General features: G+C 38.9%; 19 protein-coding genes and 1 pseudogene across 36 annotated transcripts; 12 read left to right on the plus strand and 8 right to left on the minus strand.

The window, feature by feature from the left end:
* Positions 1 to 41,655: 41,655 nt before the first annotated feature.
* On the minus strand, positions 41,656 to 42,414 carry LOC122013514 (glutathione S-transferase T3-like). Its single transcript, XM_042569787.1, has one exon. The coding sequence runs from the start codon at positions 42,412 to 42,414 to the stop codon at positions 41,656 to 41,658; it is 759 nt and encodes a 252-aa protein (XP_042425721.1).
* A 1,091-nt stretch (positions 42,415 to 43,505) lies between these two features.
* LOC122016143 lies at positions 43,506 to 47,841 on the plus strand. Its single transcript, XM_042573359.1, has 2 exons — positions 43,506 to 44,289; positions 47,568 to 47,841. Exon 1 carries the CDS (start codon positions 43,606 to 43,608, stop codon positions 44,269 to 44,271), a length of 666 nt encoding a protein of 221 aa, XP_042429293.1. The 5' UTR covers positions 43,506 to 43,605; the 3' UTR covers positions 44,272 to 44,289; positions 47,568 to 47,841.
* Positions 47,842 to 48,258: 417 nt separating this feature from the next.
* On the plus strand, positions 48,259 to 51,426 carry LOC122016099. Of its 10 annotated transcripts, none has more exons than XR_006121050.1 (5): positions 48,433 to 48,922; positions 49,293 to 49,440; positions 49,566 to 49,719; positions 50,487 to 50,574; positions 51,134 to 51,426. XR_006121050.1 is itself a non-coding variant. In XM_042573286.1 (2 exons), exons 1-2 carry the CDS (start codon positions 48,434 to 48,436, stop codon positions 51,170 to 51,172), a joined length of 528 nt encoding a protein of 175 aa, XP_042429220.1. In that variant the 5' UTR covers positions 48,419 to 48,433; the 3' UTR covers positions 51,173 to 51,426. The 10 variants fall into 10 exon arrangements, 1 of the variants encoding a protein (XP_042429220.1); XR_006121052.1 differs by having other exon boundaries at positions 49,566 to 49,673; XR_006121053.1 differs by having other exon boundaries at positions 48,396 to 48,922; positions 49,300 to 50,574.
* Positions 51,427 to 53,482: 2,056 nt separating this feature from the next.
* Positions 53,483 to 57,127, plus strand: LOC122016006 (transcription factor HY5-like). The gene is made up of 4 exons (XM_042573137.1): positions 53,483 to 53,700; positions 53,775 to 53,979; positions 54,070 to 54,226; positions 56,922 to 57,127. The coding sequence occupies exons 1-4, from the start codon at positions 53,616 to 53,618 to the stop codon at positions 57,000 to 57,002; spliced, it is 528 nt and encodes a 175-aa protein (XP_042429071.1). The 5' UTR covers positions 53,483 to 53,615; the 3' UTR covers positions 57,003 to 57,127.
* A 1,692-nt stretch (positions 57,128 to 58,819) lies between these two features.
* On the plus strand, positions 58,820 to 66,835 carry LOC122016689 (probable cellulose synthase A catalytic subunit 1 [UDP-forming]). The gene is made up of 14 exons (XM_042574073.1): positions 58,820 to 59,149; positions 60,350 to 60,545; positions 60,729 to 60,910; positions 61,666 to 61,750; positions 61,845 to 62,031; positions 62,255 to 62,521; positions 62,610 to 62,955; positions 63,036 to 63,173; positions 63,246 to 63,371; positions 63,478 to 63,690; positions 63,770 to 64,037; positions 64,942 to 65,138; positions 65,227 to 65,577; positions 65,968 to 66,835. The coding sequence occupies exons 1-14, from the start codon at positions 59,069 to 59,071 to the stop codon at positions 66,553 to 66,555; spliced, it is 3,225 nt and encodes a 1,074-aa protein (XP_042430007.1). The 5' UTR covers positions 58,820 to 59,068; the 3' UTR covers positions 66,556 to 66,835.
* A 1,112-nt stretch (positions 66,836 to 67,947) lies between these two features.
* Positions 67,948 to 70,158, plus strand: LOC122013516 (DEAD-box ATP-dependent RNA helicase 52B-like). The gene is made up of 6 exons (XM_042569788.1): positions 67,948 to 68,707; positions 68,806 to 68,889; positions 69,050 to 69,292; positions 69,554 to 69,721; positions 69,936 to 70,049; positions 70,138 to 70,158. The coding sequence occupies exons 1-6, from the start codon at positions 68,132 to 68,134 to the stop codon at positions 70,156 to 70,158; spliced, it is 1,206 nt and encodes a 401-aa protein (XP_042425722.1). The 5' UTR covers positions 67,948 to 68,131.
* Positions 70,159 to 71,999: 1,841 nt separating this feature from the next.
* Positions 72,000 to 74,477, minus strand: LOC122015223 (pentatricopeptide repeat-containing protein At4g32430, mitochondrial-like). The gene has a single exon (XM_042571991.1). It carries the CDS (start codon positions 74,434 to 74,436, stop codon positions 72,163 to 72,165), a length of 2,274 nt encoding a protein of 757 aa, XP_042427925.1. The 5' UTR covers positions 74,437 to 74,477; the 3' UTR covers positions 72,000 to 72,162.
* Positions 74,478 to 82,332: 7,855 nt separating this feature from the next.
* Positions 82,333 to 84,766, minus strand: LOC122015225 (pentatricopeptide repeat-containing protein At4g32430, mitochondrial-like). The gene has a single exon (XM_042571992.1). The coding sequence runs from the start codon at positions 84,684 to 84,686 to the stop codon at positions 82,416 to 82,418; it is 2,271 nt and encodes a 756-aa protein (XP_042427926.1). The 5' UTR covers positions 84,687 to 84,766; the 3' UTR covers positions 82,333 to 82,415.
* Positions 84,767 to 86,135: 1,369 nt separating this feature from the next.
* LOC122015608 (calcium-dependent mitochondrial ATP-magnesium/phosphate carrier protein 2-like) lies at positions 86,136 to 89,743 on the plus strand. 2 transcript variants are annotated; one of them, XM_042572597.1, is made up of 5 exons: positions 86,136 to 86,809; positions 88,327 to 89,112; positions 89,195 to 89,285; positions 89,371 to 89,567; positions 89,709 to 89,743. In XM_042572597.1, the coding sequence occupies exons 1-4, from the start codon at positions 86,329 to 86,331 to the stop codon at positions 89,561 to 89,563; spliced, it is 1,551 nt and encodes a 516-aa protein (XP_042428531.1). In that variant the 5' UTR covers positions 86,136 to 86,328; the 3' UTR covers positions 89,564 to 89,567; positions 89,709 to 89,743. The 2 variants fall into 2 exon arrangements, with proteins under 2 accessions (XP_042428531.1, XP_042428530.1); XM_042572596.1 differs by having other exon boundaries at positions 89,371 to 89,743.
* A 4,994-nt stretch (positions 89,744 to 94,737) lies between these two features.
* On the minus strand, positions 94,738 to 99,130 carry LOC122015920. 5 transcript variants are annotated; one of them, XM_042573016.1, is made up of 5 exons: positions 98,885 to 99,130; positions 96,034 to 96,295; positions 95,597 to 95,687; positions 95,204 to 95,270; positions 94,738 to 95,083 (listed from the first exon to the last, which is right to left on the minus strand). In XM_042573016.1, exons 1-5 carry the CDS (start codon positions 99,098 to 99,100, stop codon positions 95,009 to 95,011), a joined length of 711 nt encoding a protein of 236 aa, XP_042428950.1. In that variant the 5' UTR covers positions 99,101 to 99,130; the 3' UTR covers positions 94,738 to 95,008. The 5 variants fall into 5 exon arrangements, with proteins under 5 accessions (XP_042428950.1, XP_042428949.1, XP_042428947.1 ...); XM_042573015.1 differs by having other exon boundaries at positions 98,879 to 99,130; XM_042573013.1 differs by having other exon boundaries at positions 98,789 to 99,130.
* A 1,352-nt stretch (positions 99,131 to 100,482) lies between these two features.
* On the minus strand, positions 100,483 to 111,010 carry LOC122013517 (annotated as a pseudogene).
* Positions 111,011 to 111,200: 190 nt separating this feature from the next.
* On the minus strand, positions 111,201 to 136,969 carry LOC122014807 (protein RNA-directed DNA methylation 3-like). 2 transcript variants are annotated; one of them, XM_042571241.1, is made up of 20 exons: positions 136,647 to 136,969; positions 130,108 to 130,328; positions 129,868 to 130,023; positions 125,847 to 126,005; positions 125,667 to 125,750; positions 122,433 to 122,500; positions 122,018 to 122,335; positions 121,887 to 121,935; positions 121,657 to 121,812; positions 121,006 to 121,131; positions 120,861 to 120,933; positions 120,627 to 120,785; positions 120,510 to 120,546; positions 120,351 to 120,418; positions 120,042 to 120,114; positions 116,746 to 116,804; positions 114,996 to 115,082; positions 114,782 to 114,895; positions 112,969 to 114,690; positions 111,201 to 112,889 (listed from the first exon to the last, which is right to left on the minus strand). In XM_042571241.1, exons 1-20 carry the CDS (start codon positions 136,882 to 136,884, stop codon positions 111,394 to 111,396), a joined length of 5,463 nt encoding a protein of 1,820 aa, XP_042427175.1. In that variant the 5' UTR covers positions 136,885 to 136,969; the 3' UTR covers positions 111,201 to 111,393. The 2 variants fall into 2 exon arrangements, with proteins under 2 accessions (XP_042427175.1, XP_042427174.1); XM_042571240.1 differs by having other exon boundaries at positions 114,972 to 115,082.
* Positions 136,970 to 137,708: 739 nt separating this feature from the next.
* Positions 137,709 to 145,539, minus strand: LOC122015099 (protein SAAL1-like). 2 transcript variants are annotated; one of them, XM_042571784.1, is made up of 11 exons: positions 145,299 to 145,539; positions 144,182 to 144,284; positions 143,846 to 143,997; positions 143,269 to 143,334; positions 140,997 to 141,136; positions 139,857 to 139,983; positions 139,029 to 139,174; positions 138,738 to 138,873; positions 138,487 to 138,571; positions 138,157 to 138,407; positions 137,709 to 137,976 (listed from the first exon to the last, which is right to left on the minus strand). In XM_042571784.1, the coding sequence occupies exons 1-11, from the start codon at positions 145,467 to 145,469 to the stop codon at positions 137,860 to 137,862; spliced, it is 1,494 nt and encodes a 497-aa protein (XP_042427718.1). In that variant the 5' UTR covers positions 145,470 to 145,539; the 3' UTR covers positions 137,709 to 137,859. The 2 variants fall into 2 exon arrangements, with proteins under 2 accessions (XP_042427718.1, XP_042427719.1); XM_042571785.1 differs by having other exon boundaries at positions 143,846 to 144,037; positions 145,299 to 145,326.
* Positions 145,540 to 148,119: 2,580 nt separating this feature from the next.
* LOC122013518 lies at positions 148,120 to 149,341 on the plus strand. The gene is made up of 2 exons (XM_042569789.1): positions 148,120 to 148,343; positions 148,474 to 149,341. Exons 1-2 carry the CDS (start codon positions 148,120 to 148,122, stop codon positions 149,339 to 149,341), a joined length of 1,092 nt encoding a protein of 363 aa, XP_042425723.1.
* Positions 149,342 to 171,857: 22,516 nt separating this feature from the next.
* LOC122017163 (HIPL1 protein-like) lies at positions 171,858 to 175,153 on the plus strand. The gene is made up of 7 exons (XM_042574701.1): positions 171,858 to 172,058; positions 172,161 to 172,318; positions 172,587 to 173,369; positions 173,472 to 173,688; positions 173,913 to 174,091; positions 174,344 to 174,585; positions 174,672 to 175,153. The coding sequence occupies exons 1-7, from the start codon at positions 171,971 to 171,973 to the stop codon at positions 175,057 to 175,059; spliced, it is 2,055 nt and encodes a 684-aa protein (XP_042430635.1). The 5' UTR covers positions 171,858 to 171,970; the 3' UTR covers positions 175,060 to 175,153.
* A 302-nt stretch (positions 175,154 to 175,455) lies between these two features.
* On the plus strand, positions 175,456 to 177,610 carry LOC122017164 (putative vesicle-associated membrane protein 726). The gene is made up of 5 exons (XM_042574702.1): positions 175,456 to 175,728; positions 176,776 to 176,914; positions 177,005 to 177,125; positions 177,261 to 177,323; positions 177,464 to 177,610. Exons 1-5 carry the CDS (start codon positions 175,539 to 175,541, stop codon positions 177,608 to 177,610), a joined length of 660 nt encoding a protein of 219 aa, XP_042430636.1. The 5' UTR covers positions 175,456 to 175,538.
* Positions 177,611 to 200,847: 23,237 nt separating this feature from the next.
* On the minus strand, positions 200,848 to 201,715 carry LOC122017274 (mavicyanin-like). The gene is made up of 2 exons (XM_042574839.1): positions 201,480 to 201,715; positions 200,848 to 201,372 (listed from the first exon to the last, which is right to left on the minus strand). Exons 1-2 carry the CDS (start codon positions 201,658 to 201,660, stop codon positions 200,966 to 200,968), a joined length of 588 nt encoding a protein of 195 aa, XP_042430773.1. The 5' UTR covers positions 201,661 to 201,715; the 3' UTR covers positions 200,848 to 200,965.
* A 4,029-nt stretch (positions 201,716 to 205,744) lies between these two features.
* On the plus strand, positions 205,745 to 207,939 carry LOC122013416. 2 transcript variants are annotated; one of them, XM_042569693.1, is made up of 2 exons: positions 205,745 to 206,313; positions 206,734 to 207,939. In XM_042569693.1, exon 2 carries the CDS (start codon positions 206,768 to 206,770, stop codon positions 207,665 to 207,667), a length of 900 nt encoding a protein of 299 aa, XP_042425627.1. In that variant the 5' UTR covers positions 205,745 to 206,313; positions 206,734 to 206,767; the 3' UTR covers positions 207,668 to 207,939. The 2 variants fall into 2 exon arrangements, with proteins under 2 accessions (XP_042425627.1, XP_042425629.1); XM_042569695.1 differs by having other exon boundaries at positions 206,307 to 206,388.
* A 2,254-nt stretch (positions 207,940 to 210,193) lies between these two features.
* LOC122017784 (ethylene-responsive transcription factor 2-like) lies at positions 210,194 to 210,862 on the plus strand. The gene has a single exon (XM_042575474.1). It carries the CDS (start codon positions 210,238 to 210,240, stop codon positions 210,823 to 210,825), a length of 588 nt encoding a protein of 195 aa, XP_042431408.1. The 5' UTR covers positions 210,194 to 210,237; the 3' UTR covers positions 210,826 to 210,862.
* Positions 210,863 to 270,421: 59,559 nt separating this feature from the next.
* On the plus strand, positions 270,422 to 273,819 carry LOC122014563 (formin-like protein 16). The gene is made up of 2 exons (XM_042570823.1): positions 270,422 to 271,785; positions 272,261 to 273,819. Exons 1-2 carry the CDS (start codon positions 270,476 to 270,478, stop codon positions 273,612 to 273,614), a joined length of 2,664 nt encoding a protein of 887 aa, XP_042426757.1. The 5' UTR covers positions 270,422 to 270,475; the 3' UTR covers positions 273,615 to 273,819.
* Positions 273,820 to 288,358: the final 14,539 nt, after the last annotated feature.

The following is a 288,358-nucleotide window of genomic DNA, read 5'->3' on the forward strand; positions in this document are numbered from 1 at the left end:
TCCTCCATCATTTTGCAAGCAGTCGGCGCTATCAAAAAACCAGCGTTAGTCTGTTCGCCATCAAACAAGAAGCCTGTGAATCGCTCCGAACTTACATCCAGCGGTTCAACAAAGTGGCCATGGCTATTCCAACGGCCACCTCGGAGACCATGATGAATGCCTTCACACAAGGCCTAGTGGATGGAGATTTTTTCCGATCGCTCATCCGAAAGCCGCCCCGAGATTATGATCACATGCTATACCGGGCTAACGAATACATCAACGTGGAAGAAGCGCAAGCGGCAAGGAAAAAAGAAACTCCAACCGAGTGGGCTCCTCCTGCCGAGCGGAAACAGCACGCCGCTCATCAGCCGCCCAGAGGACCAAGGGCCGAAGCAATCCGATCCCCCCATGCCAGATCCCACGTGCAAGAGGTAGCTGCCGCTCGGCCCAAGCCAAAGAAGAAATGGACCCCGATGTTATGCTCCTTCCACCGGACGGATACGCACAACACAAGGGATTGTCGAAGTCTTCCCTTCGTGGCTCATCCCGTGCCCCGGAATGCCGGACGACGGTCTCCCTCAGTCGACAGGAGGCAGAGAACTCATGAAGCCGACCGGACTCGAACTGATAGGCGACAGCAACAAACGCCCGATCGGCACCGCTCTCCAAGGCAGGAGGATCGCCGAAAGTCACGAGAACGGTCTCGGCCGTCCGCACGGGAAGAGGAGAATAGAAGCAATACTTCCCGAGGCGAGATCAACATTATTGCTGGCGGGCCGACCGGAGGAGACTCTAATCGAGCCAGAAAGGCGAGTGTCCGGCAGCTCCAAATTCATGCAGTCGGTTGCAGCCAAGAGCGGGCGAGCGGACCGGAAATCAGTTTCGGGCCCGGGGACTTGGAAGGAGTTGAAGTGCCCCACGACGACGCTCTGCTCATCAAAGCGGTAATAGCCAATTACACTATTCACCGCGTATTTGTTGACACAGGGAGCTCAGTCAACATCATATTCAAGAGGGCGTTCGATCAACTACAAATCGATCGAGCCGAATTGCTGCCCATGACAATCCCGCTCTATGGGTTTACGGACAATGAAGTCCTGCCGGTCGGGCAAATCCGGCTAGCTATCTCGCTGGGAGAGGAGCCGCTGAGAAGGACGCGGACTGCAAACTTCGTGGTGGTCGACTCTCCCTCATCATACAACGTCATTTTGGGACGACCGGCGCTCAGCGAGTTCCGGGCGGCCGTCTCCACCTTCCACCAAAAGATCAAATTCCCCGTCGAAGGCAAAGTGGGAGAGGTACAGGAGACCAACTGGCAGCTCGGCGGTGCTACATTGAAATGGTCCGAGCAAAAGCAAGCTCCTCTAGGAAATCGCCACGAATTGAGGTGAATGCTATAACTGAAAAGCCTTCCTCTTTAGTTTATGAAGAAAAAGAGGAAGTACAGATACACCCCACCCGATTGGAGGCTACGACATTCATTGCGTCCGATCTGGAGGTGAAGCAGAAAGAGGAGCTGATCCAATGCCTCAGAAGAAACCATGATGTCTTCGTCTGGTCGACACATGAGCTGCCCGGAATTTCACCAAGTATTGCGCAGCATGAGCTCCACGTCCGACCGGACGCTCGGCCAGTCAAGCAGAGAAAAAGAGATTTCAGCGCCGAGCAGAATGTCATCATCCGGGCGGAGGTGGAGAAGCTTCTGGAAGCCGGCCATATACGCGAGGTGCAGTTCCCGAGCTGGCTGGCGAACGTAGTATTAGTCTCCAAGCCGAGCAACAAGTGGAGAGTATGCATAGATTTTCGGGATCTCAACAAAGCCTGGCCAAAAGACTTTTATCCTCTGCCCAGGATAGATCAGCTAGTGGACTTACGGCCGACTGCGAATTAATTTGTATGCTCGATGCTTACCAAGGCTATCACCAAGTGCCGCTCGCCCGTGAAGATCAAGAAAAAGTCAGCTTCGTGACGGCCGACGGCACATTTTGCTATAATGTGATGCTGTTCGGATTGAAGAATGCGGGAGCCACCTATCAGCGCTTGATGAATAAAGTATTCAGAGAGCAGATCGGGCGAAATCTGGAAGTGTATGTGGACGACATTCTCATCAAGACCGTCCGAGCGGCCGATCTCTTCAAAGACATGGAGGAAACCTTCCGAACGCTGCGCAAATATGGAGTCAAGCTAAATCCCCAGAAGTGCCTGTTCAGAGCAAAGGGAGGACGTTTTCTGGGATACATAGTGACCGAGCGGGGAATCGAAGCAAATCCCAGCAAGGTGAAAGCTCTACAAGACATGTCGCCTCCAAAAAATACAAGGGAAGTGCAACGTTTGACCGGTCGGATAACTGCTCTGTCTCGATTCATCTCCAAAACTGCCGACTGGAGCCTCCCTTTTTTCAAAATTTTGCGCAAGGCCACTAAGTTTCACTGGGATGAAGAATGCGATCGGGCGTTCGAAGACTTAAAGGCATATCTGAACTCTCTCCCGGTATTGGCCAAGCCGACTACGGGTGAGCCACTTTATATGTACCTGTCTTCAACCGAGCATGCAATCGGCTCAACGTTAGTGAGGGCGAGCGGAGAAGAGCCCGTGTATTTTCTTAGTCATATTTTAAAAGATGCTGAATCTCGCTACACTAGGCTTGAGAAGCTGGCTTTCGCTCTGGTCCTCGCCGCTCGGCGCCTTCGCCCATACTTCCTGGCGCATACCATCATCGGGCGTGTGTTATTGAATCCAGAAGCATCCGGGCGGCTCATCAAATGGACGACGGAGTTAAGTGAATTTGACATCTAATACCAGCCCTGCTCGGCGATCAAAGCGCAATCCTTGGCCGATTTTGTGACTGAGGTGCAAAGGCCGGAGCCGGAAGTTATGTGGAGAATATATGTGGATGGGTCGTCCACTCGGCTCGGAAGCGGGATTGGAATATTGTTGCTCTCCCCTCAAGAAGAAAAGATGCACTTATCCGTCCGGCTGGACTACAAAGCTACAAACAATGAGGCAGAGTATGAGGCCCTCATAGCCGGCTTGCAGGCAGCTCGGCATGTAGGCGCCAGTCGGGTAACACTTCATTCAGATTCGCAGTTGGCCGCGCAACAGCTCTCTGACACTTTTGAAATTAACAGCGCCCGGAAGCTCTACGCTGAAGCGTTTGAGAAACTTAAAGCCAATTTTAGAGAAGTTATTGTCCAGAAGATACCCAGAGCAGAAAATCAAGCAGCCGATGAGTTAGCCAAACTCGCGAGCTCAATAATGCCGGTCGCCATTCAGCAGCCAATTGAAAAAGTACTGTTGGTGGCACACGTTTCCAAGCTATTGGCGGACACCCATCATAGAATTCCTCCGCTCGGGCGCCACACCATCCAATGAGAATGAAGCCCAGCTGCTAAGGAGGAGAGCCGGTCGATTCACACTCATCGGCGATCAGCTTTACAAAAAGGCTTTCTCATGCCCGCTGTTGAAATGCGTGAGCTCGGAGGACTCGGCTTACATCCTCCAAGAAGTACATCAAGGATCGTGCGGAGGGCATCCAGGCGGATAATCACTAGCTAAGAAGATCCTGCTAGCTGGATACTTTTGGCCAACTTTACAAGCAGACGCTGCTCGGATCGTGTCGACATGCCTTTCTTGCCAAAAGTACCATAACTTCTACCACCGACCGGCAGAGGAAATGAAGGCCGCCATTGTGTCTTGCCCGTTCGACCAATGGGGAATAGATATCGTGGGTCCGTTTCCTATGGCGACCGGACAGCGAAAATTCTTATTGGTGGCGGTTGATTATTTTTCCAAGTGGGTGGAGGCCGAGCCGCTAGCCAAGATCACCGAGCAGATGGTCAAGAAATTTATTTGGCAGAACATCATCTGTCGGTTCGACATCCCCCGTCGACTTATCTCCGATAATGGGCGGCAATTCACGGGAAAGTTGCTAGAAGATTGGTGCAAAAGCTATGGCATCGAGCAACACTTCACATCCGTGGCATATCCCCAGAGCAATGGTCAAGCCGAAGTGGCCAATCGGGAAATTCTTCGTATTCTGCGCGCTCGGCTCGACCATTTGGGAGGAAGTTGGGTGGATGAAGTGTCGGGCGTCTTATGGGACATCCGAACGACTCCAAAGGAAGGGACGGGCGTCACGCCTTTCCACCTGGTGTATGGCGGCGAGGCAGTCATTCCTGTTGAAGTCGGCGTCGAATCCGCTCGGATCCAGAGCTATGATGATGGCAATGCCGAACGGAGGAACATGGAGTTGGATTTGGTTGACGAGGAGCGGGCCAAGGCGTCCGTTCGGCTTATGGTGTATCGGCAGCGGATGAAGCAAAACTACAATCGCCGCGTAATCCCCAGATCATTCCAGGTTGGCGATCTTGTCTGGAAAAAAGTCAAGCCGGTCGGCGACGTCGGCAAACTGGAGGCACCATGGGCGGGCCCCTTCAAGGTTATTGAAAAGCTCCGCTCGGGCGCTTATTATCTGGAGGATGAAGATGGGCGTCAACTGGGCCGGCCATGGAGCGCGAATCATCTCCAGCCTTATCGGGCTGGGTGAAAGGTGCACTAATGTAACTTATTTCTGCATATATTTTGGTCGCCCGTGCCCTTGTAATGCAGGAAGCAAAATTAATTCAAAGGATGGCCAATGGGTTTGCCGAGGGGCTGTATTGAAGTTAGCCTTAAAAAAGGCCGTCGAGCTCCGACGTTAAATATCGAGAGACGAGCCAGCGTCTATAAACGTCCGAGCGGAAGACCGTCGAGCTCCGACGTTAAATATCGAGAGACGAGCCGGCGTCTATAAACGTCCGAGCGGAAGACCGTCGAGCTCTGACGTTAAATATCGAGAGACGAGCCGGCGTCTATAAACGTCCGAGCGGAAGACCGTCGAGCTCCGACGTTAAATATCGAGAGACGAGCCGGCGTCTATAAATCATCCGAGCGGAAGACCGCCGAGCTCCGACGTTAAATATCCAGAGACGAGCCGGCGTCTATAAACGTCCGAGCGGCTCGCATTGCAAAAATCTAGCGAAAACCCCTTTGAGGTAAGGCGCAAAGTAAAAGATGGTTAATTAGAATTAAAAATGTGAGCACGTGAACGAGTGACGTTCGCGCGCCGAGCGGCTGCCCGATTGCATGGCGAAAGACGTTATTGAAGGCAAGCGGCTTGAGTCCACGTTAGAGCGTGAAGCCGAGCGGAGGAGTTTTAAAGAACACTTAATGTGACAAAAGAAAAATTTCTTGCCAAAACAAAAGTTGAAGGAACGGAAAAGATAATCTATTTATGCCGAGCACTGGGCAAACCAAAAAAGTTACAGCAAAAAACAAGTTTGGCCGAACGGCAGGGGAACAAAAAAGTTGATGAAAAACACTCCTCACGCGTCAAAAATCAAAAAGTGCATCAGGAATGACGCCCATCACGGTAGCCAGATCCTCTGGGGGGATGGTCAGCTCGGCGGGAAGGTGGCCCTTGGTCTTCAAGTGATCCACAGCCGCCTTGATCGCCTCTTCAAAGGTAAGGGAGATCTTGTCAGTAAATTTCTCCCCAAAGGCATCCGAGCGGACGAATGCCTTCCTCACTTCCTCAAAACGAGCCGACTCCCCCTCCTGATACTCTTTGAGCGCGGCCTGGGAGGCATCGTTGGCAGCATGGAGAGCCTTTAAGTCTTCATCAAATTTCAGCAAATCGGTCGAGCGGCTCTCCTTCTCGGTGGTCAGAAGGGCATCCAGATCCTTGATGCGTTGCTCTAGCCCTCTGATCTCCACCTTCATTCGGTCCATGTCATCGATGGCCTGGCGCTTCCGAGTGGTCGCCGTCTTGATCTCCTTATCTCGTTGTTTGGCCATCGCTTCAAGCCGAGCGACCTCGCTCGCCAGATCAGAAGCTCGTTTCCGTTCGGCTTCCAGTAATCTTTTGGCCTTCTCCAGGGCGGCCGTCGATTGTCTGCTGTCCCTCGCAGCCTTGAGCTTCTTCAGTTCGTCCTCCAGTTCGGCCAACCGATCGCTAATGACAATCTGCTCCACCCAGTTCTGTGAGCAAACGTGAACAAGTTAAAAACTTAATTCAAATACACGAACAAAGAAAAAGAGCATACCCCGGTGGCCTGTTGTAGGTTGCTATCGCCTAGCTGCCCGGGAGTCAACGCGGCTACTCGGCGCCGAGCATCCTCCCAAGCTTTTGCAAGAGGGCCCGTCAAGGTGATCTGCTGCTCGGGGACCACTGGCCGATCAGCAGCAGCCATGTATTCTTCCGAGGGGAGGCGCAGGACGATTTTAATTAAGTTCGAGCCGCTCGGCTCGCTCTGAGAAGCATCGACCTTACCGGATAGCCCACCGGTGGACGATGAAGGAAGCTCGCCCAAACGCCTAATACGGCGCAGAGTTCTTGAAGGGATGGACGGCGGCACCTCATAGCTTGCCCTCGGAGAGCCATGTGGGGTCGGGGTACTCTCTAGAGAAATGGTCCCCGATAACATTGGAACATCCGCGCCCCGCTCGGGCTGTGGCTCATCAAAGGCAGTTGATGCAGATGCCGGCTCTGGCCGTCTGCGCTTCCGAGTGAGCAGGGGAACATCATCGGCCGAACGGCCCTCCACCTCGGCTTGGGTAGAAGGTTCTGTGCCACCCGCTGCCTTGTCGTGAGAGGTAGTAGCTGCCAAGGCTTCGGGGATAGTTTGAGTCCCCTCACCTTCTTCGCTGGCCGGACCAGCTGGAGCAAGGCCCCGCTCGGCGACTTCTTTGTTCTTCACCGCCTCAATCTGAGCGGCCTTCAATTTGAGCTTCTCGGTCGCCTTAGCACGCCACATAACTTCAGCTGCAGAAATAAAGATTAAATCAATTAGAACAAAAGAAAAAGGAGGGATGAGAATCGCTTACTCATGCTGCAGGTCAGATCGGCTGGGGTAGAAGACAGGCCGAATATATACATTACTCCCGGGAGGAGCAGCTTGTCGATATGATAGCGCTGACCCACCAACCGCTCGGCTGCATGAAGGTAGGCCGCATCGCCTCTAAACTTGCCGAGCTCCGGTTGCGCCGGCATCGCCGTCTGCCACTTGGTACGGAAAGTTGGCGGCTCGGGAAAACGCACATAGAAAAAGTGCTCCTTCCAATGTTTGTTGGAGCTCGACATATTATCAAAAAGGACGAAACCTATCCTAGACTGGAAAATAAAGGTACCCCACTCGGCTTACTTGGGATAAAAAAAGTAGTGAAAATTCTTAGGGTCGAGGGGGATGTTGTTCAGTTTAAAAAGGACTATCACTCCGCTCAACAACCTAATGGAGTTGGGGACTACCTGGCCGAGCGGAATGCGAAAATAATTGCAAACTTGTAAGAAGAACTTGTGGGGTGGAAAACGCAGCCCGGCCAAAAATTGGTCTCGGAAGAAAAGAACGGTGCCGGACGGCAGTTCATGTGGCCGGTCGGTGGTGTCAGCTACTATGATGTGGTGGTCGGTCGGCAGATCATAGGTTCGAGTGAGGCGCAAGGTGTCCTCCTCGTCGAACCGACTTTCCATGGTCGAATACCAAAGACCAGGAGCACCGCCGGTCGGCTGTGAGGTACTGGTCATGGTATAAGGCCAAGGATGGACGCGTGATGGAAGGAAGGAGAAATAAAACTAGGAAAGAGTGCGGGATGATAAAAGAAATAGCTAATAGAGAGAAGAAAGGAGAGGCAGCAAGGAAAAGGAAGCCTTACGGGCAAGGGAGATGATCGGAAGAAGCTGTAGGGTCGCCGGAGAGCCGGAACGCAAGGTCGCAGAAGAAAGGAGCAGCGAGACGTCGGGAGGAGATGAGGCCGAAATGCGGCGGAAAGCGGAAGTCGGAACTTTATAAGGGCGGCCGTTATCAATTTCAGCCGCCCGATCCAGGTCGTCGATAACGAGGTCATCATCCAGCCGTTCATTTCAAACGGCGGCTGTCCCATCGGAAGTGACGCCACCGCCATACCCTGACAAGAGAAAGGTAGCCACGTGTCAGAAAGTTACCGGTTAACGCACGTGGTTGACAGACGCCTCGACATAATTTCCAAGGCACGGGCAAGATATCGCCGAACGGCCGAGAAACCCTCAGCCTGTCCGAGCGGACTAGGGTATCGGTCGTCATTCGATCAGATCGGCAGTCCAGTCAGTCGGACTTCGCCTCCTTCGACTAGACTTGAGGGGAAGGCAAGTGATCCGGTGGTCAAGGCAGGGGACCCCATTGCAAGAGGTCAGCGCCACGTGGAGATCAAAGGGTCGGGGGGTCCACCGGAGAAGTGTGAGCCGACCGGACTTGGGAGAAAAGGATAGACCGATCGGCCGATCGATGAGCATCCGACAGTAAAAGGTGCCCTGACAAGGTTCGGGGTTCCGACGCTCAGTTGAAACAATAGCTAAGAGCCGAGCGGAAGGCTTAAGAGAAGGTGATACTGCTAACAGTCCTTACGTAGCACCCGCCCGGAAGTCTTCCCAGCATATCAATGCAAACGACAAGCGGGACGTGATGGGCGTGCCGCCCGGACGGTGCAAGGGATGAGGGTCGTCCGGACGACGCTCTTCGTCCAGCCGGCCGGACGGACGTCCTGGCCGGTGGTGGGTAAAGAAGGACAGGAACCTCTTCTGACAACCGTCAAGTCCTATGGCTAGGCCATACTCCAAGTCTGACAACGAGGTGTTCTATTGTCACATCAAGGGCATACTTGGACTGTAGCAGTATGACGTCAGGTAAGCTTTCTGACAGACACATACCGAAGTATGGGCTTCGGACATGTATGTGCCTCGGTGGACGCACAAGAACCCTTCCACCGTTCTATATAACGAGCCTCATACTTCGCCGGAGGTACGCGTTGAACACCTTTGGAGCTACTTTTTCCACCACTTGCTTACCTGACTTGAGCGTCAGAGGGTCGCCGCCGGGAACCCCTTCCCGGCCCGACTTCTGTGCAGGTTCGCCGGAGCTTCGTGCCATCAGTCGAAGATCCACGTCAGCAGTCGGAAAGCGCCCCGTGCCCAACGTCCGTTGATTCAGCATTCAGACAGTCATCAATAAGCTCAATTTCAAGATGGATTTCCGAGATGGACTCGGATTTGATATACGAGCACCTCCACCATACAGATTTGGAAGTTTCAATCTTTGGAGATCAAGGATCAAAATTTTCCTCATGATGGAGATAGAGCAATGATTTACTCTAATGGAAGGATTTGAGGCTCCAAAGGATAGTAGAGGCAAAATCACCAATAGAAGTAAATGGAGCAAGGAGCAAATTCAAAGATGTGAGGCCAATGACAAAATGACCAATCTATGGGTCAATTTATTACTTATCAACATCCTGAGCGAGATAGGAGAATATGAAGATGTCAGGGAGTTTTAGAACAAATTGACAAAGATTCATAAAATCTCCTTCACTATACTAAGTCAAGAAGAATCCAAAGAGAGAGACTTATTGGATCACGAAGAAGATTTGGAAGTTAAGAGATGTCCATCTTCCAAAGAAGAAGAAATTGAAGAAGATACATCCTCAAGAGAGCAGGACAAAGGCAAAGGGCGATACTCTTTGTTTCACATGGATGAGGATTCGGAGGTTGAGAGATGCTCAACATCCGAGGATGAAAATGAAAAGGCATCCATCTCAAGGATTGAGGGAGAGCATCAATCCTTGGCACTAGATCAAGAAGAAGCCTCTATATTCGGATCAAAAGAAGGATCATATACCACTCCTACAAATAAAGAAGGTATAATAATTTTAATTATAAATAATAAAAGTCACATTATTTGCTTTGAGTGTAAGGAAAGTGGATATTACAAGAGTAAGTGTTCGAAGTTGACCAAGAAGAAGGGTCAATTGGCACCAAAGAGCAAGGAGAAGTCTAAGGAAGTTGGTCCCCTCGTGCGAAAAGGCAAGGAGCATATTGTATATTTTTCTTACAATCAAAAGGGACATTATCGGAGTCAATGTCCAAAGGGGAGAAATTCAATCAAGGTTAAAGGAGGAAGCTCAACTTAAGGGGGAGCTCTCAAGAGCAAACTCAAAATATCATTTATTGAAGTAATTCCTTTAAGTCATGATAAAAATCATGTTAGGTCTAATCTTTATTATTTTAATACTATTTATCATAAAAATAGAAGATGATAGAATTAAAGAAACATATGTATTATATTATGCCAAAACTACCATATCTAAGGCTAGGAAGATAGATAACAAATTAAGCAAGAATTCTAAGGATTCTAAATACAAGCCTAAAGATAAAAATACCAAAGGCAATCTAGAAAAATCCACATCTAAGGATTTAAGGATGAAGAACCAAGCCTTGAGGTCAAGACTTGATAAATTAGAAAAGACCCTAAAAAGAATAGAAAATATTTTTAAGGGATCAAATGAGCATAATAGATAGATAAAAACCATTCAATCGTCATAGGAGTTTAGGATACAAATCTAAAGTCAATAAGAATGTGTTCTCATACCATAGAGTTCCATATAGTTATGGAACTAACCTTAGGTCTAGGGGTCAAGTCAAGATTACAAGGGATGTCAAGTCTAAGATAGTCACTTAAAAGGTCACAAGGGAAGTTATCCCTAAAGTTGACCTAGAGTAGTCTAGCATGACCAAGGCTTCTAAGAAGCTATCCTTAGTGAGTACCTAGCACACCCAAGGAGCACCAATAGGTTTTGGGTTCCTAAGAGTGTATTCTCTACACCTTATATGAGTTTAGAAAGTGTCAACTCAAATTTGAAGGGCGGTTAACTAACCTTGATGATGTTGGTACTTTAGGGCATTTCTAAGGTAATGTACTCCTTGAAAAAGAGAAGATTCAATTGTTTACTCTTTGGAAGAATAAAATGTACAAAAATTGAAGATTTGGACTAAACTAAAATTGGCACAATTAGGATAGAAGCAAAGAAATGTCAATTTGGGATTCTTGCATTTTCTTGAGAAAAGGGCAAAGTTAAGTTTGACCTAGCAATGAGTTTAAAGATAGAAACACTTAGATAGATAATCTCTGTATATTTTTTTAAGCTAAATTGTAATGTTTGCTTACCCATCATATGTCATGACATCATTTTTTGCATTCATATCATTATGAAAAATCTCACATGTTATGTTATACATATATCATATAGTTATATCATGTTTTTTTTAAAAAAATTATTCATTATGATGTATGTCATAATCCATCATACATTAGTTTAATTTTTGGTAATTAAGGATAATGACATTAGCTATCAACTGAAATCCTAGGTGGATAATCATAATTTAAATGCCTAAATAACTGTTCATGAACCCTTAGATTAGGGGAAATCAATATCTATATCTCACAAAGACCATAAGTTGTCTGATATGTGTCTTGATGCATATTATATACAAGTGAAATATTAGAAGGATGAACAAAACTTAAGATGTTGATTTAATACATCTTTTTAAATTTTAATTTCATCAAAACACATAATTATGCGTAATCCAATCATTGGAAAAGGTAGTATATAAGTCATATGCAGTTAGCCCAAGGAACATGGTTGAAAATTGATTTTGAAAATCATTTCAAAATATTTTTAAAAAATCTTGGTGAAAGCTATCTTTTGATAGGAATCACCATTGTATAGTTAGACATAAACTAGAGCAAAATATTAAAGTTTTCAATGATTTCAAGTTTTGTGTCAATATTTGAAAATAGGAATTATTTTCTTAGAAAACTATTTTTTCATGATAATATATAATATAAATAATATCTACGCAAAATTTCATGATTTTTAGAAAATCATAGAATTATTTAACAATTCATGAAATTTGGCTAAAATTTAATTTTAGGAAATCAGAAAACCCACCTGATCCGGTTGTAAGAACAGGGGCCCCCCGTCCGGTGGGGTCAACGCCACGTGTAAGTCAAAGTGGCAGGTGGCCGGGCGGCGAGGGGCGGGTCCGACCGGCCGGCCGGCCGCCCGGTGTCTGGTTGATGGTTAAGGGCGCCCTGTCGAAAGCCAGGGTTCTGGCGCTCAGCGGACAAGATCACAGGGCCGAGCGGACTGCACGCTTGGCCAAAGCCATAAGCATACTGCTAATAGTCTCCACAAAGCGCGTGATTGTGAATCTCCCCAAGTAAACCACCGTATACGTCCGGCCGGATGTCGCGGAAGCTGGCCGGCCGGACGCCAGATCGGAAGCAAAGGGGAAAAGGACAAAGGACATCTTTTCCTGACAGCGGGTATGTTCCACATGTAGGCCATACTCCGAATATTGTGACAGAGGGTTCCGCTGTCCCATCGAGGACATGCTTGGACTGTAGCAGTATGAGTCAGGTAAGCTTACTGACAAGCCCTTACTGGGTATGGGCCATGGACACGTGTACACCTCGGTATGTGTACACTCGCTTCTCCGCTGCCCTATATAAAGGCCCTCATCCTTTTCCGGAGGTATGCGTTCAACACCTTTGGAGCCACTTTTTTCTGTTGCTTGCTTGCCTGACTTGAGCGTCGGAGGGTCGTCGCCGGGAACCCCTTCCCGGCTCGACTTCTATGCAGGTTCGCCGGAGCGCCGTCCGACCGGCCGAGGATCTACGTCAGCTGCCAGGAGAGCGCCACGTGCCCAGCGTCCGTTGATTCAGCTTTCGGACAGGATCAATTTGGCGCCATCTGTGGGAACGCTCCTGCATCCGAACGAAAACAATGGACGAGACTGGACGACAACACACGGTGACACTTTCCTCGGAGGAACTCGACGCTCTGATCGAGTTGAGGGCCGCCATACTTGTGGAGCAAAAACAGAAAGTAACAGCCGAGCGGCCGGAGCAGCAAGCAACGTCCGCGTCTGGTGGCCGAGCGGAAGCACCACAGGCCACCGTTGCATTTCATCGGGCCCTATTCCGCACCCCCGATGCTGCAACAACCAATAGAGATCGGGGATCTTCTTCGGATGAGATGCCTAGACAAGACAGAAAAGGAAAAGCCCCTCGAGCGGACTCGTCGCCCGAGCGGATTAATCGCCAATTTTCAGAGGCTATTCTACGAAATCCTCTGCCCAAGCATTACGTGCCTCCGACGATCGGCGAATATAATGGAACCACCGATCCGGACGATCATTTGGGTAAGTTTGATAACATGGCAACCCTGCATCAATACACAGATGGGGTGAAGTGTCGGGTTTTCCTTACCACCCTCTCTGGGTCGGCTCAACGGTGGTTTCGGAGACTGCCGGACGGGTCCATCACAAGCTTCAAAGACTTCCGAACGGCCTTCCTCCACCATTTTGCGAGCAGTCGGCGCTACCAGAAAATGAGCGTGAGCCTGTTCACCATCAAACAAGAAGCCCGTGAATCGCTCCGAGCTTACATCCAGGGGTTCAACAAAGTGGTCATGGACATTCCAACGGCCACCTCGGAGACCATGATGAATGCCTTCACACAAGGCCTCGTGGATGGGGATTTCTTCCAATCGCTCATTCGGAAGCCGCCCTGAGACTACGATCACATGCTACACCGGGCCAACGAATACATCAACGTGGAAGAAGCGCAAGCGGCCCGGAAAAAAGAAACTCCAACCGAACGGGCTCCTCCTGCCGAGCGGAAGACCGTCGAGCTCCGACGTTAAAAATCGAGAGACGAGCCGGCGTCTATAAACCTTCCGAGCGGAAGACCGTCGAGCTCCGACATTAAATATCGAGAGATGAGCCGGCGTCTATAAACTCCCGAGCGGAAGACCGTCGAGCTCCGACGTTAAATATCGAGAGACGAGCCGGCGTCTATAAACCTTCCGAGCGGAAGACCGTCGAGCTCCGACGTTAAAAATCGAGAGACGAGCCGGCGTCTATAAGCCTTTCGAGCGGAAGACCGTCGAGGTCCGACGTTAAATATCGAGAGATGCGCCGGCGTCTATAAACCCTCCGAGCGGAAGACCGTCGAGCTCCGACGTTAAATATCGAGAGACGAGCCGGCGTCTATAAACCTTCCGAGCGGAAGACCGTCGAGCTCCGACGTTAAAAATCTAGAGACGAGCCGGCGTCTATAAACCTTCAAAGGCCGCCGAGCTCGACGTTAAAAATCGAGAGACGCTCCGGATAAACCTTCCGACGAAAGATCGAGCTCCGACGTTAAAAATCGAGACAGGGCCGGCGTCTATAAACCTTCCGAGCGGAAGACCATCGAGCTCGACGTTAAAAATCGAGAGAGCGCCTATAAACCTTCCGGCGGAAGACCATCGAGCTCCGACGTTAAATATCGAGACAAGCGTCTATAAACCTTCCGAGCGGAAGACCGCCGAGCTCGACGTTAAAAATCGAGAGACGAGGCCTATAAACCTTCCGAGCGGAAGACCGCCGAGCTCGACGTTAAAAATCGAGAGACGAGTTGGCCTATAAACCTTCCGAGCGGAAGACCGCCGAGCTCCGACGTTAAAATCGAGAGACAAGCCGGCGTCTATAAACCTTCCGAGCGGAAGATCGCCGAGCTCAGACATTAAAAATCGAGACGAGCCGGCGCCTATAAACCTTCCGAGCGGAAGACCGCCGAGCTCCGGACGTTAAATATGAGAGACGAGCCGGCGTCTATAAGACCGTCGTGCTCGACGTTAAATATCGAGAGACGAGTGGCCTATAAACCTTCCGAGCGGAAGACCGCCGAGCCTCGACGTTAAAAATCGAGAGACGAGCGGCGTCTAAACCTTCCAAGCGGAAGACCGCCGAGCTCCGGCGTTAAATATCGAGATGAGCGCCTATAACCTTCCGAGCGGAAGACCGCCGAGCTCCGGCGTTAAATATTGAGAGACGAGCGGCGTCTATAAACCTTCGAGAGACGAGCCGAGCTCGACGTTAAATATCGAGAGACGAGCCGACGCCTATAAACCCTCCAGCGGAAGACCGCCGAGCTCCGACGTTAAATATCGAGAGAGGAGCTATAAACTCCTCGAGCGGAAGACCGTCGAGCCCGACGTTAAATATCGAGAGACGAGGCGCCTATAAACCTTCCGAGCGGAAGACCGCCGAGCCCGACGTTAAAATCGAGAGACGAGCCGCGTCTATAAACCTTCCAAGCGGAAGACCGTCGAGCTCAGACGTTAAAAGTCGAGAGACGAGCCGGCGTCTATAAACCTTCCGAGCGGAAGACCGCCGAGCCCGACGTTAAAATCGAGAGACGAGCCGGCCTATAAACCTTCCGAGCGGAAGACCGCCGAGCCCGACGTTAAAAATCGAGACGAGCCGGCGTCTATAAACCTTCCGAAGCGGAAGACCGTCGAGCTCCGACGTTAAAAATCGAGAGACGAGCCGGCCTATAAACCTTCCGAGCGGAAGACCGCCGAGCTCCGACGTTAAAAATCGAGACGAGCCGCCTATAAACCTTCCGAGCGGAAGACCATCGAGCTCGACGTTAAATATCGAGACGAGCCGTCTATAAACTCCGAGCGGAAGACCATCGAGCTCCGGCGTTAAATATCGAGAGACGAGTGGCATCTATAAACCCTCCGAAGGAAGACCGCCGAGCTCCGACGTTAAAAATCGAGACGAGCCGGCGCCTATAAACAATCCGAGCGGAAGACCGCCGAGCCCCTACGTTAAAATCGAGCCGGCGTCTATAAACCTTCCGAGCGGAAGACCGCCGAGCTCCGACGTTAAAAATCGAGACGAGCCGGCGTCTATAAACCTTCCGAGCGGAAGCCCGCCGAGCTCGACGTTAAATATCGAGACGAGCCGGCTATAAACCTTCCGAGTGCAAGACCGTCGAGCTCCGGCGTTAATCGAGACGAGCCGGCGTCTATAAAACTTCCGAGCGGAAGACCGCCCAGCCCGGCGTTAAAATCAAGAGATGAGTCGGCCTATAAACCTTCCGAGCGGAAGACCGTCGAGCTCGATGTTAAATATCGAGAGACGAGGCGATAAACTCCGGGCGGAAGACCGCCGAGCTCCGACGTTAAATATCGAGACGAGCCGGCCTATAAACCCTCGAGCGGAAGACCGTCGAGCTCGACATTAAAAATCGAGACGAGCCGGCGTCATAAACCTTCCGAGCGGAAGACCGCCGAGCTCCGACGTTAAATATCGAGAGACAGTCGGCGCCTATAAACCTTCCGAGCGGAAGACCGTCGAGCTCCGACGTTAAAATCGAGAGACGAGCCGGCTCTATAAACCTTCCGAGCGGAAGACCGCCAAGCTTCGACGTTAAAATCGAGACGAGCCGGGCCTATAAACCTTCCGAAGCGGAATACCGCCGAGCTTCGACGTTAAATATCGAGAGACGAGTTTGTCTATAAACCTTCCGAGCGGAAGACCGCCGAGCTCGACGTTAAAAATCGAGAGACGAGCTGGCGTCTATAAACCTCCGAGAGGAAGACCGCCGAGCTCCGACGTTAAAAATCGAGAGACGAGCGGTTAACCTTTCCGAAGCGGAAGACCGTCGAGCTCCGACGTTAAATATCGAGAGACGAGCCGGCGTCTATAAACCTTCTGAGCGGAAGACCGTCGAGCCCCGACGTTAAATATCGAGAGACGAGCCGGCGTCTATAAACCCTCCGAGCGGAAGACCGTCGAGCTCCGACGTTAAATATCGATAGACGAGCCGGCGTCTATACACTCCCGAGCAGAAGATGCCAATAAAAGGGATGCAGTTGCCCCCGAAACTCGCCTTCAATATTGTTAGCGCGTCTCTATGGTCCGCTCGGCCCAGCACTCAAGGGTACTTGCCGGGATCTAGCGAGCAATTTCTGCGATCAGAGCTGAATATTAAGCAGTCGAAATGTTACATATTTAGCCGAGCGGAAGGGCGAGAAGACAACATACATATTCACTAGCAAAGAGACAATACGTGAAAGAAAAACATTGCATTAAGATTAGAACTCAAGGCCGAGCGGCCTAAGTACAAAAAAGGTCATTTTTTGTCCTAGCGACCCAACTACACCTACAGACGTTTACTCAATGAAATCATAGAGGTCCCTGGGAATGTTGCTCAGAAGCGCCACTTGATCGCCGGCCGGAATATTAGTAGACTCCGGAAGAAGACCCTTAGACTTCAGATAAGTGGTGGTGGCGGTCATAGCCAAGTCGAAGGCTGTGTACATCCGCTCGCATATTTTCTCCTAGAATTCAGGCGAGCGGATGTAGCTCTGTCTTAAGGCAGCGAGGCGACTCGGCTCGGCATCTTGATATTCTTTGAAAGCCGCCTGGGAGCCAGTAAGGGCCTCATTCAGATTCTTAATCTTGGACGCGTCGGTCGAGCGGCCCGCCTTCTCCCTGTCGAGCTGCTCTGTCAACTCCTTTATCTTCAGCTCCAGGCCCCGAGCCTCCACGTTCTTTTTCTCCAGATCGGAGATAGCCATATTTTTCCGAGTGGTGGCCAAAGTTATTTTTGTGTCGAGCGACTTGACTTGTCGCTCGGACTCGGCCAAGGCATGGGCCTGATCGGCCATCTTTTTTGCTCGGCAGCCAACAAAGCTTGAGCTTTCTTCAGCTCCTTTTGCAGCTCAGCATACGAAGGGCCCTGAGAGCCGGACGGACCGCTAGCCGCCTTCAGCTGCCTTTACTCCTCGTCCACCATGGCTAAGCGGTTGGAGACTGCGATCTCCTCCACCCATCTCTGGCAAAAGAAAATTGTTAGCAGCCGATCGGAAAAATGCAGGCAGAACTTCAGAGAAAACGATCTTACCCCCGTGGCCTCCTGCATGTGGCTATTGGCCAGGTTGCGGAGGGGGATCAGTGCGACGCACTCCCGAGCGTCGACCCACATCTCGGCTAGGGGCCCCTTCAAAGTGATGGTGTGCTCGGGCACGGTCGGGCGGTCGGCCTCGGGCAGCAACTCTTCAGTCGGGAGATGAAGAGAGACTCGTATAGTGCGGCCGTGGCCGGGGATCATCCGACCGGCGGTTGGAAGGGGATCAGAAGCCGGCGCAGAAAACTGGGAATGAATGGTTGAACGTTGGACGGAATGACGAGCGGGCGGAAGGGTGCTCACCGGAGTAGACTCAATTGGAGCAGCCGGCTCGTCCCATTCAGAAGGCGTCCGGTCGGACGAAATGGCTTCGACCTCTGGCGCCTTGCCTCGAGCAGTCGCGGTGACCCGCTCGAATGGTTGGACCGCGGAGGTAGCCGACCGAAGGGGAGTCTCCACTCGGCGTCTCTTTTGTAGAGGTTGCTCCTCCTCCCGAGCGGAACCTTCCTCGGGGACAGTTGGTTCCCTAGGGGGCCGGGAGTGGCTACACTGGCCACGTTCTGTTGAGAAGCCGGAGCGGTTGACTCAGCCTGAGTCCCGCTTTCTCCTTCATGGGATCCGACCGGATGGATATCGAGCGCTTCCATTTCTTTGGCCGCCGCGGCCTCCAGAGCTACCGCCTTTCTTTTCAAAACGCTGGCCATCACCGAATCCATGACGATGTCCGCTGCAAAGGAAAGAAAAGAAATCAGTTAACAATCAAAGCAAATGCCAAAGTAAAATTCTTACCGAAGCCGGTCGGAAGAGGAGTCCGTATGGGACTCAGGCTGAAGATATACATCACTCCTTCGTGAAGGAGCTTATTGATGTCAAGGCGCAGACCGGCTAGCATATTTGCAGCATGGAGGTAGTTCGGTCGAGTCTTGAATTTCTTCAGCTCGAGAGTGGGGGGTAGGCTGACCTGCCACTGGGTCGGGAAGTTGGCCCGATCGGGCATTCGGATGTAGAAAAAATAATTCTTCCAATGTTTATTGGAAGAGGGTAGTTTGTTGAAGAAGACTAAGCCGGGCTGAGCTTGGAACATGAAGGTGCCCGGCTCAGCTTGTTTGGGGTAATAAAAATAAAAGAAGACCTCCGGTCGGAGGGGGATGTTGTGAATCTTGAACAAAAAAACAACACCGCAAAGGAGACGAAAGGTGTTGGGTACCAGACTGCCGAGCGGCACACCGAAAAAATTACAAACATCTATGATGAACGGATGTACAGGGAAACGCAGACCGGCGGTAAACTGGTCGCGAAAGACACAGAAAGCTCCGCGCGGCGGCCTATGCGGCCGAGCGGAAGGACCGGCTAAACGAATTTCGAAATCATCTTGGATTTCAAAATTGTCTGTCAGAATATCGAAGTCTCGCTGTTCGAATCGGGACTGCATGGTAGTGTACCATGGACCGAGGGGCTGTTCTTCGGGATGGGAAGAACTAGCCATGAGTCGATCGGGAGGAGTCAAAAAGACAAAAAGGCAAAAAGGCAGGAGAAAAACAACAGACAACGAAAAGAAGTTTCAAGGATTGGAACTAGGGAAAGAAATGCGGATGAGACACCGGAAATGAGGAAGAAAAGTTATAGAGCCTTACAGAGAGGAAAGGGATCAAGGAAGGGGCGCCGGAGAGCGTCGGAGAACAGAGACGGTATCGCCGGAGCTCCGAGCGCTGGGGACAGGGGTTGAAATCGCGGAGGCAAGTGAGGGGAATGGGAGAGAGCGAAGAGTTTATATGGCGGAGGCCGGGCGGCCTCCGCCGTTGGATCCAGGTCACGGGAGTCAAAGTGCACATCACGCCGTCCATTTCGAACCGCCTCGATCCCATCAAAGCACCACACCGCCGCCGCCGTACGATGACGACAGTTGGCCACGTGGCGTTTGGTCATTCGATGCATTTAATGAGCGCATGCTCAGCCTTAATGTCGAGGATTGGCGCAGGTTACGAGGAGATCCGAGGAAGGTTGTGGATTGACTTACCTTACGGCCATCCCTGCGGGAAGCCGAGCGGAGAAGGAGTGCCTGAAGGTGCCGACCGGCTAGGCTAGTAGTCCAGTCAGTCGGACTAATCGCCTCCTTCGACTAGACTTGAAGGGGAGGCAAGTGATCCGGTTGTAAGAACAGGGGCCCCCCGTCCGGTGGGGTCAACGCCACGTGTAAGTCAAAGTGGCAGGTGGCCGGGCGACGAGGGGCGGGTCCGATCGGCCGGCCGGCCGCCCGGTGTCTGGTTGATGGTTAAAGGCGCCCTGTCGAAAGCCAGGGTTCCGGCGCTCAGCGGACAAGATCACAGGGCCGAGCGGACTGCACGCTTGGCCAAAGCCATAAGCATACTGCTAATAGTCTCCACAAAGCGCGTGATTGTGAATCTCCCCAAGTAAACCACCGTATACGTCCGGCCGGATGTCGCGGAAGCTGGCCGGCCGGACGCCAGATAGGAAGCAAAGGGGAAAAGCACAAAGGACATCTTTTCCTGACAGCGGGTATGTTCCACATGTAGGCCATACTCCGAATCTTGTGACAGGGGGTTCCGCTGTCCCATCGAGGACATGCTTGGACTGTAGCAGTATGGGTCAAGTAAGCTCACTGACAAGCCCTTACTGGGTATGGGCCATGGACACGTGTACACCTCGGTATGTGTACACTCGCTTCTCCGTTGCCCTATATAAAGGCCCTCATCCTTTGCCGGAGGTATGCGTTCAACACCTTTGGAGCCACTTTTTTCTGTTGCTTGCTTGCCTGACTTGAGCGTCGGAGGGTCGTCGTCGGGAACCCCTTCCCGGCTCGACTTCTGTGCAGGTTCGCCGGAGCGTCGTCCGACCGGCCGAGGATCTACGTCAGCTGCCAGGAGAGCGCCACGTGCCCAGCGTCCGTTGATTCAGCTTTCGGACAGGATCACCACCGATCAATTGAGGATGTTCAATTAATCGATTGAACTAGATTTTCTGTGAACAAAAGCTCACGAAATCAATTAGTTGATCGATTGACTCTAACTAGATTGATCAGTTGATCGATTCAAGTACTTTTTTCACAAACAGAAACTCGCGGAATCGATCAGTTGACTGATTGAATGACTTTGATTGAATAAGTCCAAAAGTCAATCAATTGTATCGAAAAATTGAATTTGGCTAAAGTAGTCTGATTTTAGTTCATTAAGTCGCATTTAGTCCTATTAACTATTCTTAACCCTATGAAACTCATTTATGAATATTTAAGGGTAGTTTTCTTGATGAAAATAATAATAGAATGGTTAAAAAAGACTACGTTTTTATCAATGTTTTCTTATTTTCCAAGATAATCAATATTCAAATGTGAATGAATCTCTTGGTCTATAGTTTGAGGTTGAATATCAAAAATATTATCATTATCTTCTTTATACAAGTCATTTACAATTTCTGGTTCAACACTCATCATGTTTTCAACATTTTTTCACTAGCCATTTTTTATTAATATTAAAATATTTATTAATATCTTCTATCTGACTTTGAATAAGTACTTTTTTTTTTTTTTTTTTTTGTGATCTAGATAAATATTTTGGAGGTATTATTATATATTATATCTAAAAAAATATTAAATAAAATAACGTGTAAGAACTAAGAAATAAGAATATATTATAAGAAATAAATAAATAATAAGAGGGGAAAATAGAAAAAGTTTAAGGGATAAAAAACAAAAGTAAAGAGAGCTAAAGAAAGACAAACAAAAAAACATGTTCAACTTATAAAAGAAGGGAACTTTACTTAAGATTTTCATCATCGTGTGTAATTTGGGAAGAACTCTACGTCCTCAACTATGCTGAATTGGTCCACTTCACTTTCCTTCTAGGTATCTCCTCGATCACATCGAAGATTTGATCTTTCCTCTTCAATTTGTTTATTCCTCGAAAAAAGCTTTGATTTTTAACCTAGTTGAAGATTCAATTGGAAAGCTTGCAAATTGTCTTTCTTAATGCTCTATTGCAGATAAAGAGGGGACAACATTGTGCCTAGAGAAACACAATATGTTAAGGTCAATGCAAAACAACAATTGTTATGATCTTTAAAGTGATTCATGAAAAAGCAAAAAAAAAATTTAAACATAGGTGGAAACTAAGCTTCATAAAGTGTAATATGATTGCAGGCTCATACGAGAGAAGAGAAGAAAGCACCTATACACCGCCAATATATTGCAATCGGTGTGAAGGGCAACAAACTAGTGCAAGCAAGAGAATGAGAATCGGGTAGGGAACATGACATATACATGTTAACTAGTTCTAGACGATATAAGTGTAAGATCATTGTGCTAGAGGGGGGAGGGATGAATAACGCTCATTTTAAAACTAAACTCGGAGATAGACAGCCGAATAAAGACACAAGAAAACAATCGCAAACACCAAGAGTTATTTGGTTCGGAACCTGTGGTGACTCTTACTCCAAGGCCCGCACGTGAGAGTGCTTTCGATGGAAAATCACTAATCAATCGAAAGAAGTACAAGTACAATGATTGATTACAAGTAATTATAAGACTTAAAGAATACCAACGATTCGGAAATAAAGATCTTCAGCACGGTGCCTTATATGGAAGGCGCATTCAACCTCCATGGAAGGCACCTCCAGTAGGGATACTTATCCCTTCCGCGTCGGAGTCGATAGCTTCCGTGGCCTGCGCTGTTTATCCATCTGAAGGCGCCTTCAAGCTCTATGGAAGGCGACTTCCATCCAGCATCTAAGGCGCCTTCAAGCTCCTTGAAGACGCCTTCGCACCTTGTTGCGCGGAGCCTTCACCTAAAGCACTCGAGGCGCCTCCAACATCCCTAGAGGCGCCTCTGACACTGTTCATCCGAGCCTTTTAAATCCTTTTCGCTCCCTGCAAGATACATTAGTCCAAAATACTAAACATACCCTACAAAATAGAGTTAGCACAATAAAATATGAAATAATAAATTATTTTGACAGTCTCCGGACTGTCCGATTTTGACTTTGAGTTTCGTTGAAACTCTAGGTCAAACCGACGCCTACTGTTCCCTCGTCGGGGAACGCATCCTCACCTACTTCTCTCAGGAGACCTTTTGCCAGATTGGTCCTCCATACCAACTGGACTTTTGCTAAATATATGAGTCTTCAGGACTTTTCCGCTGGACGTTCGATCCCCGACCTATCCAATCTTCCATGTGGTTCGCGACCACCCAGATTTTTACCTAGAGTCCCCCACTCTAGGAAGGCGCTCAACCCGCCAAAACTTTCCACCTAGGGTTACCACCCTCTAGGATTTTCCACCTACCTAGAATCCACTAGTACTTTCCTGCAAGTTCAATCACACTTGTTAGATCACAAGATAACTTAACTTTGAACCCTTTGCCATTATCAACACACAGGTTTGATAGTCTGATGCTACCCGCACCAACAATAAGGACAATAAGTGTTTATAAAAGAATGCATCCAAATCGAAAAAGGTCAATTTGTATTATGAGGTAGATGCAATTTTACGAGCGATTTAATCTATCAAAAGCATATCTAATTAGAAGTAAAGAAACACTCGCAGGCAGCCATTCAATCCATTAAAGAGGGAATAAAGGGAAGCCCTAGTTGTAGGATCGAAATAAACGAGAGGGGGGGATCTCATTTTAAAACTTTTCTTTTTGATTTAAAAAACTGGTCGAAAAACTAAGTACGCAGTGAAAAAATTAAGTAAGAAAAACACAATAAAAAATAAGTATGTGAGTTAGTTTTACTTGATTTGAAGGCTTCAACGACTTCTAACCAAAGCTCCTGTTCCCTTGAACTATATTGATTGGGCAATCCACTAATTTCTCCTCCGAAAAATCTTCAGACAAAGAAGTCGAATACACAAATGTGGAAAGTGTACACTTTCTTATGAATGTATACTAATAATTGAAAACAAACTTAAATTTTACTAACACTTGTAGTAGATAAAGATCGCAGCTTGAGGTCGGTATCACTTTGACTGTAGTAGTTGGGAGTATCAGAGTTGCAATGAGCAATAGCAAAGAGACGATGCAGTTGAAAGAGTTTGAAAGCTTGTTCAAAAGTGATGTGGAAAGAGCTGACCGAATGGTTATTTTATATTGCATTGGGGGTGCCTCCAATGACACAGAGTGCCTCCAATGGTGCCAATCCAATTCAAAACTTCGTTGTTTATCCACTTGAGGGTGCCTTCAAATGTCTGAGGCCACCTCCAATCCCATCTAAGGAGCCTCCAATCAATGTAGGGAGCCTCCAACAGCTGAAATCTCATCCTTGAAGCTTTTCTGCATGGAGGTGCCTCCATCTATCCAGGGCATCTCCAATGCCATACTCAGGGTGCCTTCTGTTGGTGCGGTTAGCACTAACGGTCTAATTCAAGTTTTGATGAATGACAAAATAAGTTAAGTTAGTTTTGTTGTTATCTAATACTCTGACCGAGTGTGCAGGAGAAGTCCAGACAGGTCGACGGGCTGACATGATGTCTGGCACGAAGCCCAGCTAGGTTGACGGGCCGATCGGATAACTGACACGAAGTCCAAATGAGTTGACGGGCTGACCGGACGTTTGGCACGAAGTCCAGCTAGGTCGACGGACCGATCGAATAGCTGGCACGAAGCCCAGACAGGTCGAAGGGCTGACCGGACGTCTAGCAGGTAAGTGGAGGTACGTCACTAGAGGGGAGTCACTACGAGGATGCGTTCCCGGGAAGGAAACTTAGGCGCTGATCCAACTTAGAACCATTTTGGAACTCTAAGTCGAGGTCTTGACTAGATTCCGGTCTCGGAAAGACGGAATCTAAGTCATACTCTACTTGTTGAACTTAAATTATGCTAACACTTTGTTTTGCAGGACATATGTATTATATATATTTGCCTCTGGACTAACGTTTTCTTGTAGGAAGGAAGATGTTGGAAAACTAGGATCTGGGCGCCCAGGATGGTTCCGGGCGCCCGGAGGTCCGAGCGCCCGGAGGTCTGAGCGCCCGGGAGGTACCCGAGCGTCCTGAGGCAAAAATTTATCCCCAACGTCATTTCGCCGTGTGGAGTTCACTGATTGGCCCGGCTACGTCACAACCAGGGCGCCCTGAAGGTTCCAGGCGCCTCAAACCTCATATATAAGGAGGGTCAAGGCTGGAGTCAGAACAACAACTCAGAATCTACTCTCGTGTGCTCCTGCAACGCTGCGAAAAGATCTCCGACGAAGTTTTATTTTCTTTCCTGTCTTATTTTCTTAATTATCGATTTTCTTTCACTACATAATTCCTGTACGTAGTTTGTAATAAGTTTCGAATTATTAGTGATTGTCCATCAAAAGCACCCTTGTGTGCGGGCCTTGGAGTAGGAATCGCCAAAGGCTCCGAACCAAGTAAATCCTTGTGTTCTCTTTGGCTTGTTTACTTTTCTGCTGTGCTTACTCTCTCGTATTTTTTTTTTAAATCTCTATTCACCCCCACCCCCTCTAACGAAACTCACGATCTAACAAGTGGTATCAGAGCAGGTACCACTCTGATTTTGTGCAACCACCAATCAGACAAGGGGATGAAATTTCTTTTCCATTTTTTTTGGCTTTTCAGTTTTTCGCATAATTTCAAACTGGTAGTATTACCTTTTTGGAAATATTTTCTCGTTGCAGTTAATCTAAATTGGTGCAACACCAATTTAGTTCTCTCTATTACTTCTATTTTTTCCCGCACTACTAATCCAAGACCAAGTCTTGGGACCTTGCTTGTCTAGTTGCTTTCTTGTGTGCAGGATGTCTCAGATTGAAGGTTTCAGCACGGTACGTCCTCCCCTATTCAACGGGGACGATTTTCTGTACTGGAAGAAAAGAATGGAAGTCTACCTGAAGATGGACTTCGACCAATGGTTCAGCGTCACAAAAGCCTATAGAGCACCAGTTGACAACTCCGGAAGTCCACTTGATATGGAATAGTGGACTCCGGACATGAAGAAGAAAGCATCGACGGAGAATAAGGCAATCAACATGCTACAATGCGGACTGACTAGGGAAGAGTTGAACCGGGTAGGACCGCACCAGAATGCGAAAGAACATTGGGACAAGTTGATCGAGCTGCACGAAGGAAACAGCGACGCTAAGGTAACGAAACGAGATTTGTTATTAAATAGAATGTTTAATATAAAAATATAGGAAGGAGAAATGGCGAGTCAGCTACACGCGAGGATCAAGGATATTCTCAACGGACTCCACGCGATAGGCCACCAGATGGAAAGTCGAGATCTGATAAGGTACGCATTAAACGTATTTCCGCGCAATAATTTGTGGGCATCTATCGTGGATGCCTACAAAATTTCTAAAAATCTATCTAAGTTAAAATTATACGAACTATTTTGTGAATTAAAACTACACGAACAGACTAACGCCCAAATCGAGAAAGGTATTGCCTTGTTTGCAGGTTCCTCCAAGGAAAGAACAAAGAACAAGTTTGAACCCTATGAAGATTTTGACCATGATTCTGAAGATGAGGAGTACCTGGTGAACCTAGTAAGAAAAATGTTCACCAGGAGGAAGAAGAGCTTCAACAAGAAGGACCTGTAGAAGATCAACTCTCCAACCGAACCAAGGAATGTGACGTGCTTCGGGTGCAACAAGAAGGGCCACTACAAGAACGAGTGTCCAAGATTGAAGAACGGCAAACCGAAGACGACCAAAAAGAATGCCCTCAAAATGACGTGGGCGACTCTTCCTCGGACGAGTCGGAGGACGAAGATCAGAAACACCAGAGTCACCTCGCGCTGATGGCCCGCGAAGCAGAGTCGGAGGATGAATCGGAAGACGGGTCCGAACCCGAATCGAGCCACGAGTCTGTACTTGTTCCCGAAGGTTCCGAAGAGGTATACCAAAATTTAAATCGAAAGTTCTTTAAAATTATTTCTTGTTTAAATAGGAAATTAGTTAAATTAGAAGATGAAAACAAATTACTCCTTGAGGAAAACCAAAACCTCAAGGAACAAATTACAAAAAATAATCCAACACAAGATCTAACACTTGAGGAGGAGAATTTATCACTTAAAATACAAATTAATAAATTAAAAGAAATGTTAGAAAAATTTACAACAAGATCTAAAAATTTAGATTTAATCTTAAATAATCAAAAAGCAATTTACAAAAAAATCAGACTTGGCTATAAGTCAAGTTCAAATAAAATATTTAAATCATTCATAACCCAACCTAAACCAACAAGTAAAGTTTGGGTTCTGAAAGCGTATTTAACCACGCAAGTAGGGCCTAACCAATACTACATACCTAAAGAAAAAATATACTATATAAAATCAGATAATTCAAATAAAAAACCTAAATACAAATCTAAATCAACAAATTCAAAAACTAAACATTTTAAAACCCACCAAAACTTAGAATATCATGAAGTTAAATATAATTACAAAAAGAACAGACATAAACCAAGAACCAAAAATTAAATAAAGGCCAATAATTCAGGGGGAGGCTCCATAATAGCTGTCACCTCCAAAACTAACCTACCCGACAGGGTAACCCAAACTAATCTACCTGGCAGGGTAATTAGGACTAATTAGAAAAGGTTCAAGTTTAACTTGACCTATGGTACTGGTGAAGTTTTGGATGATAGTACGTTAAGGAAACTTAGTCTATGCATGTCTAAGAAGATATGACTTCGACCTGGTGCATTGGGCTAAGTGGAACTGACCGAAGCTATCCTTTATGGATCCATCCTTTATGGATCCTAACCAATTAGACCAAGGTTTTGTACTAAGTCCAATGGATAGTGTTGGGAGATTGTTGGTGCAATATTCCCCAGGTCAAGGTTGACCTAGTTTGACTAAGCTTGAATTGGTTCAAGCTCGAGTCTTAATGTTTGTGTTTTGATGGTTTGACAATACATGTTGACAATACATGAAGATTGCAGGTGCAATTGTTCATGTGTGAAGGAGAGTCAAGTAGATCAAAATTGACTGGATACTTGACGTGGAAATCCTAGTGAGTGAAGCTAGGTGAAAGTCCTGGTGAGTGAAGCCAGGCAGATGGAAAGTCCTGGTGAGTGAAGCCAGGCAGATGGGAAGTTCTAGTGAGTGAAGCTAGGTGAAAGACCTAGTGAGTGAAGTCAGGCAGAAGAGAAGTCCTAGTGAGTGAAGCTAGGCAGTTGGAAGTCCTAGTGAGTGAAGCTAGGTAGTTTGAAGTCCTGGTGAGTGAAGTCAGGCACAGGAAATCCAAATGGATCAAGGTTGATCAGACATCTGGTGGAGGGAAGCCCGAGTAGGTCAAAGTGATTGATCGGATACTTGGCACGAGGAGGAAAGTCCAAGTAGGTCAAAGGGATTGACCGGATACTTGGCACGAGGAGGAAATCCAAGTGGGTCAAAGGGTTGACCGGACACTTGGTGAGCGAGTCCTAGCAGATCAAGGGTGACCGGATGCTAGGCATTATGTACCAACAGGTCATGGTTGACCGGATGTTGGTTTAAGAGGGCTTGTGACTTGGTTTTGGGCAAAAACAAATGTCTGGATCGATCAGCCGATCGATTGGCTGATGCCCAATCGATCAGCCGATCGATTGGGAAGGTCCCCGTGACAAGCCTTGAGTGGGCAAGTCGCAGAGTGCACAGAACGTCTCTGGATCAATCGGTCGATCGATCCAAAGACCCCAATCCATCAGTGGATCGATTGGGGTGGCGCGTTTTTACGCGATAAAGGCTGGATCGATCAGCCGATCGATCCAAGATATTCCATAGAGCACAGAGGCACTCTGGATCGATCAATCGATCGATCCAAAGCCTCCCCGATAGATTGGGAGCAATCCAATCGATCGAGATCCGACCGTTGGCATCGTATTTAGCTGCAGGCGCTCGATTCCTTCGTTAGAGTTCACACTGTTCATCTCAGATCATCTCAGCAATTCCACAACTTCTCCACAAAGTTCAGATCGCCAGTTCTTGAAGGTTCTTGGAGGTTTTCCAAGTCAAGAGGTGGATCTACAGCTGAAGAAGAAAGCTAGGGTTAGGGTTTCCTTGTAAGCTTGTGCTGTATTTTGTTTCCCTTTCCCTTTCTTCTTGTAGTGTGAACTTGTAGGGCTTCTCCGCCTTCGGTAGTTACCGAAAAGGAGTGTTTATTAGTGGAGGTGTGTGTGAGTGTGTGGATCTTTGGACTAGTCACCTCCTTTGGAGGTGGATACCAAGTAAATCTACTTGTTAGCGTTGTGTGTGTTGTTTCTTGTATATTTCCGCTGCACATCTTTGAAGAAACAAGCAACGCCGACCACGAGAACGCGACGAGCTATTCACCCCCCCCCCCCCCCCCCCTCTAGCTACATTTCGGTCCCAACAGATAGGATTATTTGGAAAACCTCGAAGGCATAGTTACTCTAATGATGTTCAAGTGACTCATCATAGCCCAGAAGTTTATCCAGAGAATGCCTATTTGGTAGACCCAAAGTTAAACCTGAATCTAACACAAAGTTAAACCAAACCCTAAAATTGAACCTAATTCATCTCACAAAATTATAGGATTACCTGATTGAAAACGTAGATCGGGCGAGATGACTAAGGACTCAATTAAAATAAAATAAAATAAATTCAATTCAATTAAAATAAAATAAATTCAATTCAATTCAATTAAAATAAATTAAATTAAATTAAATTATAATTAAATAAAATAAAATTAATTAAATTAAATTAAATTATTTTTTTAAAAAAATATGTTTAAAAAAAATAAAAAAAATATTTTAAAAAACTCTTTAAAAAACTTTAAAAATCTTTTTAAAAATTATTTCAAAAACTCTTTTGAAAACTTTAAAAATTATTTTAAAAACTCTTTCAAAAACTTTAAAAATCCTTTTAAAAATATCTTTTAAAAACTCTTTTGAAAACTTTACAAATTATTTTAAAAACTCTCTAAAAACTTTAAAAATCTTTTCTTTTAAAAACTCTTTCAAAAACTTTAAAAATCCTTTTAAAAACTCTTTTGAAAACTTTAAAAATCTTTTTTTTAAAAAAAATATTTTAAAAACTCTTTTGAAAATTTTAAAAATCCTTTTAAAAATTATTTTAAAAATTAACTTAAAATTAATTTTAAAACTTTATTAAATTCATTTTAAAATTAACCTAGATTTTTAATTAACATAAGGTTTATGTCAAAACTAATCTTAAAATTTTATCAGCCTAAGCTTAGACTAACTCTATTAGAGGAAACCAAGTGGATTTTGGACAGTGGTTGCTCCAAACATATGACTGGAGATCACACCAAATTCACTCAACTTACTTACAAAAGCTTAGGGACAATTGCCTTCGGAAACAATGGCAAATTCAAGGTAATTGGTATAGGTAACATTGAACTAAAATCTGACTTCATTATTACAAATGTCTTACTTATCAAAAATTTCAAGTATAATCTCCTAAGTATCAGTCAATTGTGTGACACTAGGTATAGGGTTAGGTTCTTATTTTCAGAATGTCTAATCAAGCACCTAGATAATCCTAAAATAAGTCTAAAAGGATTTAGAAAAGACAACATCTATGCAATTAACCTAACCACTTCTTCAATTAAGTGTTATTTAACACAAAAAGAAGAAGCATAGTTATGGCATAGAAGAATGTCACACACCAATTTCAGAAATATAAGTAAAATAAATGGATTAGTTAGAAGCTTACCAAAATTACCTAACTTAGACTCAACCATATGTAATGTTTGTCAACAAGGCAAACAAACAAAATCTACCCACAAACCAATTAATCAATCTCAGACTAATTCAATACTAGAACTTTTACATCTAGACCTGTTTGACTCCCATGGGGTCAAGTCTATAAACGGTAGTTTATATTGTCTAGTAATAATAGATGACTACTCTAGGTTCACTTGGGTAAAATTCTTAAAAAATAAGGATGAAACCTTTGAAATTTTTATAAACTTTTGTAAACAAGTTGAAAACAAAAAAGATCTTAAAATTAAAAGAATTAGAAGTGATAATGAGGGAGAATTTAAAAATCATAACTTTAATAAATTATGTCCTGAAAATGGTTATTATCATGAATTTGCATACCCTAAAACCCCTCAACAAAATGGGATTGTAGAAAGAAAAAATAGAACTTTACTTGAAGCATCTAGAACTATGTTAAATGAATATAATCTTCCCAAATATTTCTGGGCAGAAGCTGTTAGTACAGCCTGCTACATGCAAAATAGAACAACTCTAAATAAAGTACATAATAAAACTTTTTTCGAAGTTTATTATAACAAACAACCCAATATAAAATATTTTAAAGTATTTGGGTGCCCAGCTTTCATCTTAAACACAAGGGAATATTTAGAAAAATTTACCTCTAAAGTAGAAAATGAGATTTTTGTGGGATACTCACTCAACAGTAGGGGATACAGATTATATAATAAGGTTACATTAAGAATTGAAGAAACCACCAATGTAAAATTTGAGAAATTCAAACCAAACTTAGATCAAACCCAACTTCGGCCAATTAAGTTCATTCAAAGCAATAGTAATCAAGAAGGAAACAATCAAGACTTAAATCATGAAGAAGAAGAAAGAACTCAAGAAAATCAACCTCCTAGAACCATAAGAGTCAACCCAAATCATCCAACTGACCAGATAATCGGTGATCCAGATCTACAGGTTTAGACTAGGTCATCCTTTAGGAACCTAAATCAAATTTCTTTAATTTCAAAAACTGAACCTAAAACCATAGCTGAATCCTTGCTTGATCCAGACTAGGTCATAGCTATGCAAGAGGAACTAGCTCAATTTGAGTGGAATGAAGTCTGAGACTTAGTACCACCACCTAAAAATAAAAAGGTAATAGAAACAAAATGGGTTTTTAGAAATAAACTTAGTGAAACTAAGGAAATTACTAGAAATAAGGCTAGTCTAGTCGTCAAGGGGTTTAGTCAAGTTGAAGGACTTGACTATGATAAAACTTATGCCCCAGTAGCTAGACTAGAGTCTATTAGAATGTTACTCAGCTATTCAACCCATAAAGGGTTTAGACTATATCAAATGGATGTCAAATCAGCCTTCCTAAACGGATTAATAAAAGAAGAAGTCTATGTGAGACAACCACCTGGGTTTGAAAGTCTAGAACACCTTGAGTATGCATTTAAATTAAAGAAAGTCTTATATGGACTTAAACAAGCACCTAGGGCATGGTATGAAAGGTTAACCTCTTACCTTATATCCAAAGGGTTTAACCAGAGTCAAATTGACCTGAACCTATTCGTTAAATTAATAAAAGAGGACATATTTATAGCCCAAATTTATGTAGATGATATAATTTTTGGATCAACTAATTCAGAATTTTTAGAAGAATTCACAAACTTAATGGAACAAGAATTTGAAATGAGTCTAGTTGGCAAATTAACTTACTTTTTAGGATTACAAATCAAACAAACAAATGAAGGTAATTATATTTATCAACAAAAATACACTAAAGAATTACTTAAAAAATTTGGAATGGAAATGCTAAGGAAATAAAAACACCTATGGTAGTAAACACAATCCTAGATGAAGATGCAAATGGAAAACCAGTTGACTTAAAACACTATAGGAGTGTCATAGGTAGCCTACTGTACTTAACTGCAAGTCGACCCGATATCTTATTTGCAGTTAGTATATGTGCTAGATATCAAACCTGTGCTAAAGAATCACATTTGACTCAAGTCAAAAGAATCTTTAGATACCTTAAAGGAACAACAAATGTAGGTATTTGGTATCCCAGAACTAATAATTTTGAATTAATAGGATATTCTGACTCAGATTATGCTGGATGCAAATTACACCGCAAAAGCACAAGTGGTGGATGTCAACTACTAGGTCCATCACTTGTTAGCTGGTTTAGTAGAAAACAACACTGCGTTGCTCTATCTATAACTGGGTCAGAATATATCATAGGAGAATGCGTTGCCCAACTATTATGGATGAGGCACACATTAAAAAATTTTAACTTAAACCTCACAAATGTAAAAGTATTAATTGACAATATTAGTTCAATTAATTTAACAAAAAATCCAGTGCATCATTCCAGAACCAAACACATTGAAATTAGGTATCACTTTATCAGGGACAATGTCACTAAAGGAGACATTGAACTCAAGTACATTGAGTCAAAATCTAATTTAGCTGACATATTTACTAAATCCCTCCCTGAAAGTGAGTTTAGCAATCTACGTAGAAAATTAGGAATGTGTCCAATAGATTAGGAATTTTAAAATTATTTTCAAAAATGGCTATTTTCAAATTCTAAGGTAAAATGCTTTTATGTTTCAAAATTCCCTATTTTTAGTATTTCAAAATCAGTTTTAACCTTAGACTAGAATAATCCCTTAGAAAGCATGTTCCCCTAGGGATAGTACTTGAGCATCTCACCAACATCTTAGGATTCTTTTGTTTGTGATTGCCAAACATAGAAAGGGGTGAGATGCATAGGCCAATTGCCTGGACTTAAAATGCTTATGTCAGTGCATCGATATAAGTCTGGGCGTTAAATATCAAACAAATAATAATCAAGTTAAGTCATTCAGTTTAGTCAAACACTAACTGATGTTTTGACTTAACTTGACTAACCAAGTGAAAGCTGCTATCCTCTGGATAGTCAGTAAGTAGCTAACTGGTTAGACAGATTTTGTAATGTCAGGTACAGGGGGAGGTTAATTATTTTTCTATTTATTTTAAATTACTTTTACAAAATACCTCTTTTTAAAAAACAAGTCAAAACTAAGTGTTTAAAAATTTTAAAATTAGTTTTCAAAATTAGTTTTGAAAGTTAAAATTATTTTTTTTAAAAAAAAATATGCTTTATTGTTCAAATTTTAAACGTTTCAAATTTAATCTTGAAAATGACACCTTCTAAACTTGGTTTCTGAAAATTGATTTTGAAAATTCGATCTTACCTAGTTTTGAAAATTGATTTTGAAAATTTGATGTTATTTAGTTTTGAAAATTAGATTTTTTTTTTCAAACTTATTTTGAAAATTAAATTAATTTACACTTATGTTTGAAAATTAGAATTTCTGAACTTGACTTTTATAAAGTTAGCTTTAATAAACTTATATTTGAAAATTAGCTCTTATAAATTTATGGTTGCAAAAATTATTTTTTGAAAATAAATCTGCAAACTTATTACTAAGTTATTTTGCTAAATCGGCTATTTTTAAATGGAAAATTGTCTATTTTTAAACTCTCCCAAAAATATTTGACCTACATTTCTAAAATTTGTTTACCTTCCACTTTTTAAATTACTTTATTGTTCTATGTTACTTTTTTGATGAATGTCAAAGGGGGAGGGATAGGTGGTTAAATTAGTTAAACAAACACAAACAGAACAAAACTTAAAAGCTAACTTAACAACCATATGCTTGTTTCTTACATGCATATTTATCACTAACTTAACTAGGTTGTCATTACATCAAAAAAGGGGAGATTGTTGGTGCGGTTAGCACTAACGGTCTAACTCAAGTTTTGATGAATGACAAAATAGGTTAAGTTAGTTTTGTTATTATCTAACACTCTGACCGAGTGTGCAGGAGAAGTCCAGACAGGTCGACGGGCTGACCTGATGTCTGGTACGAAACCCAACTAGGTCGACGGGCCGACCGGATAGCTGGCACGAAGTCCAACCGGATCGACGGGCTGACCGACCGTTTGGCATGAAGTCCAGCTAGGTCAACGGGCCGACCAGATAGCTAGCGCGAAGTCCAGACAGGTCGAAGGGTTGACCGAACGTCTGGCAGGTAAGTGAAGGTAAGTCACTGGAGGGGAGTGACTGCGAGGACGCGTTCCCGGGAAGGTTCTAAGTCACTCCAGTTGTTGAGATCTTGACTAGATTCCGAGACCGGAATCTAGTCACTCCATTTCGGAATCTAGTCACTCCATTTCGGATGAGTCGGTCGCAATCTACATCAACTCACAATTTTTAACAACTGCGACCGGAATCTAGTCACTCCATTTCGGAACTGCGAGGACGCCTGCAGTCACTCCCAACGTCCCATTGAGACTCATCCTCACTGGATCTCTCTTATCCAGTTGTTTACTTGACCTTACCTGTCAAATATTTGTTCCTCTAGACATATTTGAACTTTCTCTGGTCATGCGTAGTGTTTGATCAACCTGATCAATTAAGATTTTCCTACAACACCAAGTTAGCACAATAGATATAAAATATCAAAGTAAAGTAGTGTTAGCAGCTTTCAAGATTCGCTGATCTGATTGACTGCACATGGTCGATCGGAAACTATTCGGTCACACATGCTTGTAGTTCACTCCTCCAAAACTTCTCATTATCTAGGGTTATCTCCCCCTAAAATTTTCCACTGCTTAGCTTCACTCACTAGAACTTTCTGTTGAATCGTGAAAGTTGATAGAGGGGGGTGAATATCGATTTTAAACTTTATCGAGAGATTATGCAGCGGAAAATATATAAGCAAAAAGAAAAGCGCAACGCTAACATAGTTCGATTTACTTGGTTCGGAGCCTATGTCGACTCCTACTCCAAGGCCCGCACATAAGGGTGTTTTCGATGGGCAATTCACTAGCAATTTGAAGGTTTGATTACAAATTAGGTACAAGAATGCTAATGATAAAAATAAAACAATACCGACAAAGAAAGAAACTAGAGGAACAGCGCGTTGTCGGAGCTTTGCAGCGTCACAGGAGCATAAGAGATCAGATTGTGAGTTGATGTAGAGCTTCAGCCTTGACCCTCCTTATAAAGGAGGTTCGGGGCGCTTGGAACCTTCAGGGCGCCCTGGTTGTGATGTAGCCGAGTCAATCAGTGAACTCCACGCGGCGAAATGAAGTTGGGAATATATTTTTGCCTCAGGGCGCCCGGGTACCTCCCGGGCGCCCGGAACCATCCCGGGCGCCTAGACCCTAGTTTTCCAGCATCTTCCTTCTTGTAAGAAAAACATTAGTCCAGAGGAAAATATATAATACATATGTCCTGCAAAACAAAGTGTTAGCACAGTTAAGTTTAACAAGTAGAGTATGACTTAGATTCCGTCTTTCCGAGACCGGAATCTAGTCAAGATCTCGACTTAAAGTTCCGAAATGGTTCTAAGTCGGATCGGCGCCTAAGTTCCCTTCCCAGGAATACGTCCTCACAGTCACTCCCCTCAAGTGACTTAGCAGTCCTTCGACCCGTCTGGACTTCGCGCCAGCTATCCGGTCAGCCGGTCGACTTAGCTGGTCTTCGTGCCAAACGTCCGGTCTGCCCGTCGACCCGTTTGGACTTCGTGCCAGCTATCCGGTCGGCCTGTTGACCTAGCTGAGCTTCATGCCAGACATCAGGTAAGCCTGTCGACCTGTCTGGGCTTCTCCTGCACACTCGGTTAGAGTGTTAAAAAACAACAAAACTAACTTAACCTATTTTGTCATTCATCAAAACTTGAGTTAGACCGTTAGTGCTAACCGCACCAACACTTTCTACTATCTAACTTCACTCGCTAGGACTTTCACTATCTAACTTCATTCACTTGGGGTCTATCTTCACATACTAAGACTTTGATCAATTGACTTCACTCACCAAGACTTCCACCACTTAGCATCACTCATTAGGGTCAACTTTTGACCTAGCTAGACTTCTCTCTTACTAGTCATCTAGTCAACTTTTGACCTGACTAGACTTCTCTCTGGCTGGGTCAACCTTGACCAAACTCCATTAAACATATTGATAAACAAACATCAAAATATTAGAGGTTGATTCCACCAACACTGGTTTCCTGGTGAAACCGGAAGGAAGTGATACCAATGCAAAAGTTGGACAGATCAAACAAAAATTTACCAAAATAAAAGATGGATTGAAGAGGCAGGTATCATCGGCTGTGTAGGAGACAAGAACCTTTGAAGAGGAGGAGCTCATGGCAAAATCAGGGTAATGAAGATGAGAGGATTGGGTAAAAGTTTGTCAAATAGGAATTCTAAATCTAAAAAATTATTAATTTTTGGGTCCCTCTAAGAAGTGGGCCTAAGGCAAGCATCTCTTGGGCTTCACTTTATGTCCAGGCTCGAAAGTAATTTAATGATTAAGAGTATCCACATTACCATTAACGCGCTCAGATATTAGGGCATCCACAATGCTATAATGTTGTAACTATTGGTTGCTACTAGGAATATCGTACTGGTTCCCCTGTACAAAAATTTTGTACAAGTCCTGAACCTTTCTTAACAACCTATTGTGTTTTTTAGAAATTAAATTCGGAATCACAAACAGAACTTAACATTATTGATTCTAAATTTAACTTATCTGTTCTTAAAGGTTTAGATTTGGATCGTAAACAATACTTAACATTATAGATCCAAATCCACCCATGTTACAAACTCAATTAAATATTTATTTCAGAGATCGGCTCCCAGGTCAAACATGGCGAGGCACTTGGCCTTCTTGGGTATGAGAACATCCACCACTGTCTCAACAAAGCCTCTCAATAAAATTCAATATTTAATTTCCTTATAGTAACCCTAGGTTTAACCAAAAAGAACAATCGAATCACAAGATCGAAAAAACAAAACAAACACAACTTCAAATCACAAATCTGAAAATCTAGAATCACTAGCCTCTTGTGTTTGGTATTTTAAAATCAATACAAAGAAAACTAGTATGATGCAGAATAGAATTACTAGTTATACCTTTCTTTGTAAGCAACAACCTCTTGATCTTCTATCGTATTCCTCTTCTTATCTCGGACGTCGTGTGGGCGACGATCTATCGAGATGAGAATCCACCCGAGCTTCCTTCTTCTCTAAGCAAGTTTTGACCACCACCAATCTTCAAGAGATGAAGAACTTTCGGCCACCAACCAAGCTCCAAGGGATGCATATAAATAAAGCCTCCTATCTCTTCTTCTTCCTCTAGCGAAATCTGGCCACCACCAAGCTCCTTGAGATGAAGATGTCGCCGGCCACACAAGGAAGAAGAATAGGAGAAGAGAAGGGAGAGAGGGATGGCCACCAACCAAGGAATAGAAGAGATATTGTTGTGTGAGGTGAGACACCTCTACCCTCTCTTTTATATTCCTTGGTCTTGACAAATAAGAAAAGTTTTAATAAAAACTTCCTTATTCTCCTTTCCAATGAAAGAAAAGTTTAATAAAAATTTCCTTTTAAAACTATATAGGGTCGACCGCCTTAATCCCTCCAAACAAGAAAAGTTTTAATTACAAAATTAAAACTTCCTAATTTGTTTCCAGAAATTTTAAAATAAAAATTTCTCTTTTAAAAATTCGCTTCGTGGTTGGTTATAAAAGGAAACTTTTATAAATTAAAATCTCTCTATTAAAACATGTGGATGATTTACAAAAATGAAAGTTTTCTCTAAAATTAAAATCTTTATTTTAGCTACAAATAAGGAAAGATATCAAATCTTTCTCTTAATCTTTTGTAGAAAACTATAAAAGGAAATATTTATAATTTGTAAAACTCTCTTTTAAATCATGAGCATAGTTACAAAAAAGGAAAGTTTTATAAAAAAATTAAAATATCTCTTTTAACTACAAATAAGGAAAGATATCAAACATTTCTCTTAATCCTTTGTAGAAAACTATAAAAGGAAAGATTTAAATTTTAAACTCTCTTTTAAAAACATGCTTCCACATAAGAAAAGATTTTAAAAATAAAATCCTTTTATTTTTTATTGTGGTCGGCCACCACCTTAGCTTGGGTTCAAGCTAGGGCCGACCACCTAAGCAAACCAACTCACCTTGGTTTGGCCGGCCCTAGCTTGAGCTCCAAGCTAGGCTTGGCCGGCCACCTTAAGGTGGGTAAGAAGGTGGGTATAATACTTTATAAATAAGTGGCTACGATAGGGACTGAGAGGAGGAATTGGTTTTGGTCTCCCGATGAAACTTAGCTTCCCGTGTTTGCCCCGAACACCCAACTTAATTTCATCAATAATAATTCATACCACTAAAGAATTATTATTGAACTACCGCACCAATCCCAAATTATATTTTGGGTTCCTTCTTATCATGACTGTGTTAATCTCCCTGTGTTTAAGATGTCGAATGTCCACTAGTTAAATGAGTTACTGACAACTCACTTTAATTAATATCTTAGTCCAAGAGTAGTACCACTCAACCTTATCGTCATATTGGACTAAATCCACCTGCAGGGTTTACATGACAATCCTTATGAGCTCCTCTTGGGGACATTATCAACCTAGATTACTAGGACACAGTTTCATTCTATAATCAACAACACACCATATAAATAATATCATTTCTCAACTTATCGGGCCTATTGATTTATCGAACTAAATCGCACCCTTTGATAAATTAAAGAAATGAATATTAAGTATATGTGCTTGTTATTATATCATGATTAAGAGAACATACTTACATAATAACAAAGGTCATGTTCTTTTATTTAGTCAGTATAAAAAGAACTTATCTTAAATGTTCCTACTCAATACACTCATAGTGTACTAGTGTAATTTTATAGTCAAGATAAACTAATACCAAATTACACTACAACTATTCCAATGGTTTGTTCCTATCCATCTTAGTCATGAGCAACTGTTTATAATTTATAAGGAACTGATAACATGATTTTCTATGTGTGACACCACACACTATGTTATTTACAATATAAATTAATTGAACAACTACACTTAGCATATAAATGTAGACGTTTGACCAATGTGATTTTTATTTCTAAATAAACGTTTATACAAAAAGTTAGGCTTTTAGTATACATTCCAACAATAACACTCACCGCCTCATCAAAAAACATCGGCTCACTGCCACATACTCATTATAACAACATCCTTCTTTCACCCACATCCTTTTAACATTAACACTCATTATTTATGGGTCCCACAATCCACTCAACCATCTTAAAATTATATCATATTAAATAAATATATTTTAAATATGTTTTAAAATATTTAAATTATTATTATTATTTTTAATAATAATATTACTTTTAAAAATATAATTTTATTACTTTTCAAAAATAATATTAATTTTTTAAATATATTTATTAATAAAATAGATGGTTGTGAGGAAACGAAATTACAATGTTAGGAAAACGAAATTATAAAGTTGGGAAAACGAAATTATAACTGAGCGGCTAAAATTACAAAGCTAGGAAAATAAAATTTATTTTAAATTACCATGTAATTATGAAATTGAAATGTAACAATTGCTTAAATAAACCATACAATTATGAAATTAAAAAATAATATATGAAATACTAATTCATGGATTATTGTTGTATTGCCCCCAGATATGCTCAACTAAGTCAGCGCGAAGTTGGTGATGAACTTGAGTGTCATGTAGCTCAGAATTTGTTCGTAGATAATCCTGAAATCCTCGGTTTGAGCCATGGATAGGTTGTGCGGGTTCGTCACCTTCATCGTTGTACTAATTTGTCACGTGACCTCCCTCATCTTCAATAATCATATTATGCAAAATAATGCATGCTAACATGATTTGTTTAAACTTTTTCCTATACCAATAACGAGTTGGACCTTTGACAATTGCCCATCGAGATTTGAGCACCACAAATGCCCGTTCAACATCTTTTCTTGCAGACTCCTATCTTTCCTTAAACAACTTTCTCTTGGGATCCTCCGGACAAGGAAAAGCCTTAACAAAAGTAGCTCACTCGAGATATATTCCATCTGTTAGATAATAACCCTTCGTATATGCAGTGTCGTTCACTATGAAATTAATCTCCGGTATATTTCCTTGCAAGATGTTGTTGAATATGGGAGATTCATATAACACGTTAATATCGTTACGTGAACCGACGACCCCAAAAAATGCATGACATATTCACAAGTCATGAGACGCGACCGCTTCAAGTACGATTGTTGGTGACCCATGTCCCCTTGTAAATTGACCTTTCCAAGCAACTGGACAATTTTTCCATTTCCAGTGCATACAATCAAGGCTACGTAACATGCCAAGGAAGCCATGTCTCTCATCATGCATTTGAAGAAGATGTTGAACATCATCAGCATTTGGCCTTCTCAAGTACATATCACCAAATATTTCAACCACGTATTCACAGAACTTGAAAAGGCACCTGATGGCAGTTGATTCACCCATACGTAGGTACTCGTCAAGATGATCGGCAGGGACTCCGTAAGCCAGTTGAGGAATCGTGGCGGTGCATTTTTGTAGTGGTGACAACCCTTTTCTTCATACAACATCGTCCCTATGTTGAAAAAATGCTGAATGATTCTCTAATTCATTCACCATGCGAAGGAATAATTCTCTTCGTATTCGAAATCGTATTCGAAATCGTCTTCGAAATATTTCATCATGATACACCGGGGTTATAGAGAAATAATCATTGACTTGCCTCTCATGCCCGTCTTCACGATTTCTTTGGACGAACCTTCTTCTGCGCGTGTCCCTCCTCTAATATGCTTCCATAAGTTGTTGGTGTTGTTGAAGAACCAATAACATCAATTCTTCACCCGGATCATAAGCTTGCTAATCGATTTCAACATGGACTTCGTCTTCGCTTGTCGAGCTGGAACTTGAGCTAGAGCTGCATGTAGAATGAGATATTTTTGGAGGAAACACGTTTTAGTATATGTGTTTGAGAAATGGTATGATAGTCGAATGAAAATCTTGTAGGACAATGTGTCTATATATATTGTTTTTCTCATGCAACGGCTAGTTTGCAACGACTAGTTTGCAACAGTAAGTTTGCAATGGTAAGTTTGCAACGGCTAGTTTGCAACGATTAATTTGCAACGGTTAGTTTGTAACGCCTAGTTTGCAACGGCTAATTGCCAACGGCTAGTTGTAACAGCTAGTTTCCAAGGCTTGTTTATAACGACTATTTTACAAAATTATGATAATTAAAAATCACATTAATCGAAATGAGAAATACAATAATTAAAAATTACAATCACTCGAAAATATAATAATACTAGAAAATAAACATTGAGTAAACAATTTAGATATTCCATCTCGACCTAATATCCTGGCATAGGCATTCATGTATGATAAGCTGCTTCTTTGTCATCTGCGAGACGTCTTTGTTCAATATTTCATACTCCTTCAACTTCAAGCGATGATTCTTAGCTTCAGATTTGGACAATGTAACTTTTGCCTTAATCTCCTCTACTTCGAGTTGCTTTTATTTCAAATCGACTTCGGACTTCTTCACGCTTGTGTACTCAGTGAACTTTGTGATAATATTATTGTAGTTTACTGTCAGATCCTCCATGGTCAATTTTACTTTGTCTTTTCCCTTTCTTTTTGCTGCTTTTTGTCTCATTGGACGAGTATCTTCATAATCCAGGTATATACTCACATCTTGGTTGGAGGAGGTGTTGCTTGCTCCCGACTCTGAGGTCCTCGTCTTCTTTGTGGCCACAAAGTGATCAGCAAACTGTGGAGTAAACATTGGACGATCTTTGACAATTCTCCACACATGTTCGAGATTGAATGCAACGCAATTGTTTTCAGATCGATATTTTTCGTATGCAAACCTCAATATATCTTCATCACTGTGACCACTTCGATTTGAATTATAAACACTATTGTAATTTACGTTGAATCGATATACCTTCTTTTGGATTGTATTGTGCCAATGTGACCGTATAACATTTGCACTTCTGGTGTTTGAACCTAGGGGAAGATTCTCATTGTAGTAGCTTGCAACCCGTCCCCAAAAAGCATCCGTCTTTTGATCATTGTCGATTATTAGATCATCACTGATAGTGACAAAACTTCTCGTTAAGACCTCGTCTTCAACCTTTGTCCAACTTGAACGCTTTCTTATACCCTCGGCATTTGAAACCGCCTTTTCTAAATTGACCACCATAATTGGGGATTCACGGTCGGAAAGTTGAGTCTCCGGAACAAAAGTCGGAGTTGCAGGTTCATTCGACATTGAATGAGTGAAAGACATACCAGTTATGAGTGGGGGTACCATATTCATGAACAACCGACGGCGTGAAATACAGATGGCTCATGTTTTGCCAATATTCTGCTGGAAGCGGTTGATATGAACCTCGAGGGGCATAATTCAGATGATTCATAAAATTTCCAAAACCTTGGAAATTTTGTGGAGGAAACGACATATTGGGAAATGGATGTGAGTATTGATAATTTGGTGGAATTTATGGATTTTGGGAAGATGAATATTCTTGCGAGTTGTTTGTAGAATTCAAGAAATTTGTAAAAAATGCGCTATTATTTTCATCCATTTCGGATAGAAAATAAGATGGTAGGAACTTGAAAAAATAGATGGGGAGAGAATTTAGAGAATAGAATTGAAAGAGTAGTAAGTTTGAAAGAAAATATGTGTACATATTGATGGATATTTATAGATGAAATTTTGAACTAACCGTTAAAAAATAGCCGTTAAAAAACTAACCGTTTTATTACCTTTTTAATTTTAAAATTTTTAATAAATAAAATTTAAAAATTATATATATATATATAACATGGGGTGGGCCTCCATCCTATACAGACTTGAATGCATTCAATGTTCTTAACGCGTTCAAGAGATGAACATTAACGCGGTCATCTACAACGCCACGTTAAAATTACAGTATCATTATAACGCGACTTTAACGTGACGTTACGGACGCTCTTAATGACAATATGTTGATTTTTTTTTTATTTTAATATATAAATATTAATGTATTCAAAGAATTGAATCGTTAATGCTATAGTACTATTAAAAATATCTACGTTGGCATTAATCCTTCAATTATTAATGTAATTCTAGAAGTTTCAATAGATGATTGATATAAAAATTAGGTCTGTTACAAATGATTTTTTATTTATTTTAGTGGCAAATAAAAAATTTTTATAGGTTTAACCGGGCATCTTCGGATTAATACTAGTAAGCTCAACTAAATAAAAATAATAATAATAAATTAGCTAGGAAATTAACACGCGTCGAACGATAGAACCACACAAAAAAAAAAAATCAATGACTTGGTAGTTGGTATCACAATGACTTGGGTCTTTTCCGACCCGTTTCTATCAGACCCGATCCGATTCTATTCGACCAGTTCAGATCTTTTGGCGATCTCGCTCGCAGCCCACAGCGGTGAGCTCGAGGAAGACGACGATGGTGGCGGATTCGTCGGTATGGGTGCAAGCTTTGGTCCTCCTCCTCGCCTTGGCTGGCTTCTTCGGTCTCCGATCCTTCCCTAAGCATGTCATGTCCCGTCTCCGCCGTCCCTCTCTCTCCCTCCAGTCCCGCCGCCACTTCTTCAACGGCGCCCAGCTACTCGCCCGCGCTCGCGCCTCTAGCAACAAAAGCAGCGGGAGCCGATCCACCTCTGCCCTCGCGCGCTCCGCCTGTGACGAGGCCGACCGTGCTATCGCCCTCGACCCCCGCGACGCCGCTCCTCACATCCTCAAGGCCCTCGCCCTAGATCTCCTCGGCCGCCACCACCCTGCCCTACGATCTCTTGACACTGCCCTTGCGCCTCCGGTTTGCAAGTCTCTGGAACCCCGTGAGCGCGCCGACGCCCACTTGAAGCGTGCCGAGCTCCACCTTTCCCTCAATCGTCGTCGCCGCCTCGATCAGGCCATCGCCGACCTCCTCGAGGCGGTTCGGTTCAACTCCGAGAATGCCAAAGCCTTTTGCCTCCTGGGCGAGTGCTACGAGGAAAAGGGTTTACCGGATGAGGCGAGAAGAGCTTACGAGACTGCGATCGGGATTGACGAGTCACTGATCATTGCCAATGAGGCACTCCGTAAGATGTCCTCCGCTAAAGTTGGGTCTTGATAGATATCACTCACTCAGGTAACCTGAAATTCCATTCAGACCTATATTTCTGTGCTTTTCACCAGTGTATCTTTATACTGTTTCTCTCTGTGATTAGTTGCCTCAAAACTTGTAACTGTTAAGAAAATGTGCATCTACCGTTCCTGCACATCTTTGTCATACAAATCAAGGAACGTCTGGGAATATTTTTTGCAGCTTCTTCTATGAACAAAAAAATTGCAATTTTTCTTGCTGAATTAACATTCAATTCTAGTGCAAAGATGGAAAACTAACCTCAATTGTTTTTTTATGTGTATAGTTCATTATTTTAGCAATGTATGATAAAGTATCAAATACATATGATATCTATGTTTTTCATGAATATTAAATTATATATATATATTGCTAATATATTGGCATTGATTGAAGTGTATGCTTAAAATTAAATATACTGACGTATTTGCTAGTTTTACAATTTATACGAATCCAAGATTTTTTTTTGTTCAAGTCATGGGAAAGTAGGAGGAAAAGGAAAATTTGAAAGATTAATGAGGATTTTCCCCCTATCCTTCCAGATCAATAGAGAGCTTATTTGAATTTAGAAACATGGTTTCTTCAAGGATCTAAAACTGATGCTCATACTGTTGATGAAGTTTGTTTCATTTTGGAAGTTGTATTTCCATTACTAAACTTCACTTAGCTTTTCAGACCTAGGCTTAAGGTTCAAATTTGCAAAAGTGGTTTTTTTTCTCTTCCATTGAGAGAGACCTTATATACGTTATGGATCTCTGAAGTTACAGATTTTTAGATGGATGCCAGATTTTCTGCTTTAGCTATCTAACTTAGTGGTACTTTTGTCATGCTGAGATTGAAAACATGACTATGGCCATAAAAAATGAGAAAATGCCTAGGAAAAGTTAAGCAGCTGTGGAAACAGAACTTTGCTCATTCAAAATCACTAGAGTAAACTGATTCTTCTTGCTTTTAGATTCTTACATTAAGCTTGAGGTTTTTGTAGTTACTTTTGATATGAGTTCTTGTGAGATGCCACCATGTTGGATTGTTAAACCAACATAGAAGTTTCAATCACCTTAATAAAGCATATCCTTTTTCGACATTGAGGCACGTTGGCTCTAAATCTTGCATGCTCCCATGAAATTTGTTGTACTTGTAGAAAAAAGATACAGCCTTTTCTTTTGATTTGCTGATGCATCTGAAGATACATCAGTACATCACTTTCTCAGATCCGCTTACAAGATACTGAAAGTGGGAAACAATTCATTTGAAGCAGTGAGCTTTAATTTATTTTACTGAATCTGTTTTAAACCAGCTAAGCCCCCCTAGTTACATGCTGCAGTATCCTGGCTTATGGTCACATTACGTGAGGATGCCAAGCAATGACTCTACTATTATTCTCTGAGAATCTACTAAACATATATTGATAAGCCTAGTCAATTCCTCTCATAAATTGCTGTTCTGTCAGCACATTACATTGGATTGTATAACATGCGATTCTCATGGTGTTTTAAACCTAAAAGTATTGCTTCAGTGTTCAGCCACACTACTGAGCAGTCCCAGTGGCTGCCAATATTGTAATACTAATAGTGTGAAGAGTTTCTACTTTCCGATAGCTCATTAAACGCCAATTTTCTTAGTCACACACACACACGTCTATAACATTTTTCCTTTTTCTAGATTGTATTGTTTCTTTGCACAACGGTAAAGTTGTTGCTTTGTGGTTCGAATCCTGAAAGCAACCTCATCCAAAAAGCAGAGTAAGGTTGCATACAATAGATCCTTCCCCAGGACCCCGCATGACGGGAGCTTCATGCACAAGGCTGCCTTTTTTTTAGATTGTATTGTTTCTGTCTGAAGTGTGGGATAAAGGCACTAGCAGACCTAAATCATACGCAAATCTAATAAATTTTCAGTTGGAACTGTCTGTACCATTTAATCCTACCACAGATCTATTGCTTTTTCTGGAAATTATCTTCACTGGATATTATTTGTTGCCAACAGTTGGATGATGGCCAAGGGACACTTTCATAAGAATTCATGCATGCCTTCCATAATGTTCTTCTAGTGCTTGAGTTTGTCAAATGTTTAGGATAAATGGATGGCTTGATAGATTATGCAAATTTTATTAAATTTATTAAGCATGCACTATATATACGTTGGAGCCACCCATTATGCAAGTGCAGTATGATACATATATGATTTAACATTATTTCTATATACAAAAATACATAGCATGATGAATAAACAAAATATAGATGGTTACTGTATAACATAGCAAACTAATCAATCTAAGCAATGCATATAAAGATATGCACATGACTTAACAAATTAACCAACCCAAGCAACCACAATTCCATAATATTTATTTATTTTTGTCTTCAGCCACAAGGTATCCCTTCAACACATTGGACATGAGACAATTCCCTGGTTTGGATGAGTGACAAATTGAGAAGGTTAGTTTGATCAACAATGGGTTGATTAGTTCCTATTTTCCTCGGCCAACCTAAATTTTTTTTTTATGAGATCTTACTTTAGTCTGAGCAATTTCCTAATGAACCAAAGTGCAGATGCCTATGTGGCTATATAAGCAGCCTATATAGCCACTTTTTATGATAGTATGAATGGTTGACGGAGTTTGTGGTGAGATATGTTTTGTAGTAAATTAGGATGTTGACAGGCCATTAAAGAGAGGCATAGTAGGGATCTTTAGGAGTCATTGAGGAGCAAGGTTATGGGTTGGACCTAGGTCCTATGAATGACAAACTGAATCATTCAAAAGGAGTCCAAGAATGTGAATAGTTTCCAAACATCAACGTTTAGGTGGGAACCTCATTTTGATGTGTAACTTGTTTACAAGGTTAGATGCTACTCTTTGATAATGCCACAGCAAGGGGCATGGACAGTCATCTTCACCTATTATGTTGTTTAGTTCTTGTTTCAAAATCTCTTCCATCGTCAGATGAGCCAAGAACTGTCCACTGCTGATGAGTCTTCATATTGCAAAAAATGACAGTTTAGTGGATAGTTCATGTGCATAGCAAGGGATTATGCAATGATGCCACACGGGACCAAATACTGTGTTTAGTGTGTCAGATGATCCACCAAAATTGACAATTAGCTTGCAATGAAAGGTGATTATGTTTGCGCTTTAATACTCGTCTTTATACTCCTGGATTACACAGCCACAATCACATTTTTAAGTTATAATTCAAGACTAAATCTCCTGCATATTTGGTATTACATGTAAGTGTCAACTTATCAACTATTTAATGCTTCTTGGAAACTTCATGCTTGTCCAGGTTTAAGATGAGGCTTTGCAGTTCAGTGCAGTGGACTAGCCCAACAATGATTTTTGTGGAAGTGATACGCCTCTGATATGATAGAGTTTGATACCATTGTTCCGATGGTCACTTGCAATGCTTCATCATGTAATTTAATGGATGATCAGACTAGTATGCGTGCGTTTTTTTTCTTCTTGTTTTTGTTTTTGTTAATTTACTCTAGAGATAAATAGAAGGATATATAGTTAATTTACAATTAATATTTCTTTCTCGTGCTGGTTGATCTGCATCAGTTCAATCGTATGTTTGTTAGTTCATTTACTCCTTTGGTTCAACATCCACACTTGAGATGTAGTCACTCGTAAATGTAGCTAATCCTGATTCCTATTACAATGGACATGCACGCAATGGTAGGCTTTTGTCATGTTGGTAAATTGCATGTTAATTGTAGCATAAGGATTACGCTCACCCGTCATCCCTGATAATTCGTCTCTCACAATTCGTTTCAAATCAAGTTATCTCCAACTTCCAAAGAACATTCGAATAGAAGTTTTTTTTCCTTCTTGGTAAGTTACATATGTAATGGAAAACTAGCTTAATTACTTGTTCCAACTTCCAAGCTTTAAAAGAATTATTAACTAGATGTTCACAAAGTTTTATTAGTGAATAAATTGATTTTTTTTAATTGGAAAAATGTTGATATGTGGGAAAGGGTCTTGGATTAAAACCAAAAGTATTAAGTAAATAGGTCAAATTAGGAAAAAAAAATAGAAATCGATAAATTCCAAATTGATAGGCAGGATTAAGCTAGAATTGGCCCATTACTGGGTATTGGATCGAGCCTGAGATGAAACAATTACAAACCCGTTATAATTCCGCAAAAGATGGATTCCTCTCAATTGCCGGATTTGCCGCTGCTATTTCTATATATTGTCGCCCTTTCATCGCCTTCCCTCCCCAACCCTACCCTTCCTGCCTTCGACTCGCCCGCAGCCGATCTCTCGCTTCTTCGTCTTCGTCTCCTTGTTCTTCGTCCTTCATGGAGGATACGCCGTCTAAGAAGCGAAGAGTTTCCGATGCTCCCCCTCCTTCCTTCTACAAGACACGGTTGCCTTCCTTTTCCATGGAACCTCCGCTGCCTAAGAAGCGTAGAGTCTCCGATGTTCACCCTCCTTCCTTCTACAAGGCACGGTTGTGCCTCGAGTTTATCTCCACCGGCTGCTGCCCCTATGGTGACGCTTGCATCAACGCGCACGGGAGAGACGATGGATTCCGTTGCTCGAAGAACTCTGGCAGATTTGGTGCCGTCGCCATGGAGCATTGGCAGGATTCGACGCTCAGGGTGGAGGGGAACTAGGGTCGCTTCACTCACGGTAAGCTTTTGTCTGACCTTCTATCTTAGGGTTTTCGTCCATCACTTTGCGTGCTATGTTATGACTTGCTTAGATGGTGAATAAGAGAGATTTACATTTTCTTAATCTATGTTTCCTTAATCAATGAATAGATTTCCTGATTCTTTGTTTTTTGCTATCTGTTACTCTTCGTTTCTTTTTTTAAGAAGAATGACATTGTCGTTGTTGGTTTGTTTCTAGGGTTTCTTTCTTTTTGAGTAGAATAACATTTTCTTTGTTAGTTTGTTTCTAGGGCATCTTTCTTTTTGAGTGGAACAACATTGTCTTTGTTAGTATGTTTCTGGGGATCATTGTCTTGTGCTCATAAACCTAACAATCTGAATTGCGAAAGAATGAAGGAAAGAGCAGAATCAAGAAAATGCATAGGAAGTACAAGTAGTCAGCCTTGTAGAATGAAGATTTAACCGTTTGAGGAAAACGCCCATCATGTTTCAACTTGGCAACAAGGGAGGAAGAGGCAGATACACAAAGCCAAATGAGTAATTTCTTGAGCATTTACTCATCCATGCCTATGTTATTTTTAAATGATTTCACGTTCAAATCCCTAACTTTTATCCCACTTGAACCGAGAGATTTGAAAATCTTACAGTGAATGTGTTAGCAGGCACTTGCTTCCTTATTTGTCACCAGTGCCAGGCAACAAAGATGGCTGTATTGACTCCAATGTTCTATAATGGCCTCTAGACCATTCATCTTCATCAAGAGACAGCGAGTACTTAGATTTCTTCCTTATATTGTTATATCATCTTCACCAAATGGTAACAAATACTTATCTTTCTTCGTTATATCACTCTAACCTTCTTTAGCTCTTCTCATCTTCTCCAATGGGTATTTTAACCACAAGATATTATTCCTATATGAATAGGAGAGAAGTCATGTCACATTCCTTTTTTTTCTTGCTTATTTTCTTACTCGTTCAGCTATATTTTGACTAGTTACAATTTGATGAACTGCTTGCGCTTACTATGTCATGTTGTGTATTCACCCTACCATTTGTTTATCTTTTCTTAAATGGTTGTATAATTTAAAGTCAATAAACATGTAGAAAGGAGCTTTGTGCACTATATTTCCCTTTAAAAAAGGGCAATCTGGTGCACGATCCATTGTACGCAGCTTTACCTTGCTTTTTGCAAGAGGTTGTTTCCAGGATTCGAACCCGTGACCTTTTGGTCACAAAGCAACAACTTTATCGTTGCGCCAAGGCTCCCCTTCTATGTTTCCCTTTAAACATGTAGAAAATCAAATTTTCAAAATTGAACGACTACAATGCATATACAGTAGTTGCTGGTAGAGTTTTTTAGGTTACATTGGTGTATTTTTCTAAACCTGCATCAGACATGGTGGTATGTAAGGGAGGAGCTGTTGCCAATTAATAATTGAATAATAGGTCGCATAATTCTGTTTTTTTTTTTCCAATGAAATTTTCTCCTCTATCTCATTCTTGTTGCATTTATTTAAGTAATTTTAAGTGTGGATGGGCACCTTTAGTAAATACCATGGAGTCATTGCCTCTATCACATGACAGAATGGCTGAACAACTATTGAAAGGAGCATGGAAAAGCATGTATGCAGAATCTGAAAATTGAGTGGTTGAAGAAGTGGGAGTTCCAATGGTAAGTTATGCCCATTGTTGAAGTTAGCTTTTACAATGAAATTTAAGTTAATGCCCATTGTTGAAGTTTGCTTACAAACTTGAGAAAAGTCCTTTCCTTCTTTGGCTATATGCAATAGCTAGCAACAACGACAATGATGTTAATGATCTACATTTGATTATTTGAAAATTTATTAATCAATATTTGACTTGATCACTAAAGGACTAGAGGGTTGAAATACACCGTAGTATCCAGATGATTTTGTCTACAAATTTAGGCAACATTTATATCATCTCTATATGGAAACTGATTATTTCTGAGATAGTGACTTTGGTATTGAAGTTTGTATTCAAGTCCATGACTATATGGGGATGGGCAGGAGGAGAGAATCATTGAAATTTCAAACAGAAATCCATCCATTTGTTCTTTCTCGTAGGAAACATGATGAATGAAATTGTCTGTCTGTTACATATTTTTAAATTCTTTTAAATGGCCATGGCATAGTTTTGTAAAGAAAGGAATTTCTTGGTTCATGATTTGAAGTGACAACTCTAATTTTGTTGTGTTACTTTTGGGGCAGTTGAAGCTGCTACCGCTAGTGAATATTCCGTGGAGATGACGAATTCTGGAGCAGCTCATGGATGCGCTATATCCTCGTGTGACTCTTCTTTGCAGCATAAGAGACTGAGTGATTCCATGGCATTAATTGCTAACTAGTTCTGAGTGGCTAATAAGCCATGACTGAATCTTCCACGTCAACCTATTGTAAATAACTAGTCATTCATTTGTTTCGTTGAAAAGTAATAATCATGAATTGGTTCTGCACAGACCTTTGTCGGTTGTTGTACCTATTTAATTAGTTTTTTTGAGCTCTGATTCTTCTACAATTTATCGAAGGCGCATACAGATTTTTAAATTGATCAAAAGTGCACGTTCCTTTGTCATTTATCAAAGGACACATTTAGTTGTATGATTTTTCTATTTTATCCCTCCCATCAAAATTGACTTTTTCTCAGTCTTTTCGTTTCTTTTGCTATGCTCTCCTATGCAAATAAACTTTTTTTTTTTTACATGCATAATATGGGCTGATATGAAAATCATATCAGGCCTGGGGTGTTTAGTATTTAGTTGATTTATTTGATAATATTTTTAATATTTTTGGATAAGATAAATAAGTAATGAAAAATATTGTTGGATTCTTTGTAATTTTATAAATTTGCATGATCTACGAAATTGTTATAATTTGAAATTTCCAGGTTGATTAGTGAGTTTTAATAGAAATTTATCCATTGCTCTAAATAAGTTCGATTGAATGTATTTCAGATTTTATGTATTTCTAAGCTGGTAAGTAGTCTAATAATGTTCCCTATTGCTTATTTCAAATTCTCTGGAGGTCTAAAATGATTACTCAAGTTTGAACTCATTTTAGGTCGTGTGCATTTCTAAGGTTGCAAGAAGTTTAATGATATCTTATATTATTTTTTTTTAGCTTGTCCAGAGATGCTAAAATATAATAAGAAAAATTAAAAAAAAACTTACATTGGGCCTAATATTAATCTTACCAGATATTAGATCTAATGTGGGATTTCTTATTGATTTTTTAATTACATTTTAACACCTCTATAGAAGTTGAAAAAAAAACAATGAAAGGAACCATTAAACTCCATATAATTTTAGAAATTCACAAGACTTAAAATTAGTCTAATTGGACATGTCTATGTCAATCAATAAATTTCATTCAAACTTTTACAGATCGATTTATAGATTTTAGATTGTAATCATTTTTAGTTCTGTGAATTTTTGAGATTAAAAAGAGTCCAACGGTGTCTTCCATTACTTATTTTGATTTTTTCGGAATGTTAAAATGTGATAAGGAAGAATTGGCAAGAAATTTCATGTTAGACTTGATATAATTCCATATCATGCTCAACGTGGAATTTATTGTCGATTCTTCTTTATTGCATTTTAATGCCTCTGGAAAAATTGAAATAAATAATGGAAGACCTTGTTGGATTCTTTGCAACCCTAAAAATTCAAAGGACGTGAAATGAGCCCAATTAGACTTGTTTATATTAATTAATAGGTTTAGGTAAAAACTTACTATCAATCTAAAGACCTTAGATTGTAATCATTTTAAGTCCTATGAATTTTTGAGGTAGGTTGCAAGGAATCTAACGATGTCCTTCATTAGTTGTTTTGTCTTACTCGAAGGTATTAAAATGTTATCAAATGAATCAGTTAAACCCTAAACACCAAGACCCTTTGGGGTATGCATAAGTTAAAGTATTCATGGAAGGAAGAAGTTTACGAGTTTATTTTCACGAGCGAAGATGAAATATCGATTCAACGTTGGACGTGATTTATAAGGACGACAAAGACTATGAGAGTTAGATGTCCTGCTTTCGTGATTTACTCTTTGAGATTCATGGAGATTTTTTATGATATTAGATTGATCATCTTCGGATTCGTGATTTACTCTTCGAAATCGATGGAGATTTTTTATATTACCTGATTGTTCACCTATAAAATTAATTGGATCATAAGAGTTGGGCATAAAAAAAAAACTTATTATTAGTATTATTATTATTATTATTAATTTGATAATTCATATATTCAGATTTACAAACGTTAAATTTTCGTCCACATCGAACGGTCCGCATCGTCACGATAACCGAAAGACTACGTTCGCTACCGAATCCATTCCCATCCAAATCCGCATCGTCTCAATTACGCGTCAGCGTCGGCTCCGCCTCCACCACACGATCATCATCCGATCCGATGCTCCACCACTCCCCACGTTCCCTCCCTCTTCGCCTTCGGATTCCCCCCACCCTGCATGGCTCCGCCCACGTCCACGCTCGGCGGCCGATGGCCAACCGATCCCTCCCCATCCAACGGCGATCCACCACCGCGTCTCGAGAACCTAAACCTCTCTCATTCCTTTACGTGCGATGGAGATCCTAGAAGCGGCGGCGGCGGCAGCTGATCTCGATCTGCTCGATTCTTCTTCGACCCATTAATTAGCTCTCGGGGAACGCTCATCAATATTCGAACAAATTAAAATGTTTCAAGAACAAGCGACGAGCTCCCTCCCTTCGAGCAGCGAGAGATCCTCCAGCTCTGCTCCTCAGACGGACATCAAAGAAGGTGATTTAATTTATGAATATTATATTTTATCTCCGTCTTGATGTATCGATCGAGTAATTACTAATCATGGGAAGGAATGGAGAGCGATGAGGACATAAGACGGGTGCCAGAGTTCGGGCAGTTCGACCTGGCCGGCTTATCGAATTCCGGGCAAGGATCAGGTTCGGCCGAAGTCAATATTGCGGACCGCGCTCAGTCGTCTGCCGGCCATGCCGGACAGCAGCTGGTGAAGAGGAAGGGGAGAAACGCCGCTGAAAAAGAGCACAAACGCCTCAAAAGGTTTTATAACTAATCACCAATCATCAAAAATTAGCAACAGAATAAATCGTCGTTCGATATTTATTTTGATGAAAATCATTTTACTGAAAGATTGTTGAGAAATCGAGTGTCGGCTCAGCAAGCGAGGGAGAGGAAGAAGGCGCACTTGAGCGAGTTGGAGGCGAAGGCGAATGACCTGGAGAGCAGGAACTCGGAGCTGGAGGAGAGGCTGTCCACGTTGCAGAATGAGAACAAGATGCTACGACAAGTACGTCATTGTTTTTTTAAAGTTGCCTTGTTATATATAACACGCTAGCTAGCTATTTAAATGTCGAGTTGTTATAACTTACCATTTAGTTTGCTCATGCTTTCTTCTGATCCATAAAACAACTCACAATCTAAACAAATTAAGTTGATGCTCGATCAAGAACTCGAAAAAGAAATACAATTCAAAGAATTTTTTTATTCTCCTCAAAAAAGTGTCCAGAGAAAAATATTCAAAGTGATGTTATCATGCATTAAGCTGTAAGTTTTAAAGCATCATAGAGGTTTGTCTTCTTTTAATATATTCTGAATTATGCATATAATTGTAAGATCAAACTAATAATTCATCCATACAAATGTAAATTTGCATTCTCTTTAGTGCTTTTAGACTTGGGGAGTTGAAGATAATCAGATTTATAATAATTAATTCACTTTCAGATAGTATTCGAATAAAAAATGCTGTGCTAATTAATGGTCGAACAATTGATTATGATATGAATATAGTAATCAGATAAAAATAAAAACTAGATTCGATAATTACATATTTAATAAAAAAAATTGAAACAAGGGAAGAGATAATTAATAAAAATTCGAGGGTTGAGGATTTAAAGCCTTTCAACTTCCCTATTCTTTTGGACATTGATGTTGAAGAGCATAAGAAAATGGGACGTTGGCTTCTGTTTTTTATTTTAAAGTTCTCCTATATATATAGTTCATATAACTTTGATTGTATAACCTCACTGTACTAGCTGCCACATTGCCCCAAGCACAAGGATTTTAGCCCCCGGGGTAAAGTTGAGTTGCCTAGTACGGAGTAGAGTTACTATAATAAAGTAAGAGTTCGAATCTCGACAAAACTGAGGAAAAAGCTCTCCCCGCACTAGTCAACTACAGTTTTCCAATTTACTTACTCACAGATAGTCGTGGGGTAAATCATGTGGGGCCGCTGAAATGGCGGATTCCACATTTTGCTACAATATAACTTTGATTTTAGTTCTCGTGGAGTATCAGTTATGACAGATTTCTTATAATGAAATAGGGATCAATTCTCGACGGGCACGTATCCTTGGAGAAAAAGTCCTTCCACCTCCTAATCACTTAATAGTCGGCTATAAACTGACCCCATCATTTAACTCGCTTCGCATAATCTAAGAACAGAATGTGAGGGACACCTAGGATGAGATTAATTATGTTTTTGCGACAATATACCTTTGATTTTAGCACTCACAAATTAACGCAGTTAGTACTGTATGAGTGGTTACTCCAATAAATCTTTGGGTGAATTCTCAACGGATGCAAAATATTTTACTGAGTGTCCGATCTCCCTCCATACAAAAGGTCGCTACACTAGGACAAATACTCTTATGATTTAGTCCTTTCGAGAGAGTATGCGTCTGTCCTAGAGTGGCCGCTAAAGTGACGATTTCATATTTTACTTCAATATACCTTTGATTTTAATACTCCACATGTTGTCGCAATTAGTATATGCATAAATATTTATTTTAATAAGTCTTGAGGTGAATTTCAAACGGTGTAAAATATTTACTAAACATGATTTAAATTTAGACTCCAATGATATACTATTTAGTTGGCTTGCAATCAATTATATAATTAACTTAATATGTATTCATTAGTTGATCTTAAATTAAAATCTTGCATCCATTTATAACAATTGACTTCTCATTCATTACAAATCTTGTTCTAGTTGACCGAAGTGTCTCAAAGTATTATACTCTTGTACTTAATTTATCTTAACTCACTCCATAATCCAAAACTTAAATTAATTAACACATACGACTTTGATACCTTCTAAAGTCACAAGGCTTTAATAATTAAGTTCTAAGGCAATCACAATATGAAATTTACCCTATTGAATCTAGAGTATCCGGTCCTATTTCATAAAATTTTTTCATCGACTATCGTGATAATTTAGAAAGTTCTTGTAGCTGACGATCTAGAAGATTAGTATCCCGCAGTTGCATGCCTTATTTGATGAAAAATCTTTATAAATACATCATACCTGGGATAAAATCATAGGCATTTAGATGACAACCTAATATCCTTTCACTGCATTATAGTCTCAGGCTGAATTAAATGCTTTAGAGCTCCACATTGTTTGAGGTTTTTACTCCAATTTGATCCTTTTAGCACAATTACATTTACACTTTGATACACCAATATTAAATATACATCTTACTTAAAATGTATTATCAAATTATTAAAATAATAGTACAACCTAAGTACAAGGATATATCATTTTTTTCAATAATAATATCATATTATACTGAGTTGATATATTTTGACTATTACATAAATTTGAATATATATTTATGAACTACATATAAATAAAAAAAATATTTAACATTACTTTGAAAACTCGTGTTAAAATACTTGACTCGTGCATGGAAATAGAAATTTGAATTATCCTTATGTTATAAAATTTTCAAATCTAATCCATTATTTTTTTATAAAGCTTGCGAAAATATAACCTCGATTTTAACTACGTTTAATTAAAAATATAAGATGATTTGCTTCGTACAATAATTAACTAACTGTACATGAAATTTGATTTCACAATTAATTAGCTTTTAGCTCGTGTCATTCACTTTTTTTAAACAATTCCAGAGTAATTTGTATATAATCCATGCTCTGTATTTGATTGACAGTCCACATTAAGCTAATGAATAGATTTTATGCAGATACTAAAGACCACTACTAGCAGCAGGAAGGCATCGTCCACGGGCGCCAGCAGCATCGATCCTGACGCCTCGACAGATTAATAATAAAATCATTATTACTCAGTAAATGATCGATTAATCAATTAATTTCGAATGTAATTATGCCATAAATGAAATAGTATTTGATTATAACAGAACGAAAAATATTATGACATATTTTGTAATTATAGTTGTGTGAATATGTGCGTATATTTCAGATAAATGCGAACCAGAATTTCCCTGAAAAAAGAGCTCCAATTAGATTATCAGGTACTTAAAATTTTAATTATCAAAATAACCTATTTTTATTCTTTTGAATATTATTTGGTGTTAGTCTCGATTAATTGGGATTACAATGGTTTGGTTATTATAAAGAATATTGTTACAAAATCACCTAATAGCAACAACATTAATTATTCTTGTTTGATCAAAATAAATAAATTTAAGACATACTCGTAATGAATGATCATTAATTCAGTTTCATATCTCAATCATTCATTAAAAAAAAATCATCCGTTAATTCATTGAAAATAAATTAAATCATCAGTTAATTCACTGAAAATGAACTCAATTCTTAGATGTCTGAAAATGCGATACATATTGCTATGGGACAAATAAACAAGTTTTTAATCATTAGAAATATGATTTAATTTTCCTCCTTAATAAACATTTGTGTTATCTCTTGCGCCTCTATGGTTGGAGTAGATAGTTCATGTAGTCATATTGCCACATATAAATCTGAGTTAATTCCAAGCGAATATAGAAGTCTCACAAATTACCTTAATTATCCCTGCATACTATGGGTGTCAACTTTTTGCCATAGTTGCTTTATGTCTCAATTGAAATGCAAATTTTCAGGGATTCAAATTAATAATTTTGTTTCTAAAAATTAATTTAAAATATTTTTATTAAAAAGTGACGTTGAATAGGATAATGACCGTACCATAAGAGTTGATGAAAAGACACAATTGAGGAGAAGGAAAGAATAAAAAATATCAAAAATAAAGGGGAAAAAAAAATCTCTCTAAGTTTTACCAAAAATAAAAAAATAATCTTTATTAAGAATAGATAATCAATCTTCAAATTCATAAACATGTAGATTCTAGAAAAAGAATAAAATCATAAAATATGGAAAAAAAAGAAAAAATCTTTCTTACAAAAGGAAATTTCTTAATAAAAATTCTAAAAAATTAATAAAATAGGACACGACACTGATATATACAACCCTAACCTATAAATAAAAGGAATACCAAAAAAAGAAAATCCTAAATACGCTAATAAAAAAAAACAACCAATTATTAGCTCGGGCTCAGGACAGGGACAGCTCATCCTACGCTCATGCAGCACCGACACAAAGCGCACCACACCCCAACAACCGCACCGCTCAACCACGGGCAGTAGCCGGTCACCCGAGATCTCCGCGACACTGGCAGCCTGTGAACGGCCCCACCGATGTCGACCCCGCAACGTCTCCTCTTAATCTGACGTTTTCAAATTCCGTCGCCCTATCCATCGGACGGTCTTCGTTCGACGTTGATCTTTTCTCCACGCCGTAACTGAGAAGTCGCTGTTGGACGACCGGTAGCTCGTCGCTCTTATTCCATGGCCGAATTAATTAAATATTAGTGTTTTTAATTATTTTTGGATTTTTTATCTATGCCCAAGAGTTTAGTTTTTTTTAAATATCCCCTGATATTTTGGCATATCTTGGTACATTAATATCATACTACGTTAATGATTAAGGGACAAAAAAAGTTTAAAATTCTAAACTTTCAGAGCGGATTTTTGAATACAAGGTAAATATTAGGGTCTAAATAAATTTTTATTTAAATCAATTTTGGAGGTAATAATTTAGTAATTAAATTAACTTTAGAGCTTCCTTGCGCGTTGTATTAAAAGAGATAGGAAAGAGAAGAAGGGGTAACACTGGGTTCATTGTATGGGAGATAGCATCTGGTGGTGATCGAGTCCTCAGCCTTCGTCGGTGGTGCTTCTTCGGCTCCGATCGGAAGCGGAGGCTGCCCCGATCTCGCTTCCTTTGTCTCCCTCTCTTTCCCTCATGTTTTGGTAGAGATTTGAGCGAGGAAGCCGGGAGAAAAGTTGGATCTTTAGAGAGATTTGCGGGAGCAATGGAAGCCAATGCCGGAATGGTCGCGGGGTCGCACAAGCGGAACGAGTTCGTGATGATCCGCCACGAAGGCGATTCTGGGGTGGGTGTCCCTCATCTGTCCCTCTTGATTCTGATTCTTGGTCTCCCAGATACGATAATTTACTTGTTTTCTTCCGGCTTTTATTGGAATAAGTGGCATTTTAATCGTTTGATGTCCCGGATCTAGCGGTAGACTGAAGTCGTTAGTGGGTTGACTTCAGTTCAAGTTCATGATCGACTGTTCCAATTCGTGGATTGATAAAAGGTTCCACATGTGCTGGTGAAATCGGTCTTATTGCTCCACTTTGATTGTTAATTTTAGGAAAAAATTAGACTCTGGTCCCTTTTTTTGTCACTGTCAAATCTGGGTTTCATGCTGTCGAATTTCACTATGAACTTAGGCTGATGTTGACTACCTTAAGTGTTTCACTACAGTACTTGAAAGAATTCAGCCTGTAACATCATTGATCATCTAATGTTATCACCAAATGTAGGCGTCGAGAAAATTATGTTACAGTTTGAGTTCTCTACCAACGTTACTGCCTGCCGGCAACTCTTATTAAACTCGAGACATTTATCTATGCTATTGGCTTATTCCTGTTGAAATTATCTAATAGTCCTTCTAAATAATCTTAGTTCGTGTTACGTTTTTCAATATTCATGATTGAGATAACACTTGCACTGGTTCTTCCTCCTATTTGCCTATTAAATTAGATATTGTAGTAGTCTTCCATCTTCTGATAGTTTAGGCCTCATAGTCTCCTTTGCTCATTGTGCCAAGATGTTTACATCTTGAAATTGCAAAAATGCTTCTCTCTCCTTTTTCTCTTGCATAGAACTGTATTCTGCTTATATTGATTTCTGCTTGCCCTCTATGCTCATGGGCAATATTTCATAAGATCTTTCATCAGGGAGTATTAATATGGGAACTTGGACTGTATATGAGTTTTGGTTTGTGAGCTACATTTAGAGTGTTTTTATTTATCATTTTACTGAAATATTAGCTGTCTGAACTTTAAACCATGACCATATTTTGAGATAGCTTCCATTTTTTTAGTTGGAGGGAAAGCCTACCTAGAATTTTGAAGTAGCTTCTAATTCTCCTCTTTTTTTGCTTCATCTCTCACCATGTTCACAACGATGAATCCTTGCACATTATTTCTGATCACTGTCTACTCACAATTGCTCAGTCCAACCAGATCAAACTTTTTCATATTTCCAGTGCCTTGTTCTTTACTCCTTGTGTTTGTCATCAATGCAGCCAAAGATGGTGAAGAACTTCAATGGTCAAGAATGTCAGATTTGTGGTGATACAGTTGGGCTCTCAGCCACAGGGGATCTATTTGTTGCCTGTAATGAGTGTGCCTTCCCAGTTTGCCGAGCTTGTTATGAATATGAAAGGAAAGAAGGAAATAAGTCGTGCCCCCAATGCAAGACTCGGTACAAGAGACACAAAGGTAACCTTGATAGTTGTGATAATTTTCTTTTAAAGCTTTTGTTAGATATGCATGCTTAAAGGTAAACATGACTTCTCAATAGCCTTTTCTTTTGTTGAAATTTTATCAATCTGCTTTATTGTTTTACTTGTAATATTTATCACTGGCACTGGATTATAGTTCTAATGTGTTTCATGATATCAGGTAGTCCTCGGGTTGAGGGAGATGAGGAAGAGGAAGGTGTTGATGATCTGGACAACGAGTTCAATTACAGGCATGGCAATGTCAAGTTGGGAAGCAAATGGCAGGGAGAAGATGTTGATTTATCTTCATCTTCTAGACACGAACCTCAACACCGTATTCCGCGTTTGACTAGTGGGCCACAGGTAGAACAATGATAATTCTTTAGTGTCTTAGGTTGACAGACAGTTGATGGACAGATATAGCATTGCAAACTTAGAATGTATACTTCAATGTTGTTGAACAACAAATAAGTTGTTTACCTAAATTCTATGGGTAGATAACAACGAATGCTGCCATGGTAAGCAAGATGAGAACCATGAAACAGAACTATAGAGAGATCTATGTTAAAAGATGCCATCTATCCTTTACGACATGTTGATCATTTTCCCCTTTGTAGTTACACACTTAAACTAAGTATTATTCTGTAAATACAAACATCATTAGTACTCCTTGGAATATCTTTTAGGCTACATAAGATGAGGACTCCAGCAATACAACTTGTAAGAGTGTTTAGCCTTCATTAAGGGAAAATGCTATTAGGAAGAATAACCTGTTTGTCTCTTCTTCCCTTTCCTTCATTGTGCACTGATGTTCATGGCTTCAGAATGCACTATAATCTGTTTTTCAATTATTTCCTAGTGTACATCCTTCTATGACCTTTCTAATCCACCAAAATCAGATAATTTGGATTTACATTAGTTAGTTTATTTTGCTTGGAAAAATTAACTCATTTTATTACATGCAGAATATGTTTCACTTGGCTTGTTTAACAGAAATATATTTATACTGTACATATTCTTCATAACTGGAAATTTGATCTGCAAATCCTGATAATAAGACGATAACCCATTGTTGGCCAACCTTCTGCTTAGGCTTACCATCATTACCAATTTTCTAGATTTCTGGTGAACTACCTGATGCAACACCTGATCGTCATTCTATTCGAAGTCCATCGTCAGGATATGTGGATCCCAGCATGCCAGGTAATATATAATCCTATTATTATATGCAATGCTGTTAAAAGACTGGTTTGTTTTAGCTCTTCAGTGGCTTGATTCTTATCGGGTTACTTTGCAGTTCCTGTAAGGATTGTGGATCCTTCGAAAGACTTGAATTCTTATGGACTTGGAAGTATTGATTGGAAAGAAAGAGTTGAAGGTTGGAAGCTTAAGCAGGACAAAAACATGGTGCAAATGACTAACAAATACAATGAAGGAAAAGGAGATATGGAAGGAACCGGTTCAAATGGTGAAGATCTACAAATGTATGGACTTGCGTTTGTTCTATTTTTTTTATTCTCAGTTCCTAAATGAGATATTTTTATATGAGCTTCATCTTAGTGTTTGTATTATTTTCCTTCCAATGGACTTGAACTCACATGGATTTGCATTTTCCTAATATGCTTCATGTTTTTTTTTTCAATTTACAATTCCCTAAAGCTTTAAATTCTCATAGAACTAAACACAAAAGGGGTTGCATTTTTGTAGGGCTGATGATGCTCGTCTACCTCTGAGCCGCATAGTCCCAATTCCTTCTAACCAACTAAACCTCTATCGCGTGGTTATCATACTTCGGCTTATCATTTTATGTTTCTTCTTCCAATATCGTGTAACTCATCCAGTACATGATGCTTATCCTCTGTGGCTAACCTCGGTTATTTGTGAGATTTGGTTTGCTTTGTCATGGCTTCTTGATCAATTTCCGAAATGGTATCCAATCAACCGTGAGACTTATCTTGAGAGGCTTGCATTGAGGTCGGGTATTAGTACAATGTTCTCATTTACTAAGCATGATATTCTACTCACTTGTTCTATAACTTATTTTTGAAATACACACTTGTAGATATGATAGAGAAGGTGAACCGTCACAGTTAGCCCCTATTGATGTGTTTGTCAGTACAGTCGATCCTCTGAAAGAACCTCCTTTAGTTACTGCCAACACAGTTTTGTCTATTCTCGCTGTGGATTACCCTGTTGACAAAGTTTCGTGCTATGTTTCTGATGATGGTTCAGCAATGCTTACTTTTGAAGCCCTATCGGAGACAGCTGAATTTGCAAGGAAGTGGGTACCTTTTTGCAAGAAGCATAATATTGAACCTAGGGCCCCAGAGTTTTATTTTGCCCAAAAGATAGATTATCTGAAAGACAAAATCCAACCTTCTTTTGTGAAAGAACGGAGAGCAATGAAGGTAAGAATGTGAAATAATTGCTCATATCCTTTGGGCTTGTGTCTATCAGATGTGCTAATATATGTACCATTTCATTTCAGAGAGAATATGAGGAATATAAGGTTCGCATAAATGCTCTTGTTGCAAAAGCACAGAAAACTCCAGAGGAAGGTTGGACAATGCAAGATGGAACTCAGTGGCCTGGAAATAATCCAAGAGATCATCCTGGCATGATACAGGTTCATATTTTTTCACTGTACGTTCTATTGTTTTACATCTGCTTCTTTATATCACTTTTTGGTCGAATGTAGGTCTTTCTAGGACATAGTGGAGGGCTTGATACTGATGGCAATGAGTTACCTCGGCTTGTATATGTTTCCCGTGAGAAGAGACCAGGTTTCCAGCATCATAAAAAGGCCGGTGCAATGAATGCCTTGGTTTGTATCCTTCATCCTATGCTTGTATATTTATCATATGTTTTCTGCATTTATCACCTACATGATGTTGATTCTTGGGTAACCTCTGTTTTTGTTTTCTGTTTAGATTCGGGTATCTGCTGTCTTAACCAATGGTGCCTACCTTCTGAATGTGGATTGTGATCACTACTTCAACAATAGCAAAGCTCTTCGGGAAGCAATGTGCTTTATGATGGATCCTGCATTTGGAAGGAAGACATGCTACGTGCAGTTCCCTCAGCGGTTCGATGGCATTGATTTGCACGATCGATATGCCAATCGCAATATTGTGTTTTTTGATGTAAGAAATATATCAATTTCCAAATGCACTTGCATAACAAAAAAAGAAAAAAAAACCTTACTATCATAATGTTTCACAGATCAACTTGAAAGGTTTGGATGGCATCCAAGGTCCTGTCTATGTGGGGACAGGGTGTTGTTTCAACAGGCAGGCTTTGTATGGCTATGATCCTGTATTGACCGAGGCTGATCTCGAGCCGAATATTGTGTTCAAGAGTTGTTGTGGTTCAAGAAAGAAACGAAAGGGTGGGGATAAGAGCTATATTGATAGCAAGAAAAGAGCTATGAAGAGAACTGAATCTTCAGTTCCCATCTTCAATATGGAAGATGTGGAAGAAGGCATAGAAGGTAGTAAATTATTTATCCTTTTATTTCTGTGTTTTACGTCATAGATGAGGAACTATATGCTAGCAATAAAATCCATTTTTCAGAAGATTGTTAGATTGAGAGAATTGCCAATCATTAAGTATAGAACGTGGATGAGAACATTGTTTGAATAGCAATAATTCTACTTCTTGATCTTGGAATAGGGCATATTTTTTTATACAAGTTTGTCATAGCATATGTTTTGGCTTTTATTTTTTCCTTATCACAAAACAAGCACTTCACCACAATCAAATATGGAGATGTAGTTGCAACCTTTTCCATTCTGCATCAGACATTTTGCCTACTTTTATGTCCCCCTTTTCTCTCCTTTCCATCTGTCACAACCCACCTTCCCTTCTTTATTGTAGTAGTTTTTGTTATTATAGTTATATGTTTTTTATTTCTTATAAATTCATTAAGAGCACATTATTTTATGATAACACTACCTTTACATTGGAGATCCTGTGATTTTGTGTATTTGCAAATTATTACTGAGCACATCCCTCTATGCGTTCATTTTTGCCAAAATAAAACTGACTTTGATCAAGTTTTGACTGTCTGGGGTGAATATTGCTTCTTTGTTCTTTTTAAAATTAGTGTAAATTGAATGTAGGCTTTTTTTTTATTAATTATTTTTTCTCCCTTTCTCAATATGATATTGGGATATTGCATTACATCTAGTATGCATAGTTTTGTTTGCTAGGCATAATCATGATTATTGTGTTCCAGAGGGACACAATATACGAACTTTAATTTGCATGACACTGCTAATCCAAGAGATCCTGTTTCTACTATTTAATCCTTGCTTGTTACAGACTTTTTTCATTGTCTCCATCACCTACTACACTATGAAACTTGAGCTGTCTTCTTTGTTTGCATCTTTAAGGATATGAGGATGAGAGGTCACTGCTTATGTCCCAGAGGAGTTTGGAAAAGCGATTTGGTCAGTCACCAATTTTCATTGCCTCAACTTCCATGGAGCAGGGAGGCCTACCACCATCCACAGATCCGGCGTCTCTTCTGAAGGAAGCCATACATGTTATTAGCTGTGGTTTTGAAGACAAAACTGAATGGGGAAAAGAGGTTAGTCTATGGCATCTCACCTTCTGGTATTATTTAGTTCTATGTTAAAAAGAAATTGCTTAATTTTCATTTGTGCATGTGCATCCAGATTGGCTGGATATATGGCTCAGTTACTGAGGATATTCTTACTGGGTTTAAGATGCATGCTCGTGGATGGATTTCCATATATTGCATGCCGCCTCGTCCTGCATTTAAGGGTTCTGCTCCAATCAATCTTTCTGATCGTCTTAATCAAGTGCTTCGGTGGGCCTTGGGATCTGTGGAAATTCTGCTCAGTAGGCATTGTCCTATATGGTATGGTTACAGTGGAAGATTGAAGCTTTTGGAAAGGCTGGCATACATCAATACCATAGTTTATCCAATCACTTCTATCCCACTGATTGCCTACTGTGTTCTTCCTGCCATTTGCCTTCTAACAGGAAAATTCATTATTCCAGAGGTTAGCTCTTTGCTTTAAGCCTCATATTCTCTTTTGATTTCATGCACGCACATTGTTGTTTTGGTTTCTTTTATTTTATTTTGGAATTTTTATTTAGACCTATGAAAAAAGTGAATTATTGCCTGCAAGTATTTCCTCCGTGATGTATATTCTCTTAGCAAATATTTTGTGCATTATGATTAACGAAGAAGTGTTTCTTCTTGTTTGAAACCTTGTGTGTGATTTTAGTCTGTCTAATTTTAGCAGAGTTAGCTGCTGTGTGCCTTTTTGACCTTTAAGTGACATTTCCCTGAATCTATTGCTAAAAATTGTCAGATATTTTCTTAATTTCAGTCTTCCTCTTTTGGATTTTTGAGCTCTTTGTGTTTTGATCCGTCATGGCTTTTGCAGATAAGCAATTATGCAGGAATGTGGTTCATTCTGCTCTTCATATCTATTTTTGCCACTGGTATTCTTGAGCTCAGGTGGAGTGGTGTTGGGATCGAGGACTGGTGGAGAAATGAGCAGTTCTGGGTTATCGGTGGCACATCCGCCCATCTTTTTGCCGTCTTCCAGGGTTTACTCAAGGTGTTGGCGGGGATAGACACAAGTTTTACTGTCACATCAAAGGCCTCTGATGATGATGGAGATTTTGCGGAGCTCTACGTCTTCAAGTGGACAAGTCTCCTCGTCCCTCCAACCACTGTCTTGGTCATCAACATGGTAGGGATTGTCGCCGGCGTATCCTATGCAGTCAACAGCGGGTACCAGTCATGGGGCCCTTTGTTTGGAAGGCTTTTCTTTGCATTCTGGGTGATTGCACATCTGTATCCTTTCCTCAAGGGTCTCATGGGGCGGCAAAACAGAACCCCTACCATTGTTATTGTCTGGTCCATTCTGCTTGCTTCCATCTTCTCATTGCTATGGGTTCATATTGATCCGTTCACTTCTCCCACCCAAAAGGCTGTTCAAATGGGACAGTGTGGTGTTAATTGCTGATGATCCTTTCCTCTCGGGCTCAGATATTGTTTCTTCCCATTCGGAGATCAAGGATCTACACATGTTTTAGTTATTTATTTCTATTTATTCTCATGGTATAGATTGCTTGGTTAGTGGATTGTTCAATGCTGATGTTGCAGTAATCTTTAAGGTTTCACTTCCTCCCTCCTTTATTTCTCCTTTTTGTGTAGATGGCAAAATTATATATACATATATTATGAACAAGGACACTGCACAATGTGTATCTGTGACTCGTATCAATCCATTTTATGTTGAACGACTGCTTACTTGTGGTGGTGGTCAGCAAATGTATGACAGTAAACTAATTATGGTCTGCATACTCTAAGGTGTGGATAAGGAAAGGAAAGAAATCTATGACGAAAATTTATTCCTGGAGGAAGAGAAGGGAAAGGGTAAAAAAATTTCTTTTTTTTTACATCTTTGTTTATCTTGATTGAGTAAGGTAGATACATATACATAATTTTGAAAAAAAACAAAAGTATATGCGTCATTTTTTTTTATATAGTGTTCATTTTTTGGCTACATGCTGTAATTTTATAAATTATAAAAGATATATACATCATTATTTTTTGATATATGATTTCATTTTATAAATAAAAAGAGATATATGTGTCATTTTTTTTTTCTATCCATGTTTTTAGTCTTATTTTGAGATGATTAATTTTGATTCTAAAATTATCCGTTGATGGATTATATTTATTTTTTATCTGAAAATTTTAATGAAATAAATAATTAAAAAAATTTTATTATGAAATTTTTTTTGTTAATTTTACTTTCTGTTCTTCCATATAAATAGAGCATTAATGATAATGGTCCATTGTAAGCTAAAAATTAATCTGGTAAAAAACAGAATGAGAATGTAATGAATAATTTTCACGGATTTAGAAGAATAAATTCATTTGTGAACATGGAATAAGAAGTTATTATAAATCAAAACTAACTATTATTAATTTTTATCGTTTACACTTCCCTAAAATTTTGTTGGCTCCCGATCCCTTCTCTCTTGCACAGTGCACTTGTTAACTCGTTTTGAGTTAATTGAACAAAATTATCAACTTATTAGGCTCATGGCAAAAATAGATCGAGAAAAAGATAAATGTCTGTGCCGGTTTTATTTATCTATGTTTTTTTTCCTCAGCTGGGAAGCTGCTTTTTTTTTTTTTCTCATAATACAAATTGTTCTGTTTACATTTTGCTAATCGAATCGCATTCCTTTGTTCCGTCGAGTACCTTTTTTTTTTTTTTTTTTTTTTTTTTTGTCTCATTCGGTCATTCCCAAGACGGCACGCGCAAAGCACATGCAGTGCAAACGCCCAGAGTAAAGTGCCTCTTCTCTCCCTCGCCGTTTGCCATCCCACTCTTTTTAAGGAAAGCCTCGATCGGTTGGCGTATTGGTTGCCCACTGCTTCATTACTACTCTCTCTCTCTCTCCCTCCGTCACATCGCCGGCCGATCCCTTTTGCTCGCCTCGATCTCCAACACGAGTAGCGGTTTTCGCAAGGTTCAGCAGCGGCGGTGCCGAGAACTTGAACCTTCTCCGCCATTGTCACCGGCGATGTCTGGGCCTCGACCGACCCGCTCGACCTACCGCCCTCTTCATCTCCGCAACCATGACGATCGCCCTAGTGGTCCGACCACCTTTCCATCCGAATACAACGCAACGCGCCGCGGCTCCTTCAATTCTGAACCTGGTGGACGAACCTACCGCCGTGGTTTCGGACGCCGCGAGGAGCCCATCCCCTTTGATATCGCCGACGCTTCAGCTGACAGCGGCGGGATTAACTTTGACGCCTACGATAACGTTCCTGTGGAGGCCAGTGGGGTCGATGTGCCGCCTTCTGCTGCAAGCTTCGCGGAGATCCATTTGGGTGGTGTCTTGCAGAGAAACATCGAGCGGTGTAGGTACACGAAGCCTACTCCGGTGCAGCGACACGCCATGCCCATCTTGATCGCAGGGAGGGACCTGATGGCCTGTGCGCAGACGGGGTCGGGGAAGACAGCTGCATTTTGCTTCCCGATCATCTGTGGCATAATGAAGCAACCACCGCTGCCGCCTACTGATCCACCCTACTGTAGCAGTGCTTTTCCTTATGCACTTCTTCTTTCCCCAACCAGGGAGTTAGCAAATCAGGTCTGATTCTCTGCTTAGTCTCACTTGAACAACTATTTTTCTTTAGTTTTATATTCCAACGTTTGCCCCTTGGACATGTTGTTTCCTTCACGCTGTAGATTTATGAAGAAGCCAAGAAGTTTGCATATCAAACAGGTGTCAGAGTAGTCGTTGCCTATGGTGGAGCTCCAATTTCGCAACAGGTTTGTTGTCGGAAATATCTTTATCTGTTATTATCTGTATCTCGCAAACACTAAACTTCAGCACAAAACGGATTTCTCTCTTCTTTTTTTTTTTCTTTTAACAGAAAATGTGTGTTGTTTAATCGCTCTTTTATTTTTGGTGTTTGTGTGACACTAACAGCTGCGTTCTTTAGAGCGAGGTGTTGAAATTTTAGTCGCAACACCTGGTCGTTTGATGGATCTATTAGAGAGAGCAAGAATTTCTCTTCGAGGCATCAGATATTTAGCACTTGATGAAGCAGATAGAATGCTGGATATGGGTTTTGAGCCACAGATTAGGAGAATAGTGGAGCAGATGGGCATGCCCACTCCAGGTAAAAGACAAACAATGCTCTTTAGCGCGACCTTCCCCCAGGAGATTCAGGTTTGTGTTTGAATCACTCAGTAATCCACGACATGAATATTATGTTGTGTAGGTCATAGTATTAAACTAGCGCTGCATTTTCAAAGTATTGGTAGATGCTTGGAATGGAGCATTCACTTTACTTCTACATGGCCAGAATGAGTGACTTAAAATGAAACAGTTTCCATTGATGAAACACTTTGAGAAGCATGAATGACAAAATCATGTTTTTTTTTTTAATTTTGAACGTGACTTATTGGTTTTATATTGTGGTTGCTACAGCGATTGGCTTCAGACTTCCTGTCCAACTACATTTTTTTGTCTGTGGGAAAGGTTGGATCTAGCACAGGTTTAATCTCTCAAAGAGTTGAATATGTACCTGATATGGAGAAAAGAAATTACTTAATGAATCTTCTCCGTGCACAAAGAAATTGTGGAAGTTATGAAAAGGTATATTGATCGAGTTCTAACAATTGTCGTATTTGTCTTGGCTTTGTTTTTTTTAAAAGACAAATAATATTGCATAGTCATCTGCTTTTTTAGCATAGTTTAAGAGATTTTATATTTCCTTCAAGAAATCTTTCTCCAAGGTGATCATATCCTATAAATTGTTGCTGTGCATATAAAAAACATTTTTGTGTAACATTTCCTTTATTTCTTGTAGCATGGTTTGACCTTAGTATTTGTGGAAACTAAAAGAGGAGCTGATAACTTGGAGAGCTGGCTTTCTAGAAATGGTTTTCATGCAACATCTATTCATGGTGATAAAACTCAACTAGTAAGTTGGAGATTCTTTTCTATTGTGAAATTCCAGATTTTGGTTGCCAGGATCATGTTCTTTTATTCTCTTGCTTTGGAATCGTTAGTTTGTTGCATACGCTGCTTGATTAACGAACGAATGAAAATATATTGGTTAATTTTTTACTATAATTTATTAGCCCGATAGGATGGCTAAGCTAATTTCTCTACAATTTTTTGGCGAAAATGAAAATGATGTTCCTTTTTTTATTATTTTTTAAATCAAAGGTGTCTTTTTTAAAATTTTTTTATGAAAAGGTTATCCCTCTCGATTTTTATTGGAAGGCTTTTCTAAATCTTTGTATTTTCTAAATTACCCTTATTAAACTGGAGTAATTATTATTATTTATTTCTGTGAAATACTTTATGAAAATTATAAAATTATGTTTTATGAATTTAAATTTAACCTTGTACTTCTATTTACACGAATATATATATTTTTATCAAAATGTCACTTGTTGACATTTAATAAAAGGGTGCTCTTGATCTTTCTTTTCTTAATTTCCCTTGTTAAATTCAAGTAATTTTTTTTCCTGCGAAATACTATATTGAAATTATAAAATTATGTTTTTTGAATTCAAATTTAACATTGTACTTCTAATCACATGAATATTTTTATCAAATGGTATTTTTTTTATTGGAAATGCAAATATTAATTACTAAAACCAAAGATAATGGTACTCTTCTTGATTTTTATTAAAAGGGTCCTCTAAGACTTTGTTTATTTCTAAATTATCCTTATTTAATGGAAGTAATTATATATTAATCTGTTAAATACGTTATGGAAATTATAAAACTGTGTTACGAATTCAAATTTATCCTTGTACGTCATATCCTTGTCTTTTCTATTTTTCCTCTTAAGATAGGACTTACTCCATACTTACCAAGCTGTCATATGTGTATTTTGACTTACTCCATACTTACCAAGCTGTCATATGTGTATTTTGGTATGCACAAGGAAAGAGAGAGAGCTTTGACAGCGTTCAGAAGTGGTAGAACGCGGAACGCCCATCATGGTGGCAACTGATGTAGCGGCACGAGGACTTGATGTTCCTCATGTTTCACATGTAATAAACTATGATTTACCCAAGAGCATTGATTCTTATGTCCATCGAATCGGGAGGACTGGGCGTGCTGGGAAGGCTGGGTTGGCTACTGCATTCTTCAGCGATGCAAACCAGCCTTTGGCAAAGGCACTGGCTGAATGCATGGATGAAGCCAAGCAAGAGGTCCCCGATTGGCTCCGCAACTATGCTAATATGGCATCCGCATATTCTGGCATTTCGAGGTTTGGCAGCATAGACTATCGTACGGGTTCAACAAGTGGAAGTCAGTATTCTGCACCATATGGAGTTAAGAATTCGTGTCGTGACAATTATGATTACCAAAGTTACAGTAATAATCCAGCAGGTAATTCATATAATTATCAAAGATATGGTGGTACTTTGGGTGGTAGTGATGCTGCTGGAGAGAATTATGAATCACAAAGTTACAGTGCAAATCCTGCTGGTGGCGTTGCTGTTGAGTTGCGAAATTATGGTGCTAATGCAGACAAAGATGATAGTATTATCGGTGTCAATTATGAATTGCCTCAAGCTAATCTTGGTAATTTGCAAATCATTCCAACCGGATGGGATTGAATGTTGAGCAAATTTCTTTAACTTAGGTGATAGTACACTAATACATGTGGTTCACTGCAAGGCAATAGTTTACTGAGTTGATGATCTTTTGTTTTTAATTCGGAGCGTAACCTTTTGTTTGTTTATTTACAGAACACCGTTGGTACGTTAATTATCACTAGTAAACCTGTCTTCAAGCTTTTGGACGTTGAATTTCATTCTTGCAGCTCTTTTTAGTCTTCCTTGTCAAGTTCTATTTTGTTGTGCTATAAACAAATGAATTAATAGGTTCCCTTAAATCAGTCTGAAATATACTGTAATCTTTTTTGGTTAGCATCTTTAGCTGCACTACTGAACCCTGCCCAGGACCAACATTTGCTAGGGTTTTCAATATCTGAAACTGTGCGCTTAATTTGACAACTCAGAAATGGAGGTCAAGGTTCAAAATTTCATCTTTTGTTGACACTCATTCACTTAGTTTGTGGCTGCCAAATAGAAGCCCATGTCTGAATCCTCTTTTTTATAACTAATCTCCATTCCCAAACTCTCAGCCATTGAGTGTATTTCTTCAGCAAGAGGATGAGTATTATCTCCTGAGGAAAATCTATGCATGTGGAGGGATTCTCCAGAGCCAACATCCACCCAGCTGAATCCGATTTCTTTCCTCACTCCTCTCTGCCTCATTCCCCTTCTTAACTTAGCTACATTGTCCCACTCTCCCTTTTCTGCATAAATGTTCGACATCAGCACATAGGCACCTGATTCGGTCGGTTCAACTTTCATCAGTGCCTCTGCCATCCTGCTCCCCATCTCAGCATTTCTGTGCACACGGCATGCCCCTAACAGACTCTGTAATGCTGATATCCCAAGTGGCATTGGTGCTAGCTGCAGGAACTCTTCTGCCTCTTCTAGCCTCCCAGCCTTCCCCAACATGTCCACCATGCAAGCATAGTGCTCTTGCCATGGTTCAATCTCAAATTCATCCACCATTGACTCGAACACCTTGCGCCCCATATCAACCTTCCCTTTGCAGCAACATGCAACAAGAACTGCAAGGAATGTGATGTGATCAGGATGAATACCAGTTCGCTTCAGGCTTTCAAAGAGGCTCATCACCTCTTCATAGTTTCCATGTTTTGAGTGTGCGGAGATGATCGATGTCCAAGTTATCAGACTCTTGAGAGGAGCCTCTTCGAAAGCTCTCCGAGACTCATCAATGCTTCCACGCTTGGCATACAAGTCAATGAGAGCAACAGAAACATAGGCATTTGCGTTAAGACCCAACTTGAGAATGTGGGCATGGAAGCTCTGGCCATAAGCCAAGGAAACTATATCAGTTGTAGTTATTGCACTCAAGATGCTCCCGAATGTGTACTGATTTGGCATGCAATGTAAGATCAAGGAGGAAAACACCGCTAGAGCATCTTCCAATTGCCCATTTTGAGCATATCCAGAAACTAAAGCATTCCAAGACACTATCTCCTTACAATGTATTGCGTCAAACACCTTCCTTGCATCGACCATCAACTTCAGCTTGGCGTACATAGTTATGAGACTGATGGAAACATTCAACTCTTCAGCAATTCCAAGCTTAAAGCCGACTCCATGAACCATTTGCCCTTCTCTCAACAATTGATCGTTAACAGCAAAAATTAGTGCAACAAAAGTAACATCATTTGGTTGCACATCTTGAAGCCTCATAACATTAAAGAGATGAATTGCATTGTCTGGCTCAATAGAGATCATGGTCGTCCACGAAATGGCATCCCTTTGCATCATATTATCGAACACCTTCTTCGCAGAGCTAACATCCCTATGTTTGTAGTACATTGACATGAGCAGATTGGAGACTGATACATGGGCCTCAACGCCAACCTTGGTTGCAAAGACATGGACTTGACATCCGAAGCCAATTTGTCCCTCTTGGCCACACGCAGAGATCACAGTGGCAACTGAGATACGATCAGGTCGAACGCCTTCATCCCTCACCATTTCTAGGAACAACTCAATGGCTTCAGCTCCGCCTCTGCTGTCTTGAGTGAGGCCACAAAGCAGCGAATTCCAGGTGACCGAATCTCTAAATGGCGTTTCGTTGAACACCATGTGGGCTTCCACGGACTGGCCTGCCCTGGCATAAGAAGTGATGACCGCGTTCGTGAGGATGATATCGGAGCCGAAACCAGATTTAAGGACGAGGGAGTGCAGCTTCCGGGCAGGTTCCGGATCCAACAGGTTCGCCGATGCGGCGAGGGCCACAGTGAAGGTGACACCATCGGGATGCACGCCAGTTCGACGCATGAGAGCAAAGAAGTCGAGGGCTTCGGTGCTGGAAGCTATGCCGGAGAGGCAAGTGTTCCAGGAGACGACATCGGGACGGGGCATTCCGTCGAACACTTTTAGCGCGAGGTCGGGGGCGCCGGACTTAGAGTACAAGTTCATGATAGAGTTGGAGACGATGGTGTAGGCGTCGAGGCCAGAGGAAAGAACGAGGCCGTGAAGCTGGAGGCCCTCCCGGCCTCGGCAGTGCTTGAGTGAGGCGGCGACGGCGCCGGGGTCGAGGGAGGCCTCCGACCGGAGTCGGTCCCTGATGGCTTGGATGGGGTTGAATAGTGCGGCGGCGACTTTGTCTGGGCATGTCGGAGCGGAATTTAGGTTTGAGATTTCGTCGAGCAGGTGGCGTCGATGAGAGAGAGACGACGGAAGAAGAGGTGGAGCACCAAGTTTTGGAGAAAAAGAAAAGCGTCGCATGAGCAATTGCCGCGAAGGTGTAGTGGATTTGGATTTTACAACATTTTATTTGGTCGTAACACTTCAATTGTGGTTTTGTGGCTGATTTGGTTGGTAAATATATGAGATAATGATTATAATTTTACATGTCCATACACATTAATTTGGATTTTGACTAAACTCCAAGTAGAACAATCATGAGTTGGTTGCTAAGGATACTATGTTTGTTTTTTGGTAACACTTTAATTGCTTTTTTTTAAAAACATCTCTATAATTTTACCATCAGTATGTTCATATTTCTAAATCGTTGTTGAAATGAATCCAATAATTTCATCTTAATTTTATTCTAATAAGTTTTAGTGATTTTCTTATTTATTAGCAGAAATTCTAAGTAGAGAATAAATCAATAGCCTAGCAATGATGAACATAACAATTCTATTCAATTATTAGATGGCCACTTCTCAAAAGTATTTGGTATGGAGCAAAATAATTTTTTCCTTTGTCAATTAACTAAATAGTTGATGAATTCTACTACCAAGTATAACTTAGGTATTTTTATAGTCGCAATCTCTTTTAGTTATGAATCCAACAACTGGACTCAATGTATCCAATCATCCGATCTAACTTCTAAGTCCACGCTAAAATTTTGAAGTTATAGTTGGCCATTATTGTTGGAGATTTAATTATTAATAATTGAAGGGGGGAATTAAGGAATGCGCTTGGAACATTCGCGAGCGCAATGCTTGGTTTTTTTTTTTTTTTTAAATTTTGTTTTGTTTTTTTATAGGAAGTGCACACACACATTGCGTGGGAATCAATTCAATAAATCTCTTCCTGCTTAAAACAATGGGAAATAATTTTACATTTTTTTTTCCTTTTTGAGATTTGGACAAAAATTCAATCCGACAAAAGAAATTTAAAAGAAGTCGCTAATTGATTGTCTTCTACAATGATATCATTGGTTCAGTTTGACAACAGTTAGGAATAAAATCTCTTTCATCTAAAAATCTTCATTTGTGATTTACTTTTTTTTATTTTACTGTAAAACCGATGATGAGAAAGACATCTTTTTATCACATTGGTTCGGTTTGACATATTCATTGATAATTATTCATGAAGCCTATAGTTAGGATTGTTGAAATGAGTGAATGGAGAAGAGAGTGAAGAAGAAAGAAGCTCTATTGTGAAGAAGATTTTAGTTTCATATTGAAAATTTCAAGGTTTGATGGTTGGTTTATATTGTTTCACAAGCATGTGTGTTGTGAACAAATAAATGAGTGGAAACTTGCTCTTGTGTGTGGCTACATAGGGAGGGTGCAAATCTAGGGCCCGGATTGCACTGAACCAAGTTTGCTTGTGTGCGAGCACGACCTATGCACACCCAAATAAATTAACCGACATTTTGTCACTTGGATTATTCTTTTTTCATTAACGCTTAAATAAGAAACGCATATTAATATAATGCATATGACGTTTCTTTAGCAAATGGAAAAGTAACCTCATGCAAGGCATCCTATAAAAGGCCTTGAGCAGGAGAGGAAAAGAGATAAGGAAAAGAAAGATTAAATAATCTTTCCATCCACCTTCTTTTCCCTCTTCTTCTTCTCTGTCGTTTCTTTCTTCCACTCGACAGTATCTTGCATTTTCACCGCAACCACCAAGTAGCGGAGACTATGTGCTCGCCAGATCCCGGGAAACAGACGACCCGAGTAAGCCTCGAAGCACAGCCGGAGGTGGACGAATCTGTTTCAAGGAAACTGCGCCATTCGCAGGCCTCGGTCAACCTCTTCGCCTGTTCGACTTGTCTCGCTGTTCGCTCGACCGGCCATTCTGCTTACCCAACCTCGCTGCTCGGTCGGCCCCGTCGTTCGACCAGACAGCATCTTCGCTCGTTCGGTCGTCCGCCCTCTATACTCTCGGTCGGTCTCACTACTCGCACTATCAGTCTGTTTTGTTGCTCGCCCACGACCACCGCCGCCCGGCTGCCTTCAGTCCGCTCGGACTTTGCTGCTCTGACACTCTGCTCATTCAGCCACTCCGTGGTCAGAAAATCAGCCCCTGCTGGCAGCTTGAGATTATCAGCTCAGGTCAGTTTAATAGATAAGTGAATTTAAATTTGGTATATTTAAATTCAGCTAATACCCCGTAAAATCTCTGGCTACAGATTGTTTGTGTCCGACAATCTTGAAACAGACTCATTTCTGTTGAGATGGCCACAGAACAGAATGTTGAGGTGCAACAGACTCAACAAATAAAGGCCCCCTCCGCCCCGATTGGAACTGTACCAATCAATCATGGGGAAAAATCAGATAAATTCAGTGGGTTGAATTTCAAGAGGTGGCCGCAGAAGATGTTTTTCTACCTGACCACGCTCAATCTGGCTCGGTTCTTGACCGAGGACCCTCCCAAGCATGCTGAGGATGCTGATGCTCAGACCATCAATGCAGTGGAGGCATGGACTCATTCTGAGTTCCTTTGCCGAAACTACATCCTCAACTGCCTTGTCGACTCGCTATACGCTGTGTATAGCATGAAGAGAACGACTAAGGAGCTGTGGGAGTCCCTGGATAAGAAATACAAGACGGAGGATGCAGGGGCCAAGAAGTTCATCGTGGGCCGATTCCTGGACTACAAGATGGTTGACTTCAAGATAGTGATCAGCCAAGTTCAGGAGCTTCAGGTGATCTTGCACGAGATCCACTCGGAAGGGATAGTTCTGAGTGAAACCTTCCAGGTGGCAGCTATCATTGAGAAGCTGCCTCTCGGCTGGAAGGAGTTCAAGAACTACTTGAAGCACAAGCGGAAGGAGATGAATGTGGAGGAACTCATAGTTAGACTTCGCATCGAAGAAGACAACAAGAGTTCAGAGAGGAAGCTGTTCTCTCAGGCTACTGTGAAAGCCAACGTGGTCGAGCACGGACAAAGCTCGAAACGGAAGAATCCCAAGTCTTCCAAGCTAGGACCCAGATGAGGCATCAGCAAGAAGAAGTTCTCTGGGAAGTGCTTCAACTGTGACAAAGTGGGTCACAAATCTTCGGAGTGCAGAAAGTCGAAGAAGAAGCAAGAGGCCAACCTGAACGAGGGACCAGAAATGGACGACCTCTGCGCTGTGGTCTCCGAGCTAAACTTGATTGGTTCAAACCCTTGACAATGGTGGATCGATACTGGAGCCACCAGACATGTCTGCTGCAATAAGGAGCTGCTCCACAACTTTGAAGAAGTCACTGGAGACAAGCTGTTCATGGGGAAGTCAGCAACCTCGGATATCATGGGCCAAGGAAAGGTGGTACTGAAGATGACCTCGGGCAAGGACCTCACTCTGAACAATGTGCTGTATGTTCCAGAGATTCGGAAGAATCTAGTGTCCGGATCACTGTAAGCAAGCACGACTTTCGCATTATTTTTAAGTCGGACAGAGTTGTATTGTCCAAAAATGGAGTGTTTGTAGGGAGAGGCTATGTATCTGATGGGCTGTTTAAGCTCAATGTAGTGGCGATTAAGCCTAAGATAAATAAAAGTGAAAGCTCTTCCACTTATATGCTTGAGTCTTCATGTTTGTGGCATGGTAGACTAGGACATGTTAACTACGATGTGTTGCGTAGATTAATAAACATGTAAAGCATACCTTCATTCCACCTTAACCCAAAACACAAGTGTGAGATTTGTGTTGAAGCGAAAATGACAAGGTCATCCTTTCAACATATTGAAAGAAGTAATGAACCACTTGACCTAATCCACACTGATGTGTGCGACCTAAAAGGTACGCCAACACGTGGTGATAATAAATACTTCATCACTTTTGTAGATGATAACACAAAATACTGTTATGTGTATCTTCTCAAAAGTAAGGATGAAGCTATAGAGAAATTTGCTCTCTATAAGAATGAGGTTGAAAACCAACTTAATAGAAATATTAAGGTGGTTCGAAGTGACCGAGGTGGTGAATATGTGTCACCGTTTGCTGAGTTGTGTGCTGAACATGAGATCAGACACGAAACAATAGCTCCTTATACTCCTCAGCAAAATGGAGTTGCTGAGCGGAAAAATCGAACTCTAAAGGAGATGATGAATGCTCTTCTATTGAACTTTGGACTGCCAGAGTTCATGTGAGGGGAAGCTGTGTTAACAGCTAATTACCTTTTAAATAAGGAGCCCCGAAAGAAAATAGATAAGAGTCCTTATGAGTTGTGGAATGGAAGACAACCATCCTACAAATATTTACGAATGTGGGGGTGTCTTGCCAGAGTTTTGGTACCTGATTCGAAAAGGATTAAGATAGGACCAAAAACTGTTGATTGCATATTTATTGGATATGCACATAACAGCAGTGCGTATCGATTTTGTGTGTATGAGTCACACATACCGGAGGTACACAAGAACTCGATAATCGAATCGAGAAATGCCTCGTTCTTCGAGCATGTGTTTCCATATAAAACCCGAGAGGATGCTAGCTCCTCAAACCGAGCATATGAAACACAAGGCGAAAAAGATAATGAACCAGTTGAGGTTGAGCTTAGACGGAGTAAAAGAGCTCGGGTAGAAAAATCCTACGGATAAGATTTTATCACTTTCATGCTGGAAAGTGAGCCTCAGAGTTACTCAGAAGCAGTAAGCTCGTCTGATGGACCTCACTGGAGAGAGACAATTGCATCTGAGATAAAATCTATCTTGCAAAATCACACTTGGGAACTTGTGGATCTTCCTCCGGGAAGTAAACCACTAGGCTGCAAGTGGATCTTCAAGAAGAAAATGAAATCAGATGACACAATCGATAAGTACAAGACCAGATTGGTAATGAAAGGATACCAACAACGAGAAGGCCTTGATTACATTGATATGTATTCTCCGGTGTCGAGAATAACTTCCATCAGAGTATTGTTGGCTATCGCCGCTCTATGGAATCTCGAAATACATCAAATGGATGTAAAGACAACCTTTCCAGACAGGGATTTAGAAGAGGAAATCTATATAGACTAACCTGAGGGGTTTTCTATGCCAGGACAGGAAAACAAGGTTTGTAAATTGGTGAAGTCATTATATGGCTTGAAACAAGCACCAAAGCAGTGACATGAGAAATTTGATAATGTCATGAAGGAATGTGGATTCAAAATCAATGAATGTGACAAATGTGTCTACATGAAAGCCACAGAGAGTGACTATATCATTTTGTGCCTCTATGTAGACGACATACTTATCATTGGGAGTAATGGTAAGATAATCAAATCTACAAAAGGGATGTTGAACTCAAGATTCGACATAAAAGACATGAGCCTAGTTGATGTGATTCTAGGGATCAAAATTCTTAGAACAACAGAAGGACTTGTTCTTAGTCAATCCCATTACGTGGACAAGATTCTTGAGAAATTCACCAAAGGTGATACTGCGTTGGCACGAACGCCAATAGATACGAGCCAATATCTATCGAAAAATCGAGGTGAAAGTATCTCTAAGCTAGAATACTCTCGAGTGATTGGAAGTCTGATGTACTTAATGAGTTGTACACGACCAGACTTAGCCTACGCAGTAAGCAAACTGAGTAGATACACGAGTAATCCCAGTGTTAAGAACTAGAAAGGGATAACAAGAGTATTGAGGTACTTGAGGTATACTCGTGAATATGGACTACACTATTCGAGATATTCCGCTGTGATCAAAGGATACAATGATGCAAGTTGGATATCTGATATAAAAGACTCTAAGTCTACGAGTGGATATGTCTTCACTCTAGCAGGTGCAGCCATTTCCTGGAAATCTTCTAAGCAAACCGTAATAACCAGATCCACGATGGAATCTGAGTTTGTACCTCTTGACAAATGTACTGAAGAGGCTGAATGACTACGACAATTCTTAGAAGATATTCCGAGATGGTCGAAACCTGTGCCGATAATTTGCATACATTGTGATAGTCAATCAACAATTGGCCGGGCACAGAGCCATCTGTACAATGATAAGTCTAGGTATATACATCGTAGACATAATACCATTAGACAACTACTCTCAACGGGAGTTATCACTGTTGACTATGTGAAGTCAAAGGATAACCTAGCAGATCCGCTAACCAAATGGTTAAATCGAGAGTTAGTTGTAAGCTCATCACAAGGAATGGGTTTGATACCGTTGTCAGCGATCAGTGTAGAGGACACCCAACCTATGCTGACTGGAGATTCCAAGAACTAGGTTCAAAGGAACAACTAATCTACACTGACTAGACACACTGTAGGGGATAGTCCAATGAAACAGTGACTAGGCCAGGGTAAGCCGATGGGCTTTTAATGATCAAGAAGAGTATATGACAACTCTTGAGGGATCACCTATGTGAGAAAGAAGTGGGACCGCTTCGAAGAGAATTAGAGGCACAATTCTTAGAGTTTCTTACAAAATCAAGCGTGTTCATGGCCAAGAACGAACATACTCATAAGAACTGAGTTGTATTAGGGAGAGTCTTGAGTGAGATTTGTCACTTCTTACACAGACAACAGTATAGTTCAAAGACATCGTGTCTACTAACCAGTAAATAACCAAATCTTCACAAGAGAAGGTTCAAAGGGTAAAATCTACCTATCCTATACTTGACTCAACTGCTGGATGTTATCACTTACTCTATCTCCATTCATGTGGGGGATTGTTGAAAATGAGTGAATGGAGAAGAGAGTGAAGAAGAAAGAAGCTCCATTGTGAAGAAGATTTTAGTCCCATATTGGAAGTTTCAAGGCTTGATGGTTGGTTTATATTGTTTCACAAACATGTGTGTTGTGAACAAATAAATGAGTGGAAGCTTGCTCTTGTGTGTGGCTGCATAGGGAGGGTGCAAATCTAGGGCCCGGATTGCATTGAACCAAGTTTGCTTGTGTGCGAGCACGACCTATGCACACCCAAATAAATTAACCGACATTTTGCCACTTGGATTATTCTTTTTTCATTAACGCTTAAATAAGAAACGCATATTAATATAATGCATATGACGTTTCTTTAGCAAATGGAAAAGTAACCTCATGCAAGGCATCCTATAAAAGGCCTTGAGCATGAGAGGAAAAGAGATAAGGAAAAGAAAGATTAAATAATCTTTCCATCCATCTTCTTTTCCCTCTTCTTCTTCTCTGTCGTTTCGTTCTTCCTCTCGACAGAACCTTGGTGATAGCATTTAGGTATTTCTCAGTTCACCGCAACCACCAATGCTAAGGTGTGGAGATTTCGAGGTTTGGCAGCATAGACTATCGTACGGGTTCAACAAGTGGAAGTCAGTATTCTGCACCATATGGAGTTAAGAATTCGTGTCGTGACAATTATGATTACCAAAGTTACAGTAATAATCCAGCAGGTAATTCACATAATTATCAAAGATATGGTGGTACTTTGGGTGGTAGTGATGCTGCAAGAGAGAATTATGAATCACAAAGTTACAGTTGATATCCTGCTGGTGGCGTTGCTGTTGAGTTGCAAAATTATGGTGCTAATGCAGACAAAGATGACAGTATTATCGGTGTCAATTATGAATTGCCTCAAGCTGATCTTGGTAATTTGCAAATCATTCCTACCGGATGGGATTGAATGTTGAGCAAATTTCTTTAACTTAGGTGATAGTACACTAATACATGTGGTTCACTGCAGGCAATACTTTACTGAGTTGATGATCTTTTGTTTTTAATTTGGACTTTAACCTTTTGTTTGTTTATTTACAGAACACCGTTGGTACGTTAATTATCACTAGTAAACCTGTCTTCAAGCTTTTGGACGTTGAATTTCATTCTTGCAGCTCTTTCTAGTCTTCCTTGTCAAGTTCTATTTTGTTGTGCTGTAAACAAATGAATTAATAGGTTCCCTTAAATCAGTCTGAAATATACTGTAATCTTTTTTTGTTAGCTTCTTTAGCTGCACTACTGAACCCTGCCCAGGACCAACATTTGCTAGGGTTTTCAATATCTCAAACTGTGCGCTTAATTTGGCAACTCAGAAATGGAGTTCAAGGTTCAAAATTTCATCTTTTGTTGACCCTCATTCACTCAGTTTGTGGCTGCAAAATAGAAGCCCATGTCTGAATCCTCTTTTTTATAACTAATCTCCATGCCCAAACTCTCAGCCATTGAGTGTATTTCTTCAGCAAGAGGATGAGTCTTATCTCCTGAGGAAAATCTATGCATGTGGAGGGATTCTCCAGAGCCAACATCCACCCAGCTGAATCCGATTTCTTTCCTCACTCCTCTCTGCCTCATTCCCCTTCTTAACTTAGCTACATTCTCCCACTCTCCCTTTTCTGCGTAAATGTTCGACATCAGCACATAGGCACCTGATTCGGTCGGTTCAACTTTCATCAGTGCCTCCGCCATCCTGCTCCCCATCTCAGCATTTCTGTGCACACGGCATGCCCCTAACAGGCTCTGTAATGCTGATATCCCAAGTGGCATTGGTGCTAGCTGCAGGAACTCTTCTGCCTCTTCTAGCCTCCCAGCCTTCCCCAACATGTCCACCATGCAAGCATAGTGCTCTTGCCATGGTTCAATCTCAAATTCATCCACCATTGAGTCGAACACCTTGCGCCCCATATCAACCTTCCCTTTGCAGCAACATGCAACAAGAACTGCAAGGAATGTGATGTGATCAGGATGAATACCAGTTCGCTTCAGGCTTTCAAAGAGGCTCATCACCTCTTCATAGTTTCCATGTTTTGAGTGTGCAGAGATGATCGATGTCCAAGTTATCAGACTCTTGAGAGGAGCCTCTTCGAAAGCTCTCCGAGACTCATCAATGCTTCCACGCTTGGCATACAAGTCAATGAGAGCAACAGAAACATAGGCATTTGCGTTAAGACCCAACTTGAGAATGTGGGCATGGAAGCTCTGGCCATATGCCAAGGAAACTATTTCAGTTGTAGTTATTGCACTCAAGATGCTCCCGAATGTGTACTGATTTGGCATGCAATGTAAGATCAAGGAGGAAAACACCGCTAGAGCATCTTCCAACTGCCCATTTTGAGCATATCCAGAAACTAAAGCATTCCAAGACACTATCTCCTTACAATGTATTGCATCAAACACCTTCCTTGCATCAACCATCATCTTCAGCTTGGCGTACATAGTTATGAGACTGTTGGAAACATTCAACTCTTCAGCAATTCCAAGCTTAAAGCCGACTCCATGAATCATTTGCCCTTCTCTCAACAATTGATCGTTAACAGCAAAAATTAGTGCAACAAAAGTAACATCATTTGGTTGCATATCTTGAAGCCTCATAACATTAAAGAGATGAATTGCATTGTCTGGCTCAATAGAGATCATGGTCGTCCATGAAATGGCATCCCTTTGCATCATATTATCGAACACCTTCTTCGCAGAGCTAACATCCCCATGCTTGTAGTACATTGACATGAGCAGATTGGAGACTGATACATGGGCCGCAACGCCAACCTTAGTTGCAAAGCCATGGACTTGACATCCGAAGCCAATTTTTCCCTCTTGGCCACACGCAGAGATCACAGTGGCAACTGAGATACGATCAGGTCGAACGCCTTCATCCCTCACCATTTCTATGAACAACTCAATGGCTTCAGCTCCGCCTCTGCCGTCTTGAGTGAGGCCACAAAGCAGCGAATTCCAGGTGACCGAATCTCTAAATGGCATTTCGTCGAACACCATGTGGGCTTCCACGGAATGGCCTGCCCTGGCATAAGAAGTGATGACCGCGTTCTTGACGATGAGGTCGGAACCGAAGCCAGATTTAAGGACGAGGGAGTGCAACTGCCGGGCAGGTTCCGGATCCAACAGGTTTGCCGATGCGGCGAGGGCCACAGTGAAGGTGACACCATCGGGATGCACGCCTGTTCGACGCATGAGAGCAAAGAAGTCGAGGGCTTCGGTGCTGGAAGCTATGCCGGAGAGGTAAGTGTTCCAGGAGACAACATCGGGACGGAGCATTCCGTCGAACACCTTGCGCGCGAGGTCGGGGGCGCCGGACTTAGAGTACAAGTTCATGATAGAGTTGGAGACGATGGTGTGAGCGTCGAGGCCAGAGGAAAGAACGAGGCCGTGAAGCTGGAGACCCTCCCGGCCTCGGCAGTGCTTGAGTGAGGCGGCGACGGCGCCGGGGTCGAGGGAGGCCTCCGACCGAAGTCGGTCCCTGATGGCTTGGATGGGGTTGAATAGTGCGGCGGCGACTTTGTCCGGGCATGTCGGAGCGGAATTTAGGTTTGAGATTTCGTCGAACAGGTGGCGTCGATGAGAGAGAGACGGAAGAAGAGGTGGAGCACCAAGATTTGGAGAAAAAGAAAAGCGTCGCATGAGCAATTGCCGCGAAGGTTTATTGGATTTGGATTTGACAACATTTTATTTATTGTGGTTTTGTGGCTGATTTAGTTGGTAAATATAGAGATAATGATTATAGTGGTAGGTAGTTTAAACTCCTCTATGAATTTCCACCCATCTATATATATATATAGACGTAAGTATTATGACTAGATTTTTAGATCTTATGAATTTTAAAGTTATTAATTTTACATGTCCATACACATTAATTTGGATTTTGACTAAACTCCAAGTAGAACAATCATGAGTTGGTTGCTAAGGATACTATGTTTGTTTTTTTTGGTAACACTTTAATTGCTTTTTTTAAAACATCTCTATAATTTTACCATCAATATGTTCATATTTCTAAATCCTTGTTGAAATGAATCCAATAATTTCATCTTAATTTTATTCTAATAAGTTTTAGTGATTTTCTTATTTATTAGCAGAAATTCTAAGTAGAGAATAAATCAATAGCCTAGCAATGATGAACATAACAATTCTATTCAATTATTAGTTGGCCACTTCTCAAAAGTATTTGGTATGGCGCAAAATAATTTTTTCCTTTGTCAATTAACTAAATAGTTGATGAATTCTACTACCAAGTATAACTTAGGCATTTTTATTGTCGCATTCTCTTTTAGTTATGAATCCAACAACTGGACTCAATGTATCCAATCATCCGATCTAACTTCTAAGTCCATGCTAAAATTTTGAAGTTATAGTTGGCCATTATTGTTGGAGATTTAATTATTAATAATTGAAGGGGGGAATTAAGGAATGCACTTGGATGGAACATTCGCGAGCGCAATGCCTGATTTTTTTGTTTTGTTTTGTTTTGTTTTGTTTTTTTATAGGAAGTGTATACACACATTGCGTGGGAATCAATCCAATAAATCTCTTCATGCTTAAAACAATGGGAAATAATTTTATTTTTTTTTCCTTTTTGGGATTTGGACAAAAATTCAATCCGACAAAAGAAATTTAAAAGAAGTCGCTAATTGATTGTCTTCTACAATGACATCATTGGTTCAGTTTGACAACAGTTAGGAATAAAATCTCTTTCATTTAAAAATCTTCATTTGTGATTTACTTTCTATTTTACTGTAAAACTGATGATGAGAAAGACACCTTTTTATCACATTGGTTCGGTTTGACATATTCATTGATAATTATTCATCAAGCCAATAGTTAGGATTGTAAAAAACAAACATGTAGAGTTCTTTCTTGAAATGGTTAGAGTTCGATTTATAAAGAAATATGGAATGAGTTAGTCAAATTTAATTATTGACCAAATAAAATTTGGAAACAAATAAATTTCGAATGAAATTAGCAATCCGTAATATTTAATATATAGGACGACATTTCAATTTAAAAATTAAAATTTGGAAATTTGTTATTATTGTACATATAATAAATATAAATAGTAGCAGTAATTTCGAGAGTGGCAGAGAGAGAGAGAGGCATCTCGTAGACAGCGAACCCCTCCTCCGCTTCTCCCTTCGATTCATCGGCATTCTACTTCCTCCTCCGGTTGGGATTTGGAATTGCAATTTGTGGTTTGGTCGAATTTTATTGAATTAGAGGATGCAATTTCTCCCCTGTTGATCGGTACTGTGAGCCATCGCCGCGGCGGAAGATGTCCGGCGCGGCCAAGGCAGTGGAGCAACGGATCGACCTACCCGCCAAGATGGAACCGACGACGAGGAAGGCCGACGAGAAGCAGCAGAAGAGGAATCCTGGCGGTTGCAACCCGGTGAAGAAGCCCGGACCAGTGTCCATGGACCACGTCCTGCTCGCGCTGCGCGAGACCAAGGAGGAGCGGGAGACCCGGATCCGGAGCCTCTTCGGCTTCTTCGATAAGGCTGGGCTTGGCTACCTCGATTACGCCCAGATCGAGGCTGGTCTGTCCGCCCTTAACATCCCTGCTGAGTACAAGTACGCCAGGGATCTCCTAAAGGTTTGCGACTCCGATCGCGATGGGCGCGTGGAGTACCAGGAATTCCGCAGGTACATGGACGACAAGGAGCTCGAGCTCTACCGCATCTTTCAGGCCATCGATGTCGAGCACAACGGTTGCATCTTGCCTGAAGAACTATGGGATGCGCTCGTCAAGGCAGGTAAAATCCATTCAATATGGAACACTCTCATCTGCATGTCAAGCAGCAATATAACGTTGTAGATAGGAACCATTGACAAATATTGGTCCGATGATCCAATAATTTTCTGGAAATATGTTAATTTCATCCCTAACATCTATAGAAGACACAGTGAGTACTAGGATCCTGAATGTAATAATTATCATACAGTTTTATAATCATGTTCGATGATCATTATCCTTGCTTCCCTAGGTGCATTTTGTATAATTATTTTAGGTATGAAATTTCAAAGAGGCAATGACACTTTTCCTTCCGTTTTTTGTCATTGTTTTTACTATTTAATACGTGATGTCCAACCATTTCGCTTTAGAAACTATTGACCAGTTTTAGAGGGACATTTTTTAAAAAAAAAAAAACTTCACATGATAAGAGCCATGCATGCCATGTTGCACTGCTAAAAGATGCAAGAACAACTTACCTCTCTGCAAAATATAGATTTGTGTCCAGGATCTTAGTTTGGTTATCACCATCTTCCTTAATGCGTTATGCGGCAAAAGGTCATACGCTGACATCCCGAGCACCCCACATGGTTGGCCCCACGACCATCTGTAAAGAGGGTAAATCAGGAAACCATAGATGGTCCCTATGGGCGAAGGTGTATCCATGGCTTTTGCTGGGATTCGACCCTTGCTTAATGCAGCAAGTCTACCCCATGGTTACTATCTCAGCTATGCCCTAGGGGCCACCATCTTCCTTAATGTCTCTTAGATGTAAAAGCCCCCTGATGCTTAGATGAGCATCATCTAAAGCTTTTCTGGTGAAATATCTCTTGTCCTAGTGGTGCTCACGTTTCAATATTCAAATTGACTTTAATCTTCTAATTTGTTGGATGCTTCCGTTCATGCCAAAATTTCTGTAACTAATGAGAAAAGATTTAAAGAAACTTATTCATTGGTTGAAGAGACGTTTTCATAAAGCTTTTTACCTTCCAAGAGTGGGTCAAATATAAAAAAAAATTGTCTAGTTAAAAAGACTATATGGAAAGTTTAGTTGTCTAGTAAAAATATGTAGAAGACCCAGCTTTATATGGAAAGTTTAGTTGTCAAGTAAAAATATGTAGAAGACCCAGCTTTATATGGAAAGTTTATGCACCAAATATTCTTTGTTTGTTAGAAACACACATGATCCTCTCTATTTATTGGTTGAATTAACAACTGCATTGTCTCCACTTCATGTGTAAACTTTGAATTACTGCCACTAGACACCTTCATAATTACCGGGTGTTTGAAAACTTTGCATAATGAATTTCTGGGTCCCTGAAGCAGTAGCTTCAGGTTCTTCATCATTTGGTCAGAATTATTGTAATTACAAGTGAATTATTGAAGATCTGCATGTTTTAGCAGTTGAATGTCAGAGCTTTATAGGATCTCAAAGCATGTTTCCAAAGGACCTTATAGTTTGCTTCACTTGTTCACCAATATCTTCACCATCTTCTACTAAAGAGTTTATCATAAGAACTGCTAGTGTCTGCATTGCAGGAATTGAAATCGATGATGAAGAGCTTGCTAGTTTTGTGGATCATGTGGATAAGGATAACAATGGGATTATAACTTTTGAGGAATGGAGAGATTTTCTTCTACTTTGCCCTCATGAAATAACTATGGAGAACATCTATCAGTACTGGGAAAAAGTTTGTCACGTTGATATTGGTGAACAGGCTGTTATCCCAGAAGGGATAAGTAAACATTCAAATGCATCCAAATACCTCATTGCAGGTGGGGTAGCTGGAGCAGCTTCTCGAACTGCGACTGCTCCTCTTGACAGGCTTAAAGTGATTTTGCAAGTACAGACAACTCAAGCACGGATTCTTCCAGCAACAAAGAAGATATGGAGAGAGGGTGGTTTCTTGGGGTTTTTTAGAGGTAATGGTTTAAATGTTATGAAGGTTGCACCTGAGAGTGCAATAAGATTTTTCACATTTGAATTGCTGAAAGACTATATAGTTAAAGCCAAAGGCACTGATAAGAGTAATATTGGTGCTTCTGGCCGTTTGATTGCTGGTGGTCTAGCAGGTGCAGTGGCACAAACTGCTATCTATCCCCTGGATCTTGTGAAAACTCGACTACAGACTTATGCATGTGAAGGTGGTAGAGTTCCTAGTCTAGTTAATTTGACAAAAGACATTTGGGCCCATGAAGGACCTCGAGCTTTTTATAGAGGGGTTGTACCATCCCTTCTTGGAATTATTCCTTATGCAGGCATAGATCTTACTGCATATGAGACCCTAAAGGATATGTCTAGAACATATATTCTCAACAATAGTGGTAAGTTTTAAAATTTTCACATTTTCATGTTGTACGATTGTTTTTGTATGTAGTCTGACTTGATAGCCCAACTAACATGTAGAACCGGGTCCTCTTGTGCAACTGGGTTGTGGGACTATCTCTGGTGCTCTAGGAGCAACATGTGTTTACCCTTTGCAGGTTATTAGAACGAGGTAGTTAATCATTAAATTGCTTTAGATTGTATTTTCAACATTTTGGTGTTGTCTTCTGCAGCTGACTCATTAATTTTATTTTCAGAATGCAGGCCCAGCGCACCAACTCCTCTACTGCTTATAGTGGGATGTCTGATGTGTTCCGGAAAACCTTTAGGAATGAAGGATTTTCAGGGTTCTACAAGGGGCTATTCCCGAACCTTCTCAAAGTAGTGCCATCTGCTAGTATTACTTATCTAGTTTACGAATCAATGAAAAAGTCTCTTTCCCTTGATTAAGGAGGTATTCAGATTTTTTTCCAAATCCACCATAATTGACATGGCTGACTATAAGTATTATGATAACGAAGAGAAGATTACAGTTAGAGTAGGTGCATTGATTGTTTCCGTTGTATAATTGTATTTTTCTACACATGAAGTAAAGATTATCTGAGGTCTGAAGAGCTCCTTTTCCAATGATATTTGGATTTTGTAAGCATGGCCAAGCTTTATAGCTTCATGAGTCAGGTACAGTTTCTGTCTTTGTACGCAGCTTTATCTTGGACACAGCTGATTATTATCATCCTTGTGACATGTTACTTATCTGAAGTGTTATTTTTTATTTGATTTTTTAATCTTGGTTCTGAGTTGCCTTTGAGCAACATAATAATTGAGATTTTGTAAATTAGCTTTAAGATTGGATTTTGGAGGAAAATAGTTTGTAATGTTTGTGCTAAGGAGAAAAATAATTAAGTAATTCATGAGTAGTCTTTGTAGGAAGAAGATGCTAATGCGCTTTGCCTGTTTCAATCTTCTTGGAAATACTAAATAAATCTGAAACTAATTATGGGTGAATGCGAAAAGATTTCTAAAGAACATGGTAATTATTGCTATCCTTTTACTCATTTTAATTCACTAGGATGTACTAAATAAATACGATACTAATTATGCATGAATCCGATCCTCATTTATCCCATTTTTGCATGTTTCATTCTGCATATAGTGTATATTTGCCTGCACAGATTGCTTGGTCCAGGATATTGAAAATGGCCACGTTTAATGGATCTCATGCAAGTTCATTCCATGCAAAGTTTGTCATATGGAAAAAGAAAATTTTGCAAAAATACAAAGGAACAAATGATAAGTAAATGCTATCCATCACAAGTCCTTGGAACAATTGCTGGCATAGAGAGATGCAAGTAGCATTTTAGTTAAAACTCTATATGTAGTAGGCATAATTTGTCATTCACTCTCATGGAAGCTATGGAGCTTTTTTTGCTAATCGAGGTGTGCGTCTAGGCGAAGGCTTCAGCTGACTAATATTGTAGGTAGACGACCTTCCCCCTGGTTCACGTACCAAGTAAATCCAAAGCACAGCTTATGCACACTTAGAAGCCGACCTTCAGGATATTTGTTCTTATTGGAATTCGAACTCTAGTTCTCTTATTTGTTCCTCCGAGTGTTTTATAATTGCACCACACCTGTGGGGGCTAAGGCATTGTGCCATGGCCAGAAGGAGTTTGCCATTCCACTGCATGATTTGACAGTCTTTGATTATCTTCTTGATCCATGAACATTCTTATAATCTTCTTTTCTTATTATAATAATAAATGCATGCATGCCACATGTTTTTTCTTGTTGCCTATGAAGATCTTTATTCCCAAAACTCTTGACCTTATGAAATATAATAGAAGCAAACAACATTGTTTATCCTGACTAGACTTTTGTGCACAGAACCACAAAAATGTTCCCCTGATAGTAGGGCAATTAATTGTCATATGGTGACAGCCCAATGGGAGGTTTGAAGTAAGGTTTTACAAGCTTGTGATTGAGTCCTTGCTAGTTGATTTTGCTAGACTTTAATCTGGCTTGTTCTAGATGTCAGTCAATTGAAGATTAAAAGAACATATAGCTGGTATGCACAATGCAGTTTGCATAATCTCCAACCTGGCAGTGTATCTAATCCAATTCTATAATTCCAACATATAGGATATGTGGCATGTGATGCAGTGATGCTCTTCATATGCATAAACAGCTCTTTGTCTCTCTCACACGCACACGAATGTATAAATATTCCCATACGGTCAATAAGGATAACCTCCACAGATAGATCCCCAATCCATCCTAGTTAATCCATGGCTCTAACCTGATAATTCCTGCTGTAACAAAATCAAAGAACCAAACATGCATGTATAATGACTTATCCTCATTCCAAGGCATTAATGCCAATGTGATTACCAGAAGTATTTTGCAGTCTAGAAATGAATTTCCTGTTGCCAAAAGTTATGTACTATCGCAGAAAAGCAAAGAACATAAAAACAATAGGGACCAAAATGAAGCCATTACCATGTATGTTTTTTTAATGCTCTAGGCCACTAAAGCAAGGGAGAGAGTTGTGTGTGATGATTCTGAACGGCTTTATCTCTCATCTGATGAACTCCATGCTTTCAACTGCTTGACATATGAAGAATTACAGTCTTCAGAACCCTAACTTTCAGTGAATTTGTTGTTCTTGTTGGAAGCAGTTGCTAATTGTGACCTTTAATTAGTATCCATACTGCTATAACTTTAGTTCTTCAAGTAGCTCCAGCATAATTGTTCTGCATTTAGGGTGTTGTTAATGAGAACCAAGTATTCAGTCATTCCATTATTTGTTCCTTTTGATTTCCTGGCATCTTGATTTTTCAATACCAAGAACTCGTCACCAGAGAATTCTCAACATCAATTTTTCCAAGTAACTTGAAAATTGAAACTGGTGGTCAATAATGTTCATCAGATTGCAGTGTGATCGGCCGATCATTGATTTCTAAGCTGATAAATTTGATGTTGTCTTAAAGATATTGGAGAGTATTCTCAAGAATTGAAGCTTCTCTCCCTCTTTATCTATTTCATCACATTAAACTTTCTCATCAAGTGCTACAGTGCCTATTCCATTTGTTAGATGATGCTATAATGTTTCTTATTCCTCAATTTGAGGTACCAGCTGAGAAACTATGTTAAAGGCCCTATAATGGTAGCAATTATTTTAAAAAAAAACTTCTACATCAATTAGGTCTTATCCATGTTTATACCTTTTCCATCAATCTTGTTGTTTAAGCTGATATGTGCATCACATTATTGTATTTTTTTAGTAATTGCTACTTATTATTGGTATCTTGTTGCATTGCAGTGCAAGTACATCTTTCTTAGAGAGCATGGTCCAAGGAGCATTTCAGAACTTATTTAACATCAATAATTGTATTATTAGACATCAAACTGTTTTGACTTAAATTCTCAGGCTTTAACATTTTCAGCAGCATCTCGACTCCTTGTGGAGTCAATCAGCCATCTTAATTACCAATAGACTAACTGAATAAATGGAGACTAGACTTGTGTTTGTCACTACAACATTGATTCAGAAAGAGCATGGGAGAATAAATGTTGATACCACAACTAATGTTACAGAGCAAGATTAGATTGTCCCACTAATTTCTTACTCTTTTGGTTTTGCTGTTATAGAGTTTTGTGAGTAGTAGTATTGCTGAATGATCCTTTTGTTTTGCAATGGTCTTATGATTGACACCGATTTGGTTCATTGGCTAGTTTAATTGTCATATGAGATTGGTGCGTGTTTGAAAAACCTGGCTAGGGTGTCGAACTACTCGGTTGTTATTCCTAGTTGTTTCAATTGCATCAATCTAAAATCTACCAATTGCCTATAAATATTGCAACCCCATTGGATTTGAGTATTTGAATCTTCGGTTGATTTCACTGTTTGGTGTTTTATAACTACTACTCTTTGTCCCCAGGTTATTGTTCATTGAATCATATATCGTCTAGTTATAAAAATTTGACTATTGATCTCCATTGCCCCAGGTACATATTTTTTTTCATTTGATGTTGGACAGAATTGGTGGATTTTATAAATTCATAAAATTCTTGCTTATCTATTCAAATATTAGATGAGCAAATAGATCTTATAACTTTAATTTAATACAACCTAAATAATAAATTTAAAAATCTTAATTCTTCAGTCGTGGCCTTCTTAGGTATGATTTTAGAGTTTTATTTTGTTAGCAATAGCTATCTTTTTTTTGTTGTGACTGATAAGCGAAATATTATTGTGACAAATTTAGAATAATGAATTGACCTCTGGCTATTACGCTAGAGATGACATACGTCCATCGTACTACACCCTGGGGAGTATCAACGATATTAGAATACTTTGTCATTTAGAATACTTATCTTTAGATCTTGATGACTATATTTGTATTAGTATAAATATAAATTTCACTACTGAAATTATGATTATTGTAATAATCATGTAACTAAACTAGGCTTTGATAAATAATTTAAATCAATCAGCCCCTTTTAACCAGCATTTCTGTTCTACCCGTCGAATTTTTATTATTATAAAATTATGGTCAGATTTCAGTTTCGGGTAGGGATAGCAAGAGATAAAATTTAGATAAGATTTCATCTTTCTTCTCCTTCTGTATCCATCTCTATTTATTATATCTATACTTATTCCTATATTCATTAGGTAATTAATTTTCATATTCATTACTATACCATCCTTATTCTATTCTTCATCTTATTACTATAATTCTCTTTTTTTTAAAAATAAATTATTTCAATATATTTATTATGGAATACCATCCTTATTCTATTCTTCATCTTATTACTATCTATCATTCTCTTTTTTTAAAAAAAATAAATAAATAAATTATTTTAATATATTTATTGTGAAAAAGAAGATGAAATATATATTGATGATCAAATTAAATTTCTTTTTTAAGAAAAGAAATGAGCTAAAATTTGTTCTTTTCCAATAAAAAAAATAAGGATATATATATATATATATATATAGATAATAGGATATGAATAAAATTTTATCAAATTCATCTTCATATTCATACATGAAAATATTCAGATCCAACTCAATTACTTGATTACTATTATCAGATAAAACTTCCTTCCATATCTTTCTCTATTCGATTGAATGTCAAATTCTCCATCTAGTTGAGAAGAAAATTGTTATATTCCTAATTTCTGACTTCGATTAGAACTCAATTATTTTTAAATAAATGCACCAAATAATGAAATTATGTCGAACATTCACAACAATGAAACCATGATCTTTTAAGTAGGTGCACCCAAGGTGTAATACAAACGGTGAACGCATGACATCTTTGACGTAATAATCAGCGATCGATTTTCAAGAACTGACGACCTGAAATTTACACCACCATGTGTTTATGACCTGTATATCTGTATGTACTTCCCTCCATATATGTGGAGTCGATACTAAGGGACCGCTAAGTAGCGGATTTTTTTTTTTTTTTTTTTTGAATAGGTGCCAATTCTTTTGTCGGAAAAAAAAACTGATTCAACTGAAAATTCTCTATTCTCTTTTTCATCATGTCAATGTAGACAAAGCTCTTTTATCCCTCAAAACACTCCAAAGGCATGATCCAAACTTGCCTTTTGATTCATTAATTTAATGCAAGAAATTATAATCAAATGAGCTTCCAACATTATGAATTTATTTACGAAACCCTCCAAGGTTTGAGTTTTACCTACGTACAATTATATTAATGACAGAAAGAATGTACCATCTGCAAAAACACTTAATAGTAATCAACTGAGCATTACTCATAAACATCTGAGCTCAACGCCACTATTAAGATTTCTGATTGCTAACACCCTTGTTCTCTGGGTAAACGACTTTTACACTGATAAGATCAGCTGAACAATAATCAACCATCACATTTTGAATAAGTTCGAGAGCAAACCTTCTTGTGGTTCATTAGTCATACAAACCCTCCTGCTCCCACACGTCTGCAAGAAAATGTATCATTTCCTGTCATCAAAAGAAACAGTTTGAAAAAAAAAAAAATCTAACACTGGAACTAATTTCATCATGCAGGCTACTTATTATGTTACAGATCTAGCTTTTACCCATAGAGGAACAGGCCGTGGAAATGGTTTGTTACTCACAAGCAAATTATCATATGTTGCATTCCATCTGCATTCACAAAAGTAAGAATTATGTCAATTCCAATTTTTGTGTTAAAGATTGAGAGATAATCCAATTCCTTTTCATATTTCATGCTTGAAATTTATTGGGCCGTAGATTATGATCTGATCTTAAACATCCTGTTCTGAAGAATATATATATCCATTAAGATTGGGAGATCTGCCAAACAGTCCCTCCACATGGCATAATGTTGGAATAGATAGAGGCTAATGGATTTGTAGACTTATATGACACAATAATAAAAAATTAGTACAAGGATTTTTATGCAGTATCCTTGCTCTTACAGTGTGGAAGGAATTTAGTCGACAATATACCTTAACCTAGATTCTTGAACACGCCGTGGTTGGACAATGGGCTTTTTGTCTCCAATCCATTGTTGTCTTGTTTGATTCCATAGAACAAGACCTGTGAGATGTTCATAGTGTTTAATGCAGCGTATTGGATATCTCAACAACATTCAAGTGAAACTCTGTTGATAATGAAACCATTATCTACTTTTTTTGGCCTTTTGGTGTAAGATCTACAATTATAGATATCTTAAAGGCAAATGTATCTTAATAGTCATAGCAATGCCATTGTCTAGTATGTATATGAGTGAAAGACAGCGCATTAACTAATCAGACAGTCCATTATGTAGTCTTAGTTGCAGATATTTTCAAGCGGAAATAATTGAAAGGATAAACCATCAATAATTGCTACTTTTTCCCAAGAAATTTAAAGGATTGTTAGATGAGTTTTTTTTTTCACAAACCATGATTTACAAATTCCAGAGCATTGCTTGTACTTCCCATTCCATGGTGATCAAGGGAGGCTGGTGCCAAGGTACTAATTGACGACATGCTCCTTTGTGATTGAGCTCTGCTGTTTTCCATATCATGTGTGCTTGTACTCAAAATTTCCTCAGTCACACTAGATTTTTTCATCGTTTGACCTTGGATTTTCAAACCCCTAGAAGGCTCATCAACAGTAATAGTTGGAGCAGGCTTGGTACAACATTCAAGACAACCTCTGCACTGCAACAAAACAGATAGAACTTGTTGGAAGTATCACATACTAAAATAGGTTTATAAAATATACAAGCTCCATTATGAAGAAAAAAGGAAAACAGTAACAATACAAAAAAGGTAAACATCACATTAGGAAATAGAGCGCCATCAAATAATATGATAACTTTCACAGACCAGACAATGGATATTTGGAATAAATTTTCCTGACCAGAATCTACCTTCAAAACTATGATGGTGCATTTGATTCACAGAACAAAGGAGGCAAGGAATAGAATAGCTTTTCTTAGATAATGGAATAGACAAAGGATACAGAGGAACAAATATTCCTTAGTTCAATTCATGGAATAGAATAATATTGAAATAACATTTTTTTTATGTTTGGTTTGTGGAAATTTTATAAAGAATAGACAAGAAATACTTTTGACAATGATAAATATCCTTACTTTAAATTATTTGTCCAGTCTGTCCATTCAACCTGATCAGTCCGCTAGGTCTGACAGACTCATCCAGTGTGATGAAGCTGACTGGCCAAACCAGTCCATCTAACTCAACCAAGGATAACGGCTCAACTAGGGCCGACCTACCAAGCTAGCGACCCAATTGGCCCAGCAGGGGTGATCAGCTCCATAGCCCATATAGCTCGTTCATGTGGCAAAAGGCGAAGTCGCTCGCCCCCAGCGCCCCCGCCGCACCCGACCCAAGGCCATCACGAGGGAGGTAAATCACAGCATCCTGAGCGAGCATGTGGCAGGTGGGGTGAGTTGCACAGGGACCGGGGATTTACGCCCGACTACCCTGAGTTTCGACCCCGCGACCTCATGTGGCAAGCATCCCACCACATACCAAATTAATCCCATATAGCTCGTTCAGCCTGTTTGGTGGGTGTTCACTTTGCTCATTCATTATAATTTTTTTGGGACAATTAAAAATAATAAGAATGTGTTTTCTTTGGAGAATTAGAATAGATGAGTAGCAACTACTAAAATAGAACATGGAATAACTATTTTTTATTAATATTGAATCACAATTCCATTAGAATTGATATTTTGAGTAACTTCTTATAACCAAAGCTAGAAATATTAATTCCATGGCAATCCACAGGATATATAATAGTTATTCTTGTGTATCAAATACACCAATGACTGCAATCCACAGGGTCATGAATTGCTGCCAGAATCACAAGGCCACAATTAGCTAAGTGATGGAGAATCTCCAAGGCCCCCATACAATGATACAGCTTCGTACACTGGGTTAAAGCCATTGCTAGAGTAACAGTCCCCTATGGACTAAATTTAGAATCATCAGGTTTTGCATTAGATCATACACATGACTAAACCAAATATGATAACAACAACCATGTGAGGTCTGATGAAACTTCTTACAGTGTGTTAAAGCCATTGCTATAGTAACAGTCCCACATGGACTAGTGTCTTGTAACGTACTAGACTGCATAAAAATCACATACAACAAGAACAAGAATACAAGATCCACGATGTGAATTTTATCCTGCTCTTGTAACTTCATGTATGACTTCATCCTTAATTAGATCATTTGCATTACATTAAATTATGTTAAATAGAGTTTCCTTAAGTAAGAAAATAATCAAGGTAGTTTCCTGCAACAAAGAGTTTTAGATATATTAGATTTAATAATATGAGTCAACAACTTGAAAAAGATATCATTACTAGGATAAATTGGAGTAGTTGAACAGGAGAGAAGATTTTGGAGTCTTATTTAGTTGTGTGCCACTTCTGCTAAAGAAAAAGCTTATGAAACTATTGATAGTTAGGAAACAACATGCAGAAATGCCAATTGAAATAGAGATGAAAATGCAAAGATAAAGTTCCAGAGTTACTAGAAAAGATTAATAACAATACTACATACTAGAACAAAGAGGATTAGATCAAATAGATGATAAAATAAGAAAAAATGGTTAGGATGGTACAAATATATTCTGAGAAGAGTAATAGTTTCATAGTTAGACAAGTGGATTAGAGTGAAATTGAAGATGTAATTCAGAAATTGAAATTATACTTTACCCTTTTTTGACTTCTTATTTTTCAAACAATAAGTTTCTAAGTCCCGCCAATAAATGATGCTAGATTACTTCTATCTATACATATGGCTAATTCTTCAAATTTGACCGAACCCGCACACGAGAATTGAAGTATACAGCTTTGATTTCTTAATTTATATATTCGATCCTAAACAAGATTCACTTTCCCTTTCTAAAATGGTTGACTTCTCTTGCTACTTTGCTTAGCATTAGTATGACAATCTAAAGCATTCGCACCCAATTTAGAAGCTGCTCAAATCATCAGCAGGAAGTTAGTATTTTTTTCCCCCCTGAAAAGCATTCCTGTGATAGTGATCCCCCTTTTCACAAAAATCAATTCTTGCGGATGAATATACAAAGTGAAAGACAAAGACCAACAAATCAATAGCTACGTGCATCAACTCTCGCTTATTTAAAAACAAAACAATCAACCTCGTGCTTACTCTGCCACCATCAGACCTCGCGAGAAAAAAACATCTAACTGAATGGAAAAAAGTTCCAGTGCCTTGGGAGTTGTACGCTACAAACTTTACCCGTACCCCATGGAGGCGGAGAGGAGGAGGACGGCCCAACAGAGACGGATCGGCAAAGTAGCATCTAGCTTCCGCCCTCAGAACCACCAACCACCGCACGATCGTCGCCGGGAAACCCACGTGTTCATCGACTCTGGCAATCGATCGTTGAAAGCCTTTGGCTTCAGATTCCACGCAAACCCTTATCCTCTCTCTCTCTCTCTCTCTCTCTCTCTCTCTCATGTCCCCATTTGGTGCTGATTCCGTGGTGGGGCCAAAGCGATCTTTGCGTTTTGCTCCGTTAGCATAATGTATATTAATAATACGACCAAACGTTGAAATTGGACGAAATTTTGACTTTGCACTGGATAACTATGTGGTAAAAGGTATTCATCATGGGCTTTAGTTTAATGAAGAAAGTAAATCATGCTATTTTTGCGGTTTTTCTAGGTGAAAAAGATTTTAATCCCTAAATTGTACCTAGTTAGCTATGCATAAATAATGCAGGACTCTTATTATATATTTTTCTAAAGACACCATTACTTGCCCAGGATAATAATACAGTAATACAACGCTTTCTCAGTATCTTATAAAAGATTAAGTTTCAGTTTCGTTAAATTAATGAATAATTATTTTTTAATAAATGATTAACCTAAGGGCTTCATAATTTTGACCGATAAAAAAATTTGATTTTTTTTTATCTATTATATATATATATATATATATATATATATATATACTTGAACCAGAGCGAAGGTCAAACCAGTTCGATCACTGAACTAATTTATGAGACAAAGTCAGGTACTTTTGTAGCTTTGCTAATGTTTCCTTGTAACAATATTATATCCTCTTGTTTGAAATTTATGATCCTTATAATATTTTAATAAAATGAGTATCTACTACTTAATATTTGTTTCTTAAAAAATCATATAGAGAATAGAATAGCTACTCAATCCAAATGCACATAGTTTTTTTTACTGAATTTTTGTCATGGAAACTATGGATGATATTTCGTTTTCCATTTTCTTTCCCCCAAGAACATGCCGTCTACTACTTCTCTAGTGTCAAATAAAGCGCATAAAAACAAAAACAAAAAAAAAGTGGGTAAAAATGCAGAAAGAAATTGGAAATGCTCTAATTCTGCAGTGTCTCAAGACTCTTCCGTGTTAATAAATGACACCGATGTATTCTAATTGGTACATACTACTTACACCGCTTCAATATCAATTCAATGCATGAAGATGAAGTAAAGCCTCTGCCAAATTTGATATCCTTGCTGATGACAAAAAGCCTCCATTTGCTGAGATAGCACAATTTCGCGGATCTCCCTAATCATTAGAAGAGATATCAGATGCAGTTGTCGAGTCTAAAGTTCCAGGATTCCACTGTGCTTCCTCCTTGTATCATAAATTGAACCAGCAACAGGTATCTTAGGAGATGATTATTCAAGACTAATATATATACATTTATATCAAGCAAATCATTCCTGTGATTAAACTAAAATTAGGTTTTAGAACATTTTTTATCAATCTAAAAGAATAAATGAAATCTTAGATTATATCAATGAGGCATTGTTGTACTTATAATAATAATGGTGGAAGGTATTAGAAGAAACCAAATTTTGGCTACTTGACTAGAAATATGTCTTCTCCTGAAGCCTTGGACTGAACAGCAGCTCAACAGCTTCTATACTTCTCCATGCCAACTCCCTTTGCTCTTCGGAATATTTAGCTTGTTCCTCGTTGTCTAGGTATTGCTGTTGACACATTTCAAACAACTCACTATACATGTCGAGGAACATCTTACGAATATTAGCTGTTAGACCATAAACAGATTGGTTCCAATGGCTTTGCATGTTCTTCTCTAGTGCCTCAAATATGATGGGCAGTATCACACTGCAGTTTTGGGCGACTAAGCTCACAATGTGATCATTTTTCAAACAGAGAAACAAAAGATTCACCAATCAATTTTTTTTTTTAGCAAATTTTTTCCTTTCATGTTAGTGTTGAAAATTTTGTACAACTATGGAAATATGCAACATCGGCAAAAGCAGTACAGGAGAAAATCACGACTAAATAATGTGGTCGTTGTTATAATCTCACTAGTTAAATGTTAAAGGCACTGGCGGAATCACATAGCTTATCAGGAATTTACACCTTGGTCCAAGAAACTGATATCTATGATGATGGTTTGACGAAAAAGAAGTCTTAAAATAAGTTCAACGAGCAACATAAAAGAGAGATGGACAAAGAAACAAACCTGAAAGTGAGAACTACAGAGGCAGCAAGCAATCTTCTTGAAGAAAGGAACAATTGACGCTGGGTAGGATAGCAATTATCTTGCGGGATAATGAGAAGACGAAAAATTGAGGAGAAGACAAAAAGAGGAACCTCCAAGAAGAAATTTTTTTATTAAAATTAGAGGGTTAATCCCTCAGCATCTAAACATGACTCTTATATAGACCACAACCTAAGACTCAAATAAGGAAAGAAATTACAATTAATAAATCTTAATTCCAATATGATAAAGAAAGGAAATAGATTTTTATCCAAAAAGAAAAAGAAAAGTAATTAACTTAACGATCTTAAGACATGGATCAAGACAAATCCTCTCTAAAACATACCAAAAAAATAAATATTACCCTAAATACCTCCAAAAATATAAATTACCAAAAATAGCAAAAAGACCCTGAAAAGGGTTTAGACGGTAGAATTTGGAGATGAAAATTTGACGGTTAAGGTTACAGTGGTTACAAACGTAGGTTTTCAAATTCTGCACGTGTGACGACAGACGGAGCCCGATTCCGAGTCTCAATTCAAAAGTTATGTCTGTTTGAAATTTGAAGGCTCATATTGGGTTTCAACATGGGTCGAGCCTGCATCAGTCTCCCCGGCTTGAAAAGAACTCGCTCTCAAGTTCATATTAACTTCATTAGTAACCGTCGAATAAGGAGTTAGATGCTTCACATTGAAGACATCAAAAGCCTTCAAATGACTAGGAAGACGCAATTTGTAGGCATTGTCGTTAATCTTCTGTAGTATCTCGCATGGTTCGATTTTTTGATCCTTTAGCTTATTTTATTTTCCAACAACGAAGCGATCATGAGTTAATACAGCCTATACAAAATTTCTAATCTCAAAAAGTATCTGTCGACGATGACAATCGACCTAAGCCTTATATTTAGTATTGCTTTCCATAATTATCAGTTTCACCTACTCATGAAGACTTTGAAGATCTTCTGTCATCTCATCTGCTTTAGAACTAATTGCTCTACACGTGGAACAGGGGCTAAGTCTAGAACTCTTAATGGATTCCGACCATAGACAATCTCAAAAGAACTCAATCCCGTAGTTCTATTTTTCAATGTGTCATAGGCTCTTGAGGTAATGTCAAGTCCCACTGCTTTGACTTAATTCCTGTAAGACATCTCAGAAGATTATCTAGACTCTGATTCGCCACCTCAGTTTGTCCATCCGTTTGAGGGTGGTAAACACTGCTAAAGTTTAACTGTGTTCCCAATTTCCCCTATAAGCTCTTCCAGAAGTGACTGATGAATTTGGTATCTCGATCTGAAGTCATGAACCGAGTAACACCATGTAAACGTACGATCTCCTTAAAGTAAAGATGGGCAATCCGCGCAACATCCATAGTCTTCTTGCAAACTACGAAATGCGCCATCTTTGAGAATCGGTCAACAACAACAAGAACTGAGTTTGAAGCTCGTTGGGTGCAGGATAATCCCAATATGAAATCCATGTTGACATCGAGACAAGGAGCTTCAGGAACAAGTATGGGAGTGTACAAGCCTGCATTGGTTAGAATCTCCTTACACCGGTGGCATGCAAAACATCGATCAACAAAGTGAGCCACATCGCTGGTCAACTTGGGCTAATAGAAATTGGTAGAGATGAGGGTCGGTGTCTTATCACGTCCAAAGTGCTCCTCATTATGAAGCTCGCTCATAATTTGCTGCCTTAGAGAGCAGTCTGGAATGTACAATTGCAACCCGCGAAATAGGTAACTATTATGCAAAATAAAATCATGTCGATAATCATCATGTACCTCTTCGAATATCCTTCCGAATGATAGGTCAGTTGCATACATATCTGGAAAAACCTCAAAGCCCACGATGCTAGTACTCATGGTGGTGAATAATGAAAAACGCTGACTCAGGGCATCTGCGACACGGTTCAAACTTCCAGCTTGGTGCCTTAGTGTAAAGGTGAACTCTTGCAAGTAAGTCACCCACTTAGCATGCCACCTGCTCTGTTTGTGTTGACCATTGATATACTTTAATGTTTCATAATCAATGAACAGGATGAATTCCTTCTAGAAGGGAGTGTCACCAATGTTTCAAAGACTGCACTATAGCATAGAACTCCAAGTCATAGGTAAAATAATTTTTCTTGGACTCAGAGAGGTTCTCATTGAAGAAAGTAATTGGTCACCCAGATTGACTCAAAACAACCCTGATACCTATGCCGGATGCATCACAGTTGATCTCAAATAAACTATCAAAATCAAGAAGAGTAGAACTGGTGTTTCGATCATCCTTTGTTTGACCAGTTGAAAGCTAGCCTCTGCTTCTTCAGACTACTTGAACTCCCTTCCCTTGAGACACTCGTTGATAGGAGCAATCAGAGTGCTAACATTTCTGATGAACCAGTTGTAGAAAGAAGCTAAGCCATGGAAACTTTTGACATCGTGTAAGGTACTCGGTTGAGGCCACTCCAGGATTGCATCTATCATTGTTTGATCTGCATGTACACCATCAGTATACACAATAAAGCCAAGGAGAGTTACCAATGTAGTAAAGAAAGAACACTTCTTCTTGCTTACAAATAAGCACTCCGTTTTCAACTTTTCAAATATAGCACGAAGATGATCGAAGTGTGATGTCTATGTCGGACTGTAAACAAGGATGTCATCAAAGTATACCATTATAAACTTTCTCATAAAGGGGCACAAGATCTGATGCATAAACTCATGAAGGTGTCGGGTGCATTGGACAATCCAAAAGGCATGATCATCCACTCATATAGCCCATGTTGCGTCTTGAATGTCGTCTTCCATACATCACCAAACCTTAAGGTCAATTTTTTAGAAGACCTTAGAACAGGATAGCTAGTCTAACATGTCATCCAAGCGGGCAATTGGAAATATGTACTTCATTGTAATCTTGTTGATGGCTCTATTATCGACACATATATGTCATGAAGTCATCCTTCTTCGATACTAGTAGCAGAAATAGCGCAGGGGCTCGTGCTCTTTCGGATGTATCCCGTTTCGAGCAATTCCACCACCTGATGTTGCAATTCTTCTTCTTCCTTAGGGCTAAGATAATAAGCTGGCCGAGTAGGTAAACTCGACCCTGGAACAAGGTCAATTTGATGTTGGATATCTCGCATAGGTGGTAGCAGCTGTTGTACTTTGGCTAGTAACTCAGCATCCATGGTCGAAGCAATGTTTTGTCATGGTAGCAAAGCATATACAACTCCATGCTCTACTTTATCTAAAAACCTGAATATAGAAAGCAGATTAGTATTTTTAGCTACCGAAATTGGAGTAGTTCCTTCCCGCCGTGGCTCCAACACAATTTTTTCCCCCTTAATGTTAAGGGTATAGGTATTCTTCCACCCATCATAAACAGCATTGCGATCATACTGCCAAGGTCGGCCCAACAATACATGACATGCATCCATGACCACCACATCACACCAAACACTATCAAAATACGTGCCAATCGAAAAGGAAACGAGACATCACCGGTCTACTGTTACCTCATTTTCTTTATTTAACCAAGATAACTTGTAGGGTTTAGGATGGCGGTCTATCTTCAGTTGTAATTTCTGGACAACCTCTACAGATATTAATTACATTCTCACAACTCCGTTGTTGATAATCATCTTGCAGACTTTATCCGCGATGGTGCAGGTAGTATGAAAAATATTGGTTCTCAATCAATCATCCCCCGAATTACCCTTGGGAGTCAGCAGACTCTTACGAATGACCAAAGTCTCATGATCATCACCATAAATCACTTCGTCAGATACTTCATACATCGGATCGCCAATTGTTGTTGTATCTTCTATCACTTCTTCCTCGATCAATAAGCTTTTGCCCTCGGATCAATAGAAGAGGGATTCCTACATTGGTGTGCCATATATCCTTATAAGCCACCACATTGATAATATCTGACGACCTTAGTGTAAACCTGTGGTGATCGTTGCGGTGGTCGCTGCGATGGTTGTTGTAGTGGCTGCTAATGTGAAAGACGAGAATTTTGAGGGCGAGCTAGCTGATTGTTCTGGTTGTCTCTCCCCGCTAGTTTCCTTTTTTGTTGCATTTCATCCGCCATTGCACGTTGAAAGGCCTTTGACACCGTCGAGAGTGAATAAAGACTGAGAGCATCTTTTAAGGCTAAGCACAGACCCCCTAAGTAACGTGTCACTTGCTGCTCCTCCGTCTCAGATAGATCATTTCAGACCACTAGCTGGAAATACTCTTTTGTATATTCGTCGACCGATCTCGCACCCTATCTTAATGAGTGAAGTCGCTAGAACAGAGTTTAGGTATAGGTGAAGGGAAGAAAGTATTCCTTCATGTTTTCCCTCATATCTTCCCAGATAGTTATTTGGGATTTACCTTGTTTGTCCAGAGAGCGTCGCATTTGTTCCCACCATGCTGATGCTCACCCTTTGAGTCTGATGACAATTAACTTCACTTTCATCCGATCTGGAACTCGCTTATAGTCGAAGATCTGCTCTACTTTGTTGATCAGTTGATGAAGACCTATACTCGCAACGAACCAGAAAATTCAGGCAGATCCCAAAATCCGAAGTCTCCAGTCGATTCCTCTCGTTCAAGACGTTCACGAGGTGAGTCTCACCGGTGATATGGGTTCTCAAAGGAACACTCAAATCCATGAAATGAAATCTCACGGTCTTCGAAATCTCGCGCCATCATATGCTAAGTTAAATCTACAACTTGCCTCCGTAAATCCTCAATCGGCAATCATCATTATGTCCTGAACGCTCCGACAACGGTGCTCAGCTTCTTCCGATGAAGCCTGCCTATTGTTGCGATCGCGACAATGACCACGACGACCTGCCATTGGATCAATGGATGACCTTCTCATGCTCTGATACCAACTGACGCCGGACAAGATAGCGATTATCTTGAGAACTAACGAAAAGACGAAAAATTGAGGAGAAGACAAGAAGAGGAACCTCTAAGAAAGAAACTTTTTATTAAAATTAGAGGGTTAATCCCTCAACATATAAACATGACTCTTATATAGACCATAACCTAAGACTCAAAGGAAATAAATTACAATTAACAAATCTTAATTTCAATATGGTAAAGAAAGGAAATAGATTTTTATCCAAAAAGAAAAGTAATTAACTTAACGATCTTAACTCAACCAAGACATGGATCAAGATAAATTCTTTCTAAAAAATACTAGGAATATAAAAATTACCCTAAATATCCAAAAAAAAAAAAATTAACAAAAACAGCAAAAAAAGATTTGGGGCTGAAAATTTGATAGTTATGGTTACACCGGTAATAAACATAGGTTTTCAAATTCTGCACGTGTGACGACAAACAGAGTCTGATTCCGAGCCCGAGTCAACATGAATTCACGTTGCACCAATAATGCACCGTTGGAACTCTGCCGGTTGGGTTCCCTCCAGCATTTTTTCCAACTTCCCAAGGAATATCACTTCCTTCTAACAATTAGCAATGGGTCAATACTTCAACATCCACCTAATGACTGTATCAACCAACTTATAATCTTTCTCGACAAATTGTACAATGCAGTAGGAGAGTTGCTGATGGTACACCCCAATAGTAATGCAATAGATTTCGGCTGATGCAATGGGATGAGAGCACGTACAAGGAACAACTTGTGCTCCTCCTTCATCAGCAAGGTGAATCCATTAATTATACTGCCAAGGATCTCCAACAGTTCAACGATGTCGCTGTGCCTCTCGGTCTCGAAGATAAACTGGTAGAAGATGTTATTGATGGATTTGCGAATAAAAGGGCGGTGGACCATGAACTTGTCGTATATGCGATGGAGGATTGTCTTAAGATACTCACGTTAGCAAGGGGAGTTGAGATCCTCTGTCCCATTTTGGGGACAGAGGATCTCAACTCGAGGAGTTGAGATCCTCTGTCCCCAAAATGGGGTGTCCCCATGTCCCCTCGCCGATCGGACGGGTTAAATCATATCTCAAAGATGCAGTGCACATCACGAGGTCATCATGATCGTCCGATCGGCGAGGGGACAGAGGATCTCAACTCTAGCAAGGGTCCCTCGAGTCGAAGAGGTCGAGGGGGCGGAGTACGAAGGAGTGGTAAATGTACCGCTTCACAATCTTGGTGTCAGTGTCGGGAGATGAGATCCTCTGTCCCCAAAATGCTGTGTCCCCATGTCCCAGCGCCGATCGGACGGACTAAATCACATCTTAAGAATGCAGTGTACATCATGAAAATATCATAGCCGTCCGATCGGCACTGGGACATGGGGACACAGCATTTTGGGGACAGAGGATCTCATCTCCAGTGTCGGACGAGATAATTTAGCGGAGAAGGATCTCATAGACGGGATGGAGATGAGGCCAGGCGGGGTGAAGGTAGATATCCTCCTCTGGGTCGGCGGGATCCGCGTCGGTGTTCTGGCGGGAGGCCAAAGAGAGAATGCGGAAGATGTTGACAGCTACCTTGACCCCGCCTGGCCTTGAGCGTGTTGGAGAAGTCGAAAACCACAGCGCGGATCTGAAGCTTACGGATGAAGAGCGCCCGGCGCTCGGGGATGGGCACGTCCTGGAAGAGCGGGAGGGACTCGACCTGCAGGACGACACCAGAGGCGGGGGAGGGGGAGACGGGAGCGGATACGACGGGGCGGGAGGCGAGGTTGATGGTGACGGTGGGATGGCCGCCGGCGGGGGTTAAGGAGGCAACGGACTCCGCCTTGGAGGCCTTGCGGCAGCCCCGCTTTTTGATCCCGTTGAATATTGACGAACCACTAAGCTTAACCCTAGATTGGCCTCCGCTAGTGTCCCCCAATCCGAAGGGGCGACCTGGAAACCCTAGGCTCAGCAATTTAGCACATGAGGAAGAATGCTAAAAGGGAACAAGGGAGAATGAGAAGAAATTTTATTCAATGGGATAGAGGAAATGAGGAATGCAAAGACTGGAGGATAAATGAAAATTGGAGAGACAGAGACAAAGGGATTTTTTCCTTTTTTCAGGATGAAGTTTCAGGATGAAGATGGTGGTTGGATCCGGTGGTTTGTTGGGGGTGCGGGGAAGAAATATTTATTTATTATTATTATTATTTTTAAAAGGTCGAGGATTCTGAATGCTCCATCACACTTGTGGGCATATTATTATTACTATTACGAAAAATGATTGATGATTAAGAATTGACTTATTTAATAAAAAATTAAAAAAGAAGCTAAGTAAAATCTTTATTTTATGTCTAACAAATATTTTTTTATATAGGTAAATTTATATTATCTTCATTAATCAAAATCTTTATTTCCATTTCCTAGTTAAATATAATAGACATTAATTTATCTAATTGTCTATGATATTTTCAAGTATAAAAAGTTTAAAAAGGAGTATAATTTTTCTTAAATTCAGCACATTAAATTAAAATTCAATAAATTTTCTATCAAATTGAGCATGACTATTTTACCACTTCAATTAGATGAAAAATATACTAGATTTTCTTTAAATGATACTCAATTGGATAGAAAATATACTAGATTTTCTTTGAATGGTATTGAATTTAGAAAAATTATATTAAGTAGGAAAAAAGTCATATTCAATTTGATATAAAATATACTGGATTCTAGTTTAAAGTGTTGAATTTAAGAAAAATTATACTTATTTTTAGATTTTTATACCTAAAAAATATGAGAGGACAATTTTGTTAGAAATATACTGTGATCTTGTCCAAGCGCTGAGTCGATGAAAACTGGGGACGTGGCGCTCTCTGCTGCCTCCGGGTGATCTCCGCGGTGACGTGGGCCTCCGGTGAACCTGCAACAAAGTCGGGCCGGGAATGGGTTCCCGGCGACGATCCTCCGACGCTCAAGTCAGGCAACGATAAGGTGAAACAGAGGTCAAATGGCGAGACTGTGGCTACAGTAGATGAGGAGAAAAACCATACCTCCGTCGAAGTCCGGAGATCTTTATATAGGACCCCGGAGAGGCGCGTGCACACTTCCTGAAACTTGCACGCTCCTCAAAGCATACCTCAGAATGATTGTGTCAGAAAAACGTGTCTGACGCCATACCGCAACTGTCCGAGCATATCTCTGCTACGACAGTGGAAACTTCCACCGTATGATCCTCAGTACGACCCGACCGTCAACCATGCTGATTGTCGTTAGCAGGTGTCTCGAGAATGATATCACTAGCTGCCCTCTTTGTACTCTTCTAAGTCTTTTGTCTCTTATTGGGCCGGACGGGATGTCCGCTCGGCTTCCAGAGTGCTCGGGTGTGCATGTGCATCGGACCGGGCGAGAAGGCCGCTCGGTCACATACTCGGACGGGAGTGCGATCTGGTTGGCTTGCGGTTCGGCTGAGCGGATCGATCGCTCGGCACGATGGTTCCTCTATAAGGGCGCGTGTGTGTCGGAAGCTCGACCTGAGATCGAGCTATCTACACGCCGACCTGGGATTTACTCCGGCTGGTCGGCAGGTGGCTTTCCCCCGCTCAGCCAGGACCTTGACTCCCTCGTGTCATTGACCCCTCCCTATGTGGGCCTCCGATTCTTACCACCGGATCATACTGGATTCTAATTTAAAGTGCTGAATTTAAGAAAAATTATAATCAATTTTAGACTTTTTGTATCTAAAAAAATCTAAAGGATAATTAAGTAACAATATTTGTATAAGGGAGTTGAAGCAAATAAAATTTTATATGCAGGGAGTGGAAATAAAATTTTTTAGATATAAAAACTACATACAAAGTTAAAATTACGATGAGTGATTTTTCTCTAATTTATAATTTTTTATCTTAGGTTCAATTTGTAAACTTAACACCAGAATCTACTTCCAGTCCATGATCAATAACCAAAGTGTCGGTGGAATTGTTTGACCGAATGTAAAAGGTTTATTTAGTTCAGGTAAGTATTTTTACAATTAGATTAATATATATTTTTTTGAAAACGTATTTAAATAAACTAATCCGAATGCGCCACTTTATTGAGGCTTAGCTTGAATTTTAAAACATTGATCTAACAATAAATAGATCGACTTGGTTAATTCTTCCATCCTCTATTTAGAATTTAATTCCTTTTCGAATTTCTTATAGACCGATTGTTTTGTTGGGTTCCAACTATTTGGATCAAATGAAGAATATGTTTCAATTTTATTGCAATCAATTTGGTAATTCTACCTTCAACGAGGAGAATGTCAATGATAGAAAACTTTTTTGGGAGGGATCACAAAGAATAGCGCACTTAACTGATAAAATCGCCTTAGGTGTTGTTAGCTTAATTATTTTTCTCCAGGAGAGAGAGTTCATGAGGGAAAGGGAGAATATGGCCAATTACTTAGAGATAACTCCGAGGGAAGAATTGCATACCTCCACAATTGCCTAAGTTTGTTTTGGTCCGACCACAAGGAATAGAGCTCTAGCATCCTGTCAAGGCGTGACAATACGCTTCTACCTCTTTGGGGGCATCCTCAGGATGAAGCATGGTACACTTTTTTTTTTAATCCTCAAAACAATATTGGAACAAATATAATGTAGTAGTAATCCTCCTCTAACTCTTCAAAGGAAGTATAACCTACCTTCCTCATCAATCCCAGCAATCCTTGTAATATTTCTGCAGATCTCGTGTTCAACGTATTGCCAGCTACAGATGACTCCGGACCATCGCAGGTCTCAATCCAACTGCAAGCTGGAACATGTTCCAATCCTATCTCCTTCATCCGCCCCCTCACCTTCTTAGCTTCTTCCCATCTCCCAACCTGGGAGTACAAATCCAAAATGAGAATGTAGTTCCCTGTGCACACAGGCTCAATCTCCAGCAGAGGTTCAAAGGCAAGCCGCCCAAGTGCAACATCACCGTATACCAATGCTCCATTGAGCTTCGCACCCCACGCCTTGCAATTTGGCTCAAATGGCATCTTTTCGATGAACTCAGTAGCCTCTCTAATCTTTCAGCCATGGCTAAGGACAAGCATGCAGACTGTTGAGATCAAGGTGGCTGGGAACAAACCATGAGAGTCCTCGAGGAAGATGCAACGATCAGGGCTTGCGAGGAATTTGAATGGTAAGATACATTTGCCATCATTTTCAACCACAAAACAAAATAAATAAAATAAAAAATTAAGCTCTACGAGCAATAGAATCTATGCATGCCACCGTGAATGTAGAGGTGTTACGAAGATTTGATGCAGACGAAGTTAACAAGTGCTACATGAGTTTTAAAACAGTTGCACTGGCATTGAAACAGACAATCTACCAGCATACACCAGATTTATGAACAAAGACTCAGAAAAACATCAACTTACCATCCTCCCTTGCTTCCACTTCCCTCGTTTTTGCGCCAAGATCCAGCAGCTTTTCCCCAACCGTTTCCTTCATCACCCGCAACTGGTGCATCTTGCGAATTTTCCCATGTTCCCTCCACTTTGAGATCGGCTTGTCCAGGCTGGTTACTCCAAGCAGAAAACTGACTGCTGCTGAATTCATTAGCATTACCCCATTTCTCTTCTTTCTTACTGTTATCTGAGTTGCCTACTTGATCCTTGCTCCAGTTAGTGGAACAACCTTTGTTCTCATCTGGACCCCACTTTGATCCAGAATTTCCCATAAAGGATCCGTCACCAAAGTTTCTTTGGTCATTGTTCCTGCCAGAAGAGAAAAACCCAGCTTGAGGACCCCGACCACCAGCACCATTATTGTTTCCAAAGTTGTTTCCCCGACCTCTACCTCTACCATGTCGACCGCCATCTAAATTGTCATGACTTCCAAATCTTCCACGACCAAACCCCCTGCTCTCATCAGAATCATTCATGTGATTCCATTGTCTCTGTTGATTTCCACCAGCATCATTGTTTTGTCCCCTACCTCTTCCCCAACCCGCATCAGAATCACACCGGCGATTCCATTGCTTATGTTGATCACCATCAGCAGCATCATTTCTACCCCTTCCTCTTCCCCAACCAGATCCCCTACCACCATCATACTCATTTCTGGGCTTCCATTGTCTTTGGTTATCACCACCAGCATCATCGTTTCCTCCCCTTCCTCTTCCTCGACCAGATCCCCTGCCAGCATCAGAGTCATTCCAGGGCTTCCATGGTCTTTGTTGATCACCACCAGCATCAACATTTCCTCCCCTTCCTCTTCCCCAACTAGATCTTTGATATCCACCCTGACCCATTGGATTCACCATGCTACTATTATTTTGATTATTTTCACTGTCCCAATTGTTTTGGCCTCTCCCTCTTCCCCTACCAAAGCCATAACCACCGTCGCCAGATTTTTTCTGGCAATCGCTACCAGTTTCTTCACCAAAAGAATTCCCTCTATTCCAGTTACCATGTTCACTATGTTCAGAAGATCTTGCTTGGTCCCAACCTCTTGTTTCAGTGGCACTTGAAGAATCTTTTACTTTTTCCCAGTTGCTAACTTGGACAGTAGAATCTTTGGCCATGCCTGCCAAAGGTAGAGCAGCCCAACTGCTAGTTTGATCCTTGCTAGGAAATGTTGATGATTCCTTAATTTGTCTTGAATTGCTTACCCAATTATCAACATCATCTATCCTCTCTTGATAATTAGTTTCACCCCAGCAATCTCCTGCAATTTTACTTTTGCCCTTAATGTCCCAAGAATTTGATTTATCAGGGCCATATTCTGAGTTATTCCAGTTACTGACTTTATCCAAACTGACATCTTTTGGGTTTTCAGTGCTACTTTCAGCTAAATCCCAGTTAGGTATACCAGAACTCTTTCTTAAATTATCAAAGGCCTCATCAGACCTTGCTTTATCCCAATTTCCTGGGAAAAAAAAAACTTAAGCATTAAAAACAATTGAAAATCCATATCATTCATAAACCTTTGAATGTTTCTACTCAACCTTCTGTTTTTGTTGTGGCGACGTTGATGCATCCAGAAATTTGCTTGGTATCCGAAGCTTTTACTGTGTTCCATCCAGGCTCATCATCATTCTTACCATCTCCTCCATCAGGCCATTTATCTTTTCCTGCACTTTTCTCATTTGCCCAAGTAGACGTTTGATCCTTTGCAATGGATTCATTGCCACGACTCTGCAAATTCTTCCAGGCTGTAGTCTGAGAATCACCATTATCTCTTCGCCAACTATGAACCTGAGCACTAGTATGTGCCCCATGAAAATCATCCCTACTATTTCCAGACTGTCCATAGTGTCCTCTTCCTCTAGATCTACCTTCTTCAATACCAGAAGACCATGTTTGCTCATTATCAACTTCATTAAAACCACCACTTCCCTTCGAGCCATCTCGACCTCTTCCTCTTCCCCAATTAGTTTGAGTAGTCCCATCAATATCTCTTTGTTGGTTAAAATTCTTCCCATAGTTATTCTGTTCACCATCTTCATCATTTTTCTCCCTATCTATTTCTAATGTAGATGTTTGAACCCAATTAGTGTTCTTGTTCGATCCACCAACCTGAGATCCATTTCCACTATCCCAATTCACTTTTTCAGCTTTAGCAGAGCCCCAAACATCACTGACTTCCACCTGTGGTTTTACACTTTTGCCCCAAGAATCCTCTTCAGACCTCACCTTCTGTTTTTCATGTAAACTTTTATCAGATTGTGTCCAACAGCCAGCAGAAGCATCACATATTTGGTCCACTTTTGCTTGAGAATTTGCGGGGTTGCTCCACACATCTTCACTATTCACTTTCCCTTTGCTGTCCCAGGAACATGCATTACTTTTTCCTCCAGCATAATCGATGGGATGTTTTGACTTCTCCCATCCATCAGTATCATTAGCCTGATCATGACAACTTTCATTATTTCTTTGAGGTTTTGCAGCTTGAATCAAGCAATCATTGTCACTATTTCCTTTCTCTTTACTGTCCCAGGAACACGCACTATCCTTTTTAGCACCTTCCATATTCCAGCTTCCTCCAGCATTATTGGTAGAAAGTTTTGACATCTCCCATCCAGCTGTTACATTGTTCTTGTCATTGCAGATCTGATTGATTTTTTCTTGAGATTTTGCAGGTTGGCTCCAAGCATTATTGTTATTCAAACTTTCCTTGCCTTTGCTGTCCAAAGAGCATGCATTTTCCTTTTTAGCACCTTCCATATCCCAGCTTCCACCCGCATTACTGATAGAAAATTTTGCAGGTTGGCTCCCAGTATCATTGTAATTCAAACTTTCTTTTCCTTTGCTGTCCAAAGAGCATGCATTGTCTTTTTTAGGACCTTCTATATCCCAGCTTCCATCTGCATTACTGCTAGAAAATTTTGCAGTTTCCCATCCGTCTTCTACTGTAGTCCTATTATCAAAGCTGTGGTTGATTTTTTCTTGAGATGTTGCAGGTTTGCTCCAGGTATCTTCCTCGCTATTCAGTTTTTCTTTTCCTTTGCTACACCAAGAAAATGCATTGTCCTTTTTACCACCTTCCATATCCCAGCTTCCACCAGCATTACTATTGGAAATTTTTGATTTCATCAGATCATCTGTTACAATACTGTTATCACAAGTTTGGCTTTTTTCATGAACACGAGAACTAGATGACTTTCCCCAATCATCTTCTGTTTTGTCAGCACATGTCACTTTACTACTCCAAGAATCAGCTCCAAGTTCTTGACCAAATTAGAAATACATGGGTATAAATATTTAAATTTTAAAGAACTAAACAGACACAAATAGAAAGGATTGTTTGTTCTTTCTCACCAGTGAATGAGTTTGTTGCTTTACCCCATCCATCTAGAGCTTCACTAGAGTCACATGCTATCTGTTTAGTCGTGTGCATCGTACTAGCCCAAGGATCAGATTTCTGTCCTTCATCTGTTCAATATTGGCCAATAAACATCAAGTAAAAATAAATAAAGTTAAAATAGGGAGAGAATTGGTTCAAGCCTACCCCTATTAGGAATAGGTTGTTTACCCCAGTTGTCCGTTGTGTTACCAAATTCATCTGTATCATTTTTAATCATAGTTCCCAGTTTACTTCCCCAAGGATCCTCTTCCACTCCTGCTTATGACATGCAGAAACAAGAACAATTAGTTCATGTTAATGCAGATGAATATTAGAGCAAAAAAGGAAATTCAGAAAAACAACTTATATCTACAAATCATAACAAAATTTAAACTTACATTTATTCCATTCACTAAAGATACAGTGTATGCCAAAAAGGTCATACACAACTAGAAACATATGTTGCACAACAATATATGCAAGATGAGAAAATCAATAATAGTGATGGAATACTTTTGTTAAAACAAGTACATATAAAAGATAACACATTTGTTGATTGTTTCAGATTTGTCGTTAAACATTAATCCTAGTTACCTTTCCATCGGAGTAAAAATAGCACTGCATTTTTAACTATGGATGCAGTTGTTGCAGGTCCAGTTGACCTAGATTCAGGCCAATACATTGCCTATTCCAGCAACGCCTGACCACTTTCTGGGACTTATATGAATCAGCATTTATGTCATTAAAAATAAAAGGCAGCCAGGCTCTTGTACCAGGATTAATTTGTCCGCTTAATTAACCAGAAACTAAATTAATAGCTTCAGAAAGATAATTGACATTGACAAAATATTAAGTACTAGTATAATGTAATCAGAAAAATACAGATACTCTTCTGTGAGTAAATAATTCCAGAAATAAACATGTCTAGTTAAAGATTCAGGAACAATTTCATTATAAACAAACTCTAAACGTGCAATTTACAGTATGAAATTCAGCTTCAAATCCTTCAAAATAACCAAACATTTGAATCTCATCTGGGATTAAATTTTAAACATCAAAGTTTACCTATATATGTAAAAAAGCATAACCATCAATCTTCACAAACTTTTTAACATACAACTGAGCTTGCCAAATTGAAACATCATTCGTCAAATTTGTGGTGGACAAAATCATCACATATTGACATAATTTTGTAAAAATAGGAGTAAAAAACCCAGAGATAATGATTACAAGTTTCATTTTAGTCAAACAATTTGTAACAAATTAAGATTAGGCATAGAGGTGACTATTGGGGTGGGCCACCTGTGGGGCAGTCCTACACAGCACAGTAAATTAAATATTTTTAATAATATTTAACAATAAATATCATTTTTAACAATATTTAAAAAATATTTTTATTAATCTTTTAGTATTTTTAAAATAAATTTAAAATATTTTGAAATAGTTGGACCGGCAAGCCCAGGACAACACTCATGAGCAGCATGCTCTGGCCAGGCTATTCATTGGACCATTGGTCCATCCAAGGCACCTAACGAACATGCTCAACAAATTAACACCTCTAGTTAGGCTGAGGTAGATCTGATTTGAGTAAATATTATGCAACTTCAAGGTTTGCATAATATCTACCGGCTCCTACTCACTGATCAAATATTTTTGATGATAGGCACAACCTCGGCCATATGCAAAGCATGAAAATCTGTGTTACACAGCTTCTAAATCTCATCTAAAGGAGATGAAAAAGTAGAATAAGGCTTAAATTAAGTGTGAGGAAAAACTTAATTATAATGAACAACTAACTATTCAAGCTCAAATGTATCTGCACATGGTTTCATTATAGTCAATTGCATGGTACTTCCAAAATTCATAACCCATCAAAGAAAACTAAAATAAGTGTAGTGAAATGTGACTTATATAAGCACAAGCTAGTTAATCAATGTACCTTTCTTATTATCTGCCATGCCTGTGTGAGTGGGGGTAGAAAAGGTCTGCCAAGAATCCCTGAGAAAAATACAGCATAAAAATGAAACGAGGCTGTCTTCTGCTGTTTCGCATGCCTAGTTGGCTAAATAAAAATCATCCATGCCATATAGATGAAAAGCATACAAAAATTAGATGCTTAAAGGAAATCTAATGGCACAACACATACGTGTATTCTTCTGTTTCGCATGAATTTTTGTGGGCAAAATAAAAACATGCATGATACAGAGGGAAAACAGCATGCAAAAACCAAGAATGCTTTAAAGAAAATTTAAAAGGGACTGAAAACAGATTATTTAATAATGGAAAATTTGGCAAAAAAACACGCCTACTTATCATCACCCTTGATAAATGTTCCATTAGTAAAACTAATCTCCACATATTAAGAATGCATGTTAAACATTCAAAGTAACCATTTGCCTCTTGTTACTGTAAGGAGAAACAAAAGTTTACGATGCACAAAATGACACAGATGTGCATTTGCAACTAGAGAACCAATATATTGCTAAATATGGACTTGCATAGTAAACTTTCCCTTTACAAGTTACTTCAGAAGATTACAGTGCACTGCATAGTTTGTGTCAGACCTCGTATGGCCAGCTAAATGGGTGTACAAACAGTGTCCAATTATCAATGAATCCCACATACAATAAAGATAAAAATAAAATAAAGTAAACTAACAAGAGCTTGAGATGTTGAAGAAGCCTTCAACTCAAGTTTCACTCAAGCTCTTGGATCTTTTAACCACTTAATTAGCTTAAGCACAGAACTATTTCTGAGCATTTTTTGGAAGTTTTTAGTGCACAAAAGCTCTCCAAAAGCTTATATAGTCCCCACCTTAGTCCCAAGTTCTAAAAATTGTTCTCCAATATGAACATGGAACTCCAACAGTTATATGTTTCAATCAACTAGAAAAAACTTCCAGTTCAATGATCATCTTTCCAATGCTTCCAATCAACTGAAAATTATTTCATTCAACCAGAAAAGTAAAATCTAATAATACAGTATACAAATAATGTTATATAAATATAAAAATAATAAATAATAAAATAGATTATAGCCAATAATAAATTTATACTTTTAATATTCTAATGTAAATCAGCCAATTCTTCAAAGTCATCTCAAAATTTATCAAATTTTAATAGATTTCATTAATTTTCTAATGTAATTTAATTAGTTTCTAGCTAAATTTTTTTGAATATATACTTTTTCTGAACTTCTCTTCAATTTTTATAATATATTAATTTTTCAAAAATATCAAGTCAGTCATTTTGCTCATACCAATGCAACTCAGGCAATTCATATCAAATAGGCTGATTTTGCTTAGTATGCACAAAGCCAACGCTTATCGACATATACATGAAACATTTCAAGTGAACTGCAAAGGGGTTTTCCAACTACATTGACACTAACTCGCATCCATGGGACACTTAAAAATTTAGGAAGGTATAATCATATGATGATTTAACTTCCCACAGTTATCAAGCTTCTCCAAGTTAATTTTGCAGTTAATCACAATCCTCCATTTCAATGAGGCAGACATAAGTGATGCAATCCCTCAAGCAAAGCATATTTGAGGATACTAATTCCTCATCTAAATGGTGGCTAAGGCAGGCCTAGGCAAGAGACGGACATCAACCGTACCACTTTTGTCAAAGGCGGCATTTTAGGCGGTCAAAGTCAACATAGGTTAAACTGACCTCCTTCCGCCTCCAACCGCCACCGCCATCGCCATCGCCATCGCCTTCGCCTGCTATTGTCATTAGATTCATGGAGTGAAATGTCGTTCCATGCCGAGCAACACAGACAATATTTACCGTTCCTTCGAATGGGTGAAACCGGCACCTCGTGCCCCAAAGCTTCGCTTGGCGTGGACGACTGCGTGGGGAGGGGGGATCTCGGGACGCCTCTGACTGTGCCGAAAGTGTTCCGCAACGCCTTCGGCGCCGCAAGATGCCTTCGGTACCACCGGAAGCGTCACAGGATCCCCCACAGGCAGAGATGTTTTTACAGTGTTAAATTAAATTTTTTTTATTTAATTAATTTAAACAATTCCCAAGGTGTGTGATATTTTAAACAGACTTTTATAAACTCTAATTAAATTATCCCAATAAAATATATTTAAAATTATTTTTTACTTAATTAATTAATATTCTGAAATTTTATTTTTTAATATTTTAAATGAAATATATTCTAATATTTTTTTATTATTTTAAATTTCATTAAAACTTAAAAAAAAATCTAATTTTTCTTAACAAATTAGATTTATATTATGATAATTTTTTTATAGTTTATTTTTTTATTATTTTACTGTTTAATTGATATTTTTACTATTTTAAATATATATTATTTAAATTAATAATTAATTAAACGAATAACTATATTTAATTATTTTTCTAACCATATTAAATTGTCCAATAATTGAGAATTTATATAAAATCAATATACGACTTATTTTTAAATTATACACAATAAATATATTTATCTAATAATTACTATATATAAATATATTTATTGTATATAATTTAAAAATAAATTGTATATTGATTTTATATAAATTCTCAATTATTGGACAATTTAATATGGTTAGAAAAATAATTAAATATAGTTTTCGATCTTGGATCGAAACCTCGACGTGGGTCAAGATTGTAAACCGTGATTAGATTAGGCTTTTGTATATTTTGGATTGAAATCTCACTAAATACAATCGTTTCGATCCTCCACGACGCAAGTCCAAAGGCATCGCATGGGAACACATCCGGACACATCGCCCGAGTCCGGCGACGCATCCGGACCCGTCGCTCAACACGAGCAGAAACCAAAACGCCAAACAAAACTTAGGTTTTTCTTTTTTAACTTAGGGTTTAATCGATTAATAATTTTAATCAACTCCCAATTATAATTGGAATAATTTAAATAGATTTAATTGTAGACTAATAAAATTATTCTATTAATTTAATATATATATTAAAAATTATTATTTTTATATTAAAAAATATATTTAGATTAAAATTTTTATTTTTAGTTATTATATTTAGATTAAGTTTTTTTAGAGTTAAAAAAAATTTCACACGCGGTCGCTAACTGCTCTGCCACAGCCTACCGCCATCTACAACGCTAATCAGCATCCATATTTGTCCCAAGCAATTGGGGTTGGCTACATAAATTTTAGCACTCCATTAAGCAATATGCTAACTGCTGAGGCTATATCACTAATATTCAGAAAAGGAAACATTATAAAAGGATATCCACACTAACCTATCAAATGAAGGCACCATAGATTCCCATGAACTTTTCTCTGCTTGCCTTGATGTTTCTCCAGATGTACCGGCTATAAAATCAACAAGCATTTCAGCATTTGTACTTATGCAATATGATAAAGTAAATAATTCTTGTAATCTAAAAGGCATAAACAGTTAGAAAGGAGAATTAAGAAACAAGTAAAACAAATAGCTGCACTGACTTCAACTTTTCAACACAAGCTAATGAGTTGAAGTAACGGAAAAACCAAAACTCATTTCAACTTGGGGCATAATCAGGAAAAAAAAGTATTATATAGAGTAACACCTGCAGAAATAATTGCTTGAGGCCCAAAATTATCAAGTTCCTGAGTCGTATGTGCAGATGAATTAACCCTATTCATCCAAAGAGCCATAACATGAGAAGAAGAATGACTCATGTAAACAAAATGGTGAAAAAAAAAAAATCTATACAAATAGCATATACCCCAGTGCTCGTGGTACTGCTAGAGATGTATCCTTGACTGCATTAACATCATTAGACAATGTCAGAGAATAGATGCATAGAAGCTTCAAATGCACTGAACTCATACTTTCTACAAACCTGTAATAAGCTTCCCTAGAGAATCAAGCTTAACTGTGACATCTGAGCGATAAATGCCTACCACACGGCAAAGGTATCCCTTTAGCGGGCCTTCCCTGATCCTCAAGCTTTGACCAATAGAGAACACATGGTCATATTCTCTGCGACGACCTCGGTTGACTGCATGTGGGAGATAAGATTATAAAAATGGCATTTTCATCTATAAGATAAATGGAAGTATATTTTTCATACAACCATGAGTAATATTTTCTTCATCCTGTGGCATTGTAGGTGATTCAAGGGAGGAAAATTTCAAATTTTCCTTTACCTGTAAGTGGAAAAAAAAAACACAGATGAAGAATCCACATATAATACACAAACCTAATATAACATAACACACCTTTCCCTCATTAGTTTTCTGACACGCATTGGATTTTGCACAAAAAAATCCATCATTCTCTAATTCATTTTCAACTTGAATAAAAAGTTTGCCTCTGTACATATGTCTCACTATTCCTTCTCTACCCTGCCAAAGAAAATCAAATAACACCAGAACTAAGAAAGAAAACAGAAAAAAATCAAAGAGCATTATATTAAGCTCAATGGTCCCTCAACTGAACCTTAAAGATACAGTGAGTGGGCTAATGAAAGCATACTCATCCAGTTTAGCCTATCAAGATTATAGGCACTCCATAAAATATGGACATTGCTGGTTCATATGAATAAATATTGTTGCATAATCTACCATTACTACAATGAAACTAGAAACTCCCGTTCAAATAAACACCACACCATGATATACGCCATAAAATGACCACACATACAACAATCAACACAACAAAGCATAGTGTAGAACTGTAGAACATTTCCATGATAACCACTTCATTAACAATCTATGTTAACAGTAATGATTAACATTTACTATTAAACTTACATTTCATCGACGAAACAATCTTTCTTCATTATCAACAAAGCCCCAGAACAATCAATTTATCAACAACATTTAATGTTAGATGGTAATATGAAAATTCAAGCAATAAAAATGTACTACCTCTGAAGGCCCAACAGAGGTTTTGACGATGTCTTTGATGAATATAGTTTTTCCAGTCGAATCTGAAGCTGTAAACATTTTATCATCACATGATTTCTTTATGTCCTCACTTTTAACAGACATCACTTCTGATCCCTCAGCATCTCCTCTTAGTATCTGAAATTATGAAGGTAAGTACGTAAATACTAGTAATGCAGAAGGGCAAAGGTTTATACACACCAGCATGTTACCTTGAGGCAATCTTTCTCAAAAGCAACAATAACACCAAAATTATTTCGCCTGGCAGAACAAGAAAGCTTTTACAGCTCAATATTGTAAAGTTCAAAGTTGAAAAACTAAAAAAAAATCTGACATGGCTCACCCAAACAAAACAAGATCATGGAGATTGTACCCATTCTCCATGACATTGGTTGTTTTATCCTCTGATGATTCAGTTACTGGTTTTTTCTTGTGTGTACCATAAATGCTTGAAAACCAATTTAAGTCCACATCTGTATGCTTAGTTACCTCAGTGAACATCAATAATTCACTACTTGTAGGTTGAACTCCCCACGAGATTAATGATCCAATTGAAACCTTTTTGTACAGGTAACCATCTTTCAGCATCATACCATCAAGCACCTCATAACATTCTCCAGTTTGACGATCACGTTTGTCGACGATATGGGGTCTGAAGGCCCTGATAGATAGATAGATAGATAGGTTTGGCTTTAGAATATCAGTTGAAGGAATTATGAAATAATTCTCAAAGATATCAAAAATGGGAAAGTAATTACTCCAGTTCATGGGAACTAATCAACCGAGGTGCAGGGACTGCAGCCAGCCTTAACGAGATGCCACCACCCTGAGAGATCAGTGACAATTGTTAGCGTGCTATCAGAGCACACAGAAGAAGGATATTAGCAAAATGCTGTTAAAATGATCATTTCACCAATTATTTAGACCTGAAGAACTGAGATAATTGTAACAATCAACTAAAAGAAAATATTTAACAATTTAACATCTTCAGAAAGCATACACAATTTCACATCCCAGAAAATTGTCCAGTGGAGCAACAAATAAACAAGTGCAAAATTACATTGATATTTGATACTATCTGCACATGAGTCCTAGTGCACAGTGGTAGACAGCAGGCAGCATAGAACAGTTGGTATTATCTACTCATAAGATATTTTAAATTTAAAGAACAAGAGTAAATTTCAAAAAACAACTGTCTATGCTGACAGCCAAGAGCGTGCAAATGAGGAGCAATCATGAACCATGTGAGGACTGGTCTAGGGAAGTTAATGATTATTTTGCATATAAAATTGAAACATTTTTCCAGATTTCCATGCTGCCCGGCACGGACGGTTTTTACCGTTCTACTAGGGAGGCGAAATCGGCACATTACGGACAATCGTCTCAAGCGGCAAGGATGCGTCGCTAGACGCTTCCGGTGTTGCCGGAGGCGTCGTGGGCGCCTGAAGCGTCGCGGGCACCGGAGGCATTGCAACTCGACATTTCTGGCGCCACTAGAAGCGTCGCGGGGTGTTTCCGGCACCACCAAAAGCGATGCGAGACGCTTCCGGCGCCGCCAGAAGCATCGCCGCCGAATGCTTCCGGTGTTGCCATAGGCATCGCCGGACGCCTCCGGCGCCGTTCGCGAGGAGTCGGGGGCGACGTAGGCACGGGCACGCGCGCGGGTGTTGGGGCTTTACTATGCAAAATTAATATTTTAATTTAAATAAATTAAACAAGTCCTACTTAAATGTGATATTTAAAAAAGACTTTCAGTAACCTCAATTAAATTATCTCAATAAAATATAAAAAAAAATATTTTTAATTGAAACAAATAATAAATTTCATTAAATAATATTCTTAAATTGTTTTTAATGTTTCAAATTTTATTTAAAAATTCTAAAAAAAATTATAAAATTCTAATAAATCAAATTTATATTCTGATTTTTTAAAATTATTTTGTATTTGTTTACTATTTTAATGTTTAATTGATATTCTATTTTTTTTACTATTTTAAATATGTATTATTTAAAGTATTAATTAGTTAATTTATATAATTATTATATATAAAATAATATTTTATATTAATTTATAAAATTATGATTATTTAATTTAGACCGAGAACTATAAAGGTTATCTAAGTAAAATATTACAAGAATGCTTCCATCTGATTCATGTCACTTCTTTTAATATTAGTGTAACATACTATGATATATTAATTTTAATTCGAGTTATTGATAGATCAATTTTTTTTAAAATATATATATTTAATTATTTTTTCTAATAATATTAAGTTATTTAATAATGAAGAACTTATATAAAATCAATATACAACTTATTTTAAAATTATACACAATAAATATATTTATCAAATAATTACTATATATATATATACCGAAACTGTATTAGCATGGCACGATACGATACTAAAATCATATCGTTCCGGTCTGGATCGAAACATGGGTCGAGATTTTAAACCTTGGATTATATAGATTTTTTCAACTTTGAAAATAAACATGTTTGTACATTTGACTTAATGCAAATATGACAAAGAACTACAATCAAACAAGAGGCACAAAATCAAGAAAGAAATTTTCTTACACAATCAATAAAGACATTAGAAGGTTTACTTCAATAATCCAGCAAGCTAAAACTTGGAAACATATTAATTAACTATTTGCTCGTTCACGTTTCAAATGTTGAAATACATGGTTCAAATGTTAATAGAAAATACAGATTTTTTTTCAACTCTTTGAAAATAAACATGATTGTATGTTTGACTTATGCAAATATGATAAAACCCTACAAACAAGAAAGAGGCACAAAATCAAGAAAGAAATTTTCTTACAGAACTAAGAAAGGCATTAGAAGGTTTACTTCAATAATCCAGCAAGCTAAAACTAGGAAACATATTAATTAACTATTTTCACCCATTCATGTTTCAAATGTTGAATTATTTGGCAATGGCTCAATAACGGATACAAAATTCAGACACAAGTGCATTTCCATTCAGATGGAAATTTTATTGTTGAAGCCCTAGTTAAATCAATAACTCTAACCAAGTAACTAAAGACAACGTAATATGAGAAACCAATGATAACATCATTTCCAAATGTTCAACTTGGGAATAATCTGTCAACAAGCATGGATGGTGTGAAGGTATGATGCAATTATTTCTTGTTCTCCCCATCCAATATTTTAGCCAGTTGATACTCATAGAAATAGATAAAATCGATAAAAGCAAGACAATAGTAAGCAAGATTGCAACATCCAACAGCCAAGGCTATGGCCTGTGCACAAGTATTATTGGATTACAGCAACATTATGGACTCTCATATTAGTCATCAATCAATACCAAGTTACTGAACTTACTTAATCAAAGGGATAGCTCATGTAGAAGAAATGTAGAAATCTTTCAGGCTTTATAATGGACACAGCCATTGCCACAAGGCAATAGTTTTAATAAACTAGTTACCAGTCTAGCAAGCCTAATCTGAATTTGTAAATACAAATGGATCCTACAGATTGGGAGGGCTACCCTTATCATAAATCATTAAATAGTATCTCAATAATAATAAAGACATCTGAAAGGCTGAATATCTTCTCTCTTTGGAGTATTCCATTCCACTATAACAGACCATCTATCAGGTGACAACTCTATTGCATTGACATTTACCTAGACCAATTATTTGACAAAGATCCTTTGAAGAATAAAAGATAGGAAACATAGCATAATAGCACTAGGTCAGCCAGATTAAGACTATTAGTAAGGAGTCAATCTTAAGGTGCATGCATATCAGAATCAAATATTGTAAACATCTAGGATGCATTAACCACTCAATGCCTCAAAACCAAGCACATCTAAATCTTTCAAGGACAAAAAATGTCATACGGAAAAGATTTGTTATAAATTAAGTATAATATTCAAATTTATCCATATATATATATATATATAAAGACAGGAATGACCACTAAAGTTTCAAGTGAAACAGATTAAACTATTTTTCACTTACAAATTTTTTCGCAATAGCTTGTAAGTCAATTCTTGGGATCAGTTTTATGGTTACTTGTTTAAGTTTATCATCAACGTCCATAACCTACAAAAAATCATGAGACAAACTATCAGTACCAAGAAGTGATGAAAATCTTCATGAGTTTCAAAGGTAAAAAAAGCAAAAAGAACCTCATATAACCTTTGCTAAATCCCCTTTATATTTTCCACTCTTCAATCGAACCCATGCACCTTCAGATACTTCAGATAATTTATTCGAGCTAGTAAGCAAGTTAGGAACTTCATTTCTTGGGACAAGATTGATTCTACTTGGATAGATATTACAAAACCCTTTGCATGCCTGCATATAAAACATTCTGAGCACATACAGCATATAACTAGAGTAAAACTTAGAAAAAGGAGAAATATTGTAGGCCCTAAAGAAGATTAATAATCATGGATTAAATGAATGACAAAATAAGGCATGTTGGATCAGGAAAGGTGCCACATTCATTTTGCATATGTTCAATTTGATACGATTAAAATATATTACAAGATATTTAACCAAATTTTGGCTATTTCTAGGCTAAAAACTGCAATGCAAACAAAAAAATTATGAGAGAACCGGTAACACTAAAATTATTAAATTATTTTAAAAATAGTTCATTTTACTTTTAGAACAAATCAAAACATCATAATATATAAAAACCATCCAAACATCAAAATTGCAACAAAATGTCTTGCAAAATACTATAAATAACTTTTAGATTCTTTAGGATGTTTTTAGTGGTATTTTCAATAACATTGGTATTTTCAATAACATTGGTATTTTCAATAACATTGCTTCAAGTTCTATGAAAATTAAAACCAATAACTTGGCTAGATTAATAATATAAAACTTCTTATACTTAAATAATATTGACCAATTTTAACAAGAATATAAAAAACTTGTAGATAAAATTTATACATATAATACCTATAAATTCACACCCAATTGCACCAAAACAATTCTTAAAGCGGAGATTAGCGGAAAATATATACAGAGGCTAGTTACCACTTCAATGAGATAACAAGTTAAATAAGTGTATTTGGATTAATATACCAAATTCAATTTCAACTGTTATATATGTAGCTAACACAAAGTAAAAGCTAACAAGTGCATTCCATAATCTAATCTTCTAGTCGTCATGTTTCAACAAGAACAAATCTCATGAAAGAGATGACTCATAACAAAGATGCCGTTTCTTTCAAATATTGCCTCATATTCCAATAGCAACTGATACAAAGGCATCTTCACAATCTAAAAATTTCCTTATTTTTTTAAATTTTATGTAATAGACTGAAGAATGAGTCAATTAGCGAATCCCCATGATACCCATTAAGTTGTTTTGATTTTTTCTATTTGGAGTGCAAAGGCTATTTTTTTTCAGTGCAAAATCTATGGGGTTATTGTAGCAGCACTTCTTATTTGTTTTTGCATCTTTAAAGGCTTTAGCAGTCCTGTATGCCTTGATAATACGGAAGGGCAGCCCGATGCATAAACTCCCACCAATGCAAGTCCCGAGGAAGGATCGGAACACATTGGACATATTGTATGCAGAGAAGCTGTTTCCGTGACTCGAACCATGACCTCAAGATCACATGGTAGCAACTTTACTATTATGCCAAGGCTCTTCTTCGTATGCCCTGATAATACTATTCGATATAATATCTAATGTTGGGTTGGTGATTGATTGCCTAGGCCAACCACTAGCATGAAGGCAATGACCTTCAATTCACGTCCTTTTAACATGTAGTTCTTTCTCACCATGCAGTTTTCTCACAGAGACCATTAGAATATCTAATCCTAATGTTGCCTTGATATAATATCTAATCCTCCACTGCCCCCTCTCTCTCCCCTTCCTAGTTTGGCATCATATGCTATAAATCTGCATCAATTTGGCACCAAAGCCTTCTTCAATCTCACATCAAATCCCCATCATCCACATATGAATTTCCCTCCAAGGCCTTGTTTCCCATGAAGTGATGGCAAATTAAAAGGACGAATATCTAAAGAGTCAAAGTTGAGGGGAAGGATCAAAAGAAATTTATCCTTTGAGTTGCCTCCTTAAAAGGATGTACATGAGGGGATGCTCACTTTTTTCTAATTCACATATGACGAATATATAAAAAGACAGAGAGTGCAAGGGAGGGATCAAAAGAAATTTATCATTTGAGTTGCCGCCCTAAAAGGATGTAAATGAAGATGGTCACTTTTTTCTAATCCACAAGTGTTAATTAATTTTCCATCTAATTTTTGGCAGACAAATTCTTAAATTTATCTCTCCAAATATACATCTTCATTTTACCAAAGGGCACACGCAGAAAATTGACCAAAAAGTGTACTATACTTTGGTAATTACAAAAGGGCACACCTTTTTCCAATTTTACTTTTATGCCAAATTTGGCTTTTTCTCTTCTCTTTCCTCTCCTATGCATGCAACCTCTCTTCTCTCCTCTCGTTTTTTTTGCATGCATGCATAACTATTATGGTGTTGGTTTTTGAAAATCAATTCAACAGCTTAATGACATTATCTTTCGGCACTAACACGAGCCTGATTTCTCGGAGACCAAGACCACATTGGGGTTTAGAGCTGATTCTTCCAATAACATTTTAGCAACTCCAGAAAAGCCAAAATAAGCAATAGAGGGTACCGTTAGACTCCTTGCAACCTCATAAATCCATGAAATGGGTGCAATCAGACCTGCCCAGGTCCATGGGTTTCGATTGAAACCCACAGGTTTAAAATTCACTAGGTCGAACCCCACTAATGGACCTAGATAGGTCCGATTGGACTCATTTCAGGTCATGTTGATTTCTGAGGCTGCAAGGAGTCCAACGGTGCCCTCCATTGTTTATTTTGGCTTCTTCGGAGGTTAGGCCTAATATGAGGCCCAACGGATCCACGTTGGAATTTAAAACCGAATCTTCCAATAACATTTTAACACCTCCGAAAAAGCTAAAATAAGTAATGGAGGACACCGTTGGACTCTTTGTAACCTCAGAAATCCACATGATCTGAAATGGGTCCAATCACCTATCTAGGTCCATCTGAATTTTGATTGAAATACACTGATGGACCTCGATAGTAAGTCCTATGGATTTATGAAGCTACAAAAAATCCAACAGTGCCCTTCATTACTTATTTCGGCTTATCCAGGCGTTTAAATGTTATTAGAAGAATACCTCTAAACCCCAACGTGGTCCTAATCTCCGAGAAATTAGGCATGTGGTGGCGTCGAAAGATAATGTAATTAAGTTGTGCTATTTTTAAAAAGCACACCACAATAGTTATGCATGCATGCAAAGAGAGGGGAAAGAGAGGAGAGGAAAAGAAAGAGAAGAGAGGTTGCATGTATAAGAGAGAGGAAAGGAAAAAAAAAAAAATAATCAGATTTGGCATAAGGGTAAAACCGGAAAAGGTGTGCCCTTTGGTAATTACCAAAGTATAGTGTGCCTTTTGATCAATTCAAAAACATGTGTTCCTTTTGGTAAATCGCCAAAGAAAATAAGAGAGAGATTTGATTCTTAGGCTTATCCCTCACTCCCCATCTTTTCTCTTCAAGAAGACGAACTCTAAGAATGACATCTACTACGTTAAATATCTCTGCACCACCTTCTACAATATGTTTAATACGAAATTGTTCATTCTTGATTTCTTTCACAACGCCAACTGTCACTGCCACATTTGCATCCGCCACATTCACAAGTTGACAATTCTTTTCAGTTAACCTGATACCCAGAAATGATGTCCCTCATCCACTTCTCCAGTTCCACTACCAACAGCATTCTTTGCTTGTGTCCAAAAATGTCTCCAACTCAAATCCTGCAATCAACAACCTGAACTATGTCACGACTGAGAAATAGTCAGATTTGCAATCCTTAGTCTCAAGCAATATGATTTATAGCAAGGTCCCTACATCTTCACTGTTGTTCTAAAACGCAGCCTCGACAGCCACCTAGTTACTAGGCAGTCACCATTAGGCGCCCCTTTTAGAAAGAGAGCCAAGATACCGGAGCCTAGGGAAGTTGACTGTCTGCAGCCTAGGTTGATTAAACGATCCAGGCAGATCAAAAATTCAAATGTAGAGTTACCAGATAGAAATAGCATATAATACCAAGCCAAACCATATGCAAGTGATCAATGTGCTAATAAAATTTTCAGCTTCAGAAAAAAAAGTACCTCCATAACATCAGATAATTTGTCAGCTTCAAAAAAAACATGGCCTTTTACATGTTCAAGAGCAAATGCAGATACAATCTGCAGTTTGGCTTCCAAGAAGTCCAATTCAACATATTTTTGCATCAGACAGAAAGCCATCTGCTGTTCGCGCCCAACCTGAAAGTAATCAATTGCAAAGTGCACTTGGGAGGGCAAACATTTTTAGCAATACTGGTATAATCAGAAGATATTCTAACTTACCATGCATTTCACTTTCCAGATGGGCATACCTAATTCTCCAACTTCCTTGTCCTCACATTCAATAGGATTATCATTGTGTATGACATGCTCCGAACCAGGTCCATACCGTTCTTTGATAAGCTCTTCAAGTTCATCACCACTCAATTCCTCCTCTTTTACTAAAAATGGAAGGTGATGAGACTTTCCAACTCCAAGTTTTTCATTCTCCAACTTGAAATTATCTGTGAAATGGATTGCAAGCTGAGAAAATAAAAGATACAGCAAACTCTTCTAAAAGACCAGTGATTCCTTTAACTAACCACAATAATGAATAATAGAATTTACAAAATTTATATATTATATGAAAGGTTTAAAATCTTGTGTCATGCCAAAATTTTGGTCTCCAACAAAAATGATACAGTTTCCATATATAGACACTCATAAGTGTGCCTTGGTGAATTTAAATATATTTTACATCTATGATCCTCATTCCCATTCACTTGACTTGTTTACTTCAGAATAAATCTACACATTTAGAAAAGATAAAGGGCAAGCTAGTGCACGAAGCTCCGGCCAGTGCACAATCCTGGGAATGGTCTATTGTATTCAATCTTATACTATTTTACTAGAGATTGTTTCCGAGACTTGAATCCATGACTTCTAGATCACACAATAACAACTTTACCATTACGCCAAAGCTCCCCTTCAACATTATATATATATATATATAGAGAGAGAGAGAGAGAGAGAGAGAGAGATTACATTTTAAAAATATTTAAATTAAAATTTTAGAGCAATAAATTATAAAATATTCTAAGCATCTCAACTATTACATTTTGCTAATACCAAATAGTAAAATCAGTGTCAATGTCATGCATTTGATGGGAGCAAGGTTTAAAGCATCGCTCCATATTGGACTTTTGATCTATGAATAGTCCAATACAGCATTTTGATGTGCCAACAATTGTCTGGCGTCCAAAAATACCAACATGAAACTAGATGAATCTTACCTCTTTATTATGTTTTCACTTTATTTACTACTAAAATCTAAAGTATAAATATTATCTATGGCCAATTTAAAATTTTATTGCACTAGGTACGACTCTAATCTTTTGGCAAGAAAGAAAAGAAGATCCATACCAATGCTCGGCACACTTTGACATGTACTAAAGCATGTTGAGATAAATTATTTAGTCACTTAACCCTCTTTCACTCAACTTTTCACTTTACAGAACCACATCAGTTAGTAAAATTATATCAGTTAAATAGTTAGATTGAAAATGATTTTTATTTAATTTTACTTTAATGTATGTCAAGATAAATTTACGCAAATATTTCCCCTATATTCTTATTCCATTTAATTTGTTTACTTTTAAAAAAAAATCTTACATTAAAGAATCAATCAAATTAAAATTTAAAAAAACAAAAAAAAATATTACTTAAATATGCTGAAACATACCAAGTGTAGGCACGGCAGGATACTTATCAACATAGATAGCACAAGAGAGATTGTCAATGCCAATCATTATCTAGTTCTAGTAACTTACCCAAATGGTATATTTCTTCGTGTCGCCCAAAACAACATAAAATTTCAAACCATGATTATAAGTAACAACTCAAGGTTAAAGTACATGACAAAAAAAAAGTAAATCATTGCCCAGAGATTATGATTGACCAGAAAAATTACCAACTTGCACAATTAGATAAACTACAAGATTAAAGATGAAAATTTAGCCATAAAAATAAAGGATTGGTTCTACTGTAACATCCATTACATCTAACTAGTTTCTAATCATTATTCTCTGTATCTTCCTCTCTCAACAATTAGTATATGCAAAAACCATCGACATAAATTCCTCTATTTTTTTATTCTTCAATCTCTTTATAATATTTCACCCACCTTAAAATTCTCATATTGTGGCCAGTTGTTTGGTCTAGGAGTGAGCAAGTTAAATCCAAAGGATTTTGTGTCAATTTGCAGAGATCCAAATCAATGTAACTGCACTATTTGAAGGGTTTAACTTTGTTGCTACAGCCACAAAACGGGAATGATATCGCATAGAATGTGGTGTGCAGACATCTCGAGGTCAACACCAAATTCTTTTTAAAAAAAAAACTCACATTTGATTTGTTTGTGTTCAGTATCAGAAGGGCCAATAAATATCACATAAATAGATTTCACCTGTGTAGCACAGACACTCCAAAAAATATTTTTTTTTGGAAGTGTCGGACACATACACGACACGGAAATTCGCGTGCCGGACACTAAAAAAATGTGTTGTTGACTTTTTAAAGTTTGACCAGTCAGATAAGGCTAGGGCATGGATGGGACACGTTTCCGGATACGTTTTGGCTCAATTGCAAAAAAATTAATTATTTCGAGGGTAAAATTGAAAAACAATAAAATTCTAAGGACTACTTACTAAAATGAAAAAAACACTAATTTACTCCCTGCTCCCAATTCTTTCTTCATTGTGATGCAACCTTTCTTCATCGCGACGTCTACGCCTCTCTCCGTCGCCCACTGCTGCTTGCAGCAGCCGCCAGCCGCTTCACAGCAGCCGCCCACCGCTTCGCAGCAGCAGCAGCCCAGCAGCAGCCCGCCGTCGCCCCCCGTTGCTGTCCTCTTTTTGGTAAATTTACTTTTTTTTTTCTTCTGAGATCACGAATTTGTTTTTGCTTTTGGTAAGTTTCTGGTAAATTTAACAATAGGCCCCTCTCTGCTGCTTCTTAATTGTTATTTTCAGCCTATTTGCTATGGAAAATTTTCAAAATGAAAGTGCACAGGAGGATGTTGATGATTATTCTCCTTTGTGAAAATTTGTAACCAAGGTGGAAAAGGTAGTTGGAGGAGGAAATGTCACTTGGTCGTGCAATATATGTAGTAAAGTGTGCAAAGGATCATATTCAAGGGTGAAAGCACACCTGTTAAAACAAAAAAGTGCTGGAATTGCTGGTTGTACGGAGGATGTTGATGATTATCCTCCTTTGTGAAAATTTGTAACCAAGGTGGAAAAGGTAGTTGGAGGAGGAAATGTCACTTGGTCGTGCAATATATGTAGTAAAGTGTGCAAAGGATCATATTCAAGGGTGAAAGCACACCTGTTAAAACAAAAAAGTGTTGGAATTGCTGGTTGTACGGTTGTTACAATGGATCAAATGAAACGTATGCAACAGCTTATTGACGATGCAGAATTCAAAAAGAAGAATTCTAAACAGAAAGAAGTTTCGTTGCCTTCATCATCTGGATCATCAAATATGGCTTCAAAATCCTCATTTTGTTCTAGTGGTATTTTACAAAATGATGATCCAACAAAGAAGAGGAAAGGACCACTTGGCCCGCTTGAAAAAGCTTTTCACTTGAATGCCAAAGATGAGCTCCACTCTGAAATTACAAGGTTGTTTAACACCAGGGGATTATCTTTCAATATTGCTAGGAATCCTCATTATGTTCGGGTTTTCAATTTGGCTACTCAACGAACAATTCCAGGTTATCTTCCACATGAATACAATTTATTGAGAACTTCACTTCTTCAAAAAGAAAAAGCTCATATTGGAAAGCTTTTGGAGCCAACAAAAGCTGCTTGGAAACAAAAGGGAGTTAGTATTTGTAGTGATGAGTGATCGGATGTGCAAAGACTGCTAATTAATATCATGGTCGTGCGTGAAGGTGATCCTATGTTTTTGAAGGCGATAAATTGTGAAGGTGAGTACAAGGATAAAGCTTTCATCTCTAAATTGCTCATTAATGTCATAAAAGAAGTGGGACATCAAATGTTGTCCAAGTGGTCACCGATAATGCTCCTGTTTGCAAAGGAGCCAGGTTACTCGTTGAGGCAAAGTACCCACACATATTTTAGACTACTTGCGTTGTGCACACATTGAATCTTTCTTTGAAGAATATTTGTGCACCGACTGACTCTCTACAAAACAAAGAAGCCTTTGATGAGTGCAAGTGGATAGCAGAAGTAGCAAATGATGCTTCAATGATCAAGAATTTTATCATGAATCACAATATGAGATTATCGATGTTCAACGATAACTCAAACTTGAAGATACTATCACTTGTGGATACTAGATTTGCTTCCACGATCATTATGCTTAAAAGGTTAAAACAAATCAAAAAAATGTCTTGAAAACATGACGACTAGTGAAAGATGGGATTTGTACAAGGAGGATGATGTAGTGAAGGCTAGAGTAGTGAAGTACAAGATATTGGATGATCAATTTTGAGAAAAGATTGATTATATACTTGCTTTCACAAGTCCAATTTATGCTATGCTAAGGAAAGTAGATATTGATCAACCTTGTCTTCATTTAGTCTATGAATGGCGGGATGAAATGATAGAGAAAATGAAAGTTGCTATCTCAAAGGGGCCCCATAATGAAGATTCAAAGTTTTATGAGGTTGTTCATAATATTCTAGTGGAGCGATGGAATAAAAGCAATGCGCCTCTACATTGTTTGGCGCAATCTTTGAATCCAAAGTAAAGCTCTAAAAAATTTTAACTTTTTAAATTTTAGCAAATTAGAAATATTAGTTCATGAATGATGTTAAACTATCAATCTTTTTATATAGGTATTAAGGCCATGAGTGGCTCCAAGAATCTCCAAATCGTCTTCCTCCTCATAGGGACATCAAAGTTTCAAGGAAAAGGAAAAAAGTGCATTGAAAGATATTACTCCAATTCATCTGAACGAAGAAGTGTTAATGAAGAGTTTGCCTCTTTTTCATAGGCCATTGATGATTTTTCTGATAATGATTCAATGCGTGATCGAGGTTTGATGTCTCCAACTAAGTGGTGGGTTATTCATTGTGCTTCTACATCAACTCTTCATAGTTTAGCTTTAAAGTTACTTGGTCATCCATCTTCTTCTTCTTCTTCTACTTGTGAGAGAAATTGCTCCTCTTTTTGTGAGAGAAATTGGAGCACCTACAATTTCATACACTCATTGAAGAGGAACAAGGTAACACCACAAAGAGAGAAAGATTTGGTATGTGTTCATTATAATCTTCGTCTTTTATCTAGGAGATACTCACACTATAATGAAGGAGAAAGTAAGATGTGGGATGTTGGAGTATATGGATTTGATTCCATGGACATGGTGGGTGCTGCTATCCTTGAAATTGCCAATTTGTCTCTTGATGAACATGAATTGGAATCAGTCATATTTACTAACGAAGGTGGTGTTCGTGATGAGACTGATATGGATGTTTGATTTTTTTTACTTGTTTAAGATGTATTTGGTGTGTTGCATTTTGTTATGTTTACTCTTTGTTTGTAATGGATAGTATGGTTGATGTAATATAAACATGATTTTCTATTTTAGGATTTCTAATTTTTAATACTATATATATATATATATATATATATATATATATATATAATTTTTTTTTTTATAATCGTTGTATCCTAGCCGTATCGTGTCTTATATTTTAAAAAAAAATCGTATCGCTGTATCTGTGTCGTATCCGATACGATACCCATATCCGTATCCATGCAACATAGGGTTTCACTAAATCTAGCCAACACATGTTCAATAATAACAGACTAGGACAATTTACAGGCAGCTAGAAAAGGAACTTGGATTTAATGTGCAATACTAGGATAGGGTACCAACAGACAATCAGATATTCTCATGAAGCTAAAAAAAAGTAGCTGGTCAAATGTGATTATGTTCTTCATAGCATTTAAAACCCGTCCTTGCCACTCTGTGCAAACAACATTCATGGTCTTGAGAGATGACTAAAAGAAAGACACTAGTTTTGCGTTGTTAGTTAGGAATTGCCCACAGGAAGCATGATTAGCACAGTTGGGATAACAGATGGTAGGAGCAGTACACTGCTTGGTACAGTCTCAATGGATATCAACGCTTATTTTTATTCATTTTCTTAGTGTACTATGGCAGTGCAACAAATGTTGAGCTTGATCTCTGTCTGAATCCTTAAACACATACTCTTCAAAGAAATGAGCATGCTTCCATCGTTTTGGGAATGGAGAAGTGCAAAATGGTCACTACCTCCTTAGCCAGACAACCTTCATACAGATAATAGTGGATTCAAGACCACAATAGAATTTCAAAAGAGATTAGCGTGTTAAACTGAACAAAAAGCCTTGTAGTAAACAATAACATAATGTCCATACAAGAAAAACGCAACTAACTCAACTAAGACACCATCAAACGCCGCATTGAGAAACAAATATCAAAACATAATAGCGACAATATGTGATATCAGTCGAACATGGACAAGGATTTTGCTAAAATGCACTAAAATAAAGATACAAAACGCATTTAAACAAAGTAGCTCAGAAAAACAGGTTCAAGGCATCTTACAAATATACTTAACTCAAGAGACCATAAGCAAGAAATTGGAAAAACTTTAGTGTCATTTGATGATGATTTTACACCGCTTTACCACCAACGCAAAACCCATCATTTGACTTCCAGAACCACAAGACAAAACTACCAAAACTCCAAAAACCTCAGAGACCATGTATAACCAACAGATCAGAAACCCTAGAAGAGAAATGTACAAGAAAAGGGTTGCGATATTATACCTTCGTCCTCATCTTCTTCTTCCATCTCAAGATCCCCATCGCTCTCATAGTCTGAGTCGGCTTCGGCAGCCACGTCGTCAACGAACTGGAGGACCCCGGAGCGCTTCCGTTTCCTCTTGCTGGATCCTCCGTTTGAGCTCTCGGAAGCGGTCATTTTCCTCTTTCCAGAAGAAGAACCGTCAGCCACCGTGGCCGGAGCTTTTCCGGCGACCTGCTTTCCCTTCCTTTTGAGAGCCATGACCCTATGTCTGGGACGAAGAGATAGAAAATGATCACCGCCGTGTGCTGCTGCTCCGTTTTATTACCCTTTCACATTAATCGAGATTCGAGGGTAACTTATGGGTGGGTAGTGCCGGAGGAATTGATCAACCATAAACGATCCTACCACGTGTCATGTATCGTACGGTATAAAATAATTCCAAGCGGCTGGACAACTTGCAATAGAATCGGTTCACGATAAAGTAGAGCCGTGGGTCATCCCAAATAACATGGGGCGGAAGTTGCTACTAGGAGATCGTCGGATCGAAACTCAGTGACAACGGGTGAATAAATTTCTTATCCTTGTATGTCACCCGGTCCGTCTCATATTAGCTCAGGTCCATGTTAACTCGGGTGCTACGATTTATTTCTCTTATAATGACCGTAGGTCCAATCGATGAAAGCCCTAGCACGAAGATTTCACCTTTTGCTGCAAAGTTCACGATAAAGTAAACTATTCTCGAATTCTCAACCTGACTCTATGTTTGTCCTTGTTTTGTTGCATAATTCAATAATATCAATAAAAAGTTTTTTAGAAATTTTTTAATCTCAGTTTTCTAGAAGAAACCAAACGTAAAGAAAAAAAATCAGCAATTTTTTAACACCATTAAACGATAAGACACTGTTTTTTAAAAAATAAAACAAAGCCTTCCCCAGTTTTATTATCTACCCCAAAATAAAAATGTTTTTCTTCATTTTGCAAGTGTGAAAAACGCATCTTTTTCTACTGCAGTTTTGAACGCAACTCCGCTTTTGTGCAAAAAAGATCGATTTTTACCCATTGGTAATGGGGCATGGCAAATATAAAAGTAACGAAGTTCTCTGTGATTAAACAGCTTCAACAATGCAAGTTTACATAAATAACATTCAGTTATAGAACAGCACATGTCGCTGTCCTACAAGAAAAATAGGGACTTCATGGTGTGTTGCATCTTCCCTGGAATGCCATGCGAGCCTAGAAACAAGACTTACGACAGCAGTCAAGCAACTTCTGGGCTTTACCGTCATAATTCTCAGTCGAAGATGGATCTCTCTCTTTCCATTTCTCTAGAATACTGGCAATTCTCTTTCCCTGAGAGAAGGTTAAGGACAACATGATACAAACGTGAAATTATGGATATAGCAAAATGACAAGAAGCATAAATTAAAACAATCAATGATGAAAAGAAATCTTGTTATTTCGAATATTCTTACTAAGATAAATACTATCTAGTCATTTTTCTCTTTGGTGTTATTTTGCCGAAAAGGATACACTAGCGATGACAAATTCCTTTCCTTCATCACCACCAAAATCATCGCTGGCGTGACTATCAATGTCATTCACGATTAGAAAATGTTTGTCCAATAGAAGCAGTGTTAACCTATGCAGGTCCAGTGAGCCATCGTCATTTCCCTCAGTTAGGCACAACACCCTTTGCAAGATAGACCATAATGCACTTCGAGCGGTAGAATCAATAGAAACAAAGGGTAAAGCATCAAGTAGACCCTGAAGAAATTGAAAGTCTGGCAGGAAACATTCAGCGTAAGTTGATCTGATATAATAATAATGCTTCTCAAACAATACCACCAAAGAGCAGCATACCATTAGCGATGGATAGGACCAAATTACGTTGATCAACCAAGATATTTGCAAGTATGACAACAGCCGAAGCACATAGGCTATCAACCTGTATTTAGTTTAAGTGTAACGTAATTTTCATTTTTAATGATACCCATCACACGCCACAGAATGGACATGTAAAGTAAGGTATACAAAGAAAGAAGATGCACGATGAGCAATATCAACTGAATTATAAGATACAACAGAATAATGTCTTCAAGCATCATGCATACCTCAATCTTATGAGACAGCTTAACCACTTCACAAGCAAGGTGGAAAATGTGATTATTGGAAGTTATCAAATCAAAACAATTATCTGCTGTTGAAAGTGCTTCAACTACTTGAAGAACTAGATCAAAAACAGCCAACCTGAGATAGTTACAGAAAAATATGCATTTTCACATTTGTAGTAAAAGAATATCGTAGCTTCAGAAACTGCGACAGACAAAAGCAAATCATGCACAATTTCTTTGAAGGATTTGAAAACAAAGCAATTGGCAAACATAAAAGGCAGTTCAACGTACCTTTCCAATTTGTTCTCCTTTAACTGGTTGAACTCAGATTCTAATAGACTCAAAACAAGATTTGGTAAACCAAACTTCACCAAAGGCTGAAGAAGAACAGCCTCCACTTCTTCATGTTGAATTATGGTCAGCAAAAACTCAATGCTCTGTCATCAGTGAATCAGGGCATTAAAAGGGCAAGTAACAAGAGGAAATATATCACCAGAAAAGTTTAATGAAATACTAGTTTGGTTAATTTAACTGATGGCAAAGAGATGAAACAGAATAAGCACAACAAATAACAACATAGATCTGCTGACAGAGTAAGGCGTGGACTACAGTACATATATGCATCTCTATTAATTGCTGAGATCATGATCCAAATGAAAGAGAATTCTTATATCAGCATAATGCCCCATCTACACATGGGGTATACCGAATCTAGAAATAAGATGTCTTCCAAAAATACTATGATCTTGTAAAAGCAATTGGTAAGTATTTTGTATCAATTCTAACGGCCTGCCATGATTTGTAATGTTAAGCAAAAGCCATAGACCCAACTAAACAATTTTCCCATTCCATTTCGACTCAGAAAGAATTTTTTTAAAAAACAAAACATTATCTGGGTAAATTGACCGTCTAATATACCCAGATTTGATGAAAAAAAAAGAATTTTTATCATTCTCAAAAAATACAACAATCGCCCACACTAATCACATATTATAGTGACCGGAGGCACAATTAATTCATATGAAAGAGTATAAGTACTTAAAATTTCAAGCCAAAGATTAGCCAAATCTAGTGGCATTCTGTTGGTGATCTATACATTGGCATTATGGCATATTAGACCTTTTCCAGAAGAGTCATGTTCAGTGTATTCCCAATAATCCACAGTATCCTTAGAAGAATTTGATCGTGTAGCAAAGCTTCAGCCCAGGTGACAGAACTACTACTCTGGAGACTCACTGACAATAGCCTGCACAGACACCAATGTGAAAAAAAATAGTAATTTAAAAATGTTTTAGGTTTATGACTAATTATTTCTTTCTTTACTTAGAAAGTAGAGACCTCGTAGCATAAGCAAGACTTAATAGGTTCAGTTTCGCAGTACTAAGAGGAAAATTGAGACTAGTTAGGATTAATGTAAAGTAAATTCATGTTTATTTAATAATTTTAGATATATTGGATTGTAACAGAGAAGCTGGACGACACAAATAGAGTGTCTGGTGTTTCTAATGAAAGATTGACTTCCTTTGTGTATTAGAGTGAAAGAAGCAATTCACAAACATTTTTAGTATGAGCTGCTCTTGATAAATATAACAGTTGGATAATTAAGAAAAATATGCAAAAATTAATGCTGAGATCCATCTAATTAGATAGATATGTGGAGTTGTCAGGAAGGAGAACATAATGATATTACTTTTTTAAGAATAGGTGACCACCATAGATATGCAGAGAAAATAGACAAACAAATATAGATAGTCAAAGTTGAATCAAGATTACTGCAATAAAAAACTATCGACATATAAGGTATTAACCATAACCATGTTATTAGTAAAGACTTCGCACAAAGCTAAATCTCCAAGAAAGACCCATATAGTTGAACAAAATTGTAAAGATTTAACACTACTTGTAGTAGCTAGTAATGATGTGATCAATTGTAGCAAAAGGTGATTATGCTCTAGTAATGATGTGATCAATTGTAGCAAAAGGTGATTATGCTCAAACCTCCCCGCGAGATTATGTGAAGGAAGGTAAATAACGGGATTAGCTTATAGTCATGTTGTGGTCAAGACCATTATAAGAGTGGATCATTATTAGCACTAATATATTTTCACCACAATTTTTGTAACATGCATACAAATTTTTGAACTACAATGGTAAATGATCTTTCAGAGACCCCTAATCTCCATGTTAAGTGTGCATCGACCTAAAATAAGACTACAGATAACAACTTCCAAATATATGTATGGCAAATTAAGGCAACACCTGAATGTCTCTGAAAGGCAGACAGAATCATCTTGAAACAACTGATCAACAATTATTTGGATCAAACCATTTGTAGATACTATTGTAGAGCTTAGATTTTTGTGGCAGGCTAAGTTCCCAATGATTCCCAAGCAAATTTCCTGGAGAAAATTATACATGTGCAGCATTTTATTTCAGATCTTGTCGAATAGCATAATGAACAAAAATTCAAACAAATAGAATGAGAATCCCAACAATCTAGGGTTAACTATATGAATTTAATCCACCAGTTCCACTTGGAGTGTTTTCATTATCCATGCCTGTCTAGCCAGAACTCTACATCAAGCAAACTGATACTAAGTTATAGATCTTTCATATAATTTTTAATTATGTTAAGTAGAGTTTTCACTGGTCTCCCGTAACCTCTTTCACCTATATTCTTTATTGATTCATCTTATCTAACAACAGAATTTATTAGTTGTCAATTATTCAGGAAATTTTGTCAATTGAGCATCAAACGCAAAGCCCCATTTTCTACCTTTATTATTCTTTTATTACCAACATGATCTTCATGAGAACCATTTTATAACAACTTTATGAACCGAAATTCCTGTATAAAACATTGTACCAGTTGCATCAGAAGACTTCCAACACGAAGGGCCCATTTCTCTTAAAAAGCAGAAATGTCTTAAGCTCAGTGTCATTTTTAGAGCATTGATACTTTATAATCTATGAATAAACTAACAAGTGGTGTAGATACAGTAATGCCTTAGATAAGAATTCCAACAGCATAGAATAGTGACTGTTTGGCACAAATGCCATAGTCATATTCATACATCATTAAGTGATAGATAATTATCATTTGCCTTACTTTTAATATAAATAATGGCAAATGTGATTAATTGGATTCAAATTCACAAGTATACCTAATTTTTTTTGAATGAATTATCCTCCATAGCTTTATGCCTTGAAATTGAAGGTTATTTTTTAAAGGCAAAGTATAATTACAATGGGCAAATCTATTTTTCAAAAATTGTCACATACATCGCATGTCAATATGCAAACAAAAAGCCTAAATGAAAATCACTCTGGTTTATTAGCCCTTGCATATTTAGGTCATCAAAATTATCTTGGAGATTATCGCTGAAGAATCATTTTAGCATACCTAACTCAAGAGTGATGATGAGTCAACTAGGGAAGCACAAGGAAAAAAACTAAAAGGTAAAAATATTAAACTATAAGTGAGAAATATATTTAAGCAAATAATTTTATAATATAAAAAGATGTGGGAAGAGCACAGCATATGAGATGAGGTGGAGCACAAAATCCTATCCCCCAGCCTATTTGTAGGTTTCTGCTTTTGAATTCCCCAACTTATCCCTATCACAAAATGTAGATGGGAGAGAGGAGTGGGGAGGGGTGACATTGTCATCAATTGTCATCCCTAAGGACCTTCTAATAGTTCAATAAAAATAATAACTGAAGATATCCAAGTCTAGGATTAAACATATGATAAACATAATAAGATGTCATATTTTGCCGATAGAATATGTAGCTTCTGTAGCCATCTCTTAGTCTTCTCACCTTCAATTTTTCGAGTTCTCCACTACAGCATGTTTCTAATGTAGGTTAGCAAGGTTATTTAAAAGTTACAAGCCATTTATCATAGAATCCCTCAAATTCTTTCCTGTTTTAATAAAAAATAAAAGTATGTTATCTTGAATTAATAAAAGAGAAAGCCTCATAGCTCATAAGTCTGGCTAATTTGGGGCCTAGGGAGTGCCAACAAATATTTGGCTCAAACCATGATGATGGAATTCATCAAGCAGCAAAAATAAAACTAATTATTCACTTTCTGAGCTAGCATGAAGCATTTGAACTATGAGTTTCAACACAGTAGATGCTTAACTTTGCTAGATAAATTTGCAGTGTTATTAAGATATATAAAATTCTATCTGATTAAAATGATGACTTATCTGTTTCTAGGAATAGGAAGGTTTCCGGCAAAAGTTTATGGAAGCATTTTTTTCAAGTGTTAATATCACAAAGGTCCATGTAGGATACATTGACCATAATAGACCAAGACATGTCTTGCTGCGCTTATAAATTTCTGTGGTGTGTCAGCTTAGTATGCATGATAGGATAAAGAAACATGCATCTTCAGAAGCCCAGATTTTCACAAAAAAAAAAAACTTTGTAAAATTTGATGAATACACAATAATGAATTAACTGATGCTTCTGAAACATCATTTAAAGATGTAACATGTAAAGTTTAACAGCAGCAGCATATTACCTTCAGCCGGAAAGAACGTGATGCATGCAGACTGGTAACAAGCACTTCAAGTATTAGATTTTGCACCTGAATTTTGTTTCACAACCAGATCAACAATGATAGTCTTTTTCACTAATTAATAATGTCTAAAAAAAAGGACAGCACGGTGCATGAAGCTTCCGCCATGCGGGGTCCCGGCTAAGGATCCATTGTACGCAGCCTTACCCTGCTTTTTGCAAGAGGTTATTTCCAGGATTCGAATCCGTGACCTTTTGGTCACATCGCAAAAACGTTACCATTGCGCCAAGGCTCCCCTTCACTAATTAATAATGTCTAAACTATCAAAATATGCTGCACATTTGAATTAGAACTGTAAAGATGTACGGAAGACAAAAAGCAGACCAAGCAGCTCTAATATGGTATAGATAGTTTAGTACTAGAAAACAACCAAACAGTGTCGACAAATAGAACCAAACTGTGACAACCTTCAGGACCAGAGTATCAATTCCTGAGTAAGTTTTCAACTTTTACTCTGCTTATGTCGCAGCTAATAGCTTGAGTTTAAAGAAAGGGATTTAAACTTCCAAATAATACATACCATTAGTTCAGCATGTGATTCGGTAGCTGCAAGATCCCATAGGATACAGCCACAGTCTTCCTGTGGTTCTCTTGTATCTTCGGTTGAGGGTTTCCTATCATCTAACTCAACATTGCTTTCTCCTTTACCAAGATTTTTTTGCATATCAGAGTCTGAGCCAGATGTAGTCTCATCAATGATATGTTCATGAACCTTCATACAGTTTTGATGGTTTTTATTTGAGATGCCATAAAGAAGATTTTCAAAGAATGATTATCATTCCTAGATTCTTTCTATGATGAATTATATTTCTAAAAAAAATCCCCAAACATATTTTTCAGCCATTGAACCAAATACCTGCCACCTTAGATTGCTTTTCTACATTCGAGTCATATGGTAGAAGTTGTCTTATAAGAAAGATGATATAGCTAGGATCAACTGTTGTTGTTGCGTCTAATATCTGCAAAAGAAAAAGGTGAAACAACCATTGAGGTTTAAACTTTCAATAAGATGCTATCATAGTAAAAAGCTTCAGATGCAAAGAATCATCATCACTATTATGTTGTGTTAGTCCCAACTATTTAGGGTTAGATACATGCATCTTATTCCTGCATTGAACTTTATGGAAGGTTATACCTCTTCATTCGGATGTTTTAAATCATTTTCAATTAGTGTTAGAGTTTTCAAATGCAGATAATGGAAAACAACTCTAACTAGAAAGTTCAGATTCCAGATAGACAAACTCTCATGTTTTAGATCATGGACTTCATTTTTAAAAATAAAAAAAAATGTTGCATGAGGATATGGCACTGGCGTATTGCATCATGCCAATCTATATCAGGCCCAAAAAAAGTTATTAGAATGTGTCATTGTGTGGAAATGGAGTGCTCTCCAGTAATGGTGGTTGTCAGATTGTCACACTTTAAAATCCAGATGTATCAAGCATTCCAGTCTAAGATCTAGAACAATCTTTGGTCCCTCGTGGGGTGCCTGACCTCCTCCTGATTTACCTGCATGTATCTTGCCGTGGGATGGGCCGCTTGGGGTGAGCAATATCAACTTTTGCTCCAATAGAGCAATCTTTGGTCTCTCAAGCCATTGTAATTTCAACTATAATTCATTCCACTTGTGTAACTATAAATTTTATAACTCGCCTATGAACATATTATCCTATCTTAACTTATTTATCTCATTTTTTTCATCATTTGAGCTACAACCAAGTGCTCTAAATTTTGGAGGGGAATAACTTTCCTAATAATCACATGTATTCATCTTAGCATTATCATCGTTGCTATATGAAAATTATTATACTGGCCGCCACTATGCGTGAAAAAAAAAACGCCCTTTTCCTGCCCATATCAGCCTGTCCCAAGGCCAAGCTACGGCACGAGGTTACCCAAACAATGATAATCTTGATTGAAAACGTAAAACAAAGATAAGGCGAAACAACTTCATCCCTTTGCTGACTAATTACCTCAGAGTCGGGGTGAGGAGCAAGGGGAAGATGCGAGGGGGCATTAGCGTCGGCTTCAACCGCCTCCTCCTTCTCTTCGTCCGCATCATCTTCTGCTTCCTCTGCATCATCTTCACTTCGTCTTGCCGTATCTCCTAGTCCTAGTCCTTCCTGCTCTGGGACGGGAGCCATTTGTTGCCGAGGGAACCTCGGAGGCAAAGGGTTTGAGCAGAGCAAACTTTTCTTTTGCGTAAGCCATGGACTTTGAGAATATAAATATATACCCTTAAATTTCAATAACCAATTTTTATGAGGTGCTTGGTTAGATATGATATGAGAGGGGGAAATGAAAAAGGATAAAAAAATAATGTTTGTTTTGGAGAATTAGGGGAAAATTCTCGATTTGGTTTCAAATCATTTGATTGTTTCCTGATTCAGTCCTAAATTTTATTTGTGACCTGATTTAGTCCCATTTTTTTTGAATTTTATACTCATTTGATCTTTCCGTCAACTAGTAGTTAAAATTAACGGAATAATCGAATCAATCCAAAGAAAAGCCCAAAATAAAAGTCGTAACGGCTCTTCAGAGGAATTGATTCTCCTCTTCAAATCGTCATCTTCAGAGCTGCCTCTCACCGTCCAAGAGTCTGCTCACGCCGCCATACAATTTATCACCTCAATCCAGCAATCCTCCTCCACACTCCTCCACAAACTCAAGGTAAGACTTTTATTTGCTACTCGTTTGTTTTCAATTCGATTTTTCAATCTTTAGGATTTATATTCATTAGTTATTTGAAAATTCCAAGTGGGAGAATGAGAATTGGAAAATTTCAAAAGCAACTAAGTGACTTTTCTATTTATGTTAGTTTTTTTGTTTATTTATTTATTTTTATATGAATGACTTTTCAATATCTCATTCTTCACAATTTGTACAGTGCCCTGGGTACGATGAAATCCTTATATTTCGATGCCAACATTCTTCGCAATTGACTAATTGGTTTGTTAACTTCAATGTCTTTACTTTATTATGCAGCTAATTGTTTGTATGTATTTTGTCAATTTTATTTCCCTTCTTAGGGAAATGATTTTAAATAGTCTAATAATCTATTAATTATTAAATTCTCAACTATCTGTCTAATAATCTATTAATTGTTAAATTCTCAACTATCTTTTCATAGGTGATTATTGTGACTGAGTCGATATCTAATGGCCAGAAGTAATTTCTCAATAAAAGATATTCTAAATTATGGTAATTTATTATTATTATTAACTATCGTGCCAAAAAAAATTATGATGCATTCTTTTTGATATTCTAATGTCATTTTTTTGTTTTTAGGATTAATTGGAGAACCAGATCTCTTTACAATTAAAATTTATTACAATGAAAGATTCAAATCTCTTGAAAAACACAATGAATACATTGGTGGGAGTTTTGAATATTTTGATTATGTTAATCTTGATAAACTAGGAATGATTGAAATGTGGGGATTTATGGAGGAGCTTGGATTCAAAGACAAAAAAATCTTTTAGATTTTGGCATAAAGTCGGAAGTACTAATAATGAACGTAGATATTTGGAAAATGATTCGGATGTGTTAAATCTTAGAAAGTATATTATGATAAACTATGAGGTTGAAGTATATATTGAACACTTAGATGGTCGAAATGATGAAGCTGAAGATGAAAATATCAATAATTTTGATGCATTTCCTAGCAATGATATAGAAGGTAAATTGCTTTTCTCACCCTCTCTGACAGCTCACCCCCCTCTCTCTCCTCTATTAAATGACCTTTTCACCCCTCCTTCTTTAAATAACAAATTTTTTTTCTTCTAATTTTATTTACTTCTTTAATTTTCTTTCAATTTTATTTACTTCTTTAGTTTTATTTTTTTAATAAATTTTGTTTATTATTTTTCATCAAATTTTTTTATTTTTTATCCATATTTTACTTTTAAATTTTTTATAAATAATAACCCCTAAAATCTACTATCAAAAAAATAAAAAATTACAAGAGATCGAATCCTGTATTCCAATATCACCTGTTCTTGTTCCCACTCGTCGCCTCAGCCCACTATCGGTGGCACCGTCGGAGGCCCTCGGTTGCCGCCTTGATTAAAATTATATCCTAGGGAGAAGGTGAACGTAGTAAGGTCGCTTCGGCGCGATCAGCGCCAAAATTTGGTCGAATCTGAGCAGACTTTCCTTCACCGTCGATCTGAGTCTCTGCTCAGATTCGGTCGAATACCGATGTTGATCGTGTCGATGGCGATCCCCCTGGGTTCACTTTCCCCCTAGGGTATAGTTCTGGTCGAGACGACGACCAGAGGTCACCGGTAGTGGACTGGAGGCGACGAGTAGAACACGGAGACAGAGAAAATTAGGGACATAGAATCCGATCTCAAATTACAAATATGATATTCTTACCGAGAAAATATTTAATAAAAAACAAAAAAAATGGAATAAAAAAATAGTATAAAGGTAAATAATATGATGGAGCTGGAAGAGAGTGTGTGGAATGTGAAAATATATAATTAAAAAATAAATAAAATATTTAAAAATTATACTATTTTTTTTAATATTAAATAAATATTATTTACCATGGTAAATATATAATAAAAAATTATTTAAAAGAATAAAATTGATAAAAAAAAAATTGATTAAAAAATAAAATCGTTAAAAAAAATTTGATAAAAAAACTGATTAAAAAGAAATAAAAATTTGAAGAAAAAAAACGTGGAGTGAATAAGGGGGTATAAAGGTCAAAATATGGGTGGGGCCAGGAGGTGAGGGTGTCAGAGAAGGGGGGAAAAGCAGGTCTCTATAGAATCCATGAAAGGAAAAATGGTTGTCCGTGAGGATGATAGTGAGGCGGATATTTATGCAGACAATGATGGTTTGAACAGTCTTCATGATTCTGATGAGGATGAAGTTAAAAATTATCCATTGTTTGATCCAAAGAAGGATTTTGAAAACCTAGAGTTGAAGCTTGGTTTAGTTTTTAACTCAAAAAAAGAAGCAAAATTCACAATTGAAAGTCATTGTATTAGACAAGGAAGACCTGTGAAGTTTGTAAAAAAATGATAATATCCAGCTTTGGGCTAATTACAATGATGATAATTGCTGCTAGATGATCCATTTTGCAAAGATGACTAATGATAACTGTTAGCAAGTAATAAATTTTAATGGATGTCACAGTCATTGTGTTCGGGATTTTAAAAACAAGTGTGTCAACTCAACGTTGTTGGGAAAGACTTTTGCTAAAGAATTCAGCACAAATCCTAAATTGGGACACTTGGAGTTTAGGGAAGAGATCTTTACCAACCCGCAATCAGATTTTTCAAGGAAGACCACCTACATGGCTAAGAGAAAGGTGCTGAAATTAGTGCAAGGTTCTGTCGAGCAACAATTTCAGCAAATAAGGAAGTATTGTGCTGAATTGAAAAGATCTGACGCCGGGGCTACTATAGTTTTGAAGTTGACGGAGGACGATGAAGGTCCAAGGTTTCAGAGATTATATGTTTGTTTTTTAGTGTGTAAGCAAGGATTTAAAAATTCTTGTCAGCGTATCATTGGTGTTGATGGATGCTTCTTAAAGGTAGAACATGGTGGGCAATTGTTATCGGTCGTAGGGCTAGATCCGAATAATAACATATTTCCAATATGTTACGCAATGGTTGAGCGTGGAACAAAAGATAGTTGGACATGGTTTCTTCACCTCTTAGATGAAGACATTGGTGTTTGCAATGATCCACATACCTGGGCATTTATGTCAGATAAGCAAAAAGGTTTGATTCTTGCACTTGAATCTTTGTTTCCTGATGTTGAACATAGATTTTGTGTAAGACATTTAGAGATCAATATGAAATGTGATGGATTCAAGAGTATAGCGGTTAAGATTGCCTTTTGGGTTGCGACAAAGGCGACAAGAATTGAAGAGTTTCGAGTGCCCATGGTTGAGTTAAAAGACATTGATGCAAAAGCGTATGGATGGCTAATGAACAAACCTGAAAGCCAGTGGTCTAAGGCATATTTCATCACCACTTCTAAATCAGATTCTTGTTGAACAACATGTGCGAAAGTTTTAATAGTTTTATATTAGATGCTAGGGAGAAGCCAATAATTGAGATGTTTGAGATAATACGAAATCTTTTGATGGGCAGATTTCAAAAAAATAGAGAGAGGGCTGAGAAATGGAAAGGTCGAATTTGTTCAAAGATCAGAGATGTGCTAGCAAAGATCTATGTGGAGGCTATTATGTATTCCCCCATGAAATCAGATGAAATGTACTACCAGATAACAAGGTCAGATGATAGATGTGATCAGCATTCGGTTGATCTGTCCAGCAGGTCTTGTAGTTGTAGAAATATGATTTGACGGGCATTCCTTGCAAGCACGCTATATGCACCATTTGGTGCAAAAAAGATGATCCAAAGGCATATGTCCATCCTTATTACTTGGTAGAGACATAAAAGATGTTATGCAACATGAATAATGCCTATCAATGGGCCAGACTTGTGACCTCAATGTGATTTGGCGGCCTCACTACCCCCAGTTTACAAAGAAAAAGTTGGAAGGCCTATAAAATTACGAAGAAGAGAACCAAATGAACCACTCCCTTCTGAAAATAAGTCGAAAGGTGTAAAAAAAATTTACCAAATGCAAATTATGCGGTGGACCAGGACACAACAAAAGGACTTGTAACCGGACTGAAGATGTCCAACACCAAGAAGCGGTACAATAAGAGCCCATGACACAACAAATTAAAGTGTTATTTTACCAAATAATAATTTGGATCCAACTAGAAAAGAAAAACTACCAATACCGAAAATGAAAACTTATTTTATTGTATTTTTATTTTGCCTTCTTTAAGAAATCTTTGGTTGTATGTACTTATATATAGGTGAAAAGAGCACGGCAAGTTGGAGTTAATATTGAAGGGAATTCATTTTCAATATCTTCGATAAATGTAAGTTTTTAAACAAATTAATTTAATATTATTCATACTAGTCAAATGTATTCTTAAATGATATGGTTGACATAATATAATTGTTTTGTTTATATTATTATAGGTTAACCGATCATTGAAGATTCACACATCTACTTTTTTTAAAAGTGGTGTTAGCTTTACAACAGTCTCACGACTGCAAGCTTTTGCTAGTGTTCGAGGTAGAGTTGGTCAGTCATCATCTTCCCCAGCAAATCCCATGGTCAAGTCTAACTCTTCTCAGGAATCTTTTAAGAAGAAGTGATTTTGTTGGAAGTGATATTCCATCAAGAAGATGTGATTTTCTTTATGTATCCGGTTTCAATTTTCATATTGGTTTATGTTAGTTTTTTTGGAGATTTTAGTGGCATTGTGCCTACTTGTAAAAACAAGTGTGAGAGCTAAGCTTGATGTGTTCTGTGGGAGAGAGGTTTGAAATGTGATACTTCATGTATTTTCTTCATCAATATATTTATTTTCTTCATCGACAAAATTTGATGAATTTGTGTGAATGTTGATACTTCTACTGTACTTGTATGCATTCCACATTTCTTTTCACAATATTTTCCCTTTCTTCAACATCCACATTTCACATTTGCATTCCACATACACTTGAATAATTCCAAAAGACAAATTAAAAAATATCAGGTTTCCAAAATATTAAAAAAAAAATCATATTTGCACACCAATATACTAAAAGCATACAAAGATACAAAGATACACAATGATATCTAATCCTCACCATCAATTTCTAGAGAGTTTACTATTTGTTTAATATTTTCTATTATCCCTGCAACTTTCAATACATATTTGCAGTTCTCATTTTCTAAATCTAAAAGTAATCTTTCAATTCAACTATTTTTTCAACTTGAGTAGTTCTGTTTGAAGTTGCACACAGACTTTCTTTATCATTTAAATGAAGTAGATGTATGTAATTTCTCTATAAATGTGCGAAAAGCTTTTGATGCTTCATGCCTGCTCTAGAATGATTTATGAGAAGCCCCACTAAATATAGCTATATCGAAATCCTACTTTACTATAATAAAAAAAATGAATGTTAATAATAATCAATCAATGTGACCGATATATGCCATTAGCCTAAAAATTTTGGATGTGCAAGATAAATTTTCACATCATTTTGATACCAAAATATGTTCTAATAGGAAGTAAATGTACAGGCTCTTTTATTCTGATTTGAAGTTTGTACAAATCAAGCACTCATGTAATTTAATTTGGTTCACAAAGGGTTGTATCTTTTGCTCTCGCAAATGAATAAATATTGATCTAATCAAGGAATATGCTCTTGGAATTAAAGTAGTTTCACACTTTCACTCGTACACCTAGCTAACTTATTGGCTTTTGCATCTTAATGACACTATAATTGGACTAAAAAAGGATATTTCACCATCAAATGAAACCAAACTTGCAATTGCACCCCAAATTCGTATCCAACTTTTCAGCCATCTCATGTCATGAAAGTTCTGATATTTTCGTTGCTCTGCCTATTCAATGGAACACCCAAATAATTGTAACAAACGAGTCCATAACTCAAGAAGAAAGAAACATGCACCAATTGATGGAAACAATATTAATTTTCATTGCTCTGCCTACAATAATTTCTTATTCAGCAAAGTTTAATTTTTTTTAGTCCATAACTCAAGAAGAAAGAAACATGTGACAAGAATGAGAAGAATAAGATTCCTGGAGATAGTTAGACTGAAAAATCAAATTGAAAGAAATCGAGTAGCGAATAAAAGTCTTACCTTGAGCTTGTGGAGGAGGATTGCTGGATTGAGGTGATGAATTGAATGGCGGCATGAGCAAACTCTTGGACGGTGAGAGGCAGTTCCGAAGATGACGACTTGAAGAGGAGAATCAATTCCTCCGAAGAGGCATTAGGGCTTTTATTTTGAGTTTTTCTTTGGATTGATTCGATTGTTCCGTTAATTTTAATTACTAGTTGACGGAAAGATCAAATGGATAAAAAATTAAAAAGAAATGAGAGTAAATAAGGTCACAAATAAGAGTTAGGACTGAACCGGAAAATAATCAAATGATTTGGGACCAAACCGAGAATTTTGGTGAATTCCATAGATTAAATTTTTTAAGAGATACTTATTTAAATAGTTTATCTTAAATTTTAGATAGGATAGTTAAAAAATCTTTACATCAGTTACCCTATTCGTTTCCTAAATTATGTATTTATGGACAATACTTCTCTAAGAGCATCCACATCAACTATCCTATCTAAAGATTTTATCTTAAATTTTAGATAGGGTAACTAAAAAATATTTGTATTAGCTACCTATCTATTATCTAAATTTAGATTTGATGGATAATGATTTTCTAAATTTAGAGAATGAAACATAGACCCTAAAAATAAAATAATATTTTTTTTAACCTATCTCATTCTACTCATTTTTTTCAATCCCTCTCCTTCCACTCATTTCATGAATATAATAATAAAAAAAAGAAATACAATAAAATAATAAAAAATTAAGGACGATGGAAATTTTTAGAATAGTTGATATAGTATGTAGTGAAAAGTAATTGTCTAAATTTTATAAAGTGAGTTATTTACCTTAAATTTTAGATATAGTGATAGAGAAACTAATGTAAATACTCTAAATTTAGGAAATAGATTTCATTCTCTAAACATTATAGAGAAGAGAAAAGAAATAAGAAAGTTGATATATGGTGTATTGAAAAGTGGATATTCAAATTTAATAATGTAAATTTTTTTTTATCCTAAATTATATATTTTAGATAGAAAAATTTGTGTGAATGCTTTCCTCTATTCCCATTTACAACTGATATTATTTTTATTCTCATTCCCTTAGAGGAACCAAGAGGATAAATTCAAATCTCCTAACAAAGGGAAATTAAATTCAAAAAAAAAAAATATATATATATATATATATATATTATTCTTCATGTCAAATCTTATTTAGAAGAAAGTAAAATAAAAACACCCACAATTATTAATTACTAAATACTATTTAAAGATATTTGAATATTTATAATTCATTATTAGCTTGTATATAAAATGATGTGAGCCAAGAAGAGACATTGAAGGAAATTGGGGGACCCATGACGAGGTCCAAGACTAAGAGAATGAAGCAAGCTTTGGAAAACTTAATAATGGGGCTCAAGGAAAAAGAGGATCAATGCACAAGGGAGGCAACAACTAAATGGATCACATTCCTTCAAATTGAAAGTGAAATTGGACCAACATGAGGACCATTTTCGTATGCATTTTGGGGGTTTTTTTTTCTAAAGTGACTTTTGATGTCCTTTGTGGGTTTTTAATGTATTTTTGAGAGTTCCTAAGCTAGTATAATAAATACCATGCATGCATGGTTGCATTAAGCTAATATTAGATATTAGTGGTTGCATTAGTGGATAATAAATACCATGCATGCAAGCATGATATTTATTGCATAATTAGTGCATAGTGGATCTTAAGGTATGTTAAATAGGAGAACTCTTGTATGGAAAATCAAGTAAGTTTGAATGAAAATTTTAGTTTCTCTTTGGTGAGAGCTTCCTTCTAGTTCTTAGGCAAAGAACTAATTCCGATCTTATCAAGGCAACTTGTGGCGATCAAACCCCATGACTTATCACTCACTTTCTCATCTTGCTTGAGTGTGGCGTCAATACTCTTCCCCAAACTGAATTTCAAGGCGATCCATTTACAAGGTTCCTTATCATTGTTGGGATCGTTCGTACTCGGCTAGAGAGGGGGGGGGTGTGAATAGCCGCCCCAAATTCTCGCGTTCTTCCTACAGTTAGGGTTAGTCGCAGCGGAAATACAAGGAAAAAACTAAGGAGAAGAAAAACAAACCGATGTAACGAGGTTCGGAGATGAACTCCTACTCCTCGGCGTGTCCGTAAGGTGGACGAAGCCTACCAATCCGTCGGTGGATGAGTCCCCGGAGAACCGGCTAAATATGAGCTCCTTATGGGTGGAGAAACCTCGCCACAACTACTTCTTGCAACAGCAAGATAAGGAGTACAAATACAAGAGAAGCAAGAAGTAAATACACAGCAAATGTAAACAACCATTGCCTTATTGTCGACTGTTGAAGAAGCAACAGCTTCTCAGCAGCTCAGTCGGAGTCCCAGCCGAAGGAAGAAGCTCACGCGAAGCTTGCGAAGAAGAGCTCAACAAAGCTCAAGCACCAAAACAGCAGCTCTGTAGCAGAAGAGAGAAGGAAGAAGCAGTAGCACAGAAGATGCCCTCGTCTCCTTTATGTTGGTCCCTTTGGAGGCCGGCAAGAGGGGAGGGGTGAATTGCCCTACAAAATAAAACCAAAAACCCTTCTCGGATATTCAACTAATTTAAAAGAACTTGTAATTAAAAAGATAGAGACTAATTAAAACAGAAAATAGACACAGAATAATTACTTGGTTTGCAATCAGAGGATTGCTAATCCAAGGCAAAGAAGGCGCACTAATTGATTCTCCTCTGGGCGGAGTAGCCTCTTACAGCGTTGAAAGCACAGAAAGAAATAACACAAATGAAAGCACTGGATTACAAGTAGTTCATTCAATGTACGGATCAGTACTTTATTTATAGTACTGGTCCGGGCGCCCCCGGGGGATAAACTTTATCCCCCAACGGTCAGTTTGCGAAAATCGCAAATCTGGTCAAAATCATGCTCCGGGCGCCCCGGAGCAAAAAGTCAACTGCGGTTGACTTTTTGTCCGGGATCACTTCTCCGTTAAGTCTCAGTCTCGGTCCGGGTCTGTTCGCTCCGGCTCCGCTAGCTTGGGTGATCTCGGCCTTCCGGAATAGGGCTCACCCGAACCCATGTTCCGGCCTTCTCCTCAAGCAGCCTTCCTTCCCGGTTTCTCGTCCCTCGAGCGCCGCGCACGCTCTTCTCATCTACCGGTGTACTCTTCCGCGACGCACCGAGCCCGTCGGCTCTCTCCCCGTGTCGTCCTTCTCGTTAGCCGCGTCTTCCGCTCGACTTCCTGTGTTCCTAAGCTCCTGCACACTTAGACACAAGGGTTAAACAAACGCAGGACCTAACTTAGCTTGTTTGATCACATCAAAACACCTTGGGGTTCCAACAATCTCCCCCTTTTTGATGTGAGCAACCCAAGTTAAGTTAGGGTAACCATATGCAATAAAAACAATTTATATTAAAATAAGTCCAAATATTTTTCAATTGAAAAATTATAGTACCTCCTCCTAGACTTAACATACTTCTCCCCCTTTGATCACATAAAAATTGAGGTTATAAACAAGTCTAAGGTAAATTCAAACAAGAACTTTTAAGTGTAAAATATTTAGTAAAGACACTCTTCAGAATTTTTTGTTTAAAAAATTTTTTTCAGATAAGAACAGTCATAAGTGTTTTAAAAAAAATTTAAGTTTAAAACTTATCTCAGCATTCCCAAAAAAATTTTTTTTAAAAAAAAAATTCTAAGTGAATATTCATAAGAAACAATTCTAAGTCAATTTTTTTTAAAAAAATGATAAGGTAATTTTTAAAAAAAATCTAAGTTAACCTTTAAAAAAAATTCTAAGTCAATTTTCTTGAAAATTTCTAAGATAATAAAAAAAATTTCTAAGTTAAGTTAGAAAGTTTTTAAATATTTTCTAACACAGATTGAATAACTCTTTTAAAGTATTAAGTAATTTAAATTAATGCTTTTTCAGTTAGTCAATTAAACTTTTCATTTCGATAGTTGGCTTCCAGGTCGTGGCGAGGCACTAGGCCTTCTTGGTTATTGGAGCAACAACCACTTCCTTAGACAAAGCCTCATAAAGAAATTAGTTGTTTAATTTCCTTGCTGAAAATGCTAAGTCTGACTTTAATTTCAAGTTAAACAGGTTTTTGGAATCCAGTAAAGGTTCCTACCTACAGGATTAACCAAGTATTTCCTAGGTATATAGATTTTTGATATATTTCTAATTTGACTTTGATGAAATCTATAATACCAATTTAAATTTATAAAAGTAGGAATATTTGAACCATTAGATTTTTTTAATCTTTCTATTTCTTCTTTTAGTTTTTCATTTTCAATTTTCAATTTTTCAAAATCTTCTATAAGACATGATTTTGTCAAAATTCTCTTTGTTTCTAAAATTTCATTTTCTAATTTGGCATTTTTATTTTCTAATTTATACATGGATTTAGTCATAGCTTTTATACCAGAGTAAAGTCGATCGGGGTAAGAGGCATACCTCACTTACCATGTCGGACTTGAAGCCTGAATCTCCCCCTGCTTCACTGCTTTCATCCGAGGTCGCTCCCCCTTCATCGATGCTAGGTTCTGATATACTTTGTCTATCGTAGCTTGCCATTAGTGCTATTCCGGCATATTCTTGAGCTTCTGATTCGGATGAAGAAGTGTCGTCCCAAGTTGCTTTTAGGTTGTGTTTCTTGGGAGACTTCCTTTTGGCCTTTTTGAGTTCTGGGCAGTCTTCTCTTAGGTGTCCCTCCTTCTGACACTGGTAGCACCGCACCTTTCTTCCACCTTTTTTATTCCTTTTATTCTACATTTTAAATTTATTAGATCTAAAAAACTTTTTAAAATTTCTTACCATGTATGCTTCTTGATCGTCTTCGGAGTCTGACTCGAGTTCATCCTTCTGGGTTACGTTCAGCGCCATAGTCTGGGTTGTATCCTTTGTCGTTCCTGCATACCTGGTTTCATGCAATTCAAGAGTAGAAAACAACTCTTCTAAAGTGCTTACCTCCAGGTCTTTTGAGATGTAGTAGGCGTCGACGATTGATGTCCATTCCGGAGTTCTTGGAAACGCGTTGAGCGCGTATCGTATAGTGTCCCGGTTTGTTACCGTTTCACCGAGGTTCTCGAGACCAGTAACTAGTTCTTTTACCTTTGCGTGTAAACCAGCTACTTTCTCACCTTTCTCCAGACGGATGTTCATCAGTTTGTTGCGGAGGATGTCCCTTCTAGCGAGCTTTGCTTCAGACGTTCCTTCATGGAGTTCCAAGAACTTCTCCCAAAGTTCTTTAGCAGATGCATAGTTTCCGATGCGGTTGACCTCTTGAGGCGGTAACACACTCAGCAGGTGATGTTCCGCACGGCTGTTTGCTACCGACTCATTCTACTCCTTCTTTGTCCAATCGCTCTCTTCTTTGTCTTTTCCATCTTTATCTATTGGAGCTACAAAACCATATTTCATAATAAACCGAATTTCAAAATCTGTTTTTAGGAATACCTCCATACGACGCTTCCAGTCTGCGAAGTTCCCCTCGAATTTTGGTGGAACGATGCTTGGTCCGGCCATCTTGTTGCTTCGATCGACGGTTAGTCCTCCTGAAGCGCCTTGCTCTGATAGCACTTGTTGGTCCCTTTAGAGGCCGGCAAGAGGGGAGGGGTGAATTGTCCTACAAAATAAAACCAAAAACCCTTCTCGGATATTCAACTAATTTAAAAGAACTTGTAATTAAAAAGATAGAGACTAATTAAAACAGAAAATAGACACAGAAGAATTACTTGGTTTGCAATCAGAGGATTGCTAATCCAAGGCAAAGAAGGCGCACTAATTGATTCTCCTCTGGGCGGAGTAGCCTCTTACATCGTTGAAAGCACAGAAAGAAATAACACAAATGAAAGCACTGGATTACAAGTAGTTCATTCAATGTACGGATCAGTACTTTATTTATAGTACTGGTCCGGGCGCCTGAAAGTGGTTCCGGGCGCCCCGGGGGGATAAACTTTATCCCCCAACGGTCAGTTTGCGAAAATCGCGAATCTGGTCAAAATCATGCTCCGGGCGCCCGGAATGGTTCCGGGCGCCCCGGAGCAAAAAGTCAACTGCGGTTGACTTTTTGTCCGGGATCACTTCTTCGTTAAGTCCCAGTCTCGGTCCGGGTCTGTTCGCTCCGGCTCCGCTAGCTTGGGTGATCTCGGCCTTCCGGAATAGGGCTCACCCGAACCCATGTTCCGGCCTTCTCCTCGAGCAGCCTTCCTTCCCGGTTTCTCGTCCCTCGAGCGCCGCGCACGCTCTTCTCGTCCACCGGTGTACTCTTCCGCGGACACCTCGTCCCTCAGACGCACCGAGCCCGTCGGCTCTCTCCCGTGCCGTCCTTCTCGCTAGCCGCGTCTTCCGCTCGACTTCCTGTGTTCCTAAGCTCCTGCACACTTAGACACAAGGGTTAAACAAACGCAGGACCTAACTTAGCTTGTTTGATCACATCAAAACACCTTGGGGTTCCAACACTTTATACCTGCGAAGAAGAAACAGCGAAGAAACTAGCCGTTGCGTTGCAACGGCTAGAACCCTGATCGGTCTGTGGACCGATCAGGCCCTGCGCTGATCGATCTGTGGACCGATCAGGAACCGATCAGGCCACAGCTGGATCGGTCCACAGACCGATCCCAACTCTTGGCTTTGAAGCTCTTCCTTCCGCGACATCGTCTCCTGATCGGTCGCCACGACCGATCAGGGAAGCTCCTGATCGGTCCACAGACCGATCAGGCGTCTTTCTCGCGACTACTGATCACCTTCTGATCGGTCTGCAGACCGATCAGATACCGATCAGTAGCACACTGATCGGTCACCAGACCGATCAGATAACTAGTGACTTGGTTTTTGCCCAAACCAAGTCCCAAGCCTTCCAAACCAACATTCGGTCAACCTCGACCTGTTGGTACTTCATTCCTAGCATCTGGTCACTCCCTTGACCTGCTAGAATTCCCCGCCAAGTGTCCGGTCAATCCCTTTGACCTACTTGGACTTTCCTCAACACCAGATGTCCGATCATCCCTGATCCATCTGGATTTTCCCTTGCCTGACTTCACTCACCCGGACTTTCACCTGGCTTCACTCACCAGGATTTCCACACTGCCTAACATCCCAGTTAGGACTTTCTCACTGCCTGGCTTCACTCACCAGGACTTTCCAACTGCCTAACATCCCAGTTAGGACTTTCTCACTGCCTGGTTTCACTCACCAGGACTTTCCACCTGCCTAACATCCCAGTTAGGACTTTCCCTCGTGCCAAGCTCCCTGCTTGGACTTCTCCGTGCCAAGTCTCCATACTTGGACTTTTCCAGTGCCAAGTCTCCATACTTGGACTTTTCCCGTGCCAAGTCTCCATACTTGGACTCTTTCCCGAATCAGGTCAACCAGGTCAACCTTGACCTACGGTTGCACCAATAATCTCCCAAACATCTATTCTTGTCCCATATCAAGAATACAACTCTTCCACGAGTGTCAAACATCAAAATACAACTCAACTAGGTCAACCTTGACCTAAGGTTGCACCAACAATCTTCCTAAGTTAAACATCAAAATACAACTCGAGTCAGGTCAACTCGAGTTAGGTCAAACAGGTCAACCTTGACCTATGGTTGCACCAACAATCTTCCCCTTTTTGATGTTTGACAAAACCATAATCAAGTTAGGTTAATCCGATAACCTAACTTAGGTTTCCCAATGTTCTTCAATGTTCTTCCTTGAACATTATCTAGAACATTCTCCCATTCTCCAACACTCTCCCCCTTTTTGACACACATCAAAAAGAGAGAATCAAGGTCAAGAGTTTCCTCCTAATGAAAGTCCCATACTTTTCATTGAAACTCTAAATTTCCCCCTTGATACTAAACTCAACAATCAACTTAGTGGCAATCCTATGTCACTAATCCTCAAAAGTCTTAAGGAGTAAAAACTCCCCCTAAGAGTCAACTCCCCTTGACAATTAGGTAAAAACTCCCCCTAAAGGTCAACTCCCCCTTGACCATTGCACCAACAATGTCTTGGAGAGTTTCAAACATTTAGAAACCCGAAACTCAACTCCCAAAAACTGAAATTTCAGACACATGCTAAAAATCAGAAACTTGCACGCACTGATCGGTCCTCAGACCGATCAAAAGCCCCCTGGATCGGTCCCCAGACCGATCCATGCTTCACTGGATCGGTCCGCAGACCGATCAGGACTTCCCTGGATCGGTCCCCAGACCGATCCAGACTCTGACAGGAGATTTCTGAAATTTCCTTCCCGAAATTCAGAAACTCCTAGAAAATTCCAGAAAATTCGAAAAATTGTGAAATTTTGAGGATACATTCCTCATAACATATACTATCATGGAAAAATAGTTTTCTATGAAAATAACTTCCATTTTTCAATCTTGATACAAAGTTCAAAAACTTTGAAATAGTTCAAGTTTAACTCAACTTTGTATCACAATGTTCAATGATGAATGCAATCACTAAGATGGGCTTCATCAAGGTTTTCCAAATCAATTTCAAAATGATTTTAAACCTTTTAATTTAGGACCATAATCTTAGGGCTAAATGTACATGACTTGTACACAAGCTTTCCCTATGATCCTCCATTTCTTGAATTAGGCTCATCTAGGTACAAGAACTATGCACCTTGATCCTAATTCATGATCCTAATATCTCACACACATCTAAAGTGTATCAAACACATCCATGACAATTTTGATGTGAGATATGGGTTTAGGTATCTTAGACTAAGGTCTCATGCATTTTCTAAACACAAATTTGATCTCAATATCAAAATGTGTTTTTCATCCTTAAATCAATTCAATTGATTATTAATGCAAGAGATGATGACATGGCATAAAATGGTATCATAAATGAAGACATGTGCCAATGTCATGATGTCATGGCATAAAGTTTGAAACTTAAATAAACATGACATAAAAACTAGCCTAAGCATTATCATGACATTTCAAATGATAATAAAACTAAACATGATGTCATGACATGTGAGGGCAAACAATCATGGCAAGATTTAGCATAAATAAATATACCTAGATTACCTATCTAAGTATCCTTAACCACTTGGCTAACTTCAAATTTAATCCTAGATTGCCCCAAAATGCCAAAATCCTAATTTTGACACTTCTTGAACTCTAGATTAATTCATGCCACTTAAAGATCAAATTTATCCTCAAAACTTGGCATGCTTTATTTTCCTCGAGAGTTCTCTAGATTTTCCCAAATTGTGCCAATTGAGATTAAAAATGAAATTTTCAATCTTTTAGGCACATTTAACTCTTCAAAGGAGTAAATGATAATTCCATTTCATTTTCAAAAGTTCTCAAAACCTTGAAAATGCTCCTTGAGTGTCAATTTCCTCAAAGTTGGGTTAACTACCCTTCTAATCGGAGTTGACACTCTCTAACCCATCTATGGGGTAGAGAAGATGCTCCTAGGAACCCAATACCTATTAGAGCTCATTGGGTTCACTAAATATTCACTAGGGATAACTTCCCTAGCAACCCTCCTAATGACCCTCTTAGGCTTTAAAGCCTTGGTCATTTGGGTCTCATCAAGGTCAACTATAGGGGTGACTCCCCTTGTGACCTTGGTAATGGTCTTCCTAGCCCTAGGTTTTGTTCTATAATCGAATGAAACATTATGATAAGTGGGCTTGACCAATTGGGACTTAGGTTTGTGACTCAAACCTTTCTTGTCCTTGGACTTGGGTTTTTGACCCCTAGACCCTAGAGTCAAATCCTTAAGAGTCTTTTCTAGAGAGTCAAGTCTTGACCTCAAGACTTGATTTTCTTTCTCTAATACCTCAAGTTTTGATTTATCATTTTTCTTTGAGGTATTCCTAGGCATGTGTCTAGATGATTTGGGATTTCTATCTAGATTTTACTTAGCCTTAGATGAGTTAATTCCAGGGTTAGCATTTCTAGAATTGTTCTTATCTAGGCTAACATGCTTGGCTCCTAAGCACATGTATCGATTTCTAGTGTTAACATGCTTATCATTATTGACAATGGCAATAAGACTACTAGCATGCATCCTACTAGAATTGCAAGAATGAGCTTTAAATGTTACCTTAGGGATTACCTTAGCTCCCCCTTTACATGTGTTTGGCCTCTTGTCCTTGTGAGGTTGCCTCCCCCTTGGACATTGACTCCTATAGTGTCCTCGTTGCTTGCATTGGAAGCACACCACGTGCTTCTTGCTCTTGCATGTCGGGACTCCGGCTTCCTTGACCTTTGGTGCCGGTGGAGTCTTTCTAACCCTCTTTGGACACTTACTCTTGTAGTGCCCAAACTTCCTACACTCAAAACACATTATGTGTAATTTGCTTGAAATCACAGTGTTTGAGTTACCTAGGGTTGTGGATGTAGATGAGCTTTCTTCTTCATCCCTTCCGGAGGTAGATGCCTCTTCTTGCTCCGATCTTGAACAAGAGCTCTCCTCCTCTTCTTCCTTGGATGTTGAGTAGCCCTCAACTCCCAATTTGCTTCCTCCATGATGTGAGCTACTTGGCTCACTAGGCTCCTTTTCATGGAATTTTGCCAAATTATTCCACAATTCCTTGGCGTTGTTGTACCTATCTATCTTGCACAAAACATTATTAGATAAAGCAAATTCAATAATTTTTGTTACCTCGTCATTGATTTCGGATTGTCGGATTTGCTCTTTCGTCCACTCCTTCTTCTTGATAGGTTTTCCTTCCTCATCCATCGGAGGGAAAAACCCTTCTTGTACACAAAACCAATTCAACATATTAGTCCTAAGAAAATACATCATCCTTACCTTCCAATATGTGAAGTTGTCGTGAGACTCGTAGAAGGGTTGAATCGTGACATCTTCTCCATAGAGATCCATCTCTAGCCCGTGCTCCCCCGGGTGTTGATCCGTCGAAGAGCGGCCTCACTCTGATACCACTTATTGGGATCGTTCGTACTCGGCTAGAGAGGGGGGGTGTGAATAGCCGCCCCAAATTCTCGCGTTCTTCCTACAGTTAGGGTTAGTCGCAGCGGAAATACAAGGAAGAAACTAAGGAGAAGAAAAACAAACCGATGTAACGAGGTTCGGAGATGAACTCCTACTCCTCGGCATGTCCGTAAGGTGGACGAAGCCTACCAATCCGTCGGTGGATGAGTCCCCGGAGAACCGGGTAAATATGAGCTCCTTATGGGTGGAGAAACCTCGCCACAACTACTTCTTGCAACAGCAAGATAAGGAGTACAAATACAAGAGAAGCAAGAAGTAAATACACAGCAAATGTAAACAACCCTTGCCTTCTTGTCGACTGTTGAAGAAGCAACAGCTTCTCAGACGCCAACCACAGCAGCAGCTCAGTCAGAGTCCCAGCCGAAGGAAGAAGCTCACGCGAAGCTTGCGAAGAAGAGCTCAACAAAGCTCAAGCACCAGAACAGCAGCTCTGTAGCCGAAGAGAAGAGAAAGAAGCAGCAGCACAGAAGATGCCCTCGTCTCCTTTATACCTGCGAAGAAGAAACAGCGAAGAAACTAGCCATTGCGTTGCAACGGCTAGAATCCTGATCGGTCCCCCGATCGTCGGTCTGCACGTAAACATGCGTACTACGTCGATCGTGGACCGATCAAACATACCGGATCGGTCCACAGACCGATCCCAACTCTTGGCTTTGAAGCTCTTCCTTCCGCGACATCGTCTCCTGATCGGTCGCCACGACCGATCAGGGAAGCTCCTGATCGGTCCACAGACCGATCATGCGTCTTTCTCGCGGCTACTGATCACCTTCTGATCGGTCACCAGACCGATCAGATAACTAGTGACTTGGTTTTTGCCCAGACCAAGTCCCAAGCCTTCCAAACCAACATTCGGTCAACCTCGACCTGTTGGTACTTTATTCCTAGCATCTGGTCACTCCCTTGACCTGCTAGAATTCCCCGCCAAGTGTCCGGTCAATCCCTTTGACCTACTTGGACTTTCCTCAACACCAGATGTCCGATCATCCCTGATCCATCTGGATTTTCCCTTGCCTGACTTCACTCACCCGGACTTTCACCTGGCTTCACTCACCAGGATTTCCACACTGCCTAACATCCCAGTTAGGACTTTCTCACTGCCTGGCTTCACTCACCTGGACTTTCCAACTGCCTAACATCCCAGTTAGGACTTTCCCACTGCCTGGTTTCACTCACCAGGACTTTCCACCTGCCTAACATCCCAGTTAGGACTTTCCCTCGTGCCAAGCTCCCTGCTTGGACTTCTCCGTGCCAAGTTTCTGTTGGGGTTGCAAGGTTGCAAACATAGTCCCATATTGAAAACACATGGAAAAGATCATGGGTTTATAAGAAAAAAATATCTCCATTGGCATGAGGCCTTTTGGGGAGAGCCCAAGAGTAAAACCATGAGGGCTTAGGCCCAAAGTGGATAATATCATGCTATTGTGGAGATATCTAAATTCTTTTCGATCCTACAATTGGTATCAGAGCCCGGACTGCCAGAAGGTTTAACCGCCGACTGTGCACAAGAGCTATGGTCTGATTGAACCACGTGAGTACAATATTGACCTCGAACAAAGAAAGTGGGGGCTCCTATGTTCGGATCAAGAGGACCAGACACTAGACAGGAAGTCTTAGTAGGTCGGGTGGACCGAGGGGCAGGAAGTCCTAGTTGCGGCTAGGCAAGGAAGTCCTAGTAGGTCGGGTAGACCGAGGGGCAGGAAATCCTAGTAGGTCGAGTAGACCGAGGGGCAGGAAGACCTGGTGGTTCGAGGATCGGACGTGGGAAGCTCATGGTCCTTTGTTTGAGAGGAGGATTGTTGGGGTTGCAAGGTTGCAAACATAGTCCCATATTGAAAACACATGGAAAAGATCATGGGTTTATAAGAAAAAGATATCTCCATTGGCATGAGGCCTTTTGGGGAGAGCCCAAGAGTAAAACCATGAGGGCTTAGGCCCAAAGTGGACAATATCATGCTATTGTGGAGATATCTAAATTTTTTTCGATCCTACAGTTTCCATACTTGGACTTTTCCAGTGCCAAGTCTCCATACTTGGACTTTTCCCGTGCCAAGTCTCCATACTTGGACTCTTTCCCGAATCAGGTCAACCAGGTCAACCTTGACCTACGGTTGCACCAATAATCTCCCAAACATCTATTCTTGTCCCATATCAAGAATACAACTCTTCCACGAGTGTCAAACATCAAAATACAACTCAACTAGGTCAACCTTGACCTAAGGTTGCACCAACAATCTTCCTAAGTCAAACATCAAAATACAACTCGAGTCAGGTCAACCAGGTCAACATTGACCTATGGTTGCACCAACAATCATTTGGTATCAGAGCCTTGACTCCTTGATTTCCAGGTTTGTGTCTTGTTTTCATCTTTGTTATTGTCCATCTTTGTTGATCTCTTTGTCCCTATCCATTGTAAATTTCTATTCACTATTTAGGTCCTCAACTAAAAAAAAAAGAAAATTCAGAAAAAAAGAGGAATCATTAGTCATTGGTTTCTGATTAAAAAAAAAGAAAAAAAAGGAGGATTTGTGAATTGAAAGGACTCAATATTCTTTCTTTATGAAATCTGAATTTAAAGATATTCATTTCATTGCTCTTGATCATTGCTGAATTTCTCGTTTTATCCGTTTATTTCTCTTGTTGGTTTCTTGTTCACTTGATTGTCTACTTGCTGTCTTGAGAAAGACATTGATAAGGTTCTTTCCTTAAGAGTTTATAAGGAAGCTGAGTGGATAAATTTGAGTGCAACCACATGAGTATAGTGGTGAGGTCCGTCTAACATTTCTTTTGTAATTTTCCTTGTCATCTCCTTTTTTTTCATTTTGCAAGCATAAGTGGGGAAAAATCACCTCATTCCCCTAGCGAGATCTTAATAGGCTTCAAATGGAAGCACTTACTCAACAATTTGAAAGAATGTTTCAAAGACAACTTGAAGAAATACACGAAAGTATGGACCGACTTGAAGGAGAAAATGTTTCCAACCATGGGGGCAATTCTAATCATGAAGAATCTCATCAAAGTGACCCATTATGTGATTCACCAAGAGAAAGAAGGAGGCATGAAGGGGGAAGAAGACGTGAGAGAGGAGGTAGAGACCATAGACGAGAAGATGATCTAGGAGGTGTGAAAGTCCAGATACCTTCCTTCCAAGGGAGGAATGACCCCGAAACATATCTTGAGTGGGAGATGAAAATAGAGCAAATCTTCTCATGCCACAATTACAATGATGCAAAGAAAGTAAAGGTGGCTGCCCTTGAGTTCACCGATTATGCCTTAATTTGGTGGGATCAATTGCAAAAAGAGAGAAGAAGGTATGGAGAGCATCCTATCAACACTTGGGACGAAATGAAGACTTTGATGAGAAGGAGATTTGTGCCTTCCCACTACCACAGGGAATTGCACAACAAATTGCAAAGACTCACCCAAGGGAGTAGGAGTGTGGATGATTACTACAAGGAGATGGAGGTGGCTTTGAGTAGAGCCAATATTGTGGAGGATAAGGAAGCTACCATGGCTCGGTTTCTCCATGGCCTAAACCGAGATATTGAGACATTGTGGAGTTACAACATTATGTGGAGCTTGATGACTTAGTGCATCAAGCAATGGAAATAGAGCAACAATTAAAGAGAAAGGGCGTTATGAAGAAATCCTCTTCTCCAAACTACTCTTCAAGTTGGAAGGACAAGCCAAAGAAGGAGGGTTCTTCTTCAAATTCTAAGGAGGTAGCAAGCACTAAGAAGCCTATTCATACTACCTCTTTTTCCACTTATAAGAGTAGGGATATCAAGTGTTTTAGGTGTTTGGGAAAAGGTCATATTGCATCTGAATGCCCGAATAAGAAGACTATGGTGGTGAGGGATAATGGGAGTATCTCTAGTGAAGAAATTTCTTCTCATTCCTCTTCCTAAAGCGATGAGGAAAATGATGGAGCAGCCTATGCGCAAGATGGAGATCTCTTGGTGGTTAGGAGATTATTGGGAAGCCAAGCCAAGGAGCATGAGGAGGATCAAAGAGAAAATATTTTTCGTATCCGCTGCCTTATTCAAGGTAAGACATACTCTATGATCATTGATGGTGGAAGTTGTACCCATGTGGCAAGCACTAGGTTGGTCACCAAACTCAACCTTAAGACTACACCACATGCAAGGCCATATAAACTCCAATGGCTAAGTAATAGTGGTGAATTGGTAGTGAACCAACAAGTGTTGATTAATTTCTCCATTGGCAAATATGAAGATCACGTTCTATGTGATATTGTGCCTATGGAGGCAAGCCACATTCTTCTTGGAAGACCTTGGCAGTTTGATAGGCGAGCTCATCATGATGGATTCTCTAACAAGTTCTCTTTTGTCCACAATTCTTGCAAAGTCATACTTGTACTGTTATCACCTAGGGAGGTTTGTGAAGATTAAATAAAAATGAGAGAGAAAAGAGAAAAAGAAATAGTGTGTGAAAAAAAAATACTTGATTTTGAGGACAAAATTCAAAAGAAAAGAGAGAATGAGGAAAAGAAAGAGAGAAAAATAGAAATTTTTTTTACAAGAGGAAGTGAGGCGAAGAAAGCTTATTTGACAAGGCAGCCTATATTTCTTCTTTTGTGCAAGGAAACTTGCTTGGAATCTAATACTAACTCCTTGCCTAGTGATGTTGTTGTTATTTTGCAGGATTTTGAGGATGTGTTTCCTAAGGAAGTACCTCACGGTTTGCCTCCAATGAGAGGGATTGAACATCAAATAGACCTTATTCCTGGCACTTCTCTGCCCAATAGGTCAGCTTATAGGAGCAACCCTCAAAAAACAAAGGAGATACAAAATCAAGTAAAGGAGTTATTCCAAAAAGGATGGGTCAGAGAAAGTTTAAGTCCTTGTGCTGTACCCGTAATTCTAGTGCCTAAAAAGGATGGATCATGGAGGATGTGCACTGACTGTAGAGCCATCAACAACATCACAATTCGATATAGACATCTTATCCCTAGACTTGATGATTTGCTTAATGAATTGCATGGTGCTTGGTTCTTTTCTAAAATTGATTTGAAAAGTGGGTACCATCAAATTAGGATAAGGGAAGGGGATGAATAGAAAATAGCTTTCAAAACCAAATATGGATTGTATGAATGGTTGATAATGCCTTTTGGGTTAACTAATGCACCAAGCACTTTTATGAGGCTTATGAACCATGTCTTACGAGAATTTCTTGAAAAATTTATGGTAGTATACTTTGATGATATTTTGGTATATTACAAGAGTTTTGTTGAGCATATTGCACATCTCCAATCTGTCTTGCATGTCCTTAGAAAGGAAAAACTATATGCTAACTTGGAAAAGTGTTCTCTTTGCACTAATCATGTGGTTTTTCTTGGTTTTGTCATAAGTTCTAAAGGAGTGCAGGTTGATAAAGGGAAAGTTAAGGCCATTAGAGATTGGCCAACTCCAAAAACTGTGAGTGAGGTTAGGAGCTTCCATGGGTTGGCAAGTTTCTATAGGAGGTTTGTGAAGGATTTCAGCACAGTGGCAGCACCCCTAAATGAAATTATTAAGAAAAACATGGGTTTTAGATGGGGAGAGAATCAAGAAAATGCATTTCAAACACTTAAGGATAAACTCACACATGCACCCATTCTTGCTTTACTTGATTTTTTCAAATCATTTGAGATTGAATGTGATGCATCTCATGTGGGTATTAGGGCTATTTTACTTCAAGATGGTCATCCCATTGCATATTTTAGTGAGAAACTAAGTGGCGCCACTCTCAACTATTCCACTTATGATATAGAATTGTATGCACTTGTTAGAGCATTGCAAATATGGCAGCATTATCTTTTGCCTAAAGAATTTGTCATTCATAGTGATCATGAATCTTTGAAGTATTTGAAAGGGCAAGAGAAGCTCAACAAAAGGTATGCCAAATGGGTCGAATTTCTTGAACAATTTCCTTATGTGATTAAGCATAAGCAAGGAAAGGTAAATGTTGTAGCAAATGCACTTTCAAGAAGGTATAACTTGTTAGCTACACTTTAAACTAAATTGCTTAGCTTTGAATATATTAAGGAATTGTATGTACATGATAATGAGTTTTCCCAATTATATGCTACGTGTGAAAAGAAATCACAAAATGGGCTTGTTAGGCATGACAACTATTTGTTTAAGAATAACAGACTTTGTGTGCCTAGAGGATCCATGCGTAAATTGCTAGTTAGGGAAGCACATGAGGGGGGTTTAATGGGACACTTTGGGGTTCAAAAGACCTTAGAAATGCTGCTTGAACATTTTCATTGGCCACACATGAAACACGATGTGCAGAAATTTTGTACACGGTGCATTGTGTGTAGAAAAGCAAAATCTAAGACATTACCTCATGGACTTTACACGCCTTTGCCTATTCCTAATTTTCTTTGGACTGACTTGTCTATGAATTTTTTTTAGGGCTACCACGTACTAAAAAAGGTAAGGACTCCATTTTTGTGGTAGTTGATAGATTCTCCAAGATGACACACTTCATACCTTGCTACAAAGTGGATGATGCAACTCATGTGGCATATTTGTTTTTCAAAGAGGTGGTAAGACTTCATGGCATGCCTAGGAGCATTGTTTCAGATCGTGACACCAAATTTTTAAGCCATTTTTGGAGGACCTTATGAAACAAGCTGGGAACAAAGCTTCTCTTCTCCACCACATGTCACCCACAAACTAACGACCAGACTGAGGTGGTAAATAGGACACTTTCTACTCTTCTTAGAGCAATTATTAAGAACATTAAATCTTAGGAAGAATGCTTACCTCATGTTGATTTGCTTATAATAGGGCGGTCCATTCTACTACTCAATTTTCTCCTTTTGAGATTGTTTATGGGTTCAATCCACTAACACCTCTTGATTTGCTTCCTTTACCTAACACTTCTTCTTTAGTTCACAAGGATGGCAAAACAAAGGCAGAATATGTGAAGAAGCTTCATGAGCAAGTTAAAACTCAAATTGAGAAGAAAATAGAGCAATATGCAAATCGAGCCAATAAAGGGAGGAAAAGAGTTGTCCTTGAACCCGATGATTGGGTGTGGGTTCATATGAGGAAGGAACAGTTTCCTACCCAAAGGAAATCAAAGCTTCAACCAAGAGGAGATGGACCATTCCAAGTGTTGGAAAGAATTAATGACAATTCTTACAAAATTGATTTACCAGGTGAGTATGGTGTTAGTGCAACATTTAATGTGGTTGATTTGAGTCCTTTTGATGTAGGTGATGAAGACCTAAATTTGAGGACGAATTCACCTAAAGGAGGGAATGATGTGAGCCAAGAAGAGGCATTGAAGGGAATTGGGGGACCCGTGACAAGGTCCAAGACTAAGAGAATGAAGCAAGTTTTGGAAGACTTAATAATAGGGCTCAAGGAAAAGGATGATCAATACACAAAGGAGGCAACAACTAAATGGATCACATTCCTTCAAATTGAAAGTGAAATTGGACCAATATGAGGACCATTTTTGTATGCATTTTTGGGGGATTTTTTCTAAAGTGACTTTTGATGTCCTTTGTGGGGTTTTAATGTATTTTTGAGAGTTCCTAAGCTAGTATAATAAATACCATGCATGCATGGTTGCATTAAGCTAGTATTAGTAGTTACATTAGTGGATAATAAATATCATACATGCAAACATGATATTTATTGCATAATTAGTGCATAGTGGATCTTAAGGGATGTTAAATAGGAGAACTTTTGTATGGAAAATTAAGTAAGTTTGAATGAAAATTTTAGTTTCTCTTTGGTGAGAGCTCCCTTCTAGTTTTTAGGCAAAGAACTAATTCTAATCTTATCAAGGTAACTTGTGGCGATCAAACCCCATGACTTATCACTCACCTTCTCATTTTGCTTGAGTGTGACATCAATACCCTTCCCCATGTTGAATTTTAAGACGATCCATGTATGAAATTCCTTATTATAAAAGTAATAATCTATACTAATACCCGTGGATAGTCTCGTCAAGCGTTCAATATAATTAAATTTATATCCTAAGAGTCCAACCGTATGATTTTTCAGAGTTTAAGAGCATTCTAGATAGTACACCCGTAAATATTTAATGGATATTATAGCTATAGAGATCCCATATGGTTTGTCTGACGATTATACATGAGAAGGTACTTTGAAAATTATAATTAAACTGCACCGAAAGATTTTTTTTTTTTTTTTTATCAATTTTATCGAAATTCAAATCTCGTCCTACAAAAAGGATAGATATTACAGTTCAAAATGCAATGGTGCAAGGATAGATTTTACTGCCGGGCTTATTACCACGAGCGCACTTTCAAAATTTGTCAGTATGTAAAAGTCTAAATATTTGAATTAAAAAAACATTCTAGATAGACATTTATTTAAAGTAAATAAATTAGATCAATATTATTTTATCCCAATAAAACAAAGATGTGAAGGCGACCCCGGTCAAAACAGCCAAAGTGGAGCTTGGATAAGAAACAAGTCAAAGCACTAGGACATGATCCAACTACTTGCGCACCAACCAACACTTTTATGGATGACGACAAAAAATATATATTAAAAATATATACTAAAAATAAAGGGATAGAATTAACTTTTAATAACATCAGAAATTCTTAAATTGTGTTTTTACTGCAACATATTCAAATCAAACTATTTTCAGTTTTTAATAAAGAAATATATTTTTCATTAAATAGCATGAGCGATAACATTTTTTAAGGAAAATGGATGTCCCAAGACAAAAGTTTTCTTTCATATTTGATTTTATTTTTTCTCCAGGAGAACTATATTTATTTTAATAAGACATTTTATTGTCAAAATAAAAATAAAAAATAAGAAAAATAATAAACCGTTCTTTAACCAAACGATTTGATTATATACGTCTGTGCGGAGCTGATCGCAAAGGTCAACAATGGCAGATCTGCTAGAGATTGATTGGATATGAATGCCCTATTTGTCCACCTCCTTTCCCAAGTCTCAACTCCACAACAGCCCACTCTTTGAGTTCAGAAGATGAAGCCAGCCGAAGATATCGTCATGCTTCTTTGCCTCCTCTTCTTCCTCCCGGAGATTCACGCACTCAAACTCTGCACCGATTCAAGTAGTTTTTTCAATCTCCTCGTTCCTTTCATTTTAGTTAAACTTCGTGCGTTATTTTTTGCTCAGAGACAGACAGAGCTAATTAGGGTCTGTTCTGTTCCAGTGGCGCCCGTGACTCGGACGACGCCTTTAGCTTTCTGCGGGTACACTGGCAGCAGCTGCTGCAACGCCACCGACGACGGTGACCTCCGGCGGCAGTTCGAGTCCATGAACATCTCCGACTTGGCATGCGCCGCCTTTATGAGATCGATCGTCTGCGCGGTAATTACTCCTTGCCCCTGGACTAGTCATCGTCTCTGTTACTCTTGCGGGGTCGCTGTCCGCTTTGGAGAAATTTTGGTGTTTAGTTACCAACAGTATGGAGTTCCGGCCGTGGTCGGACCATGTCCAGGCCTGGACTCAGGAGACCTATATATATGTTATTGTTATATAATTTAAAAAAGATATAATATTAAAAATATTGATTCTGATTTTCTTTTTCCGTAGAAGGTGGCACATTAATATGAATATAATTTCCTATTTGTTTCAGAGATGTGATCCATACTCCGCTGAATTGTTTGGTACGGGTCCGACACTCGCTACAGTTCCTAATCTATGCAACTCTACCGTCTCATCATCAGCAGCCTCTTCACTGGCCAGCGTCTCCGACCAAAACTTCTGTAAACAAGTTTGGGATTCCTGCAATAATGTTTCGATGCAGAATTCTCCATTTGCTGAACCTGGACTACCGGCGTCGTCATCTCGACTCGCCGATGTCTGGCATTCCGAATCAGACTTTTGTGAAGCGTTCGGAGGTTCATCGGGTGACAGCATTCTATGCTTCGATGGTAACTCGACCTCATTCAGTAGCAGCACGGCCTCACCCATCCCCGGAGGTATTTGTCTTGAGAGAATCGGCAACGGATCTTACCTGAACATGGTTGCCCACCCCGATGGCTCCGATCGCGTTTTCGTATCAAATCAGGCTGGCAAAATATGGTTGGCAAGTGTCCCTGAACAAGGATCAGGAGGAACATTGGAGATTGACGAGTCCGACCCTTTTCTTGATTTAACTGATTTAGTCCACTGCGACACTCAATTTGGGCTTATGGGACTGGCATTCCACCCAAACTTTACGACGAATGGTCGGTTTTTCGTTTCGTACAACTGCGATAAGCTTCGATCCACAAGCTGTTCTGGAAGATGTTCCTGTAATTCTGATGTAGGATGTGATCCTTCAGACCTCGGTAGGGACAATGGTGCCCAACCATGTCAATATCAGGTGGTTGTGTCTGAATTCACTGCCAATAGTTCGTCAACCACACCTTCCACAGTATGTATCTTTAACTATCTTCGATTAAGCAGAGCTTAATTATTTTCGTCGTCACCGTGTTTATGTAGCAAATCGCACACGAACTGTGCTTGTTGATGCCAGGCAACTAGTGCCAGTCCTTTAGAAGTAAGGAGGATCTTCACTATGGGCCTTCCTTATACAAGTCATCATGGTGGGCAAATTCTATTTGGACCAGCAGATGGCTATCTGTATTTAATGATGGGAGATGGTGGAAACAGAGGAGACCCCTTCAACTTTGCTCAGAACAAGAAATCTTTGCTTGGGAAAATTATGCGACTCGACATAAACACCATCCAAAGTAAGTCCCTTGGCAAGCTTATTTTGTTTCCTCTAACTCCTCACTTTGAGTGCAATTCCTCAAAAATCTAGTGAGATGACAAAATCAAATTGGTTTCACCTACGCGTATCAATGCATGCTCATGAAATTTGACTCCGCAGCATTTTAACATGTTCAATTTTGCCAGCAGCATTACTCAATTACGATTGATTGTTTCAGCTGTTCTAACTGCTACTGATCTGTAGGCGAGAATCAAATAAATGATCTTGGTCTGTGGGGAAATTACTCCATTCCAGACGATAATCCTTACACTGTCGATGGCGAATTACAACCTGAGATATGGGCCTTGGGTCTACGGAATCCATGGAGATGCAGTTTCGATATAGAAAGACCTTCCTATTTCTTCTGTGCAGATGTTGGCCAGGTGATTCTTTCAATTTATATATCTTGTTTCGAATTGCCTTTTCAAGGTTATTTTCTTCAACGCTTTAATATATGAGAAGAATTCCACGGTTTCACAGCACTTTAATTTGCAAATTTCGATTCTCCTCTTCCATTTCGAAATACTGCTATGCTACGATAATTCTTCTGAACAAATCTGCCTTGTGGAACAATAAAGTTTCAGTATTATGCCAAAGATTAGCGTGCTAACTGATACCAACAAAATTACATGCAGGAGGTGTGTGAAGAGGTAGATTTGATTACAAAGGGAGGAAACTATGGATGGCGTGTCTACGAAGGTCCTAATTTGTATACTCCACCTTGGTCTCCCAGAGGCAACACTTCACTCAGCTCCATAAATCCAATCTTCCCCGTCGTGGGTTACACGCACTCCGAAATAAACACGACGATGGGCTCTGCATCGATCGCCGGCGGTTATGTGTACAGGTCCACGACAGACCCATGCTTGCATGGAAGGTGAAGTAACTGTTATACTAAATTCTGAATTATACTGCACGGAACAACAATTTCTTTATGGCAAAAACTTTTGTTCTGTAAAACAGGTACTTGTACGCGGATCTTTATGGTGGAGCTATTTGGGCAGCCACAGAGAACCCTGAGAACAGTGGAAACTTCACCAGCACTTTGATTCCTTTCGGCTGCACCAACAACTCTCCATTACCGTGCGATGCCGTCGCCGGAAGTGCTCTTCCCAGCTTAGGGTACGTATATTCGTTTGGGGAAGACAACAGAAAGGACGTCTTCCTGTTAAGCAGCAATGGTGTGTACAGAATCGTTCCCCCGAGCCACTGCAACTATACTTGCCCGTCGGAGGACACAACCGACGCAGGGAGTTCAGCTCCCGGCCAGTCTTCATCTGCATGCCGAACTGGGGGGTTGCTGGGGAGACTGGTGATGATGCTGCTGGTGCTGCTCTGGTGTTTGATTTAGGAGAAGATTATGCCGAGTGAGTGAGGCTGTCCATAATGCTGCGATCATATGGAAATTTAGGCGATTATCCAATGCCATTTCATGGATTTGATCATCTCTGAATCAATCCCACCGCTTTGAGTGCTTCTTCTGTATCCTGCTTGCGTGCTTTCTTCTGGATATTGCCAACTATAAGGATAAAATTGGATCATTACAATTTAGTTTAGATTGTTAAAAAATATATAAATATATAATCGTAATTGAGGATAATTATAATATACGAGGGTCAAAAATAATTTTGAGATCAAAATTCAATAAACGATCCCCAGAATTAGAGCAGCGTGGCAGGTGGAGAACAAAAATGAAGCGGAAAAACCGCCTCTTCTTCTCCTCTCCAGATTCCACAGACTTGAACCATTCGCCATTGCTCATCCTCCTCCTTCCTCCTTTGGACCTTCAGCGCCACTTGGGTTAGAGTTACCTCTTCCCCGACAGGGAAGATGGGGCAGCAAACGCTGATCTACAGCTTCGTCGCTCGAGGGACCATCATTTTGGCTGAGTACACCGCCTTCCCCGGAAACTTCACCACCGTCGCAGCCCAATGCCTCCAGAAGCTCCCTTCCTCCAACAACAGGTTCAACTACAACTGCGACGGCCACACCTTCAATTACCTCGTCGAGAACGGTTTCAGTGAGTCCCTATCCCTGTTTTAGTTGTTCTTCGATGAGTTCCTTGGTCAGGCGTTGGATTGAATTCGGATGCATCAATCATCATACATTGTGGTTATTTTTGATTAATTTTCCCTAGACGTCTCTAATCGTGGCACTTCTTTAATCGATTTCCGTAATTAATTCAAGATATGGATTTCGAACTCGGATGACCTTCAATTGTATGGCATGGAATATCGCTCGTCATTTGATATCGACGCTCATTCTTCACCCTTCTTTGTGTTTGTGTATGCGCGCTTGCTTTACGATGTCATGGATATGGATGCAACGTGAAACTGCATGCAATTGTTTTTGTCTGGAGATTGTTTTGTCGTTGAATGCCTAGATTTGAGAAGAAATAACTCCATTTTATGGGAATCAACGACATATCTATTATTTATCAGTATTGTCTAGGACCTGTGTGTATAGAGCGTTTCTTCTTAATCTTATCTGCATCAATCCACAAATACTGAAGGAAAAGAATAACCACTATCTATTTCACAAACCTGCGCATGGCATTGATGTTGGCCATTTCAACAGTGAGATAATGTGATAGATAATCCAGACAAGCGACATTAACTCTGAAGCTTATCTTGAAACCCCTAAATTAATATTTGATGTCAGATACAGATACGTCTTTGAGGAATCAATTGTGCATTTCGAAACTTTTCTAATGGTTCAACCTGTATATATTCCGCTAATAAATTATCCTTATGTTCAAGATCTTCCCTTCCTAAGAAAACTCTTGTGAAATATCGTGGGCATGGTGTTTTGCTCTAACTAACAAAGCGATTCCCTATGTTTGAATGGACTGGCAGGTACTTTGGACTTATTTGGTCATATAACAATCCATTCTTTGACAAACTAGTCATGCTAAACTTAATCAGTGTTGGCATGATAACTACTGTGTTTAGTCGACAAAGCTTGAAGATTTCTATTTATACATAGTTTACAATTGTCTATAGTATAATCCGTAATATTCGAATAATGGTTTCACTAGTGGATCTGATGTCAGACATCATTACTGCAGCATATTGCGTTGTGGCCAATGAATCGGCAGGCAGGCAAACTCCCATTGCCTTTCTCGAGAGGGTTAAGGAGGACTTCGGTAAAAAATATGCAGCAAAAGCTGCGAATGCTGCAGCCAATAGCCTTAACGGACAATATAAGTACAGTTTTTCTCCTCTGAACATTTTGATGCTATTTGTTGAGATAGTCAATTATGGATTTTTTTAATTTTTTTTTGCCGACAATGTTAGGTCCAAGCTAAAAGAGCATATGCGATACTGTGTGGATCACCCTGAGGAGATAGACAAGATCGCCAAAGTCAAAGCTCAGGTTTCTGAAGTAAAAGGAGTAATGATGGAGAATATTGAGAAGGTGTTTTTTTCTTTATTTCCTTTTAATTGTTCATACAAATCCCACACCAATTTGAACAGAGCTATATTCCAAAATAATGTTGTCGATGTTTTGTTTATATATCTATCTATATATATATATTTCTTCTGATTTTAGGTTCTTGAACGTGGGGAGAAAATTGAGTTGCTTGTCGATAAAACTGACAATCTTCGCTCTCAGGTATGAAATGGAAATATGTTTGACATATCTGTAGAGGCAATTGCAAGGTTACCTCGACAGTGCTGGTTCTTTCAGTAAATCTTCTCGTTTTACTTTTGTCTTTTTGTTGATTTCGATATTTTAAATGTGGGGGATTTCAGGCACAAGATTTCAGACAACAGGGAACAAAGATGAGGAGAAAAATGTGGATAGAGAATATGAAGATAAAGTTGGCTGTTTTTGGCATCATTATTCTTTTGTTGCTCCTTATCCTCATATCAATTTGCCATGGCTTCAGGTGCTTCTAATAGGGTTGGATAATGCATGACTACCACCGCCAGTTGCTTAATGAACTGATACATTATTTTTTAGCGCATTGACTCCATTCGTTCCTTCTGCTAATTTTTTTTTTGTTCACGATGTGAATAGGTTTGACTCTTATGTCTTTTTGTTTTGGAACAGTGTTTTCCTTTGTTTTTTTTTTTAAAAAAAAACTTGTTATTCGAGCTGTCTTTGAATGTGTAGTAGCTGAAATTATCATTTACATTGTGTTTATTTTCATGAAAAAGATAAGGATATTGATCCTGTCCGAAAATAGTAAAAATAGCTGGCTGAAAATATGGCTCAGCAGTTGACTTCGTGAAGATGGCTCCGTTTTGTAAAATTAAGAACGTCAATACCGGGTCAAGGAAGGAATCCCGACGATGATCCTCCGACGCTCAAATTAGTCATCGGAATAGTAGAAAGACAGCAAAGAACCATAGCAACAACAAGAGCTCAAACACAAATAGCGCATATATCCATCGGTGTATGGATCCTCCCTTTATATAGTGCTCCAGTAGCAGACATGCACGTCCCTCAAGGCACGTGCACGTTTTCCTAACTGTCCTATGAAAAGACATGTCAGGAAAGTGTCTCTGACACCATTCCTTAACAGGACGTGTAAATCCTTGACATGACAATGGAATCTTCTGTCATACTATTTGCCCGTTGACCATGTCCTGCTGTCAGCGATACCAACTCCCAGAAGCATACAATTAATTAAGCAATGGGTCACACTGTTTGACCGAGCGAGGAGTCGCTCGGTCGGGATTCCCTGCCTGATCGATCTCAGCTGCTCCTCTCCACAATCGCTCAGCTTGGTAGGTAGTTCCTCGCACGACCGGACATGCGATCCGATTAGACAAGCCCTTATAGGGTCGTTACAATTACGAGCATCTAATGTCCTCTCTGTATAATTGTCCCGTCTGGACGAGTGATCTGCTTAGATGAGTCTTCAAGCCTATCGGACCCTTCAGGCTTGCTCGACTCGTTGCCACCCCACTTGGCCAATTTTGTTGACTCAACGATTTTCAGACTTTGACCACCTTAACTTTGACTTCCACATCGTCTGTTATTCCTACCTTTAACTCATACCTGGTGGGCTCCCTTTACCACTGCATCACAAGTCTTCCCCCAAACCTATTCGAAGGAGGCTGTAAGTCTGACTGACTAGACGAGCAATGTCTTCGGTGACCTCCACTATCATGTCCCGAGGGTATAGTTCTTGATACCCCACTCGGTGATAGTATAATATAAGAAACCCTAAAAACCATCTAAATAGAATAATCAGAAAATTTATCAATTTACAAAACTATACAAGTAAGACAACACATAAAACAAAATATGAATATAACGAAAGGAAATTAAAAACAAACCAGGAATTAGCACATCAAGATTTCTAATCAACTCTATGTAAAGCTGGGACCAACTATAATAATAAAAAGATCCCTGTGCCTATAAAATTGGAGACCAAGGAATGTAGAAAGTTAGCCAAATGGCTAAGTAGATAATCAACAAAGATGCGCATAAATTTAATCTTGTTTAAAAAGTCAAAGAAGAAGAGTAAATCATAATATTTTATTACAACTTAAAGTTATTCTTAAAATTCTTCATTTATACATAAATATTTATGTATACTCATCTTCAGTTATCATCATCTATAATCACGTAATATTTTTATATTAGAATCTAGAATCTTCACTTTATTATCATTTGTTATTATCAATTAAAATTAATTATCCAATCTTATTATTTAATTAATCGATATACAAGTCAACCATGATAATATCAACATGTATATCTTTGGTCTAAATTTAATAAATCAACTAAAAAGTGAATCACTAGAGCTAATATCATCAGTCTCCAGGGCGTAGCACAGCTGGGGGTGCATGGTTTCATGGCCGAGAGGTCCAAGGTTTGATCCTCGGGGTGTCATTACCTGGGGTTAACGTCCTGGTCATACGCTTTCAGTTGTGTACTTACATTTACCTCCCTGCATATCCATGAGACTAGCTCTAGGGGGATCACTGATGTGGGGGTTCCACACTAGAGCCAATATCATCAGAGTGTAAGGTCATATGTATAGGCTAAAAGATTCCTCAAACTATAATACCGTTGCATACGTCATTTGATATACGGGCTATCAACTCTCACCAGTGAAAGACATAATAAACACTGATCAAGGGCTACATCACGTCACCATGCCTCGGGTGTATGGTCAGGTACTCTGGACCGCGGTCGCCACACTACCATAATAACATGTGGGCGGTCCAGTGCTCAAATATAAAGTTCTAGTATAAAGCTAGGCTCATAGTCTTCACTTTTAAATATTTTTCATTTACCATCTTTATTATTTCGCTTTAAGGATTTCATTTTATCCATTTATCATAATTATTCTCTTTTCATATCAAATGGTCAATCAAGTTAACATTTCGTATCAAGTCTGTTAATTTATCATCCTAGAGTTTATAGATAAAAAGCTACAAGTATCAACAGGTAGAACATCAAAAGGCATAGAGTATGAAAGGTCAAGCAAATCAAAAAGATAAGTATCAACAGAAGAGTAATTCAGAATATTTATTTAATTTTTAAAACAACCATTTCCATATTAATCTCAGTATGAACCCACGAACAAGAAATAATATCAATTATATATCCTCTACGATTTTATTATTTTAACTCATTTTGATAATTATAATATCATTTTAATTATCTTTTGAAAATAATTATACAAGTATATACAATTTAATTATTTATTTATCCATGCACAAGGATAAATATATAAGAGTCAAAGAGATATGTACTCACTTTATATACAGCAAAATCTTCAAGTGTCGGCAGGTCACTGTGCTCCACTCAAGATCGTGTCTACAAACATAATACCAAACATAACTCAAATAATTAAAATACTATCTAATAAGAATAATGACCTAAAATCTAAATATTGTTATTGATGCAGCGATGAAGGGAAGCCTATCTGGCACGAGGTCAACTACCAGAGCGGAGGTCAAAGTCAAGGTGATCAATGTCAATATGTCAAAGGTCCAAACGGAGGACAATTGCAATGGTTGGTCTGGTTGTCAGGCCCCGACCGACAGGATATAGGTTCGAGCTGACCCCCACTCAGGCTCGAGATAATACTCAAGATAGCCGACGCTCGATACGGAGTGGCAGGACGTCGTACGTAGTTTGTCCAGGGACGAAGCGGAGTCCCGGCCGAGCAGTTGCCCCGCTCAACCAAGTAACGGGACCTGGTTATGGATAGAGCGGAGTCCTGACCGAGTGGCTATCCCTCTCGGCCAAGAAAAGGGACCACTGTAGTATCTCTCGACATCCTTCTGGTAGATAGTGCCACTGACACGAAGCATGGTCGACAGGCGGATCGTATGGCCGAAACTTCTACTGTCACGTCAGGGATATGCATATCCTGTTAAGATATGGTGTCAGAGGTACTTTTCTGACAAAGCCTTTTCATGGGACACATGGGAGAGTGTGCCCATGCCTCGGGAAGCACACATGTAGACCTGACCACGGTTCGGAACCGACGGTTCGACGGTTCGGAACCGCCGGTTCGACGGTTCCAGGCAGGTCGACCCTTAACCTTAACCGCCCAAGACGGTTACGGTTCACGGTTCAGAACCGCCGGTTCACGGTTCGGTTCACGGTTCGTCACGGTTCAAGATTAATATGTTAATAAAAATTAAAAATTAAAAATTAAACATTAAACATTAAAAATTAGAAATTAAAATTTATTAAAAAAAGGGCTTGCACTTATTTAAGTTGCCTACGTATCCCTTTAGGGGAATCAAAGCCCACGTAGTTCTTTTACATTTTTATCCTTTTACATTTTCATTCACTTCCATTTCCTGTTCTGTCGTATTTGTTCCTTCAGTATCAAAATCTTCAACTTCGTCATCCGAAAGTTGCATTCCTTGGATTCTTTTCTCCGCCCTGGTCCAATCGTCCGAGAATGCTTGGGCTTCCAATGAGTCGAGACAAAGTTGATCGTCGTTCATCTAATATGTTGCCACCGACACATAGCAACAATTGACACCGGACAAGCTAAAATTTCTTTTGCGATCACGGAGAGAACGGAAAGCTTTGAGCCTTATGACCACCACTTTAAGATATCAAGTTTTCGCTATCCGCTTCATTAAAATCAAAAGAAGTCGAATAATTCTCAAGTTCTGTGTGGAACTTGAGGATCCCCGTGGACGTTTGTCCGTTCTTTTAATAAGAGTTGTGCTTTTGTAAGTTTTAAATTACTACTAGTAGTTTGTTGAATTTCGAAATATTAATTTGTGTTCCATATTTTGCATAATATTGATTATAAATATCATATAAATAAATTCTAACATTATATATAATATTAATTGGATGGGGAAGAAGAATCTTTAATTGGAATTAAAGCATCATAATATAAAGTTAACATTTCTTGTAAAACTTCTAATTTAAATCTAGGATCTAAAGCAAATGCAATTAAATAAATTTCAGGAATTAAATAAAAATATTTTTCCCATTTAGTTTTCATAGCTAAGATGCAAGGAGATAAAGATTCATTATTAATATGTTCATTTAAAACTAATACTATATTAGAAAAATTTTCTAAAACTAATTGAGTGGGATAATAAACACCGGAAAGTTGTTCGGTTGCATCATTAAATACTTTTAAAATTTCACAAATACTACTACAAATATTCCATTGTTGTGAAAATAAATATATATTAGCATTAGTGTTTTGTGCAAAAATGAACATAATAATTCTTTATATTGAAATGAATCTTGTAATAATTGGTATGTTGAATTCCAACGTGTTGGTACATCACGTGGAAATTTTTAGGTCTCATTCCATTAATTTTACAAAACCTACCCCATTGTTTCATTATAGATGGATGAGACCATAAATAAGAAATTGCAATTCTAATTGGTTTAATATAACTTTCTAAAATTTTAAACCATCTTGAACACATAAATTTAAAACATGGCATACACAACGAATATGAAAAATAAACCTCCAATAATAGGTTGACAAACAAATTTTAGATCATCTATACAAGCGGTATTAGAACTAGCATTATCTAATGATATTGAAAATATTTTATGAGTTAAACCATATTCTTCTAAAATTAAACATAATAATTGTGCGATATTATGAGCATTATGTGATTCATCAAAAACTCTATAAGCTAATAATTTTTTGGAGATTCCAAGAGTTATCGATCCAATGGCAAGTCACACCCATATACGAATGTGTTTGCCAATGATCACTCAAATATCGGAACATAAAGAAACTTTATTATCTAATTTACTAAATTCATCAATTAAATTCTTTTTCCTTGTTTTACTAATTTTTTAATTGTACGAGTAAGTGTAGTCCTAGGAACACGTTTAGCACATGGATTAAGAGATTCTTTACAAAAATCTTCAAATGTGCATTTAGATCCAAAACTAAAGAAAGATGTTCTACTGAAACAAATTTAGCTAATGATTCTCTTAATTTATTATCCGAATATAAAATAAACCGGAATCGGTACTACCGCTAGTTGAAGAAAATCTTGATAATTGTGTTTGAGAACGGTCGAGTCCATATTCCGTCGGGTGCTTCGTTTCTACATGTCGTTTCAACGACCCATAGCCGCCGCCGGCTTGGAATTTGTAGGAAGCATTGCAGTGCTTACATTTTGCACGCATTTCTCCCGACGGAAGAGTGACCTTCTCAAAATGTTTAGTAAAAATAGAAGATTTTAGAGGAGGAAGTTCCCGAACCTTAGAAGTAATTGCATCGGTACTTCCTTGTGTGTCGGGTGTCGGATTCGGAAGATGCTCGATCTCATCATCGGTGGATTGAATGTTGGGGTCCTCCTCCCGCGGATTCATTATTTGCTTTCCCTTCCGAGCTCGAGATGATGCACCTCCGCGGCCTCCTTCCATTGTAATTGAAAACGAAAGCGTGTAGAGATTAGAGAATACGAAAATGAGATTAAGAGTAGAGAAGATGTGTGTGAAAAATGATGAAATAAGCTCTCTATTTATAGAGTTTTGATAGTAACGGACACTAAATCATAGCCATTGATCAAAAAACGGTCAAATGATCCTAACCGTTGAAAAAAAATACCTAAAAAACCCTCCCAACGGCTACGAACCGCCGGTTAACCGGCGGTTCCAACGGCTATGAACCGCCGGTTAACCGGCGGTTCAAGCCGTTTAAAAAAAAAAAAAAAAAAAAAATTCTGCGGCTGAACCGCCGGTTCAACCCGCCGGTTTTACATCCAATGAACCGGAACCGGCCCGGCAACTTGCCGGGCCGGTTCCGGTTCGACCCGGCGAACCGGGTCAACGGGCAACCGGCCCGTTGACCCGGTTACGGGCCCGGGCCGGGTCCGGGCCAGACCCGGCCCGGGGTCGGGTCTACACACATGCTGCCCACCAGGGCTCTATATAAAGGGGGGTCCTTCATCGGCGGAGGTAGGCGTTACTATTGAGTTCCACTATTGCTATTGTTGCTCTGTATCTCCACATTTTCCGGTGATTGACTTGAGCATCAAAGGGCCAACGTCAGGGACCCTTCCCTAGCTCGACACTGATGTCGTTTGTTTTGCAGAGCGGAGCAAAGTCCATGGTCGGTTAACGAAGTCGCCACCTCCCAGCTTTCCTATTGGTGCAATATTCCCTAGGTCAAGGTTGACCTGGTTGACTGAGTTTGAATTGGGTCAAGCTTGAGTCTTGATGTTTGGATTTTGATGTTTGACAATACATGTAGACAATACATGGAGATTGCAGGTGCGATTGTTCATGTGGGGAGATTGTGAAGAAGAGTCAAGTAGGTCAAGGTTGACTGGATACTTGATTGAAAAATCCTAGTGAGTGAAGCTAGGTGAAAGTCCTAACTGGGAAGTTAGGCAGACTGGGAAGTCCTAGTGAGTGAAGCTAGACAGTTGGGAAGTCCTGGTGAGTGAAGCCAGGTGAAAGTCCTAGTGAGTGAACCTAGATAGTTGGGAAGTCCTGGTGAGTGAAGCCAGGTGAAAGTCCTAGTGAGTGAAGCTAGGCAGTTGGGAAGTCCTAGTGAGTGAAACTAGGCAGAAGGGAAGTCCTGGTGAGTGAAACCAGGCAAGGAAATCCAGATGGATCAAGGTTGATCGGACATCTGGTGTTGGAAAGTCTTGTTAGGACCAAAAGTAGCTAGAGGGGGGGGTGAATAGCTCGTTGCTCGGCGTTGCTTGTTTCTTCTAAGATGTGCAGCGGAAAATACAGAAACAAATCACACAACGCTAATACGGTTGGTTTACTTGGTATCCACCTCACAAGAGGTGACTAATCCAAGGATCCACACCACGCACGCACCCTCCACTATTAAAACACTCCTTTTCGGTAACTACCGAGGGCGGAGAAGCCCTACAAGACTCTCAGTACAAGAAGAAAGGAAAGGGAAACAAAATACAAGCGCAAAGCTTACAATGAGTACAGAAAACCCTAACCCTAGCTTCTCTTCTTGCCTTTGATCCGCCTCTTGACTTGGAAAGCTTCCAAGATCCTTCAAGAACTGGCGATCTGATCTTTGAGAGCGCTGTGGAGGAGTTGGCGAGAGATCTGGAGTGAATCGGTGAAGTTCTACTGAAGAAATCGCACGCCAACAGCTATAAACGACGCCAACGGTCGGAACCCGATCGATTCAAATGTTCCCAATCGATCGGGGAGGCTTTGGATCGATCCACAGATCGATCCAGAGCGCCTCTGTGCTCTAGGAAAAATGCCTGGATCGATCCACGGATCGATCCAGCGCTTATCGCGCGAAGCAGCCGCGTCCCAATCGATCGGCTGATCGATTGGGACCTTTGGATCGATCCACCGATCGATCCAGAGGCTCTCTGTTCGCTGGGAAAGATCTGGATCGATCCACTGATCGATCCAGAGCCTGGATCGATCCACTGATCGATCCAGCACTTGGTTTTTGCCCAAAACCAAGTCCCGAACCTCCCAAACCAACATCCGGTCAACCTTGACTTGTTGGTACATCATGCCTAGCATCTGGTCACTCCCTTGACCTGCCAGGACTCCCCAACAAGTGTCCGGTCAATCCCTTTGACCCACTTGTACTTTTCTTTCATGCCAAATATCCGGTCACTCTCTTGACCTACTTGGACTTTTCTTTCATGCCAAGTATCCGGTCACTCTCTTGACCTACTTGGACTTCCCAACACCAGATGTCCGATCATCCTTGATCCACCTGGATTTCCCTTGCCTGGCTTCACTCACCAGGACTTTCACCTAGCTTCACTCACCAGGATTTTCTTCTGCCTAACATCCCAGTCAGGACATTCACCTGGCTTCACTCACCAGGATTTCCTTCTGCCTAACATCCCAGTCAGGACTTTCACCTGGCTTCACTCACCAGGAATTCCTTCTGCCTAACATCCCAGTCAGGACTTCCAGTCAAGTATCCGGTCAACCTTGACCTACTTGACTCTCCTTCAATCAGTATCTTATTGTCAAACATCTAAACCCAAACCAAGACTCAGCTTGGTTAACTAGGTCAACCTTGACCTGAGGGATATTGCACCAACAAGTCTAAGTAGGTCAAAGGGATTGACCGGACACTTGGTAAGGGAGTCCTTGCAAGTCAAGGGTGACCAGATGCTAGGCATAATGAACCAACAGGTTATGGTTGACCGGATGTTGGTTTAGGGGACTTTGGACTTGATTTTGGGAAAAAATCATGAGCTGGATCGATCAGCCGATCGATTGGCTAATGCCCAATCGATTGGCTAATGCCCAATCGATCGGCTGATCGATTGGGTGAGTCCCCATGACAAGCCTCCTCCCAATCGATCAGTGGATCGATTGGGGAGAATTGTCGATCGCACAGAATGCCTCCCAATCGATCGACTGATCGATTGGGAGTCGCGATTCTGTGCGATAAGCCCTAGATCGATCGACCGATCGATCCAGGCAATTCCCAAGAGCACAGAGACTCTCTGGATCGATCGGTCAATCGATCCAAAGCCTCCCCAATCGATTGGGAGCAATCCAATTGATTGGGATTCGACCGTTGGCGTCGTATTTAGCTGTTGGCGAGCGATTTCGTCGAGAGTATTCTCGACTTTTATCTCCAATCTTCACAGCGACATTACAGCTTCTCCACAGAGTTCTCACCGCCAGATCTTGAAGGTTCTTGGAGGTATTTCCTAGTCAAGAGGCGGATCTACAACAAGAAGAAGAAGCTAGGGTTAGGGTTTATTGTGTAAACCGTGTAAGTCTTCCCTTGTATTTGCTTCTCTTTGGTTCTTGGTGTATTGAGAGTATTGTAGGGCTTCTTCGCCTTCGGTAGTTATCGTAAAGGAGCGTTTCATAGTGGAGGGTGCGTGAGTGTGTGGATCCTTGGATTAATCACCTCTTCTTGAGGTGGATACCAAGTAAATCTTTTGTGTTAGCATTGTGTGTTTGTTTTCTTGTATTTTCCGCTGCACATCATCGAAGAAGCAAGCAACGACGAGCATGAGATCGCGCCGAACTATTCACCCCCCTCTAGCTACATTTCGGTCCCAACATTTCCAACTTCACGCTTTCGGATAGGATCATCTATGATTCGAAATCGATGAATTATTTTGATCTCGCTAGCTCGTACCACTTCACATTCCTAAATGAAACCTCTATTCTAATCTAGATAGCTCTTCTAACTGCACATCGATTAACACAAAGCATAAAATACCTTCTACGGGTTACTGTGGTTGTTGGAAAAAGAGGGCTGCAACTAGGGCTTTCCCTTCTTCACTGGCTGTCTCAGTTAGCTCCGATGAGCTCCGGCTAACTTCGGCGAACTCCGGCGGTGCTGCCAAGAAAAGGACAGTAGCTAGGGCTTTTGTTGGAGAAAACAAAAAGGTAGCAAGATGTTGTTGTTGGTGGGGTAAAAAAGAGAGAACAACTAGGGTTGTTGCTCTTGGCTGTTGAAGGAGAAGAAAGACAACAATGTTAGTTGGGGAAGGCTGGAAACAGAAAGGATGGTTGCTCGAATACTAAAGGGGAAAGGAAACCTTTTTTCTTTTCACCGGTTGTCTCAGCGAACTCCAATGATAACCACAGCTAGTTTCGACGGCTACTAAGCTTGGTTAGAAAAATAGGGCAGTAAGTAGGGCTTTGCTTTCCCTTATTAGCTGGTGGTTCGGCAAGCTCCGACAGACTCAAACGAGCTCCAATGGTGCTGCCAAGAAGCAGGACAGTAAGGAAGCGGAAGCTTGTTGCTTGTTGTCATTGGAGAAGAGAAAAGAAGAAGAAGAGAAGAGGGTTGTAAGCTTCGGTGGGGAAGAGAAGAAAAGAGGGAGAAAACGGAGGAGGTCTGAGGGGGTGCATGTGGGTGGTATGAGTTATACTTTTTCTTTATTATTATATTATTTTCCCATACTTTACATCCACTGCCGATCAGACATTCTCGGTTTTAGAATAGTCACTCGACTATGTGAATACTATAGGTGCTTTCCGCCATGAGTTAGAGTTGCCGCTTGACTATCACTTATTGACTTGGGTGTAAAGTCATCGCTCGGCTATATCTCACTGATCTAGGTTTAGAGTTGTCGCTTGGCTATATCTCACTGACCTAGGTTTAGAGTCGTCGATCGATTATATCTCAATAACCTGGGTTAATAGTCGTCGTTTCAAATTCAACGGTTAGGTCTTGACTTTGTTTTCCGTAGCTCTCGATCGGACGACCTAAAGCATCTTCCCCTAGGGTCTATAAACCCTTATTCACCGTTGTTCTCATACTTCATTGCATCTTCCTCATGCACGCTCTCTACTGATTCTCTCCTTCGTCGTTCGTTGCCAGCGATATTTCTTTGTAAGCTCTCTCTCTCTCCCTTTGTTCGTCCACTTCTTGATTTTCATCAACATTCCCGCCTCTGCTTTTCGTTGCTTCTCTATTGTTGTCTCTTCTCCTCCTCCTCTACCTATCGCTGGCTTGTGGTATACATCCACCAAGTTCGATTTAACAGCAACGAAATAATGCAGATGCAAATGTCCTACAATATTCCCGATGACTACCAAATAATCATTCCCACTGCATATGCACGCCCACATATGTCGCCAAATGGCTGCCTTACTTTTTTTTAAAGACTAATTTTTGGCTAGTCTGCGATTCCCGGTCCACTCATTTTTCTCTGGAGTTTGTAGATACTTTCATATTCCATTACCCCAGTTAGTGTTGAACTCCTTTAGGCTTTTGCGTGGGGTGATAATCTTATTTCGTCTGTACGGCATCCCACTAGTCCCTTGCATTTTCTATTATTTTTACTATCCTAAGATCTCCGAGGCGAGAATCTTTCTCTTACATATCCAAGTGGGCTCTATATTATTTGATAAAATGTCTTCTTCCAGCAAACACTGGAAGGACCATTACTTTTTTGTTCACCTCCTCGAGTGGCCATCATTCTCGACCGGCTAGTTAATGGAGTTGATGAAGCCTCCTATTTTGCACAAGTATCGCTGGGAGCCAACCTACCTTGAGGTGGTCGTTGATCTCGCCGATCAGAAGCATCACATACATAAAAAAATGTGGAACCGCCACATCAGCGGCCCCCCTAGAGCCGGTCCCACGGATATGGAGGGAGGTAAATGCAGGTACACAGGTGGAAAGTGCATAGCGGAGACGTTAACCCCAGGCAGTGACACCCCGGGGATTGACCCCTAGACCTTTCAGCCACAGAACTATGCACTCCCCATCTGTGCTACGCCCTGGGGACAGAAGCATCACATACATAAGCTGCTACACAAAGGTGTTCTATATCTTTTTGGACTGAGTCCCCTTCGCTTACGGCTGCCCGTCTCATTAGGTAAACTATTTCTTCCTATGTCACCTTAGAATCTAACTGATTTCACTTTTATTCTTGTAATCAAAGTTATGTTGAAGTCCTTGCTGAGCGGCAAGAGAAAGTTCTACGCCGTTGAGATCAACGCTCGTGTAGCTGTCGAGTTGGAGAACCGCAAGCTTATGCCGGTCAGAAGTTCAACTGATAAGACTAGTGAGGTGAGCCGAGCGGCTATGAGTAGTGCAGCCGCTACCATTGGCGAGCTTCCTTCTGAGCGGCCTACCAGGGTCCCAGTGGCCATACCATCTGAGTAGCCGCCGACCGACTCGGCAGGTTCTAGTAAGCCATTGCTTCAACACTAGCGGAGAAAAAGTCTCCGCTCGAAAGGAACCCCTGTTTGGTAGCCTCAACATCGGCGCCCGTGGAAGTGCATACTTTCCGACCTCCGTCCGAGTGGGGTGAGAGTTCATCTTCTGTCGTTTTCGAGAGGGCGGTAGTTTTGCCCACGCCAGCTTCATCCAACCGGACTTCATCAGTGCTCGAGCTGCCGATCGACGTACTTTTGGCACAGTCGGTTTCCTTCTTTCCACCATCGGCTAATCAAGAGACTGTAGTCTCCACCATCTGCCCCTCGAAGTCCAAGTCCAAGGGACAGGAGACTTCAAAGCCCTCCGATCTAGTTGGCCATAGACACATCTCAGCTCTGATCCGCTTACCCACTGACACCTGGTGCTCCCCCGACGATGACACACTCTGATCGCCCGAGCATACGATCCACATTTAGGGTCCTCTGGCCCAGACCTGGGCAGACGGCCAGAGCAGGGCGATAACCATTCCGCCAGAAGTTGGCTGACGGCTTCACTTAGAAATCCACCATGGTACATTTCCCAAGAGCTGTTATTCGTCTTTGTTGCACCGCTCTAACTCATACTTTTTGTAGTACTGGGTGGAGAGTCTGATGATATGTCAGAGGTTGGCCTTCCTTGAGCACGATAATAAGTAGCTACGAGCTTCGACCGGTGGAGCAAGCACGTCCTGAGCTGTTGTCAAAATGCTCACTGCTGAGGTCGCTCAACTAAAGGAGGATTTATAAAAATCACCTGAACAGCTAGTGGGCTCCGAGCGGGCATTATCAGCAGAGAAGAAAAAGAGCCAAAAGCAGGCTCAGCAGCTTGAGCGGCTCAACAAGCAAACCAAGGATTTTGACTCCAAGGTCAAATCAACGAACACTGAAAACTCCGCACAATAGAGGACCTGGAGAAGAAAAATCTGGAGGCTCAAACCTTGCAGAAAAAAGTCAAGGAAACAGAGACAACTCTGGCACAAGAACAATCGAGCTGATCGATGGAGCAACAGAAAATTATCGATCAAGATGCCGAGTTGAAGTCTCTCAAGGCCGAGCTGGAAGCGTCGAAGGCCCAAATGGTTGAGTTTCAAGAGGATGAGCCCACACAGCTCGAGGACTTCCGAGTTAAATATCTCCGCTCAAAGGGCTTCAACCTGCTCTTCTCCGATCGAATTCTATGACTTTTCAATCTCGATATAACCAACATCTTCCAGCAGCTGAAGGATTGCGGTCACTTGCATGTTGATGTCTCCGTTGATTCCATTCGGAAAGATGAGCTCATGGCCTCGCTCCCCAAGGAAGCTGTTGCCAATCCAGAGTAGATTTTATATTTAAGTTTCTTGTCATCTTTTTGTACTTCCTCTAGTTTTTTGTAAAAAATTTCCAAGTATGAATCAACGTTCCTCCGTCCTGCACATAGAGTGTCTCACCCTCGGAGTCTTCCAAGTGTAAATCAATGTCCTCCTGTTCGACTACATATAGCATTTCATCCTTGAGGCTATCAAGTATTAATACATGTGTCCCAGCTCGGTGATTCAGCGTGTTCCATTTAACTTAGTTACCACGTGCAATAATTTGAATCTCATGAGCTGAGGTTAAGCGACATTCCATTATATAAAATAAGAATGGGCACTTAGCTTGATCAGGTCACGTATCCCCTCTCTTTCATGTGAAGATTCCTCTCCGCCCACTTATGATTCGCCCGATCAGGTTAGGGTGTTTGACACTTGCATTTTTATTAGAAAGTCTTGATAACACCCGCTAGGTTTTATAACCGTTGCTCGGCTGTTGAATCAGGGTTTATAGTCATTGTTCGACTGCGGAGTTCCAAGGCTGCTTGAGATTTCTCCCATTTTTATCTTGTAAATAATAAGCTCTCGAGCGAAGCTTCTGAATGACTTTATATGGTTCTTCTCATAGGGATTCTAACTTGGTGATGTCACCAACCAACTTCACTCTCTTCCATACCAAGTCGTCGACCTGGAATGATCTCAAGATCACCCTCCAATTATAGCTCTGCTTCATGCGTTGCCGGTATACCATGATCTGAATGACAACCTTATCTCACACTTCATCCACCAAGTCGAGCTTTATGAGTCTTCGATTGGCGTTTCCATCATCATAGAGATACACCCGGTCGGACTCTACTCCTACTTCGACCGACACCATTGTCTCACCCCCGTACACCAAATAGAACATGGTTATGTCGGTCGCCTCTCTAGGTGTGATGCGATAAGCCCATAATATGCTTGGGAGTTTATCGACCCAACTGCCTCTGACATAGTCGAGCCAAGCTCGAATTCCTTCAAGGATTTCCCTATTGGTGACTTTAGACTGACCATTGCTCTATGGATAAGCCACTGAAGTGAAAGCATGTAGGATGTCATAGCCATCACACCACTCTCTGAGCTTCCGTCCTGAGAACTATCTTTCGTTGTCCGAGATGAGCTTGCGAGGGATGTTGAACTGACATAAGATGTTTTGCCATATAAATTTGATAACCATGTGCTCGGTTATCTTGGAGAGCGGCTTGATCTCTACCCATTTTGAGAAATAATCTATTGCCACAAGTAGAAATCTTCATTACCCGATTGCCATAAAAAATGGTCTAACGATGTCCATGCCTCACTGGTCGAGTAGACAATAGATGCTTTCAACTTTTTGGTAGATCGGTGCAGGATGTTCTGGTATTTCTGATAGGACAGGCAAATGGACACCGTCTGAGTAGCGTCGTCTTGAATGTGGCTAAAAATATCCGGCCAGTAGGATCTTGCGAGCTAGTGATTTGCCGCCCGGATAAGGGTGTCAAAAATGAACCCAACTCGATGACCTAACCCAAGTCGACTCGAAAAAAAATCAAGTTCGGGTTAGGTATTTTTAGGTTCGAGTTGGAGAGTTAAAATTTTTAGGTCGGATTCAAGTTAACCCGGGTTGACCTAAATATAGTATTTAGTGAGTTTTTTTTGGGTTAAATTGAATTTTATTTTTAAAATTAAGATGTTATTATGTATATTAATATCATGTTTGTATGATAATGATGGAGTATTGAGATAAAAGTAAAGAATTATAGGGAAAAAAGTCGTTTTGAATCAGATTTTTGGATTATTCGAGTTGGTCGGGTTTAGGTTTAGGTTTTGAGGTTTTGGGTTGAACTCGGGTTCAGGTCGGGTTTGGGTTGGGTTAAAAAAAAATCCAACCCGACCCGATCCATCCGAATTGACACCCTTACGCCCAGATGACTACCGTAGGAACCTTGGTGAACTTCTTACAGGATGTACTCAATGTCGTTCGATCTGATGTACTTAATTAGCAGTCTCGAGAAAGCTTTTTTATATAATTGATCTCCAATTAATGTGAACCATGTGACTCTCCTTTTTAACAACTTAGCTTCCTCCCTATCGACCGATGTAACCCCCGATCGGAGGAACTCTATCAATGGCATCCTCCAGTCGCTTGAGAAGCTTATTCCAGCTGTTCTGTCAATATGTGTCACTAGTAAAACTTGCTCGACCGACTTATCTATGTTGATCGGAGATAAAAAAATTTGCTAACTTGGCCAACTCGTAAGCATACTGGTTGTCTGACCGGGGGATCTTATATATAACTACTTCTTATAAACTTATCTTCAATTTCTCGAAAGCTTCGGCATACAACTTGAGTCGGGCATTATTTATCTCGAATGTTCCCAACAGTTGTTGAGCTACCAGCTGAGAATCTGAATGAATGAGGACTTTCGTGGCTCCCACATGCCGGGCTGCTTATAGGCTAGCTATCAAGGTCTTATATTCTACCTCATTATTTGTGGCCCAATAATATAGTCGCATGGACAACTCCATCCTATCCTCACGCGGCGATATTAATAGGACCCCTATTCCACTACCTTGTTGAGTGGATGAGTCGTCGACATATATCTTCCAAGTCACATCTGCCTCAACGTTCTGTACCTTGGTGACAAAACCAGCCAAGGCTTGGGCCTTGATTGTCGTTCGGGGTTGATAATATATGTCAAACTCACTTAGCTCAGTGGTCTAGTTGATCAGTCATTTGGATACCTCTAAGTTAAGGAGAACTCTTCCCAACACGTTGTTAGTCAGCACCAAGATGGGATGTGAGAGGAAGTATAGACGAAACCTTCGAGCGGTGAGTACTAGCTCGAACACCAACTTTTTGAGATAGGTGTAACGGGACTCTGCATCTTTCAATATATGACTTAAGAAATACATTGGGTATTGTTCAGAGTCATTTTGTCACACCAACGCCGAGCCAATCTCATGCTCTGTGGATGACAAATATATCTAGAGCGGCTCACCGGGGATGGGCTTTGCCAATACAAGTAGGGAGGTAAGGTATTTCTTAAGTTCTTCCAGTGCCTTGTCGCATTCCGTGTCCCACTGGAATTTTATCACGCGATGCAGGATCTTAAAGAACGGGTGAAGCCTATTGGACGATTTAGAAATGAATCTTGACAACGCGGTGATCCGTCCAATCAGCCGTTAGGCCTCCTTTAAGTTGCAGGGAGGGGCATGTCTTGCAACGCCTTCAATTTGCTCGAATTTACCTCGATTCCTGGCTCAGTCATGATATATCTGAGATAGCAGTCACTCTTTGCCCCGAACATACACTTGCTCAGATTTAGCTTGATTCCGTACATCCTCAGGATTTCGCAAGTTTCTTCAATATATATGCAAAGGTCAGTGACTCGGAGTAATTTTATTAATATGTTGTCGACATATACCTTCATATTCCGGTCGATCTACCTTTGGAACACCTTGTTTATCAATCTTTGGTAAGTGGCGCTAACATTCTTCAGTCCGAATGGTATGACGTTATAGCAATAGGTCCCGTCGGTCGTAATGAAGCTAACTTTCTCATGATCTTCCTTGGCGAGTGACACTTGATGATAGCCCTGGTACGCATCAAGCATACAGATCAGCTGGCAGTCTATTGTAGAGTCCACTATTTGATCAATACATAGCAGGGTATAGAAATCCTTGGGATAAGCCTTGTTAAAGTCATAGAAGTCGATGCAAACCCGCCACTTGTTGCCCAGCTAGGAGACCAGCACAACGTTAGCCAGCCAGCTCGGAAATTGAACCTCGTGGATGTGATCGACCTCCGGTAATTTTTCTATTTCTGCTCGGATAATCTTATTCTGCTTCGAGCTGAAATCCCTCTTCCTCTGTTTCACTAGCTGGACTCGACAAGATGCCCGAGATTTCGTGAGTTGACCAAGCAAATACATCGTGGTTTTGCCTAAGGTAGGTGACCAACTCTGCCTTTCTCTCATCTGCCAGGTCGTGGCGACAAATGTTGTGACTTTCGATCAGCTGGGATGGATCTGAATCTCCTCTTTTTTATCATAGACCAGCGCAGGAGGTTCCTCCATGATTATGTTTGTTAGAGTGCATACTAAAAGTCTAGCTTTTGTATAAACATTTATTTAGAAATAAAGAATCACAATGGTCAAATATCTACATTTATTTGTTAAATGTAATTTTGTTCAATTAATTTATATAGTAGACAACATGGTGTGTGGTGTCATACACAGAAGATCATGTTGTCAGTTCTTTATAAATTATAAATAGTTGCTCGCGACTAAAAAGGAAAGGAACAAACCCTTGAAGTAGTCGTAGTATAATTAAGTATTAGTTTATCTTAACTAATAAATTACACTGATACACTCCAAGTGTATTGAGTAGGACCATTTTAGGTAAGTTCTTTTTGTACTGACTTTATAAAAGAACTAGACCTTAGTTATTATGGAAGTGTGCGCTCTTAATCCTAATATAATAACAAACACATATATTTAGTATTTATTTCTTTGACTTATCAATGGGTGAGATTTAGCTCGATAAATCAATAAGCCCGATAAGTTGGGAAATGATATTACTTATAGTGTGTGTTGTTGATTATAGAAGGAAACTGTGTCCTAGTAATCTAGGTTGAGAATGACCCCAAGAGGAGCTCATAAGGATTGTTATGTTAAACCCTGCAGGTGGACTTAGTCTGACATCACGATGAGGTTGAGTGGTACTACTCTTGAACAAATATATTAATTAAATGAGTTGTCAGTAACTCATTTAATTAATGGACATTCGACATCTTAAACACAGGGAGACTAACACACTCATAATAAGAAGGAGCCCAAAATATAATTTGGGATTGGTGCGGTAGTTCAATAATAGTTCTTTAGTGGAATGAGTTATTATTGATGAAATTAAGTTATGTGTTCGGGGCGAACACGGGATGCTTAATTTCATCGGGAGACCAAAACCAATTCCTCCTCTCGGTCCTTATCGTAGCCTCTTAATTATAGAGTACTATACCCACCTATACCCACCTTCTTACCCATCCTATAGGGGCCGACCAAGCTAGCTTGGAGTCCAAGCTAGGGCTGGCCAAAGGCATGGTTCATGGGTTCATGAGGTGGCCGGCCCTAGCTTGAACCCAAGCTTAGGTGGCCGACCCTATTAAAATAAAAAGTAATTTTATTTATTTTTTATTTTTCTTATGTGGATTCCATGATTTTAAAAGAGAGCTTAAAATTTAAATATTTCCTTTTATAGCTTTCTACAAAAGATTAAGAAAAGATTTGAAATCTTTCCTTATTTGTAGATTGAAAGGTAGATTTTAATTTTGAGAAAACTTTCCTTTTTTAACCATGTTCATGATTTAAAAGAGAGTTTAAAAATTAAATATTCTCTTCTATAAAAGATTAAGAAAATATTTGATATCTTTCCTTATTTGTAGATTAAAAGGAGATTTTAATTTTTAGAGATAACTTTCCTTTTTGGAAATCATCCACATGTTTAAAAGAAAGATTTTAATTTTTAAAATTTCCTTTTTACAAATCACCATGAAGGGAAAAATTATTGGAGAATTTTTTTATAAATTTCCGGAAACAAATTAGGAAGTTTTAATTCTTGTGTGAATTAAATTTTCCTTGATTGGGATTATAATAGTGGCCGGCCATATGGTTTGAGAAAAGGAAATTGTTTTTAAATCAATTAAATTTTCTTTTTCATGGCAAAGGAATTAAGGAAGTTTTTATTAAAATTTCCTTATTTGCCAAGACCAAAGAATATAAAAGAAGGGGTAGAGGTGCCTTCATGGGGGGATAACCTCTATTCTATTTTTCTCCTCTCTTTTTCTCCTTGGGTGTGGCCGACCCCTCCTCTTTCTCTCTTCCCTTTCTTGTTGCCGAAACCTCTTCATTGGTGGAGTTGCTTTGGTGGCCGGATCAAGCAAGGAGAAGAAGGAGAGAAAGGAAGCCTAGTCTCTAGCATCCCTTGGAGCATTGGTGGTGGCCGAACCTATCCATTAAGAAGGACTCTTGGTGGCCGAAACCTAGAAGGAAGAAGAAGGTGCTTGGTGGTTCTCATCTCGGAAGATCGTTGCTCACACAACGTCTGAGGTCAGAAGAGGAATACGGTAGAAGATCAAGAGATCATTAAAGTTCACAAAGAAAGGTATTACTAGTATTTATTTTCCGCATCATACTAGTTTATTTTTCTTTGTATGAATTCCAAACACAAGAGGCATTAGATCTAGTTTTTCGAATAAGTTTTTCGAGTTTGTGTTTTCTTCTTTTTCGAATTTGTGATTCGATTGTTCCTTTTGGTTAACCTAGAGTTATTTAAGGAAATTAAATATTAGCTTTCCTTAAAAGACTTTGTCTAGGCGGTGGTGGTTGCTCCCATATCCAAAAAGGTCATGTGCCTCGCCATGCAGTCCTGGAAGCCAATTTTGGAAATTAATATTTAATGAAATTAATAACATAGGTGGATTTGGATCAATAGTATTAAATTCCGCTTGCAATCCAAATCTAAACCATCAAGAACAGATAAGTTAAATTTGGAATCAATGATGTTAAGTTCCGTCTGCGATTCCTAATTTAACTTCTAAAGAACACAATAGGTTATTTAAGGAAAGGTTTGATACTTGTACAAAATTTTGTATAGTGGAACATGTACGATTTTCCTAGGACTAACCAACAATGTTCACCTCCAAACGCTGAGTTTTCAGAGCATCCCTCGCCTCAGATTTAACCATCTCGACGTAGCACCACCGAGCGGTCAGTTGGTCGCCTTTAACTTCACCCATCGAATTGTCCACCGAGAATTTGATCTTTTGGCAAAAGGTGGACACTACGGCTCAGAACTTGTTCAGGGCTAGTCGACCGAATATTACATTGTAGGCAGGCGATGCATCCACCACGATGAAGTTTGTGGGCGTTATCCTCTTGAGAGCTTCCTCTCTGAGTGATATGGCCAGTCGAGCCTGACTGATCGACAATACCTCATTGCCCGTGAACCCATACAGCAGGGTCGTCATGGGTTGTAAGTCGCTTCGATCAATTTGTAGCTGGTTGAATTCCTTCTTGAAGATGATATTCACCGAACTACCTGTATCCACAAAAGTTCAATGAATGGTGTAATTAGCTATTACCGCTCGGATGATCAATACGTCGTCATGAGGGATCTCCACTCCCTCTTGGTCTCAAGAGTCAAAACTAATCTCTGGTCCCTCAACCTTCTCCTTGCTGCATCACACAACATGTATCTCCAATCGCCGGGCATGCGACTTTCTCGCTCTGTTGGAATCACCATCGGTCGGCCCTCCAACAATCATTCCAATTTCGCCCTTGTCGCATCGCTTCAATTTTCCTCCTCCTGAGCTGAAGGTCGAGCCCGCTCAACCGAAGCCCAGGTGGGACTTGCATTACCTCTTCGTTGAGGCTGGCGTTCACCGCTCAGCCGCCGGTCTTTCTTCTTCACATCGCCTATCTGATCAACGTTGATGATGTCGATCGGGAGAGGATGAATGACGGAAATATCTTAGAGGAGTTGGTCGGCTTGAAATTGGCCTCAAGTCGTAGTAGTCCTGGGTATTGTGTGTCGCCGAGCGATGGTAGGAGAAGAACAACGATGTCCACGACATGCCTTTCGTAGCCTTCGACCGCTCTGCTTCCACATACTGCGCAGCATGGGCTCGAGGCTCCTGGTGTGGCCGTGTTACTCCCACTCAGGGGTCCTTTGGTGGTTGATGGTTGCTGGCCGACCGTTGTTCAGGGGCGACAGTATGTTCAGCGGGCACTTCCTTCGCGTCGCTTGGGCCTCCTCCACGTTGATGTATTCGCTGGCGTGCCTGAGCAGGTGGTTGAAGTTTTTTGGCGGCTTCCAGATGAGTGAGCAAAAAAATTCGCCTTCAGTAAGTCCCTGTGAGAAGACACTTACCAATATCTCTGGGATGACCGATGGGATATCCATAGCCACTTGGTTGAACCTCTTGATGTATGCTCTCAACGCCTCCTTGGGCCCTTGCTTCACAACGAACAAGTTAACGTTCGTCTTCTGGTAACGACGACTGCTGGTAAAATGATGCAGAAACGTCGTCCGGAAGTCCTTGAAGCTGTGGATTGATCCGATCAGCAGACGTCTAAACCACCTTTGCGCTGATCCAGAAAGGGTGGTGAGGAAGACTCAGCACTTCACTCCATCAGTGTACTGATGGAGCATGACCGTGTTGTCAAACTTGATGAGATGGTCTTTTGGGTCAGTTGTCCCATTGTACTCCTTAATCGTTAATGGAGTGTAATGTCTAGTAGTGGGTTATCCAGGATCCCCTGAGAGAATTGCATGTTGATCCGTTCGGGGAAATCATCGATCCTTGGTGTCTTTCCCTTTCATCCGTCCCAAATAGGTGCGTCGTCCGAGGAAGATCCTTGTTCTCTATCCACCCGGCCTTGTTCTTCTGAAGGAGTGTGAAACAATGCTTGGTGAAAGGGGATCGGCGCATTTGGTGCATCCCCATATGTGTCGGTCGGCTTCTTGTTTGACCCTCGAGCGGATATATTTTTTGCTCGGTCTTTGTATCTGGCTTGTTGTCCCGCTGTTGACGTCGTTGGTTCGTTTGCTTGGCGCTCGGTCATCGCCTGCTGTTGCTGCTCCACCATCTTGGTCACCCGGACTTATATCAACATGTCCAATTCCACGTCTTGGCCGCACGTCAATATCACGATTGTAAGTCGTCCAGCGTCCTCCATCTCCACGTCTCGGATATAAGTTAAGTTCCCATAGACGATGCCAATATGATCCTGTCCAAAAACGGTGAAGACAGTTGGTTGAGGATATGGATCAGCAGTTGACCTCGTGAAGACTCCGCTCCGCTCTACAAAACCAAGAACGTCAGTGTCGGGCTAGGGAAGGGGTCTTTGGCGTTGGCCCTCTAACGCTTAAGTAAGTCACCAGAATAGTAGAAAGACGGCAAAAAACTGTAGCAACAAGAGCTCAAGCACAAATAACGCATACCTCCGCCGGTGTATGGACCCCTTTTATATAATGCTCTAGTAGCAGACATGCACGCCCCTCAAGGCGCGTGCATATTTTCCCAACTGTTCTATGAACAGACATGACAGAAAAATATTTCTGACAATATTCTTTAACAGGGTATGCAAATCCCTGACATGACAATGGAAGCTTCTGTCGTACGATTTGTCCGTTGGTCATGCCTTGCTATCAGTGGCACAACTCCCAGAATGATGTAATGAGTTAAGCAAGGGGTTCTATTGTTTGGCCGAGTGGAGAGCAGCTCGGCCGGGATTCCCCGTTCGGTCAATCTCAACTGTTCCTCTCCATGGTTGCTTGGCTTGGTAGGTAGTTTCTCGCACGACCGGACATGTGATCCGGTTGGACTAGTCCTTATAGGATTGTTACAGTTGAGAGCATCTGATGCCCTCTCTGTATAATTATTCCGTCCGGATGAATGATCTACTCAGATGAATCTTCGGGCCTATCAGACCCTTCCTGCTCGACTCGTTATCACCTCCGCATCCAACTTTGTTGATCCGATGATTTCTGACTTTTAATGTCCTTGATTTTAATCTCTACGTTAGCTACTGTTTTCGTCTTAAATTCATATATGTTGGACTTTTTTTATTGCCGTTTCATATATTAAATAATTATTTGTTGGGTAAAAAAAATCAATACTTTATGTTTTTTTTCGATGATTTGATTGTTGTTGTTGACATGATTTTCACAGGCGCCAAATCTAAAAAATTTAAATGCTAATATAATTCAAAACGTTTACTTTTTAAATATTTATCCAATTTCAATTTAAGAAACAATCGCTAGTTTGCAAACAATAATATCAAGTTTAAAAGCACACCTCTGTTCAAATCGTTCGCTCGCTTTGTTTCATGACTACATCATAATCAATCCCGCAGATATAGCAGAAAGGCAAAGCAGCACCTCCGGCGAAAGATCACGTCCCTCGCCGGCAGCGCTGGGTCGAGGGCCTGGCGCGGGGGCAGGTCCTGAGACCGAGCCTCCGGCGTCGGCAGCGCCTGGAACAGGGGACGACGTCGCAGTCGACTTAGCGGGGGCGGCGGCGGAAGGCGAGTGCAGCTTGGAGATCCTGATGTCCACCTTCTGGCCGGCGCCGCAGTGGCCGGGGGCGCCGCAGATGAAGAAGTGGTGGCCGCGGCGCTTGAGGGTGATGGAGTCGTTGCCGGTGGTGTAGGTGGCAATAGGCGACGCCGCGTTGCACGCTTTGTAGTCCTCCTTGCTCACCTCCACCACGTTGTGGAAGTTCTTGTTGTACACGAACACTGCATTGGCAACACCGCATTATACACAATGAAAACCACAGATTTTCAATCGCCTTTAAAATGCAGAAATAATGAAGAAGAAGAACAAAAGGATTAGGATGACTTGCTTATGGTGTCTCCCAACTGGATGTCCTTCGATACGGTCCATGCCGTGTAGTTTGGACTCCCCAAAATGGTCCATCCCACCGCATCCCCCACCTTGTAAACCGCCGCCTCCGAGCGCCCAACGCCGAAGGCCACTGCCGCAGCTGCTGCCACCACCACCACCATTACCATCACCTTCTCCATTTAGCAGGGGAAACAAAGAGACACTCTCTTACTCGTGGCCTCCTCTTCCTCGATTCGTGGTAGAGGTGCATGTAATAATAATAATTATAAGAAGGGGAAAAAAAAGGTTCGATCTGATTTGAGTGAAGTGGAAGTGGAATCATGTAACGTGAAGTGGAAGGCTTAAGTTCATAGTGGAGTCATCATGCCTGTTTTGCGTCCATTAACCACTGCAAATTCTAAAAAAAAAACAGAGATTGCTCAAACTTGACGTTTATTTTTTTACCCCATTTTTAATCTACATGATTTAATTTATATAGATTTTATTTTTTATTAAAAAGATAGACACTACTGAAAATAATAAAATTTTACGGAAAATATGTTTGATCTTCATAAAAATATGAAAAAAAAATGGAACAATAAGAATTTTGAAAAATAGAAAAACAGAAAACAATTTAAGAATACATGCATTTCAGTTTCGCCTAAAATTTCAGTTTGATCAAAATATCAAAATTAACAACGTTCATAATTAAAGGTGAATTAAACTAATCCGATCTGAAATCAGGGAGATGACGCTGATTAGGTGGCTATAATATTGATGATAATGTGGACGAACTTGGAGCTAGAAGCTACGGATCTACATACCACAGACAAAGTTAACATTTCATACCACAGACAAAGTTAATTGAAATGTTAGAACGAGAATCAGTAATAGAGTCCTTGTCGCAGACACTACAATGTTCAAGTTAAAATAGTAGTCAAATGAAATGGAGAAGAAGATTAACAGTAAAATAATAGAACAATGGTATCGATTCTTGTATGTGCGGATGCTTTTGTGTACCTGGCCAATCGAGAGAACCCTTTTTTTATACTGTCTCTCATAACCTCCACATTAATGAGGCGATAGAGAATGCCTGGTGCAAAGTATGTTAGATGGTGGAGGATATACGACAACCTCTGCATAGTCGGAAGAATGCTTCCTTACATGTATATGTCATAATGATGAAATATTCTCTGACGAGTAATTGTTATTCTCTAATGAGTTATTGTGATTCTCTAACAATGTTATCTCCTACAGAGAATCTGGTTGATTCTCTGGCCGACCGGATGTATACTAGGAGCTTTGTTAAATGATAAGTGGAGAGCTAAGCCCCGTATATCCGACCAACACTGGACTGACCGACTATATGCTGAGAACTTTGCATTGGAGAAGTGGGGAGTTGGGTCTTATAGGTCTGACCAACGTTGGGGTCAACGATTGTAGACTGGGAACCTTTTATTGGAGAAATGGGGAGTTGAGCCTTGTAAGTCCAACCGGCTATGGGGTCGACCAACTGTAGACTGGGAGCCCAACCTCTGCAAAATGGGTAGTTAAACTTCGTAGGTCTCACTGGCCATGGGGCCGATCAGATATAGACTGGGAGCTCTGCCTCTATGAAGTCAGAAGCTGAACCTTGTAGGTCCGACTGATTCTAATTCCTTTGTGTTTATGTTGGGGATTCAGCATCCGCTTGGTGATTTATTTTGCACTCGGCCACTGCACTTGAATATAGAATCCAGTTCAACCAAACGATGTGTCTAGCGTGTCCGATCGGACCTTTAGTCCGATAGGCCAGAGCACTCGACAGTTATACTTGACTCATTTCAGCTTGGCACGGATACCACCCGAGGTTTCGCTGACTTTGAGGGACTCGGGATCCAATCAAACTAGCGGTCCAACCGACCATCCCAATCGGCCTCGAGGGATGACCCTTTATTGATTTTGATCTCTACATCAACCAACTTTTTTTTACGTCGAATCCAACTTTTGAGATCTTATTTTATTTGCTGTGTCATATATATATATATACCAATCGGCCTGGAGGGATGACCCTTTATTGACTTTGATCTCTACATTAGTCAATTTTTTTTTACGTCGAATCTAACTTTTGAGATCTTATCTTATTCGTCGTATCATATATATATATATATATATATATATATATATATATATATATATATATATATATATATATATATATATATATATATATGTCGAATCCAACTTTTGAGATCTTATCTTATATATATACATATATAAAACTGTATAAAAATATTAATTTAAATGTCATATTATGAAATTGACAAGTTGATTAGCTGTTAGATGATAACCTTAACCCTGTTGGACAAGAACTTTAAAACAATTATTAATTAGAAGACAAGATTGATAATCTTACTTGTCGTTAATCTCAATGGTCTCGCATCATGGATTAGGAGACAATGATTCAATGATTTATCACATTGCTATTCCTCAACTAACTCAATCAAATCAATTCAATAATTGACTTACAATATACTGAATTAGTCTATCCAACTAATCAAATTCAAATGGATCGATTTACTATGTTCACTTCGCCAAACCGAATTAAAGTAAAATTTGAGTTGGTTCTATCAATCCAAACTAAGTGAACCCAACCAAACAAATTGGACAATAAACTCAAATGGTCAATACATGGTTCAACTTAATTGATCAGATGAAGTGTGCAGGGCAATAATTAAATGATTCTATGGTGCCATATGACTTAATTAGATTTTCAAATTAATACAAATAATTAAATTAATCAATCATGGCATTGGATGGAAATGTGTCCACCTCACCAAATTAATTAAAGTTAGTATTTAATATAACACTAATTTTATCCGTGCAAATCAAATGGTACTGTTATCCACTTATTTTATGTTAAATATCTATATCAAGAGACCAATTCATGTCTACTGCCTCAAATTTATTGATGGATTGACCCACTCGATCAAGACCTTACAATTATTTCAAATAAAAATAAAAGATAATAATAAATAAATAATATCATAGGGATGGCAAATGTTTATTTGACAGCCATCATCTCCCATGTAGAGGTTGGGACCAAACGAAACAAATAATTGAACTTTATTTGTAGATAAGTTACATAACGATACATAAAATAAAGCTAATTAAGATGGTGTTTATTTGTATGATTGTCATGAACATCTATAGAAAGATGCAACACCATGATGACAATGTCTTATTGTTTAAAATGTTGAATGATGACCTGTATAAATTTACGTAAGGCCTGATTATTCATCTTTAAAATTAGAATGAGTCAGTTCAAATATTTAAATAGACGACCACGTGGGAGGTTACCCCTATTACCACGTCAATCACCTCCTCAACTAGGCTCGTGAGATTTTATATATCTCACTATTTTAAAGATTCGTCCATGATTTATCTCATTCGTGTTGGTCCTGAGACGGATTAACAGAGGCGCTGAGGACGAGCATATTTATCTTTTACCATCGTGAGATTTTATATATCTATATATATATAGATACACGGTCCATCTCATGTTACCTATCCTATCCATATCTAATGTATTTTTTTTTTCTATTTCTTAAATATTATACCCGAAACTCTAAAATCTAAACCATAAACTTAAAAAAGTCTAAACCATAAACTTAAAAAAGTCTTTTTATAAATACACTAAATATACACGGATATGTAATATAAAATGAGCAATATATCAAAGTCTTTTTATATAATAATTTTTAGATGGAGAATAAATGAGATGAGGATATCTCCATCTCGTTTCTTATTGTGGGCCTACTGAATGCAACGAAGTTTTTGCTTATCTGTAGTTTTGAAATCCTTCGTTTATTGGCAAGAAACTAAAGATCAGTTTTCAGAAGGAAAAAAATGAATGGAGACAAAATGTCAAAAAGTCATATAAAAAATACTCATTTTTCTTTCCAAAATTATAAGATGCTTATTTTTCATTTTCATTTTCATTTTTTATAGACTTTTAGACCTTCTTAATTTCTTTTTAGAAAATACTATCTATTTTTTTTTTAAAAAAAAAAACATACATAAAAAAAATACAAATCAAACATCATTTTCTAAAAATACATATTTTTCAAAAAATAAAAATAAAAAACACACAAACAAACGCACCCTAATTTTCTTTGTTTACATCTCAAATTTCCAATAAGGTTTCAGGTCTGCATTTCTTTATCTTCTCTGATAAACAACACACATTCATAACTCCAACTTCATGCTCATGCATCATCACCTCCTTTATATTTAATTAAAAAAAGAAAAAGAAACATAAAAGATCAATTAAAGCAAACGTTTGGGCTTCATTGATTGTCGTTAAGTTACAGGCAATGGCATGATGCCGGTTGATATTCTACGGCAATAAAGCTTTTGTTGGGATCTGCTAATGCGTTCATGTGCCTCGTGTTGCTCTCACTCGCAAAGAAGGCCCCTCCCTCCCTCCCTTCCTCTTCTCGGTTCCTTCTGATCGAAGTGAAAACACTGGCTGTGGCCTGTGAAAGTGTTTCCCAGAGGCGAGAGAGAGGGAAACAGGAGCAAGTGGGGAATGGAAAGCTTGCAATTTGCTGCGAGTAATAACTACAGATGCACGAGATGGGAGCCGAGGCGCTTGCTGCTATAGTGACGATTGCCTCTTTGTCTCCTTTGCCTTTGACAGTCTCACCTTTACCTTTTTCCTATTCAGTTTTTTTTTTTGGTTCCACAATCCAACCTTGCTTCAGTTGCTTCTCCCATTGGCTTTGGTTTTTGGCTTTTGCCTCCCGAAGGAAGCAACACCTCTGTTCTGTCCTCGAATCACTGCACTCACAGAAAGCAGGCCATGGTCTGAGGTAAGCTACTCCCAAGTCCCAACTCTTGTTGTTGTTGTTGTTTGTTCATCTCGAAGCATCTTTAACCAATCGTAGGTAATAATTTGTTTGTTCTTCATCGTTTGAGCCAGAGAAGTCTCTGGCCGTTCTGTATCCGTCTGCTTTAAGCAAGAAGTTAGATAAATGATTTTAACTTCTTTTGCTTGTTCATTGAGTGTGTTTGTGGAATAATTAATGATCTTCCCACTTGTACTCTTTTTTTCTCTTTCTCGAAACTATAGCTATTTCTGAAACTGAGATTTTGGTTATTTCTTCATTTTAGAATCATGAGGTCGTCAATTGAGAGTGTTTTGATGTAATACTGTCAGTCGTTTGACATGATCTAATGACAAGTACTATCCTTGGGAAGTGTTTGTGCTGAGTCGTTGAGTTCTTGATCAGATGAAGAGACTGTGAGTGCGAAGCAAGAAGCTCGATGGTCGGAGGCATCAGGATGAGGGATTTTCCTTCCTGCTTCGGCGAAAGCGGAATCCAGGTCTCCGACTCTTCATCGTCGTCGGGGGGCAACAGCAAGTCCGCCCAGAACCTCGTAACTTGTCTTTACCAAGCGCAGCTCTTCGGCCGTCCGTCCCTGATCACGGTCACATGGAGCAAGAACCTGATGGGCCAAAGCCTCAGCATCGAAATCGATGAGTTAGCCGGCGAGTCGCCCTGCAAGTTAGAGATCAAGCCGTGGCTTTTCTCCAAGAGAAAGGGCTTCAAGAGCTTGAACGTGGAGGAAGGCAAGATCAACCTGTTTTGGGATCTCTCCGCCGCCAAGTTCGGACCGGGGCCTGAGCCACTAGAGTGTTACTACGTCGCCGTCGTCGTCGACCATGAGCTAGTCCTCCTGCTGGGCGATCTGTCCCACGAAGCCCGTCAGAAGACAAACGCCGTCCCTGGCCCGTCAAGCGCAGCATTCATAGCCAAGAGAGAGCACATCTACGGCAGGAATTCCTATTCGACGAAAGCTCAATTCTGCAACAACGGCAATTTTCACGATGTTTCAATAGAGTGCGACACCGTCGGCGTCAAGGATCCATGCCTCGAGATATGCATCGACAATAAAAGGGTAATGCAGATCAAGCGACTCGCGTGGAAATTTCGCGGCAATCAAACTATCCTAGTCGACGGCCTTCCCGTCGAGGTGTTCTGGGATGTTCACAGTTGGCTTTTCGGTCCCCCGAACGCCAATGCAGTCTTCATGTTCCAGACATGCCTCTCGGCCGAAAAGTTCTTTCCTTGGTCTGCAACATCACAACTTCTGAAACAATCTCACCTGCAAAGCCTTGGTTTTTCGTTGATACTACATGCCTGGAAAACTGAACAGGTGTAGGGGAGTATCTTGAAGGAGTATATTTATGTCTTTGATTTTCTTGAGTGCTAACAAAACCCAGTGAGAAATTTGCTCTATCGTCCACATCTACGGTTTGTTGCTGCCTCTTTGTTTGATGACGTGTGAAGTGTTTGATATATAGGTCATAATACCTTGTATATCCATCAAAAGCTGTCTAGATGTTAAAACAGTGTGTTAATTAGGAGCAGTCCTCTCCTGTTCTTATATTAATTGCTGCAAACGGCACTGCCTTCTGTTCTGTTTCTCGAGAATTTTTACCTTTGCTGATGCACAATACAAGGCTACAAGCTTCATTCTTTCTGCCGTTAAAGTTTCAGATTCTCTAATCAGATTTATGAGTTGAAAATTTTTCCTGACTAACTTCCATCGAGTTACAGAAGCGCTGAAGCAAGAGTGTTACTAGTGACTACTGTTAGCAAAGTTCAGAATAATATTTGAGACAAAATTTATCAATTAAATAAAAATAAGTATAGTATTTTTTATTATATATCGTAATTGGAGCCGCCTTTCCTGAATATCAAATTTCTTGAACTAGCGAATCTTTCTTCTTCGTATACTATTATATTATTGAATTGATGCATTAATGAAATAATTTTTAATCGGTTAATTAACAAATAATAAAACCATTTTTTTTTATCCCAAGCAATAGTATAACGCTTAGACCCTTTAAATAATTAACTAAATATCTGAGAGTTAAATCTTAATTATGATGCACTGTATATATTTTTCTCCAAATGATAATCCTAAAAACGCTGATAGTTTAAATATATTTTTATAAGTATTTTTTAATTTATTCATAAAAAATTTACACTCAATTCCAAAAGAAATAGATTTTTAGTTATTGCGCAGCCTAATTTTGATGAATTGACTAGACTTTGGAATTGGAATTGGAATTGGAATTGGGATGATTGGATTTTTTTTAATGGTGTAGGTGGGCTAGTGAAGCTTCTTAGATGCGTCCTTTTCTAGGAAGCACGTGAGATCAACTGCCCTCCACCAATCTTTTACTTGGTCCCAGTAACCTCTTGAATTAGCGCTTTTCTCCTACCTTCTCCAATCGATCTATGAACTGAACCGGTCTAACATCTCGTCGAGTGTCATTGTCCGTTGAATGTTTTGTCTCTCTTATAAAAAACGCACCTTTCCATCCCGGTCGAAAAATGCCATGATTGTTAGTTTTTGAAAGTCATCTTGTTGTTTTATTTTATTTTTTTTGGGTTGATATCGGCATGAAGGCGTTTTCTTTCATGTTCATTGATGCGGGGTCGTAGAGGATATGATGCCATGTGACGTAAAGAAAGCGCTATTAAGGATGAGGTGGCAGCCACAGTTAAGGTTAATATGAATGAAGGTCTCCCGATCGAGTACAATGAGTTGATCAGACGAGTGTATCTGATTGATCTTTTACTCTATTTTAACGTGCCGAGCAATTGAGTCATCGTTCGATCATATAGAATACTGTTTAAGCACTAGGTCCCTGCTCGGGCATACGAGGTATTGATCGAGGTAGCCGCGACATCGATCAAGATATCCGAGACATCGCTCGGGCATATAAAGAATCCAAAATCTTACTTGGCCAGGGATAGTCGACGCCGGCTACATTAAATGCTTAGCTCTACTTACATTATAAGTTTATCATTTGGCCTTAAATACATGACAAGAGGAATAACAGGAAGAAACAAAATGAAAGAAGATGAAAGGTCCAGGAAGAAATATAGAAAAGGCTAGTAATGAATCATATTAGGATGATAGACGATCATATGAGGTTAAGAGTATATATATGTGGAGATTGTGATTATATATATATATATATAATCATTGTCCCAGTCATTAATCCCGACTGACTGATAATTAATTACAGTAATCTACATGAATATCAACTACTCGACTATTATTAGCCACTAGCTAATTTAAGAAATAATGATCGCGGAGGAATTATATGGAGGAATTATATGAAGATTTTGAGCCATCTATATATGTTTGTGACCATCAGTATGCACGTGATAGTAACTATTTAAAAAAAAAATCTATAAATGGGCTATGAAGGTATCCTTTTAAATACAAAAGCTTTACAATCTCCATCTTAAATAGATAGTTATTATTTTTTTTGGTAGTCTACAATCCGATTAATTCTGAAAATAACGAATTCGGTTCCACAAAAATTTACTATCGCGAAACACAAATAAATGATAAAGAATGGTTAACTCAAAAATAATTTGAACTTATATCTTTTATAAAATTATATTGAGCATGTACGAAGAACTTTCTTCCGTAGCTGGTTTTTTTAAGGTGCTTGACTATATATACGTGCAAATTATCCACACGTGCAAATCATGTACGTGGCGGCTTGGCCAATAACCGATCACGCATCAGCGTCATCCATGCATCAGGAAGCTTCGATGCACCTGAAGCCGACTCGATATTCTATATATTTTTAATTAGATGCATGCACATTCTTGTAATTTTATCCATTATATATACATTAGATTGCGTCCTCATCCCCACCAATGCTACGCACTAAATTCGCTAATTTCTCTTAAACTAGATCCATGCCATCGATGGAAACCGACATGCTATTGGATTCGACCAACCACCACCACCTCACTTTCCTCGACACAATTCGTAGCTACCTCCTCGACGACGACCGCGACGGCGATCAAATCGCCACCGCGCAAGCAGTTGCACCGCAATTGCCAGCGCGGCAACGGGTGCTGCGGCAGCCGAGGGGGATGAACTTCCGGGGGGTGCGCCGGAGGCCGTGGGGGAAGTACGCGGCGGAGATCAGAGACCCCGCCCGCGCCGGCGCCCGCGTCTGGCTGGGAACCTTCCACACCGCCGAGGAGGCGGCGCGGGCCTACGACCGGGCCGCCTTCCGCATCCGCGGCTCCCGCGCCCTCCTCAACTTCCCCCACCTCATCGGCTGCGCTCACCTGCAGGACGACGAAGCCGTCGACGACCACGCTGATCATTCGCCGAGGACGAAGGCGGCAGCGCCTCCGTCGCCTGGTCAGTCGACTAAAAGGAGGAAGACGGTGCCGGCGGCGGAGACTCCCGTTCCTTCCACTAGCCGACAACCGGAAGGGATTAATTACGACGGAGGACTACTCCAAAACAATAATTTCGTAAACGTTGTTTAATTATAAATAGATAAAGGCATTAGGAATAAATGTTCATTTTTTTACACATATAATTATAATTATCCAAAGGGATAAATCGTTTAATTAATATATAATTAAAAAATTATTATTTATTTACAATTCATAATTAAATATAATTTTTTTAATGAAAATAAAATTAATATTTAGATACATATATTAAATTTGATAATTTTATTGGAGGATATTTATAATAAAATGTTATAGAAAATTTATATATATTTTTTACTTTGAATATGTTAAAATTTCCCGATAAAGACGACGGTATGGGATGAATTTTTTTAATCAGATTAAATAATCTGAGTATGAAAATTTTGTAATTCGGATTTTATTCGTATCTATATTTTACTAAAATATTTAATTAAATTATATATATATATATATATATATATATATATATATATATATATATATATATATATATATATATAAATAATAAAAAAATTCTTATACTAAATAAAATCCAAAATTCACTAACTGTTTTTCTTTTTATATTTCATCATCAACCAGTATATGTAGTGTTGTTCTTTGAATATAGAGTTATTAGATTAACGGTCCCATAAATATGAAGAAAAGTAGGTACACAAGCGTTAGATACATGGTGAGGTAAACTCCAAGTTATCAATTCCTGAGAATTGACTCCTGACTATTACGTCAGAGATGTCATGCGTCAACTGTCTCTGTTACATTTTATAGACAGTGTTGTTTTTTAAAATTCAATATAATATGGTGTTGATATTTGAAAATTAGTATTAATATTGGTTTTTAAAATATATTAGTGTAGTAAAATTGATTTTAAAATTTAAACGGTATAAAGATGATGTTAAATAACATTAAAAGTTGGTAAAGTAATATAAATTACAAATTATTTTTTATTATTTTTAATAAAAATATTCTTCCTTTATAATTTGTTTTTGTTAAGGATGGTAGTTCCATGAAATGAAAAAAAAAATTAGTATAGAGGTTATTCAATTGAATGAATTTAGAGGTGAGAATAAATATTCGATTCTTGATGAGTCTTAAAAGGGAGATGAAAGTTAAATATCCGATCATGATGAAGATGAATATAATAACTATGGATGTGGATTGATCCAAATTTGACCATTAACATATTTAATTATTTTTTATTTTATCCTTTCTGTCCATTATTACTGTGTTATATTGAAAGAACAATACTAATTTTTAAAATAAACGTTATTCTAATGTTAATTTTAAGATTTATACTATACTAAAGTGATACTGAATTTTTAAATGTAGCATCATAATATTGAGTTTTGAATATGATGACAAAGTTGAATATGCTCGTTTTAGTGTCTCTGTTAATTTATTTTAAGGTTAACATGGAAGAGGTAAATCACCGACGGTTACTAATCTTTGGAATAATAACTAACATATAAGGGAGACATTTATCTTGACTATGTCAAATTTCGAATCCTAAAATGATGACAATATTTCATGTGCTAACTATTATATGATCCTAGTTCCTAAGGAGATAATATTGACTTTAAATATAGTACTATATATTTTTGAATGTAGCATCATAGTGACTCTCGGAAGGGGTAATTTTTTTAAAATGCATCTTTAAACAAGATGCATAATTTTATAATTTTAAATATGTCCCCATTGTCGATGTTTCTCTCACTATGGAATGTGTTTCTCTAACTACGAGCTCTTCGCATAATTGGCAACGGCTTACTCTCATTTTTCTCACCGTGCAACCGTGCACCGCTATATTAACAGTAATTTACAAAATAATGCATTTAAATTTTTGAATGGATCAAAAACATATATCATTTTGATATTGATCAAAGAAAGTACTTTTTAAAGTACACTTTCAGTTATATCCTTTTGAATTTTTTTTTCAATCAATTTTCTCTCTCCTATGTATGTAATTTTCCATTTATTTTTTCTTTTCTCTCTTCTCTTATTTCCTTCTTTCATGAATAATGTATTAATAACATCTTATAAGGTTAATTGATTTTTTTATAACATTTAAGTAAATTTGGAGAAGTCGAAATAAATAATGAATAACATATTTAAATTTTTTATAATCTCATAAATTAACAAGAATTGAAATAAGTACAATCGGAGCTATTTAGGTCCATCCGTTAATTTTGATCAAACCTCAATGATAGAGCACCGATTATACCCATTTAAGTTTTTGTGGATTGCAAGGAGTTCAAATATGTTATCCATTGTTTATTTTAATTTTTCGGAGGTGTTAAAATGTAATAAGGAAGAATCGTCAAAATTTTTAACGTTGGACTTGATATGAAATCATATTAGACCCAATCCGGGCATGATATGGTCTCTCTAAATATATTTAAATGTTATAAAAAATCAATTAAACCTTATAAAATATTTTCTATATGGTATTCATCCATGCAAATAGAGAAGAAAGGGAAGAGAGAAAAATAAAAATAAACGTAAAGTTGCATGCATAGAAGAGAGGAAAGAGAAGAGAGAGGAAAATGATTAAAAAATATATAAAAAAATTAAATTTATCAGGAGGATAGAATAAGAAGTGCAATAAGTGCTCTTTTTAATAAATACCAAAATAATATATGTTTTGATCAATTCAAACAGATATCATTTGATAAATTGCCGCTGCATTACAGTGTAGTACGTTGTTTTGCTCAAACTGTTTCTGAAAATCGCACCAACCAAACCAGTGAATTTGTTTCTTGACGGTTTCTCATCTTCAATGTTTTAAAAATAGGATCAAACCAATCAATTGGACCTGTTCAATCGGAAGTCCGTACTAAAATTTGATCCTATTTTATTCTAAAACAAGTCCATATAGGACCCAGAGTAAAACCCGAAAAAAATCAGTGAGAATTGATAAAATTGAAAACCTGTAAACATTAATAAAATTTAAGCAGTATAATTATTAAAACAATTCCAGTCGCTAATTTTCAAATAATAATGATACACTAAAAAAAAAATAGTCTCACTAAGAGGGTGTAAGCAATTAAACGAACGGGAACTTTTTATTTAGTTCTCTGCCCGTAGAGTCAACTCATCGTTTGATTCATCAACCTACTATATTAATTTTTTTTATATTATATGGAAACACGACCATAAAATCTTTTAGTAAAAAAATTAAAAGGATTTTTTTTTATTTCTAATAATATTATAATAATTATGATCTCATAGTTACACAGTTATAATAGTTATAATTTTATATCTATTATATAGTTGTGGCAGTAATTATTCCATAATTATAATAATTATATAGTTATAGCAACTTACAAGTTTGATCCTCTTCAACTCCGGATCAATCTGACTTCGCGACTTCTGTTCACTTGGAACACTTTCGGTCGCCTTGAGCTCGATCAAACTTCATCCGTAGATCGCCTTACATGTGGTTGGATCAATTTTGGAGTTTCTAATTGACTCGACCTGTTTCGGTTGCCCAAGCCAAGATTCAATCACTCGAAACTATGTCTAGTTGCCCAGACCAGATAACCTTGGTTCGGTCTCCAAATACGCTCTAATCTTAGACGAGTATTCATATATTTCTGAGAACATATAATATTACTAGAAAAATTCAATTTAAGAAGCAAGATACGTTGAAACTAATATGTATATCTAGCATGTAGGTTTTTGTTATTATATAAACTTAACATGTATCCAACTTTGTAGTTTATGTCCACATATTTTTATATTTGAATTGTATAATATATTTCTTATTCAATAGTAAAAAGATTGATGTACTTTCGTACTGTTAACCGCTGTTATTTATAAAGATTTAATTAAGTAATTTATAATATTTTAATTATATTTTATAAGTAGAAAAAATAATGTCTTTTACTAAAAAGTTGTATTTTAAAAAAAATAACACTTTTTTATCCGTTAAAAAAATATTGTCTTTACTAAACAGACAACACTTTTATTCCATTGCATATGAGTTGTCTTTGCTAAAAAAGATAACATTTTTTATATATTGTAAAAGTATTATCTTTGTAAAAAATAACAACATATTTTATGTATTGTCTTTGAATGAATTTTTAACAATAATATTTTTAACAATATTTTTTCAGTCACATAAACAATGCTTTTAAAGCGTTGTCATTCAGTCTGTTTTCTTATAGTAAGGGAGAGATTGTTAGTACATTAGTACTGATAATCAAACTCAAGTTTTGATGCATGATAAAAGATTAAAGTTAGATCATGTGTTTTCTAATATTTGGACTAAGTGTGCAGATTAAAAGGCTTGACGAGTTTAGAGGATGATATACTATGCTGAAGTCCAGTTAGATTAGGAGGACCAAATAACTAACAAGAAGCCTAGATAAATTAGAGAGGATCAGATATCTGGCAGAAAGTCTAGTTGAGTCAGTAAGATTAGACAATCTGCTGAAGTCTAGATGTGACATATGACAAGAAGTTCTAGTGGGCCAGGAGATTAGACATAATTCTGCACAGGTAAGCAATTAAAGGAGAGAGATCCAATGAGGTTAACTTAGGCGTTGATCCAACTTAGATCCAACTTGAAAATCTAAGTTAAGATCAATACTAGATCTTGATCTTGGTTATATAGCATCTAATTCACAAATATATAAATTGTTCATGCATTTGTGCTAACTCTTTTTGTAGGTACTTTTGTTATTGGACTAACATGTTTTTGCAGGAGCTTGAAGAAAAAAGTCAAGCTATAATGAATAGTATGTTGGTGCAGTAAGCATCCAACGATCGAACCTCAGTTTTGATAATGGCAAAGGGATTCAAAGTTAAGATTCCTTGTTATCTAACGTGGTTAAATAAGGTTTCAGGAAAGTCCTAATTGCGGTTAGGCAGGGGAAAATCCTAAGGGGGGGTAACCTTAGGTCTTACGGGGCGATAACCCTAGGTGGAGGAAAACCCTAAGGGGCGGCAACCTTAGGTCCTAGGGGGCGGTAACCCTAGGTGGAGGAAAACCCTAAGGGGCGACAACCTTAGGTCCTAGGGGGTGATAACCCTAGGTGGAGAAAAACCCTAGGGGGCGGTAACCCTAGGTCCTAGGGGGTGGTAACCCTAGGCGGAAAGTCCAGTCGGTCTGGAGGACCGGACTGACATCAGGTAAATCTCCTGAGTGGAGTATGTGAGGACGCGTTCCCCGCAGAGGGAACAGTAGGCGTCGGGTCGACCTAGGGTTTCCGGTTGGAAACCCGAAGTCAGACTCGGACAGTCCGGAGACTGTCATTATCATTTCTATTATGCTTTATGTGCTAACTTTGTGCTGCAGGGTATATTTGGGATTAATGTATCTTGCAGGGACCAAAGTGCAAAGATTAACCTCGGATGAACAGTGTCCGAGGCGCCTCCATGGAGCTTGGAAGCGCCTCGGGTGCAAAACCTGAGCTGGCTGCGAAGCAAGCTTCAAGGCGCCTTGAACAAGTTGATGAAGGCGCCTTGGAGAGGTTGAAGGCGCCTTGAACAAGATAAAGTTCGACCAGGTCAGTTTTGATCCACGCGGGTGACGCGGCTAGCCTGGAGGCGCCTTGGAGGGGTTTAAGGCGCCTTGAACACCCTTTATAAGAGGGGTTCGAGCAGCAGCAAAACACAATGAAAGAAAAAGCTTCCTCGTGCTGTGTTCTGTTCAAGTGTTGATTCCAAAGTGCTGCTGCAACATTCCGACGACCCGGAGCTCAGATTTTCTACCACTATTGTCGGTATAACTTTAATTACAGTTACATTTGTAATTAGTTTGTAATAATTATACGAGCTTATAGTTGTTGCCCACGGAAAGCAATCAAGGATCGCGGGCTTTCGAGTAGGAGTCGCCTTAGGCTCCAAACGAAGTAAATCCTCTGTGTTTGTGTTTCTTTATTTTATTCCGCTGCGTTTTAATTACTCTGATAGTTTTGTGATTCCGATAATCGAATGAATTAGCTGCGAGCGCTATTCACCCCCCTCTAGCGCGTCTCGATCCAACAATTGGTATCAGAGCGGGGTCGCTTTGAACTGGTGCAACCACCATTCAAGCATTTTTTGTGGCATTTTTCATTTTTTCCCTCCAAAATTATTTTTGAAAAATTCATTTTCATCCTTTCACGGTTTATTAGTATTGATAAAATATTTGTTGGATCGAGACGCGCTAGAGGGGGGGGGGTGAATAGCGCTCGTGGCTATTTGTTCGATTATCGGAATCGTAAAGCGTTCGTAGAGTAATTAAAGCAGCGGAATAAAGGAAACAAACACAAGAACACAGTTGTTTACTTCGTTCGGAGCCTAGGTCGACTCCTACTCGAAGGCCCGCGATCCTTGATCGCTTTCCGTGGGCAACAACTATAATTTCGTATGAATATTACAGATTAATTACAAAATGTAACTGCAATTAAAATTATACCGACAACAGTAGTAGAAAAGAATTCGGGTGGTTGTTGCAACATTTCGAAGCAAGACTTGAGCAGAACACAGCAGCATGGAAGCTTGGAAGTTGTGTCTTGAAGGCTGGTCGAAGCCCCTTTTAAAGGTTCCACTGTTCACCAGGCGCCTGAACGAGCCGAGTCACCCGTGGATCAACACGGACCTGGTCGAACTCTATCGGTTCAAGGCGCCTTCACCTATCCAAGGCGCCTTCAACCTCTGGTCAAGGCGCCTTGAACTCCATTCAAGGCGCCTCGAGTCTGCTAGCCTGCTGCCCGAGGCGCCTCAAGCTCCATGGGCGCCTCGGACATGCTCATCCGAGTTGTAACTTGCCCTTTGTTCTGCAAAATGTGTTAGTCCCAAACACATACCGCAAAACAAAGTTAGCACATAAACATAATGAATGATAATAATAAAAGTTTTGACAACATTCGAACTGTCCGATTTCCTACCAGGAACCCTAGGTCGACCCGACGCCTCTTTCCCTCTACGGGAACGCGTCCTCACCTACTCCACTCGGGAGATTTACTTGATGCGATCCTCCGGATCGACCGGACTTTTGCTCGGCACTCGATGCTTCCGGACTTTCTGCTGAACATCCGCTTCACCGACCAGTTCAGACTTTCACGACACCGGGACTTTCCACCTAGGGTTACCACCCCTAGGACTTTTGCCTGAAGCCATCGACCTGCCAAGGCTTTCCGCATAGGGTTACCACCCCCTATGACCTAGGGTTACCACCCCCTAGGGTTTTACCTTGCCTAACCGCAGTTAGGACTTTCCTGAAACACTCAGCAAAAGCTGTCAGATAACAAAGCACCTTAACTTTGAATCCTTTGCCATTATCAAAACTTAGGTTCGATCGTCGGATGCTTCCCGCACCAACAATCTCCCCCTTTTTGATTATGGCAACACGTAATTCAAAGTTAAGAAAAACAACATACGTAATAACTGCATAAAGTTAACCAAGCTTAAGTAAATAAACTTCAAATGCAATAACAGTTAAGCTGGAAACTTTTAACTTTGTAATATTAGACTCCCCCTTAATAAAAGCCCTCCTTTTATTAAATATTTTGAATTTTCCTTTAACTTTAATTTGCCTACTCTCTGCTTTGAATTTTCCTTTAACTTTAATTTACCTACTCTCCCCCTTTGCCATATATCAAAAATAAACCAGTTTGAAAGTAGATTTGTATTTTTCTGAAGGAAAATTTTCAAAGAGGGAAAAAGAAAAATAGATAAATTTTCTTCTTAGCAAAAACGACTTAGCTTTTTGAATTTTGGAATTTGCCAAATTTGAAAATACTTAGCTATATATTCAGCTTCGAAATGATTTGTATTGGGAAAATATTTTGCCAAATAGCTAAGTTTAGAGTACAATCTAACTGAGTCTAGTTAAAATAGTCTTAAAATTAACTAAGTTTGAAAATATGAGTATTTAAATTTTCAATAAAAGGATTTGCTTAGAAGTTATAAAATATGAGGTCACTTTTTAAAAACTTTAAAACGTTATAAAAAGATGACTAGATTTGAATACTCAATTACATGGACAAGTTTTTTGAAAAACTGTAATTAAGTTTTGAATACTCATTTTCAAGAACCTTTGATATTAAAGAAAAATATTTAGTTTTAGGACAGAGGGAGTAGTAGTAGTTTGTTTTCTAGTCCAAGCACTAGTCAAATTAAATTATTGAGTTTAATTTGATTGAGTATCAGAGCCTTAAAATAATCAAGTAAGGTAATTTGATTAGAACCTTAAAGTACAATCATGCTTAAAAAAAAATTCAAACACACTTTTCCCAATTGTCTAACCTTTAGCTACTTGCTGATTGCCTAGAGGGCAGTAGCTTTCACATGGTTAGTCAAGTTAAGTCCATTTGGTCTAGTTAGAGTTGGCTAGAGCTGGAAGACTTGACTTGATTATTATTTATGATGTGTTTAACGCCCAGACTCATATCGATGCACAAATATAAGCATTCCTGAGTCCAGGCTGTACCCTATGCATCTCACGCCATTCTAAGTTTGTCAAACACAAGCAAGGTATACCTAGGTGATTGTGAGATGCTCTGGCTTTAATCTAGGGGTACATGATATCTAGGGGAAAACCTAGGTGTAATCCGAATTTTTGAAAATTCTAAGAAATTGGAATTTTGAAATAAGTATTTTCCTAGAATTTTAAAAGTAAATGATAAACCAAAAATAAAAAAACATTGTCTATTCTACCCAACACATTCCTATTTGTCTTCTAAGTGAGCTGAACTCAAGTTCAGGTAAGGGTTTTGTAAAAATGTCAGCTAGATTTGATTTTGACTCAACATAGTTGAGTATAATATCACCCTTAGCTACATGATCTCTTACAAAATGGTGCTTCACTTCTATACGTTTAGTCCTTGAGTGATGAATTGGGTTTTTTGTTAAATTTATGGAACTTATATTATCAATTGAGATTTTTGTGTTATGATAGTTCAGTTGATAGTCTTTAAGAGTGTGCATCATCCAAAGCAATTGAGATGTGCATTCACCTAAGGCTATATATTCAGCTTCAGTGGTAGATAAAGCAACACAATGTTGCTTTCTACTTGACCAACTTACTAGGCATTGTCCTAGAAATTGACAACTACCACTTGTGCTTTTTCTATCTAACTTGCATCCGGCGTAATCCGAGTCAGAATAGCCAAGAAGGTCAAAGGTGCAAGTTCTAGGGTACCAGAGTCCTATATTTAGAGTACCTTTAATGTACCTAAGTATTCTTTTAACATAGGTTAAATGTGACTCTTTTGCACAAGATTGGTATCTTGCGCACATACCAACCGCAAATAATATGTCTGGTCGGCTTGCAGTTAGGTAAAGCAAGCTTCCTATAGCACTTCTATAGTACTTTGGATCTACTGGTTTTCCTTCAGGGTCAGAGTCTATGTTAATGTTGGTGGCCATTGGAGTATTTATTATTTTTGAATTTTCCATGCAGAATTTTTTAATTAATTCCTTTGCATATTTAGTTTGATAAATGTATATACCATCTTTAGTTTGTTTTATTTGTAAGCCTAAGAAAAAATTAAGTTCACCAACCATACTCATTTCAAATTCATTTTCCATTAATCTAATAAATTCTTTTAAAAATTTAGAGTTATTTGATCCAAAAATTATATCATCAACATAGATTTGAGCTATGAAGATGTCTTTTTCTACAGTTTTTACAAATAGAGTTGGATCTATTTGACCTTGGTTGAAACCTTTGGATATTAAGTGATTTGATAATCATTCATACCATGCCCTAGGGGCTTGTTTAAGTCCGTACAAGGCTTTTTTTAACTTAAATACATGATTAGGATATCCTAAGTCCTCAAATCCTGGGGGTTGGCTTACATATACTTCCTCCTTAATAAATCCATTTAAGAATGCTGACTTGACATCCATTTGGTATACTTTAAATCCTTTGTTTGCTGCATAGGCTAACAACATTCTAATGGATTCGAGCCTAGCTACTGGGGCATAGGTTTCATCATAGTCCAAACCTTCAACTTGGCTAAATCCTTTAGCTACAAGCCTAGCCTTATTTCTAATTATTTCGCCTTGATCATCTAGCTTGTTTCTAAATACCCATTTTTTATCGATTATTGATTTATTTGAGGGTTTAGATACAAGTTCCCAGACTTGATTTCTCTCAAATTGGGCTAACTCTTCCTGCATAGCTATGATCCAGTCCGGGTCAGGTAGTGCTTCTTCTATTGTTTTTGGTTCGATTTTAGAAATTAGGGCAATCTGACTGTGGATTCTATAGGAGGATCTGGTTCTGACTCCTAGATTTGGATCACCCAAAATTTGATCAGATGGGTGAGAGGTGCTGGCCCTAGTTGGTCTTATAAGTGGGTCAGGGGCTGGTTCCTCTGGTTTATTAAGATTTGGTTGAATTTCATCATCTTCTATATTTCTTGGATCAATATCAACATTCTCATTTATATTTGGTAGATTATTTTCTTCATCAAATATTATATTAGTTGTTTCTTCAACTTTTAGGGTGTTTTGATTGTAGACTCTATAGGCTCATTGTTTGAGGAGTATCCTAAAATATTCCTTTGTTAGATTTGGGTGTGAATTTTCTTAAATAATCTTTAGTATTCAAAATGTGAACTTTACATCCAAATACTTTTAAATAATTTAAGTTAGGAATTTTATGATAATATAGTTCATAAGGGGTTTTCTTGTGAAATTTGTTGATCAAAATTCGGTTTTGAATATGATTTGCAGTATTTATTGCTTTTGCCCAGAATTGGTGATTTAAATTATATTCATTTAACATGGTTCTAGCGGCTTCTTGTAGAGTTCTATTTTTACGTTCCACCAGACCATTTTGTTGGGGGTTCTAGGACATGAAAATTCATGTTGATATCCATTTATTTTACAAAATTGGGTAAATTTATGATTTTCAAATTCCTCCGTGATCACTTCTTATTCTTTTAATTTTAGTATCTTTTCATTTTCTATTAATTTACAAAAGTTACTAAATATTTCATAGGTTTCATCTTTAGTTTTTAGGAATTTTACCCATGAAAATCTAGAGTAGTCATCAATTATTACTAAGCAATACTGGTTCTTGCTTAGTGACTTAGCTCCATGTGAATCAAATAAGTCAAGGTGAAGGAGCTCAAGTAAGGAGCTGGTTCTTTCAAGATTTGTTGATTTGTGTGTTGACTTAGTTTGTTTTCCTTATTGACAAGCATTACAGATAGAATTTTCAATGAATTTTAGGTTTGGTAAACCTTTAACTAGACCATTATGACTCATTTTTGAAATGAGTCTAGTGTGAGTGTGACACAATCTTCTATGCCACAAAGCAGTTTCCTCTTCTTGTGTTAGAAAACACTTTGTTGAGGATGTCGGTAGATTAATTGAATACATATTATTTATCCTAAGTCCCTTAAGTAAGATTTCAGGATTTTCAATGTTTTTAACTAAACACCTGGTTTTGTCAAAAGTTACTAAGTATCCGCTATCACATAATTGACTTATACTTAGTAAATTAAACTTGAAATTTTCAACTAAAAGGACTTTTCGAATAATAAAATCGGAGTTGAGTTCGATATTACCTCTTCCGATTACCTTAAGTTGACCTTCGTTACCGAATGCAACTGATCCTAAGTTCTTGTACGTGAGTTTAGTAAACTTCAATTTATCTCCAGTCATGTGTCTGGAGCAGCCACTATCCAACATCCATTGATCCAATTCAGCGGGGTCTGGTCCTTCGGAAACGGATACGGATCCGTGGCTTTGCTCGGACTCTGCCTCAGACTCACTCTCGCATCCGTATTCGACGACTTGGTCCCGGGCCATTAATGCGAGTAGACTCGTTTGTTCGAGCTCGTCGTCGTCGTCCTCCGATGAAGATTCGTCCCATGTTGCCTTAAGGACCTTTTTCCTTCTTTGCTTTTTGACCTCCTTCAGGTTAGGGCAGTTGGATTTGATGTGCCCTTTTTGGTTACACCCGTAGCATGTAACTTCAAACTTCATCTTTGTATTTTGTGGGCCTTCCTTTGATTTTACTGCCTTCTTTAGATCTCTTTTGTCGAATCCTTTCGTCTTGTAGAGCTTCTTCACGAGGTTTACCAGCTCGGTTGTAATGTCACCTTCTTCATCGTCAGAATCTGGTTCAGCTTCCGATGCTGGTTCGGTTCTCCGTCGTGGTCTCGGTTCCCGGGTTCGACCTGTACCTGCAACCAACGCAATACCTTTCTCGGTTGGCTGTGCATTAGTCTGCTCATGAAGTTCAAATTCACTAAAAAGTTCATCTAGTTTTAAAGAAGATAAATCCTTGGAAACTTTGTAGGCATCTACCATTGATGCCCACAATGTATTCCTTGGAAACGAGTTTAGGGCATACCTTATTACGTCCCGATTTTCTATCTTCTGGCCAATTCCGTGAAGAGAGTTAAGGATGTCTTGTATTCTCGCGTGAAGAACTCGCCGTTTCGCCTTCCTGCATTTTTAGATTATATAATTTATTAAGTAAAAGATCTCTTTTACTTACCTTGGTGTCGTCAGTGCCTTCGTGGAGTTCGATTAGCTTTTCCCAGAGCTCCTTTGCAGAGGAGAACGGGCCAACTCTGTTGAGTTCTTCCTTGGTAAGACCACACTGGAGGGTGCAGGTAGCTTTGGCGTCGGCTTCCACCTTTTTTATTAGAGAAGCGTCCCACTTCTCGCAGGGTGTAGTTTTGCCGTCGTCATCGATTGGCAATTTCAGTCCCGTCTTTATGATCATCTACGTTTCGAATTGTATCTTTAGATACGTTTCCATTCTTCCCTTCCAGTAGCCAAAATCCTCTCCGGAGAATAGCGGGGGACGTACAGTGCTGAAACCCTCTTGTTGGGTCATTTATAATATGTAACAAAAGAAAACAACAGAATATGTTCCAAGACTAAGTCTTGGATTAGTAGTGCTGGAATAAAGAATAATAAAAACGATCTCGAGTGGTATTGCACCTACTTCGAGAAAAATTTGATTCGAGGGAAACAAAAATTAGAATATAGCTATAAGGCTAAATTCTAATTCAACTCCGAAAACGAAAACAAAAACTGCGAAAAATTTGTTTTGAAAGGTGGTTGCACCAATTCAAAACGACCCCGCTCTGATACCAATTGTTGGATCGAGACGCGCTAGAGGGGGGGGTGAATAGCGCTCGTGGCTATTTGTTCGATTATCGAAATCGTAAAGCGTTCGTAGAGTAATTAAAGCAGCGGAATAAAGGAAACAAACACAAGAACACAGTTGTTTACTTCGTTCGGAGCCTAGGTCGACTCCTACTCGAAGGCCCGCGATCCTTGATCGCTTTCCGTGGGCAACAACTATAATTTCGTATGAATATTATAGATTAATTACAAAATGTAACTGCAATTAAAATTATACCGACAACAGTAGTAGAAAAGAATTCTGAGCTCCTGGTCGTCGGAATGTTGCAACAGCACTTGAGCAAAACACAGCAGAATGGAAGCTTGGAAGTTGTGTCTTGAAGCTGCTGGTCGAGACCCCTTATAAAGGGGGTTCAAGGCGCCTTAACTGTTCACCAAGGCGCCTTGAACGAGTCGAGTCACCCGCGTGGATCAGCACGGACCTGGTTGAACTCTATCTGGTTCAAGGCGCCTTCAGCCTATCCAAGGCGCCTTCAACCTCCGGTCCAAGGCGCCTTGAACTCCATTCAAGGCGCCTCCAGTCTGCTGCGCTGGCCTTTTCCTGGCTCGCACCCGAGGCGCCTCCAAGCTCCATGGAGGCGCCTCGGACACTGTTCATCCGAGTTGTAACTTGCTCCTTTGTTCCTGCAAAATGTGTTAGTCCCAAACACATACCCTGCAAAACAAAGTTAGCACAGAAACATAATGAATGATAATAATAAAAGTTTTGACAGCATTCAAACTGTCCGGGTCTGACTTCAGGTTTCCTACCGGAAACCCTAGGTCGACCCGACGCCTACTGTTCCCTCTACGGGGAACGCGTCCTCACCTACTCCACTCAGGAGATTTACCTGTTGCCAGTACGATCCTCCAGATCGACTGGACTTTTGCTCGGCACTCGATGCTTCCGGACTTTCTGCTGAACATCCGCTTCACCGGCCAGTTCAGACTTTCACCTGGTTCGCGACACCAGGACTTTCCACCTAGGGTTACCACCCCCTAGGACTTTTGCCTGAAGCCATCGACCTGCCAAGGCTTTCCGCATAGGGTTACCACCCCCTATGACCTAGGGTTACCACCCCCTAGGGTTTTACCTTGCCTAACCACAGTTAGGACTTTCCTGAAACACTCAGCAAAAGCTGTCAGATAACAAAGCACCTTAACTTTGAATCCTTTGCCATTATCAAAACTTAGGTTCGATCGTCGGATGCTTCCCGCACCAATAATATTGAATTTGGCAATATTTGAAATAATATTTTTTAAATATTTTTTAATAATATTTTATTATTTTTTCTCGAAACTGGTGAACTTCTATTTCTATCCTTCCATACCGCACTGCTAATCCAGGATTAAGTCCTGGTACATTTTTTTTTTGCTATTTTTTTTGTGCAAGGTTCTTTTAAATGGCTTTCCAAGAAGGATTCTGCACCGTCCGACCGCCGCTCTTTTCTGGCGAGGACTTTGGATACTGGAAGAACCGGATGGAATACCACCTCAAGACGCAAGTCGAGATGTGGATCATTATCCAGACCGGACTCGAACTTCCACATGACGACACCGGAGAACTTATCTCATGCATCAACTGGGATTCTAGCACAATGAAAAAAGTTGAAGCCGATGCCAAAGCAACCTGCATGCTATAATGTGGCCTAACTAATGAAGAACTGAACCGTATCGGCCCCTTCGCAAGTGCAAAAGAGTTGTGGCAAAAGTTGATAGAACTACACGAGGGCACTTCCGACGCTCAAGTAAGTAAGCATAATTTAATAAATGATTTATTTGAATTAGATGAGCAGAATAATACTACTTCGGCCGAGGAAGGTATTACGATGGTTGCAGGTACAAGTAAGACAGAGGAAAAGATATGGTCCGAGTCTTCAGATGAATCCGGGTTCGACGAAGAAGAACCGACGTGCTTCCTCGCTCTACCAGTACTAGCAACCGTGGCGGAAACTGAGTCCGAGTATGAGTCAGAAATCGAGAGCGAATCCGGGACTAAGTCTGATCGAAGCCACGAATCCGCATTCGTTTCCGAAGGACCAAAATCCACTGTAAGTTCACTACTCGCAGAATTTCAATTAGATAACTTGCATGAATTATTACCTTACTTAGTAAAAAAGTTGGCTAAATCCAACGTTCGGGTTAAGTCGCTCCAAAAGGAGGTAACAACCCTTAAGGAAGCGACTGACTCGAGCTCTTTAACTGAGTCAGTTCAAATTGGAAGTTCAACTCAAGTCCAACAACTTGAGGAAGAAAATTCCAATTTGAAAGCTCAAATTAAAGAACTCAAGGACATGTTGGAACGGTTCACCTTGGGCTCCAAGAATCTGAATCTGATTCTTGGAAAACAGCGAGCCGTTTACAACAAAACTGGACTTGAATTTAAAACTAAAATAAAATACAAATCATATTTATCGCTAGTTAATAGAAATAATAGAAAAATTCTCCAAGCATGGGTGCCAAAATCCAACTTGGTTAATCAAGTTGGAACTGGTCACTATTGGGTCCCCAAGGATCAAGTCTATTACCTTGATAGACCATATCGAGGCTATGATCCAAGGGGAGCTAATAGAAAAATAATATTAAGAACATAATTCAAATTAATATTCAAATTAAATTTGAAATTAAATTCAAAATTCAATTAAAAATTTAAAATTAAATTCAAAATTCAAAATTCAAAATTCAATTCAAAATTCAAAATTAAATTCAAAATTCAAAATTCAATTAAAAATTCGAAATTAAAAATTCAAAATTAAAAGTAAATTTCAACTTAAGTTAAATAAAAATAGATGGAGGATCCAGACTCGCTGTCACCCCCAACTGAACTACCCGACAGGGTAACTGAACCTAATCTACCCGAAATGGGTAAAACAAGAGTAGATTACTCGGCAGGGTAATTAAGGTTAGATCAAAATGGGCTAGGTTTAACTTGACCCACAGTACCGGTGAAGTTTTTTGGATGATAGTACGTTAGGGAAACTTGGGCATCGCATGTCTAGGAAGATATGACTTCGACCTGGTGCATTGACCAAGTGGAACTGATCGAAGCTACCCTTAAATGGATCCTAACTAGTTAGACCAAAGTTTAGTATTAAGTTCAATGGGTAGGACTATTTGGGAAACCTCGAAGGCATGGTTACTTTAATGAGTTCCTTGTGACTCATCATAGCCCAGAAGTTTATCCAAATATTGCTTACTTGTTGAACCCAAAGCTAAACCTGAATCTAACATAAAGTTAAACCTTACCCTAAAAAATTCAACCATAATTCATCTCACAACAATTATAGGGTTTCCTGATTGAAAATTTAGATCGGGTGAAATGACAAAAAAAAATTAAAATTGACTAAAACATGATTTCAATTTTTTTTTTAACTTAATTTCAAAATGATTTTCAAACTTAATTCCAAAGCTCATTTAAAACTTAATAATTTCAAAATTAATTTGAAAATTATTTAAAAATCTATTCCAAATCAATTTCAAAATTATTTAAAAATCTTTTCAAAATTATTTTAAAATCTTTTCAAAATCAATTTCAAAATTATTTTAAAATCTTTTCAAAATTATTTTAAAAATCTTTTCAAAATAAATTTCAAAATTATTTAAAAATCTTTTCAAAATTATTTTCAAAATTATTTTAAAAAAAATCTTTTCAAAATCAATTTCAAAATTATTTAAAAATCTTTTCAAAATTATTTAAAAAAATCTTTTCAAAATCAATTTCAAAATTATTTAAAAATCTTTTCAAAATTATTTTCAAAATAATTTAAAAATAATTTAAAAATAATTTAAAAATTATTTTCAAAATTATTTTCAAAATTATTTAAAAAATCTTTTTAAAATCATTTCAAAATCTTTAAAACTTAATTTCAAAATTCTTTTAAAATTTATTTGAAAAATCTTTTCAAAATCATTTCAAAATCTTTTAAAACTTCATTTCAAAATTATTTGAAAAATCTTTTAAGAAATCATTTAAAAATTATTAGAAAAATCTTTGAAAAATTATTTTAATTTTTTTTAAAACTTAATTATTTGAAGAATCTTTTAAAAATCATTTTAAAAATATTTTAAAACTTAATTTCAAAAGTTATTTGTAAAATCATTTGAAAAATGATCATTTCAAAATCTTTTGAAAAATCATTTGAAAAATTCCTTGAAAAATTAATTTCAAAATTATTTCAAAACTACTTAAAAAATTATTTGAAAAATCATTTGAAATATCCTCTGAAAAATTAATTTCAAAACTCTTTTCAGAAGTTATTAAATTCTTTGAAATTCTAAACTCAATTAATTTTTAAATCTTCAAAATAATGGTCACTTATTTGGAATTCTAACTGATATTTTCAATGTTGTAAATTAAAGTAAACTCCATCTCACACTCACTCATATGCTAAACATGCTTGTTAATCTAGAATGAGTGAGATGGAAAATTAGGAAAATAATTTTTTAACTTCTCATGCTTGAACTCCTGAACTCAAAAATTTATTAAGGCATTAATTAAGGGGGAGTGATTTTGAGTCGATTTTAAAATTAGTTTTTCTTTAAAAATTTTAACTTGACATTAAAATTAAAAACTATTTTTGGCATATCTTCTAAAATTCAAGCTATTTTTAACTTAACTTTAAAATTAAAATTATTTATGACCTGACTTTTAAATTATAACTTCTCTATAAGCTAAATGTTTTCAAAGCTAAGTACTTAATTAAGTTTTCTCTAACTAAACTTAGTTAAATTATTTTCTAAACTTAGCTACTTGGGAAGATATTTTCTCAACGCAATCATTTTTAAGCTGAAAACATAGCTAAGTATGTTCAAATTTAGCTAAATATATATTTTTTTTCAAAAACATTTAGCTAAGTACTTTTTAAAGTATTAAAACAAAAAAAAAAGAAATTTAGCTAAGTGTCTCTCAAAGCAATTGTTTTCAAATGCTAAGTTCTGCTGAAAATGCTAAGTATTTTCCAAAGCATTCTCAAAATTTCATCAAAACAGTTTTTTTTGAAAAACTAAATCTTTTTGAAATCACAAAAATTTTCTAAGTTACTGTTTAAAAATAAAATAACATTATCTCAGCTAAAAGTATCTCTCAAACTAAAGGAAGAATTTTTCTTTCAAATTATGATTTCACCTAGCTAAAAGTCTTACAAGAAAAACTAAGTGTTTATCAAAAGTATGCTTAACCCTCTATTTTTCTCTTTGAAAGATAAGATTGAAAATTATCTTTGAAAGTTAAGCTAAGGCCTAGATTTTCTTCACTCTCTTGGGTATTTTTGATATATGGCAAAGGGGGAGAGTAGGAAGAAATTCAAAGAAAATTAAAACGAAAGAAAATTAAAATGAAAATTTTGTTGTGAATGTGCCTATGCTTTATTTATGCCTGTGCTTATTTATGCGTATATTTATTGCATTTTTACTTAACTTTGAATTTCGGTTGCCATAATCAAAAAGGGGGAGATTGTTGGTGCAGTAAGCATCCGATGATCGAACCTCAGTTTTGATAATGACAAAGGGATTCAAAGTTAAGATTCCTTGTTATCTAACGTGGTTAAATAAGGTTTCAGGAAAGTCCTAATTGCGGTTAGGCAGGGGAAAATCCTAAGGGGGGGTAACCTTAGGTCCTAGGGGGCGGTAACCCTAGGTGGAGGAAAACCCTAAGGGGCGGCAACCTTAGGTCCTAGGGGGCGGTAACCCTAGGTGGAGGAAAACCCTAAGGGGCGGCAACCTTAGGTCCTAGGGGGTGGTAACCCTAGGTGGAGAAAAACCCTAGGGGGCGGTAACCCTAGGTCCTAGGGGGTGGTAACCCTAGGCGGAAAGTCCAGTCGGTCTGGAGGACCGGACTGGCATCAGGTAATCTCTCCTGAGGGGAGTAGGTGAGGACGCGTTCCCCGCAGAGGGAACAGTAGGCGTCGGGTCGACCTAGGGTTTCCGGTTGGAAACCCGAAGTCAGACTCGGACAGTCCGGAGACTGTCATTATCATTTCTATTATGCTTTATGTGCTAACTTTGTGCTGCAGGGTATATTTGGGATTAATGTATCTTGCAGGGACCAAAGTGCAAAGATTAACCTCAGATGAACAGTGTCCGAGGCGTCTCCATGGAGCTTGGAGGCGCCTCGGGTGCAAAACCTGAGTTGGCTGTGAAGCAAGCTTCAAGGCGCCTTGGAGAGGCTGAAGACGCCTTGAACAAGTTGATGAAGGCGCCTTGGAGAGGTTGAAGGCGCCTTGAACAAGATAAAGTTCGACCAGGTCAGTTTTGATCCACGCGGGTGACGCGGCCAGCCTGGAGGCGCCTTGGAGGGGTTTAAGGCGCCTTGAACACCCTTTATAAGAGGGGTTCGAGCAGCAGCAAAACACAATGAAAGAAAAAGCTTCCTCGTGCTGTGTTCTGTTCAAGTGTTGATTCCGAAGTGCTGCTGCAACATTCCGACGACTCGGAGCTCAGATTTTTCTACCACTGTTGTCGGTATAACTTTAATTACAGTTACATTTGTAATTAGTTTGTAATAATTATACGAGCTTATAGTTGTTGCCCACGGAAAGCGATCAAGGATCGCGGGCCTTCGAGTAGGAGTCGCCTTAGGCTCCGAACGAAGTAAATCTTCTGTGTTTGTGTTTCTTTATTTTATTCCGCTGCGTTTTAATTACTCCGATAGTTTTGCGATTCCGATAATCGAACGAATTAGCCGCGAGCGCTATTCACCCCCCTCTAGCGCGTCTCGATCCAACATAGTACTCTAAGCACTTTAGTTGGTTGGAGGCGTCTCGAGTGAACAGAGGCACTTCAAGTGAACAAAGGTGCCTCGGGTAATTGGAGGCACCCCAAAGAAGAAGCAGTAGAGGGGGCCTCGAATTACTGGAAGCACCTCGAAGTTGATAAGCGTAAAGGATGAGCTTCGACGCATGAGAGGTGCCTTAGATCTATTGGAGGCATCTCAGATCCTTTCGAGGCACCTTAGATCCTTTGGAAGTGCCCTGAAGAGGATAAATGCAGTCGTCTTCAGATTATATCAACATGCATGTAGGCGCCTCAGATGAACTGAGGTGCCCCAGATAAATCGAGGTGCCCCCAATGCCTTATAAAAAAAGTATTCGATCACAACTCAAGACATTAATTTTTGATAAAGCTTCAACTTGATTTTGCTGTGCTTTCATCTTTTTATTGCCGTGTTGAGATAGTATTGTGTTGAACTCATGCTTGAGCCAACTTCTACAATAAGAACCATCTTGGCGTCGAGCTCCCATTGTCAGTCAAATAATTCATTGTTATTATTATTTGTATTTGCATAAGAAAGTGTAGTGTATTACATTTTCTTCATCCTTGTATCTGATCTCTTTGATCGAAGGTTCTTTGGGAGGGAATTTAGTGAATTGTCCATCGAAAACGTCTAAAGGAGGCATGAGCCTTGGAGTAGTAATCACCGGGTTACAAACCAAATAACCGATCATGTGTTGTTCTTTGTCTTGTCTCACTCGGTTTTTATTTTGCCACACACTTGAATTTTTGATAAATTTTATTTTATTTTTAAATTACACGTGATTCATCCTGTCTCTCAAGTGCAAATGATCCTACACTAACACTTTGACCTGCTTGGACTTTATCACTAATTTATAAGTATCCAATTAATCTTGACTTGTTTGGATTCTCTCACCAAGATCAACCTTGACCAAACTACTTGATCAATTTGACTAAACTCTATTAAATGTATTGCTCAAACAGAGTAAAGGCGATTGCACCAACACTAAGGTGCTAAACCAAATGATATATCTCGATTCTCAGTCATATCTTCTCAATTTGATCCTAATCCGAGTAAGGATTAGTAAGATGCGACATAGATGGAAGGATAATGAAGTTGCCAAAGTGGTTCTAAAGATAGGTCCAAGGTTCGACTCCTAGCACCAAAGCCCCTTGGGCTTCCCGGCTCCAAAACCTCGGGTGTCTTGTCCCTAAAGTCCCTCGGGCTTCTTGGTTCCTAACATTCTCGGGACTCTGGGCTCCTAACCCTCTCGGGAATCCCGACTCCTAGCCTTCTAGGGACTCCTGGTTCTTGACCCACTTGGGACTCCAGACTCCTGACCTTCTCAGGACTCTTGACTCCCGACCCACTTGGGACTCCTGGCTCACTAACCTCTCAGACTTCCTCTTTTCTCAGTAATATAAGACAAAATATCAACATGGAAAGAAAGTATGTTAATCCTGTTATTTTAGGAAAAAGATGATGGTGTGACTAAATCTTATCTATTTAATGAATAACTAGCATAACAATCGAAATTGAAGGAAAGAACCTGTTAATATGATCATTTTAAGAAAAAAGGCGACGACTTGACTAAATCTTACATTATTTAGGGAATTAAATAATAACCACGTAAAAGGAAAATGAGGAAAAGGTATGTGGTTTCTCTATAAAAAAAATCCTTCATAACTTCCCAGGTACACATATATATATGCCTATGCCACTCTACATATAAAAACCCTAATCTTCATCTTCTTCTCTATCTTGAGAGTCGGAGTCGCTACGTCGGAGAACTCCTTGGCCGTCACCCAAATCCTCTTTTTGGTTGCTGTTTTTCTTTTGCATAGGTTTTAGATCATATCGTCGTCTTCCTTGCCATTCAACTATTGGAAATTAAGTTAGCCATCTAGCTAGTTCACTGGTGAATCATTAGTCGACGTTCATGGATAGGATCAAATTAGTACCGTCTATGGGAACATTGAGTTAATACCTGAATTGGAACATGAAGCTGGATGATGCTGAAAGACCTAAGGTTATAGCCATGGCAACAGAGGACTTCAATAAATTTGTGGTTGCTAATGTATAAGCAATGTTGAAGGGACAACCCTTGGGCAAACCTTCCACTGAACCGCCCCCTGTTAGTTGAAGCTATGCCAACACACCAAAAGGTAACATAGCTAACAGGAATGTCACAGGCAATTTTCCCCTACCGATGGGTAAGTCCATGATTGGAGAACTTTCTATTAAATCTTAGGATGAAACCCCTCATTAAGAGTTTCCCCCAAAGGAACTGGTCCTAATCTTGGTATTTCAAAGACTTCACAAGGCCTTTCATTTTCAAAAGATATCCTATAGGATGAATTACCAAAACACTTTCGAGTACCATAAATTGAGGAGTATAATGGTATTACAGAACCAGAGGACCACATATGTAAGTTTGAAAATGCTTCTTGGTTACACTAATACTTGGATGGTGTCAAGTGTCGAAAAATTTATTCATGTAGCATTTCGCAATCAGTCAAAGATACCAAAAGAAACCTCATGATTTGTTCGCCCTATGACAGAGATTCAAGGAACCCTTGAAGGAATACTTACAGCGGTTTAATCGAGTAGTCATGGATATCTCTTTGGTTACCCCAGAGGTATAGGTTAGCATTTTTTTTTCGTAAGGTTTGATTGACGCACATTTTTTCAGATCCTTGGTGGAAAAACCTCCAATTAGCTTCGAAGGGTTACAAGTTCGAGCGCTTAAGTATATTTAAGTAGAGGAAGCCTAGTCGGGAAAGAAAAAGGAGATATCAACTTCAACTCCAATTCTTGTCACCACTCATCAAGAATTGAGAGCTCCTCCCTCGCCCTTGCGAAGTTGAGAATTTAGTTGGAAAGGGGAGAAGGTGGTGCAAGCTGTAGAGATGGTCTAAACTCCTCTCAAATCTGAACAACAGCCCCCTGAGGTAACTTAGTATTATGCTTATCATCAATCAAGTACTCACTCCATACAAGATTATCAACAATATGCCAAGAAGTTAAAACAAATAGCTGAGCAGCGGAGTGCCAAACGGAGTGAGCCAAGCAAAAGAAAATCTCCTAAACCATATAAGCTCGGTCATCATCACAAAAAGAAACAATCCATGAATCGATGGTCTCATTTCCCTTCAAAGGAACCTTAAAAATCCTCTTGATCCCAACTAAATATCTAAGAAAAAGATACTAGCTCATGGAAAGTTAGTGCTTGAGACACCGTAAACATAATTTCTAGTGAACTCATGGATGAAGATTCCACTCGAGCTCGAAAAGCTCAAGGTAGAAGACTAGAATATTATGCTATTAGCACTAGTCAGGGGAGAAGCTAGGGTCCTTCCATAAGTTTTGGATCCGATGATCTAGTGGAAGTTGAGGCTACTCATGATGATACTTTAGTAATTGAGGTTTTCATCGCAAATTATCAAGTAAAGAGAGTATTCATTGACACTAGCAGTTCTGCCAATATCATCTTTCAATATGCTTTTGATTAGAAGCAACTAGATGGAGAAGAACTTCATCCTATTCGCACTCCCGTGTATAGTTTCACAGGGAAAGAGGTATAAGCCACTGGGCCAATTAATCTCTCCCATTCTCTAGGAGAGGAGCCATTAATGAGGGCTCGACAAATATTTTTTATCATAGTAAATACCATCTTGGCCTATAATGCCATATTGGGCAAGCCAACATTGAGCACATTCCAAGCCATAGTATCTACTTTTCATCATAAGATCAAATTCTTGGTAGGAAACTAAGTCAGGGAGGTGAAAGGCAACCAATTGATGACTAGAAAATACTATGTTGACATAATCTGAAGCAATTCGCATAAAAGTCACCAAACTCAAGATAGTGCTATTCAAACCATCTAGAAGATGCCAATATTTGTGATAGAAGAGAATGATGAAAGTGTACAAATACACCCCAACCTACTATACGGAGTTACTCGAGTAGCCACCTACCTTCCCTCAGAGTCGAAGCTGGAGTTGATCATGTGCCTTTTGTATAACGATGACCTCTTTGCTTGGTCTTCAAAAGATGTTAAAGGAGTTTCACCAACTTTAATGGTCCACCGACTCAACCCGCTCCTTGAAGTTAAATCTATCCGGTAGAAAAAATATAACTTCTCTTCAGAACAAGATCAGATAATTCAAGTGGAGATCACTAGATTAATGGAAGTAGGACACATATGGGAAGTTCAAATTCCTACCTGGCTCACTAATGTGGTGCTAGTACCTAAATCGGGAGGCAAGTGGAGAATCTATGTCAATTTTTGTGATCTTTACAAGGCTTGCCCGAAACATTGTTACCCTCTATCCCGTATCGATCAATTGGTAGATTCTACCTCTGGATGTGAGCTTATATATATGTCGGATGCTTATCAAGGTCATCATCAGATTCTTTGTCTTAGAAGATCCAGAAAATGTTAGTTTTGTTACTTTAAAGGGAATCTTTTGTTATGTGGTTATGCTTTTCGGATAAAAAAATACAGGGGCAACTTATTAATGGCTTATAGATTGGGTCTTCAAACATAAAATCAGAAGGAATATCGAGGTGTATGTTGATGATATCTTGATTAAGTTAGTTCAATCAAACACATTGATATTAAACATTGAGGAAACATGTTGTACGCTCTAGCAACATGGGCTAAAGCTTAATCCTAGTAAGTGCATATTCGAGGTCACGAATGGAAAATTTCTTGGGTACATCATGACTGAGCGAGAAGTCGAGACAAACCCTGAGAAAGTATAATCCTTTCAGAATATGTCGCTGTCCCGTAACCTCAAAGAAGCACAGCGATTAGTTGGACGTATTACAGCACTCTCTCGGTCAGCTGATCAAAGTTTACCCTTTTAAAGATATTAAGGAAAGCCTCCAAGTTCAAATGAGACTCCAAGTGTGATGAAGTTTTTGCTGAATTAAAAGAATATTTATCTAGATTATCTTTGCTCTCCAAATCAGTGATAGGAGAAAGGTTATGGATATATTTAGTGACATCAGAGGGAGTCGTAGTAGTGGTCTTACTTTTCGAAGAAGATGAGATACAACTTCCTATCTATTTCATAGGATATTTATTGAAGGATGCCAAGAGAAGATACTAATAATGAGAAATTAACTTTTGGATCGATTCTCACAGCCTGATGGTTAAGACCTTATTTCCTTGCTCACCTGATTACAATTCTCACTAATAGTAATTTGGCTAGATATTAACTAACCTTGAGGCTTTAGGTAAGTTAATCAAGTGGACTATTGAATTAAGTGAATACGATATTCAATATCATCCATGAACAACTATTAAAGCATGAGCCTTGGTAGATTTTTTGACAGAAATTCTTGACTAGGGAACAGAAGATGTTTGGAAAATTTTTGTAGATGGCTCCTTTACCAAGTAAGAGAGTGGAGTCGATATCTTATTAATCTCTCCTAAAGAAGAGGTGCTCCAGTTTTTCATTGAATTGGATTTCCGGGCATCTAACAATGAAGTTGAGTATGAGGCTTTACTCACAGGACCAAGCAACTAAACAGGTCAAGACTTTCCGAGTAGTTATATATTCAGATTTTCAATTAGTAACTCAACAACTAGAGGAAAGTTTTAAAATTAAAAATAATTAATTATAAAAATATGCGAACATTTTTGAAAAATTAAAAGGTAGCTTCCAAGAAGTTACCTTGCAAAAAATCCATCGAGCAGATAACCAAAAGGCAAATGAGTTAGCTAAATTAGCAAGTACCTTGATAGTGTGGAAAACAGATGAATGCATGTCTCAAACTCTATTAGTTTCCCATATTTAACAAAACTTGAGCCAAAATGAACATGCTGATTGGAGAACACCTATCATCACCTACCTTAAGCAAGGAGTCCTACCTGGTTATCCTGAATAGGCCCGGTTGCTCAAAAGAAAAATTTCTCATTTTACTCTAGTAGCGGACATGTTGTATCAGAGATCTTTCTCAAGTCCTCTCCTTTAGTGCCTTGATCTTGAAGACGTTGAATATGTGATAAGGGAAGTTTACAAGGGCATCTATGAAAATCATGTAGTAGGAAGGGCACTCGCTTGAAAAATATTATTAGCTGGATATTTTTGCCCATCAATACAAGCCGACACCACTTGATTCGTTGCAGCCTGTATTCCTTGTCAAAAATATCAAAACCTTTCTCACCACTTGACTGGATTACTAAAAACTTCCACAGTGACAATCCCCTTCGATCATTGGGGCATGTATATTATCGAGTCTTTCCCGATTGGACCTCAACAGAAAAAATTCCTCTTAGTTGTTGTGGATTATTTTTCTTAGTGGGTTGAAGTAGAGGTGTTAGCACAAATAGCTAAAGATGCGCTAAAAAAATTCTTATAGAAGAAAATTATTTGATGATACAGAGTTCCTTAAAATCTTGTTTCTAACAATGATCGGCAGTTCCAAGGGTGGCGATTGAGAGAATGGTGCGAAGGATTTGGAATTTAACAAGCTTTCATCTCAGTAACATATCCACATAGTAATGGTCAAATTAAGGTGGTTAATTAGGAAATAGTGTGAGAACTTAAGATCAAATTAAATTATGTGAAAGGCAGTTGGGTGCATGAATTACCTAACATTTTGTGGACTTACTGGTGTTAGCCATTTTCATGTCACGTGGCACTCCAAATTAATTAAAATTAAAACTCACTAAAATTAAGACAAGTGTCGTAGTAAGGAGTCCCAAGTCGTATTTTTTTCCAAGGGTAACTAGCAAAATGTGTGAATTCTAAAATTGGTTCCAATCAAAATCTAACATCAACAAGATTCGTATAGCAATTCCATTTGATTCACATCATAAATTGAATTTATCTAATAAAATCAAGTTCAGAACCAGAGAAGGATGATTCTTTTCTTAACATGATCCAATATCTTCCCATTCATAATTCAATCACAGCATATACAATCACCAATCAAACTTATAGAAGCCAAATTTACTTTTCATTCACACTCGTAATCAAAGTTAACAATTAAACTCAATTGCTCATTCACAATACATTGATCTAAGATAAACAATCAAATCCTCAGGTTAAGCTCTCAACTAGTAAACTAAATCACAGCAACAATTAACCTCAAGAGTTCAACCACAGTGATGTTCAACAAAGACAATACTCAAGAGCTCAAGTTTAATATCCAACATACAAGCAAGTTAACCATCACAAGATTAATTGTATTGAACAAGAAATTGCCAAACTAAATAACCTAACCTACAAACAAACATGCAAAAGTATCAGATCTAAATCAATTCTACTGGATTAGTAAGATTGGGGTTTCAAAGCATGAAATTGAAATCGGAAATATAAGATTCAAACAAAAACTAAATCACAATGTAAAGATCTGAAGATCTGAACAGATTCAAGACAATTCAAAGATAAAAACAAAGAAAACAAAACCCTAATCTATAGCATTCCACAACCAAAACCGAAACTCAAATCCCTCTACTCTGTTTCTAACAGAAATGCCATTGGAACCTCCCATCAAGCATTCAACAACAAATCTATAACCTCCAACTATTACCAGGGACTGATCACAGATCCAATAAACCTCCCTTAAAGCTCTCACCCGTCTGATAACCTCACCAGCCGAAGAACAGAGCTGAATTCTGTGAATTGCTCAGCTAGATTGAACGGCCAAATCGTCACAGCCTTGCTGCGGAATGGAGATCGGAAAATGGACAGAAACTCTCGGAAACCTCCCCTCAAGTTCTGATGGACGCGAAATTCACTGATCGGAAACCTCCCCTCACAAGAACGCGGCGGTGGAGCAGAATCCAAATCGTGTTCAAGAAACCTCCCTTGATCGCTCACTGACCTTCGGAAGATGAACGCCGAAGGCTTGGGATTGTTGTCGGAGAAGAAGCTAAGCTTTCAGATCGGGAAGTGGAGCGCGGAGCGTCGGCCGTCGCGTAAAGAAGATGAAGCTACTGTAGCACAGAATCGCGAAGCCAAGCCCGTCTACTGCACTGTAGCTTCTCACTATTTAAACAACTCCCTCTCTGATCGGACGACTGAGGATTCTCGGCGCTTGATCAACGGTGGAAATCATCTCAGATCTGGATCAAAAGGTACTGCTCTTCATCTATGGTCCAGATCTACTCCTCATTAAGTTGGATGAGCCGGATCTTTAACGGATGGCTCAGATCTTCTTGATCTTCAATGGACGATCCAAAACACTTCAAGGCTTGATTGCTTCGTTTAGCCCTAGATTTAAGCCCAAGTGTGGCCTAATCTGATCGGGTCCATGACCCTTTTGATGCCTACAAAATAATAAACAAATATTAGCATCAAATACAATGAAAATAGGCTAATTTGTAATTAAGTCCAAATTCAAATGCAATTATGAAATATGATGTAATTGTGAGATTAAGCTATAAAAAGACCATTAAAAATGTGCATTATGAATTAAAATAATGTAGCAAAATCATGGTTATCAAATCCCCCACACTTAATCTTGGACGTCCTGTTCAAGTCAAGAAAAACTAAAAATCCTACTTAAATGGCACCCTCTAAACAAATTCCTAAACATGATTAGAAAATAAAGAAAGTAAACCATCTTAGATTATCACATTCCAAAATCTCAAGCATTCATGGACTTAAAACTTTACTCTTGGTTAACAACATAATAATTTCCATCAATCATGAATTAATTGAAATTGATTTCAACCTAAAAACCTCACAAGATAGAGTTTTTGTGGCTCTCATCCTATCTCACATGTAGTCACAAAAATGGAGGGCACTCATGCTACTTGTGCTTCTTGCACTACCATATGCTTGCTTATCTTCTAATCTCCACCATGATCATGGATATCAATCACATTTATAAAAGTGAATCATAATGATGGAAAGGAATAGGCACATGAATCAAGTGCAATTCAAAACATTAGTTGCAAGAAAAGATAAGTAAAGAAAGAATTAACAACAAAGAAAAGATAAGAAAGAAAGATTAAGCTTTAGTGGAAGATATGGATACAAAAAAAAAAATGCTATATAAATGAATACTTGGCCATACTTCCTTCTTTCTCTTCTTTTCCTTACTTGACTGATTTTTTTTTTCTGAAATATCTGAGCTCTGCTTTCTTTGTATGCGAACCTAGGAAGCCATGTCATTAACTCTCTGTTAGAGTATAGCATCTTCACTTCATTTCAATTCTATCTCTTTCCAAACCTTGGCACAAGACTGCACTTACAGATTCAAAACTGAACCTTCACTGCACTTCTTTAACTTGCTGTTTTGACTTACTGAAGCTGCACGTTCTGGATCATAACAACTTGAAAAGAAGTAAACATACACCATCATTTCTAACCATATGAAAAACTGCATCCTACTGCATTGGTAAGAAATGAAACCAACTTAAAATATTCCAGCAATAACAATTCAGCCTCAAATTTTGGCTCTGCATTCACAATTCCAGAATTTGAATCATACAAAATTTAGTTCAAGAAAGAATACCACTTGACACTAAATCTATTGGAATCTACTCTTAATGAACCTCAACATATGCCTATCTCCCCCGCACTTAAGACTTGTCTCAATTTCCATTTCTTAAAACTGCACACCTCACTTCCAGATTCTGAAATTCAATGTTCTACTGATTGACTTCAAATTTAAATATCTATTCTTGTCTTTCAACTCTTCCTTTTAATCAATATGAGTTTCATCTTCAAATGAATTGCATTACTAAAATCATTTCAATTTCTCTTCCTGAATTTCTCACAGTAGCTTGGTAACACTTCTGCATTCAGCAGTTTTAGCCTTCTGCTCCCGCAACTTGACCTTTATTTATTTTTATACACACACTTAACAGCTATATAACCTCAAATTTCTTCCATACTTCACTTACTCATCAATTCCCATCTACAGAGTTGAAACTATACAGTGCCTGCAAATTCTATCTTAACAATTCTATTTCCATTTTTATTGCAGCTCGAAAATTAACAGTTTCAACCTTGTTCAGTCCATAAACACCATTCCTTGGTTCCCCCACACTTAAATTTTGATCCGTCTCGGACAATAAAACTCAACAAGTGCTCAACTAATTGATACATTAGCAATAGGAACAGATTTACAATTTCTGTTTTATTCTGGTTCCTTTACTCTTGATTTCCTACAACTTTCTGCAACTTCAAAGAATTTAGCATAGGGCCAGATTTCAACAATTTGCATTTTATCACTTATTATCACTACTGATCTGCAGATTCAGCACTATTTCACACTAAATAGAAGGTTCCAGCAAACTGAGTTTGATTTACAGCCCTCCTCATTTACAATAGCAAATACACAAAATCAGTAGCCCAACTTACATTACTGACCTTAATTCAAATCCCGCAGTAAGTATCAAGAAATGAAATTCCAAGTGATTTAAACTCAAGGAAGGAATAAATGAACTAGACACTGTCCCTCATTTAACATTCAATAAGTAAAAACCTGAATTCAATTCCAAATTAGATCAGAACATAAGTTACAAGATTAGTACAGCTGCTGTTCAATGAAGACATTCAGTTTCTGTCCACTCAATATGTGTTCCTGTTTTGTATCAAATCTCACTCTAAAATTCAGCTACGCTATAGAGATGCAAGGTTTTCTTTTATTAACACTCTACAATCAGCTAGTTTCCAAAATTCCAGTGAACAAATAACTTTTAAACCCAGTTATCAGAGCAAAAGCAGGTTTTCTGATTTTCCTGTACAGCCTCTGAATTTTATATCAACTTAACATCATCAAGCCTCCAAAAATTTCAATTTCTTGATCATTGTTTCTGCATTACCTCACTAATTTGAACATGTTTCTGCAGATTTCAGCCATTTAGAGATTTGAATGTATCACCATAGTATCAAATTTCAAAATTAAAAGCTGTTAAATCTTGCTCTATACATGATTAAGCTCAAGGGATGATTCTATTTAGCATTGCAACATTAAGAGCTTAGATTTAAAACCTTGCTATCCAGAAATAGAATTATTAGTTGGCACAAGAAATCCTTAACATAAACAATCATTAAGTAATTGATCTTCCCAATCTTGAACCATTCCAATCTTCTTCATACATCCCTCCTTGGTTGAGTTTTTAGTTGAGGAAAAGGCAATGGAATGCTTGGTTCTGAATCTTTCTGAACAACATTCTGATATCCTGAATTTTCAGATTTGCTGGAACTTGGGTTTCCTACTAGAATCTGTTTTCTGCAATCTGATTAATTCAGGTTTCCTCATTTGTTCTTCTTCAGCCCCTTTTCACTTCATTATTGTTACACGTCTTAATCAAAACTTCTCCAAGTTATCCTCATCCTGCCCCAGAATTTTAGTTTCTCACGTCCAGTTTCCTGCTGTTTTCAGCTGAACAACAAACAACTTGCTTCAGTGCTACTGCAGTTATATGAACCTCATTTGATTTCTCACTGATTCTAAGGTCAACTGATATTCAATTAATTCAGTCTTAATTGCTACCACAACTTAAGTATTTTCATTCATGTCACAGCAATTCTTCTCCGACTCACAATAGCTGCAAGAATTATTGCTACATTCCACCAGCATGTTTACTTCAATTTCAGAATCAGATTTATGAACATATTGATACTTAAACTGATAAGTAAAAATGTCATCAAAATTGTTTCCAACAGCACAATGCCTTCAAATGCTTCCTCAACGAATTGAAATGTTAGCAATACTAAGTTGATACATACTTATCAGTTTCAACTATTGCTCACAGCAGTGTGCAGGTTTGCCCTTCCTTTAATTCCTTATTTCAATTCCATTAGACAGCTCTCAATTTTTACAATTCTGCACAATTTCTACCTCTGAACTTCCCATCATTAAACTAATTAAACTTTCTAGCTCCAAATAATGTACAGCTTTCCACAATTGTTTCTCATTTAATTCTAGATCTTGACACACCATTGATGCTGCATTTTCCTCTTGAAACTGCTTCTAAATTTTTAATACATTACTGCTTTTGCACTAGCTGAATTTGTTTCTCTTCCTGATTCTGTAAATTTTTAAGTTTTCCATTCCAAAACATCAAATTCCAGTTGCCCAGAATCAATACTGCATTCACAGATTTCTTACATTATCCAGTAATTCCCAGCTCTGAAATTCAGATATACAGTGTATAGAAGTCATGGAGGTAAAAGAATACAATTTGTGTGTGTATTCCTCACTGAATTCAGTTCCGGAATTGAATTTGGTACAGTTTCCAGTCTACAACTGCTCCTTCATTTGTTACTTGAGTTTCACATTGATTCTTGGTGCTTCTTCCAAATATTCTTCATTCCATTTCTTAATTGCATAGCTCCTTAATCACTTACACTCACAATCAAATGTTAACAATGAAATTAATCTCATAGATACCAACGGAATTCAGAGCATTTTCATTTTTCAGATCAGTAACAACTCTCCTGAATTGTAACTTATACAAACATCTACAGCCTTTAACATTAACTCCATTACATCCTTCCAAAACTACATCATTGTCTTGAATTTAAATTTCATCCATTAATAAATGCATCCAAACATTCAAAACCACTTCACATTTCCCCCACACTTAAATCCTTGTTCATCTTAGCCAAATAATTCATCATATAACAAACAAAGTACCCACATCCAAAAGATTAAGAAATGAGAGAATGTAAAATGATATGACGATTAACAAAAAAAAATAGAAAGGCTTTGTGTGGAAGAAAGAAACAAATAGATTTACCTTCATAAACATGATTTAATCCATTGAATTGTGATTTTGAAAGAATCAAAGCAAGTTCTAGAGTGCAATAACACAAGTGCATCACTCAATTAAGGCTCATCCTCATTAGGCATGAAAAAGTATCAATCCAATTTACCAATCAAGTGTCCATTACTAAGTAGAAACCTTAAGAAAATTAAAAATCCATTTGACATTAAGCCCCAAAATAGATTCTCAAATCTAGCTCACATTCCTTACTTCTAACATGTTATAGAAAAATTGCTAGGGGTGCCATTCTCTTATTCACACTCAAAATCAAATTCAATAAGAGAACTACCAATTGTAATCAAAGCTAAATGCAATAAGAAAATCAACCTTTTCACTCAAAGAATTTATTAAAGAAAAGACTAAACATTAAGCTTGAATTAAAATTCAAAAGAAGATTAAGTTGGAACAAACTCCCCTTTTCCCCGGTGGTTGAAGAAGGTTTAATAAAAGAATCCACGCCGGAATTGGAGTATCCTTGGTTGCACTCAACTTCTTTTTATTGACCATTTTTCCATTGCAAATTCTTTCTGGAGGTCTTAGGCGGTTCAGTGTAAGCATCCACTCCGGAAGCTTATGTTCTCCTACCACATCATTAAAAGAAAAGACCTCCCACACACATGTGGGATAAGAAGAAGATAGGAGAACTTTAGTGTGGGTATAAAATGTATCAAGAAGTGAATCACATCTAATGAAATCAATGAACGGTACCTCTATAAAATTTTCTGATGAATCACAAAAAATACTCACCTTATCGTTTTGAACAGTACCTGGAGTGGTGATTGTTACCTCTTCTTCATCAAAATATGGCTCAAGCTCTAGTTCTGGTGAATGCACATCTTCATGTGGTGATCCTTGGGTGCTTGGCTCCATAGCACAAGTCCCTACACTTTCATCCTCATCTCTTGGTGATTCTTGAGGTAATGCTTCCAGTAAGCACTCCCCTCCACTTAAATCATCTTCAAAAATATGTTCAGAACCTGAATCACTAACAACATCTTCAACAACAATATTAGTAGGATCAGAAATTTGCATAATTACATAATCATCACAAAAAATATTAGAAAAATCATGTGAAGTAATGGGAGTAGGGTCAGGCCTGACAGAATCACTACTTTCCATCTCTCCACTGGAGTTTTGTGCTTGTAGTTGATTAATAGATGATGCAATCTGGTCTAACTGACTCTGTATGTTCTATATCCTTGAGAATTGCTGCTCTTGATGTTCATTCATTTGTTGCATAATCTCCTTGAGTTTCCATGTTGACTCATCCATCTGAGGTTCATTTTGTTGAAAAGAATGGGGTATAGAAAATGTTGAAACTTTTTGAAATCCATATGAACTCTGGTAGGTAGGATATGGCTCAATAAATTGTCCTCGTGCACTTTCATACCTGAAACATGAATTATCCACCCAATTAGCATTAAAACCATTTGAAAATGACTCATACATGTTTTGTTGATCCATAGTTGGGTAATGTTGATACTCAGGCTGAAAACACTGATAACTCTCCATTCCACCTCCAAAATTCTGAAAATATGGATCTATGCTAAAGAAATCTCCTGTTCTTCACTACAGCACTAGAAATCAATGTTAGAAGATTCAAGAGCATAAAGTTTCAAACACATGACATTATGAACAGTAAAAACACTTAAACATTCAAGAACAAACCAACATAAAACTTCAATGAGAAATAAGCAATCAAATCAACCAAGATGCTAACAAAATAAAATCACTCAAAGCACAATCTAAAATAAACACACATTGCTAGTTATGTTCCCCGGCAACGACGCCAAAATTTGGTGTTAGCCATTTTCATGTCACGTGGCACTCCAAATAATTAAAATTAAAACTCACTAAAATTAAGACAAGTGTCGTAGTAAGGAGTCCCAAGTCGTATTTTTTTTTCCAAGGGTAACTAGCAAAATGTGTGAATTCTAAAATTTGTTCCAATCAAAATCTAACACCAACAAGATTCGTATAGCAATTCCATTTGATTCACATCATAAATTGAATTTATCTAATAAAATCAAGTTCAGAACCAGAGAAGGATGATTCTTTTCTTAACATGATCCAATATCTTCCCATTCATAATTCAATCACAACATATACAATCACCAATCAAACTTATAGAAGCCAAATTTACTTTTCATTCACACTCGTAATCAAAGTTAACAATTAAACTCAATTGCTCATTCACAATACATTGATCTAAGATAAACAATCAAATCCTCAGGTTAAGCTCTCAACTAGTAAACTAAATCACAGCAACAATTAACCTCAAGAGTTCAACCACAGTGATGTTCAACAAAGACAATACTCAAGAGCTCAAGTTTAATATCCAACATACAAGCAAGTTAACCATCACAAGATTAATTGTATTGAACAAGAAATTGCCAAACTAAATAACCTAACCTACAAACAAACATGCAAAAGTATCAGATCTAAATCAATTCTACTGGATTAGTAAGATTGGGGTTTCAAAGCATGAAATTGAAATCGGAAATATAAGATTCAAACAAAAACTAAATCACAATGTAAAGATCTGAAGATCTGAACAGATTCAAGACAATTCAAAGATAAAAACAAAGAAAACAAAACCCTAATCTATAGCATTCCACAACCAAAACCGAAACTCAAATCCCTCTACTATGTTTCTAACAGAAATGCCATTGGAACCTCCCATCAAGCATTCAACACCAAATCTATAACCTCCAACTATTACCAGGGAATGATCACAGATCCAATAAACCTCCCTTAAAGCTCTCACCCGTCTGATTGTTACGTTGGTTGCTACTCGGAAAACCTAGAGGTTCCACTGTACAAAAATTTTGTACAAAGGTCTGAACCTTTTCCTGGCTACCATGTGTTCTTTTAAATTAAATTTTGGATCGCCTGCGGAACTTAACACGTTTGATCCAAAACTTAATCTATTCGTTCTTTTAGGTTTTGACTTGGGTCTCCTGCGGAACTTAACACGTTCGGCCCAAATCACCTTAAGTTATTAATTCCATTAAATATTAATTTCCATAATTGGTTCCCAGTACTGACGTGGCGAGACACACGACCTTCTTGGATATGGGAGCAACCACCACCGACTAGACAAAACCTTTTATGGAAAGCTAATATTTAATTTCCTAAAATAACTTTAGGTTAACCAAAAAGAACAATCAAATCACAAGGATAAATAAAACAAAAGAACATAACATCGAAAAACATATTCGAAATACTAGAATCGTAAGCCTCTTGTATTTGGTATTATTTCCATAAATAACTAGTATGATGCGGAAAGGAAAAATTACTAGTTATACTTTCTAGAAAGACCTCTTGATCTTCTACCGTATTCCTCTTCTAACCTCGGACGTTGTGTGAGCAACGATCTTCTGAGATGAGAAAACACCAACCACCTTCTTCTCCTCCTAGCTAGGTTCGGCCACAATAAGGAAGCTTTACCAAGGATGAAGAACAAAACACCAACCAAGCTCCAAGAGATGCAAGCTTTCTCTCCTTCTTCTTCTTCTTCTCCAAGTAGTATCCGGCCACCACAAGAGCTCCAAGGGAGACGAAGGATTCGGCCACCACAAGAGGAAGAGAGGGAGAGGATGATGGCCGGCCACAACACCAAGGAAAAGAGGAAGAGAACAATAGAAGTTGTAACCCATGAAGGCACCCCTACCCCTTCTTTTATATTCCTTGGCTTTGGCAAATAAGGAAATTTATTTATAATAAAATTTCCTTAACTTTCCTTGACAACAATTAATTAAGAAAAAATTAAATAAATTTTCCTAATTAATTGTATGTGGCCGGCCACCTCATGTAGAGCAAATAGGATAATTTTAATCAACAATTAAAACATCCTTATTTGTCTTTGGAAATTTTAAAAAATAAAATTTCCTTTTAAAATCCCTTTATGGTTGATAAAAAGAAATTTCTATAATTTTAATTTTCAACATGTGAATAATTTTTCAAAGAGAAAAAATAAAATATCTTTCCAATCTACAAATAAGGAAAGAGATCTAATCTCTTTCTTTTAATCTTTTGTAGATCTTTTAAAGAGAGATATTTTAATTTTAATTCTCTGTAAATTATATCTTCCACATAATAAAAATTAAAATTAATTTTTTTTTTAATTTAATGGGGGCCGGCCACCTAAGCTTGGGTTCAAGTTAGGGCCGGCCACCCATGAACCAAGGCTTGGCCGACCCTAGCTTGAACCACAAGCTAGCTTGGCCAGCCCCCTTCTCATGGGTATGAAGGTGGGTATAGGTGGGTATAGTACTCTATAAATAAGAGGCTACGATAGGGACCGAGAGGAGGAATTGGTTTTGGTCTCCCGATAAAATTAAGCATCCCGTGTTCGCCCCGAACACACAACTTAATTTTATCAATAATAATTCATTCAACTAGAGAACTATTATTGAACTATCGCACCAATCCCAAATTACATTTTTGGGCTCCTTCTTATTATGAGTGTATTAGTCTCCCTGTGTTTAAGATGTCGAATGTCCACTAATTAAGTGAGTTACTGACAACTCATTTAATCAATATCTTAATCCAAGAATAGTACCACTCACCTTATCGTCATGTCGGACTAAGTCCACCTGCAGGGTTTAACATGACAATCTTTATGAGCTCCTCTTGGGGACATTATCAACCTAGTATCTCTAGGACACAGTTTCCTTCTATAATCAACAACACACACTATAAGTGATATCATTTCCCAATTTATCGGGCTTATTGATTCATCGAACTAAATCTCACCCATTGATAAATTAAAGAAATAAATATCAAATATATGTGCTTGTTATTATATCAGGATTAAGAGCACACACTTCTATAATAACTGAGGTATTTGTTCCTTTATAAAGTCAGTATAAAAGAAACGACCTCAAATGGTCCTACTCAATACACTCTAAGTGTACTAGTGTAATTATATAGTCAAGATAAACTAATTCCTAATTACACTATGACATTCCAATGGTTTGTTCCTTTCCATTTTGATCATGAACTACTATTTATAATTTATAAGGTATTGATAACATCATCTTCTGTATGTGACACCACATACTATGTTATCTACAATATAAATTAATTGAACAACTACAACAAATGTAGATGATTTGACCAAATGTGATTCTTTATTCGAAATAAATGTTTACAAAAGCTTAGGCTTTCGGTATACACTCTAACACTGATAACCTCACCAGCCGAAGAACAGAGCTGAATTCTGTGAATTGCTCAGCTAGATCGAACGACCAAATCGTCACAGCCTTACTGCGGAATGGAGATTGGAAAATGGACAGAAACTCTCGGAAACCTCCCTTCAAGTTCTGATGGACGCGAAATTCGCTGATCGGAAACCTCCCCTCACAAGAACGCGGCGGTGGAGCAGAATCCAAGTCGCGTTCAAGAAACCTCCCTTGATCGCTCACTGACCTTCGGAAGATGAATGCCGAAGGCTCGGGATTGTTGTCGGAGAAGAAGCTAAGCTTTCAGATCTGGAAGTGGAGCGCGGAGCGTCGGCCGTCGCGTGAAGAAGATGAAGCTACTGTAGCACAGAATCGCGAAGCCAAGCCCGTCTACTGCACTGTAGCTTCTTACTATTTAAACAACTCCCTCTCTGATCGGACGGCTGAGGATTCTCGGCGCTTGATCAACGGTGGAAATCATCTCAGATCTGGATCAAAAGGTACTGATCTTCATCTATGGTCCAGATCTACTCCTCATTAAGTTGGATGAGCCGGATCTTTAACGGATGGCTCAGATCTTCTTGATCTTCAATGGACGGTCCAAAACACTTCAAGGCTTGATTGCTTCGTTTAGCCCTAGATTTAAGCCCAAGTGTGGCCTAATCTGATCGGGTCCATGACCCTTTTGATGCCTACAAACTAATAACAAATATTAGCATCAAATACAATGAAAATAGGCTAATTTGCAATTAAGTCCAAATTCAAATGCAATTATGAAATATGATGTAATTGTGAGATTAAGCTATAAAAAGACCATTAAAAATGTGCATTATGAATTAAAATAATGTAGCAAAATCATGGTTATCACTTACCAAACCACACCATGAGAGAGCATAAGAATGCCCACATTTTATCCTGGAGGAGAAGCAATTATCCTTGTAGAAATTAGAGAATAATCTATCAGAAAAAACACTTATGGGCTGGATAATTGTGAACAATGACTTCTTGATCTTGATTTAATCATTGAGACTCGAGAACAAGTAGCCATTCGTCTTAAAGCGTATCGACAATGTATGTGCACCAGATATAATAGATGTGTTATCCCTCGTGCATTCCAAGTAGGAGATCTAGTCTAGAAGAAGATTAAGCCTGTAGGAGATGTGAGCAAATTGGAGTTACAATGGGGAGGATCTTTTCAAGTAATTAGCAAGCTAAACTCAAGATCCAATTATTTAGAAGATACGGATGGTAAAAAGCTTGATTGACAATGGAGCGTCAATCATTTTAAACCTTATTGTACCGAAGATTTTTTATTGCTTTAAAAATATTTCAAAGGTATACCGATGTCAAGTGTGTATTATTATTAATAAAATAGCCTATTCCTTCTTTTAAAGTAGGTTTGGCACCAAACTCTCCCAACTTGGATGTTGTTGGGGTCGAGATCCTCTCGACTACAGTAGCAGACTCCCCTTCATGCAAGGGTCGAGTAAGTACCGTATCACCGTATCTTTTTCAGAACCAAATTCCCTTGACTTGGACGTAATCGGGGTCGAGATCCTCCCGGTTGCAATAGTGGACTCCCCTTTGTACAAAGGTCGAGAGAGTACCGTATCATCGTATCCTTTTCAATGCACAAACTTCCCAGACTTGAACGTAGTTAGGTCAAGATCCTCCCGGCTATGGTAGCAGAATCCCCTTCGTACAAGGGTCAAGCGAGTACCATATCACTGTGTCCTTTACAGGGCTCAAACTTCTCCGGACTTGGATGTAGTTAAGGTCAAGGGTTGAGCGAGTACTGTGTTGTCGTGTTCTTTTCAAGGGCCAAACTCCTCCGGACTTGGATGTAGTCGGGGTCGAGATCCTCTCGACTACGATAGCGGACTTGTAACACCCACAAGATTATGAGATAAGTATATGGGTGTTATTTGCTTTAGAGCCTAAAAATATGAAGAATCAAAAAAAAAAAAAAAAAGAGATAAGAGAAATAAAAGAAGATGTGAAGGTTTGAACCTAGAACCTCTCACAAAGGATAGAAATAAAATTATGTATGATAACCACTAGGATAATGAATAATATATGAAAGGGAAATGATGGGAATTGTAGTTAAATGTAAAGCTAAAATTTAGTGAAGGAACAAAGGGAAAATCAAGTGGCTTCTTTCTCTTGTTTACCTCTTGGTTAAGGAAAAAGAGTAGCAAAAGACAAGTTGTCCTTCTCCCTTTCCTTCTCTATTTTCGTGGGGTTTAAGAGGATAATAAAGAGAAGAATTTAGGGAAGGGAATGAGGACATATTCTCATTAAGAAAATACATGCATGAGATAAGGAGGAAGGGAAGCAAAGTTCATTTTGGTAACTTCCACCTACTTAGCATAAAAAGGAAAGGAACTAAAGGTTTTCATTTTTTTTCCTTCTCCCTCACCCTTGCTGAGACTCTAAGCCTCCTCCCTCATCTCCACAAGCCAAGTTTAGGTTTCTCCCTAAGAGAAAACTAAACTACAAGAAGGAGCCTTCAAGGTGTACCCTTCCGAGCAAGAGAAAATCGAAAGGAGTGCTAGAAGAAGAAGCCCCCTACTTCCTCTTCACCAAGGGTACCATTTCTTTAAAGATTAACAAGTGATTACTAGGTAAGCTTCCCCTCACCTGTGGTACAATAGTTTGTATGGTTTTTCATGGAGTTAGATCGCTTAAAAACCTAGGACTTGCCTTAAGAAAATTCGGCCAAAAGAAGAAGAAGAGTTTAAGAAAGTTGTAATTAGATATGCTTACTATCTTTCTTGTGATATGTATTTGATTTAAAAAGTTAATCTAAGGTTTCCATGCTAGAATAAATGATGAAAACTTAGATCCATAAGCTTTAAACTCTCGGCCAAGCATGAACAAGAAGACTAGGTAAGTTTAAGACTCAAACTAAGCATGTTTCCTTATTCTTGAGTTATGTACCCTATGATAATGATGTTGTTAACTTTTTCTCCTACTTGTATATTGTTGAAACTCCATTTTTCATGCCCATGAGTATTCGTCCATGTAAGAAGTAAAGGCTTAAGAGAGTTTTAAATCTAGGGCTCAGCATGCTAAGATTGTTCCTAAGACAAGGTATGAAGTTTTATGCCATGATTGTATGGTAGTTATAAATCTTATTTCATGCTTATAAAGGTTCGGTTATGATGAGATTTGAAGTCTAGGAAAGTTTAAACCAAGGCTAGAAAGCTCATGACTTTCTTGATAAAATAATATGGAACTAGTAGATGTTTTTTTTTTACTAAGTTTACTAATGTTGTTCCTTGTTATGATGTCATGAAAATTGTGTAGTTCCATGATTTATATGTTTCGGCCACCTTTGGATTAAAGGACTAGGAAAACTTAGAACCCAACTTATATATGTTCATGATGCTCCTTGTGGTAAGTACTATGAAATGTAGTTGTGGTTCCATGCTCTTATGCCACTAGAAATGTAGTTCATGCTTGTTAGGGTTCGGCCAATACTAGTGCAAAGGCCTAGAGAAATTTTGAAACCAACTTACATTTGTTCATGATGTTTTGTGATAAGTACCATGAAATGTAGTTGTGATTCCTATGCTCTTATGTCACTAAAAATCTAGTTCCATGATTTATATGTTTCGGCCATTACAAGATTAAAAGCCTAGAGAAAACTTAGAACCCAACTTATATATGTGCTTATGATGTCTTGTGATATATGCTATGAAATGTAGTTGTGGTTACCATGCTCTTATGCCATTAAAAACCTAATTCCATGAGTTATAGGTTTCGGCCACCTTGAGTTAAAGGGTCTAGGAAGTTTGGAATTTAAAACAAATATGCTTATGTTGTTTCTCATGAAAATGTATAAGATATTGGCTTAAGGTTCAATACTTCCATGTTACTTGTAACCTAGAAGGAGACATGTTAGGGTTCGACCATGATAAGTTGGGAGCTTAAGGAACTTAGAACCCAAACTAAATATGCTTAAGTGGTTCCTTATGAAATATGATATGATATGAACTTAAGGTTTACATGTTTGCATGTTATTTAGAACTTGTTTGCTCTACATGAAAGGTTTCGGCCATGAAGAATTTGAAACCTAGGAGGGCTTAAAAATTTAGGTTAACATGCTTATGACATTTATTATGCTAGTATGTGAAGATATCATGAGATTTTTATATTTGTATGTTGTCTAGATATCATGCCTCTATTCATGACTTTCGGCCATATGGGTTTAGTGACCTTGATGTACCTCACATGTTATGAATGAATCAAAAGATGTTATTTAATGATTCCATGAATGGTTATGTCTTTTATGATAAGTGATATGCTCTCTTATGTATGCTTATGATCCATGTATGTGCTATGTGCTCAATCATGCATGCTTTAGGATATGATAAAAATGATATGTTCATTATGCAAGTTTACGATTCATGCATGTGCTGTGTGCCCAAATATGCATGCTTATGATATGCTAAGTGATATGTTCATGATGTATGCTATGATTCATGCATGTGCTGTGTACCCAAAAAAAATGCATGTTTTATGATATGTCAAGAAACATGATATGCATGTAAGAATAAGAACTACGATATGTATGACATACTACTTTACTTTATGTATGGCTTGTACCAAGGGTGGGCTCCATAAGCGCCCCGGGGTCGATGGACTAAGAAACGAGCCTCGTTAGGGATGGGCTCCTAAGTGCCCCTAGGTCGATGGACTAAGAAACAGGCCTAGTATGTATGCCTTGTAGGGTTCAAGACTTGCTACCTTGGACCTATATAGGACGCGCGCATTTATGTATGTGGTACAAGCCGGGGCCCCAAACATGTTGAGATTATGTTTAAGTATGTATTGTATAAGTTTTCAAAAGACATGTTGCATATGTTGCATGATATATGTTTAGGAATTTACCATGCTTATACTTTATGATTATGCCATGATACTTTATGTTATGTTATGATATGCCATGATATGCTCTTGACATGATACATTTGTCTTTATGCCTTATGACTTATGTTTTTAATATGCTTTACGGTTTTTGTGAGTAGGAAAGGAACTTACTGAGCCATGAGTGCTCACAGCTTACTTTCTTGTACCACAGATAAAGGCAAGAAATGGATGTACTAGGGGAACAGCCGGAGGGGCTAGAAGGATGTGTGCGGTAGTGGACTGGCTAAAAGAAATGACCTGCTTTTATTTAATAAGAAATTTACCATGTTGATGTTTTTACCTTATGACTCCATGACCTTAAGTATGTGTTTGGGTATTTAAGACTCAAAAATATGATCGGTATGCTATGTGGTCCTTTTATATCTATGGTGAATTTTTAAGTAAGAAAATATTTTTTTTTAATTCTCTAAGTAAGACTTCCGCTGTGTTAAGTATGTATGTGTCTCAAGTAACCCCCGTCGCCTTAGCAGGAGGGGCGGGGCGTTACAGGACTCCCCTTTGTACAAGAGTGGAGTGAGTACTATATTGTCGTGTCCTTTTCAGAGCTCAAACTCCCTCGGACTTGGACATAATCAGAGTTAAGATCCTCCGAGCTGCGGTAGCGAATTCCCTTTTGTACAAGGGTCGAGAGAGTACCATGTCATCGTGTCCTTTTTAAGGTCCAAACTCTCCTGACTTGGATGTAGTAGAGGTTGAGATCCTTTCCACTACAATAGCGGACTCCCCTTCGTACAAGGGTCAAGTGAGTACTCCATCACCGTGTCCTTTTCAGGGCCCAAACTCCCCTAGACTTGGATGTAGTCAAGGTCGAGATCCTCCTGGCTGTGGTAACGGACTCTCTTTCATACACCATGCCATTTTTAGGGCCCAAACTCCTATGGACTTCGACGTAGTTAGGGTCGAGATCCTCCCGGCTGCAATAGTGGGCTCACCTTCGTACAAGGGTCAAGCGAGTACCGTATCACCCTGTCCATTTGAGGACCAAAACTCTCTCGACTTGAAGGTAGTCGGGGTTGAGATTCTTCCAAGATCGAGACCATTGCCACCGTTACAACAAAAAAGGTTCACCACATAGAACTAAATATTTTCATTGATATTAGAAGAAGATTTATAAAATAGAAATTTAGAGGTTAGCGATATCTTGTTCGGGGATACTCTCATTAATTTTTAGGAGGTCAATGATTAAAAGGGGGAAGTTCACTGGAAGCTTTTCGCTCTCTACCAATTGCTTTAAGATGTCATCGATCCCATGACACACCATTCGGACAAAATGAGTGTTGACCATATCTAACATTCTTCTGATTGAAGGAATTCCTTCTTTTTGATGACCCAGTGCTCATCTTTTCCCACCCAGTGCTCTTTCAAGTGGGATGCTTGACTCTCTAGTTAGTTCTTCTATATCTCTAGCCTCTCAAAAATAGTCTATAGTTCCATCAAAGAGACCTCCTGACTTTACACCTTGGCTCGGGCATCCTCAACAGCAATACTGGTGGCCTCTAAATCACCACGAAGGGTTTCCACATATGCCTTGTTCGATGTGGCTTCCTCTCGAGTGGCTCTCAGTTCCACCCTTAAGCTCCCTAGCTCTCGCTGACTAACGACCAACTCGGCCTTAATAGCAACTTTGTTGGTTGCCATAACGTCCAATTTGGCATGCATATAAGTTGCTACTGTCATCAAGGTGTTCCTCTCCACCTGCAACTGACTGATGCTATAAGCCAGGTTGATCCTCTCAGCAGTTACCTCAGATATCCTTCTTCTCAATCAGGAGATGGTTGCTTGGACAACAGTAGGGTCCGATTGTAGGCGCTTCAGGCAATCAATCACTAATTGAGCATTGATTACTTCTTAATGAGCCATAGCCAAGACTTCTAGGGAGGAGGCAACAACTAAGACTTCTGGGGAGGGAGTCGTAGACAACCGGGCTACCAATTTAGCAATATGAACCCTTAAATCTCGATGACCCTGGTTGATCTCGGGATACTTCCGACCAAAGATCATCAGTTGAGACATCTGCTAAACCCCCACTCGCATCAGTGAGTCCGCCAAATCCCGCATATGCATGGCAGGGCTTTTGCTTTCCCATCCCTCTAGGCCAGGGCTGCAAGGCCACAAATGGTGACATTAACACTAGGCTCACTTGAGGCTGAATCTTGAGCAAACTCCAAAGGAATATTATCATCTTGTAGATTCTCGAGGGCCTGAGATGAGTCCGCTCTCATGGAAGGAGTTCTTGCTTCAAGAGGGGGATGGGAAGTTGGAGTTTTGAGTGACCGTGAAGGGGGTGCTAAGGGGAGGATATATGTCGTTGGAAAGCCCCTTGAATTAGGGGGCATTAAAGGATCAACTAAAATAGGTGTTGAGGTGGAAGTACTTGCCTGATCAATAGAAGGGCCGGATGGACGACACCATTTTCTAGAAATTCAGAGGAGAACCAAACCTCCGACTCTGCTGACAAAGTTGGTAGGGGAATAATAGATTGACCCGTATGAGGGTCTGATTCCCTAATCGGGCTAAGAGCTTTTTCTACTAGTTGAGCGCTCTCTCCTGAGGCTATGGCTAGGGTCGGTATTGCTCCTCCCTCTGGAGTTGCCTCCATGAGATCCACGATCTCCACTCAGCGCATTTCTAACTTGGCGGTTGTGATCTTCATCACCTTATTCAAGGATGTCTTCATCATCGTGTCAGCTGAAAAGAATAATAAGCATTCAGTTAAACATAAAAATTCAAAAAAGTAAGAAATCTTACCAAATGGTGCTACGAGGGGAGTTAGTCAGGGGCCGAGATCAAACATGTATAAGAGCCTCTCCTCAAGCAAAACACTGTTGTTAAATTACAAACGAAGTAGCTTTTGAGTGACGCTGAAGTAACCTTGCGTCAGATGATAATCTTTCAGAGTTGTAAGAGAAGGCAGTTCCCGTTGCCAACGAGTAGGCCATGAGATAGGATTCAAGAGTTTGACAAAGAAGATTGGAGCTTCTACCTCTTATGAGATGAGGGGAGTTCCTTAATCAAACTAAGCTTAGAGTGAGAATAGTAAAAGAAGACTTAATCTTCCATCATTCTGGGATAGAAAAAAATTGGAAAAAGTGAAGAGAAAGTGGAATGCAATATAAGTGGAAAAGGATCATGACACCAGTTAGAATGCGAAGGAGTTGGGACCAAGCTGGGATAAGGAGATGAAAAAATATTGGGACACTTCTATAAATAATCCATAAAGAGGAAAGCGTAGACCACCTACCATATGACTGCGGAAAAAGGTTGCAAAGCCTGGAGGAGGACAGTCAGGGTGGCCATTGCCATTCAGAAGTCTTAACAAGTGATCGATTAAGATTTCTTAAAAAAAGTTCTTTGTTGATCTAGAGAGGTCTCAATAAAATTAGAGGTGACAAACCTATATCAGGGAGTGAAGGAAGATTAGCTGGCCATGGAGAATACTACTAACAAACTGAAAGAAAAGAGATTGTAAGAACAGGTTGAAGTTACTTACTGGATGTAGGAAACCCAAAGGAGAAAACTCAAAAGAAGAAGATGAAGACGAAGAGGCAGCGACGAAGAAAAATGATAAGAATATAAAATATTCTTATTCACCTTAATATAACCTGGCTTGTTCAAAAAGGAGTGTTGGATCTTTGTTGTCAAAAAGGCGGGACAAATTTGTGACCATGTAATCTTGCAGGCAAGAGGAGAAATTCCAAGATAACCATTACTTACTAAAAAAGACGTGCGGACTTCATTGATATCGGTCTCATCACATTAATATGATGTCATCTCAGAGGATTACTGACACATTCTGGGCTCTTGAATCAAGATATATGATGCATGCAATGTGCTTAAAAGGAGTTATGACATTTAAGAGAATGAAGACATGTATACGTCGCAAATTAATGCACAATCCCCTCAGAAATGTGCAGGGGATCTACTGTTGGCTGGTCCTAGGAATATCGTATCGGTTCCCTTGTACAAAAATTTTGTACAAGTCCTGAACCTTTAATAACAACCTATTGTGTTCTTTAGAAATTAAATTCGGAATCGCAAATGGAACTTAACATTATTGATTCCAAATTTAACTTATCTGTTCTTAGTGATTTAGACTTGGATCACAAACAATACTTAACATTATAAATCCAAATCCACCTAGGTTACAAATTTAATTAAATATTTATTTCAAAAATCGGCTCCCAGGTCAAACATGGCGAGGCACTTAGCCTTCTTGGGTATGGGAACATCCACCACTGCCTCGACAAAACCTCTTGACGAAATTCAATATTTAATTTCCTTATATAACTCTAGGTTTAACAAAAAAAACTAATCGAATCACAAGATCAAAAAATAAAATAAATACAAATTTGAAACAAATCCGAACATCTAGAATCTCTAGCCTCTTGTGTTTGGAATTCAAACAAAGAAAAACTAGTATGATGCGGAAAATAATTACTAGTTATACCTTTCTTTGTATGCAACAACCTCTTGATCTTCTACCGTATTCCTCTTCTTATCTCGGATGTCGTGTGGGCGACGATCTTCCAAGATGAGAACCACCCAAGCCCTTCTTCATTCTTCCAAGTTTCGGCCAAGCAAATTTCTCCAAGAGATAGCAAGTCTCGGCCACCCCCACCAAGCTCTAAAGGATGTTAGAAACAAAGCTTCCTTTTCCTCCTTCTCCTAGCAAGATCCGACCACCTTCCAAGCTCCAAGAGATGATGAGGTTCGGCCAAGGAGAAGAAAGAAAAAGGAAAAGGGAGAATAAGAGGGCCGACCACACCAAGGAAGAGAGGAGAGGAATAGAAGAGAGTTGTTTTTTTGTAAAGGCACCCCTCCCTCTTTTATAATCTTTGGTCTTGGCAAATAAAGAAAGTTTTAATAAAAATTTCCTTATTTTCTTTTCCATGAAAAGGAAAATTTAATTGATAAAAAATAATTTCCTGTTCTTTTATTAAAGTGGTCGGCCACCTCTAATTCTCCAAGCAAGAAAAGTTTTAATCACAAGAATTAAAACTTCTTAATTTGTTTCCGAAAATTTTTAAAATAAAAATTTCTCTATTAATTTTTCTCTTCATGGTTGCTTATAAAAGGAAATTTTATAAATTAAAATCTCTCTATTAAAACATGTGGATGATTTCTAAAAAAGAAAGTTATCTTTAAAATTAAAATCTTCCTCTCAATCTACAAATAAGGGAATATATCAAATCTTTTCTTAATCTTTTGTAGAAACTATAATAGGAAAAATTTAATTTTAAAACTCTCTTTTAAAATCATGAACATGGTTCCATAAAAGGAAAGTTTTATCAAAAATTAAAATCTTCCTTTCAATCTACAAATAAGGAAAGATATCAAATCTTTTCTTAATCTTTTGTAGAAACTATAAAAGGAAAGATTTAATTTTAAAACTCTCTTTTAAAATCATGAGGATGGTTTCATAAAAGGAAAGTTTTATCAAAAATTAAAATCTTCCTTTTAACTACAAATAAGGAAAGATATCAAACCTTTCACTTAATCTTTTGTAGAAAGCTATAAAAGGAAAGATTTAATTTTAAAACTCTCTTTTAAAACCATGGTATCCACATAAGAAAGATTTAAAAAATAAAATTCTTTTTAATTTAATGTGGCCGACCACATCAAGCTTGGATTCAAGCTAGGGCCGGCCACATAACTTGGCTCATCCTATTTGCTTGGCCGGCCCAAGCTTGGGTTCCAAGCTTGGTTGGCCGGCCACCTTAGGATGGGTATAAAGGTGGGTATAATACTTTATTAATAAGAGACTACGATAGGGACCGAGAGGAAGAATTGGTTTTGGTCTCCTGATGAAATTAAGCTTCCCGTGTTTGCCCCGAACACCCAACTTAATTTCATCAATAATAATTTATTCGACTAAAGAATTATTATTGAACAACCGCACCAATCCAAATTACATTTTGGGCTCCTTCTTATCATGAGTGTGTTAATCTCCCTGTGTTTAAGATGTCGGATGCCCACTAATTAATTGAGTTACTGACAACTCACTTTAATTAATATCTTAGTCCAAGAGTAGTACCACTCAACCTTATTGTCGTGTCGGACTAAGTCCACTTGTAGGGTTTAACATGACAATCCTTATGAGCTCCTCTTGGAGACATTATCAACCTAGATTACTAGGACACAGTTTTCTTCTATAATCAACAACACACACTATAAGTAATATCATTTCTCAACTTATCGGGCCTATTAATTTATCAAGCTAAATCTCACCCTTTGATAAGTCAAAGAAATAAATACTAAATATATGCGCTTGTTATTATATTAGGATTAAGAGCACACACTTCCATAATAACTAAGGTCTTGTTCTTTTATTAAGTCAATATAAAAAGAACTTACCTTAAATGATCCTGCTCAATACACTTAGAGTGTACTAGTGTAATTTATCAGTCAAGATAAACTAATACCTAATTACACTACGACTATTCCAATGGTTTGTTCCTTTCCATCTCAGTCGTGAGCTACTGTTTATAATTTATAAGGAATTGATAACATGATCTTCTGTGTGTGACACCACACACCATGTTATCTACAATATAAATTAATCGAACAACTACACTTAACTTATAAATGTAGATATTTGACCATTATGATTCTTATTTCTAAGTAAATATTTATACAAAAAGCTAGGCTTTTAGTATACATTCCAACATCTACTACGAGGCTAAAGTCGAGTTGGTAGGAATTATTCTGATTACCAAAATTGTCTAATCAGTCAGACCACCACCTCATTCGATTAGACTTGAAGGGGAGACTTGTGGTCCAGGTAAGGATGAGTAGGATTCCACATAGATGGAAGGATGATGAAGTTGCCAAAGTGGTTGTAAAGATAGGTCCAAGGTCCGACTCCTGGCTCCTAAGCCCCTTGGCCTTCCCGGCTCCGAAACCTCTTGGGCCTCCTAGCCCCAAAGTCCCTTGGGCTTTTTGATTCCTGATCTTCTTGAGACTCCTGTCTCCCAACTCTCTCAAGACTTCCGTCTTCTGACCTGTTCGAGATCTTAGCTCCCGACTCTCAAGACTCCCGGTTCTTGCCCTTCTCGGGGCTCTAGGCTCCCGACCCACTCAGAACTCCCAGCTTCTAACCTTATCGAGACTCCTGGCTCTCAATCCTCTTGGGGTTCCTAGCTCACCATCCTCTTGGACTTTCCATTTTCCTAGTAATACGAGATGAAATATCAACATGGAAAGAAAGTTTGTTAAGGCAATGATGTGACTAAATCTTGCTCTATTTAAGGATAACTTGCATAAAAATTGAAACAGAAGGAAAGAACATGCTAATATGATCATTTTAAGAAAAAAGGTGACAACTTGACTAAATATTATATTATTTAGGGAATTAAATAATAACCACGTAAAAGGTGTTGGAAATTTAAATAAGAAATTAAATCTAGATCGTTGGATCAAGATTGACAAATCTTATTTATCCAACTTGAAAGGTTTAAGTACCCTTGGATGACTCAATCTCATTCATTGATTTTTAAAGAGTGACATCTAATAAAGAGGTAGTGTGTATCTTAGGAATGGATGTGATCTACATCATCCAATTCAAAATGGATGGATGAGATCTAATTGAACCAAGAGGTTCTTATACCCCTTCATGAAGTATAAATAAGATCCCTTACATTTTCATTTGAATCACTCAATTCATTCCAAGCAAAGTAAGCATTGCATTCCATACTTGCATTGGAGAGTTCGAGAAGCTTCTTCAGTTCGGAGCTCTTGTGATTTGCAGTGTTGCTATCGCAAGATAAAATCGTTACATCTTGGGAGACGATTGTCGTGTTCCGCGAGTACTGTGTGCAAGGTAAATTTGTATTAAAGAGATAGAGTTCAACTCTAGCTTTGACTTCACCAAAGCGGTGTTACACTTCATTTTACCCATGTTCAGATTGCACTACCACCAGAACCAACAATTTTAAGATGAATTTTTTTATGCAATCTTGATGGATTCATCATCGGCGACTCTTGTTCCATCGACGCATGCCAAAAAATCGAAGAAGTTTACGGGTACCGATTTCAAGAGCTGACAGCAAAAGATGCTATTTTACCTATCCACGTTAAACCTTGCTAGGTTCTTACGTGAAGATCCCCCCTCTATATCTCAAGACGAGACTGATAAAGGAAAGAGGGTGGCATATGATGCTTGGGAATATAGTTGTTGGTGCAATCGACCTCCAATGTTTCAATGTCAGACAAATATGTTTAAGTATGCTTAAGTATGTTTACGTATGGAACTTGATCAAGAGAAGTCCTAGTTGTAGGCTAGGCAAGGAAAAAAATCTCGGTATATCGTGGAAGCCAGGTGGATAGGTCTGGAGGACTTGATCCCTGGGTAGCCAAATACTGAGTCCTAGTTGTAGGCTAGGTAAGGGAAATCTCGGTATGTCGTGGAAGCTAGGTGGATAGGTCTGGAGGACTTGATCCATGGATAGCCGAATACTGAGTCTTGGTGAGTGAAGCCAAGTGGAGAAAATCCTAGGGGGTGGTAACCTTAGGTCCTGGTGAGTGAAGCCAGGTTGACAAAACCCTAGGGGGTGGTAACCTTAGGTAACGAGAAGTCTTGGAGGAGTGAACTCCAAGTAAGGTTGTTCGGATGGTTTTCGGTCGACCGCAAGCGGTCGACCGGACCAGCGGATCTCGGTAAATCTAGGTTTAGGTTTACCATTGTATTCTGTATTACTATTATTGTTGTTGGCTAATGTAGTATCGCAGGAAAAGTCTTAGTGGATCGGGCGATCAGACACTGAGCTGGCAAAAGTCCAAATAGGTCTGGAGGACCAATGTTTGACAGGTAAGTTGAGGTATGCAACTGGAGGAGCGACAGTGAGGTCGGGTTCCTAAAAGGAACAACCTTAGGTCGCTCATCCAATTGAAGAAACCGGGAAAGTTTCCAAGTTGAGATTAAGACAGTTCTACTGTCTATATTACTCATGCATTATATTACTGTGCTAACCTTTGTTTTACAGGAATATTGTTTAACTTTGTTTTGCAGATTCGGCCTGATCGATCGACCGAATAGGAGGATCGGTCGACCGAACAGGAGGATCGGTCGACCGAACCAGCTTAACCCAAACCAGAGATCAGTTCAGACCAAAGCGAAGCACAGTCCGATAGAAGCTTGATTGGTCGACCGAACTAGGGATCGGTCGACCTATCTAATCAGTATTAATGGAGAATTAAATGAAGATCTCAAAAGATTTCGACAAACAGGGAAGGAAGCTGTTCGGTCGATCGAAAAATAGGATCGGTCAACCAAACCCTTAATGAGCAATTAATGAGAAAGATCGAGCCAGCGTTAGATTCCAGCCAAGAAGGAAGGGAGCGGGGTTCGGTCGACCAAACATTGATGATTCCTATAAAAGTGAAGCTCCAGGTCCGTGGCTGGGTAACGGGTTCTAATATCATCTCTGTGAAAAGCTGTTCGTGCTACTACTCTTCTACACATCCATCAAGCAAGTTGTTGTACTATCTAAGAAGTGTCGATCGAGCTATATCTTCTATCTAAGTAATCGGTATATTTGTTTAACTTGCATTGTACTTAATCCAAGTAAGATAGTAGGCTGTTACTATCTTACTCTGCTCATTTATACGATTTGCTTCTTTCCGAGGATCTCGGAAAGAATGGTTATAGTGGATTGCCCATCGGTGTGATCAAGGATCGCGGGCCTTCAAGTAGGAGTCGAGCTAGGCTTCGAACAAAGTAAAACAGACTTGTCTATTCTTTTACTTTCCGCTGTGCACGACTCTGTTTTTAAAAGATAAAAGAAAAGATTTTAAAACAAGCGATATTCACCCCCCCTCTATCGCTCTCAATCGATCTATCAATAGTGACTTCTTATGCCGAAACAATATCCTCAATGGCTTGGATAACACGTTATACAATGTATATAATCCAATGACGACTGCAAAGGAGTTATGGGAATCTCTCGAAATGAAGTACAAAATAGAAGATGCCAAATTGAAGAAATTCACTATCAGCAAATTCTTAGACTTCTAGATGATTGATTCTAAAATTGTGACAACTCAAGTCCAAGAGCTGTAGTTGATCCTACATAATCTGCATGCTGAGGGCATGACAATGAATGAGTCCTTTCAAGTTACCACGATAATCGAGAAACTTTCACCTTCATGGAGGGAATTCAAAAATTATCTAAAGCATAAGCGAAAAGAGATGAGACTTGAGGATTTGATTGTAATACTGTGGATTGAAGAAGACAATTGCAAGTAATCAGAATCAATAAAATGCCTATATTTGAAAAGGTAAATCTACTGGAACTAAACACTAGTAAGAAAAGAAAGTATCTCGGCAAAGGATAGAGCCAGGGGAGGACCAAGAAGTTCCAAGGAACATACCACAATTACGGCAAACCGAATCACAGGGCCAAACATTGCCGACGTCCAAAGAAAGCCACTCAAGTGCACATAACTGAAGATAAGTCAACGCTAATAGACATGTCAGAATTAGACCCGACTGTAATTGTATTTGGAGCCAACTTAGTAGACAATCCAAGGAAGTGATGAGTCAATACTGGTGCCACACAACACATTTGCTCTGACAAGGCTCACTTTTCAACTTATACCCCTATTAATGGGAGAAAACTAATCATGGGTAATTCTGTAACTTCCAATATTGTTAGTTTTGGCAAGCTGGTACTAAACATGATATTAGACAAAGAAGTGACACTAATTGATGTGCTTCATGTTCCTAACATTTAGAAGAATTTAGTGTTACGGTCGACTCTTGTCAGAGTTGGATTCAGGCTAGTGTTTAAGCCAAATAAATATGTATTGACAAAAAATGTCAATTCATTCATCATGGAGAATGGTTTATTTAAAATGAATGTAATTGTTGTACACCGTGAATTTAATGGCAATAAAATTATAAATTCTACTTATTTGGTCGAGTGTTCTAATTTATGCATATTAGACTTGGACATGTAAACTATAACACTTTGCGATGACTTGTGAATTTAAATTTATTACCAACATTTAATGTTGATCCAACACATAAATATGAAATATGTGTTGAAGCTAAAATGACAAAGTTGTCTTTCCATTCAGTGGAAATAAGCACGACCCCTCTAGAATTAATTTATATTGACATATGTGATTTAAAATTTGTACAAATTAGAGGAGGTAAAAAGTACTTTGTTACTTTTATTGATGTTTGCACTAGATGCTATTATGTGTATCTATTGAGTGGCAAAGATGAAGCCTTAGAATCATTCAAAAATTATAAGAATGAAGTTGAGAATCAAATTGGTCAATGAATTAAAATAATTCAGAGTGATTGAGGAGGAGAATATGATGATCCATTTGATGAATTTTGTGTAGAATTTGGTATTATTCATCAAACGACAACTCCTTACTCTCCTCAATCAAATGAGATTACTAATCATAAAAAACCAAACTCTTAAAGAAATGATGAATGCTATGTTGATAAGTTCAGGTTTACCCCAGAATTTATAGGGGGGAGCTATTTTATCGATAAATCATATTCTCAATAAAATTCCTCACAAAAGGAAAGATAAAACTCATGAGTTATGGAAGGGTCATAAGCTTTCTTATAAATATCTAAAAGTGTAGGAGTGTTTGGCTAAGGTGAAAGTGCCTAGACCAAAGCAAACTAAAATATGACTAAAGATAATCGATTGCATTTTTTATTGGATATGCCAATAATAGTAGTACATATCGATTTTTGGTGCACAGATAAGCAATTCTTGAAGTACATGTTGGAACTACAATTGAATCAAGGAATGTTACATTTTTTTGAAGGTGTCTTTCCTTGCAAAGATAGGAAAGAAGAAATTTTAAATAAAAGAACTTATGAAACTGCGAGTAAGGATAATCTTGGAAATAATGAAGAACCAAGACGTAGTAAGAGGGCCAAAAAAGTAAATTCATTTGGTCTTGATTTCATAACTTATATGTTGGACAATGAACTAAGGACAATAAACGAAGCCTTATCAAGTCTCGAGGCTCCCTTTTGGAAAGAAGCCATCAATAGTAAAATAAATTCCATTATGCAAAACCATACTTGGGAATTGGTAGATATTCCATCTCGAATCAAGTCTTTAGGATGTAAATGGATCCTAAAGAATAAATATAAGGCTGATGGAACTATTGAAAAGTACAAGGCAAAACTAGTGGCAAAGGGATTAAAACAAAAGGAAGGTCATGACTTCTTTGATACCTATTCACCAATAACAAGGATCATATACATTCGAGTATTTACTGCTATTACTGTAATATATAACTTTGAGATACATCAAATGGATATGAAAATAACCTTTTTAAATAATTAGAAAATGAAATATATATGAAGCAATTTGAAGGGTTTGTCACTCCAAGACAAGAAAATAAGGTGTGTAGACTCATGAAGTAACTATATGAGCTAAAACAAACACTGAAATAGTGACATGAGAAATTTAACAAAACTATAATGTCAAATGGATTTAAAATAAATACGTGTGATAAATGCATATATATCAAAGGTACATCTGACTCGTTTATCATTATCTGTTTATATGTAGATGATATGCTCATCATGAGTAGTAATCATGATATAATCTTGACTACTAAGAAGATATTGACTAGAAACTTTGATATAAAAGATATGAGTATAGTGGACGTTATACTTGGGATTAAGATTGATAAGACATTAGATGAAATTATCCTTTTACAGTCTCATTCTATTATGACAATACTAAGGAAATTTAATGCATATGATCTTTCTCCTGTAAAAAGATCGATGAACTTAAGCTTGCATTTGGCTAAAAACCATGGTGAACCTGTATCCCAATTGGAATATTTGAGGATAATTGACAATTTGATATATATCACTAACTGCACACGTCCAGATATTGCCTATATGGTCAACAAATTAAGTAGATTTACAAGTAATCCAAATGATGACTATTAGAAGACATTAATAAAGGTTCTTAAATATTTAAGATACACCTTAGAGTATGGAAGACATTATATGAGATATCCAATGATACTAGAAAGCTATTGTGATGCAAATTAGATATCTAATACAAAAGACTCTAAATCCACCAGTGGATATGTGTTTACCATTGGTGGTGAAGTAGTGTTATGAAAATCCATGAAACAAACTTGCATAGTTCGATTAACTATGGAATATGAGTTTATAGCCTTAGCTAAAGCCGCAAAAGAAGCTGAATAACTTCATAACCTCTTAGAAGATATCCCATGTTGGGAAAAATCAGTGCTTGCCATGATGATACATTGTGATAACCAATCGGCAATTTAAGAGCACAAAATAACTTGTATAATGGTAAGTCATGACATATTTGCTGATGACACAATACCATTAGGCAGTTAATCTCTAATGAAGTTATCTCTATCGATTATGTCAAATCAAAAGATAACTTGGCGGATTCATTTATAAAAGTTTGAATAGAGATCAAATATATTAGACATCAAGAGGAATGAGATTAAAAATCTACAAACATGAACATTCATAGTGGTAACCCAACCTTGTTAATTGGAGATCTCAAGATCTTGGTTCAATGGGACAGTAAAATTATGAAAGTTCGCGTGAGCACTTAGACTAGTTCTCCTCTCATTCCTAGGATGGAGAAGTGCTACCTGCGATATGTAGTGAGGTTAAGTTATAAACTTTTAATGACTCCTATATTTAAAAAAATAGAGTATGGTAGGATACTCTTTATAGGAGGTCACCTATATAAAGTATGAAGGTGGGTCGCTTCAATGGAATACTTATGAATCCAAGATGTTGTCCATGGCCAAACGGACAAAACAATGAGAATTATAAAGAAGTGAGAAATGTTATTATGTATGTATCATTGTCTTGGTTTATACGAATGACTGAGTAGTTCAAGACATCACGTTTGCTAAGCAACCTAGTAAATCCGATGACACTTTACTACGAAAGGTTCAAAGCCACAAGTCACCTCTCCTGATGTAATAATCTTTCGATTAAACTCTTCTTAGGTGATAACATACATGTATTAATTTACATTCATGCGGGGGATTGTTGAAAATTTAAATGAGAAATTAAATCTACATCGTTGGATCAAGATTGACAAATCATGATCATCAAACTTGAAAGGTTTAAGTGCCCTTTGGATGACTCAATATCATTCATTGATTTCTAAAAAGTCGCATCTAATCAAGAGATAGTGTGTCTCTTAGGAAAGGATGTGATCTACATCATCTAATTCAAAATGGATGGATAAGATTTAATTGAACCAAGAAGTTTTCATACCCCTTCATTTAGTATAAATAAGATCCCTCACTCTTCATTTGAATCACTCAATTCATTCTGAGCAAAGCAAGTATTGCATTCCATACTTGCATTGGAGAGTTCAAGAAGCTTCTTCGGTTCGGAGGTTTTACGATTTGCAGTGTTGCTATCTTAAGATAAAGTCATTACATCTTGGGAGACGATTGTCGTGTTCCATGAGCACTGTGTGCAGGGCAAATTTATCTTAAAGAGATAGAGTTCAACTCTATCCTCGACTTCGTCAAAGCGGTGTTACACCTCATTATGCTTGCGCTCAAATTGCACCACCACCAGAACCAACAAAAGGAAAAGAGGAAAAGGTATATGGTTTCTCTATAAAAAAGGATTCTTCACAGCTTCTCAAGTACACATGTACACCTCATCTTTCTCTTCTAACTTGAGCGTTGGAATTGCTATGTCGACGAACTCCTTGGCCGTCAGCATAAGCCTCTTTTTTGGTTGTCATTTTTCTTCTGCGCAGGTTTTAGATCATATCATCATCCTCCTCCTTATCATTCAACTATTGATGATTAAGTTGACTATCTAACCAGCTCACCGATGAATTATTAGTTAATGTTCACGGGTAGAATCAGATCCATTGTTACATGAAACTCCTCATTGACCCATCGTTTGATCTGTTCGACTTTATCGGTTGTCTAGGGGCATATGGTTAAGCCCTTGTGGCTATGGTGCCGTGATAGGACATCCATGTTGTCATCCAGATATCCACAGTTCGATCCTTAGTTATGGAATATTTGTAAAAAATTTTTCTTTAAATGAGGTATGCAATTAAAGGAAATTGGACTTCTGGGTTATTCACCGTGTACGTTTCCTGATTTACCTGATGATTGATAGAAAAATTGTATGAAATAAGATCAGTTATCTTTCAAAACTAGACAATGAGATTAATTCAATTTATTATTAGTATTTTTTTTAGGACATATGGTTGAAAATGAGGTTGACTTAGAATAGAGAGGAAGGAAGAATTTATTGGTTTTTTTTGAATGATCAAATTTGGTCCGTCCATCGCATTGCTTTGCTTAGCAGGCATAGCCGACTGACTTGAATGCCGTCTATAGCTTTAGTTAAGCTTATCTATCTTCCATCCTTTTTCGCTTGTCAAATAGTTGGCCAAGACAGCTGATTTAATATTCTTTTCCCAAATTTTGACAGTAAAATTCAATAGGTAAAATTCTAAATCCTCCTATTTTTTTTTTAAAATTAACACTAGTTAGTTACTCATAATTATCATAATATAATACTGATAAAAAATAAATTATCTATATTTTACTAGTTACAATTTATCATTATTGATTAGAGATGATTATAGAGACTATGAACACAATTATAATTTATTTTTGCTATAAGAGTATTATGAGTTGAAATGTGTATATTAAGGACGGTCCTAGATTTTAAGGGGCCGGTATAAAAAAAATCTCCCTTTAATTCAAGTAAAAAAATTTTATTTAAATTGAAAAGTTTAAATGTGTACATTATTATGTAGTATCCATGGGTGAGGGTGCCAATACAATGATGCGATAATGACGACGCTGGACGATGATTATCGGTATGGACGAAGAGTTTGAGAGTGAATAAAAATGGATTTTGAAAAATTAAATTTTAGAGAAATAAAAATAAGAAAAGACTCATGCGTATTTTTCAGAGGACACCTCTTAAAATTCATGATATTTTAAAATTTATAATTACAACTTTTAAATTTTTTTCTAATGAATATATTTGATTAGATTATATATATATATATATATATATATATATATATATATATATATATATATATATATATATATATATATATATATATATATATATATATATATATTTTGTTTTTTTTGAAAAAGGGTCCCGTGCTAAAGGTGGGGCCTGTGTGTTAGCCCCACCTTAACAACCCCTAATCCACTCTAGTGGATACTATAATATAATTTTCCTAACCAGTATATTTTTAGAAAATAAAAATATATTAAAGTGGAATACGATGCTATTTTAATAATAAATTAATCATTACACATGGGTTACAAATATAATATATGAATACATGTAAATCAATATTATAAATTTATAAATTAAAATTAGTAAGGGTACGTAAAGCAGTAGTATAATACAAGAACAACGCTAAAGACCTCAATAATAAATTACTATAAATAATTTTCTCTTCTAAAAATTTAATTAATTTTTTATATAAATATATTAAATTGATAAGAAAATATACTATATATTTGATCTTAACTAAAATAATGAGAAAGATATATTTTAAATTTTATTGGCCCAAAATATTTATAAAAATTAATTTACTGTATTATCAATCCTATAATATGGAACTAAAAACAATCCTGTGCAGATTTTTTATATAAAAAATAGTCAAAGAAAATTACATTTTTACCTAATTATTTATAACTAAAATTATATTTACAAATTAAAATATTTCATTTATTTAAAATCTTTATTTAATATTAATCTATAAATATACAACATTCTTTTAATTTTACTATTATAATTGTGTATAGCTTTGCAAGAAAAGTTTTAGAAAACAAGCTTAGGAAATAGTCAATTAATATAATTAATGCAGTAAGCGTTCACGGCAACCAAAAAAAATTGAATGGGGGGAGACGAGAGGAGTCAACGAAATCCAACACAAATTCCCAATCTCTTCAAAATGAAATAGCAGAGTTGAGTCATTTCTGATGCATTGATCTCTTCCTTTTGATACAAACCAACCAGCCATGCAAAGAAACTTAGAGACCTTCTTCCCGTCATCGTCTTATCCGGCGGTGGGGGGCGCGTGGCCTCCCCCGCAGGGACCCTCCACGTCGGGGTCCACCACCGACGATGATAGGCTGGCGAAGGCCGTCATCGCCACCGCAGCCAGCACCTTCGCCTTCTGGGGCTTCCTCTTCTTCCTCCTCTATTTTTTCGTCACCAGGAGGCAGCAGCGGAGGCAAGCAGAGGAGGAGGGAGCGAAGTCACAACCCGAGAAGATCTCCCTCGCGGAGCGGATCCGCTCGAGGGCGAGCAGGAGGAAGAGCGTCTTCGTGGACGAGGACGGCTTGGATGCCGTCTACTGGCGCGAGTTCAAGGGGAAGGTCGGCTCTGTTCACAGCGACGTAGATGAGTCCCTGTCTGGCCAGCGGAAGGACGACGACGAAGGAAGTGTGGGCCCGGGCTACACAGACCAGGCGAAGAAAAATGATTGGAGAATTCAAGAAGAACGTCTGCTTCCGGCCGGCTTCATCGGCTCCACATCGCCGGTTTTTGACGACCGTAGCTCCTCTGATCTGCCACTGCCGCCTAATCAGAGATTGCCTCCGCCTCCGGGGAGATTCGTGCCCTCGGCGCTGCGGCCACAAGCTGCCCTGCCGGAACTAAGGCCTCCGCGACTGCCGCTGCTAGCAGGAATTGGAAACACCAATCCGCCGCGGATGCCGTCACCGCTGTCTCCTAGTAGGGACTTGTCGTCGGCGCCGAGGCTAGCAACTGCCTCGGAGGTTAGGAATACAAGGCCACCACGGCCGCCCTCTCCGAGTCGAGTCATATCATCGCCGTCGCCTCCGGTGACCGTGACATCGGAGGTTAGCTACACAAGTACGCCACCGCCTCACGCGCCAGCAATTTCTCCTTCAACACTAGAGCCCAAGCCAAGCGCCTCCCCTCCGCCGCCACCAACTCCTCCGTCAGCACCGGTACCGAAGCCAAGCGCCGCCCCTCCGACACCTCCTCTTCCTCCGGCGAAGAGGAGCGATCCGGCGCCTCATCCGTCACTGCCCACATCAAAAGCAAGCGCGAAAGCGCCGCCGCCGCCGCCTCCGCTCAGGCCTCCACCAGGCAAGCCTCCAGGTCCAGCTCCACCGCCCCCGCCACCGGGGGGCAGACCCGGCGGAGGGTCTTCTAGGCCGCCACCGGCGTCGCGACCAACATCGGCGGTTCAGGGAGAAGGTGGGGCCAAGAAGTTGAAGCCACTGCACTGGGACAAGATGAACGCCATTAACGTCGAACATTCAATGGTCTGGGACAAGCTCCATAGCGGTTCATTCAGGTACGTGAACTCCATTATCACACCTTGGCTAAAGCTTGATCTCATTTCTTCATCCACAATCCTTCATCTCCTCTGAAAAATGTTAAGATCGAACCATATTTACTTGAAATTCTGAAACATCTAAAATTCAGATTCTCGGTGGCATATAAAAATTTGTCTGGGCAACAGCTAGATTTCCAACTGCGATTTCTGCATCACAATCCATTCATAAAGACTTTTCCTAGAATTTGAAAACCTGTTTACCAGATGCACCAGAGTATTCTAAGTTCTAACAACCAGACTACTATCGGAAGGAGTCCAACTTTGATAATTCAACGTTGACTTTTATTAAATTATATCATTAATTTTGTTTATTTTTGAAATGAAATTGACCGCCCACCGGCACAGCGCCAGTAATTTTATTTTTGAAAATGGCAATTTTCTCCTTTAATTTTGCTGATTTTTTTTTAAATTTTTTTTCTGGATATTGAAACAGCGTCGATGAAGACATCATGGAAGCCCTTTTTGGCACAGAGGTCGCCAACAAGAAGGCAGCCAACAACTCCGGAAACACTAAGTCAAAGGCAGCCGCCGTCGTCGGGTTCACCCCAATCACCTTGCTAGACCCGCGTAAATCGCAGAACATCGCCATCGTCCTCCGGTCCACCACAGCTGTCAACCGCCAATCTATAATCGAAGGCGCGATCGACGGGCGCGGCCTCAGCACTGACGTCCTCGAGCGGTTCATCACGATCGCACCGACGAAGGAGGAGGAGGACGTCATCCGCGCGTACTCCGGCGACCCCGGCATGCTTGCCGACGCTGAGAACTTCCTCTTCCACATCCTCCGGGCCGTCCCCGCCGCGCCCTTCGCCCGTCTCGACGCCATGCTCTTCCGAGCCAACTACGAGCCTGAGTTGGGACACCTGAAGCAGACCCTGAGGACGCTGGAGGCGGCGTGCGGGGAACTGCGTACGCCCACGCGTGGCCTCTTCCTCAAGCTGCTCGAGACAGTGCTCAAGGCCGGCAATCGCATGAACACCGGCACGGCTCGCGGAAACGCGCAGGCCTTCAACCTCACGGCGCTTCGCAAGCTCGCCGACGTCAAGAGCACGGACGGCAGCACGACGCTGCTGCACTTCGTGGTGGAGGAGGTGGTGCGGTCGGAGGGGAAGCGATTGGTGATCAACAACCGGGGCCACAACAGCGGGGCACTGGAGCGGGCGCCGAGCTGGTCCTCTTCGGCGGCGGCGGCGCAGGAGGAGAGGGAGAAAGAGTACACCATGCTGGGGCTGCCGCTCGTCGGCGGGCTCAGCGACGAGTTCGCCAACCTGAAGAAGGCGGCTGGGTTCGATTTCGACGCGCTCAAGATCGCTTGCCCGACTCTGCAAGCGCGGGTGGAAGAGATCAAGCGGCTAGTGGAGAGCCTAAGCGCCGGGGGCGAGGGCAGCGGGGGGTTCGTTAAGGAGATGAGGGCGTTCATGGAGACAGCGAAGGGAGATCTGAAGGCGACGGCGGTGGAGCAGGGGAGGGTGATGGAGGTGGTGAAAAAGACGAACGAGTACTACCACCCGGGGGCGGCCAAGGAGAGGGACCGGCAGCCGCTGCATCTTTTCGTGGTGGTGAAAGACTTCTTGGACATGGTAGACAAGGCGTGCGTGGACATCGCGAGGAATCTGCAGAAGAAGAAGCAGGCGGCAGTCGCGGTGGCAAGGTCGGGGGCGGAGCCGACGGTGGGGGAGGAAGGGGCGGAGAGGAGGCGGAGGCCAGTGGCCAGGTTCCCGAACTTGCCGCTACGTTTCCTGAAGAGCAATTCGAAGTCGGATTCGAGCAGCGACGAGGAAGATTGAGGGGAAGGCTGCAAAAAATCTGTGTTTTTTTTAATAATGAAAATGGTAAATATCATTTGGTGATTAGGAGTGAATTAAACAGTGAGGATCATCTGTTTTGCAATTTTTTTGGGCGACGATCGATTTAATTTTTTTGTTTATGGTAGATAAGAGTGGTGCTGTTGTTTCTCATGTAAAAAGAAAAACTAGACAGAAATTCAATCAAAATCGGAGGTTATCAGGCGTAGTTTGTGAATTCCCTGAATACAAATTCTCTGGAAAATAAGAGACTAGAATGAGTTATTTTTTAATCGTCTGATCAATGAACGTTCGTAATAATCATCGATTCACTGTTATTTAGACGTGTACTTCCGTGCTAAGATGACAATAAGCCGGATTTAGTTGAATTTTATATTCTCCGTATTTATATTCATCAGATGTAATATTTATTCTCATATCTATACTCATACCTAACTCTCTCCCTCTTTTATATATATATATATATATATATATATATATATATATATATAATCCTTTCATATCCTTTTCCATTCGAATCGGATAGATTAATTTTTCATCGAATTGGGAGGAAATTATCATCCCTATTCAGTGCTTGTTTTCTCCATTGGTACAAGTGATTGATGTGGTGGAGTACTGCAGTTCTATGTATCTTGTAGGATAGAAAATTATATTGAGCTGTGTTAGGACACTCTTGGAGCTAGAGGGAGGTGATTAGCTTTAATGGTTTCATCTTGTTGATTTATTACAACGGAAAAACTCGAAGTAATGTTAACACCCGAATTTACTTGGTATCCATCTCCTTGAGGAGACTAATCTAAGAATTCATATAGTGCATACACTCCATTATGAAAAATACTCCTCGAAAATAATCTAGACGTGGAGAAATCTTGTCCAAGCTCACAATAAGAAAATACAACAAGGAAATGAATACACAATACAATAAACATGCACCTTGCTTGATTTTTTGTAGCTTATAAATGCCTCTTGATTGTTGGAAAGTGAAGCAACACTTGTCTTCCAAGGGCTCAAGAATTGGCGGAGAGTGTGTTGTGAGAGAGATTGACTTTAAACCTTCGTGAAAGCTCGTTTCTAGGGTTCACTCGATGCCTATAATAAATTAGATTTTTTCCTAATTGATTGGCATGTCATTCGATCGTCCAATAACTTGTAGAACGACTCTTTTTTCCAACCATGATCGATTGGCAAGCTATCCCAATCAATTCAAAAAGCCTTAATCGATTATCCAATCGATTTTCAAACTCTCTGCTCTCTCGTGAAAGACCTTAATCGATTAGACTAATCGATTGTCTCAATCAATTCTCTTTCTAGCGATTGTTGGTGCAGTTAGCACTAATGGTTAAGTTCATATTTTGATGGATGACAAATAATTTAAAGTTAGATGTTATGTTTGTGTAACCTCTTTACCGAGTGTGCAGGAATTGACAGGCCTAGAGGACCTAACACTAGGCTGAAGTCCAGATGTGTGATTCTGGAAGGAAGTCCAACTGAGTCTATAGGACCTGACAATTGGCTGAAGTCCAATCAGGATGTTTGATTCTAGACGATTGGCTGAAGTCCAGATGTATGATTCCGACAGGAAGACCTGGTGGATCAAGAGGCAAGTCAAGAGACCGTAAATGGTAAGTGAGGTAAGTCAATTGGAGGAGAGTGATCTAGTGAAGACGAGTCCCAGTCTAGCTTAGATCCATTTTGAAAGTCTAAGCTGACACCATGATTAAATCTTCATCTTAGTAAGATAGGATCTAAATCATAAATAAACTATTTGTGCATATATTTCTAACTCTATGTTATAGATACACACGTAGATCTTCAAATCCTGCATGCATAACCACTAACAGAGCCTGATTCCGAGTTTAAAGTCAAAAGATATGACCTTCAGAAGATTGTTGTGTTGAACAGTGATGAGAGGCGCCTCAAGTGGATTAAGTGAATCAAATCGGACTAGACCAGACCAGACAGAACCAAAACAGACCGAATTAAATCAAATCGAACCAAAGCAATGGATAAGATCTGAATTATTTAATTAATTTTCTCTACAAAATTATCCATAAGATATGAAGTCAAAAAGTTTATCCTGAATTCAATGGATTTGATAAGAACAGGTTTATCTATAAAAGGAGGCTAGATGTCCAAGAAAAGAGATAACACTTCTATGTGATCCTTCCATCATTCGACTGCTATGTGCATATTGCTGTGATGCTACCGCGCGACTATTCTTCTACATTCAACCGCTACTGGCAGACCGACACCAATACACAGGCGCTTCAACTTCTACATCATTGTGTTGGTAAAATTTAATTTACAGTTATTTGCTTTATTACTTAAGAAAGTGTAGGGTGTTATACTTTTCTCGTATTCTTTATACTCAATTACTCTACTGGAAGTTATTAGTAGATGATTTTAGTGGATTACTCATTGATAGGTTTGAGGGACTTGAATCTTAGATTAGGACCTTTGAGAGAAACTGACTTGAGCATCGGAGGGCCTAGCCAGGGATCCTCACCTTGGTCTTAGGTCACTAACGCTTTGTTGGTTTGTCTCGCTGTGCGTAGGGTCGTGAAGGGCTTTTTCTAGATCTTTAGCGAGGAGCCTCGTTCACCGGAGCTAGTGCACGTCTTCGTAGGTTTCAGACAGGATCAGGTATCTTTTTAGGGTACTCCATAACTAGTAGGGCTTATAGAGTCTTTAAAAAAATACTCTAAAAGTTGAAGAAACAACAAATATAATTTTTGATGAAGAAAATAACCTATCAAATTTAATCAATGAAAATAGTAATCAAATTATAAGAAATATAGAAAATGATGAAGATAATCAAATTAAACTTAAACCTAGTGAATCAGAAGAACCAATTGTTGACCCTAACATAAGACTATCTACGAGATTCAACCACCCAACTGACCAAATTCTAGGTGACCTAACCCTAGGAGTTCGAACTCGATCATCTTATAAAAACCTAAGTTAAATAGCTCTTATTTCCAAAATTGAACCTAAAACTATAGAAGAAGCCTTACCTGAATCAAATTGGATAATTATGATGCAAGAAGAACTAGCTCAATTTAAAAGAAACCAAGTTTGAAAACTAGTACCTAAACCGACAAATAAATCTATAATTGATATTAAGTGGGTCTTTAGAAATAAATTAGACAATAAAGGTGAAATAGATAGAAATAAAGCTAGACTAGTGGTGAAGGGATTCAACCAAGTAGAAGGGTTAGATTATGATGAAACCTATGTACCTGTAGCTAGACTTGAATCCATCAGGATACTGCTAGCCTATGCAATACATAAAAGATTCAAGTTATATCAAATAATCGTAAATTTCCCATTCCTAAATGGGTTCATCAAAGAAGAAGTTTATGTAAATCACCCCCCATGATTTGAAGATTTAGATCACCCAAACCATGTTCTTAGGTTAAAGAAAGCTTTGTATGGATTAAAATAAGCACCTAGGGTCTAGTATGAATGATTATCAACATATCTAATATCTAATGGATTTAACGAAGGACAAATAAACCAAACCTTATTTGTTAAAACCTTTTAAAAAAATTTTATAGCTCAAATTTATATAGATGACATAATTTTTGGCTCAACCAATACTAAAATTTTAAAAGAATTTATTAAATTAATGGAAAATAAATTTGAAATGAGCCTAGTAGGTGAACTTAATTTTTTCTTAGGTTTACAAATAAAATAAACAAAAAAAGGAATTTATATTTTTCAAACAAAATATGCTAAAGAATTAATTTAAAAGTTTTGAATGGAAAATTCTAAAAAAATATAAATACTTCTATGACAACCAAGGTTAAAATTGACTTTGATTTAGAAGGAAAATCAGTAGATTTTAAATATTATAGAAATGTAATAGGAGGTCTACTATACCTAATTGCAAGTCGACCTAACATTTTATTTACAGTAGGTATGTGTGCTAGGTATCAATCGTGTGTAAAAAAATCACACTTAGCTAATGTAAAAAGAATACTTAGATACATTAAAGGAACTCTAAGTGTATAACTTTGATACCTTAGAACTAGCACATTTGATTTAGTTGGGTACTCTGACTCAGACTATATTGACTGTAAACTAGATAGAAAGAGTACAAGTGGAAGCTGCCAATTTCTAGATCAGTGCCTAGTAAGCTGGTCTAGTAGAAAATAATAGTGTCGCCTTATCCACTACTGAAGCAGAATACATAGTTATGGGAGAATGTGCATCTAACTATTATGGATGATGTATACTTTAAAAGATTATAAATTAGAATATAAAAATATAAAAATATCAATTGATAACATAAGTTCTATCAATTTAACTAAAAATCCAATCCATTACTCAAGGACTAAATAGATGGAGGTTAAACATCACTTTGTAAGAGATCATATAGTTAGGGGTGAAATTGTACTTGACTATGTTGAGTCTAAGTCAAACCTAGCAGACATTTTCATAAAACCCTTATCTGAACTCGAATTCAGTACACTTAGAAGACAGTTAGACATGTACTTAGTAGAGTAGATTCAAAATATTTTTCAAATTTATTTTTTTTGTTTTTTTTTCAAAAAGTAATCGTTTTTCAAAAGTACTTTTCAAATTAGCTTGCTTTTAAAATTTTAGGATAAAATCGTTTTATTTTCTTTAAAACTCCTAATTTTACTAGTGCTTTCAAAGATTAGACTTAGCCTAGGTCTTTCCCCTAGAAAGCATATACCCATAGGTTTTAGCTAAAGCATCTCACAAGCACACTAGGAATACCTTCCTTGTGTATAACAAAATACTTAGAATGATGTGAGATGCATAGGGTATTACTTGGACTTCAGAATGCTTATGTCTGTATATCAACATAAGTCTAGGCTATAAATATCAATTGAAATTGATCAAGTTGAGTTATCCTTTTTATCCAAAACTAATTGGATCACATACTTAACTTGGCTGATCAAGTGAACGCTAATACCTTATGGTAAACAACTAGTAACTAAAGATTAGACATTTATTCTAAGGAAAGTAGATGAATGTTTAAAAGTTTTCTTTCAAAATTTTTTACTTTACATGCTTGGACTCTAGGATAAGAAACAGGAACATCCCCCTCAAACTTAAAAGTATTCACCTAAAATCTTAGCATTAAGGGGGAGATTAATTTTTTTTTTCTCTCAAAACTCTGAGATTATTTTTGATATATGTCAAAGGAAGAGGAATAATAGAAATTAAGTTAAATAAAAAATAAACTAAATTTTTTCAAAGCTAAGTACTTAACTAAATTTTTTATTAATTAAGCTTCTTTTAAATCTAAAGTATAACTAAACTTTTTTTATCAAAATATTTTTAAGCTAATTAAATACTTAAAGTTGTTTTTATCAAAATCTTGTTAAGCAAATTAAGTACTTAAAGTTTTTTTATCAAAATATTTTTAAACTAAGTACGTACTTAAAAATTTTTTAAGCTAATTAAGTACTTAAAGTTTTTATAAAAAAACTTTTTAAAGCTAGTTAAGTACTTAAAGTTTTTATAAAAAAACTTTTTAAAGCTTAAAGTTTTTATCAAAATCTTTTAAGCAAATTAAGTACTTAAAGTTTTTATCAAAATCTTCTTAAGCTCATTAAGTACTTAAAGGGTTTATAAAATCTTTTTAAAACTAAGTGTTGGTCCCCGTGGGTATTTTGATGTGATCAACCAAGTTGGTTAGGTCCTGCTGTATTTGATCCCTGTGTCTGAGTATGTAGGAGCTTAGGAGCATAGAAAGTCGAGCGGAAGACGCAGCTAGTGAGAAGGACGGCACGGGAAGGGAGCCGATGGGCTTGGTGCGTCCGAAGGACGAGAGAGCTGCGGAAGAGTACTCTGGTGGGCGTGAAGAGCGTGCGTGACGTTCGAGGGACGTTAAGCTAGGACGGAAGGCTGCTCGAGGAAAAGGCCGGGAATTGAGTTCGGGTGAGCCCTATTCCGGTTGACCGCTATCACCCAAAACTTCAGAGCATCGGAAGCCAAAGACGGAAAGTGCCTCAAGCCGGAAAGAAGCAGTGCTGGAATCACTGCTCAAGGCGCCTTCAACAAGGTTGAAGGCGCCTCCAGCTTGAAGGCGCCTTCAATCTGGTTGAAGGTGCCTCAAGCTGGTTGAAGGCGCCTTCAACCTTGTTTAAGGCGCCTTCAACCTGGTCAAACAGACCGTTCGTGCGCGAATAAAGTTTTATCCACTGATCCAGCTTGGAGGCGCCTTAGACCCTCAATAGAGGCGCCTTGGAGCTTCGGGATAGAATTTTCAAGGGCTATAAAAGGACCCTTGGAGCTAGGAATTAATAACAACTTCCACATTCAACTCTGTAAGCATTTCCTAGCAGTAGTTCTGAGCCATCAGAGTGTAAAAGGCTTCTCCGCCTTCAGTAAAGGAGAATTTTCTTAGTGTGCTTTCTTACTGCCCTGGATTAACAACCCTCTTGGTTGTAACCAGGTTAAATTCAGTTTCTGCTTTTATTTCTGCTGTTATTTTATTTACTGCTGCTTTTATTTTTGAGTTGAATTCTGAGGAGGGTATAGTTTATTTTTGATTTAAGCAATTTACCCCCTCTTGCCGACCTCCGCTGCACTTACAATTGGTATCAGAGCCAGATCGCTTCAGAAGGACTAACCGCCAACTGAAGCACTACGATCAAGACGATGGCCGGAGTGAACATCCATCCCCCGAAGTTCGACGGAGACTTCGCCACATGGAAGCGCAAAATGGAGGTATTTTTTAAAACTGAATTTGACATTCTTTTAATAATGAAATATGACTATGCAGTTCCGAAAGATAAGGAGGAAAACACCTGGACGAAAAAGGAGCACGCAGATTTCGTCGCCAACGGAAAGGCTGAGTTCCACCTACTCAGCGTTCTGCCGCCTCAGGAGGTAAATCGGATCGGAAGCTATGACTCCGCGAAAGATCTCTAGGAAAAATTCCTGGAGCTTCACGAAAGCACCTCCGAAGCAAAGCTAGCGAGGCGCGACATCCTCTGGAACCAGTTGACGAACCTCCGGATGAACCAAGGCGAGAAGGTAGCGCAACTCCAAGCAAGGATCAAAGAGCTGATCACGCAACTAACCAATCTTGGAGAAGAGGTAACGAACCGAGACTCTGTCTGGTACGCGCTCAACGCCTTCCCCAGAACTCCAGAGTGGGCCTCCTTAGTAGATGCGTACTATATCTCTAAGGATATCGAGGTAAATACTTTAGAACAATTGTTTTTCACTTTTGAACTTCACGAATCTCGAGTTTCAGAGCCAAATGGAGTAGAGAAGACAAGTCAGAACATTGCCTTAAAGGCAAAAATGAACAGTTCTGACTCCGAAGCCTCAGTCGACGAATCAGAAGCGGCACTACTGGTAAGACGCTTCAATAAATTTTTTAAATCTAACAAATTTAGATCACAGAGGCATGAGAGAAAAAGAAGAACGACTCGTTGCTACAACTGCAACGAAGAAGGGTACATCAAGGATGACTGTCCGAAATTAAAGAGCAAGCAAAAGGAGAAGGCAAAGACCAAGTACAAGAAACCAGAATCCTCCAAACACAAGAACCTGAAGGCCACTTGGTCAGACTCATCCTCCGAATCAGACGTCGAAGAATTCTCGGGGATAGCTCTAATAGCTAACCATCAACTGGAAGAAGAGTCAAGCTCAGAGATGAGTATCGATGAAGGGGGAGGAACATCAGAAGAGGAAAGCTGCAGTGAAGGGGGAGCCTCACCGAGTCAGGTAAGTCAGGTACGCAATCTAACCCCGACTCAGTCTTTTCACTTTATTAAATCTCTTTCTACAGACTTATTCAAATTAGAAAAATAAAATAAAGAATTGAAAATGAAATTAGCAAAAGCATGTCCACTTGAGATGTACGATTGTATAAAATCAGAAAATGATAAATTAAAATTAGAAATTGAAAAATTAAAATATGATGCATGTTTAAATAAATTTCCAAAATAAAAAATTAGAACTTATGGAAAATTAAATTGGTACATTAGAAATCATCAGGGTCAACTTAGAAGAGTGCCTAAGATCTATGTACCCCCGAAATATTTGAATAACCCTGTAGGAAGGAACCTTTATCGGGTTCCAAAATCTTTGCTAGTTTAATTTCTCTTTTAGTTAAAAGCTTACAGTGAGAAAATTAAACATTGAAATTCTTTATGGAAGCTTTGTCTAAGGAAGTGGTTGTTGCTCCAATAACCAAGAAGGTCTAGTGCCTCGCCACGACCTGGAAGCTAAAATATTGAAAGAAAATGTTTAATTAACTTTTTGAAAAAGCATTAAACAAGAATTAAATAATGCTTTGAAAGTTTTTCAAACATTTTTGAAAAATTCTAAAAAATCGATTTTGACTTAGAAATTATTGTGAAAAAGTCATAGATTTTTTTTTTAAATCTCAATTATTTTTACTAAGAATTATTTTTAAAAAATTAATGACTTAGAAATTTTTTTCAAAAACCTTATTCTTACTTAGAATTTTTTTTTTTTGAAAAATTCAATTTTCTGAGATATCATTTTTAGTAAATAGAAATTTTATCTAAAGTTAAAAAAATTTTCTAAAATATTTTTTTTAGTTATCACCCCATTTTTGCTGTGATCAAAGGGGGAGAGAAAGGTTACAAGTTAAGGAGATAGGACAAGTTAAGGGGGAGTTAGAAAGATTAAAATTTTAAAGGTTACAAGTTAAGGAGATCCCTGTGTCTGAGTGTGCAGGAGCTTAGGAGCACAGGAAGTCGAGCGGAAGACGCAACTAGCGAGAAGGACGGCACGGGAAGGGAGCTGATGGGCTCGGTGCGTCTGAAGGATGAGAGAGTTGCGGAAGAGTACTCCGGTGGGCGTGAAGAGCGTGCGCGGCGTTCGAGGGACGTTAAGCCGAGACGGAAGGCTGCTCGAGGAAAAGGCCGGGAATTGGGTTCAGGTGAGCCCTATTCCGGTTGGCCGCTATCACCCAAAAATTCAGAGCATCGGAAGCTAAAGCCGGAAAGAAGCAGTGCTGGAATCACTGCTCAAGGCGCCTTCAACAAGGTTGAATGCGCCTCCAGCTTGAAGGCGCCTTCAATCTGGTTGAAGGTGCCTCAAGCTGGTTGAAGGCGCCTTCAACCTTGTTTAAGGCGCCTTCAACCTGGTCAAACAGACCGTTCGTGCGCGAATAAAGTTTTATCCACTGACCCAGCTTGGAGGCGCCTTAGACCCTCAATAGAGGCGCCTTGGAGCTTCGGGATAGAATTTCCAAGTGCTATAAAAGGACCCCTGGAGCTAGGAATTAATAACAACTTCCACATTCAACTCTGTAAGTATTTCCTAGCAGTAGTTCTAAGCCATCAGAGTGTAAAAGGCTTCTCCGCCTTCAGCAAAGGAGAATTTTCTTAGTGTGCTTTCTTACTGCCCTGGATTAACAACCCTCTTGGTTGTAACCAAGTTAAATTCGGTTTCTGCTTTTATTTTTACTGTTATTTTATTTACTGCTGCTTTTATTTTTGAGTTGAATTCCGAGGAGGGTATAGTTTATTTTTGATTTCAGCAATTCACCCCCCTCTTGCCAGCCTCCGCTGCACCTATACTAAGTACTTAATTGTGTTTATATAAGAAATCTATTTCAAAAGCTTAGTACTTAACAAAGGTTCTTAAAATCTAAGAATGGAGCGCCCGGGCGAGCCTCGCCCTACCAGGCACCCTCATGGTCCAGGTGCTCGGAGTTGCTCCAGGCGCCTCGACCGCCAAAGTTCATCTCTTCGCCAAGCTAGAGCGTGAGGGTTTGGCGGACCTACATCACGGTCCGGGCGTCCGAACGAGGATAAACTTTAGGGATGAAGTTTCGATGAGAGTTTGACATGTCAGCACAGTCTAGGCGCCCGGGAGGGGTTCTAGGTGCCCGGAATGACCTATAAAATAAGCCTTCGACCAGTGGCTTCACAACGACATTCCAAGCAACTCCTGCTTCTGTGTACTACTCTGATAAAGCCTTTACAAAGCCCAAAAGCTGCTCCGATGACAACCACGTTCAATATCTGATTCTCCAAATTGTCGATATTATATGTTAATTATTAAAGTTAATTGCTTAATTATAATCATTACTGTAACTTTATGAATCGATAGTTATTGTCCAACGAAAGTGATCGACAATTGTGGGCTTTGGAATAAGAGTCGTCACAGGCTCCGAATTAAGTAAATCTTGGTGTGTTAGTGTTGTTTGCTTTTTTTTTTTCTATCTTTATTCTGCTGCCCTTATCTCTTCAATTTTTTTTTAAAAATGAATGTGAAAAAGTCATGAGCGCTATTCACCCCCTCTAGCGGACATCGATCCTGTTGGAGTGTATACTGAAAGCCTAAGCTTTGTAAACATTCATTATGAATAAAGAATCACATTTGGTCTAATTATCTACATTTGTTTGTAGTTGTTCATTTAATTTATATTGTAGATAACATAGTATGTGGTGTCACATACAGAAGATGATGTTATCAGTACCTTATCAATTATAAACAGTAGCTCACGACCAGAATGGAAAGGAACAAACCATTAGAAGGTCGTAGTGTAATTAGGTATTAGTTTATCTTGACCATATAATTACACTAGTACACTCAGAGTGTATTGAGTAGGACCATTTGAGGTCGTTTCTTTTAAAGGAACAAAGACCTCGGTTATTATGGAAGTGTGTGCTCTTAATCCTAATATAATAACAAGCACATATATTTGATATTTATTTCTTTAATTTATCAATGGGTGAGATTTAGTTCGATGAATCAATAAGCCCGATAAATTGGGAAATGATATCACTTATAGTGTGTGTTGTTGATTATAGAAGGAAACTGTGTCCTAGAGATACTAGGTTGATAATGTCCCCAAGAGGAGCTCATAAGAATTGTCATGTTAAACCCTGCAGGTGGACTTAGTCCGACATGACGATAAGGTTGAGTGGTACTACTCTTGGACTTAGACATTAATTAAATGAGTTGTCAGTAACTCACTTAATTAGTGGACATTCGATATCTTAAACACAGGGAGACTAACACACTCATAATAAGAAGGAGCCCAAAAATGTAATTTGGGATTGGTGCGGTAGTTCAATGATAGTTCTCTAGTGGAATGAATTATCATTGATAAAATTAAGTTGTGTGTTCGGGGCGAACACGGGATGCTTAATTTTATCGGGAGACCAAAACCAATTCCTCCTCTCGGTCCCTATCGTAGCCTCTTATTTATAGAGTTCTATACCCACCTATACCCACCCAATAGGGGCCGGCCAAGCTAGCTTGGGATCAAGCTAGGGCCGGCCTAGGTATAAAATTGGGTGGCCGGCCCTAGCTTGAACCCAAGCTAGTAGGGCCGGCCAAAATAAATTAAAAAGAAATTTAATTTTAATTTTTATTATGTGGTAGATATAATTTAAAGAGAATTAAAATTAAAATATCTCTCTTGTAAAAGATTTACAAAAGATTAAAGAAAGAGATTAGATCTCTTTCCTTATTTGTAGATTGGAGAGATTTTATTTTCTCTTTAAAATTATTCACATGTTAATAAAATTAAAATTATAGATATTTCCTTTTATTAACCATGAAGAGATTTTTAAAGAGAAATTTTATTTTTTTTAAATTTCCGGAAACAAATAAGGAAAGTTTTAATTGTTGATTGAAACTTGTCCAATTTGCTTCCTCTTGATGTGGCCGGCCATTAGAGTTTATTTGGGAAATTTTATTTTATTTTTCTCAAATAAATCATGTCAAGGAAATTAAGGAAATTTTATTGTAAATAAATTTCCTAATTTGCCTAGGCCAAGGAATATAAAAGAAGGGGTAGGGTGCCTTCATGAGATACAACCTCTATTGTTTTCTCTCCCTCTTTTGTTCCTTGGTGTGGCCGGCCATCCTCTCCCTCTCTTCCTCTTGTGGTGGCCGAACCTCTCTCCCTTCCTTGGAGCTCTTGTGGTGGCCGGATACTACTTGGAGAAGAAGAAGAAGAAGGAGAGAAAGCTAGCATCTCTTGGAGCTTGGTTAGTATTTTGATTTTCTTCTTTGGTAAAGTTCTTCCTTTGTGGCCGAACCTTGCTTGGAGGAGAAGAAGGTGGTTGGTGGTTTCTCATCTCGGAAGATCGTTGCCCACACAACGTCTGAGGTTAGAAGAGGAATACGGTAGAAGATCAAGAGGTTTTTCTACAAGGTATAACTAGTAATTTCTATTTCCGCATCATGCTAGTTATTTATGGAAATAATACCAAATACAAGAGGCTTACGTTCTAGAATTTCGAATATGTTTTTTCGAAGTTGTGTTCTTTTGTTTCTTTCTTTTCCTTGTGATTTGATTGCTCTCTTTGGTTAACCTAAAGTTATTTTAGGAAATTAAATATTAGCTTTCTATTAAAGGTGTTGTCTAGTCGGTGGTGGTTGCTCCCATATCCAAGAAGGCCATGTGCCTTGCCACGTCAGTACTGGGAACCTTTTATGGAAATTAATATTTAATGGAATTAATAACTTAAGGAGACTTGGGTCGAACGTGTTAAGTTCCGCAGGAGATCCAAGTCAAAACCTAAAAGAACAAATAGATTAAGTTTTGGATCAAACGTGTTAAGTTCCGCAGGCGATCCAAAATTTAATTTAAAAGAACACATGGTAGCTAGGAAAAGGTTCAGACCTTTGTACAAAATTTTTGTACAGTGGAACCTATAGGTTTTCCGAGTAGCAACCAACAGATCCTACACACTCTCCTCCAGTGCTTACCTCCACTTACCTACCAAACATCTGGTCCTTCAGACCTGTGTAGACTTTCTCTGGTCTTGCTTAGTATCTGACCAAGCTGATCTTCTAAGACTTATCTATAACACTAAATTAGCACAATAGATATAAAATAGTAAAGAAAATAGTGTTAGCATTATTGATAATTTGCTAGTCCAATCGACCGCGCGCGGTCGACTGAAAACTAGTTGGTCACACATACTTGGAGTTTACTTCTCTAAGACTTTTCATTACCTAGGGTCACCTTCCCCTAGGGTTGCCCAGCTTCACTCACAGTACTTCCATTATCTAACTTCACTCACCAAGACTTCCACAACCTAGGTTCACTCACTAGGGTCTGGTTCCACTCACCAAGATTCCGCCACCTAGATTCACTCACTAGGGTCGTGCTTTACTCATCAGGACTTCCATTGCCTAGCTTCACTCACTTAGACATAGCTTCACTCACCAGGACTTCCATCACCTAGCTTCACTCACTAGGGTATGACTTTACTCTCAAGGACTTCCCCTTGCCTAACCTCCAATTAGAACTAATCACTTAGTAGACTTCTCACCTTTCTATCCTTTAGTTAGAACTTACTCTTACAAGTCATCTAGTCTTGACTAGACTTTTCTCTTCCAAATATCAAGTCCTATTTGGATCAACCTTGGTCAAATTGACCAGACTTAGGTACATTGTCAAATATCTAAACCCTAGAGGTAGATTGCACCAATAAATCATTCCAGAGATGCAAAGCTAAACAAGGGCAAGTTAGTTACCATAGTCCCTATCTTGACTTAAATCACGACACCTTCCTTGTCTTAACCCCAAGTCTCGGCATCATCCCTTAGTCTTAGCAACAGACTCCCTCTCAGTTTTAACTACTAACTCCGACCCTCTCAGTCTCGGTGGTAGAATCCATCTTAGTTTTAACTACCATATCCTCTCTCTACATTGGATCTCGACATCGTCTCAGTCTCAGTCTCAAATCTTGACTTTGTCTATTCTCAAGGACATTCTGCATTGACCTTACCTTTCCTGCCCTTAAAATAGGCCTACACCCTAGGCATGCTCATTGATAGTAACTATGAATATTCCAAGATGCGTGACATCCTGAGAATGAGGGAACAATTAGGAGGTTGTCAGACCCAGTCTTCTTGATATTCTCCTACGAACACTTGGCGTCGAATGAGTAGAGCAATAGTTAATGGCTGTCGGATCTGGTCCCGTCACCAGTCCCCATAATGATTATATTTTGGCTAACATGGAGATGCTCTCTAGACAACTAAGGCTATAAATGAATCAAACGTTCGTGAACAAATTTGATGTTTAACTTGGTAAGAGTTTGTTTATACTCATTCAATATACACAAGATCTATTAAATAAATAAGCTTGAACAACTCGTTAAACTAAATAAACAAGCTTGAACATATATGTGTTTAGCTCGTTAATGTTCGTGAACAATGTCCGTGAACAACATTCATGAATAATGTTCACGAACCAAATTCATTAATAAAACTCTTATCTGTTGGAGATACAAGCAAAGTCCCATATTAGAAACATATAGAAAAGATTATAGATTTAAAAGGATGTAAGGTATCTTCATTGGAATGAGACCTTGGCATATCCCAAAAATAAAGCCATGAGGGCTTAGGCTCAAAGTGGACAATATCATGCCATTATGGAGATATGTGAATTCCTTTCGGTCCCAACAAATGATATCAGAACCATGATCCAGACTAGAAGCCATGTTGGGTGGCCTTGAACAAAGTTATGGGGAAGCTCAGGACATGTCAAGAGTGATCAGATGCAGATGCTTACGGGGAGGCTCAGGCAAGTCAGAGTGATCAGATACTTGCGGGGAGGCCCAAAGTAGTTTAAAGTGATTGGATATTCGTGGAAAGGCCTGCAGTAGGTCAGAGTGACCAGATACTCGTGGGGAGGCCCGGAGCAGGTCAGAATGATTGGATGCTTGCGGGGAAGGCCTAGAGTAGGTTAAGGTGACCGAATGCTCACGGGAACTCAGAGCAGGTCA

This window comes from Zingiber officinale, chromosome 8B (assembly GCF_018446385.1).
Source record: "Zingiber officinale cultivar Zhangliang chromosome 8B, Zo_v1.1, whole genome shotgun sequence".
NCBI classification, from domain to species: domain Eukaryota; kingdom Viridiplantae; phylum Streptophyta; class Magnoliopsida; order Zingiberales; family Zingiberaceae; genus Zingiber; species Zingiber officinale.

Excerpts from the sequence above, each read along its gene's own strand:
- LOC122013514 (XM_042569787.1), bottom strand. The coding sequence starts at position 42,414 with ATGTCGAATGAACCTGCAACTCCGACTTTTGTTCCGGAGACTCAACTT.
- LOC122016143 (XM_042573359.1), top strand. The coding sequence starts at position 43,606 with ATGGTGGCGGATTCGTCGGTATGGGTGCAAGCTTTGGTCCTCCTCCTC.
- LOC122016099 (XM_042573286.1), top strand. The coding sequence starts at position 48,434 with ATGGATTCCTCTCAATTGCCGGATTTGCCGCTGCTATTTCTATATATT. Across the intron at positions 48,923-51,133 it reads CTAGGGTCGCTTCACTCACG|TTGAAGCTGCTACCGCTAGT; the intron begins GTAAGCTTTTGT and ends CTTTTGGGGCAG.
- LOC122016006 (XM_042573137.1), top strand. The coding sequence starts at position 53,616 with ATGTTTCAAGAACAAGCGACGAGCTCCCTCCCTTCGAGCAGCGAGAGA. Across the intron at positions 53,980-54,069 it reads GAGCACAAACGCCTCAAAAG|ATTGTTGAGAAATCGAGTGT; the intron begins GTTTTATAACTA and ends TTTTACTGAAAG. Across the intron at positions 54,227-56,921 it reads AGAACAAGATGCTACGACAA|ATACTAAAGACCACTACTAG; the intron begins GTACGTCATTGT and ends GATTTTATGCAG.
- LOC122016689 (XM_042574073.1), top strand. The coding sequence starts at position 59,069 with ATGGAAGCCAATGCCGGAATGGTCGCGGGGTCGCACAAGCGGAACGAG. Across the intron at positions 60,911-61,665 it reads GTTTGACTAGTGGGCCACAG|ATTTCTGGTGAACTACCTGA; the intron begins GTAGAACAATGA and ends CCAATTTTCTAG. Across the intron at positions 64,038-64,941 it reads TGTGGAAGAAGGCATAGAAG|GATATGAGGATGAGAGGTCA; the intron begins GTAGTAAATTAT and ends TGCATCTTTAAG.
- LOC122013516 (XM_042569788.1), top strand. The coding sequence starts at position 68,132 with ATGTCTGGGCCTCGACCGACCCGCTCGACCTACCGCCCTCTTCATCTC. Across the intron at positions 68,890-69,049 it reads GAGCTCCAATTTCGCAACAG|CTGCGTTCTTTAGAGCGAGG; the intron begins GTTTGTTGTCGG and ends TGACACTAACAG. Across the intron at positions 70,050-70,137 it reads ATGGTGATAAAACTCAACTA|TTTGTTGCATACGCTGCTTG; the intron begins GTAAGTTGGAGA and ends TGGAATCGTTAG.
- LOC122015223 (XM_042571991.1), bottom strand. The coding sequence starts at position 74,436 with ATGCGACGCTTTTCTTTTTCTCCAAAACTTGGTGCTCCACCTCTTCTT.
- LOC122015225 (XM_042571992.1), bottom strand. The coding sequence starts at position 84,686 with ATGCGACGCTTTTCTTTTTCTCCAAATCTTGGTGCTCCACCTCTTCTT.
- LOC122015608 (XM_042572596.1), top strand. The coding sequence starts at position 86,329 with ATGTCCGGCGCGGCCAAGGCAGTGGAGCAACGGATCGACCTACCCGCC. Across the intron at positions 86,810-88,326 it reads GGATGCGCTCGTCAAGGCAG|GAATTGAAATCGATGATGAA; the intron begins GTAAAATCCATT and ends TCTGCATTGCAG. Across the intron at positions 89,113-89,194 it reads ATATATTCTCAACAATAGTG|AACCGGGTCCTCTTGTGCAA; the intron begins GTAAGTTTTAAA and ends ACTAACATGTAG.
- LOC122015920 (XM_042573011.1), bottom strand. The coding sequence starts at position 99,100 with ATGAGAGAGAGAGAGAGAGAGAGAGAGAGAGAGAGGATAAGGGTTTGC. Across the intron at positions 96,291-98,777 it reads GGTGGCAGAGTAAGCACGAG|AGGTTGTCTTGAATGTTGTA; the intron begins GTTGATTGTTTT and ends GTTGCAGTGCAG. Across the intron at positions 95,084-95,203 it reads CACGGCCTGTTCCTCTATGG|ACGTGTGGGAGCAGGAGGGT; the intron begins GTAAAAGCTAGA and ends ATTTTCTTGCAG.
- LOC122014807 (XM_042571240.1), bottom strand. The coding sequence starts at position 136,884 with ATGGCTCTCAAAAGGAAGGGAAAGCAGGTCGCCGGAAAAGCTCCGGCC. Across the intron at positions 122,501-125,666 it reads AAGCTATTGCGAAAAAATTT|GGTGGTGGCATCTCGTTAAG; the intron begins GTAAGTGAAAAA and ends CTGATCTCTCAG. Across the intron at positions 120,934-121,005 it reads AGAAAACTAATGAGGGAAAG|GTAAAGGAAAATTTGAAATT; the intron begins GTGTGTTATGTT and ends TTCCACTTACAG.
- LOC122015099 (XM_042571784.1), bottom strand. The coding sequence starts at position 145,469 with ATGGCTCCCGTCCCAGAGCAGGAAGGACTAGGACTAGGAGATACGGCA. Across the intron at positions 143,998-144,181 it reads AAAGCAATCTAAGGTGGCAG|ACTCTGATATGCAAAAAAAT; the intron begins GTATTTGGTTCA and ends CATCTGGCTCAG. Across the intron at positions 143,335-143,845 it reads AATCACATGCTGAACTAATG|GTGCAAAATCTAATACTTGA; the intron begins GTATGTATTATT and ends AACAAAATTCAG.
- LOC122013518 (XM_042569789.1), top strand. The coding sequence starts at position 148,120 with ATGGTTGTCCGTGAGGATGATAGTGAGGCGGATATTTATGCAGACAAT. Across the intron at positions 148,344-148,473 it reads AGACAAGGAAGACCTGTGAA|TCATTGTGTTCGGGATTTTA; the intron begins GTTTGTAAAAAA and ends TGGATGTCACAG.
- LOC122017163 (XM_042574701.1), top strand. The coding sequence starts at position 171,971 with ATGAAGCCAGCCGAAGATATCGTCATGCTTCTTTGCCTCCTCTTCTTC. Across the intron at positions 173,689-173,912 it reads CGACATAAACACCATCCAAA|GCGAGAATCAAATAAATGAT; the intron begins GTAAGTCCCTTG and ends ACTGATCTGTAG. Across the intron at positions 174,586-174,671 it reads GACCCATGCTTGCATGGAAG|GTACTTGTACGCGGATCTTT; the intron begins GTGAAGTAACTG and ends TCTGTAAAACAG.
- LOC122017164 (XM_042574702.1), top strand. The coding sequence starts at position 175,539 with ATGGGGCAGCAAACGCTGATCTACAGCTTCGTCGCTCGAGGGACCATC. Across the intron at positions 177,126-177,260 it reads TGATGGAGAATATTGAGAAG|GTTCTTGAACGTGGGGAGAA; the intron begins GTGTTTTTTTCT and ends TTCTGATTTTAG. Across the intron at positions 177,324-177,463 it reads CTGACAATCTTCGCTCTCAG|GCACAAGATTTCAGACAACA; the intron begins GTATGAAATGGA and ends GGGGGATTTCAG.
- LOC122017274 (XM_042574839.1), bottom strand. The coding sequence starts at position 201,660 with ATGGAGAAGGTGATGGTAATGGTGGTGGTGGTGGCAGCAGCTGCGGCA. Across the intron at positions 201,373-201,479 it reads CCAGTTGGGAGACACCATAA|TGTTCGTGTACAACAAGAAC; the intron begins GCAAGTCATCCT and ends TTGCCAATGCAG.
- LOC122013416 (XM_042569693.1), top strand. The coding sequence starts at position 206,768 with ATGGTCGGAGGCATCAGGATGAGGGATTTTCCTTCCTGCTTCGGCGAA.
- LOC122017784 (XM_042575474.1), top strand. The coding sequence starts at position 210,238 with ATGCCATCGATGGAAACCGACATGCTATTGGATTCGACCAACCACCAC.
- LOC122014563 (XM_042570823.1), top strand. The coding sequence starts at position 270,476 with ATGCAAAGAAACTTAGAGACCTTCTTCCCGTCATCGTCTTATCCGGCG. Across the intron at positions 271,786-272,260 it reads CTCCATAGCGGTTCATTCAG|CGTCGATGAAGACATCATGG; the intron begins GTACGTGAACTC and ends ATATTGAAACAG.